Source organism: Manacus vitellinus, unplaced genomic scaffold, assembly GCF_001715985.3.
Source record: "Manacus vitellinus isolate BGI_N305 unplaced genomic scaffold, ASM171598v3 scaffold_34_pilon, whole genome shotgun sequence".
Lineage (NCBI taxonomy): Eukaryota > Metazoa > Chordata > Aves > Passeriformes > Pipridae > Manacus > Manacus vitellinus.
This window is the reverse complement of record NW_021940488.1, coordinates 2,839,699-3,044,865: the sequence shown is the minus strand read 5'-3', so window position 1 is coordinate 3,044,865 and position 205,167 is coordinate 2,839,699. Positions and strand designations below refer to the sequence as shown.

General features: G+C 40.5%; 1 protein-coding gene across 3 annotated transcripts; it reads right to left on the bottom strand.

The window, feature by feature from the left end:
* Positions 1-3,525: 3,525 nt before the first annotated feature.
* Positions 3,526-165,207, bottom strand: APP (amyloid beta precursor protein). Of its 3 annotated transcripts, none has more exons than XM_008924902.3 (16): positions 165,040-165,207; positions 140,167-140,296; positions 106,876-106,988; positions 105,211-105,404; positions 89,526-89,728; positions 79,290-79,457; positions 68,565-68,698; positions 61,703-61,777; positions 60,474-60,632; positions 49,862-49,990; positions 47,729-47,828; positions 30,715-30,936; positions 24,013-24,066; positions 14,555-14,655; positions 11,409-11,555; positions 3,526-4,790 (listed from the first exon to the last, which is right to left on the bottom strand). In XM_008924902.3, exons 1-16 carry the CDS (start codon positions 165,157-165,159, stop codon positions 4,689-4,691), a joined length of 2,151 nt encoding a protein of 716 aa, XP_008923150.1. In that variant the 5' UTR covers positions 165,160-165,207; the 3' UTR covers positions 3,526-4,688. The 3 variants fall into 3 exon arrangements, with proteins under 3 accessions (XP_008923150.1, XP_017932424.1, XP_017932425.1); XM_018076935.2 differs by having other exon boundaries at positions 60,474-60,623; XM_018076936.2 differs by lacking the exon at positions 79,290-79,457.
* Between the last annotated feature and the right edge of the window lie 39,960 nt (positions 165,208-205,167).

The window sequence follows — 205,167 nt, the reverse complement described above, 5'->3', positions numbered from 1 at the left end:
TATGATCCCCTCCCAGTCTTCTCTTCTCCAGACTCAACAGGCCCAGCTCCTACAGTCCCTCCTCATAGAAGAGATGGTCCAGACCCCACATGGAAGGCACTAGTTAGGGAGACTCACTCTCTAATTCAGTGTCCAAATTCAGCTTTAACTAAGAATCTCATTAAGCCCAGAATATTTCATTACCTCTATATAATGTCCAATACTTCTACTTGGAACCTTAAAAGATTTTCCTGTATAGTCAGCCAAATAAATTTCCCAGGACTGCAGAAAGTTGCAGGGAAGATTTAATGCTTGCTTTTTCTAGGAAGGAGGTGGAAGAGAGAATTACTGGGAAGCAATGAGAAAGAAGAGCCATCCTGGCCTGACCTAATCAAGCCCCTTATTTCCAAGTGGTGGAAAAATTGCAGAGAAACACAACCAGGACACTGCACACAGTGTTATTTGTAACCTGTTCTCATATGTCATTAGGATATTTTCAATCTCATTGCCTGGAGGCATTTTAACAGCAGCTTACCCACCACCCACAAAATCCATTAGGCTTAAACAATAAAAATGAGCCATTTGGCTGCACAGTGAAGGCCCCAAAATTGCTTTGGTAAGTGCAGATATAATGAGGATGGAGACTTTGGAGCTGTGCAAGGATCATGACAGACCTAATGGAAAATACAGCTGCTGTGAGCTGTTCTCTGCAAGGGCAACACCAGGCCTCGGTTTGCTTTTCCTAGACCAAGGGTGGCTGGAGAATCACAGCATCATCAAAGCTGGAAGACACCTTCAAGATCATCTAGTCCAACCATCACCCCAGCGCCACCATAATCATACCTAAAACCATATCCAGACATTTTGGTTCTTCATTTTGATTTGGAGAGCCAAATTTAACAGGAGGCAGGTGCTGAAAACAGAGCATGGCATGCACACACGTGTTTTTTACAGTGGCTTCACCAGTTTACGTCTGACAATGTTCTGAAGTTTCACCTTGCATCTGGTACCCACTAATCTGAGTGAGCCAGTGCAAACCAACCAAGAGCTGCACCACCAGCATCATCAAATCCCAGCAGGTGTGTGAGAGGCTAAAAAGGTTGGGGCTGGACCCCATCCCTGCCCAACACCGCCCCCACCAGCTCTGCTGATGGACCTGCAGTGTAAACACTCTCTAACCCCATTCTGTTTAAATGGCATAGCCTCGAAGACTTTTCCCATTAAATGTAACAACTCAACAGCCAGAGATATTTTTATTTATTCCCCCACCCCTCCAAGAGTAATTTCCTCATGGCTGGGGAGTGGAATTTTGTTTCCAGCCCATAGATGCGTGCAGTGGCTCTGCTCAGTTTATTGCTGAAGTGGGTGATGCCCAATCAATCCCACAGTTGGAAGTGAGGCACTGAGCTACTGTCCTCTGTCAGCTTTTCTACTTTATGAGCCCATCAAACCGTTTTTATTCATGCCTAATATAATCTTTCCACAATAAGGAGCTTGCATGGCTGGAGATGGGCAGGACCCTGTCGCTATTACCTGGGAACTGTGATGAATTGCTCGTCAGCTTTCAGGATTGCAGCAGCTGTGGGAGTGTTCCTCCTGAAGTTTCAGGAACTTTGTTCATGCCTTGTGCTTTCCAAGCACGTCACGGTGTGCATTTATTGCCTTTCTTTCAGGAGAGTATCTGTGTGGAGGGAATCATAAAACCTGATCACTTAATCAGTGCATAAAACTGAGTGATTTATTAACAGTTCATCCACAAGAGGCAAGACAGGGTTTCACTGGACACATAAACCCACACCGGGAGGCTTGACTGTCTGGGAATTACTGCTCAGAGCAATTGCATTTTTCTATAACTGGGATTGCATGGGATTATGGTATTATAAATGGATTTGCTCTAAAGGCCAGTGGCCCTCTGTATCTTATGGATTACTCCAGCTTCTCCTAAAAGGAATTTTGATAATGCTTCTTTAATGAGACAGAGCTAAATTGAATTACATCCTGCCTTCCCTCCGAAGTGGGATCTTATTCTATGATACTGAACATGCACACAGAAGAGAGTCTTATGTATTCCTTTCTAGGGGATATACATGACCTATATAACAACACCTACACAAACAGACACAAACCTAACCCTAAATATAAGTAAAAGAAAAATGTTTAATTAGTTTTTTTTAGCAATTTGGAGCCTGAAGGCCTCTGCTCACCATCACACTTCATTCTGGCCCAACAGTTCAGTTTTAAAACCGGAGATGCTAAGTCCTCTGTGGATATTTTGTAAGTTCTTCATAATGCACGGATACTCCAGGGCCTGCAAATAAAACCAACTGTTTCCAGGGCGCTGATCCTTTGAGATGAATTCCTTTGATGCAGCAGGGATGGAAGAGCAAAGGGAATAAACGTCTAGTTGGTAACAGGCAATAGGAAGCTCTGCAGTTTTTCCCACTACTGGTTCATAGTAACAGGTGCCTCATCATCCTGAATCTTTGCAGATAGCTTGTGAAACTCCCTGCCCTGGCTGTCTCCTCAGTGACTGAACACCCCTCCTGGCACAGGTGTGTCCCAGGCCAGCAGGTGAATTGGCTGAACAGGTAAGGTTTTGTGGAAGATCATGGATGGGGAAGGGCTAGTGAGTTCAACAGAGCTGGAAACTCTCTTGTTTTCTCCTAGCTGAGGTCTGGAGCAGCTCAGCCACTCAACTGAGCTGTGCAGCTTCACTGCAGCCACACCTCACCTCACTGCAGAGACAAAAGCTGCAGGTGATGCTGGAGAAGAGGCTGCCGTGGCCTGCAGAAAAACCAAATTAAGAGGCTTTCCCTGGAGAGATCATACTGTCTCTTCTACTCCTTGCTCTTCCTTCAAATGTAACCTATTCCCTCAAATATAACCTATTTGCTGTAGAGAAACAGTAATTTGCTTCCTTTTTCACACAACACGCACCTCAAGTTTTATTCCACAACTCAGCTTGTAGCTCCAACAACTGATCTCCAAGCTTAACCTGAGGAGTCCTTTCTGTGAGCTGGGTCCAGAGGCCACCCTGAGGATCAGACCCACTGGCCCCCTGTGGTCTCACCTCTCTGGGTAGATGAGCCCTGTGGAGTGGGTTATGTGTTCTCCCTGTGCTGCAGGTGTGCTCTCGGAGGGCCAGGAGCTGAAGGAAGCTCTCAGCTGGACAGTGGGCAGAAGGTGCTGGGCTGGGGTTTACGCACCACAGCTCCCCCATGGCTTTGCCCTCTCCCTGCAGTTTTTGGGAGAAAATTACCCCTGATGCTGTTTGACCCTTCCTGGGCACCTGCTGGGAGGCAGCAGCACCAGGCTGGATGGTCTCGCAGCCTGGGAGGCTCCCGCTGGCCATCACCAATGGAGCACTTTGCAGGGCATGGATCTTGCCAGAAAGCCATCGGAGCAGCAGTGGTGAGGGAGGGCTTGCTGACAAATGGCTCCTAGGGATGGATCAAGAGGTGGGAGGCTGGTTAGTCATCTGTGCCACGCTCCCCTGTGAGAGCGAGGGTGGCTGGTTGGCGCAGAAACACACCACTACAACAGGGCTCCTCCAGGAATGTATTTATTTACATTAAAACACTATTATACAAACTGAAAGAAAGGAAAAGGGAAAAAAATAAAAGAGACAACATCCTAGAGGAGAAGCTGTGCCAAAGTCAGCACCCCCCCTTCCCACCCTGTCTTGCTGCCGCCTGCCTTCTGCTCTGGTCTGACTGTGAGTGCCGCAATCCTTGTGGGAAAATCCCTTCCCAACCCCCTCTCAGTGTGAACATCCATGTATTCTGTTTAAATGGCTTTCAGAGATCTTTGTTTTCTTCCTCCAAAGAAAACTCTTGCCCACACGTTCTTTTCTTAATTTATTTATGTAACACAGTGTAGAAAGCTGTCAATTCATAAGCAATGGCTCTGTACAATCATCCTGCAGAGGACCCCTGTTAATTTTCGGCCAGCAGGCACTTCTCCCCCCAGAAGTGCTCACAATTAACAGGGACTCTTTTTAATTTTTTTTGTTTTTAAGATCAAAAAGATACATGGAAAAGAAAATAAAGTTTACCTTTCAATGCCTAAAGTGTGCACATAAAACAGGCACAAAGAAACGAATGTGTATTCCCATGATTTCTACATCACTAATACAGCAGGAGCAACAATCTGTACAATAAAATGCAGCTGCAGAGGAAAAGAATTTCAATAACTCATCTGGAATACTTTTTAAAAAATGTTGTTTTACTTTAAAATGCATAGTGATCAGAAAAAAATGCTCAGCAAAGAGAAGCAGCTAAACCCCACAGACACAGAAAGCATCCCCCATCAATTCTTAAAGCATATTTCAATTAGGACTTAATTTTTGTCACAAATCACAAGAATAATATACAACTGGCTAAGGAGCTACATGATAAATAATTGGGAAAGAGAATCTATCCATGCACTAGTTAAATACAGCTAACCTCTTTACAGTACACAAAAAACATTCATTAATAATGTAGTGTAAAGACTGAAATGTAAAGAGAAAGAGAGAGAAAATACATTACTGATTTTATTAATTCAAGTTCAGGCATCTACTTGTGTTACAGCACAGCTGTCAAAAGGCGAGAATGAGTAAATAATAAAACAGAGTGTTTTTCTTTCTTTCCACATTACTCTATAACTGAACACCGATGGGCAGTGAAGCAATCATTCTGCTGTCCAACTCATGAGGCTGCTGTGGTGTCCTAGTTCTGCATCTGTTCAAAGAACTTGTAGGTGGGATTTTCGTAGCCATTTTGCTGCATCTTGGAAAGGTGGCGTTCCTCTGGTGTCACTGCAGCATCCACCTGTCACAGGAGGGAACAACCAGGGTCAGATTCCTGCTTAATTCACAGCACAACCCATGTTTCCCCCCCCACCTTAGGGCCATCCAGTGTGCTTTGTACCCTTCCCTGCGTGTTCAGGCAGAAAGCATCCTCTGGTTCACTTTTTGAACAGAGTAATATGCAGAAGATAAAGCACCAAGAACAACTCTGCAACTGATCTTTTTGCTGCAGGACTTCAAAATCAGCTGACCAAACTCAGCAGTACCAGCTTTGGTTTTTGTTGTCTGGTTTGGGAAGCATGCAACTCCACAAACAAAAAAGGGGATGTAGTTTGCATCTCTCCACTAGTCCCTCGTTATCAGGATTCCCCCCCCCCCTTCAGAATACACATCAATATCAACTGCATCTCAAAAGAAAAGAAAAAGCTCACTAAAAAGCTGCACTGGTTTTATTTCTATCTAACAAAATTTGATTTTGTTTCTTGATTTCTTGGAAGACAGGTACAAAGACAGCTCAGTCAGGATTTCTCCACTGAATATCTACGACTTCACAAATTATTTTCTTGCTTCTCTGGACATTACAGTAATACAAAACTCCATAAAATCAGAGTGCCTGAAAACAGGCCCTACATCTTAATTAGGTATTTTACCTCTGCTGTCTGTATGAGCTCCATACATGTTTGTGTATTCAAAACCTACTGTATCCTGGCTATCTTGCTAAACCCGTATGAAAACAGAGTCCAGAAAGTCTGCTTGGTTTGACAGCTCTTAAAAGCAAAGGCAAAAGTGAATTTTACATTGTCAAAAATTTAAAATCAGAAGGTGCCTAAAACTCTACCCTTAAATATTAGGTATGAACATTTTCCTGTGTGGGTTCCTATGAATAGTGACCTCCAGGAAAAACAGCAATTCACTTTTAGCATCAAAAAAGATTTTAGGATAATGAAAAGTGTATTCTCTCAAGAAACCCTAACTTACTCTATCTAAGCTTTTAATAAAAAAGCAAAGGAGAAGTACTGATGTCTGATACTCATTCTAAACCTACTCTGCAATACTGGGAATATCTCATCTTAATGAGGACAGACTATGACCTTTGGTAAGTTGTTCCCTGATACTCTTGAGAAAGATTAAAGGTATGTTCTTCCTTGATTGGGACAAACATAGGCTGCTCAGCTTACTTTTGCAGCTGTTCTTCCATTGTGGCAGGTTGTAACAGTACCTTTCCCATAGAACCACCAGAAAACGGTTCCTTTCAGAGCTATCTCCTCTTTAGATCATCTTTTACTTGCTATTTAAGAGAAGAAATGGTTCTCTGTGCGGCACATGCATTGGATTGTTCAGATGAATTGCTAACCCCAAATCTGATCCACTTTCATATCTGTGCTCCTTCTAAATCTCCTTGTCCATGTCCCAACTCTCAAAACTGCATTTTCAATCAACACTGTATCTTCCATCAAGTATCTTTTTTAAACAACAATTACACATTTTTGTGCAATACCCAACTTCAAGGGTTATATATTACTTTTGCTCACGAGCTCCATAGCTGGGAGCCCTGAGCCTTCCAGCAAGCTGTTGACTCCTGAGGGCAGAGAACAGGATGCCAGGCAGAAAGATCACTGGGCTAGGCTGACACTGTGCTCCCTGTGTTTCCAATTCTGCAATATAACTTGGATTTTTAATACTGCCATTCACAGGCTTTCTCTATGCATTTTTGATGTTGCATCTTGCATGGTAATTCTGCATTATGCAACAACAACCACAAATCCATCTACTTCTTCAATTCCTGTGATATGCTTGGGCTTACACTGTGCTCCCTGTGTTTCCAATTCTGCAATATAACTTGGATTTTTAATACTGCCATTCACAGGCTTTCTCTATTTTTTGAGTTGCATTTGCATGCAGTAATTCTGTTATGCAACAACCCACAAATCCATCTACTTCTTCAATTCCTGTGATATGCTTTTAGCCAGCAAGTTTAGAGGTCACTCTTGCTTTATTTTTCTTGTTTGAGAAACCAGGGTGGAGAGGGAATAGTGTCTGTCTTTCCCTGTCTCCCTCCCTCTCCAAAAGTAACAAACTGTTCCATCTGAAGGATGCAGGTTTCCCATGGCCAGCCCACCTGAGCGCCGAGTGCTCAGCTCTGCTGTCAACAGTCACCTTTGATCCATCAAGGACAGGAGAACTGGGAATTTCACAGCCAGTCTCCTCTTCACCCACCCACTCCCAAATCCCCCAGATATCCCTGAACAGCCACGTGCTCACAGCCAGGGTACAGTTGTGCACTTGCACTGGTCTGTGCCTGCTGCTCCCGTGTACCCTTTGCCATTGGTGGGACTGAGTGAGGGATGGTGAGACCTACCACACCTCACAGCACCCACCTCTGCAACCACCTCAGGGGCTGAGCTGTTTCACCTGTCCTTCTTTCAGGGGTTACTAACTTCTCCCTGCACAAAAATACACCATCTAGATCCATATGCAGTGGACCAGTGTCTGGCAGTCCCTCGATGCCACTGATGTCCAGCAGAGCACTTGTCTTCTGTGTATGCCAGCAGTGAAACAGCAGCAGGGCCTAACAAACCCATTCCTTATAGATTTTGTACAAACTTGCAAAAGGCCTAACCCCCGCCTGGAGCACCATGCAAATCTAACAGCATTTACTATTTCTGTTGTGACAATGGTGCCGTGTGCCATCTGCTGCTCAAGTTGTCACTACCACGGCTGCAAAGGCAAGGACAAAGCAGGGAAAATGGCAAATGTCCCTGGAGCCTTTTCAGCACTTACAGAAAATAAGAATAAAAGCAGGTGCAGAGGAAAAGCCACCCTTCCTTTCATTCTTGAAGGGGTCGCTGCAGCACCAAGTCAGCCCTGGTTCCTGTGCACTGCATCACCACACTACTGGAGTATGTAGCGCTGCTCCAAATCAGAGAGTGAGAGTCTCACAACTCACAACTAAACCCACCAACAGATTCTTTTCTAGCATGAAATTAAAGTTCAATATGAAGCTTTGGGATTGATGGACCAGGAATCCCTGGGCATCAACAGGATGTCCGGGATCATCTTCCTTCCTCGGAGGCTCCCTCACTGGGCTGGGATGCAAAAGACAGGGATGCCAGGACCTGTGCTGGACTTCTTCATCTTTAAGCTCCAAACAAGACTGTATTTAACTCTGCCACCTGTTTTAGTTTGAGCCTCCCACTCAGTACTTCTTATTCAGGACTAGAAAATGTGAACAGTACACAGCATAACCTGCTTGTAGGAAATGGGGTGAGACAACAACATAAATTAAAAAGGAATTAAAGTAAGGGCAAGGTAAAAGAGACTGAAGAACTGATGAGAAACTTGGAAGAAAATCAAAGAGGAGAAAAAGATTAGGAAAAAAATATGAGAGCAGTAGGAAAAGACTGAATTTTTACCACCTTTGCACAATATTCCATATTAAAAAGTCTCACTTTGATAAAAAAAGTTTTTAGCGAAAATTCAATAACCTCTGAAATAGGGCATTTGGCATTTATAGATGAAAGGGATTTACTGAAGCTCTTACTTGCAGTCTTAGTCAATTTTTCTTTTAGATTTCCCCTTTAAAATGACCAGTGCTGGTACCTCCTCTCTTTCCTGCAGCTGTTTGCTGCAGGGCAATCCATCTCACTGCCAACCTACCTGTGCTGTCACTCACCCTGAATGTCTTCTCTTCTACTCCCTTTTACCCATTCTGAGGCTGCCAAACTCCTCTCATTCCTTACAACCTCTGTCCTAGGTATTGCTCTGCCAAACAACATGCTTTGAACCCAATTATCTCCTTGTCAGTAAATCCCTAAAGCCCCTTACCATTTTAAGAAGCTTTTTGCACCCATTATGGAGGTGGCAGAAGCTGAACACAGTATGTAAGAGGTGTGGGCACACTTCTCTTTTCTATGACGTGATGCCTCCTGAGGAAACCGCTCAGTCAGGGAGATAAACTCTTTTGAGGCTGTTTGCCCACCTATCCCCATCTGCAATTGTAGTGTCATCTCTGCTCCTGCTGTGAGCCCTCCTGTTGTCACCTCTCCCCACATTCTCCTGCTGGAAGTGCCACCTCCATCAGGATATTCTTTGAACAGAATATCCTCAAAGAGGACAAGCTGAGACAATCAGCTGTTGCCCAGTGCACAGGAGAGGTGAGAATCTCTCTTTTGCCACCTGCTTTCATGAGAAAATGACCTCCTGCAGATAGCTGGGGTGGGTGCACCAGCAAAAAACACAAAGCATTTGTTGGAGCCCCCTGTGTGCACTTTCAGTCTCTCAGTCATTTATTTACTTAACTTAAGGAGTACTCAAAGTTCTTAAGTTCTTTTCCTGAGGAGTCTGAACCACTTTGGAACATTTTTATTCTCAGACTAGGGAAAAAAATTGTTATGACACTTCTAAATAGGACAAGTATATCCCTCCTCAGAGTTTCAAAAAAGGCTAACAGGATTTTTAATAACTTATTTTGTTAAAAAAATCAGAGTGAAATGAGAAAAAGTATAACAGAGTTGACTTTTTGGAAGTAAAGAACACATGTGGAACAGGACCTGTTTTGTAATCTTGCATCCATTATCACAGTGTTAAATTCTCACTGCAACTTCTGACACGCAAAAAAGAGGTTGCAAGATTTGTTAAAATATACTCAGCCAACCTAGAGCTGATGTACGGTTATTTTTACACTGAGTGATTCTGCTCTTTCGTGCTTTTTATGCACAGCACATTAGAGGTGCACTGTGGCTAAATGAATTAATCCTCTTTAGAATGGAACAGCTTAATTTTGAAGACATTTTGATATTAAACATCAACTGCATACGGAACTTTGAGTGGGGGTTTTTTTGTCCCCAATGCAAGAGCTACAAAATTTTCACCAACTAAGGACAAAAACAGATGTTATGCCTTTCTTGCAGGCGAGAAGCTCAGAAAGTGAGGCCATGCAGTCTGCCAAGACCACAGAGCAAGTCTGGCAGAAGGAGGAATCCTGGCTGCCAATGCCAGACACAATGCAGCAAATCCACAAGGTGACACCATCTCCAGGGTGATACTACAGACCAACCAATATTCTCAGTACATCTGCATGCTGGAGCTTTATGGTTTTATCAGTAAAATTTTTTATTCCCCAAGTGATGCTGTCATTTTGACGTGAGTTACTTATTCAGCTCGTGCATGTTATTTCTAGCCCAACATTTCCAAGTTCACTGTCACTGAAGACAACTTGTGGAAATCCAGGATTACCTTTGTCATATCACTCTATCAGGCAAAGCCCATCTGGAATTCTAAGGTCATACTGCAACACTGGTATGTCCACATTCAGTGTCTGATTTGGGGCTTTGGCCCAGCAAGTCTCCTGGCCTTTCTGTTGTCACTTAACTCGGCCAAGAGAGAGTTTCTAGTGGCACAACCACTGGCAGCAGTTATCAGGACAGTGGTTTGAAACTAAAACCTGCTTCAATTCTCTACAAAACGGACTGAATGCTATCATATAGAAAGTTAAAGTTTAAGGGTCCCGCTTGCCGTTTTCTGTCTCTTGGCTGAAAATTCTGCACATCTTGGTATCTGTGCAAATCTCACCCCACATGGTTGGTGCTTTTCTGACCATGTCTCTTTGGAAGGTTTCAAACTACACAGACAACCACAGCATGGAGAGAGGGACACACAATGGGCTAAACACAAAGTCTTACCCAAATACTTTTAAGACCCTTCAGTGACCCAGACAGGGGAATAAATGCATCCTGAAGCATGTGTGTCTCCAGCAAGACTAAAGCAAGGTTCACTTGACTCCAGGTGAAACCAACATAAACTATGACTTGATCAAGATTTAAGTTTCAATCAAAAATGTAAAATACCAAATCTGGAGGGCAAAAATATACAAGTGTCTTGAGTGCTTGCTAATACAAGTACTATCTAAAAATCAGACACAGAGCAAACTAAGTAGGGGAAAAAAGTTACATTAACCTCGTTCCAGTTCTCATAATTAAGTTTTTCTACTTCTTTAAGAGATCTTGTCTTAAGGCCATGCAACAGATGAAGTATTTTAAATTACTGTAAATTGACCACAAATTTCCTTGGCAGGCTGAGAAGGATTTTCACCTTGAAAATTCTACCTAAGAGTCTTATATAGTATTTTTTTCTCAAATCTATGAGTTTCAGATTAGCCACAGATCAAAAAAGTTGGTAGCAACAGAAAATCTTGTTTAGGGAACAGAGAATAATAAAATATCTGTATAGGGAAAATCCTTGCAATGCACAGCACAAGCCATCGAAGACCAGCCTCAAGTGTTAAAACTAAATAAAGAAATCAGTGTGTGTGAATTCCCAAAACCAGATTTTTCATTTTGCCCAGTATTGCTCATTGGCTACTGTCCTATTTCCAATAAAATGAACTTTCACATTATGAGGTGATTGGCCTGGGATAAGTCCAGAAGAGATTTCTGTGGTTTTATACCCAATGTAACATGATTTGCATTGTGTCTGCATTTACTAAATAAAGCAATTTGACTCCACACTGCAGAATTCAACCATGACAATTCTGAATGTAGCCAAAACCACTGTTTCTTCCTTTGAAAATTAATATTTATAGAGCAGTGTGTTGACTGTGCTGTACAGGTGACACCAGTTGTGCTTGGAAGCCTTTTCTTACCTCCACAACCCCATGGTGAATAGATGTGTACTGCTTCTTCTTCAGCATCACCAAAGTAATGACAATCACTGTTGCTATGACAACACCTCCCACCATTAGTCCAATGATGGCACCTTTATTTGAACCCACATCTTCAGCAAAGAACACCTAGAAAAGAAGAACAAAGGAAGGTGGCTAATAAAAAAGCTCACTGTACATTTGACTAACCTGCCCGGCTGCCACAGCAATATGAAGCCTATTAAAGCATCAGTAATTAAACAGCACTGCAAGTCCTCCTAATTACTCAAACCTGGATTGCTGTGCCACAAAGTGCTCAAAGGTGGAGAAGAGCAATTTGGGAAACCTATATTGTCTGTGCTGTGGCTTAGTAGGGGACTCAGCTCCAGGCTCAGCTTCACACAGGTCTTGGACAGTAGCTGCCTTTTTTCCCTGAGGAAGCAAGTCCAGCTCATTACACAAAGACTGATGAGCTTTAGCAGAGGAACCAAGGAGCACACACATTTTCTTAGTTTTAGAATACTAATCATATAAATAAATTTACCTCTGTGTGGCTTGTTTGGACTACGACACATTTTTTCAATAAGGGAATAGTGAGAGACCTGTAGGACAACAGTGAAACCTGCACACAACGAGCTGGGAGAGAACTCTCACACCGAGGAGACAAGAGTCAACAAAAATTAACACACTGATTTAAGTGACCACCAAGGGGTGCTTCATGATTTTGCAGGGCAAAGGGAGAATGAGCTGTGCCTGGATGATGTCAATACCCATTCATGACCTAACAGGTACCAGTGGTGAGAAAACAAGAGAAAATCCACTTGAATTATATGCACTGATAAGGTGAAACAGAGGACAGCAAGATGCTTTATTCTGCATTTAATAAGACTGGCTTTTAGGAGCAGGTATGAAAAGTGGGTGATTGTTTTCCCTGTCCTGTTTTGTATTCAAGGAATACATTGGATTATTTTACATCTATGTATATCTTACAACCCTTTTGTCCGCTTGTCAACAGCAAGCTTTTATTATTATTTTTAGCCAAAATGGGCAAAAAGGATTAGAGAATAAATTACATTCACAGAATTGTAACACTACCTCAAGCTGAAAGACTAAATACTTTGACAAGTATTTAACAAAAATGCAGAGTGAAGCAGGAAACCAGCTGAGAATTATAATGAGCTGCATAACATTTGCACTCTTTAAGAAACACAATCTTCCTCAGAGAGGTATTAAAGCATGCAGTATAAATATTTATATTGTTCCTAGGCACAAGCAAGAAATATGTTTAAACAAAGTTAAGAATTCACTAGAAAGCACACACAATGGACAGTGTTGGCATGAGCTGATGTGAAGTAATAATTTCTCCTGTCAATTTTACCTACCCAGGACTGAAATTCTGTTACCATGCTATCTTTGAGCACTGTGGAATACCCCAGCTAATATGCAAGAGAGGAAGGCCTTAAGCACTCTGAGCCATGAAAATCAACTTAATGTACAGTTCAAACATGACCATCCATAAAGCAGAAAATAACTGCAATTTCAGCTCAATTCAGAGGTTTGAGTGTAAAATACAATGTGCAATTCAATTCAAAGCAATATCCTTAAGAGACTGTTTCAGTAAATCCTACCAGGACACAGAAGGAAAGCACAGATGAAAGTGTTTTCTGCTCCCTGCTTTCGAATTAAAGCTAATGGAGAAGGGCCTTGGACAGGACATGGAGTGTAGTAAGGAAGCAATGCCCTGTAAGCATCAGTCCAATATTTCTCAGCAAGACCAGACTCCTTGCTCAGTCTTAATTGAAAAGATAACCTGGAAGACAGCTCACTAATTTTTCAATAGTGGTTGTACCTACCAGTAAGAAGGATGGAAAAAAATGCTGTAAGAAGCTAGGAAGGTCCCATTTTAAGCAATGCACTCCCCATCAGTCACCACCGTAAGGGAAGTTCCCAGCACCAAACTGTGTGGGTTGGTACCAAACCACTTAGACACTGAATGGGGCTGCTGGGAAATGCCTATGACAAACCAGTATCTACTGTGTCCAGAACACATTCCTGCAAGTTCCTTCCCTTCAGTACAGGTTTGCTTCATCTGGATATTTAACTCATCTGAGCTAAGCATGTCAGACTTTCCCAAATTAGTGCTAATGCATTTTGGATTAGCTCGTCAAACTGGGAATTCTCAGTTCTCGGCATCAAAGAGATGGCAGAATATCTTTTCACGTAGTGATTGCCTAGTTCAAATGCAAATTTGAGCCCCATGTTAATTTTAATTTTCAGCACTACTTAGTTTTAAGAATATATTAAGAAAAAAAGCTTTCAAGCTTAATATCAGGATATTGAAAGCCATGGAACTGGAAGCAGAAAAGGTTTATAGTCAACACTGCTGTATGGGTTCTTCATTGCTTCTTAAGGGACTGAAAAAAGCTTTTAGAAGATGCTTGGTCTTACCTACATTGCTTTTGGTTGTACCTTTTATGTTCATAAGAAGTACAGTTCAAATGGGGAACAATATTTTGCTCCTACGTGCCCCTTCACCTGTTAACAATCATTTAATATTCCTTAAGGAACAAAACACACAGACAGAGTCAAAGTAAAATTAAGGCCAGTGGAGAATCTCCTCTTATCCCAAGCAGGCAATCTTGTGAAAGGTTATGCTCCACGGTGTTCAGCTTCCTTCATGCACCACCACCATCTGTTTTGACAGGAAACAAATCTATTCCTGAAACGGTGTCACTCTATTTCTTGCTGCACCATGCTGTGTGTCTTTTTTATTTTCTTTTTTTAAACTTAGCATTTTCCTTCCTCTGTATCCCTTCTCTTTAGTTATGAGACCATGACAGATGGACTGTGGGACAAGTACTGTCCATATGACCACATCCAGCGACACAGCAGTGCAAGGCCTGGAACTGTCAGAATTTCCTTTCATGTCAGACTTGATGACTTTCCACCCTCTCTGCTGACATTATTCCAGGTTTACTCTCATCAAAGAGAGAACCAGAAAAATCATAATCTGTTCATGTGATAACTTTTTGCTGGCACTTTCAGCATCCACATCACTGAGGGGAAACATGGCCATAAGTGACTCACTAGCTCGAGACTGAATCAGCAACTCAAGACGCAGGTGTGGAAGGCACAGTTTGTTCACTCACCAGCTTTTGATGATGAACTTCATACCCTGAGTCATGCCGGAACTCCGCATCCATCTTCACTTCAGAGATCTCCTCTGTTTTAACATTGGTCAGCCCAGAACCTGCAGTGCACAGACAAGGCATTAAATGAAGTCAGCGATTCAGATCCAGTAAGGTCCTGCTCAACCCCACCCTTACCACAGAAGGTGGCATCGGTATCATTCGCACAGAGGAGGGAAGCAACGTAAAAGGGAACGGGGAGAAAAGGGAGGTCTGATGTTTCAGTCCCACTGAGGTGACACAGAATGATCTGGTAAAATTCCTCGGTTAAACGATCCTTAATCCACTGCAGCCATATTGGTAGGAGCATCAAAGGCTTTCAGCATGAACTGAGCTGTGAAGGACCAACAGAGGCCTCCTGAATTGGCTCACAGACTGCAGATAGATCTGCTCTGACAGCCTCTTTAGCAATGTCAAGAAAATTTGTTGTTTAGGCCAAAATCATCCTCCTCCCTAAGCTCAGGCTGCTGTGAGGAAAAAACAATACCCGTGGTGTGAGGATGGGAACCCCGGATATTGTATTTTCTTGTTTCCTGCGAGTCTGTGCCTTTTGCACAAACATGCACAAGTAAGTTACTAAAATGTCCCTGAGGTTTATACAGTTCTTATTTGTTTTCAGATTTCATACCACTCAGAACTAATGATTCATGGCTTGTCTCCTCTCTGAGAGGTGATAACTGTCCCTCTTTATTAAAAACATCCAGTAAAGCAAGTGAGCACAGCTTGCAGCAACCCTGTTCTCCCCTTATGGGTGTGCAAGGGAGATGCTGGACTTGTCTAACTGGAAAGAAGGTGAGGATTTCCTCTTGGAAAACAGCTTTAGGAGAATGAGCCAGACTTGATTGCAGCAGAACAGTGTATCCTGTACGTGTATCTATGAATCCTGAAGAGCTGGCTCCTGCTTATAGAGAACATATGGATATTCATGGAGCTGGTTATTTTCCTTCTCAGTATCAATGCACTGACATTTGTATTTCTTGGAGGTACAAACACTGCAGAAGAATGAGATATTTATGAGATATTATTTCCTCTCCCTATTGAATATAATAAGAACAAACTGGTTCATATTCCTTGTCTGTATTTATTTTAGCATTTTCTCACCCCCAGCTCTTCTCTCCAAGGCTTCATTCTTATTATCTTGGGCTGACCTTAAGTTCTCATGCAGAGGAAGAACCTCTTTTAAAATTCTCAACACTACTGACTGCTCATCTGTTCCACTGTCTCTCTGGACTCTAAACAAATTCCTGAAGAATTCCATGTGCCAATAAGCTCCACAGTACTCAATGCAAGAATTACTGCCCTTTGATTGCCTTTGAATGTGCAATTTCTTTATTTCATCAAGTCCTGGTTTATTTTTGAATTATGAGTCAGCAAGAATAGACCTTCCCAAGAACTTCTCTGGACTGTACAGACAATCCAATTCTAAGGTTCTGATTTTTCTTTTCATAGGAAACCATGCAAAGGAGAGAACAAGAATTCATCTTCATGCCATAAAGTATTTATGGTTATTTTCTTGAACAGTCTGACTGCCCCATAAATTCTACCTTACTGTCTTTTTTTTTTTTTTGTAAGAAATAAAGCACTTAAACCTCTCAAATTTCTCTGGTTTTTGATGCTACATCACAGTACTGACACAGACATATTATGACATTTACATAGGAGAGACCATTTCTAAATCCAAGAACCATAAAGATCCCATGAGGATCTGTGCTGTGCTATTTGCAAAGTGATCTGGATAAGGGAGTGAATAGTGACATGAGAGTTTATTAACAAAAACTAAAAGTAAAAACGAGGATAGTCAAAGTAAAACCAGCTGCAAAGACCTGCAGAAGGATATTACAAATTCCGAGTGCAAAATAAAAGGGAAATGATAATGTTGATACAATGTAAAGTGGTGCTTGTGGGGATACACAGCCCTAACTATACATACATAATAAAGGTTCAAGTATAGCTCTGTTCCACCCAGAGACAGAGACCTTGCAGTCCCTGTGCAGTCAAAAAGGCAAAGAGAAATATGAGAAAACAGAGAAAAGAAAACATTGTTACACCACTGGTTAAATTCTGCATCTTCATTTTAAATCTAGCTATCCATTCTGGTCACCCCACCTCACACAGAGGCAGAAGAACCACAAAAGATACAATGCAGGGACACAGATGATCACGGGTATGGAACAGCTTCTGTACAGGCAGAACTAAGATCGGGAGTTTTCAGACTGGAAGCGGCAACCGAGGGGAAACAGGACAGAGGTCTATGTGTGAATGACAAGGTGAAAGTCTACAGGGAATGGTCATTCATCATTTCTCCTAAGAAATACAGGACAACAACAGGGCTATGACACAGTAGATTGAAAACTAACACAAGAAAGTGTGTATATATATATATATACACACAATTTGGTACAATGCACAATTGGACTGTGGAACTCACTGGCAAAAATCATGAGGATGTTCAAAATATAAATGAACAAATGTGAAGAAGAAATGTTTCTCCAGGGTTGAGAAACACAATGGAGAAAATACAATTTCCAGTCCTGGAACCTGTCAAATGCTGGCTGCCAAAAGCTCAGTGGATGTGCCAGGGGTATAAGGCAGAGGTGAAATCTGTACATACCCTGTTTGCACCACTGCTAAGAGGAGGAAAATGGACTTGGACACTTCTGCTCTTGGGCTCTGACCACTTTTACTGAAAGCAAGCTGTGACAGCCTCAGACTGTGGGTCTTTGTCAGCTTCAGTTTAACAGCCAAACGCTGCAGGCAGGAGTTACAGCAGCATTTCAGAGGGCGGGACAAGGTCACATCAATGAGCAAAAGGGGGTGACAAGTTCACTAGTAGCCTCAGTCGCTGGAAAAATGCAGGCTCGGGCTTCCTTAAAGCCACATTTCTCTGAGGCTTCTCTTCAGTCCTCCCATTCCCATTAAACAGTGGCATGGGAGCCATACTTCCATAGCATGGGATCCATACTTCCAGCATGCAGTAGGATAAACCATCTTTTTTGCCTTGAGATCAGACAGAATTTTTTTGTTTTGAGGCAGGTGACCAAGGTCTGGTGGTCTACCTGGCCGTACCAACCCACAAAAATGCCACGGGATCTGAACAAAAAGTAGAACCTGGTATTAGGAAGTGAATGATGTTAGACTTACTGAAACTTGTTTTTGGCAGCTGGCACAGGAAAAAGGTCAGAAACAGAAAAATCTTCTGTTGCATTAACAAACCTGAAAGAAATTTTTTCCCTTCCTACCTCCCTTAGAAGTGAGGAAAACGACTTCTAAAAGGAGAGCTAAGGTAAACTGGTGGTCTTCTGCAAATAACTGATTATATAGTATGGAGAAGCATGACATTGCACTGCAATCAATTAAATACCTGTTATCAGACAAATATATATATATATGTATATATATAGGATTATATATGCCTTTTCACAATGTTAAATTATAGAATTGAGACTTTTTATTTAACAGGTTCTCTTTATTTCCAGTTCATTCACTTTCCTGTCCTGGACACTACATATTTAGACTTACATGCTAAAATCAAAGATATATTTTTCAAAGGTAGCAACTGAAGAAGGAAAAACTTCAGGATCTTTTCAAAACTTTGATTAGATGTAAGATGCAAGGGTTTCCTAGTACCCCTCTACCCTTGCACTGAAGACAAGCATACAAAGAAAAGTTCTTCCTCTAATAAGAACTTTAATCCTGATAGAGTGATGTTTTTTCACTACCAATTCTAAAATCCACAATACAAACACAAAAACCAATGCACAAGATGAGAAGAGAGAGCAACAGCCTCTGACAGGTTTTTAATTATATTGATGTTAATAAGCAATATTAACTGCTTTTATACATACATGTGTACACATGCACGTGTGCACAGATACATAGCCAAATATCAAAAAAGCAGCTTATAAAAGCCTTATTGTTCCTTGCCCTAAAGGAAAAAAACAAACCATATGGAGTGAAAAACTACTCATATGAAAAAAAAACAAGTAGCTGCTTTGAGGAACACTGTACTCACATAGATAAGTTTCTGTGTTTCTGTAAATATATAGTTAGGCTCTCAGAAGAATAAAAAAAAAGAGGATACAGCAAATTCCACCAGGGATGCAATCAGGTGTACATTATCTACTACACTGCTGGTAATCGCTTCATCTACTGGTAACATAAACACATAGATAAGTTTTCTATTTTGTTTCGCACCAATCTGAAACAGTATTAGCTGTGCCTGTGGTCTAGAGTTAAAAATTAAACGTCCAAGTGAAGCACAGCTGAAATAGGTGGATGTGGGTGGTCTCTACACAGAGAAAACCAAAGCAGCAGTTGGAGCAAGGGCCGCACTGACTGCATTCAGGAAAACATTCAGCTCCATGTCCATGAGCTCTGTTTGAGTCACAGCAAGAACAAGAAAAGATCTGTTGAGTCAAGGCCTGTTAAAAGAGTAGTAAACAGCTTTATTTGGGTAAAGCTTCATCTAAAATAAAGAGGGTGGATGGCAAGGAATGCAGTCTTTGAACAACCACTCAGGCAGACAGCTGTGTGTTCCAGTTAGAAGTTCAGCTACTACTTCCATATGACCCTATGACTTTGTGCAGGTCACTTCATTTTGAAATGAAAGAAGAATGAAAATTGTACACTCATAAAGATGAAAATAAAGACTATATACTCAGTTTTGTAAGGACAACTCAAGTATCTTTGAGGACTATGCATTTTTAAGACTGCATGGAACTAAAACTTTCTGGTCTCTCCTTGGAAGTTAATGGTAATTCACTTTTACTTCATAGATGACTATAGAGCTCTCGAATTAGAGAAAGCAGAAAATAAGTGCAAAAAAGAATGTTATCTTTTTTTAAAAAGATACTCATTGGATTTCAATGTAAAATAATTCTTTCTCAGAATATATGTGTGTAAAAACAAATAATCAAACCAAGTAAAATCTGGTTCAGTAATATTTCTGGCATGTCAATACAGATATTGTGCATATGCACCTATAATTGCATTCACAGTTAGTAACTATCTGACTTATAAAACAAACCAAAAGGATCTAAAGGAAAAAAATCCATTAATGATTTTTTTTTTTTGGTAGCTGCAGACAGTTGGTTTAAGGCAGCTGTATTGAACTAGCATCACTAAGACAGGGGAAAAAAACACCCTGGCAATTTCTGGCAAGAAAATCATAAATAATTCACTAAGCTGTTCTATGCCCTCACCTCACACAGATGCAGCATATGTGCTAATGATTCTAGAGAACAGCCATTAGGCTTACTGACCCTCTGCAAGCATGAGTTAAAACCCTCAGCTTTTTATATAATGCAATAAAGACACCATGTCCTGACTTATTAGCAGAAGGGCCAGGGACAAAGCAGAAGCTTTATGTCCAATATTTCCTCAAAATAATTAAATATTTGCAAAAACAATCAACTGACAACGAGCTGGGATAACACATAAAAACCCCCAATAAATCTAAACCATACTTCATGGAAGAAAGTAATACAGTTAATATAATAAAATCCTTGCATTGTGAATTATAGGCATCCTGTGAGTGATGTAATTACATCTGTTAGTGGTATAATTATAGCTGCAACTCTGCAACAGATGAAAATATGATCTGCCCTGAAAAGAGCACTGGTTTTCTTTATCACCTTGAATTACAGAAAATCTGCCAATACTAAGCAACATTTCTTCTGATGGCCTGTTTTCCAATTTTCACTCCATTTCCACAGATCAGACCTGCTGAATTAACAGTAAAAATGACAATCTAAAGATATTTTTTATGTATTTTTATGTGTGTATTTGTCTCTCTATATACATGCACACACACACACACACACACACACACAAGAAGTTACTAATAAACAGATACTCAAAATTCAGCTGCAAGAAATTAAGTGTTCATCATGAAAAAGTGACCTCTGGGGCACAGGTGAGAAGGAAACACTACCAAAAAAGCTGTTACAGTGAGACTATCACAAAAGAGGTCCATCCTTGTTCTATCTGAAGCTCTCCCTATGGAATTTCTCAGGCTGGACTGGAGCCTTGTAATGTCTCCCTTTTTTTTCTAAATAAGAAGAAAAATGTTACAAATCTGTTATAGTTGTGCTGATGACTGCTTAGTACATCTAGATATTTTCCTTCCCTTTGACCTTTTACTGTCTTGTTTACTTTCTTTCCAGGAAAGAGATGATAAGAAAGGGTTTGAGGCATAATTCTTGTTTTTGCTCGCCCGTTTGTGAATTAAGAAGGGGAAGGACAGTAAACTGAAGCACTAGGCTCCTTTTCAAACACTCTTGTGAATTACATTGATGTTTTACCTATACTAGGAAATGGGGTTCCTCCTGACATTATTCTCCTCTTGGGATTGATGTAGATCATATTCCAATTCAAGCTTCCACTGCGGACAGCCCAAGTGGAGCGCAACAGAGGTGGAGGTTTAAACAACTGGCATAAGTTTCAGTAAATGCTTTAAACTTGGTCTTTATTCATTAGTTTTTCTGTTCTATGGACTGGACAACTCTTTACTTTTTCTGACTTCACTCATAGATTTTATTTTTTGAAAGAGAGAACGATGTGATGAATTAAAAAGATTCTAGGCATGAAAAATATTATTATCAACTAAATACTTGTTGGACCAGATGATCCTTGAAGTCCCCTTCCAACTTGGTATTCTATGATTTTCTGACTGTTTTCTGTACTGTGACCAAATTACCTCTCTTGTGGGAAAGTGACAAAGATGATTGACATGATTTTGATCTACCTTTAAGAAAAACATAGTGATCATTCAAAGAATGCTGTGTGGGCAGAAAGTGGTAAAAAGAAAATGGAAAAGAGAAAAAAGAGCATGTGTTTGTATGTTTTCTCAGTTCTTTCAAAGCTCATTTTCTTCAAGAATTTTGTGCAGCTACAAAACATTCTCTTGTTCTTATTTCCAGGCTTAGACTGTTGCAGGTTGACATGACACCTGTATTTTCACCCTGAAGTAGCAGGTTAGGGTTCCACCTCGTTCACCTGAGCCAAGCAAGCAGAGGTATCAGCTGGAAAGTCAGGACTGTGAAAAGGGCAAATCTTTCAGGAAACCAGTAAGAAGCTGGGCAATTAAAACAAAAAATTACAAGCAGCTGCATATATTAATCTGCCTCCAGTTCCCTTGTTTATATTTTTTCACTGCAGAATAATCTACTATTTTCTCAAATCTTTCTTTTTCAATAAAAAATAGCCCCAAACTGTAAAATCAGATTATCCCAAAAGGACAGTGACTGCACAAAAAGTATCTCTTTTCCTTTTTGAACCTTTAGGATAGTAATTTTATTTGTAACTAGCAAGTAAACCAGTTTTAAACCACACATTTTTAAACCAACAGAATCTCTTTTCTATTTCCCAATATGCATCCATTTGATTTCCTCTATTCCTAGTTTATGAAGATACTCAGACTGGTACACATTTTTGTTGAATTGAAATTTTGTCACAGATAAATCACTTTTGAAGGATGATGAAAAATCATGTGGACAGTTATTGACAGAATTTGTATCAGGAAGAAAAAGTTTGCCTAAGTCTGGGAATGGTGATGAAAGACATAAAGAACTTAGGGTCTACCATGAACAGCGAAGAGAACATGTTTATGATATGTATATGGTACATTTAGCACTACTTTAATGTGTCAGAACTCCTATTTCACATGTACACGTAAACACTTCATGCTGTGAAATTGGGAATGCAAGCACAGCAGTTAGAGATTTCAGTCTCTCCAGGGACACAAGCAGGGATGAGTGCAGTGCATCCTTGGCAGGCTGGAGGGGTTCACTCCCTGTGCCAAACACAGAGGATGGGCCTTTGCAGCACTTAAACTCCATGCTAAAAACAAGGAAAGTGGCCCAGGCCCCTGGACAGCACCATGTTTGCACCTGAGCAGAACACTGAGGAAATATCCCATGTGATTTTCACAGTGCAAAAGTTACTGCATCTACTGGAAATTTCAAGACATAATGGTCACATGCTGAAATGTTTTTTACCTGTCCTCAGTAGTCCATCACACACATTCACAAAGATCACTAATGACCTCTGTTACCTCTACTTGCATCACCCCAACCAACAAAGTGCTCTGATATAGTTGACTAAAACATATAATTTCCCTCTGAAACCAGAATGCAGCAGTGTGAGAAAATCTTTTCTCCAGAGGAGAGACACCAAGGATTTCTGTCACGTGTGTGCATGTGTGAGGGAACAGAAAGGAGGAAGGAACAATCCTTAGTAATAAATATGGGCCTCGTAACAGGAGATTTTTCAAGATGACTGAAATGAAAGTTGTTAACAATCACAAATTTTAATATTACAAGAAAATTTCTAGATTGAACTAATATTACAAAGTTCAGATTAAACATATTAATGTTTCATTTGTGATGATATTTCTACTGTTCTTGGGGAAGAAATGTAATACAGAAGGCAGATAATGCATTATTGGGGTGTTGTCTATAATGCTAGAAGATGTTTGGAGGACAAGATGAAGGGGGAAAGAATACAGATTGATCAGTTTAATCTGATCTGAAAAAAAACCCCACAATTATGATGTGACACTGAAATAATTCTGACCCTAAAATATACCAATCTCATCTCACTGTGTGTTGGAGAGTAACTTCTGAAATAAAAGGCAGTTTGTCTCAATGGAATCAGCCATTTCCAGATAAGCCTAATCAACAACCCAAAATGCAAAACAAGTTAACATGAAAAGCTAAAATCTCTTCCTTTTGAAAACCTGAATTGTCCCATTTAACTTTTCCAAACATCTGCAGCCTGACCCAAGCTAGTCATCTGCTATTACTCTGAAATAAAAAAAAAAAGACACAGGTACCTACAGAGGAGAAACAATCACCCTTCTCTGTCCTAGAATGGAAAGAACATCTGCATAAAGGTTTCCTCAGGGAATCCAGAGGGATAATACATACGAATTTTTAGATATCTGGAGTTAACTAAGTAGCACAGCAAAAAATATTAATGTCCCCTGAAATTCTGAAATTGTATGCAAATTCTGAAATTAATTATTAACCCAAATCTTCTTGACTCTGTACACTCTACATAGACGATTCAACATTTTTATCATAACATTCCCAAATTAAAAGCAGTGTCTGCACTAAGAGGTATCAACTCTACCCCCTCCTACACCTGCCAACACATTATGGCTGGAAGGGATGAGAACCTGATATGAATCAGTGCTGGGTCTATGGTCCCACTCCCTCTGTAAGCACACATCCCAAACACTCTGGACACGGAGGGCACTCACACAGAGGAATTTGTGTGGAAACACTCCCTTGGGTCACGGAGTAGCATCACATTTTATAAGAGGGGTACATGAAAACAAAGGTTAATCATTTCAGCTGAAGCAGACCACATGCATGCCAGGAAATACAGGTTAGGTAAAAGCCATGCAAGTCATGTACCTGGTCGTGTGGTGAGTCCTCTGTCTGCAGCCGGGCGGGCATCCACTGGCTCAACTGGGCATGTGCAGGAAAGAAACAAAAAAGCAAACAGAAATAAACAAAATCCCCCAAAATCATAAAGTCAAGTGCTCTTCCCTTGGGACAGTGCAGGAGACACATAGTGCATAAACAGAGTTACCAAAGCAACAGCTAGAAAAGATCTGCCTTCGGTCAATCCTGGAAGTAAAAGGAAGGGAAGGGCATGACTTCATAAGGAAAGCTTCACAGCTGATGCATCAATTTTACATCATATTCTGGTTACTGCTTCAAGTGAGAAACAATTAAGACCAAAGAATTTCTGTCAATAGAATGAACCTATACTTGTTATATGCAAACTTTTTCCCATTGTCTGATCAGAACTGGCAGCCAGAACAGACATCATGAGATTCTGCAGCCTCTCCTGATCAATACTGACTTATAAACCTACTGAATCCATCCTTTTTCCTTTCAACAGGGATTCTTTACAGCACTAACTATAAGGTTTGAAAAAAATAAAGTGCATTTTGAAAATACAATCAATACTTCATTCCTATATGTTCTGATTTGTAGACAGCATATTTGTCTTCCAGTTTTTGAAAGGGAACCACAGAAGAAATACCACTTTCTATCCAACTGTGTGCCCTGCAGTTTTACAAAACTCTTGTATTACCCTACGAAGGCTTTATCAGCTAAAATCTAAGGTTGACGGACCTCACAGAAAAACAGGATTTGTAAAACTCAGAGCTGTTTGAATCAGTGCCTACTGCTTCAGTTAAGTCCAAACATTCAGGTTTTTACCCCTCTTCTTCTCTCTTTTACTCCAATCCTGTTGCCTTCCTTATCTACCCAAGTGACAGTGTCAGAAAGAACTTCAATTCAGAAATAAAGTATTACATTGTTCCTTAAGAATTCAGAATTTTTAACATATGGTATTCTCATTCATTTGAATTTCTGGATTCAGGTATGAGCCTTCAGAAGCAGTAAGTGAGCAACAATAACATAGGAAACCTGACAAAACCTCAGTTTTCAATCACAAAGATCTGCTCATCTTATTTGGCACCAGAAAATCACACAAACCTGAGGAGACTGCTGACTTAAGCAACAGAAATGCCCATCTTCTCAGGGAGACTGTGCCACTGTTCCTGTGGGTTTGACAACCAACCCACCACACTTTTATGCGAGAACCTGTAAGTGGCTCCCGTGTCCTTTGCACACAGGAGATGACTGCAATAGCTCCTGCCTCTGGGAAAAAAGCAGTAAGTCAGCTTTAGAGTAGCTGCAGAATAAAAGAGCATTGGCACATCTGACTTGCTTGTGTTTCCAGAAGGGCAAACTTTTCACAGAGCTTGGTGTTCTGGTGCTGCTGAGACAAGCCACCGAGGCACTTCCTCTCACAGCAGTTCAGAGTGGCACTAGCAGACCATGTAATTGTTTCCTTACATAGCTCTGTACAAAACCCAATTTCCAACCTTAACTAAAAACTACAATTTTGAGTATTTTCCTATTAATGTCTTCTGCCCAGTTTTCAATATTGGTGGCACCAACCCTCAGGCAGGTCAGCAGTGATTTTCAGTGGCAGGGACTGAAGGGAAGGAACAACCAAGGACCAACATGACCTAAACTGCTCCTGCAGACTGTTCCTCTGTCATCCTGGTTCCTGCCTTCTCCCTAGAAGGCTGAGGTGGTTTTATTTCCCTCCCTCCCTACATGCCTACAGCTATGGAGAACTGAGGGAGTAGCTTGTGGGGAGCAACTGAAATAGGAGCAGGTGAAGGGACAAAAGGATGGAGGAGGAAGTTTTGGTTGTACAGTAGCATGGACCTGACCTCAGGGTAATGCAGTATTTGTGGTGAGGTGAAAGTATTAATAATGAATAATTCTTCTTGTCACCTATAATTTTGGAAGTACTTTACAGGGGAAAAGGCAACATCACTGGTACAGTTCATAACTGACACAGAAGTGAAAGACCTGCTCAAGGTCACAAACCAGTTGCAGGGCAAAAACTGGAGGCAAAAGCTAAGTGCCAATGGTCTTCCAAAGCAGATCATGATTCCAGGCAGCATGATACAAAGAAAGCCTAATTTCTGGAGAGCCCTGAGCTACCACCTTTTGAATTTCAGTTGCATTTTAAAGCCTGCTTGCTCTGCCCCAGTATTAATGTATGCACAAACCGAAGTTTACTCTGAAAATCTTGTCTGTGGGTTTTCTCATGGCCTGTTCCAGTGGATCACATCACCTCAGAACAGATAACGAAGAGGGGAGAAATTTAAACCTATTACAGCATTTATCAATAATCAAAACTCAAAGATATACTGTGTGTTACTATAAAAACCTTCATTCATTTTGATGCTCCAGAATCATATTTGTCTTGAACTTCTATGTGCACAGAAATACACTGAAGTAACACTGAAAACTCATTTTCCAAAAAGGCTCATCAAACTAAATTGGTAGGTATCTGCTTACACTGACTACTCAGGCTTCATCCAGGCTACACATCCCACCTTTATCTAACACCAGTACATTTCAGAAGAGCAAGACAGAATGTGTTTGCTTCTCTTTTTGAAAATGAAAGAAAGGTGCATCAAAGAGCAGGTACAAACCAGCAGATGAGGAGTGCTATGAGATGCTCACCTACCAGGAACAGTGTTGAAGGGAGTAACTGGACAAGTCATAAGGATAACACAGTACATTTACAGGAATCTCACTTTAGATAAATACTTTGTCACTAAGGTTACCTGTAACTGCAGGTTAAATTATAGAGAGTAAACCACCAAACCCAGTTAGTCACTGGCAAAATGCCCAGGGGGCTTGGCAGTGTCACAGCTTCACAACTCTTGGGGGTTTGCCTCCACCTCTGAAGGTGTGTTTTTCATTGTTAAAACACAATTTCCTGACAGTTTGGTGGTTGCCTACTGCAGGGTCCTCAGAGAGTGGTTCTGGCCAACCTAATTTGTGTTGCAATACGTTTGACATCCATTCAGCCATGCAAGTGGTGTAGTGAATTGCCTGCTGCTTTGGATTAACTTCCATGGACATTTATGGGGAAACTACCTCAGGGGCAAAAAAGGAAGGAAGTACTTGCAGAAAATACTGGGCTAGGTTAGACTTTCAAGGTCTATCTGTTTTCAGACTGTTTTCACTTATTCATCAGTAAAAGCAATTTTAGAAAAATAAACTATTTGCATAAAACCCACCCTTTCACCTAAACGTGCAGTTTAGATTGAGAAAATTTCAAATGGAGTCGTGAAACCTTAAGATTACATGACAACATAACAATCCAACACATTATTAATATCGCCTGGTGAGACCTGGGATTAGATCTAGGCCATGGAAGGAAACAGGCATGGGAATTAATGACAAATTTAAGGTATTCTTTTCTAATATAATTTCATCACTTCTACACAGAATACTGAATACTTTGAAACCAAGATTTAATGGCTGCATTTCCTTCCACTTCTGCCACAGTCATGTTTTGGTTCAAGTATTCCCGAAATGGTTCATTAAAAACAAGTCTCATTGCAATGTCTGTTGGAGGGGGTGAGATCCCAGGTCCTAACCCAGTCTGCTCCAGGATCTGTTCTGTTGCTTCTCAGACACTGACAGTCCCATCAGAAATTTGTTTTAATTTGCAATGATGTAAATGCAAATTGATTTAAAGGCAAATTTGCAATTATGTAAATGATTTATCTGGTGTGCCTGCTCAGGACTGAAGAAAACCACTGCTTACACAGTGCAACAGCTCTTTGCAGTGAGGAAGTTGGGACCCTCACTCTACCTAGAAACCCACCTGCACACACCGAGCTGGCAGCATGTTGGGTTTGTGTTCAGCAGAGTTTTAAACGAGTTGACTTCAGATTTCAAACTAGACCAAAACAGAATCAACAACTGACCTTGCAACTTGCCTGCCATTTGAAACTCCTCTGGTAGTCTCTGTTCAATCTGCTGGGTCACCTGCTCAGCACATTCCTCAGGCACCAGGCCATTCACAGGGAACATGCTGTGATTTTCTGGGTGATGCTGAGCACACTCAGCTCCCACCCAAGCAAACAGAAGCTGAGATGCTCAGCATCTCCCAGCAGCAGGAGATGCTGACCATCACTAACACTGCAATGCTCAGTCACTCCACAGTATCTGAGGTTTCTCTAACACATGACTTTTAAGCTGAAACCTTTTTTGATCAATGTTTATTCATTGTAAAGCAGTAATGACTTGCTCAGTTCTGCATTAAATACAAAAACCTCCCTCCATAAGGGAAGTTTATAGTGTGAAAAACAGGCTATGCAGAAATATCTTCAGTGGACAGGGAAAGGAAAAAAGGAGAAGGAGAAAATCATGTAAATTGTTATTTACTTCTTGCTACTTCCAAAGCATACTATAACAAGACAGAAAACATGTCTTTGGAAGCAATATAGACAAAGCCTCAAATAAGACCATGGTCACAGAAGAAAATGGGCATGGGAAGTGAAGACAAACGGCACAGTGAGTCCTGGGATTCTGGAACAAAGAGCTGGGAGACAAACACAATGGCAAAAAATGAAGCTGTGAAATTCCCCTTTGATGCTATAGGCAAAGGTATAGAACGAGTGTCTAAAGAAAGAAAGAAGGTATTACAGATATGATCACATTAACAACACTGTGGTTTGGGTAGATGACAGAGAAATATAATAGGAAGCAAGAAGGACTTGAAGAGGTTTAAGTCACCAAATAATTTCCACTTCTAACTGTTCAGACTTGAACAATAATAATGGTTGGCCTAACAGACTTGTTTGCTGCAATAACTTCATGACAAATACAATTCTGATGTAAAAAACCAAAACTAAACCCCAATAACTCGAAGGCATGAAAGTTTAAAGAGATTTCCATAGTAAACACTAAGCAGTGCTGCAATAAAGCACATGCTGCATTAAAACACACAGGATTCATAATTAAACACTATGTGATTCCAGGCAGGAGAGTTTTTGTTTCTTATTTGCTGCCATACATTTTAAAAGGAGAACCATGCTCAATATACTTGCCTGTGGGAATTCAGTGTCACATTGATGTACCCTTCATTATTAAATTCTGAGCTTAGACAGGTTTCTGAAGGAAAAATACGCTTGTATGATTAAACTGTGGGTATGTCTGGGTGCACCTGTCTACCTGATAACTTCTGAATCTGGTGACTGAAATCAGTACATTTTGAAAGCTGGGAGGACAGACATCAAAAGTAATTAATGCCCCCCAAGTTTCATAAAAGCAGGCAGTGGGTATAGAAACTGATGCCCTGGATGCCTCAGCTACAGGAAAAACTGCAGCGAGAGCTGAACTGGAAAATTCCTGCAGGACAGACACCAGCAGCCAGACTGTGACCTGCTCCTGGCAGACAGCCCTGACACGTGCACTGTAGCAGGCTGCAGCTCATTCCCCAGGAAAATGAGGTTCATCCTGCCAGCCTGGCCAGCCGTCTGCACCCTCGCCTGATGCATTCCAGCCAGCTGCTCTCGCTGTCACCCGCCTGCAAGTGCCCTTCACACACGTCTGGAGCCCTTGTCACCACCTCCTGCCTCCTGGTCCCTGTTGCTGGCCCGTCCATTGGGTGTGCTCTGGCTCTGCTCATTTACTGGGTCCCTCCCTGGCACTCTGATTTTAGCCCCACTCCTGAGCAGCTTCTCCTCTTCCCCTCAGATCTGTATACCTCTGCCTCACTGCTCTGTCCATGTCTCATGCTTAATCTCCCACAGCCAGTTGCCCACAGTCACTCACACATTGTGCTGGAATGAGACTAACTACATAAGGTTGGTCTCAGAACTCATTCTGAGGGCAAGCATGGCCTAAGCCAGTGGCTTCAAAAGACTGGGAGGATATTAATGTCTGTGCAGTTCAGCTACACATCACAAATTTGCCTGAAAATACTTCTGTAGGTCTAGGCTCTGTGCTCTATTGTGGTTTTGCAGTAACAAACTTTCACTGATGTGATTAACTTGGCATCAGTAACTCTGCAGTTGAACTTACAGAGGAAAATTAACACAATAGGAAGAACTTTATTAACATGAATGAAGTCCCTTCAGGTTCCTGATTAATTGGCTCCAGTGCCTAAGTGAACTACCAATTCCAGATTATACATAAATTATTGAAGTAGAATGCAGTAACTTCAACAGGTTAGTCCATAAGCAACATAAAATACTCCTCAGGAAAAAACTTTTCACTAGCCAGTTGCATTGTTGAGTATGTAGAACATTTCTGCAGTACATTCCAGACAAACAGTGTAGGGTGGGAAATAAAATCATCTGTCATGCTAAGATTGCTGTAATCATTTTCATGCCAGCAAATAAAAAGCTCTACCTTAACTAAAACACTCATTTCATTGTGGCACAAATCTAAGAACTTATCTATCTCCCTTGGCTCATTGTCATGTATCTTATAAAGACTGTCACTCATAATCTCCTAGAATTGATTATGGTTTGTTTCTAAAGGAAGGTAAGCTCAACACTGAAATGTACTGTGTGTCTAAATTCCAAATTTTAGTCAGGGCTTTCTGTTCCATCAAAAAGACACAACTGACATGGCAGATAAGCTCTACACTTATATTTCAGAACCTCTATCCTGCTTACATCAGAAAAATGTCAATTTTCAGGGAAGAATATGAAAAGAAACCATAAAGCTCAGCTCAGAATATTCCGTGGTTTCTCCCTCTATTGTACATACCTTCATTTTCAGTATTGGCTGGAACAGAATCAACTCCAAAGGGATGCCATGGCTGAAGATCATCTAGGCTGAAGTCTCCATCCACTGGAAGAAGTTCAACTGTAGTCTTGGTTTCCGTCAATGAAGGCATGAGAGCATCATTTCCATAGCTGATTCTGGGTTCGCTGATCATATTGGCCAAAACATCATCAGAGTAGTTCTGCTCTTTCTGAAGTAATTCATCTGCAAGGAAATTTCAATGCAGAAATTATCTGAAAGAGCCTGCATTTCACAGGACCTATTTTCAGTCCTGAAGTAATAATTCACTGTTGAGAGATTCTGTTTTCTTATGATAAAGAAAAACATAAAGGCTTGGAATAATCAAAACCCCGTGATAAGCACTGCAGCTAAGTAAGGCACTTTTTTGAAACATCAACCAGAATTGTCCAATACTGTTTCCTACCCGCATTTCCACCACACACCAGTTCACAGATCTGTGCTATACAAGTTCTTTGACTCTTCCTCACCACTTTTAAAGAAAGCACTAAACAACTCCCTTTAACTCAACATGTTGCCATAAGTCAACTGGTGAGAGGCTAACAGGAAGGAATGTCTTTGTAATTTCCCGTTCTTCTTAAATACTCACTGCCAAAGCTCATTACAGCTTTTAAATCCTAAATCACCACATCAATTACTGTATTAAATTGGGTTTACTGTAACACACCAAATCTGAAGAAACATTTGGTTTTTTAACATATATAACTTCACCAAAACACTGAAGTAGTTATTTGTTAAAAAGCAGTAATAGATATCTGCAGGCAAATGATTTTACAAGCAACCAGGACCTAAAGCTGTGCAGTATTGTCTGTGTTATGAGGGGTTTTATTTCCTTGAAGCAGGGTGAGAACAATCAAAACACTTTTCAGCTTCATCCGTTGTACAGGACAACTCAGTATTAAATATAAGCTTGGAGGTTGTGTGTGCTTCATTATTTCAATCCCTTCTCACATCAAAGTCCATCTACTCTCAGCACAGGAAAGACATGGACCTGTTAAAGCAAGTCCAGAGGAGGGCACAAAGTTGATCAGAGGGATGGAGCATCTTTCTTATGAAGACAGGCTGAGAGAGTTAGGGTTGTTCAGATGGAAGAAGAGAAAGCTCCAAGGAGAACTCACTGTGGCCTTTCAATACTTAAATATTAAATTTGTTAAATATAAGAAGGATGGGCCAAACCTTTTAGCAGGACTTTTGTGACAAGACAAAGGGTAGTGGTTTTAAACTGAAGGAGGGTCCATTTAGGCAAGATATAAGGAAGTTTTTTGCAACAAGGGTGGTAGTAAATACCCCATTCCTGGAAATATTCAAGGCCAGGCTGGATGGAGTCTGAGCAGCCTGACCTAGTTGAAGATGTATGTCCCTGCTCACTGCAGAGGGGGCTGGACTAGAGGACCTTCAAAAGTCTCCTCCAACCCAAACCATTCTATAGTTCTATTCTCCATCCCCTCCTTCACTGTCATTTGTTTTTGCAGGAGAAACACACTATTTTTAAGTACTTTGAGGGAAGTTGGTGCACAAGAACCCATTCAAGTGAACAACTGCAGCAAAGGAGGTAAGTAACTGCTAATAAGGTACCAATGTAATTAGTAAGCAGGTGTCACAGAGCTAAACAGTTCATAACAGGAGACCGTAAAGGTTGCATTACTAGAGAACAAGTGGTTATGCACATGAGCACACACATAGCAGCTGATGGATGATACAACAGCTTTTATTAAGACTGGTTTGCCTGCACTTCATTAAGGACCCCAGCTGTCACTGCTTCATGTCCACATCTCAACCAGGTAGAAATCCAGGGACAGGAATCATCACTTCTACTGCTGGGCCCTTAACATCACTTACAGGGGCTCACTTATTTCCCAGCAGCATCAGTGATGAAGAGAATGTAAATTTCTATACACATTCTAGCTTTAGACCCCTCAGTAAAATCTTTTGAATGTTATTTTCCTCCTAACTTTACACCAAGCCATAGCACCTTAGAAGCACAATGTAACCATGCAGCAGCCCTCAGTAAGGGCCCTCACCAAGGCATGAGCAATAGAGCTGGCACTGCTTCAGTGCCTTTATCAACAGTGATGTAACGGGGCTCTGCTCTGCAATGTCTCTTAAAGACCACCTTGAGAAAGCTGATGCAACTCTCTGACACACAATTTCTACAACACTAAGTTCAAAACATCAAAAATAAACAAAAAGTTGTAACCTCGGCCCTGGGGCAAATATGTTCTGAATACTGTAATATTATCTTTGAAAACAAAATTTCCTGTTTAAACAGCAATTACTTGAGCACAAGGTAAGCCTGATGTGTACACAAAATTTAATTCTGTGATTTAATTTGTCCATTCGAATGACTTACTAAGACAGTATAGAAAGCATACATCATACTGATTTGTTTTTATCTTCATGTTAATTTTATTGAAAACAGTGTTAATTTATAAGATACCTACTAAATCTTCAGCATGGAAGGTAAATCTGATTTTTGTCTCCCCACTGCACTTACAGTAATCTTTTTTCAAATTAAACCATCTCCTTGTATCAGAGGAGAGACATGTGAAGCACCTTGATATTCTGAGCAGACACGGTATCACATGACAGGTGTGAATTTTCATTAGATAGGGATAAAGAGACTTTACAAAAAGGAGCTGGATGTTAGTGGCCTGAGGGAGAAGTCTGGTGTCCACAAGCCTTGCAGGGAGCCACAGATGATCACAGCTGAGCACACTGTAATACCACATCATCATGGACCACGGGAGAGACTATCACAGTATTATATCTTACTGTCTGCAAGCCTTACAAAAAGCAGGAACTGAAGAGTTTTGGGGTGCAGCTCCCCTCATTCCCACCGTCCTCCCTGTTCCCAGAGGATGGTAAGAGGCACTGCAGAGAGCTGCAGCCCACCCAGCAGTGGCAGGGAGTGATGCTGGGGGAGCTGTGCCCCAATCACCCCTTTGCCCTGGGCAGTGCCAATCCTGCACAATTTCTGTCCATTCCCTGCTGCTGATGCATTCTGTGTCATCAGGGACAAATGGTACATGGAGGGGAAGGAAGAACCTGAGGTCTGGAGCGGAGGAGCAGCACCAGGGTTAGCACAGCACTCGAGGGAGGCCACAGTGCAGGCACAGCTGGGCCTGCCAGGCTGACAGAGAGGGGCACCCAACTCCCATGATTATATCCAAACCCCTGGGGGCTGGGAGGGATTGCACACAAAGTCTGTCTCAATGCTCTGAAGCAGGAGCACGTCCTTGCCCGGCGCTCGCAGGCTCCGTTGTTTCCCACTCAGCTGCGGCGCAGAGCACGGACAGGAACTGACCTGCACAATAGCTCAAGTGAGGCAGGCAGATACTACAACCAGCAGATTATGATCACATTCATTTTACAAGCAGGGAAACAATGGCCAAAATGAATCAAGCCCATCTGACAGGATGAATCAGACACTGAATGACAGTGAGAAATTGGAAGTGCCTGGCATAGACACTGCGTCGGAGTCCATCACACTGAGGCAGCTGTGTCTGCATTGAGTAAATGATTTGCAAACAATTGCTTCAATCTCTGAACTGCTAAAAAAGTTTGCCTTAGGATTTCCAGTTATTGACACTAGCTGGCAAAGCCCCAGATCAATTTTTCAGTGTTGATTTTGTTCTGAGTATTGATGGCTACTTGAATCATCGGCTGCTCTAAAGGAAAGCCATGGAACGCCACTGCTACCCATCAACACAGTTCTCCCTCCCTCCTTCACAGCTACCAACTCAATTCCCCCACCCTGCAAAAGACAATTCTCTAAATAAGCAGGGAGTACAGTCACAGCTGGAGGCTAGGATGTGCGTTCAAGACTGTTTCAGGGGTTTTATTTGTAGGGAGAATATTTTATTATTAGTTGCTGGAAATAGAGAGATTCTAGGCTGCTCCTCAAAATTTCATCTCCCATCAAACCAATGGGACAAAAATTCTATGACAATCTTCCTACGATAAATGTTTTCTTGCTCGCCTCATTATTTCCTTGTAGTGCTCTGCTAAGCCTTGCCACCGAGAAGAATAAAGAGGATGTCCAAATTTTTTGGACCCCGAGAGTACGTGCTCAAAAGCATCCATGACCTTGGAAAAAGCCATGCTCAGCTGGGACCTCAAACCTCCCACCAGCTTTGAATTTGGTGTGAGGATCCACGATTGCTGCTTCTCCTCCAGACACCTCAAATTCTCCTTCAGGCACCTAAACCTTTTCTTTCTCAGGATGAGAGACAGGCTTTATTTCTGGTACTTTAATAAAACGCTTCTTGGACTTCTCATGATCTGTAAGCAAGTTTCACTCATTCTTGGGCTCACTGCAGGCATTTCCCCATGGGTCAATACTACTCAACAACAGCATTTAGAAAAATTGAAGTGTAATATGTTTGGGGAACTGGATAAAACATAATACCACTACAACTGCCTTCAAGCCTTATCAAGACTATTGTGTAATCCCACAAAAGCAAAGAAGGAGCTGAAGAAAAGAAATAAAACTTATTACAAAGTCTTCTGGTGGATGCTGGATTGTTAGAAGTCATTTGTCCACAACAGCCCAAGACCACACTTCTATCTGTAAAGCTTTGCAAAGAGCACTGTGCTAGAAAAGATACCACGACAAATCCCAACAGAGGTGATGGAGTCTTGGAGTGGCAAAAACCATGTTATGCTCTGACCCTGCCTACTTTTTACTGGCACACAATGTTGTTTCCGATGTTGGACTCGGGGGTTACTTCCCATCCCTTCATTGGCACAGCTATAACGATAGATAGTTCATGTGGAACAGTGTCTCTTGCTTCCTTGGAACACTAGCAAATCATCAACTAACTTTCAAACCATAATTTTAATTTAGCTCATAGTTTATTATTTAAAATTTCCAAAAATAATTATAATATTTGTTTGTTGTGTTTTGAAGGAGCTCATCTACTAGATGAAAAGCTCTGCAATCACTATTATGTGCAAGGCTTTTGAATTTACTTGAAAAGTAGCTTTAAAATTAGCACTTATAATTTTGGAAGTTCTGTAAAGCCATTTAAGGTCTTAAACCAGATTAGAAATAAAGTGCACCCAAAACACCTCTAATTAAGACTAATTAGGACACCACCAAATTACATGCCATAGTTTTGACCCAACACAAAACCCTTTTTGTAAAATGCCATCTACATGGTAGAACATATACTGATGCAACAAAGATGGGCTTGGAAACCAGCTCAAATAAACTGGTACAAATGCAGAGTTTTATTGTCTCATATTTATCATCAGTGACCCTTCAGTCTGAGAGGACCATGTGTTTTCCCAAAGTTAGTTGGTTTTGAGCATGTCCTTTCAAAATGACAAAATAAAAAAGTATCAGCGACCTCCCTGTTCTTCCTAACAGCAGAAATTGGAAAGTCTGAGTCCTAGTGATGGCTTCATTTGCACGGGCCCACATATTGCCTGACACCAGCCTGAAGGCTCTGAAATCGTGCACGTGCTGTATGCCACAATTAGGATTCACTAAGAACACTGACACAAACGTTTATTACAGTGTGTGTGGTAAGAGGTAACATGTTTAGCTGCAGCTTTCAGTTGTGTGCCTACTTTACAGGCTAATTCAGTATGCCACATTGTCTTCTAAAGGAGTTGCACTGAGATAATGCTATCAGGTTTTTACTAACTTTGAGTGTCTGCATCTTGTCAGCTGTATGAATCAGAACTCCTTCAAAACTGGTAAAAAAGAAAACAAGACCTCTGTGCCTTATTGCAGAGTGAAGCTCTGCTGAATTTCAAGCATATCGTTATTCTAAGATGTCTTGCTACATCAAGCACTGTAAGATCTTAATGTTACATACTGCTAGGTGTCATAATTATCACATTACCAAGCCACAAAACACAATTATGTGGTATTCAGCGTTGAACTAATTCATTTGTATAGTACAAGTCAAATATAATTTAGAGAGCAACTCTGATGAGAACTTCATTGAAAGTGACCTTCCTACTGGAGGGTGTGAGAGTGGCTTTGTTGCCTGCACGCTTTGAAGATGATGATAGAGGAGCGATATGCTGCAACATTACTGTGAAATATTGGAAATGAGTCCAACCTGCAATGCTCAGATCCACACTGACCACCCTATCAGATTTAAGCTTTGCCTCCTGGCCAGTTTGTGAAATTATGCCATAGGTTTTCTTATCTGTAAACTTCTACAGCGCAATGTCTCTCTCTCAAGGTTAAAGGGAGACAGAAAGATCAAGAACCATGGAAAACAGCATTTCATGGCTTTTATTTTCCCTCCTTTAGTGACATCACCACTAGGGCAAGACCAAATAGCAGCAGCAGCCCTCCACATTTCAGAAATCCCTAACGTGTCTGAAAATCTTTCTCAGTAAGGTGAAAAGTCTTTGACTTTTTCAAGTTCTCAGAAAGGGAACATTTAAGATATCATGAAACAGTTGACCTGACATTTTTCCTAGAAATCAGTAAGGGAATAGCCATCCCATAGCTTTAGACAACACCTTGTTGGCTAAGAACCTAACTTTAGAAAACACACATCTCAACTTAAGAACAGATGCAATAATTAAAATCATACTAAAAAGAACATGCTTCTAATATATTTCAAAAAAATCACAACTTGAACCTTCCATTTCTCTCCCATTTCTTCCTGCTTCTCCTCTTTTGGCATATGTGGATTTCACTGTTTCCCGAATCACATCAATTAAAACAACCCAACTGAGTCTTGCCCTGTCAGCAGGTACACAGATTAATGTTTCAGTTCAATTTGCCTTGTACACTTTTTGTCTTAAATCACAGAAAGACCCTCAAAGATGTTTAACATATACTGAGCAATTATCCTTTTGCAGGTTGATCACAGGTTTTCTGGCAGTGAACAGTGTCCAAAGTTTGGATGATCTAATTCAGAAAAACACCTATTACCATGTAATGATTAATTTCAATACGACCTAGATGCCTTTTTCATTAGAGATGGACTTCAGCGCAAATTTAGTTTTGTACATGGCTATGCAATTATTGAGACCTCTGAGCAGAGGTTCATGAGAATTTCCACACCACTTCTTCAAGGAAGAACCAGAATCATCCTCCCCCCTTTTTACAGCCTGCTATGAAACTCAAGGTATGAAATTTTGTCTAATTTTCTAAGACAGCTGCTATGACACTCTTTACCTCCAGTGACAGAACACTGTAATTACTACAGACCCTTAGCTACCTAACAGCTACATGAATTAGTCATTAACTCAAATTAATATCAATATATGGCTATAGCTCTGTGCACACTTATAATTTTTTTAGTATTTCACAGACAGTCACCTGATTAATGATTGCATTTCCCCCTCAGTTCAAAGCAGAGGGTATTAAAGAAAGCTTGTGGGATAAAATAAGTCCAAAACCAGAAGCTTGTGTCATCTTTGAGAGTTATTAAACAGAAATTAAAGACCTTGCTCTTTCCTTTAAAAATTCATGCCTTTTTATCCATTTCTGTGGTCCTCTCATTCAATTCGGTTAAATTAATAATATTGTCTCAGAAAAATAATTCACATCCTTAAAAGCTCTTGATTTAAATGCAGAGAAATCCTACTTTCATGTTATAGCACTCTTCTGTGTAAAAATTCTGAATGAAACATTTTGTACACTGAGCCCAATGTTTTCAACACTGGGATCTCTCAGTTCTAGTATGTAAAAAGCTCCCCTCCAAGTAAGCCATGGCAACGACCCAGTATCAAGGCAGACAAGGAAAAATTAAAAAATACTTGGGGAAAAAATTGAATTGAAACTATACCATAATCAAGAATATATATTGTATGTCATCATCCTGATCCACGTAAGGCACTGTGACAAATTCTCCAAGTTAAATTTAACTCCACATTTAACTTCAAATTAACATATCATTAAGTGCTTCAAAATAGGCTGAAGATTCTAAATTAAAACAAATAAACAACCCTACCAATCGTCATTGATATTTCTGCCAGATGAATCAGCAATCATTATTCTTCCTCAGACTTGTGTGAAGTAGAAAAAGCCAACTACATTTCCATCTTAAGTAGCTTATAAGGCTTATAAGTGAAACTGCTCTGCAAAAAACCATTTATATGAAACACTGTTACAGAATTTTATTGTCTTATTTTCTGAAAATAATTATTTACGTAATTTACTTATAAATTATTAATGGTCTTACTGATAAAATAATCAGATTTATTTGCCAACCTTATAATACACAGTAATATTACTACTATATTTCTTTTGAGTATAAAACTCAAAACTGCAGTGGAACCTAAAACTCCACCACTTCCTAACACCTGAAAAAAGTCAGTTAGCCATCATTTTCCATAAACAAGGGTCAGAGTGTATGAATGCCACAGCAACTATTGATGTGTGCTGAACTCAGAGGCAGCTTAGGAATCACTAAATAAACCATAAAAATATAAAAATTTGAACCATTATTTGTTGCCCCGATACCCTTGGTCAAAAGACAACATTTTTTTATTTGACTAATTTATAACAGTTTGAATCAGAATTCACCAAAACCGAATTGCTCCAGATAACATGTATTTTGTTTATTTATTAACTCAGTTTTAGCATTTTATAGGCCAAAGGTATCCTGGGTTGTCCAAGTATTCTAAAGAGATATATTTAACAAATATATCTATGAAGTGGGATGTGACTTATCCTGATGGCTTTTATGCCAGTTTTCATATGCACGATCTAAAACAAAGAAGCAGAACAGAGCAAGAACTGGAATCCCACCTAGGCAGCATTATTCAGGAAAATGCATTTTTCAACTGAACTGGGTATATGAGAATCTCACGGCAGGAGAAAGCTGCACTGATGAAAGATTGCTTCATTTGTAACCCCATGTGCACGGGGACTGACAGGACATTACTGCACCATCTCCATCAATCCAGCCATTCTATAAAATCACATATCCTCAGTAATTCTTTTCCCTTTGTATCCCAATAGTAAGAGCTTGCCTAGCAGGAACACCACAGATACTCCTGACCATAATAAGCACCCGAGAATTTCCACTCTGCACATCTGAAAAGAAAGCTATGCTTGAATAAAGCAGAACTTTGTACATCGTTGGTATCAGGGGTATATTTAGCCATCCCCCTCAGTATACCTGCCCACAGAGATGCAGTTCAGACTTTAGTGTTTGAATTTCCCTGGGTAACAATTCCAGAGACTTCTCTGGGGATGATGACTGACATATTAGCTCTGTAATATATCATATATAAGGCTATAACACCTATGCTCTGCAGTCTGTAACTGGTTCTCACTGGACCACTTGCAATTTGCTGGCATGTAAGAATTGAAATTATTACTTTGCTTCTTTAACAATCTAACACTTCCTGCTAGGATCTGAGAGTGAATCACACAGAATGACACAACTGTGTTTCCAAAACAAGTTAACTGGGAAAAGAAAATTCATCACTCAACAGCACAAATGGGTTGCACAGAGGGGTATTAAAACAAGTTTTTAAATGGATACAGTCTCAGCCGGCTGCCACTGCGTCCCCAGAGTGGTCTCATGGTCATAAATTCCTTGTGTGACCTGGAGTGGGGATGACAACTTGCTATTTGAAGAGAAGTGTCTATGAAAAAATACTTCAGGCTGGAGTAATGGAAAGGACACAGAATAAGGACTTCAAGAAGGACAGAGTGCTCTGTCCATCAGCTCCCAAAGAAAATCAAGGCAACATCTTTAAACCTCCCCTGCTAAAGGATGAATGAAAGATTTAAATATTCACTGAAATAGTAGATGTTTGGAAAATTAAAAAATTACTTTATTTATAAACTACAAGTCCACGATTATTATCAGAAGTTCCTGGTTTTCAGTTTTAACACTTGGATCATGAGATCAGATTTCTCAGAGATGCAAGTGAAACAGAACAGTGTTATTCAAACCAGAGGAAAATATTCTCTTAATAAACTTTGTAAGACCTTTTTATTCCAATTAAATTTCTGAATTAGAAAACAAGATGACCCACATCTTTCCCTGATGAAAAAGCCACCCCAAACCAAAGCCATCTGAAGCCATTTATCCTTATCCCAGTATCTGTGAGCCCTGGAGGAAGTTGGCTCTTTTACTGGCTGAAGTCATATTCACAATATTTATGAGATGGAAAGAGGGCTTGTGCACACAAAAATCAGGATTCAAATCTTTTCTGAAGAACATTAGCACCCATGACAGGACACAATAGACCATTTAGCTACAAAAGATGGGGAGGATATAGTACATTGCTAATGAAAGCATTTCAGAACATCAGTGTCAGTGAAGTGCGTTTATATCTATTTTAATCATCTACAATTCTCTCCCTAATTTTCTATGACAGTTAAATATTCTGGATAGAAAATAAGAGATGCTTAAAAGAGGAAAACGTTGGCTTTATTTCCCAGATTTTTTTTTTCCTTTTCTCCTGAGCTGCAGCAAAGGACATATTTTAATAGCATACAGAGCTGAGTTTGCAACCCAGAGAAGTAACTGAGATTCTTCAGCATTTCCAAGCTCCTGAACAGTGCACAGAATTTACAAAGCAACACACACACACACACACACGTATATGAACGAGCCAAATGCTTTAAAAACCAACGTCCTTGGGTGGAAAAGGTCTTAATTGCTCATCAAGCAATCTACCTGAGCAATATGTCAGTATTCAAGCATATAAAAATCTATTTCACTTGCTTATATGGGAGAACTCTGCTATCTTTAACCACTGACTCAGCAATATATTTTTTGCTAGAGTCCTAAAAAACCATCTATTCAGCTGAATGCTATAGGCCTTCAAGGGAAAAGATTAAAGGTAAATATCCACTTCACAGAAAATTCGAATTTTTCTTTGAAAAGCTAAGGTTACTGGATACATACAAACATGTCAAACCAATTAGGGGAGAAAGCACAGGCATAGTTAGTGCTGAAGTCACTCCAGGGTACCTGTGCAAATACACATTCTCTGAAGGCTGCTTTTGACTGCTTATTCCAGTTGCATTATCCTTATGGGCCCAGAGGGCAGAGCAGAATTGTCAGGAATGGGAAGCCTGTTATGACAGCACAGACACACCAAACGGCCTCTTGAGAACTAGCAGGCAGGTTTTACAGAACCTTTGGCAAGACTTACACATAACTGTGCTATTTCTAGAAACTGTTTATTGAGAAATTTCTTTGTGGTGTAGACGTGCCCAACAAATCTCAATGGAAGACTTGCTGCCATGGAAAAATGTGCTGGTTTTAAAGAGATGAGGGTGGAAATTCAATACTTATAGTTTGGCAAAGATGACATCTCCTTGTGCCCAAAACTGAACACCCCTACTCAGTATTAGCTGAGTGCCTGGGGTAATTTAGAAATGACAATTCCATTAAACTCCAGAATGGCAGAAAGTATAAAACTTAAAAGGAATTGTCCAACCTGTCTCAGTTATGGATTTCTGTAACTCCTGCAGCTGCACACTGGATTTACCTTGGCTGGATTAAGCATATTTGTCAACTGGTGCAAAACTCAACTGTTCTGAGGAAGAACACCACTGATGACAATTCCTTATCTTTCTCTATGCCAGTTCACTGAACTTGGTTTGTCCCACTACACATAAATCCTAGAGTGCTAATTCATCTACCCATGCTTCAACAACACTGTTTTACTTCACTGGAAAAAAAAAAAAAAGGCATTATAACCACACTGATGCATGACATTATTGCATTGATTAACTGCTACCAGGACTTTGGCCTCTACTCTAAGAGGAACACTAGAACTGGGTCCCATGAAGTAGCCTAGAACTGCTAGAACTCCACAAGCAAAAAGAAATTTCAAAAATTTTCTAGTCTAATTGAATCATAAGGTAATTACTGTTCTTACTTGGTATGAACTATACCATTCTGTACAATCTCATTTGAATACCCCTTAGAAACCTTTCAACAGCCTTTTAACAAGCTATTGACACATTAAACGTATGTCAACTTCCCTTTATTATTCTCATATCTTGGTATGGCAACCCAACTTCAAATAAAGGTTCAGAAATCCTAAGCATTGCTTCAAGATCTTATATAGTTTTTAAAGTAGAATTCTTCCCTTCAGCTAAATCTCAAGACAGAAAGCACAAGGAATTGAGTTACAGAAAAACAAGGCACTGAGAACTCCCACTGCAGTCTGAAAGACATTACTAATTAAATATTCAAAATGTAGTTTTTAAGGAAGAGGATGAAGAAAACAAATCACAAAAAAAATGGCACCAAATAGGACAGACACAGAACTACTTTTTGCAAAGCCCCCAAGGGCCTGTTTCTGTTTTGCAATATCAATCCTCAAGCCACAGTGGTGGTTGTTTTGGACTGTTAGCCTGCAGCAAGCAACTAATGCCCTCAAACTTCTTAAGGAGGAGAATGAATGGAGGACAGCATCCTCATTCAGCTCATGGCAAGAAATGCAAAAAGGCTGTGGATGGACTATAGGTCAGAATCAGCAGCTAGAAAAAAGAAATCACCAATTAGTCCAATAAATGCTGAAAGACCAGAGCCAGCTGAGGCAGCGCTAACTTGGTCCTCCACTGACAGGTATTGGGGTCTGATGGTTAAAGAGGAAGGGTTAAAAGAAAGCAATTCTTTAGACATCTTTAGCCTGTAGCTTGTCCTTTTTCTAAAAATACTTACAAAAATCTTCATAGGAAGTTGTAAAGCAAATGTCAAGAGGAATGTATTGTTCAGATGTATTGTTCAAATTTTGTCATGCTAGGCTGGAGCACACAAATAATTGACCCATAGCACACTATGAATCTGAAAGCAAGCAGTGATCTGGGGTCTGCCTGGGTTTGTCCTCTCTTCTAGCTATGTAATGTTAGCGTGGCATCCAGAACATGCTGCAGAAGAACAAGACAGGCAGAGTGGAACAGAATAATAAAATAACAATAGCTTGATTTTATTTGCCAAGGGACTGAAGAAATCATATTCTTTTACTTATTGCTCATAACTGAGTATTTCTGATCTTAGGTAAAATACTGCTGTGGTATAATACAGTGCTGAATATTTTATCAGTGGTGGGCTAGAAAAGATGGAGCCGAGGACATCAGTTTGGAAATGAGCAGCAAAGACAGAATTAAAAATTCAGTTCACTGCCTGCCCATGTGGCTGATGCACAAAGCTCTGACGTAGCTTCTGATTCAGAAGCTGTGCCTGCTGTGCCACTCCCAGCAATAAATTGCCTTTTACATACATGGATAAGCAGTCTAATCAAATAAGGATTTAAAGCAGGATGTGTTCAAAGGACCTGCTGATTTCTCTTAAAGCCTGATATTGTTCTCTCTGGGCTTCTATACATATTAAACAGTATATGAGATTTACCAGATGGAAAAGGTGAGTACAAATACCTAGGTAGGCAAACACCTACAGCGTGCAAATAAATGTATCTTCTCAGATTTTCTGTGCCACTCTCCTATTCCTGAGGCATACTCCTGCTCGTGAGAAGCCCCACTTAACGCCAAGAACTACATCAGTCGCTGAGAGTGACCTGGTTTTTAGCACATTTGCATCACTGTCCCTTGAGAAATCACTTGCAGCCAGAATGCCAAATGGCCTCCTACCCAAGTGACCTGCTTATGCTTTCCAGGCTTTGTCAGAACAGTCATGGTAGACAGACTTCCTTCTGCAACTCTCATACTGGCCCTTTTTGACCTGCCCCAACATGAATAAAACACAGCCAGGAGTATCCTTCCTCACACATCTGGAATTTGCTGCTACAATACCAGCCTGTCACCCTAATGGGGCATTTGCACACTACATACTGGTCAAAGGCTTAGCAGGAAAATCCTCACTTTAAGTGCTTCTTTCTACCCTTTGGAGTGCTGTGGGTTTTTCCACGTATCCATGTACTCCTACCACAACACTCACTGTTAAAGCCAGTGGACATGAGCTGGTGATGAAAACCTGCAGATAAGGACTACAGCTCTTAAATTTTACCCTGACTTCCTGCCACCATCTCTGCTGGATTTATGAAATTACAAGAAAAGGCTGTTTTAAAAGGCATAAAAGCCTGCTTTTAGCACAGAAGCTGAATTTCATGTTTTGGATTCTACACCTTAAAACTATGGCTGTAAACCTGTCTTTTGAGGCAGGAATTTCAAACATAGCCTGTATTTCTAAAGGGAACTTCAAATGTCCAACTGCTAGACTGTGATTCATCTGATCACCAAGCATTAATCAAAAAAAATCTTCATATTGTTGAAGAAAACATTCTCTACACAGCTTCTATGCCCCAGGAATAACTCCAGAACCTACCTCATACAATTCAAATTCATTGCTCAGCAGAAAGACTTCAAATAGAGCAGACAGGAGTTAAAAGTGTGCACCTTCAAGCACATTTATCTTTCAGTGACAGAACACCACCTACTACTCATGGATGAACCTCTGGCAACAGACTACCAGTAAGACATAAGGGAAATTTTCATGTATTCCTAGTTTAGTTTCTAAAAAAAAAGAAAAAAATAAATTCCAAGACCTGAGATTCAAATTTGTCAATGACTCCTATGGAGAAACTGTGCAAAACAGGTCATACTATCTCTGGCAATGAGAAAAATCTAGTCAAAACCAGCACCTTATTAGATGTAGGAGGAATTAAACCCATGGTATAAATTCACAGCAAATTAGACCTCATTTATTTTCCTGCTCATAGAGCTACTTGTTCAATTTAGGATAAAACTACCCTTGTCAGAGCTCTGCCTTCTAAAGCAAAGATAGTTCATTCCTGAAGGTGAAAACTGTTCATGAAGAAGTCTGCAGTAAAGAGTGGCACTAGAAACTGAAACTATAATGCACACAAAAAAATGAACTAAAACTATTTTCAACCATGTCTCCTTACATGTAATTTATTATTCAGACACTCTGTGTGTGAGATGTTTTTACCTAAGGTATTTTTCAACTTTTCTGCTGACTCAGAATTTCTAAGTCAATGGTTCTAACAAAAGGTATTTAGTGAAACATTTGTCTTTTTGATCAGAGTTGTAATATTTCTTGGGAATGCTACAAAGTGCAATTGTATTAGAATTTTAATTCTCCACAGATTCTTCAGCTGTCCTTTTCCATGGGTTTAGAAAGAGTACAGAGACTCAGAAACTCAATAATTTCAGAAAAGAATTTCAGTCAGGCTAATCAGTGCTCAAAAGCAGAAGAATAGTATCTTCCTTTAACAGATGGGCATGACCTCCACAAACTTCCATTAAAATCAACATGTAAAACCAAGCATACAGACAATGTTACCTATGAGAAGAATGCTGATGCTAAAAATCATTGGGCTTTTTTCTCATAACTGAGAACTGTTTTATCTAGATCTGATATTTTACCCAGATCTGATAGTGTTTTAATTTGGGCTGCTTAGTAACTCCCAGTGTGAGAACTTCATTTTCATTGCTTTAACCTTTGCAATGCTTTGAAAGTTTTTAGCACAGTCTAAACCATAAAAAAAAATCAAGGTAGGGAAAAACTACTCAAGAGACTGTAACAGATGTTTTCTTTGAGACTTCTTAGCTGCTCTCATCTTATTAGGAAATAATATCCTACTAATTTTAGGCTCTTTTTTTCCCCAAAAAATTAGTATCATATTTGCGATTAGGAGTCAGATTTTTGTAAACCACTCAGCAGTTAATAGACTTTTGCTCTCATGTCACTTCAAAGACTCTGAAATTCCCATTCTATTTCCTTATTTAGAAAGGAGAAGAAAATTTAGAAGAATGCCCTCACCAACAAATATTAACACTACCAAGAATAGAATAAATTGAAATTTGAAGCAAAAACCTGAAGGGAATGATAGCAGTGCAAAAGGAAAACAAACTGAGCATCTCAAAGACCTAATAGTATTGACATCTTCTTTGCTACAGAAATAATATGCTTTCAAATGATCAATGAGATGTTGTTCCTCCCCAAATGACTCTACACCCGCAGACTAAGACTGCTGATTGTGCCTTATAATTGTGGAGCATGGAAACACATGGGGAAGAATAATTTCTAACCAGTTATCCTTTTGTTTCCTCCCAATCCCTTCCACAACTTCCTGATCTCATCCCCAGCCCTCTCAAGCTACCTCACAAGTAGAAGCACATCTCCTTCCTAACTTATGCTTTGGGCAAATGAATCCACTGCTACTCCCTGTCCATCCCCTCCCTGTGTCCTAAATGCATCCTAATACTTACTGCAGAGGCATACCTCCCTCTTTTGTGTTTTAAAGAAATCAATAATTTATTTAGTCAGCTGAGGCTGGCTATTTGTGAAACTAATCCATTAACTGCCATTCACATCTTGTGAAAAAAGCTGTTCCAAACACAATGGCTGTCCCACCTCCGGCCTTTACATTTAACCATCTGTCATTTTTCCTAAAGAGTCACATTAGCAATGTGGACCTGGATGGAAGGAAGGGCCACTCTCCCTCACAGCTATCTACTGTGACAGCACTCAGGGAAGATGCAAGCATGGGACTGTTGCTACTTGATTCATCCACAGCCCAGCTCACGTGCTGGACATGTGAGAGGAAATGAGATATCCATTTGCCCAACTAACCAAGAACTAAATGCATGACCATTAGGCTACTGCCAAGTTGATACGTTCACTTTTCTTGGGTGCTTGGGTCTGCAACTAATTTTTTAGATGTAGGATTTCCAAAACATCCACATCAAATGATGTAAACACTTATCATGTAAATTAAGTATCCAAATCCAGGAAGGATTTGCTAAATCTCATTGTCAAGAGCTATACCCCTATAGCATGGAGGTTCCAAATGGCATTGAACATATTTCAGGGAAGGCATTTACAACAATGTGATGACGCCACTGCATGTGTTATACAGGATTTGTATTCCAAATGTTCATTTTAATTTAATTTAAAATTTGAGAACACTGGCAAGTTTACTCTATTTTTCAGCTGGGACAGTGTATCAATAGGAAAAATGAGATGATGTATTTTAGCTTTTGGTGGTAATTTCTCATCACAGAAACATATTCCTGATTCTACATTAATAGTTTGCATACCGACTTCATCCTGGATCTCCTCAGCCACAGCAGGCACGTTGTAGAGGAAGGAGAGAGACTGGTTCATACGTTCATATATCACACGTAGATGTGTCATAACCTACGGAAACAACAATATTTTAAGGAGAGGAATACTACGGATAATTTGACATTATCGCAAATTTTATAGGTTATAGAAAGCAAGATTTTTTTCACTTGTTCTAGGTATATGATCTCAGTATGCTCTATGTACTGAAACTGTCAAATCCATTACAAAATTCACCTCTCTCCTACAGCTGCTACAAAAATGGCTTCTAGATGCTCTTTCACAGCAACTACCTAAAATCCCATGGGAATGCAGTTATTTAAAGCAGGGATTTACATTTGCTGTGGGGCAGAGCATGTACACAAGCAGCTATTGTGGCAGAAATCCACAGCCTCATTCATCTTTCAACACCGTTTACATTTGCCCATACCCTTAAGTTTTCACAGAACACGCAAACCAAGTGAGGTGCAATGACTGCTGCATCAAAGTGTTTCAGTTGTTTGGTTTTATTTACTTATTTATTAAATCCCAATACTGCAAAAAGAAACAGTTCTCTGAGAAGAAGAAGAAAAAAAAAGCTTTGTAAAAACATCTGCCAGCATTTTCAGCTGAAAACAAAAATATTTCTACCCAGAAGCATTACTGCATCACCTCATGTGATTACATCTCTATTGCCTCAGGTGCCCTCACATTGCTATGGGTTGAGTCATATAAATGCTCGCCCAGGGTACTCTTCTAAGTATCACCTGTCTTCAGTAGAAAGAGAACTTGAGGTGCATTTTAAAAGACTTATAAGACTGACAGGGTAATTAGGCCTAAAAAGGAAAATGTGTCGCAGAAAGCAATTTTAATGAAAGAACAGTATGATTTCTTCAAATCCAAATAGAGTATTTACGGTTTTGAACAAAATATTTTGGTTTTTATTTTCCACTGAAAAAAAAATTCACAAACAGATCCTCCAGGCTGTACTTCCCAACCTTCTGACCAACTCAAGAAACAAAGATTCTGTATCAATACTCATTCCTATAACAGCATACTAAGCTTCACTTCTTGTTTTTAAGTATCAGTTTCCATTCACCTGTGCTGCCACACAACCTGCATTGGTTTTTGTTATTAAACAATCCAGTAACTTAGAAACTAAGTCATGTTAAATGCTTAAAACAAGACAAAGGCAACGGTCACAGTAGACGATGGTTAGAAGGGTGCATTTCTGACTCCAGCCATTTCAAGACAGCACGATCTGAATGTACACATCTGGCTGAAACAGATATTTGAGAAATCTAATCTGCCATTCAGGGATGTACATGGTTTTGATTTGGCTTTTAGCAATACCAGTCAGTTCAAAAACTGTGGCTGGAACACTGCCTGCCATTGAATCCTGCAGAGGGAACAGCATCAAATTCCACAGATTACAGCATACTGTTTTAACAGCTTATCCATTGTGCCTTCAATTTTAATTGCGGTTTTGAAAGCCAGTTTCATCTTCAGTCTTGGGGTTTTTGTTTTCTTGCTTTCTTACCCTCCATGATTTATGAAGACGACATAAAAGCTGTTCCAAAACATACACATTGAGGACTGCAGTAACATTCAGCAGTTAAAATGTCATGAACTACAGTGTCTATTTTAAAAGAACACATTAAACTCAAGTGCATCACAGCAATCACATTTATAGACATTGCAAGGACCTCTGCAATGACTATAGAAAGGTTGGTTGCAGTCAGGTGGCTATAGGACTTCTTGTTCTGCCACTTCAGCTGAGGGAAGCACAACCATGTGTGGTTCTAAATCTACTACTGACGTTTTCCCAGAGATATTATTTACCAAAGCATTAATTAAGGCTCTCAGCATTAATGCTCTGAAAGGCTCCTCAGGAAATGCCCATGACTGACTCGCTGTCTGGATAGACAGAAAACCTGTTTTCCGGTTCTTCTCAGAAGAAAAATCATACCCACACTACTACATCTCTTTGCTCTAATCTGATGGAGAGAAGATTATTTTTGATTGCATATAGAGTTGTCCACAGAAAGGAGTCGGGTAGTTTATAAAAAGTAGGTGGACAGAAATTTCACAATGGTTATGAACAAACACTAACCCTCAGTGGGGGTTACCTGAGATCTGATTTGGGCAGCTTTCTTTGGGTCTACCATGCGGACGTGTTCAAAGTGTTTGAGGGTGTGCTGTCTGTCCTTCTGCTCAGCACGCACGTACTTCTTCAGCATGTTGAACACGTGGCGAGGCTACAGGAAAGAAACAGGGGGAAAACATCAGTTTAGAACAGCACATATTTTATTTCCTTGCACCGGAGATGTATCCCAAGCCATCCCAAGACCCTTGTGCCTGCAGCAGGTCTGACTGCTGTAAGGAACATCCACTCACTGAACCCATTAGTCAGGAGGCACTGTTATAACAGCAGTTGTAGGCAGTAGATAAGGTTCCTGGGGAGGGTGTTCAGGTTTCTTCCACAACCATTAGTGGAAGTTTAGCTATTGCATTTTCTTGTCTGACTGCTATACTACTGGCCCAACAAGACAGCAACTGCCATGGTAGTTAATGGACACCCAACATCCATTTCTTTCGCGTTTTGCTTCCATTCACTCCATAAGATCCTATTTCTCCTCTCCCCCACCTCAGGAAGCCCACATGATCCAAGCTTCCAGTTTTGCAACCTTCATCACTACCAGGCAAAGTCCTCTCAGAAGATCTGCTGAAACCTGGACTCTATTGGAAGCATTTCAAGGACTCTCCACATGTGGTCTATTATGCTGGATATTCAACCAATATCAACATCTGTCAACTGCAGTTAAACTTTAGCAACAAAAAAATTATAGCTGGTAACTTTTATAAACAGTAAACAGAACGTGCATTTTCAGATTCAAACCAGAAAGTAACCTGCCCAACAGCTGCATGGAAGACCATGTGAAAGCACTACTAAGCCAAGGAATTTTCTGCTCTACTCTGAAGTGGTGCAGCCTCACCTCAAGTCCTGTGTGCATCACATTATAAGAAAGACATTAAGCTATTAGAGAATATCCAAAGGAGGGCCATGAGGATGATGAAGGGTCATATGAGGAGCAGCTGAGGACACTTGGTGTGTTCAGCCTGGAGAAGAGGAGATTGAGGGCAGAGCTCATTGCAGGCTATGGCTTCCTTGTGAGGGGAAGAGGAGGGGCAGACAGTGATCTCCTCTCTGTGCTGACCAGTGACAGGATCCAAGGGAATGACTTGAAGCTGAGTTAGGGGAGGTTTATGTTGGATATCAGGAAAAGTTTCTTCTCACAGAGGATGGTTGGGCACTGGAACAGGTTTCCCAGAGAAGTGGTCACAGCACCAAGCCTGACAGAGTTCAAGAAGTGTTTGGACAATGCTCTCAGGTACATGGTGTGACTCTTGGAGATGGTCCTGTGCAGGGCCAGGAGTTGGACTGGATGCTCCTTGTGGGTCCCTTCCAACTCAGGATATTCTGTGATTCCATGAATAATCACAAGACTTGATTGCAAAACTTTTAAGGAGGAAAAAAAAAAATAATCAAGACGCTCCTGCTCTGTCACTATTGTTACTCCCCCCGGGGAGAAAACAAAGAGGAAAGGAACCACTGACCTGAGGTACAGAACATACACATCCAGAACACTCAACTGACTGAAAAGACTAAGAAAAGACCCTCTTGGTCTCCTGAAGTTTCTCAGCTTAGGTGCCAGAGTTTGTAAAAGTATTAAATCTATGTTTATATTGCAAGTGATTTTAATTAGTAAAAGCTATTAAATATATGCCTTAAGGCATACAACTGAATACAAAAACAAGGTGTGCAGCTGAAGGGAACTTGAAAATATACACAGACTGATGACAGAACAGTGAAGGTTAAGACGTGTATTCCTGTGTACTTTCCTGCTCTGCACAATAGTAGAGTGCCAACACAGGAAGCATTCTCCAGCATCCACCTAAGACATTCATTTTTAACTCAGAGTTTAAGATGGATTCTGGAAATCGGCTCCCTCTCCCCCCATTCCCACTTGTGGTGCTGTGCTTGTGCATCCTACCTGAAGGTGCCAAGCAGTGAGAAGACAGGGAAAGGTGACCTGACTGTGCAGCAGATTAAAGAATGAGCAGAAGTGGTGAACAGCTGGTCTGGGCACTGGCAGTGACACAGGGAAGAGGGTGTGGAAGTGACAAAATGAGTATCAGAGGCTCTGTGCACAGCTTTCCAAAGCAGGAATAACTGAGGGCAAAGTTAAAGTTTTAAGACTTAGACCATGGAAAAATATAGAGCCTAAACTAATTTAACATCTGCATGAGAGAAGAATACTAAGCTATGGAGCTCAAAGATTTAAAAATCTCTTCAAGTTTAAGAGAAACAATGGATTTAAATATGTCTGAGGAAAGTAAACCAAAGGTTATTTGGAGAAGATCTGTCAGACAGAAATAGAGATGTGAAGCCATTTCCTGTCAGAAAACTAAATTTAGTGGCTCCATGACAGAAAATTCACTCATGAGGAAAGTAACTCCAAGCCCCCAGAGCCAAGTACCCTTGGATGATGCTGCAAGAAACTGTGGACAAATGCTGGAAAGCGAGTAATCCTCACAGTGTTGTGGTAATGGCCAAACTACTAAAATGCCAACTATAAAGCTTTATAGAAATGAAGGCTAGAAGACCAGAAAGTTTAATAACAAGAAGAAAATTCTGAACACAGAGGTTTTTGTTACCTTTCCTGATAATTCAGCTTTCCCTGCCCCCAAGACACATCAAGGTAACAGGTTAGGGCAGACTAGAGAGAAAATTACTAATTTCTATTTTTTTAAGAGATATTCCAAATTAAGTATAGTGTTTAAAACCAGAAGAGAATAGCTTTTGTTTTCCTAGAGTGTGTTTGCATTCACTGCAATATCTACAGGAAACTTTACAAGTAGCTTGTTAGTAGGATAACAATCTTGAAAATACCTGTCAAATACCACTAACAGCAGTAGTCACTTGGGTACCAGCCCAAGTAGCCCACCTTAAGTGCCTTAATAACACTGAGAAGCGTCCCAAAATTATCATTATAAAGGAGAAATGAATGCATGCCTCTAGCATGTCTGGCCAAGAAATCTTCCTGTGATGGCAGCAGAAATCCATAATTCAAATTTAGGACAATGCAGAAAGAATATTAAATGCAAGGTGTTTACTTACAGGAGCAGAGACTGCTTTTTCTCAAGCAAAAAAAAAACCCCAAAACACTAGAAACTTGCTGTGTGTAGGAATATAAACATAGAGAGTTTGTGTTTTGTTTTTAAAACTGTCCAAATGCATGTTTTAAATGCTGATCTAGTGTTCTCACATGGCCTAAAAGTTTGTGACATTGCTCATTGCTTTGCATACCCCAGTGTGGAAGCTACTACAAACCACATTCTACAGCTGAATGTAACTTAGAAAGTAAAAAAATATTAAAAAAATTAATTGATCTTTTTTTTCTCAGTGCTGAGAACTGTAAGACCTACTGCTGCTCGCAAAGTTTTAACTAATTCCTGGGTCAGCAAAAGTACCTCACCTCAAGTCCTGCCTCTGGATTGTACTTCATACATATTTTCCTTTAAATGTCACTATTGAGTGAACTGGTTCTGCTTTAAAATCCCACCCACACAGACACTTTTCGCAGAGATACTTTCAGCAAGATCTGCCCCAAAATCTAATACACCAAGCAGAGATGTGAATTCCAGTGATGGTGGAACAGAGGGACCACAAGGAACAGTCAAGGTCAAGCACAGAGGTGGGGAAAGGCACCACAGGCTGAGGAATGCAGTCAGACCCCACGTCTGAAGCCATTATATTCACAGCCATCTATTACTTCGACCCTGGGCCAGAACCTTCAGACTAAATTATAAATGAAAGCTGTGCTATTCTCAGCTAAATTAAGTTCCCAAGGCCTCAGCTCTGACATTGTCTATGGCCGAAGAACAAATGGCTGACGCATCCCTGGGCCAGCCTGGCACCTCTTGCTCCTCATAAATAATGTACTGACCACCAAACTTCATTAAAAAATTCTGGGTCTAGCACGTGAAACCGTGCTGCATTTTTTGCCAGGGAAAACTGTGCGTGTTTAATAAAAAATCATCTCACAGATAAACTAACTTGGATCAGCCACCAGGGGCTACCTAAGCCTCATGAAGTAATTCCTCTATTTTCAGTGGTTTGTGCTTGTTTTTTTGGTTGTTTTCTTTTCTTTTTTTTTCCAGTCTTCCTCTGAAAGCAGTCAGGATACTACTGATGATGTTGATGACTGTGATTTAGGCAGTGACAGGAATGGCCAGCGACTTCCTAAGCAACAGGATCCAGCGCCACATCAGAATGCATTTTATTTCATTAGCAATGCTGTTCACTGAGGAATAATACTGGCTACTGAGTACTCCAAAACACTGCACTGGCTGGCAAGAAGCTTAAATCCAGTGTCATGGCACACACTCGCTGTTCAGGCAAATGCAGAACAAAGAGAGACAAACGTGTGCGCGCAGGTGTGTGGTGGCCGATCCAGGATGAAGCAGAGCGAATGCTACCATCATGTGCTTCCAACTATTTTAAGCACACAGTGTCATGCCATTTGCTCCCATGAAACTCATTTCAAAGCTCCCCTTTCTCAGCAGTTTCAAACACTTGCTTTTTATCTAAAACAGCACAGATCGATCATAGCCCTTTTACGAGCTATCGTGACAGTCCCGCAGATGTACTCGTGTCTGCAGGTATTTTAGCTGTCAGTTTAAAATCCTGTCTTATGCTAGAGAATGTTGTCAAAATATTATTTCATATAGTTTTCATGAGTATGTTGGGACTTGCATGCATTCAATACATTTGGTACAAAGTGGACAGGTTCACAGGCTATGTATTGAGCTACATAGACTAATTAGGCTGACAATGCGCCACTGAAAACTGATTTTCTACATAAAACTGTAGAGAATATGCCTTGTCTCTTTTTTGGAAGACAGTTCTTTCTGTGAATTTATATATATGTATATATGCACCAGGGCATAGGTACCTGTACTGCAACCCCCTGCTTTGAAAGCTAAACCAGGCAGTCCTGAAGCTGGTTATCAGGTTTCCAGCTGCACAGGGCACAAGCCAAATGAAACAGAAAACACTCATGGCTCCTGAGCTACCTGGTGGCAAGTTCCAGACCCACTGACTCTGTAATCCAATGTCTTTATCTCAAGTGGCATCAGCATTGAGATAAGGTCACCCTCATAAAGGAATCACACAGGAGATCTGAAATGTCCCAAACCTAGTTTCTAGCAAGTTACATATATACACACACTTATGAATATACAACCATGCAGATGCTTTCCCCCACAATGATCTCTACACTGCTCCTAGTCTGCTAGTTCAGGTTTTAAGGGAGTGATGAAACAGCACAGTTTCACTGAGCATGGAAAATGGAAACGTCAAATACAGTTTGCATTGCTAAAATCTAAATTAGACTCTCCTCATGGAAATCCAAAATACTACAGAGAAACCACACAAAAATTAAAGCACTTCTGTGTCTTGAAAATACAACTTGCTGGCTCTGTGCCATGGAACTTCCATGGGAAATTTGGAGCTGGCTTGTCATTTTTGATCAAAATTCGCTCTAAATCAGAGAGGAAAGTTTCACAATGCTGCACTGTGCTAATCTTGCCTTTAGAGAAAAATCAATCAGCAGTCCTTTCTGATTACTGCTCCTGCAATATGCAACAATTGCTTCTTTTCATTCACTATTAGGGATGCCTTGTGTACCATATTCAGTATATTTTACCTGCTACATTATTAACTAGCAGGTCATGTTTCACATAAGAGGAGTAACTCTAGAAACATTAAAGAAAGGCTGGACAGGATGAATGCAAGACTTTTACTCACGGGCAAAACAACTAAACCCCTATCCAGCTACCTGTCCCATGGAGTTATAGATGCCTTCTCATGATTTCTGCTAATTTATAACAAAACATGTCACCTCAAATATCACAAACACATGGCTACGGTGGTACCTAAAACTTCCATTTGCCTCCTCTCCCAAGGACTTTTCCTGTGGCCAAATAAAATGAAAACAGTATTTGATTCAATATATTATTTGTTTTTACAGTATTTGAACTTATTGAACTTTGACAAATAAGACAAATTTTGTTTCTGCTCACTCTTTTAACATACTTAATTCCAGATATAACGAACCTCGCAGGGTTTAAAACACAACACTCTGGATTTAGTCATATAGAAGCTTCAGAAGGTGCCAAAAAATGGAGTTAGGTGACCGTGTTTGTTGAAATCTGACTTGGTTTAAAACAAGCTGAAATCCATGCTATTTCACAAAAATCCTACAAAGATAAGAGTATGTGAGAAATTCCACAGCTGGAAGTTTATGGATTTGGAAGAGCAGAGCTAAAGGGTGGAGTATTGGAGCTGGACTGTTCTTTCCTGCTGCACAGGAGGATTTTTATCACTGGATCAGCAGCAGTGCTTTGGCCTCCTTCCAACTGCATATTTCCACAGCAACCTTGTTGGACTCAGGAAGGGGTTTGATCTTCCCAAACACTGAGGCACTGAGCATGGGCCCCTCTGCAGATTCCTCTTCCCTAACCAAATAGCCAAACTTGACTAGTTTCAACCCGTGCTGTGCTCTCTTGTGAACAGAAACTGCTCCCACAGCACAAAGGTACCAGAACAAATTCTGAAGGCAAAATTCTGAAGAAAAAAACCCAAAACCAAATACATGGAAAAAATTCTAATGTATTAATGTAAATGCTAGGGTTGATTTTAATGATCCTGCTCTGTTCAGCAAGAATTTACATTTCAGTAAAATACTGCTGAATTAGAAGAGAAGCATTTAAAGGTGATTTTAATGATTATACGCTCGCTTTAATCTACGCGCAAAGTAAGGAGGTTAATTAATTACCTTTCAAAGTTTTCCTGTATGTTTTCCTTCTCTGAAACCCTTTATTTCATCACTAGGAGCTGGATTTCTTTTTTGCCTCTCTTTGTCCCCCCCCACCAGCTTCCCACGGAGAATGTGCCTCTCTTACCAACAAAGATTAAAAAGGGAGACATAAATCCACCAAAATTTGACATGCACGCGAAAGAGGGAATACAAGCAAATTACAGAATCAATCTCCTCACAGAGAATGATGGATTTGAATTCCCCCATTTAACTTGCAAAATGAAGGGGAAAATTTCCAACTGTTTAAAAAACTAGAGGCATATTGCTTCCAGCTGCCACTAATCCTCCTTTTCTGTAGTAAGCCCATCAAGCAGGATGAAACAATACAGTATTTTGACACTGGATACTGAACAGCTGCACCCCATTTTCAAAGGCAACAAAGCACAGCTAAGCTGGATCAGGAATCAAGGATGAGGATCAAATTTTAAGTTTCTGGGCAGCCTGCATGACAGTGCTTCTGAGAACAGGAGTACAAATATTTGGTTTTGCTCAAATTTATTTTCTCGTAGACCTTGAAGCTATGCAATTTCCTCTCTGTGTGCTCCCTGCCTCCCTTGCTGCCCAGACTGGTACTCTGAGGCACACCTCTGACACTGGGCAATCATCCATGTAACACACGAAAAAACCCTGCAGTTACAGTTTTTGATCTGGTACAGAAGCTATTCATAAAGGATTCACAGCCTTATGTATTTTAGGCAGAACAGCACTGAAAAGAGCTGATTTTCTAGGCAAGAATGTACTGACTGTCCTATTGTCCGAGAACAAAGATCCCCCTAGTCCCATATCCTGCTATCCTACAAGGAAAGCCTCTTCCAAAGGAGCGAGTAAATGATGACACTTCTCCTCACACAATCTTCCAGGTTCCCTCTGTCCGTAGCTCAGGGACTTTCCCAGACAGAGAATTTTCTCTTCAGCTCCCCTGAAGAGCCTACTACCCCTTGAACACAAGCACCACGTGATCTGTGCACATACAGAAAACAAGAGGTCTCAGCAGGTCAAGGATTTCATCATTCAAGGAGAACCATGTATCACATTCATGATCAGTCTGATGACACCAGGAGTGCCAGACTCACTGTACACATGTGGAAACCGATCTGCAGGCAAGGAGTGGTCATGGTTTTCTAGACATCCAAGAATAAAATGAAATCCTGCTGCTTCAAGTGGTCTGCCAGAAGTCCAATAAATCTTGGGAAATGTTCAAATTCAGTAAAAGGCAATAGGTCCAAGTTATTAAACAGCACATGGGAAATACTTCTTTCTACACACACATGTACACATCTATGTATATATACTCATACACACCAGACTTAGGGTAACCCTCCTGGCTGTGTGCAACACTTCAATAAAAAAGCCTAACTTACTTTTTAATTTAAACCTAGACTCTGCCCTTACAAGTCTAGAGAAAGAGACTCTATCACTTTAAATATTCAGAATCTACTTTTGTAGTAAACATACTAATAGCAAACCATGTAACTTGAAGGCTGTGAAAGGGGGGTTGAACTGCCAGAGCAAAATACAGCTAGGCTATCAGAGCTGAATTTTCCATTAATCCCATTTTCTCTTTGGCAATGCAGCCGAAGTTTGGATTCAGAGTGTATTCAGATTTCTGGCTCCATATCTGCAAAGCAGTAAGTGGACTGGATTAACTCATTAGGCCGTTCAGCTATCATCAATCACTCCCCAGGTTTCATCCTCACACTACAGCCAGACAAATCGTCCTGCTGAATTCAAGGTCAGTGTTGTCATGGGCTTTGGCCCACACCTGACCAGCAGTTCAGGAGCACACATGTCAACTGTCAGCAGCTACAGAGCACACAACCAAAAAATGCCAAGCTAAGGACAGGACCATCAGCACGACTGACTAAGGACTTGTTTAAAGATACTATTTTCTAAACTGTTCACCCCTGTCAGTTTTGACATGAGTCCCCATTTGGTAGCACCTTCAGCTCATATTACCTCTGTGCTTGCTGCCTGCTCCTTTCAGAATTATTAGCTTTTGTAGGATATATATAGAGGATATATACTCAATATAGGATGCACCTCAGTCTTTCCAACAGTACCTTCAAAACTTCTACTGGAGTCATGTATCAAGCCATGTTCTTGGACACAAGCTGTCAGGCCTGATGCTCTCCCTCTGACACAGGAAATGTATCATTAATTTTCATGTCCTGGAAGCTGACTACAAGCAGCACAAGCACAAAATGCAAGTTCTTCTGGTCCCAAAGTCATTGTTAACATTTTTGTCCCTTAGACTTCTGCAGCTGAAGTTCACTTTGTGTAGTATGCATTCCACAAACATGAAAGGTTGAGTTCCCCAGTGCTAGGAATAAAGTAGCACATTTTGGCAGCCCTAGAGACCATTCTACTCTTATGTGTGGTCCCCATCATCCTCTTCCACAACCCCAGATACCTGCAGAACCAAGCTGTCAGCCTGATCCACACACAGTTTGAAACCAAATCATTTTACTGGGCTACTTTTCAGACAGAATTATATTTGCACAGTGCTCAACTTAACAGCAGGAAAGTTTAGCTCTAAAGCCAAACGTGAAACCCCACCTCCAGTGAATAGCCCAAAACCAACTGCAAGAAAGCAAACACGACCTGCAGCCAGTCCATGCTCTCACCTCACCCAGTTCTGAGCTGCAGACTCCAGTTTCCTAAAGGAACCTGCCTCCCAGCTTTAACTTGCTAATCTGTCCCCTAATCAGCCCAAGCCCTTCGCTACCCTCACTGTGGTCAGACATTACAATAAGCAAAACACACTCAGGCCAAATAACATCCTCTTCCAATTTCACACAGAATGGTTTCATCCTCTACAAATTACTGTACTGCAAAATAGACATTAATTCTTCACACAACTACCGTGAAGTCTCCCCATGACACTTTTACCTGAATAAAAGATTTTCCTTTGACTTGGCAGACATGGTAAAAACAAGAGAGTTTTGCACCATGGGGTGGAGAAAAAAGTTCAAGGATGATAATGATAAAGAACTAAGATGATGATCACTTTTCCATGCTCACCAAATATGCAGGTTTCTCTGCAGAAGGAAATTCACTTAAAATACACAATTTAAGCAGGTTAGTCACACTGATGTAATTCCCTGTGAGGCCAAACTCACTAAAATACTCAGCAGTGTAACAATGTGTTTTCCATCTAGGAAGTGTTCAAGGTGAGAGGTACATAAAACTTTTTACAGCTTTTCCACTGTGCAGATTCTCTTCTTCTGGAGTTCACTGACCAGTTATTGTGGTATCGAACACAATATGAGATATGAAGTCATTAAAAATTCCATTAAATCCTCATTCTGAACTTAAATGTTTACACCCACCAAAAGCCATCACATCCAAACCAGACAACTTTGAATTGCTAGTGTGTGTCTTCATGCCATCCAACAATTCTCAGAAGATCCTTCACCAAACACTTCAACAGTTCAATAAACAAAACAGAAAATCACAACCACCCTCATCTTTAAGCTCCATGTTGACATCTTACTGTGCATCACTTGGAGGGACACTTCATCATCCTCCTGCAGGATCTGTGAACAGCTGCAATTTCTGAGAGCCAAATCACTTCCACATCATCTGCTAAGTACCTTTACGTATGTATCTATCCATCTGTAGCTACTTATGGGAGGTGCTTGTGTCTGCATTTATGCAAACTGACTGCTGTAGTAGCTCTTGCACAGGGACACATACTCCCTGCTCCATAGCTGGACTGCACTGGGCACACCTCTTTTTCCCCCAGGACAACCACAGTGACTTTGAACAGCTGCAGAGGCTGTGGCATCACACTTACCCTGGGTGGCACAGTCTGCAGGGCTGTGATGTAGTTCTCCAGAGCAATGCGGCGACGGTCATTCAGCATCGCTTCCACCCGGGCCATGTGAGTCTCCACCAGCTGCTGTCTTTCATTTGCTGCTTCTTGTTCCAGAGATTCCACTTTCTCCTGGAAATGCTGAAAAAAACATCAGTCACAACAGAAACAGTGAAGACATCAGCGGAGACCAGCAGACGTGAGCACCTCTGTCTGCAAACCACCAAAACCTTTCCCCATGTCAATCTGGTCTGGCTCCCAGGAACTCTGCCTTGAATGCACCTTTTACTGATTTCAGTGGGAACTGCAGTGCCCTGTATTCAAGAACATCTGGTCATATTTTACTAATCTAATAATAAAATGAAATATTCCTGACATGTTCAGGAATCCTTTGTTTGCCTCAAGACAAAGGTTCAGCACTAGAGAACTGTGCCCAGAGCAGGAAGGAGTCTGACAAGTGTACACCCCTGCCATCATGACTACATGAGTAAACCTATATGGGGAGAGAAAAATGTCCAACCTGAACACAGTCACTATAATTTCCTAATAAACTGGTCACCAAGAAGAAAAACTGAGCCCAAACTTACTCCAACAGAGGAAAAGACTGACTGGGTAACACGTACAGAGAGCAAAGCTGTGGGATCTAATGTGCAAACCAATCTGGTTCTGAATGTTTCCTTTTTATAGTTGTGCCCTGAAATCATTCCAGCAGTACTGAATAATATCTGACAGTGGGATTCAAGGAGTGTCTGGTTTGTCAGAATTTTTGAATTATAGTATAATTTTGGATAAAATAATTTTTGGCTGAGGGTTTCTTTCAGATAAAACTGATGATGATCCTTTCCTTAAATCACATTTTCCATCTCTGCTTTGAGTTTAGGTCCTGCAGCTCGTATTAGTTTATCACAGCCTAAATTTTGATAGGAGCCCGTAGGAAACAAGTTTTCAGTTCTCACTGAAGGCATATCTAAACTCAGATGAAATTCTACCCCTCTGTGCAGTCACAAGTCCTGCACTGCTGTTCCAGGGACTGGCTGCAAAGTATAGAGACACTCAGCAGCCACCAACAGTTGGAAACAATAATAGCAACAAGAGCAGAGAATAACATTGAATCTCCATGAAAGTAGGTTTTAAAATTACATCACACCCAGCACCCCTTGCATTTTAACTGGGGCCCCAGCTGGCAAGGTTGTGGTTGAGTTTTCCTTTACCTGGATAACAGCTTTCTTGTCGGCCTTTGGCAAGTTCTTTGCTTGGCGTTCTGCCTCTTCCCACTCTCTCATGACCTAGTGAACAAAACAAGGAGCGTGACTTTCCTATTCTCCTCTCGTCTCAGGGCTTAGCAACAGCCAAGCACTGCAGCTCCAACAGTCATCTTTTTACATTCCTCTCCTCCTTTTATCTCTATAAAAAAAGTGGTTGCAACGTTTAACGAAGGTAAGATCCTGTTATTAAATTAAACAAAGATGGTACTTCTGTGCCTGAACACTGTGCCAAGCCCTCCTTCACAGCTCCACTGTGAAGCAACACAGACGTTAACCAGCCCTCGAGCAAGGGAAGTGAAGGTCTCCATGGCTGAAATACACACTGATCCTTTTTCATCTCACACAGAAAGAAAACTGCTTCCACTTATGTACATCCTTGGACAAAATGAGTGAATTTCAACTCATTCTAATTGTCACCACAAAATTTTTTAGTATTTGGGCTACATCGCTGGCTTTTGAGTAGGACAGATCAAAAATTACACATAACTTGTGCTAATCCACCTACTTGTCCAGAAATAGGGGGTTTAGCAACACTCCAAGAATTGAATATATATCTCAAGTACAACACGGACAGAAAAATAATGTAGGAGAACTTTCAGTACCATTTCTTTGAGCAATGTGAGAAGCTACCTTGCCCTGTAACAAAGAGCAGTATTTCAATACTCAGGGAATGGGTTACTTGCTGTCCATGACATCTGAAACTTTCCTGTGGTCTTACCTAGAGCCTTTAATCATTTCACACCTAGACAGCAATCTCCTCAGGTAACACATTTTATACAGGAACAACTGTTCTCACTGAATGCAGTGCACACAAATAGGTGACCTGTTTATGTGCAGGATTAGCACCATGTCTGAAGATGACAGAAGAAACCTAGAAGCAATTACTCACAACGTGCATTTCCTTTACTTCCTTTCTCAATAAAACACACACTTTCAAACCATTTAATAGAAATAGTCAAAGAGGATTTTAAAAAAAGCTCAAAATTCACATGCATGACTGAAATTTTACCAAGACCAATACCAAAGGCAGGAAAAGTAAGACCTGCTGTGCCTCATGTTAGCAAGTTGAGCCTCCACCACTTAGTTCCTGTCTTAGTCTTCCCAGTTTTCCGACACACTGGAAATTGCTAATCAAGCTCTTTGATGGACAGCAGTGGCGGTGCCCCAGGGTACCTGGTTGAGCCTGTGACCTTAAAAAGCCTTCCACAAACGTGGGCTCAAAGGAGACTTTTAGAAGCCCCAGATCTTGAAAAGTTCTGTACAGAGTTGTAGGCCTTACTGATTGCCCAGCACGCTGACACCTGCACTCTACACTGACTCCATATATGGGATTTTGTTGTCAAGTTTTCATCCTCCTTTTCACCCCAAGCCCTGGAGCGTATCTCAAGACAGCAACAAAGCAGTCATAGTAAAAACAGATCAACTCAGTATCACTGAAATTATTTATCAATAAGAGATTCTGGCCTCAATAACTTGGCCTCGGTGCACTTATAAACCTATTCTCCCTCGCTGACAGCACAGATCTATGAAAGAGACACAGATTTATGGCTCTTCAAGCATTTTGGTGGCTTTGAGGAGGGAAAATGACAACTTCTGATTGAGATTTAAGCAGTAAGCCATTTCAAAGTCAAACTTCTTCAGAACTCAGGAGGCAGACTCCTTTTGAAATAGGGCTGTAGGGGTCAGCAAGAGGGAAAGAAGCAGTATGGAAAATGCCATTCATTATCAAGAGTACAAAAATCTCATTACATTGAAAGCAGCAGAATTCACTCCCATTTTTTACACGGGAGCACAGAAGCATATCTGCAAGAGAAGAATTTATGGCAGACATTTGGGTGACAGCAATCAGATGAGCAGAGGTGATTGCCTGAAGGTTGGCTTACCGAGAAGGTAAAAGTCACACCAATAAGGCATCTACCTTTGTCAAGGGCTTTTGTTCCATGTTAAGTCTTGCCCCTTTTTCTGGTAATAACATCATTAAACCTCTCCAAAGAGCCCTGACTGTAAATGAGGGGGTAATCCTACTAGCCTGACAGTTTTAAGGAAGGAAACAGCCTTCCTACACACAGTAATAGAGATGGTGGAATTTAGGGAATACATGAACTGGTATTATTTAACATCTTCGTTGGGGACACGAACAGTAGGATTGAGTGCACTCTCAGCAAAGTGACATGAAGCTCAGTGATGTGGTTGATACTCTAGAGGAAGGGATGGCATCCAGAGGGACCTGGGCAGGCTTGAGAGGCAGGCCCGTGCAAACCTCAGGTTCAAGTTCAACAGGGCCAAGCGTGGGTGCTGCACTTGGATTGGGGCAATGCCAAGCATTGATACAGAATGGGTAATGAGTGCTCTGAGAGAAGCCCTGCAGAGAAGGACTTCAGAGTTCTGGTGGATGAAAAAACAAATAAGAGCCAGCCATGTGCACTCACAGCCCAGGAAGCCAAATGTATCCCTGGCTGCATCAAAAGGAGCATGGGCAGCAGGGAGAAGGGAGGGGATTCTGCCCCTTACTTCACCTGCAGTGCCACATTCAGCTCTGGGGCCCAACTTAAAAAGGACGTGGACCTGCTTGAGTGGGTCCAGAGGAGATCATGAAGATGATCAGAGGACTGGAGCACCTCCTCTGTGAGGCCAGGGTGAGAGAGCTGGGGTTGTTCAGCCTGGAGAAGAGAAGGCTCCAGGGAGACCTTACAGGAAGCTTTCAGTGTCTGAAAGGGGGCCTCCAAGAAGGCAGGAGAGGGACTTTTTTCATGTAGTGCAAAAAAGTAGTGATGCAGTGATAAGAAGGAATGGCTCTAAACTGACAGAGAGTATGCTTAGGTTAGATATTAGGAAGAAATTCCTCACTGTGAGGGTGGTGAGGCACTGGCACAAGTTGCCCAGAGTAGTTGAGGATGCCTCACCCCTGGAAGTGTTCAAGGCCAGGTTGGGGGTCTTGAGCAACCTGATCTAGTGGAAGGTGTGCCTGCCAATGGCAGGGGAGTTGTAACTAAATTATCTTTAAGGTCCCTTCCAATACAAACCATTCTATGATTCTATAGAGCCCCGGGACTAAAAATCAGCTGAAGACCTCTCCAGGATGTTGGAACAAGTGGCATGCAGTGAGCCAAAAAAAATCCTGAACATAACACCAGCTCTATTCAGGTTGGTTGAGGACTGCAGTATTTTCAGATATTTGCTTTGGAAATAAACTTTCAAGATGTAAGATTATTCTAGGACACAAGGTATCATTAAGTTCCTATCATAAGGACTCTACATGTTATGATTCCAAAAATACTGTAAACAGCCAGAGGAAGAGTAAATTTAAGATACAAGGACGTCACAAGATGTCTGAGGAGAGAAATGTATAAATATACTGCTCCCTTGAGTAAGGTTCAGTATCTGGTTCATCAGACTATTTAGTGGCAACTAATTAAGTAAGGGAGCAGCGCAGGAGGTAACAAACTAAAAAGAGAAAGAGGAAAAGGGGAATTGTACCAGAAGGTGAAACAAGAACCACGGTACTTTGCAATCAGCATGACCTCTCCCAGTTATACGTCAGGGAATAGCAAGCATTTAAAGGTTACATCTGGATCACTGAATGACTATCCTGTTTGCATGGGAATGGAGTTTTCCTGGTATGGGGGTTGCACTAATAATTCTTGGGAAAAGCTTAAAATTGTAGGTTAATGTAAGTCTCTTTAGAGTACTGCCTAGGAAGGTTTAGAAGCCTTATTGCTTCAGGTGTGGTGCAAAAAACTTCCATGATCCACAGTCTAAAGGGATGGGCACCTGAGAGCAGAAGGGATTAAGAGTCTGAACCAGAGATGCACCAGGAGCACAGAGACAGACTCCCCCAGTAAAGGAGTCTTTCACGAGCTGGGAACTATGAGGTGACACAATCACCGACTGAAGCTGGGTCTCTGCTTGTGAGAACATCTTCATATAAGAAAAAAAGAAATAAGAGTTGTCAGAATTTCATGGTAAACAAAGGGAAATCCCAGAAAGAGGACATGCAGAATATTTGCATTTGCCCTGATTATTTCAATATAATTTTTTAGTGATAAACCTTCCTACTCTTTAGATGATTATGTTTTATATGTGAAATAAAATGCATTTGATATTTTTATTACTTAACTGGCTGTTGCAAAGTGTGCATCAAATCAAATACTATTTTAAAACTCACTGCTTTATTAAATAAAAGAAATATCTGTATTTTGTGAGCAAACCAATCTATTTCAGATTATCACATTTATCAAGATTAAGGACTGATTTGATCATTTCCCTAAAAGTAGTGATCATTTCCTCTCTTTTCAATGGAAGAAAAATGGACATTTCTGCAGCTTTATAAGCCTCCATTTCTCAGCTTTGAAAAAAAATTGGACTTTGAGTTAAAAAAAAAAAGAATAATTTTGGTGCAGCTGGAAGATTTAGCTAGGTACTTGTTTCCTTTTCTTCTTAAAGAGAAAAACATTGTTAGCAAAGGCTTACTGAGTTAATGTATTCAGCATTGTTTATAACATAACAAATAAGAGTTTCAGATTACCTTTTAGTTAAATATATATTTAAACACCTAGTTAAATATATATTAGGAACATACCTGATTATAAAGAAAATGTAAAAAGCAATGTTAAAATAAATTGCCAGAAAAGAGAACCAGTGGTACTGGACACAGATGTTCACATATGAAAACATGGAATGGTAAGCTAGCTATAAAATCTGCTACTATTTAAACATTTGAAAAGTTAACAGGGAGAATTCAATGCTGTAACAAAATGTTGCTCATAGAAGGGAAAACTAACTTTTAGAAACCTAAATTAACTCTCATCTTCGAAACTGCAGGGGGTCTGTGTGCTTCAAGACATACCTCCTTCAGTGATTTCATAAGCAGCTTAAGCAAGTTAATGATTGATTTTTTTTGTATTTTTAATGTACCTATCGTGGTGCTCTTTCCAGGTCTGATTTCGCTTGCTGAACTGGCCAGAGCTGGTTATTTGAGCTGTTTTTGGAGGAGTGACACTGCAGCGACACAGGGAGCTGACCTGCCTCACCCGCCGCTCGTTAGCGCTGACAGGAAGGATGGCTGGGCCTGTGCTAACGAGGGCACCGGGGTGAGCTCCAGCCAAACCCTTGAACCACAGCCTTCAGATGTGAGGGTGCCCAAAAGCACACGTGAAATGTGCAGCGCATTTACCCTCGAGTCTCCTGGTGCTGCAGCTCAGTGCTTTGCGTGGTAATTCTGCTGGCCTCGAGCGCTGACGCCGCGTGGTCTCTGTGATGTTTTCTGGGTGCCTGTGCATTTGAGCAGCGTTTTTCCACACAGTTTTGTAGAAAACAGAAAATACACAGTTCACCCAGACACTGCCCTTCATTACTCAGCTTTATATATTGGGATTTTGGAGGCAAACCTGCAACCACGGTGGGGATCTGAAGGCTACGCCTTTTGCACTGACTGTCCTTTGCTTTCAGGACACCCACCCCTACAGTGCTTTTTAGAGAAATGATATTTCAAGGAGAAGGAATAATGGGGTGGTGACTGCATTACACACCAACCCTCCACATGCCCAGCCAGGGCAGGATTTCTCTCCTCTGCCAGGCAGGCTGTGTGCCTCTTTTATCCTCCAGATTCTCTGCTCATTAAATTGGCACTATTTTCTCGAGTTAAAGAGAAGATGGCTTATTCGTGCTACAGCACTTCCCAGGAAGATGAGGAGCACCTACCTTCCTATCTATTAAGTGTCATATTCTCAGTATGTGCCTTGCACAGATCAGGTAAGACTATCAGGTAAGATGTCCTGCCCTATTTACCAGAAAAGTGCCAGGCACAGCTACAGTGCCAGTAGGCAGGGACTTATACTAAGAGCTTAATTTCATTTTAATTAATACAAATTTTCATTTTTAGAATAACAGCACAGAGCTAAAGGTTAATGTATCAGTAACAGAGAGAAACACTGCAAATGCATCATGGGAACAAAGTTACAATGAAAAATTACAGTAAATTGGCTACAAGGATATATGCAGTGCATCTGAATCACACTACATTAAATTTTTCTGGTTGTTCCATCCTAAAAAAATATGCACCACAGGTCTTCCTTTAAATCTCTTATATTTTTTCTTTGTTGCTATTAGAGCAGAACTGTGACCACTTTTTATTGGCATTTATAAGCCCTATTTCTGAGAGAGTGGATAACTTATCTCTTACAGTGTCCAATAGGATTAAAAACAGTGTAGAGTTTCAGGTTACACAAATCTGTTTGGTTAAAAGGAAAGAAAAGGGTTGATTCAGTTTGGATTTTCAGTTCAAAAGCATCAATTTTTCCTGTTTTCTTTGGCTTCAGACACATTTCACGTTACCTTGAGGCTCAAGACCATTGGATGAACTATATGTGATTCTACACTACCCCAGGGCACAGCCCTGTTTCTACACACACAGAGAACAAAGCTCATCACAAGCCACATCCTTCAGCTGCCAAAAGAGAAGGACAACTAATATAGCGGCCAAATTCTTTACTTAAAAGCAAGAATAATCTCACAAAACAAACACTCTTCCACAAAGATAAGAACAATTTTTAACAGATTTTTTTTTTCCTTTTAACCAGCACAAGCAACTGTAGTGACTTATGATTGGTGGTGACCCAACCACAAACGTGTGTCAGGCAGCTGAATTCTTAGATAGAGTCAGAAAGGCAGAAAATGGTGTGTTTACAGCATTGCAAATGGGCAGAGCACCTGGATGAAGCCTTGTGAAAGACAAAGATGAAGGATCACAAGCATCTTATGACTTGACAGACAAACTCCCCCATTCAGGAATAAAGAGATCTCCCCTTACCTGAGACATCCTTTCACGATGCTTAGCTTCAAGTCTCTCCTTGGCTTTCTGGAAATGGGCATGTTCATTCTCATCTCCAGGTGTCTCCAAGTATTTGTCAACAGCATCAGGAGTGCTAGCAGCTGTGGTAGGGACTGGGGTGAGGAAGGAGAGGGGGAAGAAAAGCAGAATTTCTACTTAGGTACAGGGAAAATTTAGTTAGATCAAGCAAGAAGCATCTGCTCTAGTTTCCATTGGAATAAAGCCATTTATTTAGCGTCAGAGGAAGATACAAAAATGTGGTTTAGGTGAGCATGTTACAGCAAATATATATAAATATAACAGGATTTCCCCTCCTGCCCCATTTTATAAACCAGGAGAAACTCATCAAAGTGAACAAAGCAATGTTCTTCAAACAGGTTAGAAACTGCTGTCAAAGGAAAAATTCCAAGTACGGATAAAAGCCTAGCAATGACTAAAGTCCATAAGCCAGTAGAAAGCCCTTTGCAAAGTTACATGCTTTGTATATTAGTATATTTTTAAAAGGTAAATTGTAACTCCTAAGTATGAATGCAAATACATTTTAAAGCACTTGTGGACTCCACAGTAGCTAATGAAGTATCTCAAATCCTTTGTTAGCAACAGTTTGGCCTCACAGATATTTACTTAATTTCTAACAACTTTGATTAAGAAACCCCCTCACAGATGCTGGAAATAACCAGACAGCTTGCACTAATTGCTAACCATTCCTGTCAGGTAACTGGGTGATACCTGTGACAGTGGCAGTGGAAAGATTTGCATTTGGGACAATTCAAGCAAAGTGAGCAACAGTTCCCTCACTATACACTGACATCCAACAACCCCTGCACTAATTAGAGCAATTTCTGTGCTAGGCAATAACAGCAATTAAAAAACTTTCCAATGATGATCAACTACTTCAACTATATTGTGCCTAAATATTTTATTATATAATTAATTTCATCTCCCTGATCACATTTAGTTCAACTACTGCAAAGTTAGTTTAAAAATTTTGCCAAAGAAACACAGAACAAACACATACCTGTGCAGGATTTTTTTTTTTAAATGAGTTTGACTACATGTACTACAGTGAACTTCACTTACAGAGGTAATTCATTTTAGTAGATAGACTACTACAGGCAGTGAAAAATCAGGATACTCCCACATCCCAAATGTTTCTCAATGTCTTCAACAAAAGCAAACTTGAATCTGAAGATCAGAAGGAGTAATAGCAACCGATATTTATTTATGACCACTTCCCCCCAAACGAGTTCAAATATAAGCACATCTGTGTTAAATTATTAAAAAAAAAATTAAAATCATCAGTTAGGAGTACAATGTGAAATTAAATATATCCAATGAAATATATCCTCAAATTTAAAGAAAAACTTAACCCCAAACCCAAAGTTTTTCTCCTTAGATGTATAACCCCAAAAGCATTGAAAATGCATTTTGGCTGCATTTGAGGTATCTCTGTATGTTCTCTGCAATAGGCATGAATGGTTTTGGGTGTTGTTGGTATAAACTGCACAGTGGATTTTCCAAGTTACTCAGTGGATCAAAGGAAAGGTCTTGCTTGTCTCAAAACAAAAAAATAATAATCTACAAGCAAATAAAAAAAAAATCTAATTGAGAAATCTTAGGCAGTGCAAAGCATCACTCCTCCCACCATCATTATGTTTTTTCATAAATATTGAATTACAAGTTTACATTTTGTAAGATGGTAAACTTAGTTACTGAAGTGCTGTAACAATCAAACAGGAACAAATAAGCTTCCAGACACACAAAACAGGATGCCACTCAATATTTTCAGTGGTTACTATTACAACTTCAGACCACTTCAAGTCTACGATGCTGTTATAAAAGCATTAAAATTTTCTTTCTTTTTAAACTCTTAATGATGACAACCCATCTTCAAGGACAACCCGGTTTGTGCTGGGGTGCAGTGCTGCCTGCCAGAAAGGCTACAGCCAGTGTAAGCAAATTCCAAAAACAAATCACCCAAAGCTCACGCTGAGTGAGAACATTTCTGTAATGCTCCCGAGTTCGACATGTCTTTGCCTTTTAATCTCTCAAGCATCAAATCAATTTCATCTTCATCTTTCCTGAAGCTGCAGCTGAGTATTATGCATTTTAATTCCATTTAGAAAATGAAGAGAAAATGTTATTTCAAAGCAAGAAGGAATTTAAGAGTGTCAGACCACTGAGCAAAGGCCATCCCTTCCAGGGACTCATCCAACACCCTCTGGCAAGAGCAGGGAATACTCTTTTGCAATGTTTAACTAACATTGTTGGATTTTTCTTCCATGGCTCTAATTTTATTTTTTTCCCAAAAAAACTTGCATGAGATTTAACATTCACACTATGGTGTAGCAGTGAGTTCCACCTTTCAGTCAGGTTCTGAAGAGATTCCCCTCTTCCTCATCCTCCTCTCTCTGCCTCTGTGGCACACAGAGGGGTTCAGCATGGGAGGATGAAATGGGGGAGAGCTCTAGCACATTCATCATCCTTCTCCATGTTTTATGGATTTATTTTTTCTAACTGAATTCAAGTTGTACAAATGTGAGTGGAAAGAAGTGACAATCTAAATAACTGTCCAATAAATTATGCAGATTTAACCTTTAATTTATTAAACAGGAAAAAAGGTCACCAGCATTTGCACTAGAGCTCAGTTAAGCCACCTCTGCATTCAAGGTTTGATTTTCAAAAGCTCCTGTCTCACACAGGCAGCCCTGACAGGCTGGATTTTCGGACACTATCCTTACTTTCCACCAAAATGCTTGGTGCTGTGTTTCTGCACTGGTGAGAGCAGCAGGTGCTGAGAACTCGAAAATCTGACTTCAGTGCTGGATGCCAGGGATGTCAGAGCACCAAGACCCCTCCAAAAGCTGTGCAAAACCAAACAGCGACTGGGCATTAAACGCCACAGGCTTGGATTCCCAAGACAGCCAGGCTGTGTCCAGCAGCAGGGAAAAGATGAGGGCAGGACATCGACACCTGACTGTAATACACTCTCCCAAGCTGACGCTGATGAAGAGCAGCACTGCACAGGAGGGGATTGCTACTACCCCTGACCTTCAGCAAAAGGCTGGTGTAAGGCCATATGGAGCCTCTCCACTGCATGTTCCCAAAAAAAAAGGGGGCTGGGAAACAGGCATGAGAACTCATGGGAGCTTGGGAGACCTGTGTCCTGCTAAGAAGCTCAATCAGTTACAGTCACCCACCAGGGAGTGTACTACTAATCTGATTTAGAAAATCTCTCCTAAGAAAAGATTCCTAACAACAGCTTTATCGGAAAGAAACAACTGAGGCCTGATGGCTGGAAACTGATGCTAGGCAGAAATGGGGTTTCATCATAACAGTGCCCAGCTGCTGGCACCCCAGGAAAAAAAGACAGAGTTACAAAAACCCTGAGCTTCCCTTCTGCATAAAGCAGAAACATTGCAAAATTTCTTCAGGGCTGTTGGCACAAAACCGATCCTTTGCAATCCAATACATTTGGGAGCTTTGTTTATGGAGATGTACTGCATGTTTTCTAACAGTAAATTGGGAACATTTGGTCAGAAATCAGCTAAATGAAAAATCTGCAGCCTGATCTCATTTAATGACCCCACCTGCTCTTAGAAGGATGCATTGCCTTGTTTTATAAGGTAACTCATTCTACTTGCATGAAGACTGATCAAAAAGTGTGTGTTCACAGATGTGAAAGAAATGCAGCATCAGCTGACATTTTCTTCACATTTGCACCCATTTTATCTGTCAATTCGCAAACAGATTTTTAAAATATTTATTAGACTTTAAAATCCTAACCTTCCTGGAGACACAGCAGAGGTTCAATAATACAGCCAAACTGTGCACTACACATTTTGCTATTTAACAACAATTCTCACATTAACAGAAGATCGAGAAAAACAAAAGGCAAAAAACTGCAAGAATATGCCCCCCAGATCCTGTTTTACTCTTCTGCATAAAAATAAATAATCCATATCAGCATTGCCAGTGAAAGGAAAAGCAGCCATTCACCCATCTCATGTAAGTGAAAGGATCAGTAGATGCCCCTTTGCTGTATGACACTGGTTGTTGCATATAAGAATCATTTGAAATGAAAGCATTACCTAACTACAATATGGTATTCAGTGGATGCATTCACTGCCTCTGAATTCCACATACGTAACTGCATCATTAATGAAGGATTAAGATCAAAGCTTTCAGTTGTTGACTAAGATCACACCTAATTACAGCACTTATGACAATCACAAGTGCAAAGGAATATCTCCAGCAAGAAGGGTTTCTATTATTGCTGCTGCTGCCTCATGAAATGAGCTGTGATTACAAGGTGGGATGCTCCTGCTTCTGTGAACAAGCTACTCCACTTACAGTAGCGTGGCAAAGCCAGTGAATAGAATCTAAACAACAGGGAAGGAAAATAACAATCACCTTTTTATTACAAACCAGAGAAATTACTGGCTGAATGACACAAGGCTGGGAAAGGTTTATCTAAGACTGCAGCACTATTTTAAGTGTAGGGGAAAGGATGCATTTTTACATAAGAAGTTGTTACATTTAATATAATTTAATTGCTTGGAGAAAAGTGTGTGCTGAACTGTTATTCTTTCTATCCCTACTGGGCATGGAACACCGTGTCCTTACATAGCACATATAATCTACTGCATTATAGAGACAACCATTCTCACTCTTTGCACTGCAGCCTGGGGACCAGCAGGCAATAGGCCATTCTTTTTCACTTTTATTACCTTCCCTTCACACATGCTTTCACCAAGACCACTCTCTGAGCCCTGTCTAAAACTAGGGAGTAAAGGGGAGGACAGAGTCCTTGTGAGACCTCGTGAGATGAAAGCAGATATATCCCCAGTTTTAGTATTTTACCTGTAAGTAGCAGGTTGCTGCTGCTGTTTTTTTAAGGTTTTGGGGGACAAACAGACAGCACTGCTGTGCTCCAAGTGTTGGCACCACCCCTAGACTAGCAAGAGTTATGGGAGCCACATCTTCTTCTTGTAACTCAGCAGCACGCCCCTGCCTGGAAGCTGCCTGCAGAACAATGAACTGTGCTGATCACAATCAGAGCCTGGTACTCCTGTCCTTCAGGCCACTCAGCTTCAGCTGCCCACTTTTTAACTTTCAGTAAAGATGCTCAATGACACAGACTCCCATCAGGTTATTCACTGATATTAAGGCTCACCTCTTTCAACCACATATTTATCACTCAGCCTGATCACATTACCATTCAGCTGGGTTTTATTTATCTCACACATTTGCTTTGTCTTCATGTTTTGACAATTATCTTTAAGACATCCAAAAAGTCTTTGAAAGAAAAGTGTCCTTCATAAAAACTGAGGAATTCTGACTACAATGGTGGGGACTCTGAGAAGACAAAATACGGATTAACAGACTACATAAAACCAAATACATTCTTTCTGAAAAAATTCATGTGTGTTACTGCTGAGTTATGAAATAAACCCCCCTGTAGTAGGAGTAGTTCTATGTTCAGGGATCACATCTGAAGCAGTAAAAAGAGTCACCAGTTTTGGGACCTCGACTTCTCCACTTTCAATTTCAAGCCACTTCTTAGCTTCCAAAAGTTTGTTGTTAGATTAAATGAATGTTTCTGAAGTGAATTAGAAAGTACATAATTTAAAGCTGTCTACTAGTGTAATTGAAAGAGATTTCAGGCACAGGTAACATGAAGAGAGTTAACAAATGAAATGGGATGCACTGTTCCAGAGGGATGCCCTCTCCTTTAGTAACATTCAGGTTATCTCATTGTTTTAATTACCCACCAAGGCTAAACTACTTGTCATAAAAGACAGCATATGTTTTCTGCAATATTTCATAGCTTGCATTAGTATTCAAAGAATAATTACAGGTCCGTGTAGCAACCTGTGCCTGAAAATAATTAAAACAAAGTATTTTGAGATAGAGGAATCACATGTTTAAAAGTTACATTCTGCCTTGAACTTTACTTTGCAAAGACTGATTCTATTTTCCTTCACTATGTTATAATTCAAATAGTTGGTATGGTATCAAACAATAGGCAACTTGAAAAAAAAAAAAAACCACCCAGCAAAACATACCATACTCCTATTATTTCTTATCTATTCCCTTAGTTAAAGTTGATATCTCCCATCTAAACTAGATTTAAGTTCCATTTTCTCATATAAGAATCCTTCTGTGTAAGAACTTCAAGATACATTTCCTACTCATGCACAGCTAGAACTTGGCAATCATGCTTTCATTGCATCTCCATGAATGCAACCTCCTGTTCACCAACTCTGACAAACACAATTTTGCCTTGCTCATATCAACACACATCTCATCCATTAATGGCTCAGATAACCCTCCTACAAGTTCTTTGATTCCCTTCATGCTTGGGAGGAGGTCCTCAAAGCACATTTTCTTCAAGCATCTTTGCAGCACTCTGCTGCAAGGTCATTCTTTTTCAGCTTGCCATCATAAGTTTAAATATTTATGAGGGGAAAAAAACCCATTAAATTCTTCACCTGTCACATCAAATAAAAATACAGACAGAAGTATTCTCCTGACCATGCCTTCTGCCAAGGTTGTAAACAAGAGCTATCAAGTTCCACAGAGTAAAAAGAACCAAACCAAAAAATTCTGTGGTCAAACCCAACAAAAAAAGTTACAGCAAAGTGTCCACAAAAATACCTCATACTAATAAAATTCTTAGTGTTTGAAATTATCAGTAGTCTAACTCTTGTATATGAAACTTTTTGAATCCTAAACTTTACCCACTTGCTTTTTAAAAAGGCCCAGTCCAATACTGGCTCCATGTGTGGTTCAAAGGTGAAATAAAAGTGCAAATTTATATAGATAAAATGGGCAATCGCCCAGTAAAGAAGCAAAAAATAAAAAAAAAAGATGGACAACAAGAGTATCATCTTGTAAGCCACTGTTGTAAAAAAAGCAGAAAGAGTGGATCCCCCATATTAGTCAGTCTGGTGTACCATATTTAATCTACACTGTGTGCAATTCCATGTATACTATTAAATCATAGCTTTCAGTGTTTCTTCTCATATCTTCCACTCAAAATAATGCATCTGCCACTTAAAAATCACCAAGAGATTCAGCAATTTTGTAAGTTCACAGTATTTAGCCCAGAGAAGAAATGCTACTCTACCTAAATTCACCCAAAAACTTGGGATGGTGCTCTGAAACGATCAAAAATAAACTCATGTGTGACAACATTTAAACCTCCTACTTGGCTTCAGCATTTACTCAAGGAAGGAGGGAACTGATGACACCGAGCACTGTTGGTTCCCTCTGTTGCAAGTCACACAATTCAGTACAGTGATAAAAAAACCTCCACCTATCTATAAAAGGCCATTTTAATGTTATGTCAGTTTTCGAAAAGTGACTGTGCTACCAGAACACAGCTCATTCCCACTTCAGGTGAGGAACAAATGAAAATACAGTGCCGTGAAGGCTCACAGCAGCTCCTGCAGCTGAGGTGAACTGTCTCCTATGGAACTGCTGACAAATGAAGCACATTTCAGAGAATGGATTTTTTCAGCTCAAGTCCCCAGATTAAGACTTGAACATTAATGTAATTTCAAAGTAGTGCTCATTAACAAAAATTTCCTGTAGCTTTAATGATGTTTAAAATGCAACAATTAACAGATGAGTAAAGAAAGGTAGTACAATAGATTACTTTTCAGTATGATAATAAGACAGAAATCATTCCTTTGATAGCAGTAATATATCATTTTTGCTTATTCTTGTCAATACATACCCATTCTGAGGTCATTAAATCCGAATTAACTGCCTGACAGATCCTAATGACTTCAAAGGAGCCATTATGGACAGTCACACAGTAGAACTTTGAATTGTTGTATTGAACAGAAACCAGACAGTACTGAACATTCTTATTAAAAATCAATAGAGACCGAGCATGTGGTCTGGCAATCTGAAGGAACTGGTAACAAGATCCTTCAAGCCCTCTACTCCTAAGGCAATTATGTATCAATTTCCACGGAGCTGGGTGATGAACAAAAAAAATGTGACAGCAGTAGCTCCTACCCAACAGAGAAATTATTTTTGTCAGACCTCAGAGCTCCAGTCAAATCTGCGGATCGTGGAGGGAGCCTAAGGCTTTCCATGACAGGACAGACTCACCTTTTCATGTCAAAGAGACTTCAGCAAAGAAGCAGAATAAAACATGAATTTTATTTTTTTTTTAAGACAAAGTGTTAAGCATATTAGTATTCAGATTTCATAGTATATGAGTATTTGTGACAACAGAACATCCCACTACAGAAGAGAAACTCGATGCTATCCACTATTGCATGTTACTCTGCAAAATCTAACTACTTTATCCTGAAAAGCAAACTAGAGCTAGACAAAGGAAAGCTGTGCTTTAGCATCCATCCTGGCTCCGGCCTAAGAGAGGCTTGCTGGTTTTTTTTGTTTAATAGGACACAAGGGAGCAACAATAATGTGAACATTGGAGAGAAAAGGAATGAAGAAGCAATTAAATAAATAATCATGAAGTGGGGAGGAGGAGGCACAAAGATCAAATAGAAAGACTAACTTGGAGGTGAGAGAGGAAAGAAAAAAAAGGATAGGAGAGAAAAGGAGTGGCCTAGATGGAAACCTCTCCACTGTTTTTCTTTTCTTCTGTGGGATTGGAGTGAGGGTGGTGTCCGTGATACCTCTTTCAGCAACATTATATCAGTACTAAACACAAGATGTCACTTCAGTGCTGAAACATATTGTATTTAGCACTGCTAACTATTTTCATTACAATTTCTATTCAGTAAAATGATGAAGAATAAGGAGAAACAGCACAGTGAGACTGAAACAGTACATGAAATCAGAAGAAAAAGTTGCTTTAGGAACAAAAACAACAACGGTATAGATCAGGGTATAGAACACACTGACATAACATGAAAAACCAAGAATAAAAATATAACTAAAATAGCTTGGAAAGTGTACCCTTATAGACTAAAATGTGTGAGAAACTACTGAAGAAAAAAAGATAACAGGAAAAAAAACCTCTGGGAGATACAAAATCAGCTTGAGTTGTGCAAATGAAGTCAAGCAGCTCAAGTACTCAAGCCAGCTCCATTTTCCTTGAAGAGAAAATGACTTAGACCAAAAATTGGGAATCCCAAAATACATGAAGAGAACTATGGAAAGAACACAAATGGCAGTGGTTTTGGCACTGTTTTACTGAAATCAATCTGAGGAAGAAAACACCCAACCCAACAACTTCTATGAGACAGAGCAGAATCTCCAGGGCTTATCTGAATATCGTAATGAACTCGATACATAGCGAACTTAGAAATTGTTTCCTATTTCACTTTTGACTTCATATGCTGCAAGAAAACTGCCAGTCTTAGAAGAGAAGATCATTTATCCTTGCAAACAGAGAATGCAATCAGAGACAAATCATGCTTTGCATCTCTGGAAACATCTTAACTAACACAGGAACCTGATGGTTCAAAACGTCCTGTTAGTAAACACATTAGACTTCACTCCAACCTACTGCACAGATCTCTCTTTTCACTACATCTTATGTCTTGTTGCAGAAGCTGATCACAGTCCAGGAGGTATCCTCCTCACTCACATTGTGGTAGATTTCTCCATGTCCCTCCCTGGAGCTTTGCCATGAACAGCTCTAAAAGAGGCTGTGATGAAATGCAGCTGGAGCACTAGAGCACCAATCGTGCCTCTAGGACTGCTGTTGTTTCTGCTCCAGTAAAATATAGGTCAGCTCCTCTGCTCCATGACACACAAAGCACCCCTTGCTAGGGCTCTGCTTTTGTTTGTGTGCATTTTTAAGCCTTGTGCTTACTGCAAACACTCCTAGGCCCACTTAGGAAAATATTTCACTAAAAGAAGCCCTAATATGCTGCTTCTGTTCTGCTCCTCCATGCCTTGTGAACAGGTAGGGCAGTGAGATATGTACTCACTCTTCAATGTGCCAGATGTAAATGGCAGCCACCACTCTCCCAAGAGTATGTGCTTGCAAGGCAGACGGGAGGGGAGTGTTCCACAGGCTCTCAAAACCCAGCCAATAAATCTAGGGTCTAATTCATCAGCTTCAGTGCCCTATGCTGGAGAAAGCTGTACTTCTCAAACCAAAAATAACAGTGCAAACACTTTTCTTCAGGGAAAATGATCACCAAAACATATGGCTGAATTAAAGTAAGTGGGAGGTGATCCACATCCACGTGCACTGCAGGGAAACCTAAAAAATCAAATGTCATTTCCCCTCGTTTCATTGCAAACACACACCAAGTATTCAATCAAACCAAACCCAAACAAACAAAAAGAAAAAAAAACCCTGGAAATAAACATTCTGTTATTTTTTCAGCTTTGATTAGAAAAAGGTCAGAAACACATGAAAATACACTGTAAAAGCTACGAGCTATTTCTAAACTTACCTGAGGCTTCCCTAATGCCAGTGATTTTTCCTGTACATGCATTGTATGTGCACACACACAGAGAGACACACACAAAACATCAGGAGGCTTGGGCAGAAAATTAAGAGAAGGTGAGTGCGAAGGCCTGGTCTAAGGAAGTATTAAGCTCTAGGCTACCTACTGTAGACCCCACCTACAGCACCAAGAAGTCCCCCACTCCCACGCCAGGTTAGCAAGAGGCTGAGGAGGATCTAGCAGTGAGCGGAGGTGTGGACAGACCGCGGCCGAGGTTAGTGAGAGCCCAGGCCCCGTGGAGGGCACTTACTGACGCTGCCACAGACCGCCATGCAGTACTCCTCCGAGTCAAAGTTGTTCCGGTTCCCGCCGCAGCCGCCGTAAAAGAAGGGCGCGCACTTTCCTTCGGCCACGTCAAAGTACCAGCGGGAGATCATCGCGCGGCACGGACCCGTCTCGGCTTGCTCAGAGCACACCTCTAGTCACAGAGACCCAGAGGAACCACATTTAGCGTGTGCACAGGATCGCCGCGGTTTCTTCGTTAGGTGCCTCTCCGTGCCCACGCGTGGGAGCGAGGAAGGAGATGCACCAGGAGGTGTTTCAGGGAAGAGGAGACCCTTCCCCAGAGACAATGAAGGTAGATTGTTGGACTGACTCAGATTCCTGCCATTAAGCCTGCCCATACTCTTATGATTTTATGTTTTAGCAACTTCATCCACACACACCGAGGGGTGTTGCCCTCAAAAAGCTCCAGCATGGTAGCCATGGTACCAGTGTGACATTTCATCTGCTTCCAGGCCAGAGGGTATAACCACTGCTGACTGTGGGGTTTGCCGACAGCCTTGGGCAGATTCCTGCCCATGCAGCCCACTCCATACCCATTTGGAAGGGGAACATCTGAAATTAGGAGGAGTGACATTTTTTCCTTTTGTTTTTTAGCTATATATCCCCTCTCTGACCAAACTGAGGAGGTTTCCTAGCTTATACAAACAAAAAAAATCCCAAAACTCATTTACACATTATTGTGGAAGACAAATTCTCTTTAGACACCTATTTATATATAGTCACTGTTGAAGTAACTCCCTTTTGAAAACCTCCCAGCACAGGGTTTTTAATTCATAGTTCAAGGGCTCACATATATAACATTACTGTTAGAGCTTGAACCCATCCATAGGAGGAAATCTCATCTCCAGTGAATATACATACAGGAAAAAAATTAAAAAGGTTTGTGCTTGTGTTTCACTGTGAGCTGCAACAGTCTCTACCTACATTCTGCAACACCTGAAAACCTGAGGGAAGAACCAAACCACACAAATTAAAGGAAGACAAAGCAAATTCTGCCTGCAATTTGGAGTTCAGCCAATTACACATGTAAATGTATATAGCCCTTTACCAATAATGTTCCAAACAGACAAAAACAGTTTTATCTTTCAATGTGCTGCATAAGTCATTTCAAATCTACATAATGTTAAACACCAATACACCCCTCATTTGCTTTCATCCCACGCGCTTCATCGGCAGACAAACTGCCACATTCAACTAGAGGCTTCTCAAGTCTCTGCATACATTTGAATTTTGAGGAAAGCAGATCCCTGAAGGTTGAAAGGTAGGAAGAAATATCAGTGCATTAGCACTGGAACTCTCCTGCACACTCATCACCTCTCATATGTCGGCTACAAGGAATCCCATTTTTCAGAGTCTGTTCTGATCCATCAATTCACTAGCCTCGAGAGCACTGCTATTTATAAATAAATTTTTATGTCCTATCATCACTGACAGTATACCTACATTTCCTTAAATATACAATATAAGAACAATTCTACTTGTGTTTAACTTATTCACATATTCTAACTATAAATAAAGTCAAGAATCAATTTTAGGGAGCATATATTTGATCTGAAAGAAACAGATCCAAGTGTATGCACCCCATCAAGGATGTGCAACAAATGCTGCAATTCTGTATCAAGCAATTAGGGGGAAAGGAATACTAAGTTTCTTACTAGCAGAAAAAAAACCAAAATAAGTATAATTAATTGCACAGCCCATTAATTACAATTAATTGTATACTACCATATGATTAATTATAGACCATTTTTAGTATACAAATGTTTCTTCTGATTTATTTTAAAATCAAATCCAGCCATGCTGCCCAATTATACAGTCAAATCTTCACACAAAGCTAACTTTGCACAGCCTTGGAAGAGCTGCCACACGTCAATTAAAAATGAATAATGACTCTTGACATTAACCAGACAGGTATAATCAAAAGAATTTTTACTGACAGAAAATGTCATTTCAAAAAAACACAAAGGTCTCAACAATTCAGTCTTTCACAGTTAATGTTGACTACGGGCCAACCTCTACCCACACCAGCAGGTGCCTTCTAGGTTTCCCTCAAAATGCTAGTTCTGCTATGGAGTCTGATTTATTTTATTTTGCACTGTTAAATTTTATGAGGAAGGAAACAGTTCACAGATTTAATCTGAAATTTCCCTATAGGTACCTCTCTGACAGAAATAGCAGCAAAGATTTTCTTTGAACATGCAAAAGGGAAGGCGATTGTTTATCAAACAACCGACACCAGTGGTACCAAGGAATGGGCTGGCTCTTTGGTAACTTAAATAATTTATACACACAAAGATGCACTTGAATGAGTGTTCAGGAAACCACAGAGTAACATATTAAAAAGAGTAAGCCTGAAGCACTGCAGCTGAGGACAGGCCCCCTGCCTGACCTGTCACCTCCCACCAGGCTGCTGGTGACATCCTTCCCCCCAGCCCACATAGCCAACCCTACTGCTCTTGGGGAGACCTAAATGGTAATTACATCATCACAGAGAGAAATGTTCTACGGTGTTCTAAGGTTTATGACCTAAATGAAGAATAAACAAGAGAAGGGGAAATGCTCTTGTTCACTGTTTCATGCCTACTCTGTCTGAGGGAAGCTGGGGCTGGTCCAGCCTAGGAAACTCTCTCTCCTGTCATCCTTTTCCCAGTGTCATCAACTCTGTCCACCATTCTCTGTGGAGGGCTCAGAGTAGTGCTCCTTCACCCCTTCTTCGGGGCAAAGACACATTTTTAATCTAGCTTCACTGCCTGGGATATGGTCCCACCACTCCTGCTGGTGGGCCAGATGCTCCTTGTGTACCTCTCCATACCCCCATCACCTGTCCTTACAGGAAAAAGCCACTGCATTTGGTCCTCAGCTGCACCACCTCAGCTGAGAAGATGGGGAAATGAAGTGCTGAGATGGGAAATTCAGTGGGTTTCCTTGGGCTATTAATCCAAATGCCATTTCCCCTTCCTTTCACTGCTACCAAGTGCAGCAGTTAATGCCTACGATGCATAAGCTATATTACCAGATATTAGAAGCAGGCAGGTAGCACACACTGCTAAATGACTCATCAAAAAATTAAAAGCTGTCTTTGCTTCATATATCAATCTTGTTGCTGAAAACTGATGCAAAAGATGAGATTCCTTCTGCAACTGTGTAATTTTACTTGATACCACAAATAATTTGTATCCAGTGAGCTTTGCTTTGCTTAAGGGACTTGCTCACTCTTCCCTCTACAAAGACACATTTTTGCCTTTGGCTTCAGGAAACTGGGTAAAATTGAAGAGGACAAGCCTTTACCATAACCCAGATTCATAAATAGTCCAAATTTTGTTTTTAGCCGCTTAGAGTTTTCAAACCATCCTTCTCCAACAGTCAAAATTTCTCCCATCCTCTCTATGTCCTAAACTGAAGACCCCAGTAACCAATATCGCCATTCTCCAAAACCTTAGATATGGCAAACTACCTTTGAGGTAACTGGGAAAGTATAATTCGACTGTCCTCATTTCAGCTTCTTGAGGCAAAATCAGTTGTTTCTAACCAAGCAGGTGTTGATTTGCTTTTAAATTAAATAGCTGAAGTGATATACTGAAAACTAATCAGTTACACTAAACATTAGCAACATTTTTTCCTTGAAAAGCACAGATTTGAGCACCCTAGGAAATACACAGTCTTCAAGTATGTGGACATTGATTTATAGTGGCTTTACACAAAGTACTTTCATAAGCACTCATTTACCAAAATGCTGTAAGTAGAGCTCATTAGAATTTATGTACAAACATTTTAGATACTTTTGATGATCAGTTTTTACAGAGGGAAATATATAGTTCTGAATGGCAGCTTAAATTTTTCATTACCATATAATTTTTTTTCCTGTTCCTTGAAGAAAACTGATTTCAAATCAAAGTGAAATTATAATTACTTTCTTTAAAATCTCAAATCCATGCTTCCCCCCCCATGGGACTTACACTCTGAACACCAACATTTTCAACTGAGGAATCTGAAATAAAATGTAAACTTCTAACAGGGAAAAAAATTAAAGCCATATTTACATATTTCTGTCTCTGTAAATGTCAAGGTTACTCAATATTTTCTTCAGGATTTGAATTTATTTACATGATCATGAGAACTAAGCTCATTTAAATGCTGGCAGTCACCACCAAACCTTAAACCAGAAATTTAATTTTAAGAGATTCAAGAAAAAAAGGACAAACAGGAGGAGTTAGACTACTAACTCCACTCTCTCTTGGAAGTTGGGTCCTGTGTGTAGTTTACACCTCTGATAAACCTATCAACCTTCATGCTACAGTAGAAAGGTACCATCATGCTGGCTTGTAAGTACTGAAAGTTCTTTCAATTAGCCATTGAAATGGAAAATTTATTGTATTGATGACCCTTTCTGTACTTACCAGCCCTTCAAGTTTGAAGTTGATATCCTCAAGTACATACAAATCGTACTGGGAGTATGAACCAACTCACCAGCACTGGCAGGTGTCTCTCAAATAGATATCATGAGGTATATGCTCCCCTTCATCATGCACTAGAATATATAAAATTACAACTGGAGTAGTTTTGGCTTCTGCCTTCAGGAACTGAGAGCTATAGTTTGAGGATATTAATATGCATGTATCTATATTAGTCTTTATTTCTTAACTAGCTGAGTAAAATTAGGCAAGGGTAAATGCACTGTTGTCCTTTAGTTACACTCTTTGTGTTCTAAAAAGGCACAATATTGTTTTCCTCAATGAATTAATCAAAAGGGAATATTTAAAGATAATTTCATGGAAACAAAACTTCCTCATTCTGAATATATGGATAGAAGAGGCAGCCAAATTTTAGAGTGAGCATTCAGAGACAAAAGCTAATTTCAGAAGAGGTTTTTGGAATTAGGAGAAGACAGTTGTGAAGCTGGCACAAGCTCTAGGAATAAAGTTGGTGTACAAGCTAAAACACTTTTTCCAGAGAAAAGATAAATGATGACTCCTCAATGCAATACTGAGGACAGCTCTTCAAGAACTGTTAAATACCCTAAAATTGAAAGTTCCATCCTGTGCAATTAAGATTGAATTTCTTTCTATAATGTTTATTCCTAAGCTACTGCAAGGGCATATTTAGAATTTAAAAAAAAAAAAAAAGTAATTGTATACTTGGCTAGAACACAAAGCCTTACAATTCTGAAGCGGAACAGATATTTGAAAATACATTTTCTATTTTTTGTGCACAACAAAACTACATTTGGAACTAAGGTGCCATAAAGTTACCACTGATGGCAAGAACCCAAACAAAAAATCCATCTTGAGTTTAAATGTAGGTCAATATAGTTTCATGAATTTATGCATGTTTTAGAAAAGGTATTATTTCCACATAACTTCACAATTCTGCTAAACGTGGCAAGACAGTGACTATGAGGATTAGTACAAAAGTGCATTCCAGTCTTTTTACACAGCAAAACAAAATGTGCAATTAATTACTGCTTCAATGTAGTAAATGACATTTCCTCTAGGGAAACAGATTCTTGGTAGATCCTCGGCAGGAGATACTTCAAAGGAAACTACTCTCCACCCACCAGATTTACAAAAAACAACACTGTATTTAGTATTTCAGAACTTTTGCCCTTGACCCAAAAAAGTAATAGTATATTGCATTTCTGTCAACAAGACTACCAGATCATAAAAAAAAGCAAAATATAATGAAATATTATATTATGGTGGAATAGCTGTGCTTTAAATTATAATGTGTCATTAAAAGCTATCAGTTAAGTCTAATGTAAATCCATTAGGTTAATTTTATCAGCTCTTGTTCATATGTTAGAGTAGACAATCATTCTTAATGAATATTCCACAGTGAAAAAATCTGGTACAGTTATCCAAATGTGTATTATTCATATAGCAATCTATGTTTTCGTGATAGGGAATACAATCACACATTACCCCTTTCCAACTAGAGCATATTGCATAGTCTTGAAGCCTAGAAAGAACAAGGAATTTTTACTTCAATAGAACGATAATAACCTTTCAAAGAAGAAAGGGTGCCCAGAGAAGTTTTGGACTCCCCATTACTGGCAGTGTTCAGGGCCAGCTTGGATGGGCCTTGGAGCAACCTTGTCTAGTGGAAGGTGTCCCTGCCCATGGCAGGGGAGTTGGAATGAGATGATATTTAAGATCCCTTCCAACCCAAGCCATTCTATGATTCTACAATTCTACGTAAGTGGGGCAAAGTTATGGAGCATGGGAAAAAAAGCCCAATTAATCTAGCATATGCTACTAATATTATCCCAATATTCCCAACTGGCAGGTCTAGCCACCAGAGTTAACCTCTCTTGCCTTAGAATAGATTTAAAGTCTTTCACAAATAAAAATCTTCAGAAAAAAACCTCCATGCTAGATCAATAATGCTAAGAGGTACCACACCAATATCAGGCTAATTCTCTCTTGCCAGGAAACCAGCATATGGTCTCTCACTTGCAACTCCAGATTGTAAACATGGTTAAAACGTCATGTCAGGCAGCGCTGCTTAAATTCTTCCCTAACTGTTTAAAGAAATCCACCTGAATTAGAGAGAACAAACCCAACTGCTAAAGGGCAATATTCCACTGATAGAGGAATCCCCCACATCTGCTGAGAGATATAGACAGAAGCTGCCAAGTGTTTTGTGCCGGGCTGACCCCACTGCTCCCCTTCAGTGAGATCTGATTGACCGTGATGTTGACAGGAAGCACTAAGCCAGAATTGCTTATTCTTTGTTGTATGGCAAGAGGGACTGATTTTTCTTGTCAAATCCTGCGCTGAAGGAGAGCAGAAATGAAGCCACAAACATCTGCACGTGAGGGAGGAGCAGTGCTCCTGCTTGCCTGTCACATGCTGGTAGAATCACCCGGAGCCTGGATGCCTCAGAAGCAGCTCTGCGACACCTGTGACACTGTGACAGTGACAGTAGAGATCAAGCCACTCCCTTGCCTAAATCCTGGCCTGCAGAGTCACTTCCCTTGCTCCACACAGAGACAAAAATCAAGAGCCACAGTTTTCATGCAGGGCTTCGTAAACGAGCCATACTTTCTTCAGCACAAATTTAGTGCTAACATCTCCCTGTGACTGAAGGTGAAAAATGTAGATGTGCCAATAATTTCACTGTCTGAATTCCTGCAATGGAAGTCCCACAATCGTCTGGATTTAACATCTGAAGCCCAGCAAGAGCATATCTAAAAGTTTAAACTGGGTCTGTTGCAATACTCCACATGAACTGAGAGTAAAGATGGTCTCTCACAAAAGGTAGGAAAATAAATACTGGGCTATGGAAAGTTTGTTCATATTTTTTAATAAACACAAAAATATGGTTGCTGTAAAAACTGAATAAAAATACTATCCTCCTGCCAATGGATCTCCCTCATTCCCTAGGCAAGACTAATTTCCTTTTCTCTGAAAATAAGTTTTCAAGCGGCTCTACTATTGCTATTTTGGTCACGATTCATTAAAATATGCAGAGAAATAAAATTGCCTGAAAAATTGATTCTACAATAGCTCAAGTGTCTTTAAAGTATAACATTACATTTATGCTTTTCAATTATTTATGGCTGATGGCAACCATTCCACTGATTTGAGGGAGAAAGGGCTCAGAACCAGCCCACAATGAGACACTAATTCATAGCTTTAGAACAGTTGCTCTTTGTTGATTTCACATATGAAAAGCAACTCCCCTTGAATTGGACAAACCTACTGTGCTCTTTATTGCTAAAGACGTAATATTAGTTACAGCTTCATAAAACACACATAAAACTGCCTGTAAAGGGTCTGTGAAAAGCATCCTAGGATATGTTTTATGAAATGCTTGGGCAAAGCAGTCTGGAGCAGAGCTACATACACAAGAACAAAGCTCCGACACTTCATCTGGAGAGGCTTTCAAAGTGTCTCTGTAGTATGGACAAATTCTTAATGTGCATGCTGTCTACAAGGTCCCTCTGCCTCTTTCATTTACACTGACAATGACAAACTTTTCTGTTTGCAACAGCAAGACACCAGCAGATGCTCACCACAGAAGTTCCTATGCTGGATCTGCTGCCTGCATCGTGACTACAGGGACCCTGTGGGAAGCTTTCTCTCATGTGCAGCAAGGGAATAAAAGCAAATAAGCTGTAAGTCATTGGGACACTTTTATGTTTATAAATATGCACTTTGCGTAGTGCAGCTCTGTCAGATACCACTTACACACACTCAGGGACAGTCCCCACGCTATCCGTGCCCCAGGAGGGCTGGAGGTCAGGAAGCCCAAAGGTTTGTGGTAGAACTGCACTGAAAACTTGTACCAGTAACAGATTGGCCTCACCTCACTTGCACCCAGGCATGTTTCCCTCACAGTCACCCAAGGTAGGAAGTTTTAGACTTGGGAAAAACAGCACACTACCATCTCATGATCAGCTTTCTCATCATAAAATCAGAACCTTTCTAATCATACCTTTCTAAAAGACTTCTAAGAGGTGGCTTCAATAGTTCACCTCATCTCTTTTATATTTTACATTCATGTGATTATACACGACTTTCTTGAAGGCTAAGCATCTTAACCTCTTTGAAATGTCACCCTCAGAAAAAAAACATGTTCTACCTAATTTGTCCTCATTTCCACTCATCCAAAATCCCATTAAAGTCAAGTGTACTTATTTTCTTTTTTTTTTCCTCTCAATATTCGTGTACCAGCGAGAGTACAGCATTTTATCCCCAGGTGGTAAAAGCTCACATATGGAAATATATTTAATTGGTTTAAAGATTTAAACATAAACTCCTCCCACCCCCTTCCTCACTGAAATGGCTCTCCAACAACTGAGCAAAACACTCAACAGTTATATAAGACAGAAACGCACAAGACTGCGTTGCCAGCCTTAGAAAGAAACATTTGCAAGTGATTTAGCAAAGCTTTAAAGCTTTTGATTAGCGAGTTAATCTCCATGTAGAATGAACAGAAAAGCCTAAACTGAGTGTCTCTGCTTTTTCCCAAGCACCTTCTGTACCTGGCAGGTGTGATAAATCATAGCCAGCACACTGCTCCAAACCTGCTCTGACAAACGCTGGCACCACGGCTCAAAAGAAAAGGACACTGCCACATGCAAAAGGTAAGACTCTGATGGCACTGAAGTCCAAAGCATCCAAGCATGCAGAGAGGAAAGAAGCCAAGGCAGATGTTTTCTGCCTCATTTCACAACTGCCCCAATAGCTGCCATTTTCCCTCTGCCTCCTACATGTCACAATTCCTTTCTTTTAAAATGTAGTCTTTAATCTCATTTCCTGCCACCATCTCCAGCACTTATTGGTAAAGATATAAGCACAGCAGAAAAAGTGGCATCTATCTTAGTAAGATTTATACCACACTGGACTGTACTTATTAAAATAGAAATACAAGAATAATTAATTCAATTATGTATTGTAAGAGAAATGCAGCATTTAAAAATACTATGTTGCTATGTTGTCCATGAACTAGGGTAAAATTCAAAGTTTAAAATGCAGTCATGTTAATAACTACAAAATATCCTGAAAAACAAATTTTAAAAATGTAGAATTCTTTCTCACTCCATGTCTTCTTTTTTGGGCAATGCATTCCTATTTCCTCTTTCCCTCCCCAATACAACGCATTTGTTAGGATCACTTTTCTGCATAGTTATTTCTAAATTCTCCTATTTTTACTGAATTACTAATTAATGGAGAAACATTGCAAACAGGTATCTAATAGAAATCACACAAAATGACTCATCACTGCTGTTAATATGAGAGACCAAACCAGCTCGTGCTTCTTCCTGCTTGGAACTGACACTCCCTATCCTTCAGCAACACATGTGCATGATAACCCACACACAGTTTCCTGTGTTATTTGCTACATATGGCAGCTGAATTTTATTTAATGTTACTTTAAAATAAAAAACCCAACCCTTCTGTCTCCGTCCACACCATGCACAACAAACACACTTCATGGACAGAGAGGCTCTGCACCATCCATGCGCCAGGAGGGCTGGAGGTCAGAAAGCCCAAAGGGTTGTGGCAGAACTAACTCCAAACAATATTTGTCATGGGAAAGGGAAAGGCAAGGAGATTAAACGTGCAAATTACAAAAGTCAAAGCACAACAATACTTTGGATATTTTGCTGTTTGGAACATTGTTTTGTTGTAAAGGGCAAATGTGCAAAGCAGCAGGATCAGTTTTCCAGCCCCGAGCCCAATGCCCATGAATTTACCTCTGACAACCTCTTCCACAGACTCTGTAGTTGTGGTGGTTGTGGTTGCAATACTGGTAGTTCTTTCAGTTGCCTCCTCATACTCTTCCTCTGTCTCTTCTTCGATTTCATCACCATCATCATCATCGTCATCAGCATCTTCATCTTCCACAACTGTTAGCTCCTCATCTTCCTCTGCTTGTTCTTCTGCTGCCTTATCATCACTAAATGAAAAAAATGGTCATGATGTGTCAGCAACAAAATTATTTCAAGATAACATGAAGACCATTTTATTCAAAAACTCTGTAAGGACAAAAAGTTACCTGTTCTGCAATTTCCCTCCCTTCCCTTTAAATAGAAAAGAAAGAATCGGGGACTCTGGAAAGTCTCAAATAGTTAGAAATCTGAAATGCTTAACCAACCCCCTCCCCTCCAAAAAAAACCAAACCAAAAAACAACAACAAACCAAACCCAAACAAACAGCAAAGAAAGAAAAAAAACTAAAAACCCCCACAAACAACAACTGCAGTGGGGAAACTAGCAAGATGCCACACTGGAGCTCTGCCTTTTCCACAGGGATGGAAAAAGAATCCCCATCAGCAACACCATATTTTCGCAGCCGAATAACACTGCAAAAATGCTCACTCCATGCTGCCGTCAACTAGTCAATTTTTATTTTGAAAACAGGGTCAAATTTGCTCAAAATGTATTCACTTGATACAGAAGAGTCTGCAAGAGTCAACCTGTTTCCATTTACATAGGACAAAGACTGAAAAAGGGGCACAAAACCACTTGGCCACTTGGTTCTTCTCTTAATTTTTCTTGATTTCTAAAAATTGGCTTAGAAATTCCACCATCTCCACTGTACAGTTTTCCCTGGAAAAGTAATTTCACTATGTCGGAAATTTTCAGCTTCCTTTTTAGTAACTCTTTCCTGAACAATGCATTTCTTCTATTTTCCTTATCCAGTATTTCACCTTTTTACAAGCACAAAATAAACACTATACATAAACCATCACCTTTCAACTACAAGAGGTGGATTTGTCAAGGCCAGTATCTGCTGCTGATCTCCCAGCTAAGGGGCTTTAAGTCTTGGCTCACTACAGACATTTAAACTACCATGCTGAGGATAAGACATCCAGATTTTGATCAAGAGCATCAGACACCATATGCCTTTCAACATTAAAGAAAGCTGCTCTCTGTCTTTCTCTCACCTAAGCTACAAACACATCGTGATTTAAGAATAATTGCCATTATTTTTCCTCTTCCTTTCACATGAATGATCACTCTCAGATACCGGCAAGCTCATAAGGTTAAAAAAGGACAACAGAAACAACCTAATGAAACAAACAAAGTCAGTTAGTCACATGGAAAGCACTTCAAAAATAATTTGTATGCATGCATCCAATATCCATCTGTTTTTAGCTACACAAAAGCAATCAACTCAGCTACACCAGTCCACAGCATTTTTCTGCGAAATTCTCAGCATCAAGGCCAAGTTTTTTTTTTTGTCTTTTTTTTTTTAATTTTAATTTTTAGGGGGCATGATGGCAAAGGGGGCAGGACGACAGAGGACAGTTCTCTGTGTGCACTGGCTGGCTGTGCTGCCATTACAGTAGGCCCTGGTTCCCTCTCCAGTAACTTATCAGAAGCAAATGCTCAAAGAGTAGCCCCCACCTGCCTCCCCTCTAAGAACTGCTGCTAACTGGAAAATTAGACATCTGACAATGTAAAAAAAGCCAGAAGTGGTGGGAGACTGCAACAGTTCATGGAGTCAGGCTCCTGAAAATATTCTAAAAAGCTCGCACAAAAACATGCTATAATATTCTTTCTACTGGCTTGATCATTCCTAGAAAACTCCTATTTCTGCTAGCAACACATTCTGCAAGACTCAATCACAAGGGTCGTATTTCTTAGAATTATATTTTATTCCATGTTTCAAGAAAAAGGAACGATGGAAACAGAAGTGGGTTTACCTTAGATTTAGATAACAAAATGGAAGTGAAGGCCTTGCTTTATACTTGTAGAAATAAATGCCTGAAATTTGGCTTAAGAAAGTCATTTCCCTATTTAGCAGGTTTTAAAAACTCTCAGGACTGGCATTATTCTGATGGTTTAATCAGCTCAGCTATACCGGGCAGTACAACAGCCCGAAGAGCACTGATACACCACAGTCAGGGATGGCGCCCAGCAGGAACAACAGCAAGTTTCACACTCAGGATCAAGGCTGCCCACCAAGTCACTCACTCCTAAGAGTCAATCACAATAACCATGCCCAGCAGTGCTGACAGGAGATGACCACATCCCAGGGCCCTGGGGAACCAGGGTGTCTCCCAGTCTTTGACAGTAATCAGGGGACTTTGAGCCTAATGATGGAAGATGGGGGTTTAGTATTGACAATATTCCATCTTGATGTGCTCCTGTTGCAAACAAAGACAGCAGGTGGACTTTGCATATTTTTAGTGTTAGCAAAGGTAATATGTCTTGTAAGAAACATGACAAAATCCACTTGGATGCTTCCCCTTGGATTTAATCACTGTTATCATCCTGGCTCTTCTTCAAAGAGCATGCATGTGAGAGGGATCACAGAGAATTGCAGGGAAGGGAATGAACACCTACAACATGTGGAATATAGCATGAACTTTTCAGATGGGGGCAAATCCCTCCCTGTTGCACAGCCTGCAGAGCTGTTTCTCCTCACCATGTTAAATGCTCTGGTATCTTTTTTATTTCTCAATTAGCTGTTTCCCAGACAGCGCATCTCACTTCTCCACACCTTTCACCTCAGTAATCAGTTTAAATCCACTGTTTTCAAGTAAATGTTTACTAGCAAATTAATGTGGATACCAGTATTTTTCTCAGAAATCTTTGAGTTTTATTTAATGTACATAGCAGGTGTGCTTGCTTCCTGGCATTATTATTACGTTTTATCTTCTTCTGTAAACAAGTATTATCTTCTTCTGTAAACAAGTATGACTCAGTCTTGTTTCTTCTGGAACCACAATACCTTGACAGCTTTTTCTGTATATCCCCTTGATACCATCCCAGTCAGGGTTTTATTAGCACCACAGACTGCAGTGTCTCGTTTACAAGAAACTGTTGACATTTCGCCTTAGCTTAGCGGTGCCTGTGACAGGATTTTTCAAAGGCTTATCAAAAAAATTCCTTGATGCTCTGACAAGTTCACAGATTTGTAAAGCCATATTATCATCACCTGAATTTAACAGTTCAGCAGTGAGCAACACAGGCAAATTGTTAGGTTTAAATGTAGCCATGAATATACCTTCAACCCCCTCCCAGCACTAGTACAGCTCAGTCTCCTGTCTCTGGAGCCTTCCAGAAAGGAGGGCCAGCACTTTCCTTTCATAGTGGACACAGAGGTCATGCTGGCTTTGAAGCTTCTGCTTAAACCTCCTCACACACAGGATATCCAGATCCATTCCCCCCATTAGGGAAATGATGCTCCCCTTAAGCATTCAAGTAGCACACTGGGTCATTAATACAAATTATATGCACTCCTGAGGTGTGGTAAAACAGGGTATTTGAAATTTGGTGGCTTCAGTTCTATTTCTGATGCCACAGAAATACTGGGGCTCCAGGCAGCCTTAAGAGGTAATTAGTTCCTTCCTGACTCCAACAGAAACATACTGATCACTAAACAGGCATATTTCTGGTTTTAAAACATAAACCACTGTACAGCCCCTGCTAATATGTGTGTAAGCACATAGTTACAAGCAGTGTTTAAACCACGGACCTGTAAATGTATATCTACTAACCTCCTTTTCCCAATCCATCACTGTCAAGAGCTGGCACCAATGTATTATTTATTTCCTTCACTGAGAAGTGTGTATCATTCCATTACTTTGGGAAGGTAAAACTGAAGGAAAGGTAAACAAGAGTGAAGGAAAGTGAGCTATGATACTTCTTGCTGTTCAAGAAATAAGGAAACACTAGTAAATGGAAGTTTTCTTTCTTTCTTTCTGTATTCCAATAAGCTGCAGCAGAAGCAGAACACAGGTGGCAAGAACAATGAGTTCTCTTTCTAACAGTGTTTCATAATTCACAGGGCATAAAGGATAAAGTAAATTTTAAGAAGAGTTGCCTGTCTGCAAGTATTACCTACAGACAAAAATGTGGCAAAGCTTTCAATTTAGGATAACAAATAACTGTGGACTAATAATCAATACTGGAAAGTGGCTGATGTTTGTCTGCAATAAACATTCATCCACTGATGTGTTTACTACCATGATTTTGCCAAGTAACTTGAACAAAAACATTTACTCCATCAGTGGGCGACAGAAAGAATGCAAAGGTGTTCAAGACAGATGTTTCAATATCTGGAAAGATTAGCATCTTTGCATACTTTGCAACTGTATCTTATTGCAGATAAACCATCTGGACTAGGGTTTTTACCAGCCACCAAGCCTGAGCAAATAGCTGGGGGAAAGCTAATTCCAGGAGAGGAACCAACTCTTCATCAGCAACAAGCTGCTGCCTGGCCACAGAGAGCAAGGCCATCTCTGCTGGCCCCAGTCAGCTGTGGGAACCAACACAGGAGAAGCAATTGCTGCACAGAACATGTAACCTGTGCTCTTTCAGCCTAACAGGTCGAGCTGATGGCAATTTATGCATCCATAACCTTTACCACTGCAGGTGCCATCATCCCAGTTTCCAGCCTCTTGTGCTTCAGCTTCCCAAAAGCGCAAACCCCCACCAGTCTATAGCTCCTCCAAATGAACTTTCAGGAAAGATGGGATAGGACTGTCAAGTAATTCACCTAGGTTTAGCTTTGCTTCCAATTGATGAATAATGATGAGCACAGATACATATTTATCCTTGTGCATAGGAAAGCTCCACAGCACGGAGTTCTTCAGTTGTGGGAGAGGAAATGGATAGACCAAACAGTGAACATCTACATGCCTTAAGAGTTAGTGCCTTAAAACAAAACACAAAACAAAACCACAAAGCAAATTACAAGAGTAAGGTACACACTTGGAATCCAAACAAGAAGATGAGTGCACTGGAGGTGGCCTAATTACCAGGCTTTTGGTTAAAAGCAAACCAGAAAGCTGACAGGCAAGGAACCAAATTCTCCCTCAACAAAGCTACACATCTGGGGCCTGGGTATTTTCCACCTAACATTTTTCCAAACTTTGCATGCTAGAAAGAGTTCTTCTGAACTGAAATCTCAAAGGACAAGTTTTCTCAGAAATCAGGTTTAATCCCACCACGACACTCCTCTGGTGTCACTAATTAAACATTTGAGTCAACACAGGAACTACTTACAGCAAAAAACTAAGTGAACAGTGTGCTTTGGCACATGAGCACTGACCTTCCCATATTTTGTTATTTGACTCTGGGCACGCTGGCTGACTTGAAGGCTGAGTATCATAACTACATGATACTCAGGATCCAGGTACGAAATTTAAGCAAGACCTATCACAGTAGTTTTGCTTGGGGGAAAGAGAGGAAAGGAAGTCAAAGCAAAGTGTGAAATGGAGATTTCAGCATTCACCTTGAAAGTCCACCAGCAAGGGACTGTAACAAAAAAAAAATGTTTTTTTTGAAGCACAGGGAAGGTGGATGAGACAGCAGGGCAAGAATCAAACTGCACTGCAGTTGTGAGATTAGACACAGAGCAAGGAAAGGAAAGGGTTATGTCAGACCTCCAGTCTATGGAACTGATTTTTTAAATGGCTTATTGGCATCAAAGTCTGAAAAATTACAATGACTTACTGAATTGAAAGTCTGACACACAGCAATAATGTTTCTGGTCTGTCTGTTAAATAAATACAGAAGCAAAAACTGCTCAAAGAGTGCCTTGGTTATTTTAATTAGGGTTGGGTTTAATTGGTCATACTAGGTGAGTAAATTGGATGTCTCACAAAAAGAAGAAATAATGTCACATTCAGACACATAAACACCTATTAAGAGGTTGTGAAACTTTAAAGAAGTTCCACCTTCCATTGCACAGCAAGTTGGGAAAAGCAATTCATATTCATAGCATTTTTCAGACATTTGTTTTGTCACTTCCAGTAATTTTCCTTTTTGTTTTCCTTTACTGAAGAGATCACAATTATCTTTATTTTCACATTTCCTAATAGAAAAAAACCCAACCAAATAATCTATTTCAAAGGTTGCTTCTGAGTTCTTAAACCTTTTCAAACAACTGAATTATGTGATTTTTGTGCTTTAGACTGTCTCTCTCCTATTACTGTAGCTAATCTTTTACATAAAAACAATACAAAAAAGCACCTGTTTCCTTAAAATTTGCAGAAAACAAGAGAAGTTGCACTAAAAACCTTTCAATCCAATATTTAAATAGAACACTTATAAGAAACAAACAAGCATTCCTTGCCCTACTGCCTCTGACAGATACATTTACCTTTTCTTCCATAATGAAACATATTTTATACCATTAGAAATTTCCTTCCACAGCTGACCTGCTTAAAAAGCCACGTGTACAAGGTAGGATGTAATGTTTCATCTTACAAAAGGTACCTGTTGACTGACAGGCAAAAACACTTTTTCAAAACTGACCTAGTTTTTTCTCTAAAACGAAGCCTTTGCTGGTGTTGCTGTTCTGACAGTTTTCTTCAGAAGATGAAGGATTCTGCAGGAAGTACGTAATTTTTAGAGAAGAGAGTAATATATTTAACCCACACACTTTCCTTCTTAATTTTTGCTAAAGAGAAACTTAAAAACTAGAAAGTTAAACATACCTGCAAACACACAAAAATCGGGCTTTGTGAGCCTGATGACAGTGAATAAATACTATCTCCAAAATCCTGACAGCAAAAAGGCATGAAGAGTGTGATGGTAGAGGGAAGATCACTTGCACAGCCCTGTTTGAGCCAGCTTGAGAATCAGCAGAAAACTCTGGATCTGTTACAACATGTTTGTTTCCACAGAACTTCTGCTGTACTCAGAACGGAATATTTAGTGTTTCTTTGTTCAACCTGCTGTCCTACAGCTTGTCTGAGGCAGACAGTGTAAACTCTGTACCAAACTAAGTACTTGCCCTGTTTTTGGAATTTATCATCTTGGTACCCTCACACGATGACAACAGGGTAAAACTGGAAGAATAACTTTGTTTTACAATCGAGGGAAAAAAATAAAAATACCAGAAGCATGCAATAATTCTGGATGTTCAATTTAAGACACTGAGTAACATTTTTTAAAGAACGTGTCATCTTAAACTTCTTAAATACAGCTGCCACCAGCAGCAGCTGCAAGAGGTCAGAGCAGATTATCTCCACTTGCACAGCCAGAAGAAAAAGAGACAGCTTTCCTACTAAATTTTTTATGGTGGCCACAGTATGCCAAGCCTGGCAAAAGACTTTCATGGCAGAAACAAGCATAGATCCAGTTTTCCAGGTCAACATTTTACTGGTTTAGCCTTTTCTTCTTCACTCAGACCACAATTTTTTTCATCAGCAGTGATCAAAATAGAGATCCCACGTGAAGGAAGGTCTTGGTATCATATAATCAAAGCCGAAACATTTGCATGCAAGATTGGAAACCTCTTCTGCCAGAAAAAAAACAGGCTGTATGTCTTTGCTGTTTCGTCCTAGTATCCCAAGTGTGTAGCCTTTGTTAGAAGGTAAAGGGAAAAAAAAGTCCTCAGTATAGAAAATCCTTTACTACATTGTGCTATTAAAGCACAGCCTCAAAAGAGGTGGAATTCTGAATTCCTACAAACCACCCCAACGCCGAGCTCTTACTTCTAGCACAGACCACAGGTATCACTGAATGATAAAACAGAGCAGGAACTGCTGGATAACTTTATGAAGCATATTCAGCTATACATCCACCAGCACACAGTCATGCTGCTGTGACAGCATGTGCTGAAAAACCCAGGTGTAAAGTTCTCACCTCTCTTTTCTTTCATGCATTGTAAGCAGTAAAATGCTTTAAATGGGGCTGTATATAACACAATGTCACAGGAACTCCACAGAACCTCTCGTAGCTATATCAGAAGGGTGTCTCGAGCTGATTTTACAGCAACAATTCTCTTCCACATTTCAGTCATTATAATTGACAACTTGAAATTTTTGCTTATAAAATTGTTGCCTGTTACTTAAGGAAAACACAGAAGGTGATGGCTCTGTTTCGTGAGGTCAAAAAAATGTAACCCTTCTCTGTACAACAATCTTCTACCACAAATGCAAGTTTGATGCCATAAGTCTCCCGAAACAAGCTCAACATTCACTTAAATCATACAGGTAGCCTACCCAGCTACAGAAGTGCTTTCATCAGGGGTTAAGTAAGCCTGGGTATCTTCTACCCATCACTTCCTCAATTAGATTAATTTTCTCCACCCAGAGCCTCATCCATCACTTCAGTTAATGCTTTATACTCAAATGGTGATTGGATTTGCCAGCTCAGCATTGCTGTAATTACCCCTCAAAGCAATGTGCTGTTTCGTCAGTTCCATTCTAACTTGTTTTGTCCTAAGAAAAAAATCCAAATTTACCAGTCTTGTTAAGAGTCATTACTGTTCTGGTGTTCCTATGTTTTCTGAATTTTATTTTATCAATCTCCAAGATAAAAAGTAAAAAAATTGTTATTAAAAATATATTTAATGAGCTAGCTGAATATTAAGTAACAGTCAACATGAGTGACAAACCCAATTAATGTATGAATGGGAGACCTACACTGTGCTAATAGCATAGGAAATATGTGAATAGGACAAAATACTTCTAAAGTTCTTCAACATAAGCAGTAACATTATGCCTCCAATTTAGTGATGCCTTAGTTTAATTTATAAAGACAAGCAATTAGGTTTTGTCTTTAAAATATTTATAAAAACACAGAAGTTTTTAGATAAGCTCTAAAATAAGTTAATAATGCTTTAGGACAGGTATAAAGCATTTTTTCCTATTTTGCTTTCTAACAGTTCTACCACAAAACTCAAGATGATGTAAACTTCTGACCAATTAGTTGATATATTGCAAAACACCTTCTACACTATCTCCCTAAATTAATTCAGTTTCTCAGAAACAGCAATTTAGTGATGGATAACTCTTGTAGTGCAAAATTCACTTATTTCAATAATTGGTGTTAACCTCTAATGATGGCAAACTTCAGAGGAGGGGGAAAAACAAGACAAGAAAAACGAAGCAAGTTTGTAATTCCTGGTGTTCATTTTAGGGCACTGACCCCCAATTAGGAACAATTTGTATTAAGACAGCTGATGAAAACACTGCCTCTGGCTGTGCCCCTGTGTCACAGACAACCAAGTTCCCCACCAAGCAGACTCTGAACCACTACTGGCACAAGTTTTACTTAAAATTTTCAGGAGTATGAACAGTCTGCAGTTCAGCCTGCACAGTATGGAAAAAGGGAGATCTTTTTATCCATCCAAATCCAAGTAATTTCCTACTTCTAAGGCAGAACGTGCAGTACAGACCTTTCATATGGCTTCATGTCTGGTTCAGCTTTACCAGCTCAAGTCTAGGGGAGTAAGGGGTGGGGGTTTTTTTAATGTTATAGTTTCTAAAAGAATCATTTAGCAGATTCCCAGTGGAGCATTCCTCACTGAAATTTTAGAGATTGACTTTCCAATTTAATGAAAAAGCTTATATCAACAAGAACTCATTGTTTAACATGAATGACAAGATGGCTTGAAAGCAGAGGAACACTCAAGAGACAAAACATTAATTTTCTCTTTCCTCCAGTAAACGTGTTTCCAATGAAGAATTTAGCCTCAAAACCTCTTTTTCTTGATCAACAGCACTTTTAGATTTAGTACTGCAAAAGCTTCAAAAGAAAGGACAGCAAAGCTGGGGAAGAGTCTGGAGCACAAGTCTTAAGAGGAATGGCTGAGGGCACTGGGATTTTTTAGCCTGGAGAAAAGGAGACTCAAGGAGGGACCTCCTCACTCTCTACAACTCCCTTCAAGGAGGTTGTAGTGAGGTGGGGGTGGGTCTCTTCTGCCATGTGAAAGGGTGAGATGAAATGGTCTTAAGTTGCACCAGGAAAGGTTCAGATCAGATACTAGAAAAGAATTTTCACTGAAAGAGTGGTCAGGCATTGGAATAAGTTGCCCAGGGAGGTGGTGGAGTCACTGTCTCTGGAAGTGTTCAAGAGACATCTGGGTGTGGCAGTTGAGGATATGGTTTCGTGGTGATTAAGGTGGTGCTGGGTTAACAGTTGGACTGGATGATCTTGAAGGTCTCTGACAGCCTTGATGATTCTGTAATTCTACATTTTTCTTTTCTTTTGGGCTCAGAGCTGTACTTCCAATTAAGGCTCATTTCTTTGACTCAATTAAGAATAATGGAAGTGAAGGAGGAGGAGGGAAGGATGGTCAAGAAACACAATGTCACTGCACACTAGACACAAGCATGAGGAAACATGCAGAAATTGAAGGATTTTAGTAGTAAGAGTCTCTGAAAGACCTGGCCCTCCTCCATGATTTCTTCATCCACAACCCTCCGTGACACCATCACTTTAATCCTCCTAGTTTTGCCTTTTCTTCTCCATGTTCAAGCCACGTTTGCTTCTTCCAGTAAATGCTAAAGAGCATAAAGTATCCACCAAAGCAATAGGTAAAGTAGATTAGGGCATTTTGGTTACTTCTCTTAATCTCCCTGGTCAGCTACTGTGCAATGGTCAGAAATATACCTGGGTCAAACGATCCCAAAAGGCTTCTCCTTTTGTGCTGTATTTCCAAGTACCTTTTCTGCAGGTGGATGGAGAGATGAGCAGGGGAAAAAGAAGGGTGTGAGGAACACAGGGAGATGTAATGGGGAGAAACAGGGCAAGAGGGTTTTGAACAATCCTTTTCAATGAACACCATGAGCATAGAGAACACTATGTAGCATTTACTTGCTTTCACCTGCATTCACAATTGCAGCATTAACATCCTCCAGGCTCTGGCCTGCAAAGACCCAAACAAAGGGAATTAAGCAGGAGCTAGTAAAAATAACACCTGCAAAAAAAAGACAATTTCCCAAGTATATAAACGACTAAAGCCCATTAAATTTGACTTTTAAAATTTTTACACAAACTCTTGTATACTATTAAATTTACTTGCTTATGTATCACTCTTTAGACTTCTAGGCATTTTTCATAAACTTGTTCCACAGGCAGATATCCCAGTTGCCTGTCTGCCTACCTTCTGCCAAGGCAGCAGCGTGACATACCATGAGGAGTCGGTGAGTTGTGGCCAATTTAAACACACCATGTGACTGCCTGATTTAATGACAGCACTCCAGGGAATTCAGACTGTAACTAATTAGATGTTGAGGTCAACTTGCAGCCATTTCTGAAGGGAAGACACTGGGTAATATTTAAGTCATAGATAAATATGTAAAAAGAGCTAGAAAGCAAAAGAAATGAAATATACACTTCCTCCATGTCAAGCGAGGATTTTCTAACAATTTACTCAGCAAACCAATTCTGCTGGGCCCCTGTAACTCCTCTTTCCCATGGAAACACACCACTAAAAAAACTGAGCAGTTTCAAATGCCTTTCAGGATTTCTTGGATTAGAGGCAATTAAGAAAAAAGATACTACTGACAAAAAAAACCCCAAAAAGCTCTTCAGGGAGTCAAAAAGATACATCACTTTAACTACTTTTTTGCAGCATCTGGGAGATGAGCACTCATCCTTAAGCTCAGTCTGGTACAGGGTTGCAAAACCAGAGAACAAAGTGATTATTATGCTATATAGCACAATTTTTTTTTTAGTTTTGTTCACAGATGCCTAATTATCAACAGAAAGTGGACTGCATCCTTTTGGATTATTTATTGTAGTAAAAAAACAACTGAATTAACTGTGCTAATGGAAAGTACGAACAAACCATAAAACTTAGCTTGGCAGAAGTTTATGAGAAACTGTAAACCAAATAATTATAAAATACAGCACTCCCTACAAATGCAACATTTACAGCACTACCCCATCATTACATCAGCCTTTTACACTTCTTATACACTGAACAAACAAAATTAATTTGCCCTAAACTGCTGAGGAGAAAAGAATGAGAAATGAAATCTCCTACTTTAGACCTTGAAAATATATTTAAATGGTCTAGAAAAACGAGACTTGGCTGATGTTAAGGCACTACCTTCTGCTCCTGAGCTACAGGATGTAAAGAAAAGCTCTCCATACAACTCTCAACAGTGAGACTCATAGTGCCTCAGCTTGAAAGAAGTGCCTTGCTGTGAAAGAAGGAAAATGACAGCAGACTGTTTTCCCGGCAGGAAGGAAAGCCTGGGAGATCTCACATACACTGACAGAAAGATGAGCAGAGGCAAATATGAGGCAGACGTAGACAGAGAAAACCTGGAAGTTTCCAGGTTGCTGGAAACTTGGCCATTGCTCCTAAAGATGTTTAACCTTGAACATCAAGAACACCAAAGCTTCCAGCAAGTGCCCAGGTACAGGCAAGAGGGCCACCAGGCTGTGCTGAGGCTCAAGGGCAGCCAGAGCTTGCAGGTCACCTGACTGAGCTGTAGCTATGCAGGGAGAGCTCTGCAGCTATATTGAAAGCCAACACCTGCATCTGGCTGTCCCTCAGGCAGACTTCAAGGTAAATGTTAATTAAAGGTGTGGATAACTGCAAGGAACGCCACTGCTGACAAACGCTTTTACCTCTCAAGAGTTACAGACTATTTCAGGACGAGCATGACACCACACAAATTCAAAAGCATGTGTGGATTCTGCCTCTTGGTTTCATGAACAAAACAGGGGTATAGATATATATCACCTGTCACCAAAATACACCCTCCCACCTGCCTCCAAGTACTGCCTACAAGCCACAGCCTTTTACATTCAGACCCAGATGATGGTCAAATTCTGGGGAGGAAGAACATCCATCTATGACTGCACTGCTTTGCTTCTCCCTGCACAGAAGAAAACACCCTCGACAAAGCAAAAAAGAAAACACAGTGCCCCAGGGACAACTGCTGGGGGTGAAAACACAACACAGTCTGAAAAATGGCCTTTACAAAATGAATGGCTGCAATGTGCTTTCCTCTAAATATTCAGAATCATAAATGCAAATATTTTAAAATTTAGATCTGAATAGCTTGAGAAATAAAGTTACTTCAAAATATACCACCGACATTTGCTGGATTCTGCTTTGTCACAGAGTTTTGAGAAATGAGGATATAATAATCTGCTTTCCAGCTTGTCACCTCTAACTCAAACAGGTCACCTTCACTTTGACTTGGGTGTCTCACCACTGAGTATTCATGTGGTATTGGCAACTAATTTCAGCCATAAATGATGACTTATGGGAAGAAACGGGTAAAATAAGCCAACCCAGTAACTGCTGCAACACGAATGATGTGGAATTCCTGTCTCAAACCTGTGGCAGAGCAACAGCATGGAATCCTTCTCCTAAAGAACCAGCTTCTGCTTTTTGTGTCTCTGCATGAACATAAGCGTTTCCAGCACTTGTAGCAGTGACCACCAAAAAAACGACAGGCAGAGCAAACACACAAATCTCCCAGAATGAGCCACCCTTGGAAGGCACAGCACCTATCCCATGATTTGGAGCACACCCTGGGTGTGTTAGAGGCTGTCAACTGGAAGACACCAACAACCCGTGCTCAGTTGACCTGACCCAAGGAAAAGCTATCACAGTTCCTGAGAGAGGAAAATACTTCAATGGATACAAAATTTGAATTACCACCCACTGCTGCATAAGAAATTAAATTTTTTTTATATGACTAAATTTCAGGAGTATTTCTGGCTCCAATGCACACAATTTAAATGTAGTTGGGAAGCTGAAGAGGCAGCAAGAAATGGAGTGAGTCAGTCTAAAAGAACTACCAGTTGCTTGGCTCTTCATCTGCAGATGAAGTACAAGTGCCCCATAAAATGATCTTTCATTTTCCTCTTTGCAAGCATTTCTGTGGGAGGGGGAAAAATAAATCACTATTTGCTTGGAACTTCAGAAATGGATTTAAATGCAATTACAGCTTCCATTCCTAGAGGATACAAAATTTATGAAGTTATTCTTGAACTCATCTCTTCAGATATTAAACTACTTTACGAGGAACAAAATGGACTAGAATAGTAAATTAAATGTTCAGTGACAAACACAAAAAAAGACAGAAAGAAATGGGATATGTCTTGCAAACAGAAGTACTCTATATATACCCCTGTGAGCTCTCTTATTTAAAGTAATTTTTGAATCTTTGATCATACACATTAAAGAAAAGATTTCTATGTCCTTTATATAGAGGTGTATAGATAATAAATATAAGTTACCTACATAACACAGGAAATAGGTATTTAAGATAAATCTATGTATCTATATTCTATGTGTATATATATGATGAAAAAAGCAAATGTCCCAGTTAGAACAAGGTCTATACTCACTTCTTATTCTAAGAGAACATCTAAACATCCAATCAAGATTTAAATGAAATATACAAAAATGGAACAGCAACAGTCCAAAGGCTGCTCTACAAATACTGCAGAAAGGGTTATAAATAGTGATGCTGACAGAGGTCAGAGGTACAAATCAGGAGAAAGCCCAAGATGGAATATTCAAGATGGAATCCATCCTGGATCAAGATGGAATCTGCAAAGTTTGATGCTTCTTGTATCAAACAGTCCTGACCATTCACTACTGTTTATGACAGAAAACTGGAAATTACCATAGAGAAATATTTATTTTAAACCTGTTCTTTTATTCACAAAGGACTCTTCCTTGCAAGACTTACTAATGCTTTGTCACAAAAGACTTAGATGCCCACCATGACATGGTGTCTAATTATTCTAGGTCGTAATGCCATCTCATCACACCAAATTACAGCAATTCAACCTCTGTCCTTCATCTCTGCACTGTTCCCCAAATTGTTTCCATCTAGATTATTAAAAAGTCCAAACATAACACAATTCAGAACTCTCAACTTTCTGCATTATTCACATAATTTGGACCCCATTTATTTTCAGGGTTCTCCTTGAAACCATTTGAAACCAGCCCAAAGTTTTAGACTTTGTATATTATTTGTACCAAGATGCAATATCAGCTCTAAGAAGTAGAAACACTGCATTAGCACAGTCCTAAGTGATGAAAGCCTGGGGAGCACAAACAGAATTTGCACACAGTCCTTAGTTTTACAAAGAAAGCCATCTTGGAGAGTTATGTGCACAGGGGATGTGCAGGGTAAAGACAAGTTTGGCATCTTCCCACCTACAACTGCCTTGCAAAGGAAACCTCCATGCTCCACCTTAACAGCAGTGTGTTAATGACTCTGTCAAAGGCTAGATATTGAAACACATTTTCTTTTAGATCCTGTTTAGAAACTAATTGTCACCAGAAAAGTATTCTTACAGTACTAACACCTATTACGAATGAAAACATTTCAAAACTTTCACTGCTTATGTCAGCTGATTACCTGCTGCAGGACCCCAGACTGCACATGAAGAGTCTTAAGGGTACACTATTTATCTTAGTTGTCCAAAAGTACGTATTTAAGCATTTTTGTTATAGATATGGCAATACTCCTCACTGAAGAAATTACGAAGGTATCAAAAAGTGCAGTAACTATTTTAACAATAAGCTTTTCTGCAGAAAGAAAAAATAACTGAGTAGAACAGAACACTGATGCTTTCGATCACCGCAGGCGCAAGTTCACGTATACAGAGCAGTGACTCTTCCACACTGAGGTCTTTTAGACAGATTTTTGGCATCTTTAATATGATGTTCATAACGAGTTGAAGGGTGCAAAGTCACTCTTACCTTCCATCTGCATAGTCTGCATCTGCACCTCCCCACCAGACATCTGAATCATCATCTTCGGCATCAGCTGAATCAAGATTGTCGCTCTCCTCTGCTAAGGGGCAGCAGACAAACTCCACACCACGGAACTTGTCTATCCCACAGGGCAGCAGCATACCATAGTCGTGCAGATTCATGCTCTTCTCACTACAGGACTGTAGAAAAGAGAAAAAAGGAAGAGCAACAATATTGTCATGGAGGAAGAGAGAAAAAAACTGTCACAGACCTTGAGAAAACATGAAAGGGCTGCCTTAGGAAGTCAAAGCTGGTGAACTGCACAATCTCTGAATTTTGAAATGCAATTTCAAAGGTCATGTCTGCATTCCCTGCCTGACTGTAGGTAGGTCCCTGGCTCTGTCCACAAAACCACTGTAAGCAAAAAGCTCTCCTTTCAGTTTTTCCCAGTACAGAAAAACTTGTCTTCTCTCATATACGTGACAACTCCATATCCTCTTGTCTAAAACGCTCACAGGCTCTGCCTCATAAACAGCAAACTTCAAGACAGACCAGTAATTTGATGTATTAATCCCAATCCTGATTCACTAGTGCTATCGAAGAGTTCACTGCAGGATAGATTAATATTTGAAATACCTGTCACACTGGAAACACACTGTATCTGGTCTGATACCTCTGCTAGTAAATTTCCTCCTAGCCTTGTCTGGAAAACAGTCATGCAAAATTATACCTTAAAGATACAGTGATGTAGGACAGAAAGATAAAAGTGATGTATGACAGGTGAAAAAAGGAAAATAGTTCAGTGGTGCACAGTGTTCTTCTTCTGGGCTATTGCCATTCCAAGTTTGCGAGTAGTTAAAATGAACTAGAGTTTCCCTGTGTGAAGGTTGGTGCCTTAAAAGCTTCATTTAAGTATGATTCAAGCAAAAACTGAACATTTGAGAAGCTGCTGAGCACATTTCAAATTTCATCTCCAGAAGGTGGGATAACATACAAACTAAGAGGTTCCAAACAAAATAGCAGCCAGAAATCTTCTTGGAAGCTCATCTTGGCTTTTACTCCTAAAACCTCTCTGCATAAGGAAAAGATGTCCAAGACACATTAGCAATTGTAATATTAAGTTTATTTCTGTTTTCAGTAAAGCACTGGTAAACTGTAAAAACTCTGTGCCTGACTGCAAAATGTGTTTGGCTAGTTCTAGCTCTTATCAGCTCTCCTACCCTTCTCAGCTGAATTTCATACAGTGCACTCTCTGAGGCCTCTTTGATTTCTCTGGGCACCTGGCATACCAATATCCACAATAAATAATGGATAATGTCCATCCAGGATGATGATTAAAGGCAAAGTCTAGGCATTTAGTTCCAAAGCAGCACTAACAAAGGAAGCCAGGGGAGGCAGAAAACACAGTGGGTGTGGGAGTGGATGTGAGGGAAAAAGCAGTGCTATGAAACAGGGTCATTGTTCAAAGGTCAATGGTAAGTATCCAGTCACGGACTCTGATGTGCTCAGATTCCCATTTCCTCCCTTACAAAGCAGAACAAAATGCCATTCACCCAAACCTTTGAAATACTGCTCTTTGTTTTCCAGGCTGCAGCTATATTTAAAGTCATGCTCAGAAGAGTGACACAGCTTTAAAGAAGGAAGGCAGGAAATTTTAAGACATGAATATACCTCTTTAGCAACAGTATGCCAGTGCAGGTGAGTTTCACACACATCCATCCTTTCCTGGTGAAGGAACTTGCACTTGTCTGGCACCAGAAGGGCATCACTCACAAACTCGCCCACTGAAAGGGAAAAAAAAAAAAAAAAAAGGAAAAAAATACAAAACCATTAATCTTTCTTCCAGTACCTCATCCTGTTAAACCTCTATCTAGGCATAAAGCAGCTTTTGTGAATGAGAGGCAGGGTCTGTTTGCAGAGAAGTGGTGCTTCCATTATGACCTTCTTCCAACTTGCCATTGGAAAGTAGCTCCTGTCTTTGATGTCAGAGGTATTATGTTATGAAAACCTCAGTGTAATATTCTAACTTCCATATAGCCTGAGTGAAACTTGCAGGACCCATTGCAGACGTGTGATGCAACATGAAGTCAGGGGATGGTGGATCAAGCTCCAAGAAGGGGACTAAAGGGGACAGGGAAGGACAACTACATTTTTCATCTTACTAGCAGTAGGGAGAGGGTGTGAAGTGTTCTGAAATACTTAATTTTTTGCACACAAAACAAATCTGACACCAACAAATTGTTTCAAACAATTCAAGAGTATTTCTCGTGAACCACAACACTAAGAGCAACACATTCAGTTATTTTGTTGATGCAGCCTCTTCATTGCAACTTCATTTCATCAGCCAGATGAATTCAGGTTAGCCCAGAAGGCTGATAAGCAAGTAGAGCTCATCAGCCAGGGAACAATATGATTCATGATCACCAGAGTATCTGGTCAGACTGAAGTGGGGAAAAAGGGCTCTTCACCAAGGACATAACTGACCAGACATTGTTCTGTCTTCAAAAGTAGAACAAAAATGTAAATGCTCATGAAATGAAGGACGCTCACGAATAAGAAGAAACGCAGATGGTAAGTAACATGATTTATTAGACTAAAATCACTGTAATTCTGTACAATTCTGGTTTTATAATTAAATAACCTCCAAGCCCCCTAAGGATATTTTTTAAGGAAGAAATTACAGAGTTCTTTCAAGAAGTCTGTTACACTGAACAGGCACTGGCAAAAGCACATCACTCAGCTGGCACAAATGATCAGCTCCCTGAAGACCTGTAGTCTGTAACCTCCAAAAAACTACAGCCTGTGGTATTGGGGTGGTTCAATGGCTGTAAGAATGTAATAAAAGGTTAATTAATCAAAATGAGATGACTACAAGTTTACTGTTCAGCAGAGGGTCATCTCAGGGAGCCGATGAAGTGGCCTTTAAGGCTTACAATTAAAAAGTCAGTTTCAAAACTAACACCCAATGCATTGAGGGAGAAAGCAGAACTTAACAAATACATACCTTTGCTAATCACCAATATGTGTATTTCATATTAAATTCCTTGCTGTATTTCGGTGCTTTTGATCTGAAGCCTTTAAAGTCAGTCAGTTTTCAGGAACTAGTAACTAGTTTACTTAAGTCACTTAACTAGGAAAAAACAGATTTTCTTATTTTTACCTGCCATAACATACTCTGATGCCTGCAAATTATTAACAGAAATGCTTCCTAGAGGTGTATAAAATAAACTTGCAAAAAGAATGAGTTAGAACACTTTCTGGTAACCCAAAATACAAAATTTGCACCTTCAGTTAACAGTCTCTGCTCCCAGTGGCATCACACACTAATCTTGCAGTGAAATTTGAACGAATTTGCAGCTTTGTAGGGGACCAGCCTGTCACAAACTCAAAGTAACTCAGTCCATAAGTAACTGGCAATTGTTAATGCTTCAATTTAGTAAAGTACCTGAGCACTAGGCAAGCACAGGGCTGCTTTGCTGAAGACTCAAGAGCATGTTGACATTGCTCTCCTAAAACATGATAACTTAATGGAGAACTGCAGTTATACCTTTCCAGTTGTTCAAGCACGAAAAACATTCAAAGTAGTCTTTAGGGCAAACATTTCTATAAAACAACAACAAAAAAATCCTGGAGTGGGTTTTACTCCAGCAAACTCAATCTGATGCTTGTGTGTGAGCTTGTGCCATCTGTTCTCTGACACACACGGGTACAAATCCAAGTACAAACACACCTGATAACATCTGCACAAAACGGCTCCATTCCCCTTAACAGGGGGGATGTTAACAGGATTGCAATATGACTACAATATTGTGTGTATGAAGTTAGAAGGCAATTAATGGTATACCCCAGAGTGCTGTGCGGTCCTTCAGGAGGACCTTGACAGGTTGGAGTGGGTCACAGAAGAACAGTCTGAAGTAAAACAAAGTAACAGGTCCTGCACCTGGGGAAAAATAACCGCAGGCACCGAGACAGGCTGAGGGCTCACCTGCTGGAAAACAGCTCTGTGGAGAAAGACCTGGAGGTCCTGGTGGACAACAAGCTGTCCGTGAGCCAAGAGCATGTTCCTGTGGCCATGAAGGCCAATGGGATCCTGGGGTGCATTAGGAAGGGCATTGCCAATAGGTCAGCGAGGTGATCCTGCCCCTCTACTCAGCCCTGGTGAGGCATATCTGGAGTGCTGTGTCCAGCTCTGGGCTCCTCAGTACAAGAGAGACATGGAGCTCATGGAGAGGGGCCAGAGGAGGCCACAAAGTTGATGAGGGGACTGGAACATCTCTCTTACAAGGGAAGGCTGAGGGAGCTGGGCCTGCTCAGCCTCGGGAAGAGATGACTGAGAGGAGATCTCATCAATGTCTGTCGGTATCTGAAGGTCAGGGCATGGCCCAGGCTCTGCTCAGCGGTGCTGAGCAATGGGACAAGAGGTAATGGGCAGAAACTGATGCACAGAAAGTTCCACCTGAAAATGAGGAAGAACTTCTTTTCTGTGCAGTGATGGACACTGGAACAGATCACCCAGAGAGGGTGTGGAGCCTCCCTCTCTGTAGATATTCAAGAGCCATCTGGATGCAATCCTGTGCCAACCTTACCCATTCTGGGATTCTGTGAAAAGAAACAAATACAATGTACCCCTGAGTTACAGCCACCAAACAAAAGATGGAGAGCTGTATGTCCAAAGTTTTGGGCATTGCAGCCAGGGCAAACATTGCAGTGTCATCACAAGTATGCCTGAGTGTGCAATTAATAAGATAAAGCACACTAATATCCATGGGGAGAAGGACAGTTGTTCAGTGTAACACTCCCTCATTAAACAGAATTATAATAAATTAGAGTTGTGAAAATCTGGGCAATAGCAATCACTTGCAACTTTACATGTGATTTCTATTGCCTTCAGTTCTATTTTTTATTACAAACAAAATTGAACTCTGTCCATTATTTAGATGTACACAAAGCTCATGTTCCTTTCATGGTAATTACTACTGAATTTTAAGTGTAAAGCTCTGAACTTTTGTCCTATTTTTGTTGTTGCTCTTTTAAATAAATCAATGTTCAAGTAGCAGTTTGATGAAATAAACTGAATTCAGTTGACAACTGCAACATTTATTTTGTCTGGGCTAGTCTAATAGAAAGAAAAATTCATCAGAAAGAAGCACTTCTAACACTTTTGTCTTGCAGGCAAGCTTCCTCTTGTATCACTCCAGTACATGTTTAACTTTCAGTGCTGCTGAGTCATAAGACTTTGAGGATTCTTTGCTTTTTTTGAACAAGTAACCTGCAGAATACACAGGGGAGACAAGCACATGAGAAGGGAGAGCAATCCTGCACCTCCAAAGAGAAGGAGAAACGTGTATGGCTCTAAGAGTAAGGAAAAACTGTTAATACTGCTTCTCTTTGCCAGGACACACCATGACTGAGAGCTGTGCATTAGTACACTGTTCTGACTGATGGAGAATTCCAGCCCAGTGCTGGCTGTAATTGCTACTACCAGGTGCTGGGATTGCAAAATTCAACTCCAGCATTATTTTTATTTCCAGCACAGCAACATACTGATTTGTACCACACCAGGCTATCCTCAACCCCCTGCCTGCAACACTCAAGTTGCATGAGCATTTCCCCAGGCAGCAGCACTGCCATAAAACCCTCCCTGGACCCAAGCTGTCCCCTTGCTCTCACCAGCACCTTGCCCCTGCTCCCCATTCACCCACTCAGTGAGCCATAGCTAAGCCCTGACCACACCACTCAAAGTGGGGCTTGCAAAATTTGTACAAAATCCACACCACAGAGGGTTGGAATCATTACCACCACCAGCACTAGAATCTGTTCCTTTCATGGTAATTACTACTGAATTTTAAGTGTAAAGCTCTGAACTTTTGTCCTATTTTTGTTGTTGCTCTTTTAAATAAATCAATGTTCAAGTAGCAGTTTGATGAAATAAACTGAATTCAGTTGACAACTGCAACATTTATTTTGCCTGGGCTAGTCTAATAGAAACAAAAATTCATCAGAAAGAAGCACTTCTAACACTTTTGTCTTGCAGGCAAGCTTCCTCTTGTATCACTCCAGTACATGTTTAACTTTCAGTGCTGCTGAGTCATAAGACTTTGAGGATTCTTTGCTTTTTTTGAACAAGTAACCTGCAGAATACACAGGGGAGACAAGCACATGAGAAGGGAGAGCAATCCTGCACCTCCAAAGAGAAGGAGAAACGTGTATGGCTCTAAGAGTAAGGAAAAACTGTTAATACTGCTTCTCTTTGCCAGGACACACCATGACTGAGAGCTGTGCATTAGTACACTGTTCTGACTGATGGAGAATTCCAGCCCAGTGTTGGTTGTAATTGCTACTACCAGGTGCTGGGATTGCAAAATTCAACTCCAGCATTATTTTTATTTCCAGCACAGCAACATACTGATTTGTACCACACCAGGCTATCCTCAACACCCTGCCTGCAACACTCAAGTTGCATGAGCATTTCCCCAGGCAGCAGCACTGCCATAAAACCCTCCCTGGACCCAAGCTGTCCCCTTGCTCTCACCAGCACCTTGCCCCTGCTCCCCATTCACCCACTCAGTGAGCCATAGCTAAGCCCTGACCACACCACTCAAAGTGGGGCTTGCAAAATTTGTACAAAATCCACACCACAGAGGGTTGGAATCATTACCACCACCAGCACTACCTCTGCCTCATATTTATCCCTGTTTTCCAGTACTTCTCTGCCTTCTTCAGCACCTCTTGTATTTTGATTACAGCTGGAAATCTGTGCTCTGCAGAGGCACTCTAATAATAAACCATGATGGCACCATTTGTCTGCTGATCATAAATCACTAAACTCCCTCAAGTGATCCAACACACCAACAAAACAGCTACTTGGGTTCCAGTAGCTGCTTACCCACTCTTGCAGGGAAGGACTGGACAAAACCAGACCCCGCTGGCTTGTGAGTTTCTGGCCATCTGGAGAAAACAGCCCTAAAGGAGAATTCTGAGTAGAGGTCACATTACCACATTAAAAGCCACCACCCTGTGTCTACCCCTCATTTAGCTGAAGGCCAAGAACCTGCTGCAAAGCAAGTCGCTTCTTGCCAACTGAAACCCCCACAAGGTGAGTAATCCCCCTCTTAATACTGGTTCTTCACTAAGTTTGTTGCAGAATTCTTCAGACTGCCCCACCCTGGTGTATCACACATCATTCAACAACAATAAAATTAATAATTTTATTTCAGTCAAGGACATCCTATCCTCTGAAAAATACTCTTGGAACAACAACAGATTTTTTGCTGTAAGACCAGAAGTTCTGGCCCAGAAATTTCATTTTTCAATATAGCAAATACTAAGAAAAGCATTAAGAATCAACCTCTAATAAAAGAGTTAGGATTATAGTGAAGGCAATAATTCACACATTCTTTTAAAACTTCTCTAGGAAGAAAAAAAGCTCAGCAAGTAGGCATGTTCATAAAAGATGACTGCCCTAGCTGGCTAATGGAAGATATCAGGGCAAAGTAATTAAAAATAAAAATACTGCGTGAGACATGGTCCTGATCAGCAGATTTTCCAGCCACTGCATAAAGTAGATGGGACATGAGCATCCATCCAACATTGCACAGGAAGAAAGCAAAGACTAGGTGATAAAGGTAACAAAACAAAATCTGTGACAAAACCAAACATCTGCTAGCAGATGGCTCCAAACTGAAAAATAAGCATGTTCAAATTACGTTCAGAGGAGCACTTTCACACAAAGCATGAGGAGGCAGCACACATGCTGAGGCTCTGGGGCTCAAGGTTTCATTTCAGCGTCACGGATGAGAACAAGGGCCTCGCTTACACAAATTTACAAGCTCAAGTGCCTGCACAGTACATATTTGAGAACATTCAGAGAAATGTGTTATTTCCCTGAGAGTTTGCACTGATTATCCAGAGCCATCACACACTTCGTATGAGCACCAAAGAGCAGTCAACCCTGCATCTTTCCCTGTCCTACTGCCACGAGGCTTTGCACTGCCCTGCTCCCCTGGTGCAACACCTCTGCCAGCCCTTGTGCCTACCCAGCCACATTTCTTTACCACTTATTATGCTACACGTACACTATTGCATCTATTTAAGCAGCCACGTAACTTTAGGTACTTTCATTAATTGAGATGCTTACCAAAGTCTTTATGTGTGATGCTTTCTCACTTGGCAATTAACAGTTAGCTACAACCTGCATCAGACTGCAAGCCAAACACACTGGTCTCAACTGCAAAGTAGCAATGCTTTCTTGAACATGCTTTTTCTTTTCTTCAGAAGTCCAGAAAAGTAGAGAAGATGGGAAGCACCTAGATACTTTAAGAATGTGTTTAATTTTTCAGTAAAATGGTTCAGTAAGCACAATTACCCAGCGATAAAATGAACCACAGTGCATTCGCTATATTAGACTCTGTACCTTCAGATGAAGAGGGAGAGGCTGTGTCTGTCAAAACCTGGTTTGAAGGAGAGTTTGCTGCAGTGCCAGCCCCCAGGGATGGATGCCTTCCTCGGCCCATGGCGAGGCTTTCCTTTGAACTTGAGCACAACACATGTTAAGCCACACTATTAAACATCTTCAGTCTAGCTTGAAGGATTTTAACAGTCTATAGTAAACAAGGGATTTGCGGATTTCTTCAATATCAAATCTAATTTTAAAATGGAAGCTAAAGGCCTCTCCCTAATACCTAATCATGAGCCAACAGGAAGGCAAGGTGGGACTGGTAATATAAGATGCCTGTGTCCCAGCAGTCTGAACCATGTATATTTTTCTGTTGAGTAAACTCCTGTCCGTAAAACTTCCTCCAAAAACAGCTTTGTAGGAAAACTGTTCCCACTCCACCATTTTATCTGTAATCTATCACATGAATTTCGGTTAGAGACCCTCAGCATTGCAGACAGGCAGCAATGCAGACCCAAAATTCAAGGGTAGGAGCAGAAATGACAGCACGATCTGCACATCCACCTCTGGAGCATGAAGTGGGAACAGTTGCAGGTCTTCTGTCTTCCAGAGGCTCAGCCAAACCAACAGTGACCCTAGACACTTCTCTGTATCATCCTTAAGTTCCAAAAAGTTATTTCCCATAGAGGTTTTTATTATTTTTTGAGCAAAGCCATCCACTATGCTTTAAGCATCTGAAAGGCCAGTGGTTCTCCAACAAACATTTTCACAGCATCAAAGCAAGCATCTCTAGCTTTATTATTCTTTTCTGCTTCAAAAAAGTCCTTGAATGCTTCTGTATTCCTGCTTTCAACCAAACTTGAAAAGGTAAAGAGTACACCCACTAAAAAGTGGTTTATTTTTCTCTTATTTAGTAGGCATAGCAACAAATACACTCTGATGCAGTATCTCTCAAGTAAAACACCTTCACTATTCACAACATTTATCCATTTATTAGGCTACAAAAGGCAACAATTTGGGATGAGCAAAGCTCTACTATTAGATTAAAAACTGACTGGTAATTCTAGCTGTACTATACTTTAGTGTCCTGATGCTCCTGCGACAGTTGAGAAATCATGACAATTAAGATACTCTTCAATGACAGTGGGATGGCACAAGACATACACTTGGGACACAAGATCAAGGTAAAAGAAAACCCCACTGTAGTGGACTCACTGACACCTAAATATCCACACGTGCTTGATAACAAGGAGCTGCAGTCTTGATATATCACATGTTCTACTGTGATTTTTGGCAAGTCCAAATACCTCATACAAAATTCTGGAGTCAAAGGGCTAAAACCCTTTAGGTACAATCCATCAAAGTACACTTGTTCGGATAAAAATAATCAACTATATACAAATAAATATACATGTAACTAATTCACATTATTATGCCTTCATTTTCATAGGGTGCCATACATTAAAAAGAGTTATTTCTCAAACCTTCTTCCTCCTTCCTCTGCAGCTATTCCATCACAGACATAAGTGGAATTTCTGCTCACTTTGCTATTTTTTTGCCTGACTGAATATTCTGATGAAATTGTCTTCCTTCCCAGACAGAACACAAGGTCAGGTTTGATGCATTACACCAATAACAGATACATCTGTTTACATGCAAGAAGATTCAAATATACATCATCACACACTCTGGCATATTTACACACAAAGCATATAAACATTCTTTAAAAGTCCGCAGTACCTCAACAGTTCATTGCAGCATTAAGTTCATTTACTTCTCTCCTGCTTTTTACTTGTCTCCCCAGTCTTCACAGGAAATTTTTGCTGGGAGTTAACTAAGACACCTTTTCTGTCCCTCTCTTGCTCATTAATGCAACACAGAAGAGTTGTGCTAAAGCCCATTACCCCAGCATCACGGGTGATGCCACACGGTGGGATTCCTGCTCCTGTCCCACCTTCCTTAAAGGCCACAAAGTCAAAAAATACCCTCCCAGAAGCTGTTATCAGTGTGACCAGCAGCAAAGGTTACCCACAAAAAAGGCTATCTGACGTGTTTCCCTGTCCATTTTCTTCCTCTAGGCACCAATCACTCACTAGCAAACTTTCTTGGCCTGCATCACAAATCAAAATGTTGCCTCAGTCTACTAAGAAACAGGCCCAAAAGCAGCCTGCAAAATTCATTTGGGGAAGAAGAGAAATTTCAGGATTGAGTTGCTCTCCCTTCCCATTTCTCAGTGCACAGGTTACATCTGCAAAGCTTCTCCCACATATGAGAGAGTATTTGTTGCAGACACAGGCCCCTTCCCTCCTAATCATATGATCCTGCCTAATTTACTGCAATTCGTAAGTTAGAAAATGGCAGGAATAATGAAGTCTAGAGATGTCACTCTGGACAGCATGACTCCATCCTGCCTCAGTTACAAAGCTTCTATGTGATTCTGCCCAAGTAAAACCCTCTTCTCCTCCTCCCACACTGTGCTTAATTGCTTATTGCTCCTTCCCCGACTCCTCTGCAGCCCCAGCAGACTTTTCAGATCCACTTTTTACTTTTCACTCCATTATTGTAGCAGTCCTGTTTGACAAATCTGTTAAGAGGACATGCTCAGCTGCTCTAAAGGGCTGGTGAATGCATTGGGGATGGAAGCATAGCTGCTTACAAGTGGGAAAAAAGACTGCGAAGGATGCCACCTGTGGGTGCTTGCTGCAGGGTCATGGGTAGGGTTTTTTGGTGGTTTTTGGAGCAGAGGGTTGATTTTATTGAGATTCCAGGTCCTATCCTAAACTGACAGCATACAGAATAACAGAAGGAATTACTGGGCTCCTCAAATGGGAAGACAGAATAATCAAAAAAATTACTGGAAATTGTCTGTTCTACAGAAAAGTCAGTAAAAGTCACAGAAAGGAATAAACCTGAAAAAAAGCAGTACCAGAAAACTCTAAGGAACAGATTCTAAATGTGAAAGGCTTAATGAGACCATTTTGTGAAGATTTAATAAGATTTTGTCAAGATTCCCTCCAAGCAGAATTCTGGCCACAACCCAGTAGGAGAAAAAAAATCCAGGAGGAAAATAGGACAGTGCTATCTCCAAAGATAAAAGCATTTTCACTCTAAAGGAAGTATTTGCCCTCAGGGTTTGCCTACACAGTACTGCCTGAAAGATGCAGTTATATCCCTGCCATGACATGCCATTGCCATTCCTTTAGAAAAATATCCTGTCCCTGCATAGCTTTGTACAGCAAGGTGCAGTGAAAGAAACACAGAAATGTTGTTCCTCAAAGCACTGACCACCTCAGCCTGAAAAGGAAGTGCAAGGGACACAAGAGATAAGCATAACCTGACCATCCATGCCCCCCGTGTTTTTCACTATCATCAAAAACAAAAACTGAGATGCTTTCTTCATAAATATTTCTTCTTCTTCTGACAGTTGAATTCTTTTGCTTCCACGCTCAAGTGCACACATCCCTGCCAAGTACTTACATGCAGGGAGCAGGAGTGCAAGGAATGGGAAACAAAAGGGAAAGAAAATCAAAATATTTCTGAACCTCACCTCATATGCTAAGGACTTCCCATCACCAGAACGGCGCAGCAGAAAAAAATCCAGGTACTTAGGAATCCTCCTTTTAGCAAGGTAAGATTCTTCTGGTCCTAATTTTTTTTTTGTGTGTGTGACAGGGCTAAAATACAGAGCAATTCTCCATCAACCAGGGTTTAAATCCACCAAAGGCCTTTTGTTCTCCACATTTCATAGTGCTTAGATAACAAAAGCCATCACTGGGCAGGTCCCAAGGACCTCAGAGTCATTGGCTGCTGAGACAAGCGGGTAAAACAAAAGTATACCTATATGGACACCAAATGGTATTTGGGGAACTGGCTGGAACACAGGTTTTCTTCTAAGGAAGCACAATTTCCAAGAACCTCTGCACCACAGGTCAAAAACACCCTCTGGACTGACTAACCCAGGAAGGCTCAAGAGGAGGAAATATGAATGTCATACATATGGGTGCTACATGTTCTTGGTAAAGGACAGCCTGTTATCTCAAGGAAGGACCTATTTCATCCTCAGGACAAAGAACAGTCATCTGTACACCTCTAAAACAGTCTTTATACCAGAATCGCAAGTCTAGTGTTGAGATACTGCTATTAAAAAAAATCAGGGACACTCAGAAAAAGCCTCAGGCGGGGTGAATTCTTTTGCTGAAACACATTCTTTTCATAATTTTCAGGCTCTTCCTTTATATAAAGTACACTTCGATTTTTTTCACATGCATCTCAAAATATTAATTGCCTCCTGTCTTGTAGTCTTCTGACTTCTCTGAGATTCCCTTTATTCCCTGTACTCATAAGCTTAAGTTCTCTCCCATTTGCACATTTTTTCATGATTGATAACATCCTTCACCATTCTGCCAGGCAGGACACTAAACAGCAGAGAATGGCATGACTCAAGCACTAAACAAATACCAAAAAAGAATGCTGAGAGAACTTGTGTGTGGAAAGCCAGCACAGGTTAAGAGCTCCTGGTTCCCACAGGAGGTGACAGACACGAGCAGAGCTGCACTGGATATCACTGGATCATGTTTCCCACCAACTGGTCCTCCAATTACTGTCCCTGACACTGCCAGGGAAGCTGTCTCTCCCATGCTCCAAATTATGAGAAAAGCTAGAGACACGTGTGTCATGGTATGTATCTGGCGATCACAACATGGAAAAAATAACAGTAAGGAAAAGCTGAGGAGGTGCGATCTCCTCATTTGATGACACAAGATCAACACAGGCAAAGCACTTCTTAATTTACAGGAGCTCTTTAGTTTCAGGTGTGAGTACTGGACCTCTTCTTCAGGCCTCTCTCCTGCACCATAATGGAGTAACTCAGCACTAGGGAGACATCAGATAAAGAGAAATCCCCCTTGTTTGGTTTGAACTGTTTTCAATTGGTATGTTAAAAAGTTATGTAAAGTATGCAAGTCCTTAACCATTCCCAGACTTACTCAAGGCAACATTCACTCTTCTCTGTACTGTTTTTATGAAGTCGGTTTCCAAAAATGTCAAAAGAGAACAAAAGCCAGCCGTTTTTAAAAAATAAAAACATCTCTAAGAACGTTTTCAGAAATTAACAAAATTGCATACCATGACTGGATAAAGATGACTGATACTGCAGGACCCATTTTAATGTTCTTCCTTATATTTAGATATAAATACCAAGCATCACTTAGTGGTATTTCTAAAGAGCAGATACATTTCAAGCCTTAAGGAATCTGGTATTGTGAGTCTTTTTTTCCCCCCAGCTGCCTTCAGGTTTTCACAATATGTCTGAATTTCCAAACAGATTATGCTTCATAAATGCTACCAAATGCAGAAATTTGAACAGCTATTAACATCACGTTCTGTGTGCTGGCTGAGCTGCACAAGGAGCTGCACGCTGGCTGTCAGTGTTCCTGCCCCCTCTCTCACAACAGACATGTTTTGCAGCAAGATCTGCAAACGCAAATCTCCAAGCAGTTTAAAATTTCACGCCTCCCTGAAGTGGCTCTTAATGCACTTCACTACATAAGATGTACCTGGAAAATGGGCTCTAAAATGGCAACAACATCCAGTAAGAAATAATTGAATTAATTCGTTTACACCCTATGTATTTGTACCAGTAACTTACTAAAGACACTGATTAAATGGAAGGATGGCATAAAAGATAAGATGCTTGGAAATAATTCAGTACAACCTGGACCAGTAATCCCTGTGCTTTGCATTATTATATGATGAGATGGGCAATTCTTGGTAATTGGAGTAAAGCATCTGGTATTAGGAGTGAAGCTAGAGAAGGCCCCACTAGTCACTGATGTGTAGGGGGAGTAATGACCATAAGCCCATAGATCAGTACAAAGAATGAAACTGCTACAGACATTTAACATTTGGTCATCAAAAGCCATTTCAAACACCAGCATTCCAGTGGGGAATATACCACATTTTAAACAAGGAAATGTTAACTTCAGCAAGGTTTCAGTTTTATTACCCCAGTCACCCCTTCCTAAACACCTTCATAGGGCATGCTTCTTCATAAAAATTTGAATTCTTTTTACTTCAGTAGATATTTAATTCAGTTGTTGATCTCCCTCTCTCTCTTCTGGCAAAGAACAGAAATCCGTATGAAATCAAGTTCAAGCAGTAAATGTTTCTGCAATACCATCTTGTGCAAGGGCTCTGATGAGTGAATAAGTAACTCCATAAGCAGCTGTTGAAATAAATAACTCCATAAGCAGCAGTTGAAGATCAACTTTGCAGAAATACAGATTGTTGATTATTAACACCCTGAGCAATCACTTCCTGTAATGCCACTGAGAACTGAATGTTTTATTTGCCAAGATGAAACTTACTCTGAAATTGTTACTACTTGTGGGTGAAAGACTGCACTGTATTACCAGAGACGTGGGGAAACAAGGAACCACTGTGAGGCTTTGCAAAGTCTACAGGTAACCAGATTAAAAATTACCTGACAAAATGTGATTTTGCTCTATAGAGAGCAGAGCCTTTACCCATCTGGCAGGAAGGATGGCAGCGTGGTCTGGCAGCTCAGCCTTGAGGGCATCTGGGATGGGACAGCTTGAGAGAAACAGAAGAGCCGACTCACACATGGCAACTCAAGGAAGCTAAAGAAGCAGATGGATGGACTGAATGCAATGTCATGTTCTGCATTCAGCAAGCACCACTTTTTACAAGTAAAACACAACTGATAAATACTGGCATTTCTTCATGTGAGGATAATTCTGACGGGCCAGGTTTTTAAGTATTAAGGCAATAGAGAACTCCCTGAAACCTGTCTACAGCTACAACATACTGGTTTTCCAAAGAACACCTTCATGTTCAGAAGCTTGAAGTTGTCTGGTTTATAAACCAGATTCGAATACAAGGTTCAAAGCAAAACCTGACTGATTTACATATCTTAGAGATTACAGAACCTGAGGGAGTTTCCTGATATGTGGAGAAAGGCAGAAGCTGCAACCACATAGAAAGAAAAATGATTCGGGAATTACAGGCCAGTCTGCCTCACTTCAGTTTCTGGGAAAATCATGAACCAAGTCCCACTGAAAGCCATTTCTGGGCATGTGGAGATGATGATGATTAACAATAGCCAAAACAGATTTAAAAATGGTAAATCATGCTTGATTCACCTGACTTGCCTTCTAGGATGAAGCAGCAAGATTGTAAAAACAGGGCAACAGATACTATCTACCTTAATTTTAGCATCTCCCTCTCACAACATCTTTGTATCCAAGTTGGGATGTTAGGGTTTGCATAGATGCACTCCTAGCTGGGTGAAAAATCGACTGTGCTGTCGAGTTCAGTTGATGGTGACTCATGGGTGTACTGTACTCATGGCCTTTACCTGGAAGGAAGGAACAAGTATGGCACTTCAGGGTTTTGTTTTGGCACTTGCTTTGTTTAATGTATCTGTCAATGAGGAGAAGAGAAGCTGGCTAATGAGGAAGACAGCACATTAGATTAGACAAATCACCTGCCTCACTAGGTGTGCAAATTTTTTGGACACACTCCAGGTATAAGAAAATAGTTTTTTTAAAAAAACCCAATGGAAATACAATTTCTGGCTTCTATCATGAAACACACTGACAGAGGAAGGCATGCAGGGTCCTGTTCACCAAGACAACTCTCCATGAACCATTTCAAGATTAAGATGTGAAAGCAGTGACTGCTACTAATGGTGAGGCTGAATTGCTCTGAGTAACTAGCAGGCAAAAGCTCTGTATTGTCACTAACCCTCCCATGAGGGCACCCAATAACCCACTAGTCAGTGTAAAACACTTTCTGCATTTGGCGAAAATCAACAGTTTTTGTGAATGCCCAATGCCATGTAAATATTGAATGTAAATATTTCTACCTACAATAAAACCCCCATCTACTTTTTCACGAAACTGCTTCCCTCCAGTTCTCGTTGTAAGAATTAACTGGTAGATGTTCATATTTTATCAAGTGATTTAATTCCAACCTATTTTATTTTTTTCTCTTCATTGTACATCAAGTCATTATGGACAAAAATCAAGTCAAGATTAACAAGTAAGACCAAGTTTTACTGAGACCTAAATCCTGCCCTTAAGGATTAATATAAACAGTATGTTACTTGCAAATACTCAGGGGTATATAATAAAATAGTATTTGTTATTTGCACAGACTTTAAGCTTAGTAACACTGCCTAGTGTCTTAGTCTAATCTACAGTATTAGAATGAAGATTACTTTTTTTCATTCAAATACATTGTATCACATCAACAGACAACAAAATGAGAGTAAATGGATTTTAGAGTAAGGTGAGCAACAGTAAGAAGACATTAAACTCTACAAGAACAGTATCTATATCATATTGTAGGCCTACAGCACAGGTGACCAAATTAGACTGAATAAATCAAGACAAAGCACTGGAATGGAACAGTTTCTAATGTATCTAAAGGGTTTATAAAAGCTTATTTTTATAATGAAATCCTTTGTAGACTTCTGCCCCTGGTCAAAAGTGTGTAGCTGAACCATCACTGAAAAAAATTAATGGCAAAGCATCTGTTCCAAGTGTGTAAGACAACCCAAGAATGATACTAAAGGAATTCAAGTCAGGGCATTATGTATTTCTATATACATGTTTGACAGTGTGTATCTAAATAGATGAGCTGAAATGCATCTTATCAGTTCCCACATGGAGAGAACAGCAACCTACCCAAAGTGGCTCATTAGCATTGCTCAGGAAAACCCAAATTCCATTTGGATAGACACTGGGAAGGAGACAGGCTAATAAATGATCAGGAGCAAAAACTTTCAGAACAGAAGATGAAAACTGACATTACTCTGTGCAGCTCCTCTGATGTTGGCAGCAAGGCAGCATTGCAGATGCATCACTAGATGTGTTGGCAACTAGAAATGGAGAACAGACACAAAAAAGTGCTCCAGTGCAAGATCTGCTGGTGGTGCTGCCTCTTCCCCCAAGTACCTCTACCTTAACTGCCCTGGAAGCCAATTCCATCTCTCAATGCTCTTAAAAGTCCAGTAGAGGAGATACCTCATCAATAAACTCATAACATACTGACAGAACAGGACAGCAAGAGTTTTGCTTGCTTTTGAAGTCAAATTGCCAACAAGAAAGAAGTCACCTAAATAGGATTTAATTATTCAGGTAAGAATTTTGTACAGACTGTCACAGTTAAAAATATATCTTTTTCTTAGATATATTGCCTGGACTCTACAGTCTAACCAGGGCTTCAAACCACAGCTGCCTAAAGAGGTTCAAGGTGGGTCCCTCTCAGAGAGGTCCAGTGGAGCAGGAAAGGTGCTCAAGCACTTACTGCAGCACAGCCCTTCTTGCTCAGAAAGAAATCTGAACCTGTCACATCAGATACAAGAGTCAAATAAGCTGATGTTCCAATTCAGCAAAACAAACATTTTCCTTATAGCAGTATTTAAAAAAACCCAAAAACAAAAAGAGCTTTGCCAAATGGGAGGCCAAATGAGTTCTTCAGCAGGTTTTCCCCAAAGATGTTATTTTACCCCATTTCCTCCTCAGCTACACCTGTCATGTGCTAAACAGAAATCCAGAGAGAACAATGGGAAATTCTACGGCAGACAGACAGATCAAAAACAAGGACAGTTCTAGGCATCAGTGTCACAAGAAGGTATCATCTACTGATACTCAACTTCTAGGAGGTATGTTTGGGTGTGAATTATCCCACATTGGTGTGGCACACAGGCCAAAACACAGTGAAGACACTGCTCAGGCTCTCTCTTGTGATGTGCAGTTGACAACAAGAGCATTTCTGGCCAATGAACAATCTCAGAGACACATTCCTTACAAGCCATACAGCTGGAAGAAGGGAGGAGGACAAACAGGGAGAGGTGGCACCTCAAAGCACTCTGGAGCCTCTGAAAGGCATCCTCCCACTTCTCCAATGTCCTTAACTAAACTAGCTGGCCTCAGCACAGTGCATGCTATTTGAGATCACATTTAAGAGCTTTACACCTGATAATGCACAAAATCCTGTTGTAAATTGGTTCTGTTGTAACAGACGAGATAACAGTAATTGCACACAGGCAATTGCTCACACATTATGAAAAAGGTATTAGTTTAACTTGAAATTACACCTTCTATTCTTATTAGAATTTAAAAGTTGCTCTTGAAACACCTTGACACAGGAGACATTTTGTAAATTGAGGGCAGTTACATAATCAAAAATTGAAATAAAACCTAACAGCTGCCTATCATTTTACAGAGTTTCACAAAAAGGAAAGGTGCATGAGACTTCAGTATTACTTCTTTATATGTCAGATTAACTTTGGGTATCATTGTCAGTTAAAAAAGGAGAACAAATGAAGTACTAAAAAGGTTCTGGGTAGGCTACAGAAAAATGTTAGATTAGGATTCAATCAAATTTTAATCTAAAACCTTGTTTCCCACACTAACTGACAACAAAGTGACATATCACAGCAATTATTATTTACATAGTGGAGAAAGGGGGCCTGTGGAGGGGCAGTTCACACTGTAACTAGATGGAAGTTTGTCTTTAGGCCAAGATCTAAAACAGGAAAAGAATTGTGAAAGGTTTATCACTTCAGTGCTCTACAACAACAATACAACAATGATTGTGATTTACACCTTATGCTTGCTATTTTCCAAGTCAAGCCAGTATTTCAGAGTATAAAACCCAAGAGAGTTAGAAATGTTTCCCAGGTCACTGGTGAGCATGGGAGTTTGCATTTTCAATGAATCGTGAATACTGTAAATGTGGGTTTAGATCGGCTTAGGCCAACCCCAGCCAATGCTTCTCTCAGAAACAGGCTGTTCCATGACCTCCTCTTCCCAGCCTGTTCTCCTGCCAGCATGACCACACCTGTGACCATGCCATCAGCAAGATGAGACACCCCCTTCTGAAATGAAATTTGGGGATTATTTGTCAGCTCAGCTCACACTTCACCAAAACTGCTTCCCAACTGATCTTTGCTAAACCAAGACAAACTGAGCTGCAAGAGGAAGGCCGAAGGACGAGGCAGCAGAAGACAACCCCAAAATCCATCAACCTCTGAATGCATCCTCCACCTTTGCTCCAGCAAAGATGGCTACTGGCCTCCCTATGGTAGTGAAGGCACCATCAGAGAGGGAAACCCTGCCTAAAAGACTTCATTGTTTCACAGACTAAAGAAAAAGGACGTAATTCAATTTGAGATCAGCCAGAAGTAACAAAAATTGCCTGGTACACAGGGAGCAGAATTGGAGGGCAATTACAGACCTTCTAAGGGATTTCAGTGTAAGAATGAAATATTCTTGAATGTTGCTCTCCAAAAATATGACACACAGAAGAAGTCCACAGTATGCAAAGCAAAGGAGTTTGCCTATCACTTATTTTTTGCAGAGTGAATAAACAAATCCCAGAAAACAGGTAAAAGAAAACAATTCCAGCCATAGGCTCCTGTGCATGCTACTGATCATTTCTCATTTGTACTGTGAAATACAGGCTTTTCAGTCATAAGAAGCTGTGTCAGGGGAGGTTTAGGTTGTATATTAGGAAAAGGTTCTTCATCCAGAGGGTGGCTGGGCACTGGAACAGGCTGCCCAGAGAAGTGGTCACAGCACCAAGACTGACAGAGTTCCAGAAGCTTTTGGACGACACTCTCAGGCACAGGGTGTGACTCTTGGGGATGGTCCTATGCAAGGTCAGGAGTTGGACTTGATGATTCTTGTGGGTCCTTTCCAACTCAGGATATTCTGTGATTCTAGGGCAGAGTGCTCCTGTGTTAAGTCACATAAAAATGGTAAGACAGTCCTTTTCCCAAAGGGTCTGTAATCTCTGTTGGGTCGACTGGTTCCAGACAGCTGTAGTCACAGAAGTTGATCATGAATAGTCAATAATCATTCACAAGGAAAAGAATTACCTGACAAAATAACAGATATTCAGAAATTGCATCCTAGATAAAACTATATAAGACCATATATAAGACCAACTTAATTAAGAACAGCCAAGGGAAACACCAAAATACAAACCAGCCTCCTTCAAAGCATGGAGGATCAGACTTCCTAAGAAGCAGACATTGCTTATGTATTCACCCGAGTACCTCCTGGAAAAAGAAGCTGGTATTACTACAGAGCCAAAATTATTTTGTGTTACCAAAATTAACTTTGATATCAAGTGGTTAAGATTCAATTTTCTGTTGACCTAGTTGCAATGATCTAATAGAAAAAAAGGGAGTAATTTAAATATTTTACACATCAAGAACTCACTGACAAAGCCACTGGGAGTTAAAGATCAAATAGAGTAATGCAGAAAGTAAATAACTTCAATAATCATGATCCTCATTCATTATCCCTAGTACAGTTTTTTGCTGTCTTTCAGTATTTCAAACTGAACAATTAGGAAGCATTTTGAATGGCTGGGTTAAGTACATCAGCTTGAGTACAGAACTAAAACTTAACTACCAATTTGGCATTTTTTAGGTACATACAAAAAAATTCCTCAGCGGAAAACAACAACAGAAATTCAGGAGGTTAAGAAAGTTTATTAGTAAATTTTTTTTAAAGCACATTCATGTGTTCTACGAAAACTGAAGGGATTTGTATTAGCTTCAGGTTCACACATTTAACTGGAACAAATTCCCCTTTAAGTTTCCTTAGTGATCATTAAGAAAGTTTCCATGTGATTCTGAAAATACTAAAAAAAACCCCTACTATTATTTCTCAGCCTGGAGGTTAGTAAGAAACTTCAAAATGTTGGATTAAGTTTAAATCCACAGCAAAAGCAAAATGTATGAGCAGAACTGCTCATACATTCACTAATACAGATGAAATTGCTCATGAGGGAAGACTATACTGCAATCAGTAAATCAGCAGCAATTCTTCAACCTAATAAAGTATTTAAGCTATTAGTTTTATTTTGTTAACAAGGAGGCTGTGAGTATCATTAAGGTATCGCCAGGCTCTGACCCAGCAGCACTCCCATGAAATGAGAAGCTGAGATTCAAAGGCTGGTGTGATCTATGTATACAGAGATCAAGTCTAGGAAGTTTAAAACCAAACTGGCCATGCACAACTGGTCTGCAGAACCAGATTTTTCACTTCCATCACTCTGTGACTCCCCTACACAGGCATTTTCCTTCGCTTTTAGCCCAAAAAAAGGCAGAAGTGGAGTAGAGCAGAGTACAGTCCTTCTCAAATAAGCCAGTGCAAGTCTTCTCATAGAGAATAAATAAGTAAATGCAAGCACAGGATTAAACAGAAACACCCAGACATTCCCATGAAATGCTCAATTTGGTGAATGCCAGTGCATTCCCTGGGTACCATAGTTCCTTTACCTTCTTAAAACAACAGGGATGAGTAGCCTACAGACACTCGAGATACCTTCTGTGCTCAGAGGCCAAGACTGGCAGGTGGATGGTGGTGGTAGGAGGGAAGTAAGAGCGCTCTCTGGAGGTGACAGAATATCCATCCATCAGCAGCCCTCCAGCTTCCTGGGGCCAAGTTGGATCCCCAGACCATCCCTCCCCATCCCAAACACTTATGTCCCTGCCTGACCTTCACACAGATTTCCAAGCAAAAAAACCTCACACATAGTCATAATGATTCCTTAAAAAAAGTTCACTACAGCTCCGCTTCTTCTGGCACATGACTTGGATGGAGGGTTGATAGCTGTAGTCTCCTCAGCTCTCAGTTTTCAGCGCTGTTGACAAACCACGTGTCCAACTTAGAAGAGCTTCAAGAGAAGCAAATGTAAAAAAACCCAACCTATCAAAAAAATCCAAACAAAAACAACCTGAAGCAAGCCACCACCAAAAAAGTCATCAAAACTATGAAGTGCTAGAATTTGGAATGGTTCTGTTAAAAAAACCCCAAAACATCAAACCCAATCACATCAGAAAGTTCTTGGGTTCCTGTTGCCATTCATTCTATGACAAGCACACTAAAAATACCTCGCTTGTCCAATTTCAAAGAGAATCTAGTATCTATGTGGATTCATCAAAACCCGAATTCCTGGATGGTTAACGGATGCTTGGTTCTTACAAATCATGTATAACCATTCTCAACTTATATTTTCCATTGCAGAAGCTTTTTGCAAGAAAATAACCCCCCACATTTCAGCACAAAACGTCTCTGGCTACACAGACATTCTTACTGTTAGGCATGAGGAAAGGCTTCCATGTGAAAGAGAGAGAAACCCAAAGGGGATTTCAGATTGCACGACAAAGATGCCTGTGCTTGTGGGTAAGGGCTTGGAAGTGTTGAAGCATGTCTGACCTTCAAATGTCAGCATGTTCATCTTGCGAAGATTTCGGATGTTTACACGGGCCTGAAGTGCTGTAACACACTCAGGGACACGCTCTGAGTGCAGTGATCCATCCACCAGGAAGGCAGCTGGTGGTGTCCCAGCACAGCTGTGTGGGCACAGCCCTGCAGCCCTGGAATCCCATCTTGCCATTTCCTGGGAATGCTGCTGGGTCTGAGCCTGGCCAATGTGAGGCCATGACTTCATCCAAAGGTTGTCAGTGATGAGATCTGATGAATGAAAGCGTGTTAGACCTAAGTGACTTCCAGCACTTGGAGTACAGCCTTGCCTTTCCAGTTATGGACAATTTATCCTTCTAGGGCAGATAAATGGTGAGGTGCTGTGCTGTCACATCCTAAGTACCAGCTTTATCTTTGCCTGAAGGGCAATGTGCCCTAAATGAGAAATACTTGACTGAAAATTAACCAGGCTCTTTCCTACACTTACTGAAAGTCATTTTGCAAACACTTTTCCAAGGTTACAGATAAACTCTCTGATGCAATCCTTCCCCAAAAACCAGGCTATCCACTAAGGATGAGAATGTAAGAGCATACTTATAAACAAATGTCTAAAGTCTCTCAATGAACGACAAAATACCTTTCAAAGAAAGCCACTGAAATCATTAAACACAGGGGTTTGTCTGCCTAAATCAACCAGAAAAATGTGCAGATTATGTCCTGCCAGACCTGCAACAACAGAAAACCTACTACATATACTGCTGCTTACAGTATATATATATGTATATTTTTAAATTTTGTTGCTATGGTTAACAAATTAAGAACCATTTTACTGTGCTACTTAAAAACCAGAGATGTTTTTCCAGAAAAGTAATTTTGATGTTTTGGTGAAAGTATTGTGTCATTAAAAAAATATCAAATCTAGAAACCACTTACAAACTTAAATTCAGAGTGACAGAGCTTAAATGCAAGGCCACCTCTATAATTACACAGGTAATACTATTATCAAATACTGTTGAAAACAATGGAAAACCCAACACAGACATAACATACAACACAGTAGCAGTGTTTGTCCAGAGGCTGCAGCTAGCCTGGAAGCATTGCTAATTTGTGTTTCACACAATGAGAGGTGGTTCAGCTGTTCCCAGACCCAAGGGGACTCTGGAAGCACTAACAGAAATACACAACCATAAAAACAAGGAACCGTGCCCAGCATTCAGGAAGATTTCACCCATCTGCTTCTACAAAAAGTCATGGTCCAGTGGAATTGCTGCCTTGCTGGTTATTGCTCGTGTATGTGGGATATGGGACAGTGCAGTTTCATTCAAGGAACAAATATTTTAGAAGCAGGTCACAGGCCCAATCCACTGCTCCACAATACTTTGAAAATGCAGTTTCAACAGCACCACTCATAACCAAGTGGTTCCTTACCAAAGATCTGCCCACCACCACAACTTTTTCACTTCTGGATTTCAGAGCTTGAAACAGAATTATTCTGAGTTTCTCTGATTTATTCAGTTCCAATGTTGCACTTAATGCACAGGAAGCACAACAAAATCACCACTTAAAAATGAGACAACAGAGTTCTTCCATCCTGCGTCAACACTTAGGAAATCTTCCATCCAACCAATGTTATAAACCAAATATGGGACAGAAACAGTGGAGGGGAAAAATATCTTAAGGTAAGGTTTTTTGGTGGAGTTTGTTTTAAAACAAGAATTAAATGCAGCTACAAGAAAACATGGAATAACAGAACTGCATTTTTCATTGAAAAGGGAAAATTAAAGACCATTTAAAACATTCATCGGATGCCACCAAAGGGGAAACAAATGACCATTTCTGTTATACAACATAATATCATCTTAGTTAAGCTTTAAGTAGAGTATCTCACAGCAATCAGGTCATCTGATAAACAGAGCAATAGGATCTTCCTTCAACACAATTGAAGCAACATCACAACACTCAGTCTGCACTTGTAACAGTTATAATCTAGAATGGTTTAATAAAGCAAATTTTACTGCAGTTTTTTGAAAAATAAAATATAAAATAGAAACTAACTTGAGGTAATTACAGCTTTCTTTACATTTGACAAAGTACTGACATGAACAATCACCTTAACACTCAGAACCCTGAGCATTTTTTTGCCATGACAGAAGGGTATTTTTTTTTTCATCTTAAGTGCTTGTTGTGGTTTAAGCTGGCAGGCAGCTGAACTCCACACAACTGTTTACTTGCTCACTCCCACACCCTCCCCCTCCCCATGGGATGGGGGAGAGAATTGGTGGGGAAAATGTCAAAGTACAACAGAGATAAAGGCAGTTTAATAGGATAGAAATGGAAGTTAGAAATTAATGATAATATACAAAACAAGCATTGCAAAATGCAAAACAGCAGATACTGAGAGAAAGAAGAGGATGTGATGAGAGGAAGAGAGATTTCAAGGTAGGAAGAGGATTACTCAGAAGGAAAGGAGAGGTGAAGAAACATCAGTGTCTGGGGGCAAGGAGACTTGAGTGGAATGGTGATGAGCAAGACAGTACCATCTGGTGAGCCAAAGAAGAGAGCAAAGCTGGAAAATCTGGGTGAGGGAGAGACTCCATAAGAACTGGACGGGGTCAGCAGCCCTCATAGAGACAGAAAAGCAGGAGAGCAGCAGGTTAGAGGGGAAAGGAACAACTAAGCTGATGGCAAGCACTTTGATAGAGCAAAGAAACCCACATAAGCATGAGAACAGTCCACAAAAACAGTTTAGGTCACGTGGTCAACAGCAGGTACCTACAACACAAAATCAGAAAGAGTGTAAAGTGTACATATGAGCATCCAGAGCATTCCCCAAGACAGTGTTTCACAACTTCTACAGACACAAGACTAAGGCCCCTTACACCTGATGAGTTATCTTGTAGCAAACTGTTGGGTTTCAAAACTTTGTAGGCTCTCAGCACCCAAAAGACGTGACAGATGAAAGAGGAGATCATATACACACCGTGCAACAAAATATACAACTATGCAGTGTCTTGTGTTCACTTGAAGCCTAAAGGTCTCGTCATGAAATACAAGGTGAATGGCTATTCCTCATCCATCTTCTCCAAGCTACTCATGACTTTGCAAAGCATTGTCTGAACCTCCAGTCACCTTCCTCTCTAGGCTGGAAAGATCTCTTCTACAGTGTCATTTCTTCTATGGGAGCCACATCGTACTTCAAGCATCATACTTCAACATACTCACATCACTTTTAACTCAACTTTGTACTTCTTGTGAGGTGAGGAAGCAGAATTCAACACTGTTCACAAATGAAAGTGAGTCCCTAACTGCCACAGAGGTAGTGTTCTATATCTTGCTCCCCATTCCTTTCCTAATAACCCCTAAACCTCTTGGTTTTGACACCAATAAAGCTATGTTTTCACAGAGCTAGTAATACCTACCTTCTCAATCCTGAGAAGTTAGAGACTACTCACGGTGTCACCATATACACTACGGTAAGATTAATGCATTTTGTGCTTCTCCCATGACCACCGCTTTGACTACATCAATTTTTGACTGCCATTTTACATCCAGTCAATCAATATCAAACTCCCATCTGAAATTCCTTGTAGTTTGCCTTTATTAATTCTACCTTGAATAACTTAGTATCTTCATTAAATGGGTCACCTCACAATTTACCCTCTCACACATACTTTGAACATCACTGGCACAAGAACTGACTCCTTGAGATTTTACTGGTGACCTTTCTCTACCTTGAGGATGGACCATTAATTCCTGCCCTTTTTATCTTTTTCTTTATGTAGCCACATAAGAGTTTTCTCTTCTATTCCACGGTAGATTAAATTCTTTAACAGTTTCTGGTAATGGACCTTGTTAAATTTCTTTTGAAAAATCAAAGGAGACACACTATCCATTTGCCTACCCACTCCTTTAAAAAACGGAGTCTCTTGCTCAGTACCCTACTCCCTGACAAGTCCAACATTCCTGGATGTTTAGCACTTCAAAAAAGCATCCCCTATCCCAAAGAGGCTCACTGAAATGTATTTCTAGAATATTCCCTAGCACTTTTTAAAAATATCCAGTGATTCCCATCGCTGACTCTTCCTCTGCATCAAATCTGCTGGCAACATTCAGGCCTACTCCGAGACCCGAATGTATTTAGCATGAGATCTTAGAGCCACTTTCAGTTAGGTGATAGAATTTTTGGGAAGATGCTACATATGCAGACCAATGTAGTGGCCATGTGGGTAAAATGTACGCTTCCTTTCTGTCCCTCTCCCCATCTTTCCTTCCTAGGAGGCTAAAACAACAACATGCTTTAATTAGCAGGATTCTCCTACTCCAAAATTAAGTGCTCTGTGTTGAAGGGGAAAAAAAAAAAAAGGATCAATCAGCTCTGTGGTACTACAAAGATGCTCAGATGAAAAGTTCCTGGTCTGTCTGTTCCAAAAACTGGATGTACACAATGAATAAGCCTTGAAATTTATGCAGCAGCTTCACACATACACATAAAGGCTATTTCAAGTACTTTACAATTTGGAGCCCAACTATCAACAGACACTCTTGGTTTTGAAGCTTCTCTCCAGCTTTTCTCCAGCCTTCCAATTAGAAATTTGGGATGACACTCCTCTTCCTAATGATCTTTATGAAACGAAACCTACGATCTCCAAAGTGTTTGGGTAAAGGCAGAGAAAGTTCTCAGAGGAAAATCAGGTTTGTCTTCAGGCAGGATCTGTGTGGTGAGCAGTAACTCAGGTGTGGGAGAGGCCAGGCCAGGAGGTCAGCAGGAAACACGGAATAGCTCGTTCAAGTGCCCACAGAGGGGCAGGGCAGGCAGACAGGGCCACCCCACAACCAGCTTCCCTGGTACCCCCTGCACAGGAAGGGTCAAACTAGACCCTTGGGTGATTGGGGGCACCTTAGCTTTCCCCTTTTCTAATTTTTGAGTTCTTTTTAACCTTATTAATACTCTTTCAGCACTACTTTTTGTGGTTAACTCTTTTTATATAAAGTACTGCAGAAAAAGCAGGAACGTGCTGCTTTTAATCCCTGATACCTCAGCATGGCAGAGTTACAAGTGACAGAAAACTCAGTCCAACTAACATCGATCATTCAAGCAGGAAACTGATTTATCTTTTTTAAGCTCCTAAACATTCAAACAAATAAACAAGCAACTAACAACAGCAACAACAGTAATTGCTACCATGCTGTCTTTAGCAAATAGTTATGAAGACAACTTTCACATGCCAGTGACCATGTCCTGTGATCTTTTCCTGAAGTGTGGACACTAGCTGTTCTGGTTTCCTTTGTTCATTGTAAAGAGACAAATAAACACATCATTTTCAATGCTTACCTATAAGAATTTTTTTTACTGCTTTAGGAGTAGATCTGCAGAGCTGTGATGTTCAGGATCTCGTAAAGTTTTTGTGTTGTTTCTGTTCCACAAATTCTTTTCTTACTAAAACCTTACTCATCAAACAAGTAAAACATATGTACACCTTAAGAATGCACAGAAATACACAAGTTCAGATTTCTTTCTTCTTCTGGTCTTGTTATACAAAAATAAGACATTTTGTATTTACTCTTAGTCATCCATAAAGGTACATTCCGGTCATTGGGAGAATGCTAATTTTGCTTTATCTCTTCACGTCAGGCTTTCTTACGCCTCCAGCTAGGATTTGGCTAAACCAACAGCTGAACTGATGTTTGGCTCAAGTGAGGAGGTGGAAGCCTCCAGAAACAGAGCTGTGACTGCCTGAGCAAGCTTTTGTGCTACTGGTAGGCAATCTCATTCAGGATTTCTCTGCCCACTCCCTTTTCCTCCAGTTGATATTTTGTTCCCTGAAACATGCCAAAGGCCACTTTAGTCATTTATACAGTTCTGCTCTGAGAAGAAAAATACTTGAAAAGACACAGTTATAAACCATGAGGCGATAGAGCTACTTAGAATTATAATAAAAATATACACTTGTTATTGTTTGTATGAATGATCAGTAACCCAATGATGCTTAACAGTTCTTTCTCCTCTATTACTGAAGCTGAACATAAAATCCAGGCCAGAAGAGTTCAGGTATAACAGAAAACCATTTCTATTCACTGAAGCATGTCAGGGTATGCTCTTAATTACACCACTGCACAGAAGCACATTTAAAAACACATTGTAAGAACTGAGGCCCTAAAAGCTTGTGGCAACGAGTTTAGCTGTGAGGACACAGCAACAGAAGAGAACACTGCCAGCACAACACCAAGTTGCTGTCAACGTGCAGCCAAGCACAGTTCTAGACCTGGGCAGGGACCCAGTTTGGGAGCACATACCAAGGCCCTGCTGCAGTGGGAAGACGCCAGTGTGTTAGGTAGGACACCTCATTTTCCCTGCAACGCTTGCAGTTTCACCAAAAAAACGTGCCTAGTTTCCTCATCTCATCAGGCAGGGCCTTCTCACCCACCTGTCAGCACTCTACCAAAAATACCACTAGTAGGCAGGAATTCTATGAGGGAGCAAAGACAGAGATGAAGTATTTCCCTCAGTGAGCAGTTACACCTTCCACTGTGCCTAGGATTGCTCTAATACCTATGGACTCCCCACTAAGCAATTCAGACTGTCAGTATTTTTGGAGATCCTCTCCTTCCTGTCAGCTAGCACTGTCAGAAAAACTAGACATGATGTAGTTGTGTAGGCTGAAACTAAGAGAATTTTTTTATTTTAGGCAGAGTGTGGTGTGAGGCTTGTCTGCATCACTCACATGGTTGAGCAGAGACTGAGGCAAGCTGGAGGCGGATAGCTAAACTAATGGGGACAGGAAAACTCTAGGACAATTGTTTAATATCATCCTGTTGATTAGGCACTGCATGGAAAAACCAGTGGAAAGTACTTCCAAAGTATCCAGAAGAGAAGCTCTGCCACTGCAATTAGAAATAGGTGCACTACAGTGTGCTTAGGGGAGGAAAAATATCAAGTTCTGCCATGTAGCAGAAGTAAACAGGCACTTCACATGCTTGTGTGAAAAAATTCCACTGTTAAAATTGCAAGTAAGCTACTAGAAAGACCAGAAGAACTGTCAATGACATATATCTCTATTTAAACGATTCGTTCCAGGCATAACCTTGGTGTTTTCTTTACTTTAATTGGCTAGGCACGCATATCAAAACTTGAGCATGCCTCTTCTTCTGACATCAACAAGTGGATAACTTCACAAGCTGTTAAAATAATAAAGCATGACAAGTTAATAAGTATTTTCAAAGATGTTTTTGTTAAAACCAGAAACAGAAGCCAGCTTTTCACTTCATAACCAAACAGCAAAACATACTTGTCATATAACCTAATTCGCTTGTTTATGAACAAATGACTGCAAGTAATCACATTTGGATTGACAGAGGCTATATACATAATGAGATTCCAATACATCTGGATCCTTCAAACACTGTCTGAGTGCAGTGCTTAGCAGCATACATTAACAGGATAATGAGGCAGAGTCACACATGAGCAAGCACTTTACATAGCACAGTTAACCAGTGCCCTGGTAACTTCCCTTTTACCCCACCTCACCATGTTCTGCCTGCCATGGCCACGACTGATCCACCAACATTCACATAACTGAGCCTCTCCTCCCTCTCCAGGGCTGTGGTGCACAATAAGCAGCTCTGCTGGTGTGTATTTCACCAGCAGAAAAAGAAAGGTCACCTATTCAGAAAAGCATGGCCACAAATTTATCCAAGGTATTCAAAGAGACATGGCACAGAGACAAGGATGCCTGCTCCCACCACCAGCAAGGAACAGGGAGTGAATTACCTCATTTCACAGCCCACACTGCACGAATGCACCAGCTGCTTTTCCTCAGGCACGCAGTGAAGAGAGGAGAGAGCACAAACCAGAACTGCTTTTTGCCCACACTGCCCTGACAGAGGCAGAAATCCTGCCCTCCTGCTGTTGGCGGCAGAGCTCCTACCAACATTTCCATGCCAGGTGTGCTGCGATCCTATTTCCCCAGTAACAGTTTCCATAAGGCAAAGCAGAAACCCTGGGCTTCTTGGCACCGTCTGATGCAACCCTGCAGCTGTGCCACCCAGCGAGTCTGCCGTCACCATTTTGGAGGGTTTAGTTTTAGAAGCACATGCCATGTGCCTGCTGCAGGTGTCAGGATGGATGGCAGCACAAACACTGACACTGAGAAGGGAGTGCTCCAGATGCCCACCCTTTCACCAGCACATCCCATGGCTGCTCATCTTCACCTGATCACCCAGACACATCCATGGCTCTATGTCCAGTAGCACACCCCTCACTCAAGTAGCATAAATTAACTCTTTAAGATTTGTATTAGTAAAAAAATCCCAACTAATCCTCAAATCCCACTGTTTTTCCCCTGTAGGCAGCACTGACACCACATTCAAGAGATCTAAATAGCCACCAAGATTCTTATTTTTGTCACAAAGTGGCTAACAGAGCTTGAAAGCCATAATAAGGACACATTGGAAGATGTTTTCTAAAAGCAGGAAGACAGTTTTAAGGTAAATGTCTTCAGTGTGTTCCCAAAGGTAACTAAAATTTACTCAACAATTTTCTTTTCACAAGAAGTTTCCCCTCTTCAGCAAACCAAAACTGTACAGTAATCCCATGTCCTTGAGAGCATGCAATGAATACACTGGTAAATCAGATTTATTGCACAAGAATATTTTCTGAAAGCCTGCAGATTTAAGAACACTGCAAAGTCCTGCACACAGGCACAAAAATCATAGCTTAAATTTCATTAAAAGCTCTTCTTCTTTGGATTCAAATAGAAATATTTTTAGGGGTCATATTTCTGTGGTCACTACAAAGACATATGGCTGACCCAAATAAGGGACTTTCATTTTGCCTTATTTAAATTATGGTTTTTATTGTTTAGTTGCATTCTCTTAAGAAAATATGAAGCTGTGAAACCTAGTCAATCTCATGGATGTTACTAAAGTGTACTGCTACAAACAAATGCTGTCCTGCACGAGTCTCAAAGATGAAAAACCCCTGGAGCAGCCAAGGGCTGTAGTGATATGTTCTCCACATGTCTCAGAAAGCCTCGGCTGACGACTGCAATGCAAATGGACAGTGAAGATGCTCTGGCCTGAGAGCAGCCAGATTTCTGTCACTCACTGCTTCTCAACCCTGTGAAAAATAAATGTCAAGATGGAAGAAACTACTGAGTTGACTCAAGATACTTGAGGTGATCCTCACAGCAAAGTAAAATTAATGCTCAACCCTGAAATAAGCTGCCCACTGCCAAATGTACTTATGGCATCTTAATTCTTACCAGATGGATTTAACAGTGGTCTACAGCAAGGGTCTATCTATTTGGCACTAAAATTACCAAGGAATGGGCACTGCCAATGCCCAACTTCTGGAATTGCCCACAGCTACCATACCAAGGACAGCTGAGGCACATGCAGAGCTGCCAGGCGAGATGCAACTTTTATAAATTATCTTTTAACACTGAAGAAGTCCTAGGAGGATACAAAGAAATAAAAAAGCTCTCTGGACTCCTCAGCTCTGTAAAAAAATAAGATTTAGGAAAAAGTATTTCAAGACAGACATAGTACTGCTCACGGTGATAATTTATAAAATCAGTATCCTCATAACACTGAGCTGTTAGTTCAGGTTACAAGATTATCTATGAAAAAGAGCCCAACAAGCCAACATGATACTGGATAAAATTATAAGAAGTGATAGTCTGCCAAAGCTATGACACACTGACACACTGAATTCAATCAACTCCCTGCCTCCAGTCTACCCCTTGACATATAAGGCACCAAGAATATTCAAGGTATTTGACCACAACTTTTATACTACAGAAAAAAAAATCAAAGTAATTTAAAAGAGTAATGAATTGTCCAACAGAAAAACTAAATGAATACTCAGTTAAAAAAACCCAAATAACACTTTTGGGCGGGAATGACTTCTCTCAAACGGTTGTGCTCTCAGCCTCATGTGTGGGGAAATGACCCACTCCTCCATCCTCCTCCTCTAATGAACTTTTACCACATGTAAGAAAGTACAACATTGACCACACACAACAAGCAGAGTGCTGGTTGACAGAGAAATAACAGATAATGGCCACAGTCACCATTTCTCCTCCAGAGGAAGTAATTATGTGGCCACCTATCCCCAGTAAACCCTTGGAAACATCAGTATTTAAGATTTATTCTAAGCAGGGTCAAAAGATGCATGTCAGCATAGGAGAAGGATGACAAACACAAACACTGGCAGAAATGACTGCATAAACTTCAACTACAATGAAATCAGATAAAAAATAACATATGGAAGGACTGAAAAATAGAAAACAGGAGCTAAGTGCTAATGAGCATGAAGTGTTTAAAATTCCAAATTTTTTGCCTCCAAACCCTACCTTGCTATCTAACAGACATACAACCTGCAATAAATTTTCTTTCAAAACTGCAGCTCAAGAAAGACACCTTAAAAGTCCAAGTCCAGCTTCTCACTCCTGTAAGGAACTGCATATAGTCCTGTTCATAAATTTATGAACTTCCTTCTACATGATTAGACTTCTTACGGCTTTTACCAGAAGACTGTTGGAGCTCCTTATGCTTGCAGATACTTCCTTATAATTTGCAGATTAAATTTATTCATGGCCAATTTATATTCATTTGCTCTTGCAATGACATTGTCTTTTAGCTTAAATTAGGTTGTAAGTTCTCCAGGGCACTGACCAAATTTACATAAAGACAGAGTCCTAAGCATAACAGTTCCCTGATCTTAATTCAGAGTTTTGCTTATGATAACAAGACAATAAATAATAAAAATTAGCTTTTATAGTTCCACCAGTCTGATGTTCTTCCGCCACATCTCTCATTAGTGTAAGTGCACTTGCATAGAAGCTGATCAAATATATCATGATGACTCTAGGTGAGACTGCAGTTCTGCCTTACCTCTAACAATTGCTTATCTGGCTCTACACATCTATTGACACTACAAGCTCATGTTTCTATCCTAACTATGAAAAACCAAAGAACACTCAGCAAAAAATGGGTAGAAGAGCATGTCCCTTTTAACATTAAAACATGTGGTGGAACTGACCAACTCAACTCATGCAGAAGTCTGGAAAACACACAAAAACCAGCAGGTTCCTTCTCACAGTCAGAATTCATACTGATATAGGCAGGTCCTTCTCATCACAAAAAGTCTTGAATTTGGGCTCTCCTTGAAGACTTTTACTCAGAATAAACTAGTCCTGCAGAGCCTCAGTAGCATCAACAATGATATTCTGCAGCGTTAGAAACACCTATTTTGTATCCATACAAACATCCATCATATCTAGAAACTTTACTGACAATAAAACTTCCCTGGTACTTGGTACAGATTTTGTACACCTGCTGTTTTGGCATCTTCTACCAGACTGGTAACATTTTTGTTAGTTAGTCTGCAGGCCCAGCTTTGCTAAGATGACACAGTCGCTGCCTGGGCATCAGACGGAGCGTGCCATGTGTTTCGTTCACAAATGAACAAAAATTCTAGAAACATTGTGCATTTTCTGGATTTCTTTCATCATTTTTTTCAGGGAATAACTGGTCTGAGTTGCTTTCCATGCCTTCTAGCTGCTCTGGATTAGTAGAAAAGCAAGTTCCAACCCTGAATTCCAGCACTTATCACAAATCAAATCGCAGTGGTAAAGCAACATATTTAAATAGCTCACTGAATAGCCTCAAGAAAATGCTGCACCCAGAATGTTAATGAAAACATCAAATTAATATGATTCCATTTTCCAGATGCTGACAGAAGTAAGGTTTAACAAAAAACTGAAGGCCCAAACCTCCCTTTTAATTGATTCAAAGCACCAAGGACACAGGAGAGAGTACCAAGTAACTGCTACAAAAATAAAATTACAGAAAGAAATAGGGGGATTCATAATCTAGCTTTTGCTTTTTTTCAATAAAAACAGATTCTCATTGCCTTTCACATAAGAGACCAAGTACTAGATATCAAAAAAACAATGCGGGAAAAAAAGTAGTGCTTAGGGAAAAGATGGATAGCTTATAAGCAAACAAACCTGTAAACTGGGTGTACATATGCTTGTCTATACACAAAGAAAAGAAGGGAGAGGGCAGATAATGACAAAAATCGGAGTAAGCAGAAGACTGTTTTGTAGTCACTCATGAAAACAGCACTGGGAAGAGCAGGAGTATTTCCTCTCTAGTTAATTCAGTTTCAAAGGACTGAACAATTGGACAAAACCCACCTCAGAAAAGATGATAATATTGAAGTTTCTGAAGATATTTATGTAGATTCTCTATCTTTTTCATGAAGAGACTGAAAAAATGAGAGCAGGAAAACCAGACTGAAACCGAGTCACTCACCCAAACACCTGTAGGGAACCACAATATGTGGGTGGCCATTGCACTGCTTCCATCCCCTCTTGCACCAGTTCTGGATCGTAACTGGCTGGTTGGCTTCAACAACATTGGTGATTTGCAATTCAGGGTAGACCTGGAGTTAAAAGTATTAAAAAGGACAAATGTTATCACAAATATCCACTCTAGGTCATGCAATACTGTCACATGTGTTTGGAACGTGGATATCACCAACACAGTATTCATTTTTCCTCTCTTCTCTCTGTTCTGCTGTGTGATGTATTTACTTCACAGTATGACTATGTGCACTTACCTGGAAAGCTGGTGTGTCTGTTCATCAGTAAAAACACGTGGCTGCCAGCTCAGAATAATTATGGTGGTAACAGCTGGCTGTCAAAATTATAACTTGGCCAGTTATGCTTGACTAAGCTAAAGATCAGGTAAACAGGTGTTTCATGGTTAAATACCTTCTCCTCCATGTCTCAGCTATTGCAAAAATCCATATGTACAGGGCATAATCTTCATTCAACTAAAATTGATAGCATCCCTTTATGTTTATCTCAACCACTTTAACAAACGTCATAATTCTTTCCCCCTGCATAGTATCAACAGTCTGTTGAATGAGTTATTCCTATTTAGGCTTACATGACCAATTTCTAAATTGCTGAGATCAACATTCTATCTGCCTTAATACTGCAATACACTTCTACATCCATGACCATGCCATCACAACAAACTGGTTGACTAATTTATTGACAAACCACAACTTCGGTTTCCTATCCCCCTTAACCCCTTTATCCCATCCCCCTTTTCCAGTTTTACTGTCAATAATGGCTTATATGACCACCCTCACTGAGGATGGGTCTTAGTCACTGACTTCTGTGCAGACTCACCTCCCAGTCACCTCCTACACTCACATTTCATTCCACCAGGAGCATATTACCTCCCACTACACTGGGAAGGAATTTCAGAGCACACAAACCACATCCTTATGGATACCACTTAACAGGAACATGTGCTCCTGGAGCACACCAAATGAGTGGTTAGCCCACACCAGCAGGCCAGGGCCAGCCAAGGCAAAGCCTGCCAAGTGCACTCAGCATGGACACTCAGCCCCTGGTGCTTCACTCCATGCTCCCAACTCACTGCACCACAGCAGCTGCTGACATAGCCCATGGCTCTTGCTTTTCATTTTTCAAACTGGCTATCTACCAGCCCTAACATCAAACTCAGAAGAAGGTTATAGTTTTCCTTTGCTTTTTGTCTAGCAATCCTAACCAATTTCCAAGTGTGCCAAATCTGAGGATTTAGGTGCACTGAAAACTAGTGTCTACTCATACCTACCAGTGGAAAAGCAAAACAAGGAACAAGTCTGAAGCAATTTCAGATGCTCCAAAAACATCCTGTAGAGAAGGGACATAATCCAAAACAGAGAGAGCTGGGTTAAGATTGGTGAATTCTGAGAGTCCAAAACCAGTGCCTGAAAAACCCCTGTAAGAACCTCAACAGCCCTGCTGATTTTTCTGAATCATGGATCTCCACCAAGCTCACAGCAGGTGTGCAAAACCTGTATTAAGTACCAGGGAGGTTTTATTGTCATTAAAGTTTCTAGATATGATGGATGTTTGTAACAACATGAAATAGGTATTTCTAAACCTGCAGAATATCATTGTTGATACTACTGAGGCTCTACCGGACTAGTTTATTCTGAGCAAAAGTCTTCAAGGAGAGCCCAAATTCAAGACTTTCTGTGATGAGAAGGCACTCCCCTGAACAAAGGCTAAAATCTAACTCTGGCAAAAAATGAAGCAAGTAGGTTATTTCACTGCAGCTTGAGCAAAAGTCTCAAACTTTAAAAGACACTAACAAACAACACTACAGCCTTCTCACATATGAGATCAGTAGTCTTTGAATGATTATGCTCTGGTCCACATGCATGGGAACAACAGAAAGTAATCAATGCATGATTGGAAATAATTGGATATAATTCTTACTTTCATTAAGAGACAGGAAGGGGCTAGTACAATTGTAAAATCAAACTATATTAACAGCCTAATGCACAAAACAAGTGCAGGTACAGTAACAATGCCAAGGAAATGACTACAGAACGAAACACTGCTTAAACAATGCTACACAGTTTGAATGTTAACCCTGCCTTCTATTACAAAATAGAATTTTTTAATCAGATACTTCTTGCCTTGTGCAAGCACTTCAAAGAAGCCATCTGATAGATCTCTGCCAGTTTTGACAGCACTTTCAGCTCACTACAGCCGATGGCTGAAGCATTGGGGAGGCTGAAGGTGCAGCTTTGGATGTTAACCCAGCACACGAGATACAGCACAATTCAATAAAGACCACAGGGTAAAACTGAAGAGTTAAAGAGGGAAAGTTTCCTGCCCTCAGAAGATTGCAGCTTTGCTTTGTTCTTTTTGTGACTGAGGCTGATGGTCATCCTCCACGTTACAAATAGAGCACCATTTTCACACTGCTTGCTGAAAATGGCTCCAAAGGAACTTGCAGCTCCCCCTTGCTCCATCAGGGCTTCAAATCCTGAACTCTGAACTTAAACAGCAAGGTTCAAGGAAAGTTCCCCTTTCTTCCTCAAGTTCTATATCTTTTCCCTTGGGTCCCCTCAGTTCCACCAAACATATCTGCACACGCTCATGCTCTTGACTCCTGTCACAGCACTGCCAAAATGGATTAGGAGGTCACACAGCAGGAAACTTCACACCTTGACTGCTGTGTAAATATTACACCACAAGGCACCAGAGCTGCCTCAAGAGCTAACAAACACACTGCAAGAGAAAGATTTGATTTTCTCTGGACACTGCCTTTAGCACTGCCATGCTTGCACTCTTCCAGGTTCGTACCTCTGCAAACATCACATTCCAGTAATTACAGCCCATAGTTACGTAACACTGGGTGCTGTCACAAGCCATGTGCTTGATATACCACAGTGACACCAACACCTTCTCATCGGGGACATCGTAACATTCCTCACGGTGAAGTGTCACTTGTCACTGACAGAGGAAGTAGATGCCTTAAATGAAGACAACTAAAAACATTTCACAGTGGTTGAACTGGAATGTTTCAGAAAAAAATTAAGACAAAAAAATCAAACCAATTTATTCATCCACATGAAGATGCACATAGCTTTAAAGTGACAGAAAGTAGGATTTTGATCCATGAGAACAAAGACACACTCAGTTGCTTTCCTGAGGTGAATTTCTAATGAGTAAGAGTGCACTATTAGTGTAGGGCCTCACTGAAACAATAAGATTAGAGAGGGAAATAATTTATTACCTTTATTTTTACTATTTCCCCAAACCACCTTTTTAACTGGTGGTTAGTACAGTGAACCAAATTCTAAGCAGTTAACAGTATTTGTCAAAAGTACGCAGGGACAAAGAAACACAAAGAGGCCTCTTCTTTTGCTTCTACATCAGTTACTAAACTCCTAATTTCCTCTGACAGGTCACACAAAGCTCCGTTCACCCTTCACGAGAGAAAACAGGCTTTGAATTTCATTATCAATAGGTTAATGCCAGTGTATGTGCTGAGGAAAGTTCCCCTCACTAGACTTACATAAGGTATTTGCTCTGAATTGAAGTGGGACCTACTTAGTGGCACAGAAAAATGAGCCTCATATTTATTTATAGCGTCCCCAATGAGCCAGTGTTCCTTCTAGAGAGTCCACATGAGCAGTGCTAGAAAGCTGCAGGAGATCCAAACTTTCAAAATTATCACAACTTGCTGTAGAGCAATTCCCTTAATACATCTTAAAAGAAACCACAGAAGAAACAGAGATCAACTTAATCTAGAAAATTTAACTGGCAATCAAGAGTTACAGTTCATTTACTTCCACTGACATTACCAGCTCTCCTTATATACCGACTGCAGAAACAATAATCTAAAAAGCCAGTCAGGATTCTGAGAATTTCATATAATCTTACTTATACTTGTGTTTACCACTACTAGCTCTGATTACAGATGGATTTAGGACTAAAATGTGTATCAGCTGTGTGATGCTTCCAGTTAACTTCTGGCAAGTTGAACAACCCCCCCCCATCCCCCAGGAATATTCATACAGATAAAATAAATTAAGAAGCTACAGCTATAAATAGTCAGAACAAAAATGAGGGTGGTTTTAGCAGTTGCATCTTTAGCAACTTGGATCATTTGAACACTTTGACAGGGGAAGATAACTCAAACTAGGATAGAGTTTGATTACATCCAGACTTTCCCCTGTGCTGTCCTCCCACAGCCTTCCCCAAAAAAGAAAAACAACAAACAACCACACAAGTTAGTCTGTGGACAAGTTTACTTCCAGCTGAACCATGTGATTTTGTGCTTTAAATATACTATACTTACAGTATCAACGTTACTTTAAATACTGAGAACTGTTCACAGCAATTATCAGACAATTTGCTTTTTAAAATTGTAAACAAAAATCACAGATGTGACAGAGGTAACCATTTACCTCTGTTTGAAATGAGCAAAGAAGTGGTTTTTTATCACTTCAGTGAAGTAATCTGCAAACAGTTACTACAAGCACAAAAGAACATACACATTTAATAACCAATGTTTAGGAAGACTGTGGTCTTAAAATTGCTTGTGGAAAACATCCTTTGGTAGCAATCACATCTGAAGGACAGCTAAACAATGCTTCAACTATGAAAACAAGCCCTCAGTTCCAGATCAACAAATTATAGTTGGATCAAAACCTATTTCTATTCCTTTCTAAAGTATATACATGCTTCCCAGTATTTTGCACTGATGTGTTACTGAAGAGCAGGAACAAGCAGACCTGCTGCACTCATTTCCACATGTTTGGCATGTCCATGCAGAGGAAGGATATGACAATGATTTCTGTGTCTCTGCAACCTTTCCACTCTGTGCCTTCGGAAGCAGCGACACTGCAGAGTCCCAGATGTCCAAGATCAGCTGCAGGAGTGGTGTCACATGAACAGCAGTGACACAAGCACCATCAACCCTGAATGAAATGCCCTGTTCTCAGCCCTGCAGTCTGTGTCTGGAGAACAGACAGCTATATGCAAAAAAAAAGTATTGTAAGTCTCAATGTAAAAATAGTTTATTACTGGTTTTTACAACAACTTTTCTATATTACTACAGTGGGTCTTGGTATAAGGTAACATTGAATCTTCACTGACTAAGTTAAACTCAGAACTGGGACTCAAGAAGCAGGAAATTTTCATCTGGTTGTTTGTTGGGTTTTTCTGTGGGTTTCTTTTTGTCTTGGTTTGGTTTTGTTGTTTGAGGTTTTTTAACTTGCTGCTGCAAAGTCGTGTAACTTAAAGGCTAAAAATTATGTCAAACTAAAAAACCTCCACAGATAAAGAACATGAGCATCACAAACTCTTGTGTAAAGACCCTTCCTTGAATGCTCTTATTTACAAGTAAAGAAAAAAACTCAAATGTTAAATTGCACACACTTACCATATGGAACTATGGATGCTTATTGCATTTTATGTTGCCACATGCTTCAACCAGCTTATGTAATTATTTTGCCTGTTTCTCCAGTAGCTGCTGGCTCAAGTTATGATTTTTAACCCTTGCCTTCCATGCACCTGCTCTTGCCATAACTCTTGATCAGACCTGCAGGCTAACCATGTGAAGCAACACTCACCATAACCATAAATAAAGCCCAGTAAACCTGTGGTATGTGAGCTCTGCAGTCCCCTGCATGGACTCAAGAGCTGTTAGAGGCACGGGCATAACCCCTGCACTGAATCATCAGGCAAGAGGGAGAACAGAAGACATGCAAAGTTTAGAGAGATTTTAACACACCAACAGAAAAACACCACATGTGGTCAACTTTACTAGTCCAGAGAGCCCCAGAGGTCCAAGACAGCTGTTGTGCTTGACAAGAGATGAACTCCATATTGCCACGCTGGCTATCTCCCAGACACCACATCCTAGCCTCCTCCAGTTTTCCTCTGGCATTTACACAGTCAGCATTGCCTAACACAGCTCGATGGCTCTCCCTATGGCAGCCCCCTGCCCAGGAACCATCATCCCTCTGTCCAGCATGCTCCCACGGTCAGCAGGAACACCTTTCCTTCTCTGCCACACCTCTGCTGCTTCAGCTGTGCCCTGTGATGCTCAGTTACTCGCTCCTGGGCTCCCTTCTACACACAGAAGTGAAGCTACAGGGCTAGCTGGCATCCCAGCTTTTCCTGTCATTCTCTGTGACCCAAGCAATGCCTTCACTTGCTCAGGGGGAATTACAAAAGGAGAGTCAAACTCGGCACTAGCTGCATTGGAGCAGCTTTCAAATTCTCTGTCGTGGGCCAACAAGAGAAACAGCAAGGCAACCAAGAAGGAACAGCTCTGCCCCGGTACCACAAGTCCCAGATGTCTGCTGTTGCAAGTTAATCAGCATGACATCTCAGGTATTTGAACTAATTTCCAGCTGCCATTTGGGAAGAGTGTATGTATATACCCTTTTAACCCTGCAGTTTAAAACAAAATGGAAGTAATCAATTCCTAAAATCAAAACCCCACGCAATTACCTAGCATAAATAAGTAATCCCAGGCTGAATGTCTTCCAAACTAGACAGAGAATTTTTTCTTTTAATTCCAAATTCTCAGGACAAGTTTCCAGAGACATACTACTTCTTACCTTCAGTCATATCCCCTAGCATCCATCCATAACATCCCTCAATTTTTAATAGCTGCAGTCTCACTACCTGAGTCGACCTTCAGCCCCATCTAGGAGTTTCACATACTGCTCTTACAACTATTTCTTTGGGCCCACCTGGCGAATGGGCCCAAACATCCTTTCCAACATCTCAGTTGCTTCACTGTCACACACAGAGTCGCTGTTCAAGAGCTTCATGCCACAAAACTCACCCACTATTTCCACTCCTTTCACCCCAACTCTTGCCTCTCCAATCCGTTCCATGTTGGCATCCTGCTGGCTCCTGTTTCAAACCTCTCTGCCCACCCAGTGACTCTTAAGTTCCATGTTAAGAGGCAAATGCTCTGTCCTCTTCTCTTAAGCATCTTTTAAATTTGTTCATTTTCATCTCCAAGCACGCAAAGCCAGCAATCTTTTCAACACTCAAACTAGTTTCCTTCTTTACTGATCCTATCCTATACAAAGGAAAGTGAAACATAACAAAACATACAGGGGGTGTAGGGGTGTGTGAGAGAGAGAGGGGGGATATGATGAACCTTCTAGGCATTATCCACAGATGGGGGGGGAATGATGGGGGCAGACATCAAGATGTTGCTGCTGTTTTACCCATGGTCACAAGAACATTCACTCACTGCTTTTCTCTGTGAGCAGGGCACATGCAAAATCTTGGTATAGTATCCCAAGTACTTTGGGTATGGAGAGAGGTAGAAACATGAGCTGGTTTTAGTGCAGTGACCAGCTGGGTTGGTTTGCCCACCTGAAGGTTAATATATACACGATCTCTCCTGTCAAAAGTCCCTAACATGCTTTTATCTGGAATTTCCCACTAGACTGCCACTTACCCTGTAATTAAAGCATTCAGAAAAGCTGCCAGATGTGAAGCAGCCTGCTCAACCCTGAACACTCACACACTGGCTTTCTCTGAGCACTTTCCTCTGCACTCAGGGAAGGCAGAAGCTTATAAAAGCGGAAATAAGGCTACATGGTCAAACACATTCTCCTCATTGCCTTTCGAGTCCTTGATTTTATAGCATAAATATGCTTGTGTGCAGCAAGAAAACCAACCCAAAAACTTGGCCCTGCCAGGAATACTCTGTTTACCACATCAGGTCTCTAAAGCCTCTCTTATGTAATTACAGAGGATATCCAGCTTCTCATACTGTAAAACCTCAGAGTAAACAGGGTTGGACTTACAGTCTCTTTTAAGCTGCTTCCCTGTCCACTCTAAGCACTTACAGGTGCAACAAAACACTTCTACTGCTCCGTAGGCAGAATTTCATATTCACAGAGAGTCTACTTTGTCATGTCACCACAAACCTGTTCATCGATTCACTCTGCTTCAAGATGAAACTACATCTGCCTGTTACTCTACGGCATCACCAGAAGCATTTAAAAAGTTTTGGCTTTCAGGGGGTAGGGTTTTTTGGTTGTTTTTTTTTTTTTTTTATGTTTTTGCACTCTTTAATTAAATTTCTCCACAAATAAGGTTAAGTACTGGAGCCATGAGAAAGAATAATACCCAGTCAAGCTAACAGTATTTTTATCTCAAAATAACATATGTACAAAGGACAAGTGCTGCTGTCCTCCCAAGAGGGAAAAAACATGTAGCCAGAAGTAGTTTAAAAACAATAACAAAAATCTCTTCCTTTAGGCATGATACCAGATTTCATCCACCCACTTCCCTCTTTCAGGGTTGCCTGAGGCACTGTATCACCAGATCAAGGAAGGTGGGACAGTGTAAGCAGCTAGAGAGCCTGGGTCTGGTTTTACAGGTTCTCCTGCAGGCTGTGGGAGAGAAGTGAGGCAAAGGGCTGTCCTGGCAGCAGCTCCTCCATCACATCAATATACCAAGTGCCAGTGATCTGCATCAGACAACTAACACACAAGGAGGGTGCTTAAATATAATTGTGTTGGCTACAGCACAGGCATCCAAGGGACGGCAGTAAAGGCTCAGCTGATGTGGATCTTCAGTCCTTACTATTCTTCTAAAAAAGCAAACATGAGAAGAAAAAAACAAAACAAAACAAAACAAAAACAAAAAAAACCAAACAAACAAAAAAAAAAAACCCAAAAAAACCACCAAAAACAAAACCAAAAAAAACCAAACCACAAAACCAAACAACAAAGTCTGACCTTTCTTTTTGTGGTATTTTCATAAGGAAGATGAAACTCTGCATTTCATCTCAAGCATGATCTGTTTCAGAAAGGGCCAGCAAGGGAAAGAAGCAGATCTTGTGCCAGCAATTTCTGCCCAAAGAGGAAATACTGTTCTGAAGGCATGAAATAACAAAACAGCTTTGCAAAAACCACTACACGTGGAAATTTACTATTTCCTTCTCAAAGAAATCATCAGTATAAATGGGCTATAATATGCATTTTACATCACCAAATTACTGAACTGAACTAGTTTCACAATCTTCACCCAAAGAAACCTCTCGCCTTTCTATCAAACGGGAACATATGTGACTGAGTTATGTTTGTTGAGATCACAGTACAAAACATACCTAGGCTGTAGCATAAGACCTATGAAAATATACTTGAAAAACAAATTGTTCTCTATTCAAGTGTTTTTAAGTTCTGCTGCTGACGAAAGGACCTATGTCAAAGTTGTCTTCGAGGCCATGTAAGAACTGCCACAAAGGAACAGGCCTGAGAACTCATTTTCCATAATCTAATTAATTTATGCATTCTTGAGTTTACTGCGGAAGTAGCCAAAGGGTACTTTGTTACTCTGAGAGCCCAGATTCAGTTGCATGCATGCCCCGAGAGACAAACGTGGTGGTGATTTCCCTTTCCATGAAATCAGCTTCAGGCTCCAGTACCAAGAATGTGAATTGGTAATACAAGGTCATATTCTGAAACAGTGGTTGTACTCCACCATCCAGCACACAGGAAAGCCATGCAAGGTTTAGTCTTGCAGTGAAAGCAATTCAGAAAAAGTCAGGGAAATCTTCGAGTTAGAAATGGACCATGTGATATTCTAAAATAAAAGTTAACCTCAAAACAAAAAAGAAGAAAATTAGAAGTTGAGCATGAGGAATGAAGCTATAGGGAGCACATTTACAGAAAAAAACATTCAGATCAGTAACATTTCTTGTTTGTGAACACAGGAGACGTGTATTAGTGTTTTATATTTCCCTGCCTTGGTCCTTTAAACAGGATACCTAACGTAATTACCTGAGCAGCTCCAAGATGACACTGCATTTTTTTTTCTTTATAAATCAAACAGCAATTTTTTAAATCATTCTTGTTCTTGTGGATGAGATACACATTATACAGACCATAGTTTTAAAATACAAACAGAGAATATTTAGTGTCAGCAAAAAGAGGATAAAGGTTTTCTTTCCAAAGAAATAAAATCAATCGTTTCTTGAAAAAAATGTATAAATTTGTGTTTTTCTCCTAGTTCTTTCTTATAACATCTTTATCAAGAGTAATCAGAAGTGCCTTACCACTGCCTTGCACAGATACAGCAATTCTGCCTGCAAACTGTTCTCTTAGGACAGTAACCTGCAAATACATGGCTGAAGATAAATCAGGCACTTCCTACGTCCAGTACCAATATTAACTATAACTCAGATTAAATGAAATTCAACATGAAAGCTCATCAATAGAAAGTGTCACTAAGCATTTTCTGAAACCCTGTCTAGTCATGTGAACTTCAATTTGGAGCCACTACCAAGACAGAACTTCATTAGTCTTTCAGGTTGCACATGTGTCTGTGTTTCAAATAACAATGCTCCAAAACACAGGCAATAAATTCCAGTACAAAAGTTGAATAAGCTGAAAAAATGTACTTCAGTCTGACCAGACCCACATGTACTTACTCAGGATTTCATTTTAAACTTACATTATACTGAAGACTGAAGTAATTTTCAAATGTGAAAGACCCCTTATGATAGAGTATGCAGTTAATACATACATGGTACAAATTCTGCTTTATAGGAAACAGTATCTACTGCTCATGTCTTTGATAATACTCACAAAGCATCACTGAAAGCTAATGCCCAACAGGATATTAAGAAATCTTCATTAACCATTAAAAGCATCAAAGGTCAATTCATTTAGAATTCACTTTTACTCAAACTGTCCTTACTGTTTCTCCAATTTTGCTTCATGACAGAAAAAGAGAAGGAGGATCTCTAAGACTGTCACCTGCACAACAAAGCTTGGAAATTTGTCCAAGAAAGACGTAAATATTCTGGCTTATTTTAGTAAACTAGTCGGTGCCTTCATATCCAGTTGCTAAACTGGACTGAAAACCCAACTAATCCAACTTTTCTCCTAAATGCTGTGGCTGCTAAAGTAGTAAGCCATCATGTTGAGACCCTGAATTATTGTCCATACGGGTATTTAACAGGACGACCTCCCAGTCATCCCCCCTTTTGAGAACAAGGGATTTTAGCCAACAATCCTTGAGATGAAGCTGTGCCCTGGAGTCCTGGAGTAAATGTCAGATTGAAAGCAAAGCAAGAAATTAAATTGGCATCATCAAATGTGCTACACCCAGCAAAGTCCTACCATCCCTTTTCTACACCAGACTACCAAGTCTGCCGGACTGCACACACACACACACAGGCACAAGGTCAGTACTGGTAGACTGAGTCAGCCCTAGGTCTGAGACTACAAGTACACATGCAGCATCTCCCAGGGCACTTCAACAGCCTAACACCGGCTTTGCACTCTTTTTTAGTAAAATTATAACATCTTATTACTGCTCTTTTCAGAATGAAAACCCACGTAGCAGAATATCCCTCTCTGTTGCTGCATTACCACAGCAGACCCATGCTTTGTCTTTGCATTTCCTCAGCAAGCCCCACTGCTCACATTCTCCACGCTGTGCACACAGCACAGGTTAGGGGCTAAAGCTTTTGGGGCATTTTTCCCACTTACAGGTAATGAACAATGCTGCAGAGCTGGCTATTGAACCTGGCAGACATGAGGGAGGAGAGAAGTTCTGACAGAAGCTGCTCGTCAATAGGTATCTAAGCACCAAAGCTCCACATGTATGAAGTTCTCAGTCACTGGGCTGCCTAAACACATCTGTACTTTTACCAGGAGCAGCTCTGAAGTGTGCAAACCAAAGAACATACTGTCTTAGTGCTCCATCCCCCACCAAAAAAGAAGCTGAACGTTTTCTTGCCAGCTTTCTTCCTCCTGCAGTCTGTTCCCACACAGATGGCAAAATGTTTTCTGAGGCTTTGGACTGCATGCTCCACTGAAGCCAGTGGGAACCCTGACACCAACTTCTCTAACAGAAATACTGAATCCGCCAACTCCAAGAAAGTCAGAAAAATGAAAAGCTTCCCCCCCTCCCTTCTACAAAATAACAATCTCAAGAGGATTAGGATGGTTGCCAAATGGAGAAATCACTTCAAATTGCTCCCAGTGACTCAACTGACCACAGTGCTGTCAACGCCCAGAGAACAGCACTGTTGTGGTATAACAAAGTCCAATCATATCCAATAAAACTTCCACACCAATATACTGAGATATTATTCTCAAGCAGAAACAGGGTGTGCATTTCCAAGCACTCAAAGGCACAAGCAAAGGGAACATCTGAATAAACTTAAGTTCAAGTCAATTATGAATCCTCTGAGATGCGTCGATTCTGAATTTCAAAGGACAAAGTAAGGACTGTAGCTCTGCACCTGCTTTCCAATCCAAACCACTGTGCAGTTGGAACATGCACATGTCCCTCTGCATCATGCATCTTGCCAGCAGATATCCCAACCCACTTACAGAATCACAGAATCATCAAGGTTGCCAGTTCCTCAAAATCCACTTAATTAAATACGGCAATTTATTGTATGTCTCTTCTTTTACTTTTGCTTCACAGTAAGACTGGTAAACAGTACACTTAAATTAAAATGATCTTTGGCACCCCCTTAGTCCAACAGGAACCAAGGTCACTGAATTAGACTAAAGTAAACATAAATATATCAAATTTGACCATTTCAATCAAGGACTTCTTGATTGAAAGGATTTTCAAACTGCTGAAAAACAAACAAGAAATCCGTAACAGTCCATACTGCCTTGGCTCATCCTGGGAGAGAGACTGCTTCTTGACTCTCAGAACTGCACCTACACTTCTGTTGAAACTTTCAGAAACTAAAAAAAGCAGATCAAAGCTTTAAACAGTCTTATCTTCAGGATTATATTACAATGCAATCTACTTTATTGCTGCGCTCTGTGGCTTAGCAGTTTGTGTTGTTTAGCAGGGTAACTGTTTCAGAGATAAGCTTTAATTTCTTTAGTACTCAAGAAAGTGAAACATTAAACCAGACTGAAGTTCCTTCTCCAAAGACTAAGCTAAGCAGCAAAATCAAGGTAAGGATTTGCAGATTTCAAATGACCCTGTATCTAGCCCCTAGTGCACTGCAAGCTCTATTGCTGCAGCTCTGTGACAACCACCAGACCAACCCTCTAACACTCCATAAAACAAAAATTCTATGACATGGCTACACAATGTGATAAATCAATCTACAAACATCAAACCCACTTGTGCATTATGAAAAAGACAAGATTTTCGTTTGCTAAACAACAGCGAAAAAGAATCTTTATCTTAGAAACCAGCATGTGAGGCTGGCCACTCCTGAGCATGGCCACTCCTGAACCTCCAGCTGTAAAACCATGGCAGAAACACAGGGAACAGCAAAACCAGAAGCAGCTGGGACTCTGCATTTGAGATGTTGGGTCCATACCCTTTTTCCGTGGAACAGAAGTTTAGCAAATGACCCAGGAAAACTAAATTTCAGGTCAGATAACCACTACAAGGATACTGCATTACATCAAATTTCTCAGTCTTTCATTCACCTGTCAATTCTCCTCTGTCCTTCTTCCTGTCACCACTCTGCCCAAAAACACCAACCTCATTCACATTTCTCTATTTTCATCTGCCTTTTCTCTATTTTCACCCGCCTTTTCTCTCATTTTCTGCACAGGTTCTGGTATTTCCAATATATTTGCTCTCCACTTACATTTCTACCACTGTCGAAAATTAAATCATGGAGCCACATTTGCATCTCTGATTAACATATGTCCTGTTCTTCATTATAGGCTTGATTTGACATCTGTCTTCTACAACTAATAACATCAAATTTTTTTGCCCTTTAAATTGCTCATGTTGTCTTTGCCTATTGCCAGAGAAAGTTTGCTGGGGAAATTCAGGGATTAAGAGGATGTGTTCTTCTGAAAGCACACAGGAAAAAGTGACAGAAAGAGGTAGTGCCTTCAGAAACACCTAGAAAGCTTCTCTTCACAGGCTGTTCAAAGATCATAGCAGATGCATCCTCTGGTCACTGTCCTAAGAAGTAGTCCTGCCCTCCCCTTACACATTTCCCACATCAGCACTTCAGCTCATCTGGTCCCTGCTGAGCATGCCAGAGAGGGAAACTCACCCTTTTCCTGTTTGTTTGAGGGGGTTGGCTTTGTGCCATTTCAGCTCCCTAAACCTCCTTTCTGCAAGATCAGACATATGCTAAAACTTGGCAGAGAAGAAATAAGGAGGAAGAGAAGAAAACTGATTTTTTTTTTCTGCAGCAGCACATACCACTTAAGCTCAATACTTGTGCTAAACTGTTCTTCGATTTGGTAAGAACTTCTAAAATTAGGTCATATCTGACCATCTCAGATCCTGCTACAGATCTTAAGCTACAACAGCTCAAGATGTTTAAGCTGAAAGTCTGCAAAAACAGGAACATTCAGGAACTTCAAACATGGCTGAATAAGGGAGACTCCTCAGTCCTCTGTGTTGCTCCAAACCAGAGTGGTGCTCTTGTATGGAACACTTCGATTAGAGGAATGAAATCGTGATAGGAACACATCACACCACTACTCAACAGAGTGGCTCTGATCCATACTGGCTCCAAAATATTAAAACACACCTTCCAGACATCAGCAAGTAATTGCTTATTGCCATATCCACTGATGTGCTCTCAGCAATAGCTTAAAATTAGTTTCTGTGACAATCTCCTCTAAAATATTAAAAAATATACATATATTAACTTACATGGTATTACAAGTTTAATAAGATCAGTCTAATTAAATCCTCTTAAATTCCTTGTTTAGAAGCATAAATGTAATTCCTGCCTCTTGAATGATTCCTTCTAATTTTTTTTTGCTCTTTGATGGAGTGTACAGACTTGCCAAGCTGTGTGGGAACTTGGACAAGCAACGTTAGCTGCAACACTTCACAGATGTTTGAAGCAACACTCATCAAAATCAATTTTTTTTAATGTCTGTAATTGGCTCAAACAAGGAAGAGCAAAAAAATACTGAAGGATCTTGATACTGCCTCACAAAAATACCTCAGAAGCTGAATTTACAAGAAAGCCATTTATTGACCACAACTCTCTTCCCAGGTCAACTGGAAGTGAGTAATGAATGGACAAATCAGGTGTTTAACCTAATTACCACTGTTTCTCAAGAAAACCTGTGACTCAAGATAAAACTCAAATAAAACAAATTGTGTTGGCTTATATTCCAATGGAAACATTGTGTGGTTTCTTCACACAGCTGGACATCTTGAATATCAGTGGACATCTTGAATACCATTACATTCCCATGGGATCAGTGCTCTTCTGACCTACAATGGTATTTATAGAAAGAAACTATGCTGGCAAAATATATTGTATCAGACAATATTTCCTCATATTCACGTTTCAATATTCAGACCTGAGCAGAAGAAAAAAAATTAAACGTGGTATTGTCATTAGTGTACAAGGAATTTTTTGTTTTTTCTGTTAATAAATGCAACAGCTACTGGCACACACAAAGTACAAAGTTGATTTTTTAAGAGATATTTTGATGCATCTTCTAAACACCACCGCTTCTAGTAGAAGTTCCTGTCTTAGCTCAAGAGGAGGACACTTTTCCCTTTCCCTAACAAGGACTCATTCTAAGGCCTCATAACAATTTGGAACAGTCTTAGGGACCTTAAATCCAATGCTGGTTTTAGTCTCAACATTAAGCCAGATGCCTCAAGAGCTCTGAAAAAATAAAATCTAAAAATCTAAAATCCTCATCTTTCAAACTTTTTTGTTAGCAATTTACAATAACACCCCTTCAGTAAAAATCTCACCCTACTCAAGTAAAAAAAAATAATTAACATCTAAAATTCTGTTTAAACTATTAAAAAGATGCTCTCTCTCTCTCTCTCTATATATATATATATATATGTGGAAAAAAAGGTGGATAAAACCATCAGTAATTGGACAGATATTCAGAAACCTCTCCAAAATTATAATTAATCCACAACCATCTAGAACAATTTTCTGTAAGGAGTACACATCTATAAAAAAAGATTATCAGTGGGATTTTTTTATTAGCCAGAGGCATACAGTATTTGGAAGATTAAAGCAGGCACTCAATACAGTGCTACATAATAATTTTAATTGGATAAAAGCTAACTGGATGATAATGCTGCCGTATGAATTAGAAATCAGAAAGCAGTGGTATCTGCTTTGGAAAAAATGAAATGCCCCAGAAATCAGGAAATATTTCCCCCATCCAACCTTGGGGCATTGCCCTGCTACGAATTCAAGGAATCATCACCTTCCTGACAGCTTCAAAGCTACGTAACGAGAGAAACTGTCTTCCCCTTTTCTACTTTTGCTTGCAGAACTGACAACTGAAACTCTGCATAATGCCTTTTTCCTTGCCAAGGGACCTCTGAACATGAGCCTGTTCTATGCAACCCATCACTGCCTGTGACTACAAGCTTTGTATGCACTGTTACAGGGAAATAATCACAGCTATAGCCAGCATTTTAATTTCAATATCTTCCAAAGTAGATGGACAAGGGTGAAATGGGAAAGAAAAAAAAAGAAACCTGTCTCCATCAATAAAAGAAAAAAACAAACCAGAAGACAGTAACATTAAGACCACAAGAAAAAGCAAGATAGAATATAATAACAAGATAAGGTAATAACAAGATATAGCACACAAAAGTTATAATGCTATCCATAAGGGATGGGGATGATCCAAAAAATACAGAATGCTACACAAAGCATACTACCTGTTCATATATATACAATCATGTGCAGAAAGGGATGAAACAAACACTCAGAACTACTCAACACCTAAATCCTGCAGGCAGCCTTCCAGCTCTCAGGAGCACCATTCCCACCAAGGCATCACACTTGCACCCATCCATCTGCAGAGGTACACCAGCAAATGCTGGGGCTGTGGTTTTGGCCTTGAATTGGACTCAAGTCTCATGTCTGACATTGCCAGGGTGTAATTCCTTCATTATTACACCTCTTGTCCATTTGCTGCTAACATCTCTCCAAGAGCCAGTGCTAGCACAGCAGTTGGATCAAGGAACTGGTCTACCTCTGAAAATTCCCTCTAAGAATAAAAACTGCATCACAGTGGAAAGTGTCAGGAGTTCAAGAGGATCCAGAATGATCTTTAACAGAAGTGGGATAATTCTGTGCCAGAGAGAAGTGTCCATGAAACTATGCTCCGAAAAGGTAGATGAAAATAACCATAGAATGGTCTGGGTTGGAAGGGACCTTAAAGATCATCTCATTCCAACACCCCTGCCATTGGCTGGGACACCTTTCACTAGACTAGGTTGCTCAGAGCTCCATCAAATCTGCCCTATCCTTCTAGGGACAGGGTAGCCACAACTTCTCTGGACAACCTGTTCAGTGCCTCACTACTCTCACAGCAAAGAATTTCTTCCTAATATCTAATTTAAACCTACTCTCTGTCAGTTTAAAGCCATTCCCCCTTGTCCTGTCACTACATGCCCTCGTAAATAGTCTCTCTTTCTTCCTCAAACGGGCTGAAACATAACAGCTCTATATTTATAACACATTTTTCTTTATTTAAGGTAACCTTCACACTTAATGCCTAGTATGTCTTAGGCTTATAATATTATTTATTAAGGGAACAGCTACTACCAGTCCATCTCAGTCACACAGTGCAAGACAGGAGATGTGCCTGTAAAGAAAATAGCAGACAATACACAGGAACTCTGTATGTAAGACAGAAAATGGACTGGTGACAGCAGCAGTAGAGGTCTGTTGTGTTGCCCCCACCAGGATACCTGTGCAGGAAAGGTAACACCTCCACAGACCACAGCCAACACTACACAGCACTCCCAGAAGGGCTTCAGCAAGGCCAAGAGCTGGATCAGTTGAGTTGTGCTCCCTTCTCTGGGGCATGCTGAGAATCAAGAGCAGGGCTGCCTGGCCCTTCTGCAACCTCAGGGAGAGAACCACAGGCACAGAGCAGAGCATGCTGATGAAAATGTAAAACATTTCCCCAATCATGTGCTAAATGGTTGTCTGTTAGTTCAACTATGAACCAGAAAAGGCAACAGGACTGCCCTGCATACAGGCATTGCATTCATATATTTTAGAGGACAGAATAAACTACCATACTCCTGGCATAAATGCCATGCTGGTGGAACCTGTCGATTAAGACGAGTCATTCATCTTGTCCATTACATCTGTGAAATTCAAAATTAATCTAGGGGAAAATGCAGCCTTGCAGCTTCATTAAACACTGTAGTACAGATCTACCTAAACATGTATTTATGTAGACAATCCTTGTTAATTTTCAACCTTTTTCCTCCCTCAGCCTCATTGCAGAAGCACTCTTCTTCCACAAGAAAAGCATGTTATTTCAAAAGGAGTTGGAAAATTGATCATAAAAGCAACAACATACTGAGATTCTGATGTTTTTCATTTCTTTTTGAGACATGCAAAAAAATTCTTTAGAGGGAAAAAATGAGAGGGGACCTTTTTATTATCACCAAAAAAAAGGCAGGCATCATCTTGCAACATATGCTCCAAGTTTTATTAGTCACTTGATTTGAAATAAATTTAAAGGGTAGACTACAGTTTGGGCTAAAAATCCCAGCCTTTTTTCTCAAGAAGGTGAGCATATTAAGGTTTAACTGCAGGATAAACATACCATCAGTAGTAGACTGATGAGACTGAAGCAGTGTCAGACAGAGGAAACTAATTCAACTTTTGCTGGGACCAAAAGGTAAGTAAAACCAAAGTCCTCAATAATCAGTGCAGAGTGCTAAGATACTGTTCACCCAAACTTTTCAGCATGACTGTACACATCTCAGAATATACCAATACTGATTTCTGTTAAAAATCTCATTTGTTCTTAAGGACAGTCTGTGCTGCCAAAAACCTGCATGTTTTCCATGATGTTTCACTAAACGGATCGTTTTCCTCAGAGCAAAATATATAGCTTTTTAGGCTGCTGAATTTAGAGTAGTTCAGGTTTAAAATTCATTTTCACCTTCAATACCATGGCTATTTCCTTTGAGAAACTAGAAACAGCACATTATGCAGCCTGGATAAAAACAATTCCTATTAGGAAGAAAATGACAAGGTAACATGGAGAGAAACCATTATCACAGCAGCAAGACCATTGTCATTGTCTCTCAAATTCTCAGAAAAAAAAAAGGCCGAACTCTTTTTCTCTTTTTAAAATTCTCATCATCCCTGGCAGTTGAACAAACCCTCTAAAAAATCTTCAGAAGCTCTCAACACGGACAAAGAGTAGAGAGGGAGGGAACTGCTGCCTGGAGTGGGTCCCAGGGCAAGAGGCACAGAAGGATTATCAGAGATGGTGGCAGGAGGGAGCCAAGTAAGTAAATAAAAAGAGATGGGCCAGTCATTTGGTAGCCCTTTTGCCCCATCTACCAAAGAGGAAACTTGAGTACTGCTTGCAGCTGGGGGTTATGGGGTGAAACAATGCCAAAACTTTAGTATGGTCACACCTCAGCTTGTACTGGCTAAGAAGAAGCTTTTGGGTTTCACCAGCAACTTACCTAAACACATGGCATAAACACAAGAGGTTTGAGAAAATGACAAGATAATAATTTTTGAAAGTATTATGATTAGAGGTTAGAAATATCAACACTGTTCTGTCAACAGTTATAATGAATTACCTGTTACCTGAATTTACCCTATTTTTTCTCCACGTAACACACAGGTATAGGTCAGAACATAGTAACATGCATTTACAATTTTGTTATTCCTGTGGAAGACTTTTGTAACTAACACACACTGAGCACAAGACGCTCACATACATATCTCAATGGTCTTTAAAAAGACAGTGGACGCATGTCAAGACTTTACAAAAGAAATCAAGCAGTCATGATGTGGTTTCAGAGATGCCGGGTGTAACACCTGCCAAAGCCAACATACACTTTGCATCTGCAAGTTATTCTAAGCATCTAAGCTGAAGTTTGCACAGTGAGCCAGGGGCTGATTACAAAGTGCAGTAGATCTCCAGGCTCCCAGGTTTACTCCATCCTCACAATATCCACACCTAGACTAGTTTTACTATAGTTCTGGTTTGGTCTTGGGAGAAAAGAAAAGCCAACAAACAGTTACATGCATACTTAAAACGGAAACTAAGAGGGGGAAAAAACATGCATTAGACAAAATTAACTTTTTGCCAGCTGTGAGTGTTGTTTCTACAATCCATTTTGGACAGTGAGTTCAGCACAGATGGCAAAATAATTTCAGTCCTTCAAGGAACTCATATAATGTATTCTAATTACTAGACATAAAACTCCGCATATCGTAGCTGCTCAAAATTGCTAATATAATAAAACATACACCAGTATCTTCCATCTGAACAGTCGTTCCCTTTAAACAGGGAATGGAGCACACCTAAATTAACTTCCTACTCTGCATATTGGTGTAGCTCTGAAAACACACTTAGCCAAAAGGTAGGCTGCAGGTCGGTTTTATAAATGCATTTTAGGACAACAAGAGCTAACTGGCCTCCAAAAATCACCTTCCTTCGACAGTTACATGCTGTCCCAGGGCTTCCCCATGTTGGGGGGGGGCACCCAGCTCCTTCCAGAAAACAACACAAGGTGAAGTCCAGGAGCAGCAGTCCCCACCTGCTCTGGGACATCAGCTAATCACCCATCAGGGGCTGCTGGAAGCAGCTTTCCCCAGGGGCTAGTTATCCAATAATTGTGTATGGCAGGGTGTCCCCAACATTCCTGCAGAACAGCTGGCACTGCAGTGTCAGCAGCAGGACTCATCTGACTGATGGCTTGATGTGAAGTGTCAGCTACAACACCCACAACACTTTAAGGATTCCAGCACGTACACAGGTGTAAAACCACCCTTTTTACATCAATGTCACGTTGTTCTAGCACCTGCAGCACTTGTACCTGACAGCTGTTTGCAGCTCAGGCCCGTGTGGCTTTACTTTGGAGTAACAGGCACAATTAAACCAGTGGCACGCTAGCTAGCTTGACATTAAAAGAAACCACTAGTAAGCTGTAGTTCTCTAATGAGCACCTCATTCCACCCAAGAAAGCTTGATTTTGTGGTATTTAAAAAACAAGAAAGGCCACCAGCTTACATTGAACACGGGGGGAACGTGCAGATTTGAAGGCAGAGGGGATGGATGTACTGTGGTTCCAGAACTGCTTCCTGCCAGTTCAGGATCAGGGTGTAACTGAAGTCAAGGAAGCTGGAAGGCAGCATTTGAGTATCTTCCATTTCTTTTCAAATAAGCAATCTACAGTCTGAGCTTTTTTTAATCTTTTAACTATGTGATGTGTTGCCCAAATACAAATTCAGATAAGTTCCTGTGCTGCACTCAGCTCCCACTCAAAGGAAGCGAAGCAAAAACAAGCAACATAAATCTTTAAAACATGTAGGTGGTTCTGCTTATTGCCCGTTCCTCCCTTTCTGCCCTGCAATGCTCCTCTACTGCTACTTCCTGCATCGAGACTCCAAAATCCACCTACACTGACAGTGGACGGGGAAGAGGCAGCGATGGCAATCTCAGGGGAAACACAAAAGGCTCGCAGTAAATCCTCTCTGCAAGAGAAATACAAGTCCTCTGTACTCCATGCACCGTCCAGCCCTGTGCTCTGACCACCACTCGGGCATCTGGCCTTGCACTGTCAAGAAAATCTCTTCTGAAACAGCTAACAAAGAGGCAGAAGAATGCATCTATTTGTAAGTTCTCATGAAAGGGGAGGTGATAAGAGTTTTATTTTTAAAATACTTTCAAGGAAAAAAACAAAGCCAGAGAATACATGAAATATCAGTTTTGACTGACAGTGAGTGAAATTTCACAATAAAAATATGCTATTTTTTTATTATTTTAGAGCCAAGGAGCCACAGAGCAAAATTACTGTAGTTGCACATGGCACTTCCACCCATTTGTCTCTTTTTGGCATGTCCCTTCTGGTCTTTCCCTGCTGCAGGAAGAACTGAGTGCATGAGCTAATGGATTTAACGCAAGAGAGCATCTCCTCTTGCAACAGAGTCCTTATTACAATGCCTGGTACAGAACCACACAAGAGATCTGCAACAAAAACCAGGATGGACAGATTTCTCATTAGAGCTATAGGGGGAAAGAAACCAAACCTTCCCTTGCCTACTATCATTTCAGGGCTCTGTTTGGAGCTGGGTAAAAAAACCCAAACAACCAGCATCTCCACAGAACAGTACTAACAGCTGCTGCTACAGCAAGACAGGAGAACCAAAGGAGTTGCCACAGTGCCAGGGAATGTGAAGAGAGATTCAGTAAGAGTATCTGTCTGAATCATTAGCAGAGCATTTACACTCAGCCTGTACCAAGAAAAAAGCCCACTACAAGCAGCCATCCTTCTATTGGTGAAAAAACAGCATGAACAGGAGAGAAAAGAAAGGAAGGAAAAGATCATATTTGGCAAAAGCAACCAAAAAGGAGATTTTTACCTGCAAACTATTTCAACGCAAGAGGTATCACATCTCAGCCTTGCTGCCTAGTGCTTCCTGCTAATGGGAAAATGAAAATTTGTCCCATTCCCTGATAGCAAGCACTGTCTTGCAGCCAAGGTAAACAAGCAGAAGGGAAGGGAAAAACTCACTGTTAGCCCCAGGATACTAAGCCCCAGGATATCTGGAATATCAAGCACAACAACAAGGGGTTCCCCAAAACCGAGAAGCCAGTTTGAGTTGCATCTACTAGCAATTCTCTACAAATTCATTTCTTTGGTAAAAGTGGGTAATCTCATCCATCTCTTCCAATTCTCTTGTTGGGTCATGGACAAGTTTATCAACAGCAAAGCAGCAGAGCCCTTTCCTGGCCAGCGCCACAGTAGAATTGCTCAATTCAAGTTAATGAAAGCACACTGCTTAAACATGCACAAATAATTAACACAGTTTAATTACTATCTGGAAGATGCCCACCCCATTTTTAGGGAGTAGACCTGCCAGTGCTTTGCCTCATGACAGGGCAGAACCCCCTGCTAGAGAACCCCTTTTAACTGGAGCTAGAGACACTCTAAAATCATGACATGATCGTCTAATGCTAAGCTAATAAACTGTCAAGCACACAAATTAGGGCTTATCACCACAGTGGAGTTTAAATATTTAAAAACCCAAGTAACAGACCATCTCTCCTCTGTTTCAGCCAGGAGACAATTTCGTATTTGCAAAAAAAACCCCTCAGGTTAAAAGAAACCCAACACAGTCACTCAGAGCTTTCTCTGCTCCAACCAGGGCTCATATCTAAGCCAGACCAAGTTGCTGAGGCCCTTGCCCAGTTCAGCTCTCCCAGTCTCCAAGGACAGGGACTCCATAGCCTGACTAAGTACCTGTGCCATTGCATGGCCACTCTCCTTGGCAAAGAACTTTTTCCTTATGGAGTCAACATTTTTCCTATCATTTCCCTTTGTCATTTAAAAATCTATGGCTACTACATTCTGACTGCTTTTACTTTCCCCTTCACTTTACTTCTGAGAATTTTTTTTTTTAAAATGCCACTGAAAATTTCAAAATCACCCAATATTCAACAGACAGTTACAGCTCCAAGATCTTGTTCTGGAATCCTTCCCTGTCTGCAGCATTTGTGGCTGAATCCCCAACTTACTGAGCTATTCATTGCCTTAAAACCTCCCAAACCTTCTAATCTTACTCCTGTAAATTCACATATTTATTTCTGTGCCTTTAGACAAACATACTATTTCATGGATTTTCATTCACTGATGCTCTACTTCCATTTTCTTATCCCTTTCCTCACCCTCAATAACTTTAATATGCAAAAATCAACCTGATTAGATAAATCATAGGAGTCAACAGAAAACCAGAAGAAATCTTTGAAACTGTAATAGTAGGTTAGGTTTGGTAATTCTGTTAGTGGTAAACAAAAACATGAATTTTACAAAGCTTAATAAAGAGTCAAGGCTACTGGTGAAGAATCAGTTTCAATTGCCATTATAATATCCTTAAAATTAATATAAACCATAAAAATCATAAAGAATATAGACCAAATGCAATAAAAACTGAACAAAACACTGCAAGAAACAGAAGGAACAATCAGCAGGTGAAAGGACAGGACTGAAGATACAAAGAGAGCCAAGATCTGAAAAGTGAATTCTCTTGCTTTCTAAAGAAGCATTTTCAGAGGAACCGGTTTGACATTTAAGAAGCAAGACACCTACTACTATGGCAATATACAATAGCCCCTGCTTTAAAAACAACAAAAGACAGAGATGGTACAGGAAGATGTGAAGACTAAGGCAATTCAAACCGTGCCCTTTTGTTTCATGGCATGAAATAATGCATTTTCTTTTCAAATTGTCACACACTGGTACGAGGTTACCACGCTATCACAGCACAGAGACAAAACAAGATTAGATCCACAAGCTGTTCTTAGAACATAAGCAAGTGGGTAATAAGTTTCTGCTCTCAAATATGAAATCAGTCATTGTGACTTCATCTGTAGGGCAAGCTTTTTCTATTAAGAAACTCTGAATGGTTCAGTGTGCAGCAGAGGCCAATAACTCTGGACTGCCCCAGTGCATTTCAGTATCATGGTAGGATGACAGAAGACATGTTACAGCTGACTCTTTCAAGATCAGGCTAGAAAGAACAAGGGCATTTTCAATAATAAACTGTCACCTCAGCTTTACTCAAAATACTTTATAAGAAAGAAGCCCACTGCGCACAGACTATACAAAAATTATCCCCCAAGGGCAGAAGAAAGAGAGACAAAATTGTCCAACAACAGTCCCAGTGACTCCCACAGCAACCAATTTCTGAAGTTGTTTAAACAGGCGCTGGAGAGAACCTCTTTAGAAAGGGCAAAAAGGCAATGGAGCAGAAGAGGCGAAAAAAGAAAGGGAAGCTCCCTACAGACTGAGCTCTCCAGCACATGCCTGCGCTTAGGTTTTCAGAAGAAAAACCACTGCAGTGTTTCCCAAGGATGGCACTTACTTCCTGACAGTACTGGAGAATCCCTTCTTTCGTCCCAATGCAGGTCTTGGTGCCAGAGGGGTCCGATTCCCACTTGCCGTTCTGCACATTCATGTGCATGTTGAGTTTGCCACAGAACATGGCAATTTGAGGCTCTGCCAGCAACCCGGCATTTCCATCAGCAGGCACCTGGAAGGAGAAGGAAAAAAAGTTTTAACTTCACATCTGTCATTTCAGTCCATCCAAAGCAGGAAGAGCTCAAGCAAGACTGAAGCAAACTCTAGACTCAACCACCCATGGCAGGAAAGGCTGAAATTTTTGACTCAGGCAGATTTGAGAAATATAAGGTGGTGTCTTCATAGAAATCCAGATTACAATAGTGTAACACAGATTTTAAATCTGTAATCAAGCTATTTTGTGGCTCAAAACTGTCTTCTTACCCATGTGGGCTAAACACAGAATAATGAACACAGCTGGAGAACAATTATGGAAGTTTAATTTTTTAAACATACGTGGCGTACTGGGTGGGGAAGGGTCCATTAACAACTAAACTAAAAAAGTAACAAGTTTTCCCCAGGAGTTTCATAAAAACTCCACAGTGTGTCTTTTTTCAAGCCCCTCTGTAGTTCATCTATGTGTTAAGCAAACAGGTAAGAGACAAGTCAACAGCTCTCCACTGCCCCTCATGCTCCAAAGACGGGTCCATTGCATTCAAGGTATAGCAGAAGATGCATTTAGGCTTAAAGATCTATTTTTAACTTTTAATCCTTCAGCTAGAAGGCTTTTCAAGAGGAAAATTAAAAACATTTTAAAACCTCATGATCAACTGAAGAAACAGAATGACAGTATTACAGGAAGTATGCAAACCCCCTGTATTAGTTCCCCTAATCTTTGTTTAGAGAAATGCAAAAAAGACTTCATGAATTTTATACGCCTACAGTAATAATTGGGAAAAAAAAGTCACACTAAGAAACACTGCAGGAGTGAACATCTAACTACCCACTGGATTAGCATTGGAAGTGTAAATGCCACAGTCAAAACAAGTATTTCATTAATTTTGGAGGGTTTTTTTAGAGAAAGGAGAGAATATTTATTTTCCTTCCTCCTTTAAGATGCTAATATGTTAGCACAACTTGGCTTTAAAAACCAAAAAAGCAAGAACACCTCAAACGGCAGAGACTTCCCTTTACTATCTCAATTTCTCTTCTCCTGTGAAACTAGTAAGCTCTGTACAATTTAAGTCAACCATCACTGTCCTTCCACTGGGTAACTGGAGAATTTTCCAATAACTATGATGACACCTTGTCTGGTTTGCCTTGATCAGCAAAACTATCACATGCTTACTCATTCTAATGTCTTCAGAAACTCTGGAGAACAACACAAACATGACAAATCTATAACAATCTACAAAAAAAAAAATCCTCCAAAAAAAGATTTTATTTTTCTTTATAGATGCAACATAACCTTAACAAAATTTCAGTAAAACCAGAAATGAGTCATTCCACAGGTGATGTGTGAATGTGAATTCTATTCCAGTTGGCTCCTCCAACTGAGATGTCTATTAAATTAATAAAGCACACAGCAGTCACACTGCAGCAGATTCTAAAATTTTTTTCACTCCAAATCATAAGTTGTAAATTTACTGAGAACTTCCCTTGTGCTTTTATAGCAGGGAGCTTTTTGATATTTTTTTTTTCTAGCTAGAAAGGCAGATGGGGGGGGAATGCTATCAATTTAACTCTAACAAACACAACCACCTGTGACTGTCTACTCAAAATCTCATTCCCTTCAGAAAAGCCATGACATCTCCCAGCTTAATGAAATTACCAGAGCAAGTCACAATCACATTTAGCCTTCTATATTTTGAGTTGACAGGGCCATACTAATGACCTGCTCAGCACAGCACTTCATCTTATTGATTAGGACAGCTAAATGTTTCTAATCATAAAGAAATACAGGAGCAACTAACCGACACTGTAGACCAAACTCAAGCATTCAGACTATAGAATCAAAGAATCATTTAGGTTGAGTAAGACTTTTAAGATTATTGAGTCCAACTGTAAACCCAACACTGTCAAGCTAAACCAAAATAAAACCCAAAAATAAAAGATAAAATTTAGCTGAGATAACAACTAATTTCAAGAGAGGTCTCTACGCTGCACACGTTCCTCAGAATGTAAAACCTAATGAATTATTACTGATTTTAAGAGACATCCAACAGCAGTTTGGTCACAAAGGAGACTGAACAACAGTATTTGGGGGGAGAGGTGGGGAAATGTAGCACTTCTTTTAAAACACATACACTTACAAACATGAAAAACAACTCAAAAAGAGGCAGTAGACTGAAATGTTACTAAAACCAGATGCTGTGATAAGCAATTTATCCCATCCATATTGTCATAATATTTTAAACAAATTGAATGAATGAATCAATCCCCGGTTACATCACAGGTATATCCATCTAAAATACATGAGCTGGTGACAAATTTTATATATCACTCAAGTTTTCTTCATAGCCAATGGTTTAATTAATTTATGTTCACCCTCTGACAAGAAAAAGTATCTGCGTTACAATGCAATTAAATATAATCTAGAGCACCAATCTACACAGATAACCAGCTTCTATATAGCAATGCTGAACAACATAGAGCCACAGTCCAGTTTGTTACAATAATGCCTATAGTGGCAAATCCCTCCTTGACTAATCCTAAAGCTCTCAGGCAGATTAGTCTCCCGAAGAATAACTCATGCGACACAAATTCCATTCACAGCAACTATTTGTTTTATTAGTATTCTCCAAAAGTAAAAACTCCAAGCATATTAACGGAACTGTGATCACATATTATTTCATCTACTTTGCATATGACCTCAAAGAAGTAGCATGTGTTTTTTTTCCTGCCCCTTGGCAAATCATTAAGTAACAGACCAATTAGCACAGCATCTCAAGGTAACTCCAAAGGATACGCTCAGGTTTTCTCAGGATATCCAGTTTTCAAAGATCAGGTAAGAACACTACTCATCACTTCCACAAGACATCCAGATCAGAAATCTATTTCTAGAATGGGAATTACCTAAATTTGAAAAATGGCAACTATGGGATTCTGAAAAAAAATTACCTCAGTTGGTTACACACTACTCACAACTCTGTGTAAATTCATTATTCTAACATGTCACAAGACATCCAAGGACCAGCCTAACATCTTTTCATACAGGAAAAAAAAAATCATTAACTTTCCGAAGTGTAGCAAGGGTACAAGTTCCAAAAGAAAGGCTCCATGGCTGTGGTAAAGCTCAATGCTGATATCGGGGTTTCCCTTAAAGGATTCCAGAATTTCAGAGGCCTATCTTCCACCCTCAAGACTCATTTCACATCCAGTTGTGAAGTTTCCTTCTTCTGAAGAGCTAAAAGCTGAAATGTTTAAAATATTATTTTAAAGAAATTTAAAATACCTTTCAAGGATAGGTTTTCAGTATTTTGCATACTCTCAAAGAAAAAGCATGTGGGGATACTAAAAGAAAAAATCCAGTCAACACTAGACTGGAATCAGAAGAGAACTCCATAAGACGAAGCCTATTAGGTATATAACTGCTTTGGATATTGAAAGAAGAGGGACATAATCCAGCTGTTTTCCCCTCAGATTGGTCCATTTAGGACAAAACAAGGCCAGTTCTGGCAAAGCTACCTAAATTATACTGTTTAATTACTGGAGCCTATCTTTGAAAATAGGTGGTTTTGTTTTGAGAGGGAAAACAGTCATTAAACGAACGTTGACTTACATACAATACAGGAAAAAAAAAAAGAAAACATGCCAGCATTAAAAGACTAAGATGAAGGAAATCTGTTTCCTTCCCCTGTTAAGATGCAGCAGTACAGAGATGCTTCTGCCTTCCTGTCTTCTAGGCCTGGCAATTTAGCACACCTGCTTGAGGAAAGATTCAAAGGGTCTTTATGTATCACTGCACTCCACGTCCACACGACAGGATGGATGCTACTTATACCATTTCTGAGACATTCATAAAGAATTTTAGTAGAGTACAGAAGACTGAAAGAAGTTTATCTCATAACAAAACTAAAATAAGGAACACCTTACATTAACAAAAAAGTGTGTGGAGTTTTTTAGCTCACTACCATTCCATCTTAAGATCAAAAGGACTTTTCCTATGAAACACCATCATAAGACAAAGTAGAGCTGTCTCCCCATCCACTCTCTCTGACATTGCTTTGTGCAGTTACAAAAGCAATTAGTGTATTTGCTAATAGCTCTCCATAATCCCTATTTTGCCAGCAAGTGTTGCCTTTTTTTCACAACTCAGGTTATATTCAGAAAACAAAGGCTGCAAGGTTTTACCCTCAAGAGGTTTTCCATCAAGGAACCAAAGTAACTCAGCTTCACTCCAGATAGCTCTGCTATTAACTTATAATTAAGGACTACAACATATTATGGAAATAAGCATCAGACCTTGCATGTGCTGTTATTAAATGCTGAAACATCAAAAACCATTCCCCAGAAGTCCTTACAACAGCTCTTATGATTTAGGTTGCTTTATTCTGCAAACACTAACCTGAAGCCCTTTTCATAAGCCTTCAAAGTGTATTTAATTTGTATTAATTGCTTCATCTGCAATTACTTCTGAGGAGAAGACAGTCAATAACAACCTCCATATCTACAACTTGCTCAAAACAAATGCTCTCTTTGTTTTAGATTATTAAAATAATCCCTCCCTGCTTTCCATTTTTAATGCTAACACCAAATCCAGACCTTCAACCAGAAAGTCAGAGACTACAATTTAAAGGTTTAACAACATCTGTTGGCAGTAAAAGTGAAAAGGGAGTTCAAATAATGTGAAGAATTAAGCATATCCGAGTAACACATCACCCTTCCAATCCACGGCTGTGCTTCCTCCAAACTTTTATACCATATTTGGGTTGAAATTTGAGGTTTCTAATTAACTAAAGCAGCACCAAATTGCATGCAGAGCAGTTTGCTTCCTCTATGACTATCAACAGAATAAAAGAAATTCTGTCTTTGAAGTAGGGCCACTCATAACTGTTTTTTCCTATAAAGAACACAGTAAAAATTAAATGAGTATAAACGGACTCTCTGCTTGCCTTACACATTCAGGAACAAAACATGATACAGATCTTTTCCCCAGTGGAAAGATTAAGTTTATTCCACTGGACTCCACTCTGCTGCTCCCTACAAATGAAGGTCACTTCTCAATTCCAAAAGCCTGTGGTTCAAACTAGGCAAATGCCTTGAAAATACAGGCTTGTGTCACCAGACACAAATCTGTGGCTTCCTGCCCATTGGTTAACCACCAACTTTGGCAGACTGTATTCTGTTATACTCTGATGTAGACTTCATGTTTAAGCCATAAAACAGTCTTCTCCTCCTAGCTTTATTAGGAATCTACACAGAACACAAATGCTTTAAAGACTATTTATATTTTAAAACCTGCTCATGTAGATACACCATGAAAAAGAAATCTCTTCCTTTTTTTATAAATACAATCAGGACCCCCCCCCCAAAAAAAAAGGGAGGAAATATCCACTTATTGTCTCCCCACAACTTTAAGATGGCTGTTGGTCAAAACCAAGGAAAATTTTCCATCTCCTTACGTCTCCCTAGAGATGAACACTGTCACAAGAGTAAGAGGTTGTCAAAATCAACATGAATAATTTAAAAACAGTGTTTTATTGTATAATGTTCATATAGAAACAGCAGAGGCAATTACTGTTGTCAACAGCCTAGAAAAATAGGTCAGAAAAACATTGTACTGATTGCTCAATAAAATTGCTCCCTCTGGAAGACAAATGTTTCTGGTAACCAGTAAAAAACTACAGGAAACCCTGGGCAGACCCATATCTCCTTTACACAAAGCCATCATCCAAAATTTTTTTGAGAAACAGGTTCCATTGAAAAGCTTCTGGAAAACTGGAGATGTTTACTTGCCCTGACTATAACCTATTTAACCCAAATAAATACCTGTGTCCTGTCCTCCTGTCCTACTTCATATGATGCCAAAAGGCACCACAATAGCGTAGTGGTCACATCTCCACAGTAGCTCAAGGATCACTTGCTCCACAAACAGATTAAAAGCAAGTCTATCTTCCAGCCTGTAGAGGAAGCAACACTATTCTCAAAACTGTCTCCTGGCAGTCAACCATCCTCCTCCTCACCCACACCCTTCACAAGGTCCTGAGGCACATGTTGCATTTATTCCATAAGTCTCAGTTTTAGTGCCTCCCTCAGGTCATGTTCCAAAAACTAGCAGAATGCCACCCAAACCCAGCACCAGGCATTTGTCTACTCTGAAATCATAATAAGTATCAGAACCAAACCAAAAATATGCCAGGACTAAGCACTGAGTTCACAAGGCTCTCTCATGGAGCAACTGGGAGGCAAATGCTCCCCTTCCCAAAACCTGAGCGAACCAGCAACCAAAGGCTTACAAGAGGTATTTGCAAGACTTGAGCAGAAATGCTGCTGTAGTGACTGTAACAAAGAGCAGACCTGCGTATGCACATGTGAACACACACCTGAGAGAGGAGGGATTTCCCTGCCTAGGGCTCCTGGAAACGCCAGCAAGCAATGAAGAGGACCACAAGAACAGCAGAAGTGCAACTCGTGTACAGAAATGACTAATAATCACAGAATATTCTGAGTTGGAAGGGACCCACAGGGATCAGAGTCCAACTCCTAAGTGAATGGCCCATATGGGGATCAAACCCATCACCTTAGTGTTATTAGCAGCATGCTCTAACCAACTGAGCTAATCTCAGGGTCCTGTCCAGCTTCATCATGCAAACATTTCCCTGCTTCCTGGGAAAGTAACTAAAAACTAAAACTTACCTACAAAAATCAACATCCCTATCTATATATATGGCTATAAATGCAAGCAAGTATCGTGGGGGAGTGTCCTAGCAAGTCAGAGAAGGCAGATCTTTGCATCAGCTACATGAACATAACAAAAATACATTTGTCTATAACTAAGTGCAGTGTCGAGAATTTTCTACCTACCGCCAACACTACGGAGCCTCCTACCAGCAACATGTCTGCTTCCAAAAAAACCACCTAAAAGCCACACTCCCTCAACCTCCAAGAAGAGTGTCCTAATTTAAGAAGATGTGAAGGTGTTTGAATGTGTTCAGAGGAAGACAAAGGTGGTGAAAGGGCTGGAAGGAAGGTTATCCCATGAGGAGCAGCTGAGGACACTGGGCTTATCTAGTTTGGAGAAAAGGAGGCTGAGGAAGCTTTCAACAGCTTCCTAAGGAGGGAAGTGGAGAGGGAGGTGCTGAGCTCTTCTCCCTGGGATCCAGCAATGGGATGCATGGGAACGGTTCAATGCTCTGCCAGGAGAGGTTCAGACTGGAGACTAGGAAGCATTTCTTTGCCAAGAGGGTGCTCGACCACTGGAACAGGCTTCCTGGAGAGGTGGTCAATGCCCCAAACCTGTCAGAGGCAAGTGGGCAACGTCCTTAGCAACAGACTGTAACTTGGTGAGCCCTGAACTGGTCAGGCAGTTGGACTAGGGGACCACTGTAGCTCCCTTCCAGCTGAAATACTCTGTTCTATTCTAAGATCTAAAGTCACTGGTCACACAGCAGCACAAGCAGTTTGGTGTGTGTGATGATGTGCATCAGTAAAGCTGAGGGGCACAACTCACACCCAATCAAAGGTCGCTTTCAGAGTCAAATTTACAGATCTCGCAGTGAGCTATCGATATAAAGAGTAACTGAAAACCTTCACACCAACCAGGTCTCCCCAGCCTGTACGTACCTCCACATGGTTTAGTCCCAATTTATTATAAAATTTATTATAAAACCTGCCATTTTGGCAGAGAGAAAAATTACAACAAGTAGGTTGACCAAAATTATCCAAAACTGGAATGACTTTTAATCTAGTGCAGCACTAACTAGCCATTAACATGGGGGGCAGAGGGGGCAAAAGAAAATCAAGATTCTACATGCTGAATAAAAGCGCATTAAGAAGATGGAAATTAAAAAAAGAAAAAAAAAAGCTCATCTTGCTTCAAAGCTATTCATTTAGATTTTGAAATAGGCTTTGGTCATTTACATGTGTTGACTAATAGCAGTAGGATAAACAAGAAACAGACAAATAAAAAAACAATCCTGTCAGAATTAATGATCTTCTATTCATTTGAAATAAAAAAGGAAACAAAAGATGAAATCCAATAAGCATGCAAGTTTGACAAAATAAGTGTTTAACGATACCAAGAAATATGACAAGTGTTATGATTTCTTCTGGTACATATGCAGAAATGTTATGATTCTACATTTAAATCTTATCACCTGCAAAGCTATCACTACTCCAAAACAAACATAAGACTGTTTTACAGAACAAATTAAGGTTTTGCCCCCAAATAAATCATAGTAAACCACCTAATTCCAGCACTGTATTTTCTATTCCAACACTCAGAGCCCCTATCACTTATTTTATCTTAAATACATTAAGTAGAAGAAAAGAAGAGCATATTTCACAGCAATGCAATGGACTACAGAACTATTCCAAGCTCCATAATAACTTCTGGAGTCCTATCATACCCATGAAACTCACTGCTGCAAAACTGAAACTACAAGGGGAGAGCAAGTATTAAAAAAAGCCCTAAATAAGGTCTAGTTTGCATTTATATTAAAACACCTTTTTTTTGTTGCACAAGGGTAACCAATTTTGATGTAAGTTATATTTTAAACTTATTTCAATGCATATGTACCTGGGAAGGATGTGAAAAGGAAAATTACTACATGCAGAGACAGATTCAATACCATGAATCAAATTTAAATTATATCTATTCAGTCAAATATTGAAGAACAGTCCTAGTTCAATGAATTTGATAGACAGGTTAACACTTGAGCAATGTCAGCTTCCCAAATGAACTTTATCCCTCAAATGTCAGTGCTTGGCAATTCATTGACTTATTTTTAAACAGAATAGCAGTCTCCAGTTTTCAGGAACTAATTTGAAGCAGCTGATGACTTTAAGATAGCTTCACATCTCATTCATCACATTTCCAGCACCATGCTTAAACACCTCACGAAAGAAGACTTCTTCTGTATAGTATCCTCACTCCTTTTTTATGCTATTTATTTTTCAACTTTTCCTGATAAAATTGGACTGTAAAAGGATAGTTTGTAAGATTTGAAGGATGCTTACATCTTACCTCCACTCCAAAAATTTTATTAGTATTCAATCTCTCACAGAATTTTACCTTTATCATTCAATCACAGATTGGCCTGGCTTGGAAGAGACCTTAAAGATCATCCAGTTCCAATCACCAGGGACACCTTCCACTAGACCAGGCTACTCAGAGCTCCATCCAACCTAGCCTTGAACACTGCCAGGATGGGGCAGCCACAGCTTCTCTGGGCAACCTGTGCCAGGGCCTCACCACCCTCATAGGGCAGAATCCCCTCCCTCCCCTGCTGCCCACACTGCTTTGGATGCAGCCCAGGACACAGGGGGGTTCTGGGCTCCCAGTGCACATGGCTGGGTCATTTCCAGCCTCTCACCCACCAGCACCCCCAAGGCCTTCTCAGCAGGGCTGCTCTGGATCTGTTCATCCCCAGCCTGGATTGGTACCGGGGGTTGCCCTGACCCAAGTGCAGCACCAGCACTTGGTCTTATTAAACCTCATGAGATTTCCATAGGCCTATTTCTCAAAATTCCCTGGTCCCTCTGGATGGCATCCCATCCTTCATGTGTGTCACTGCACCACTCAGCTTGGTGTCACCAGCAAATCTGCTGAGGGTGCACTTGATCCCTATGTCATTAGTGAAGATAATAAATAACACTGGTGCCAGTACAGACTCCTGAGGGACATCACTTGTCATTGATGTGCATCGGGACTCGGAGCTGTTGACCGACACCCCCTGGATGTGAACATCCAACCACCTTATCCATCTAACAGTTCACCCATCGAATTTACATCAAATTTCTCTCCAGTTTAGAGAGAAGAATGTTGTGGGGGACATGTGAAAGGCCTTACAGAAATCCAGATAAATGACATCTGTAGCCCTTCCCTTGTCCACCGATTTTGTCACTCCATCACAGAAGGCCACTGGGCATGTCAGGCAGGACTTGCCCTTGGTGAAGCTGGGCTGTCTGTCTCAAAGCACCTCCCTGTCCTCCATGTGCCTCAGCACGGCTTCTAGAAGGATCTCTAGAAGCATTCTGAAGGAGGAAGAAAGGAAAAAAGGAAATAACTTACCTATATTACCTCTTCAGCGCTCTTTTCATTCTTTTTAGATCCATATGGACAAATCAGCAGACTTTGTTTACAGTACAGTCCCAGAACAGACAACAATATGATTTCAAACACCTGTGTTTAGGTGTTTGGACTTGTAACTTTCTAAATGAATTAATAAATACTAATAATAACTTTAAAAAAACAGTACAAAAACCACAATGCCAAAGCTGCACTTCCAAACATGACTCTTGTATGACTAATTTATTACAAAGTGCTAACATCCTGTATTTTTGACAATATACTAATTAGACAAAGTGAGTTAAAGTATAGAAGGTACATGAGTTTTCCTGAAACAAACTTCCTTGCAAAAGATATACTGGATTTTCCAGAGTCATAAAATCCTGTAGGCTTGCCTCATTTTCCTGTTGTTAGAAAGACAACACTAATTACTCAAAATTACTAATTACTCAAAACCTACAGAATTATTACTGCAGTGGAGAAATGATACAACGCATTTTGTAAGCTCCACCAAGAAGGAACTTGTTCAGTAGATTTTTCCTGTGTCTCAGTCTGAACGAACACTTCTCTACCAGAGCAAAATTCACCACAGCCAGAACTGAAATTTAGCTTGTGAAACAAGACTTCCACCCTGCACCAACTGGAATTTAAAGGAAGCTCAGAGGTGGGTATTTTATTCTTCTTATTATTTATTTTGCATAGAGTTCACTATCCACCCTCAGGACAGAGGCACCGTCTGCCCTGGTAAAGCAACTCTTCCACAGACCACATTGCTTATGTTCTCCTTCAAATGATGTAGAATGGAATCGTCCTCTGCTGCCACTGGGCTGAGCCACAAACATCTGAAAAGAGCCATGTGAGAAGTCTGATGTAATTCACTAGTTTTAACATGAAGTGTCTCGGCTATTTTGCACCATGACAGCACTCCACATGGGTGCCAAAGGTCCCTCTCATCTTCATTCAGTACAGAACCATTCTCTGCTCAGGCAGAGAGTCTGTGACTCAACCTTCTCTGCAAGCTGCCCGACTAGTTGGCTTGTTAAAATTATTATTATTATTATACTAATAAAAATAACAACTTCCCAATTTCATTCCACAAACAATGTGAAGATGAATTAACAAGATATTTCTGGCATGCGCTGACTTTAACCATTAAGTGTTTGGCAAGATGAGAACTTGCTGACTGCTACGAGGAAGAGCATGTCCAGGAGATCCTTCCTGAAATATTTATACTACCCAAAATGCCAACATGTCTCTAATTAGACAGTCCTTTTTTTAGCACACAAAAACACCAATATGAGCAAGCCAGAAGGAACTAATCTGTCAACACCAGGAATAAACAGTGTAACACGTTACATGGATTCCTTTCAAGGCATGCACAGAAGCCTGATACTAGTTGCCACATGATACAGTCAAAGAGATGGTTGACAGATTTTGATTCATCCTGAGTTGAATTGAAGGTCCAGTTCTCCAATTCTTCCTCTGTAAAAATGTACAAAATTTTACATCTTCACAAGAGAAAAAATGTGATAGGGAACTTAATACAGCATTACTAGACATCTCATGCTGAAACACATCCTGCTCTGGATCTGGTTTTAGGGTACTTGAGTCACCTGTTACTAAAAATAAAACACCACACCCAAACCTTACTGTTCCATTAGACTTAAGCTATTTTCATATCACTGTGCACCCAGCTGCTCTTTTTTGAGCAGCTACTCCATGTCCACAAGCTCTTTTCATAACAGTCATGTCCTTTCAAAAGAAAGTCTGGCCATCAACCTCTGATGCTATGTCCAACTCTCCTGGTCTCCAAGATGAAACCATTTCTCCATCTCTCTGCTTTCTGGCTCTAGCACACAGAGACAGCTTGTTTAATTTCATCCACCAGAGCAAAAACAAGTCCATCATTATTGCATACATAAAATATTAGTAATAAAACCCTAAGTAATAAAGAAACAGACCTTCAGAAGGGCTTAACAGGAAAAAGAGGATTCTTCAGTTTGGGGAAGAATTAAAACATTCCATCACTCTCTCAACTGGGTACATTTCAAGTTTCACCTCTACAGTTTGCATTCTGCATGTTCTGCATTCTGTACATTCTGCATTCTGTACATTCTGCAAGTACAGATCAAGTGCTACTGCACTACGTACACCATACACATGACCTTCATGACACGGTGCTAAGGCTCAAAACCAAGAACTTCTTCCTTTCCAGGACTTACAAACAAGAAACAAGAATAAGGAAAAATAACCAGCAAATGAAGACAGAGTGAAGCCCTCACAGAAACAAGCCAGCACCTTTGTTTTCAGCAGGCTGGGCAACCGTAACATGTGATGAGCCCCAGCACCAATTCTCCCTTCGGCAGGGATCACTCAACAGGTTTATACACACCCTCTGCACAATCACGACAGACATACAAGAGTAAACCAAAGGAGTTACTGGCTTGACCACACAAGCCAGTTATTCTATAGAACACAACTCTCCAGCTTGAAAAACCAAGCAAACCACCCAAACCTGGACTTAGAGGAATTAATTCAGCCTCAAATAAATCTCCAATGACACAATAATCGGAAAGATAATCGTGATAAGCCTATGACTTTCCAAAATCCATCATGCAATTCAAGAAAAAACAACAGGAAGTAAAGCAACTAATAATGCAGGAAGCGTTATGGGACAAGAGGAAAAAACTGCAAGCCACACTGCCCTATACATGAAGGCCAACGTTATGGAAGTACACTAAGTTTTCTGATTAAGTTCAATTTTCAAACCCTACCTGAGGTACCTTACATTACTTCTCCCCCAAGAAAGTCTTCATCTGAATTCTTCCACAGACAGCCTTTAGCAAAAGCTTTACTGATTTCAATGTTTGGCATGTTAACTGAAGAGACAGCAGAGTACCCTGTTTACATTCTCACTCCTTCCTGTTCACAATCTCCATTACCACCATGGGTTCTGGATTTCTCATCTTACTGAGCACTATGGAGTACCTCAATCGTTGCTTAGGTCTGGGGGGTAGAGACTAGATCCTGCAAATCCAAGAACTTTCTTCTTGTTACTGTTCTTATAATAATTTTCTAATAATACAGAAGTAGGTACCTCATGCAAGTTTAGTTATGAAAAACATTGAAACATGAGAAAAATTGTGCCAGACAACTCTTGCTCTTCCATGGGAAGACATGATGTTACTGTAGTTAGCAGAATCTTGCACAAACATCCCATGTTCAGAAAAGGATAGAGAAAGTAACTCACTGAAGAGGTAAACTAGAAACCAAAAATTCAGAATACAAGTTTCTGGTTTTTTTAACTATATTAAAGGTTCTGAGAGTCCTCTGCTATGTCCATTCACTAACAGCAGCTGCTCTCCATCTTGACAAACAGTGAGAGCAGAAGAGAGATACTCACACAAAATACAATTGATTTGAAGGCTCATGAGAAGTAATGCATTCAAAAGCAGCATCCTTAAAGACTGTATTTCAAATTCATACTAATTGAATTTAACATACTTCCATGAAAGAGGTTCAGATGAAATTGGAGGCACTTTCAGATCCTCAAATGATGCAGACAAATGAGATTATTCATTTTTAACTATTGTTGTCAGATACAAGAGAACTGACCCAAATAAGATGACATAATTAAGATGAAGTGCTGTTTCCTTACCAATAAGTAGACTAAAATCACCACAGATCATTAAGTATTTAAAAGCCCCAAAGCATTAGCCCTCTCCTAAGTGGGGAAAAAAATCCTCCAGTTCCTTTAATCATGTTGGAACTCATACTTGAAAAACAAGCATTTTTTGTTTTAAATACCTCCATTGTATTATTGCTGTTTAGAACACATAAATGCTTCAAACATTTGGGGGATTTTTTATTTGTCTTTTAAATGAATAATATGGAAGATTAATAGGTCATCTTGCTTTTCAAAACTCATCAGCTGTAGCATCCTGATAAACCATCACAAAAGAGGAAACAATACTATGCTTTCCCACTTCCTGCTTGTTGTTTTATCGAGATGCAATAAAAATGAATTGTACCATGAAAGAAGCCACACACGCTCCAACAGTGGAGGGGAAGAAAAGTCTTTATTTGGTTACTGAGCCTGGTGCTCTACTACAGAACACTAATGATGTGCAGGGAGTACAAGGAAGCCTTATTTCCACACACTAATAGAGAAACAACAATGATGGTTGCCAGTTTTTATTTAAGACTAGTTGGGTCACAGTGTGCAGTGACAGCAGAAATAACATATATTTTACTTCCCTTGATGCAACATCCAAGGAGTCTAAGCAGGGATGCTGACCCCTCATCGTGAATTCGACCAGAGTATTACAAGTGGAGCACAAGCTCCACAGAAGCTGTCCATGATCCAAACACTACAGAGCAGCAACACAGAACAGTTTATTTCTCCTCCAATTCTCCTCACAGATTTATTTACAGATATTAAAAACTGCTTATGACCTACACTGACAAAAGTTGCCCCAAGCTGCAACAAAGCCTCTTCTTTGGATGTTTCTTCCTCTTCTGACAGAATATGCTCTCTGCAAGCTGTACACATTCATTTTCACACTCAATCTCAGAACAAGTAACCTTTAATACCAAGATGTCTTATACAACTAGGTTTCATTTCACTAGTTATCCTGAGAGGCTGAAAGAAACTGTACCACTGAAAACATAGCACAAAATACAGCTGATATCAGGTATTACCTTAATACCCTGCTCTTATTCCATGTACAGGCTAAGGTAATCTAGGGCAACCTACAGCTGCCTTCCTATTCCCACCTTCAAAAGACTCCCTTCACGTTTTCCTGTCATTTCCAGCCCTGTTGTGCTGCTGAAAGTAGCAAAAGCCATGCCATGGTAACTGGCAGAATTCCCTGAACATGTCACAGCAAAGGGGAAGAAAAGAGTAAAAAGATGACCTGAAAGCACATCACAGAGTTGAAAGGTCCAAGTAGGGATGTCTCCATCTTCATGTGAGCCTTAAGACCATCTCAAGCACTACCTTCATACAGAAAGGCATCAAGAATTACTTAATGCTTTCAACCCATGACAGCAAAAAGGTCAGAGATTTGCACTGGAGATTAGGGTCCTTTTCCTTGCAGCTGGCAACCACCAGCTTCCAGCAAGAGAGAGGCCAGACAGTGATATAAGCAAACAGCCTTCCCCCAACTCTCCCCTTCCTGTCCATGAGTTCAGGAACATGGGCACAGTTCCTATCATTTGCCAAGATGTCAGGAGTGTTCAGTTTAAAACACTGCAGGAGCCACAGTAGAACAGTGTTCAGCTCCAGAAGCCCTGGAAACCTTCTGGAGAGGACATAGTAGATCCCTTACTTGTGTCTGGCCAGAGCTTAGCCTAGGTAAGCATTCCACATCACACTCAGCCTGCAGGGATGAGGCACTCACACAGTGCAGGCCCCCAAACTGAAGGTTTACGGAAAAGAAAGCAATTCCTAGTATTGCACTCCCAGCATGTACATGAATACCAGTGGGACTTTACTGATGGTATAGCTCTGTATCAGCACATCACCCTCAATCACACTACTCTGAAAACTGAGTGATTTATAAGAGTCCCTCAACTCATTCCAACCAACAGCACAGTTTTCCTGTTTGCTGGCATGGCCACACAATCTTCCCTACTCACTCTCCAGGGTCAGCCTACATTGTGTGGTTCTTCCCTCTCCTAATACAATAGAGAATATCATCCATTCACACCAGCACTGCTTTTACTTGCATGGTTAGAACCATAAGTAGAGTTGAAGTTGTTTCAAGAGTATCGTCAGAAGAACATATACTTAGTTTAAGATGCATTTTTATTTTCTTTTGCTACATAAAGGCAGAAAATAAGCATCAAATCTATACTAACAACGAGCTCATCCCAGGCTCCAAAGACTACTGGTAAATTGTCACATAGGGATTTTTCTTCCTCTAACCATCTCTTGACCTTGGCAAACATCTGTTCACCTTACTGATTTGCAAATGCAAACTGTTGTGAGAATTTTAGTTCTTTTACAACGTCTCAGTTTCTAACAGGAAAACCACAGTTACTGCTTTCCCTACACATTCACAGCGAATTGTATTCCATACCCATGCTTCTCAACATCTTGGTAAATCTTCAGAATATGTTTGCTTGACAAGTTTAGAGTCTACAACATATATTCCTTTCCACATTGAATAGAAGAATAAATGCATGCTTGTTTTAAATGTCAAGCCATCAGTTCTTAGCCTTTTCAAACAAGTAGGGGGGTTTATAGCATTTTTCTGATGTTTGTAAGGTTTTGGAGCGGTCATGTTATCAGACCTTTTTGGCCTGTTCTCACAGGACTTGCAAACCTCTCTTCCTCACACAGACACTATATTCTGTCTCCAGCTCAGGCAACTTTCCTATTTTTGAGATACGAACTGTCAAAACATGCATCTACCCACTCTTGATTCAAAACTTTTTATTAAAATCTGTCAAAAGCAATTAGCCTGAATAAACAGACACTACAAATCCATTTCAGTGATCACACAACAGATGTGTATGATTATACACACAGCAACATCTGAAGCTCTAAAAAACTGTTTTATCTCCTGCAGTAGGGCTTGCATGAAATAACAAGGTACAGCACAGTAACACAAAGATGTTTTCAGACACAGCTACAAGGGAAGGTCAAAACCACCACGAAGTTTCTTTTCTAAGTTCAGGACCATTTAGGTCACCGGTCAAGTCCTTCTGCATTGAAACATAAAAAGCTTTATTAAGGAAAGTCCAAACAACCTTCTGAACCACTGAAAAGCCATCACTGCCATTGAAGAGGAGACTGAATTAAAGACCTGCAAGAGTGCAAATCATACCTTCTGTGTTTGTGCATTACCAAAGTATGCTGAAAATCTAGGTCAGAGCTGTAAGGTGGACAGACCTAGAAATGTTCCTACATTCAGATTCCCCAGAGGGATGACTTTCCTGCTCCCCCAAAACAACATTATATTTTACTAGAAAAATTAGGTAGCCATTTTTAAAAGTCCAGATAGCACAAAGTACAGGCCCATTGCAGAGGGTGGTGCCATGGTGGGCAGGACACAATGACTGTTTTAAATAATCAGTGTTTTAGCACAATGTTGGCACCACTTTACTCCAAGCACATTACTGAGGATGGCAGAAACTTTAAACACAGGGACTGAAAAATCTGAGGAAAATACTTCTGTACTTGGGGAAATTGAAGTGTTACTGTATATTTAACTGCTTCCAAAGTCTGTCAGAAAAAAAAATAATCAGAGCTGTGATGCAATTTACTATTGCTAAAATTCGATGTGAAACACACTTGAGAGTTAACAGCAAATTCTTAGGAAAGCAAATACCTCAAATCAATTCTGTTTACCAAATAGCTTTTTCAGACCACCATTTGAGCACTCCTTGCCTCATTCTTTATTCTACTGAAAACAGCACATGGCTACAAAACCTGCCTTTGTGCCAGTTGCCATTCAGTCTTTCACAAATCACAGGTCTCCAACACAATAAACTCAGGCATTTACTCTTGGAAGGGATCAGTGTTACATGCCTGATGTTTTCATTCTGAACATGCACTGGCAAATTGTTTACATTATCATGTAAAAAAATGTACATGTGCAAAGGTAAGGTAAGTTGTTCTTCCTCTCTCTTTGCCCAGGCCAGTTCACAAGGGATGGAAAGTGGATCCTTCTATCACAACAGGACGTTTCTTTTCTTGACATTAGTAAAATGGGATAAGCTGTAATAAAAATATACCCTACAACAACAGGTCCCTTCAGAAAAAACACAATTCTGGCCCTTCTCAGAGAACAAATGCAGTAAGGGAGTGACATGACTGAGGGGATGCCAAAGGATGGGAAGGAGAAGGGAAAGTACTCCCTCTTTTTTCCCCTTTTAGCCCACTCCACCTGCAATGCAGGCCTTACCCAGACAGTTCTGCTGACTCTCAAAAGGTGAAAATTAAAAAAGCATTTGCTATTCATCCATCCCAAACACTGCATTCAATTTTGGAAGCCATTCACAAAGACAGTATCAAATGTCTACCAAGCTTCAAGGAATAAAAAAATAAGACGTCAAGAACCAGTTTCAGAAACTCTAACTGGACTTCATGGCACAAAAGGTTCATTTACAGTCCATACAATTTTATTTTTTTCAAATCAACCTTCACAATTGAGAGATCAGAAAGGAACATGACATTTTCATCAATACTGACATGCTTCTGCATTAATTCAACTATCAAAGCTGTCCTTAATACAATCAACCAAAATAACTTCCTTCCCAAAACTGAGCATCTCATTTTCACAAACTCACCAAGGCCAGGAGATGAAATCCAGCTTGACACTGCCAGCAATTAAATCCTGTGCTTCAAAGTTTTAAGAGAAAGCACAGCACGTACGGGAGCTCTACCAAAGGCCCAAACAAAAGATTTTACTAAAAATGTTCAGTTATTTTCTTGGATCTCTACATCCTTCTTAGCTCATTTAAGAAAATTAGTTACTTTAGTAACAAAACCAAAGAATCGAAAGCAGTATTACTCCTTATAAAAACCAGAATACTGGGCAGGGAAGAGGGGAGGAGAAGAGTTAGACAAAAAGAAAAAAAAAAAAGGATACAATCTTTTGGTTTTCCTGCACAAACAAGACTGCTATAATGTATACAACTCCATCCCATACATCAGCTAAATCCACTGGGGAATACATACCTCTGGCCAGTTTGCCAAGGACACAAGTTAAAGAGTAAAAGGTGTAATTATTTTCTCACAAACAAAACAGTAGTCAGGGTAGTGTTCCAAATAAACCCAGAGGTGAAGTGTGAAATGCTCCTCTCCCAACCAGATCAACACACCCGTGAGGAGCATCCCTTGTTTTCCAGAGCAGAGCAATGCTTCCCCATAAACCTGTTACCACTGAAGATACAGAAACTACTTATAAACCAAAACACTCATCTCAAGACAGCCCAACGAAAAGATTGTTTTGCTGACCTCTTGTTTTGAAGAACAATGCAGACTATTAGACAGTCCCAGGGACTGCCAGTTTCTTGAAGTCAGGACAGTGATGACCTGGGCCACCACTCCAGCCTGAGAGCCTGTCCTTCTTCCACCAGCAAGGTGAAGGGTCAAGACAACCGATCACGAACTATCATACAAACACAACTGAAGTACACGTGCACATGGATCACATGGATTTTTATTTTTTTTTAACAGAAATGTTATCCCATTTTCTAATTCTCCATTCAGTTGATCACAAACAAATCACAAAAAGCAGGAAATAAACTTGTCTGTGGTCAGGCAGACATCAAAACACTTGGTGTAAGCTACAGGATGTGAATGTAACACGATCACAGAGAGCAACATTTGATCCAGTCGCACCGAGGCCAAATCGATTAAGAGGCATCGCAAGTGCCTGAGTTGGAAGTACAAGAGACTGAGCAGCCCCAGCACAGCAACACAGTGCAAGAGCCTGTGCAAACCCGTCTGTCAGCAACAATGACACAGAATCATGGCCTAATTAACACCAACTGGCAGGGACCACAATACGCAGAAGAATAAACCAAGTATGCATTGATTAATATGCAGACTCTAGGCTTATTTTGCTATGGAAGGGAGAACGCGTGGAAAATTGATTAAATCCACCAAATTAATCTAAGGACAGGCTTCCAGACAGTAACAGAACTAACTGGCTGTGGCACCAGCCCTTAACACACTAGTATAGACTGTAAGTACTTAAAGAATCTTAGAATCATTTAGGTTGGAAGAAACCTTCAAAATCATCAAGCTCAGCTGTTCCCCCAACACTGCAGAGTCCACTACTAACCCACACCCCCAAGTGCTACATCTACAGGTCTTTTAAATCCCTCCAGGGATGGTGCCTCCACCACTGCCCTGGACAGTCTGTTCTAGTACTTGACAACTCCACTGAAGAAATTCTTCCTATATCCAACATAAAACTTCCCTGCTGCAGCAACTTGAGGCCATTTCCTCTTATCCTATCGCTTGTTACATGGGAGAAGAGGCCAACCCCCCCTGGCTACAACCTTCTTTCAAGTAGTTTCAGGCTGTTACAGTTTCCCCTGAGACTCCTCTGGATCCCCTGCAGCACCAGAGCTGTGTGTGTCTAAGGGGTGTAGCAGATCACTGATCATTTTCCCTTGGATTTTGGGGGCTTGATTCTGCTCCCCATTCCTGTCTTCCAACTCAGGAGGCTGGGTACCCAGGGAACAACTGGTCTTACTGTTGAAAACTGAGGTAAAGGCAGCATAAAATATCTCAGTCTCTTCTTATTCTTTGTCCCTCTGTTTCCCCTTGTAACCAATAAAGGATGGAGATTTTCCTTAGCCCTCCTTTTCTTGCCAGTGTACTTACAAAAACATTTTTTTTTGTTTTTATGGCCGTAACCAAATTAAGCTCTAGTTGGACTGTATTCCTACTAATTTTCTCCCTGCATATCCTCTCAGCATCCTTGCTGTCCTCCTGAGTTGCCTGCCCCTTCTTTCAAAGGTAATAAACTCCCTTTTTCCTCCCTGGATTCCAGCCTCTCTGTTCAGGCAGGCTGATCTTCTTCCCCATCTGCTCCTCTTCCAACACAGGGGAATAACCTGCTCCTGCACTACAACAACTGACCCATCTGCTTTTCCTTTATGGATGCAGTTTTTATGCAGGGCACAGGCTGACTCCACCTTGGCAACACCTCCATGCTGGATGAACCATTGTCCTGATTATTCAGGTCCCCTCATTATTCAGGTAAGTACCTACCACTGGGGCATTTCTGTGGGAACTATTAGCAGGCACACATGGAAATTTACAGTAAACAGGAAATCTCTCTGCCTTCTTGTCCAGATGCAACACTGACTACTGCTCTAAAAATAACTGAAAACAACAACATTGTGGGTTTTTAATAGCTACAAGATTGAAAGTGAAGTCAGTGACAGAAAAAAGCCTCATTTTGGCCGCTCTTTTCATTACTACTCTTGACTATAAACACGACTCCAATGTTTTATTTTTATCCCAACTCAACAAAAATTGTAAGGTTACAGTAGTAATAATAGATGTTCTTTCCGAGAAGGATGATCCTTAAAGGCCAAGCAACCATATAAAACACCATCCACCTTCTAAAACAGAATCATTTTCAGTGCTTGGTGGGCAGAAAAGTTCAAATAGTTCCTAGTATTTCTTATTTATGCTCAGTTTAACTTCAGCTAAAGCAGAAGAATAAAATTATAAGTAGTGCCCACTGTACGAGTGTTGGCTAGTTAAAACCTCAAGATCTAAACCACTTTGAATTCTTCTTCTTCTTGCACAGTTACTGCATCCCACAGGACCTCAAAACTCCCAAGCTTAAGCAAACCATATAACCTCAAACACAACAATGCTGTATTTGTTTTCAGGGCAGTTTTCTCCTGTTTCAGGATGAACCAAGCACAGTAGAAGTGCAGAAAAGAAGAATGACTCCTAGCCTGGGAGGACCCTCCTTTGACTGAAAAGCTGATGTGCTTATTTATTTATCCCACACCTCAAAAGTAGCTGCCCGTGGTCTGTACGATCCCAGATGACTCACAGGGCATATGATGGTCTTCATTCCTCAAGCAGCAGGGAGCTCTGAAGCTGTATGTACACACCAGACAGACCAGGACCACCTCAGGCACCCTGCCCTGCCTCCAGGCCTGTATCCATCAGAGCACATGACTGATGCCTTTTGTCTCACTTGACATTGCCACAAAACATGGAACAATATCCTCAATAAATCACAAGTGCTGAAGTTGCAAGTACACAGTCTCACGTGATGCAATAAAGCCTAAAATGAAATATAAATAGCAAGTGTTTTCACATCAGAGTAATCAGATTCCAGTATATTTAGATTTAGGAGTCCAGCTATCTGGTCAAACATTTCCTGCACATGATCAAATTTCAGATCTGGTTTTTCTGTATTCTGAATCACAAGCAACCTCAGTCTAGGTTTCACCAAGCTATTCAAATCTAATTGGGGCAGTGGCATAAACTTACAAATAAACCCATCATGGCTACTGCATAAAGCCCTTGCCTCAGTCTCTTCATCCCTGCAATAACGCACCAGTGTCTATTGAACTTCACACTACTCATAAAACAGCAACTAAATGAACTTGGGTTTACACATTTTCTGCCCCCATGAACTTGTACAGCCCAAATATCACCCCCGAGAGAACCAATTTAATGCCAGTAGGCTGGCTTTCAGCATCAAAGAGTTAAGACATCTCCCTCCAAGATGGGCAGAACATTTGACTGTCTGTCTCATCCTCATTCAAGAGCAACAACTCAACATTTGTTTTTTGATGGCCACCTCCATGTATCTCCCCTCTGCTGCCAATCTAACACCAGAACAGCAACTCCAGCAAACATCTGAAAACCACAAGTTAAAGTAACACTTTGGTCAGAGTATTACTGCATCCAGTGTGGTTTATTATACTTCTGAAAACACTGCTTGCTCTCCTCAAAAGACAAGCCTGCACTCAGATGCGAGCTGCCATATCCAGCTGTTCCTCTTCATCCTCTTACAGCTCCAATCTTTTCTCGCTTCTACGTCCCTGACACACAGCAGAGCCCAGCCCAGCAGCACCTCTGTCAGCCTGATTTATCTGCAATTACAGGTAAGACAGAACATCTCTTCCAGCAATAACAGTGACTGAGGAGGACACACTGGCAATCAGTGTTGCAGTGAGTAGAGAAGTGTGTGTGCTGTACACAGTCATCGCTTCTCAAAGTACATTCAGCTTCAAGATATGCAAAATGATAGTCAACACAAGATTTGCTTCAATTATATTAGGCCATTTATTCCATCTGCAAGACTAGATTTGCAACTGACATTCATTTAACTTCACTGTTTTAAATATCTACCATCGGTTGACTCGACAGACAATTATCAGAAAAATGCACTGAGAGAAGAGATCCCACATAATGCACATTTATTCCTTATTCCTAGCAGACTAATAATTAAAGCTCTCCAGGTGCTTAAGAAAAAATGAGCATATATATCAGTGAAACATCAAACTGGGACTATCATCTAGATAACAATAACGACCATGGTTTATTCTACCTTGATCATTTTTGCACTTCCAAGCATCATATTGGGAAACACCTACAGCAGTTGCTGAAGGAAGACACTGCAGTTCTGTCCAAACCTCTCCTTTCAGGATGTTAGACTGTAAAAATTTTGCAATGCTACAAAACACTTCCATAAAGGGGCATGAGCAAGCTGATAATTAAAAGCTTTTGAAATTACAGAAACTATGATAGTTTCTTCCTATATTCCTTCTTAGTTCTTATTTTAATTAAGTAGATCTAAAAGAGAAAAAAATAATTAATTGACAGCTGGAAACTCTTAACAGATTGTTACTTTAAGAAAAATATAAGAATAGGTAAGTAGCAATTTAATTAGTCTGGTAAAAATTCTGAAAAATACATGATGCTAGCTAGAGTATTAGCATCAGCTGTTCTGCAAGTCACCTGAGTATCTGACTAGAAAATAATTATAAATGGACACCTCTCATAAAAATTATTAAAAACTACCTCAAGCATAACATCTGAACTCTGCTGCTAAACCTGTGTTGTTCCTATGAAGAAGTAAAAGATGAAAGCTGAAAAATAAATCAGGTGCTCAGAGAAGATGTAATAGCATAGTATTGAATAGTAAAGTAATTTACCAGCATCACAACTTTCAGCAAAAGAGCACGAAAATACAGATACACTCTTGGAAACCTTTACTGACCTATAGAAAAAAGTCAGGGTGCGTTTTATTTATTTTTCCAATTGTGTAACATTTTCATTTTCTAGAGATGCTTTTGCTGGGTTCCCAGAGAGAGCTGGGTGTTCACTGCTGTGATTTTGCCTGGTGACAGGGAGCTAACATTACATTTCCTTGTGCAGACACAAACTATCAGAGCGAATAAAGTCTGATCTCAGTATTACCTGAGCTGCTACACTCCACCTTTCATATTATTACTCTAGAGATAAACCTTAGGATAATACAAGCAGGATGCATCTAACATACTATTTATTAAAGGGGAGGGGGATGTAAGATAACCCCAAGCTTACATTTTCTACTCCAGCAAGCAAATACAAAGTCAGAAGAACTAATGAACCCTGTCCATCTGACTCTCTCCTCAGACAGGCACTCTACAACTAGCCATAATTACCATTAGTTATCTTTAATATGTATACCTGTCAACAAACAAGCACGCACTGTCAGCTACCCCAACAGCCTCCAGTGCCATTTCAGACTGTTGGATTTCACCTAAAACAGGCTTTATATTCACACTCTGTGCCATAATTCTTTTAGCAAGGATTATTTTATTTTGACATCTACGAAGATGTTCAGTTTCTTCACCAAAACCAAACCACACCAGAAAACTTGAGCTACCCTCTGTATTTTGAGTGATAATTTCTCTGAATTTCATTAGATTCCAAGTAGTCAGCACTTAAGAAAAAAACCACACAAAACTACATACACAGGTACAAGTTAGGCATGGAGCTTTGCCTGCTTCAGCCTACATCCAACCATATCATACAAACCACATCAAAATGTTCTTAGAACACCCACTTTGCAGCCAGAAGAAAAATGCAGCAGCTACCCCAAAGGAGGAAACTGTCCCTTGCTCTTGCACTGCTTCTTAAAGTGACAAACACAACATCAAAGCCCTTGAGGCTCTGAAGGGATGCGTGGGCAGCCTGGGTCCCAGCCACATGCCCACTCAGCACATTTTCACAGAGGATGTGACCCTGCCCTCAGAGGAATGTGCTCACAGATTACATGAAGGAGTCACCAAGTGCCTTGTAAGAGATACTGATTGCTTTAATCAGTCTTCCACCAATGGCTGCATGACGGGTTTTTTCCCCTATAAAAAGGAGAGAGGTGTAAAAAAACCATTTTCTTCAAGCAGAACTTTTCTCTTTGCAAAGATTATTCAAGACCCTATATCCCCTATCCCCTTTATTTGGAGCCTTAACAGAAGGATAGTGGTGTGCGACCACAGCTTCTGGCCATGGACACGGCAGCCCCAATGCCTTTATTAGACAGGTGATGCTGAGACACAGGAGAGGCAGCAGTTCCTTGCATGACACCAACCAGTCACAAGGAAATTTCCAAAGGAGTTTGATATTCTTTCTTTTTAGCATCCACTGTTACATTTCTGACTACAGGTTTGGCAGCTACACTACCTTAGAGAATCAGAGCATTCTACAAGCTGGCACAGCTATAAAACATTGTACTGACCACCACCTCTGCAACTACAACTGCACAAGACACAGAGAGGACCTGCAAAGCAGAATGGCTGCTTCCACTGGTCTTCAATGAGCTTCACCTCCAGTCACAACTAGTCCAGTTATGTGCCATAGGTGCCTGTGAGGGGCCAGCATTTTTCAGGTGCATTCCTGGAGAACGTGATCTGGTTGGGTTTTGCCATGGAAGAGGCTCCAAGGCCATCCTGCAGCACAGCATCGAGCCCAGTGCATCATCACCTTCTCCTCACACATGCTTGTGATTTGAACAGAAATGCCAATATAGGCATAGCATAAAGTCTATAAACCAACTTCAATTAAAAAGGAACACCAAAATCACAGAATCGTAGAGCAATATGAGCTGGAAGGGACCCAAAAGGATCATTCAAGTCCAACTCCTGGCCCTGCACAGGACCATCCCCAAGAGTCACACCCTGTGCCTGAGAGCATTGTCCAAGCGCTTCTTGAACTCTGTCAGGCTTGGTGCTGTGACCACTTCCCTGGGGAGCCTGTTCCAGTGCCCAACCACCCTCTGGGTGAAGAACTTCTTCCTAATATCTAACCTAAACCTCCCCTGACAACTTCAGGCCACTCCCTCAGGTGCTGTTGCTGGTCACCAGAGAGAAAAGACTAGTGCCTGCCCCTGAGCTTCCCCTCCTTAGGATGTTGAATACAGCAACGAGGTCTCTTCTCCAGGCTGAACAAGCCAAGTGACCTCTGTCACTCCTCATATGGCTTCCCCTCTAGACCCTTCACCATCTTTGCAGCCCTTCTTTGGGCACTTTCTAGTATCCTTTTTACGTTGTGCTCAAAGCTGCACACAGAACTTGAGGTGAGGTCACACCAGTTTCTTGGAACCAAAGTGCTCCATGAACCCATCCTGTACCATCACAACAATCTGTTCCATCCTCCATGTTCACAGTGTTATTTCCATCTTCAAGGCTTATCAGGCCTTTTCACCAGGATTTATCAACTGATTGCAGCACATGCCACATAGCCAGACAAAGCTCAGCACAACTGTTTCCACCTCCTAAGAGACTCTAAAAATAGGTGTACAAAATGCACATCCCAGCCCAAAAAGGCTAGGGTTATGGAAGCTGGTCTTTTTTCTTCACTTATTTCCACAAACTTATTAGAAATAGTCCACAGAACTATCAGACCTGATGGCAGAATGACCACCAATGCCCTGAAGTAAGAACTCACTCAGAATTGGTACCTGTTATGGGGAGAGGGGGAAATCCCCCTCAAAGCCATAGTAACTGTTCAAAGCTCTCGGGAGTGCCTCACTTCCTAAAGGTATGGGCAAAGCTGACAAAAAGATGTGGCTGATAGGGGAACTGCAGTGTCTTGCCAGAGCCTACTCTTTGGCACGGCATGACTTCCCCAGAAGGGCATCAGCAAACACTTGCTCACTCCCACTCCAGAAGAACATCTTAAGGAGCAAAGCTTTATTGAGAGAAAACCGTTTCCTTCTGACACCTCAGAAAAATTATCTGTGTGGGAACTGTATGTGCTCGCACACGGAGAAGAGAAAACAACAACCCGAGTCAAGTACACCCACACGCCATCGCAAACCAAACATTAAAGCAGGATGGCAAACACCATCCCTGCAGAGGGCTCAGGAGAGCTGCTTCTGGAAGACACCCATGGCATGCAGCTGAAACCCATGGCTGGCACTGCAGCTTCCAGAATGAGGACTAAGGGAGGACAGCAGAGACCGAGAAGCAGAGGGGGCAGCACAGCAGTGATGGTGTGGGGGACACAACAAGCACAAGACCCAGCACAAGGCTGTAAGACTTCCCAGCATCAGAGCCAACACAGGCACATACTGGGATAATTATTGCAAGCAAAGCATGTAATTTTAATGCACCTTTCTCATCTCCTCCCATCATTAAGAACTAGGAAGAGAAAGAAATCCACCCTGAGACATAGGCGTGTCTGCTAACCCAGCACTAATAAAATATTTGCTGTATGTGTACCTTCAAGTACAACTGGGCTACGTATTTCAAACAGTTTCAGGCAACCAAATCCATTCTCTACCTCAGAATTTGTTCTGCAGATAACTCCAGCTATTAAATGTGTCAGTGCAGGGAAGGTTTTAAGGATTTATGCACATGGATCTAAAAACCCACCTGGGGAAAAACAAAGAAACCAAAAAACCCAGTAACTACCACGGTTACATAAAAGGATATACTTTTATTAAAAAGAAATAAACCTGTGTGCATAACAAATGTTTCTTCACACAAGTCATAATATGCCTTGCATTAGCAAGGAAACAACTACAGAACTAAAAATTTACTGAAGATTGAGGGGACACTGAGATGAAGCACTCTTATTCCTTCATTAACACTTAGCATTTTTAGCTATGTCTAAACAAAATCTCATTTCTTCCAACACTCCTATGGTATGCTCTAAGCAAGCACTTTCCCAAAAAGTCCCAGCTGCCTGTTGTGAGTGCCAGCAATCCAGCAATTATGACAAGCACTTCTGAACACCTAATCAAAACAACACAAGCTGTAGAACTGCATTATTGACTTTGTTCTGCAAACACAAATTCATAACCAGTGTGCTGCTTTTGAAAACAAAGCCATTATATCCTTTCCATTTCTTGACTCTTTTGGGGTTTTTTTAAAGCTATATGGAACTCACGCAATTAACTTGTCAACTGTTGCTTTACAAGCCACTTGCCCATTACTGTTATTTAAAAGGGAATCCAGCTCACATGCTTAAACCAAATCCAGGCACTGCACATAAGTAACACCACATATTTCACATAAACCTGACTAAGAGCAAAAAAACTAACCACAAACACTATTCCGGGTAACAAAAACACTTTTTAATACAATACACGTGATGTGACAAAAATGGGAGAACTAGTATAGGAAATTGCAAGAATACTTTTGAAGTATGCCAAAGAGGGAGCTACCAAGGGTTCTGTAAAAATAAAAAAAGAGCAGAACACAAACACACACAAAGAAAAAAGAAAACATACTAAAAAAAAAAAAAAAAAAAAAAAAAAACCAAAAACAAAACCAACCAAAATGAACCCCACCCAAAAATTCACCGCTAGGTTGTTTCTTTTAATTAGGAAACTAAGTATCATTTGAGGTCTCAGACAAAAAAATAGAGAGGAGAAATAGAAATAGAAAGCTTCTAGGCAGACTAAAACCATTAGTACAGAGTTGTACAATTGTATTTAAAAAGATATACAAAATTTTAGCTCAACTCTCTTTAGTTTAACTCCTACTTCACTTCTGTGTTCTTTTAATCTTCTGGTCTTGATAGTCATACACACCAGCTAGAGATAAACCCTCTGTGACAGAGGTAAGGGTGTAGTCAGGATACCCAGCATGCAATTACTGACATCCTGCTGGGATGCCCCCACCTAGAATGTAAATAAAGTCTCCAAAGTAACATACAAACAGAACAAACATTACTTTAAAGGAAGTTCTCCAAAAAGATGTGACCTCCCCAGCTTCCTAAAGGAAAAGGTAAAATTCATACATAGCAAAGCAACTCCCATGGGATAAAGGAGCCACATCCCAACAGGGCAGGAAGTACTGCCAGACATGCACTGCCTGCATGCCCTTCCTGTCCCAGATGCATTTTCTCCTGTCAAAGCACAGGTAGAACGACATGGGGGACATGGCACACAAAACTGAAAGCCTTCAACATTCATGACAAAGTACCAGTTTAGATGACATCAGTGATTTCGCTGTATAGGACCCGAAACATTGAGACACTTCTCAAAGGAATATTTACGTGCTCTTTATGTCATGAAATTGAAGTCATGAGAACGGTTGGCTAAACATACTGTCTCTTTCTTTTCTTAACTCAAAAAAGACCATATCATTTCTGGATTTCTGTACGATCTGGTTTAGGAGGAAAACTTGGTATCCTATGACATACTGTACATTGAAACAAACCAGGAGAAGGATGAATCTGCAAGATACACGTTACCAAGACAAACAGGTTTTTTAATTAGGAAAGACTAAACCACCTAAAGATTAATTCATAAATTTTAAGGCTTTCTCTCTACTCTTCCCCTTGATTCTTACAAGAGAATCACTAGTTTTCCAAAAACACTCAGTAAATTGTTTATTGCCTCTTCCCGTCAACTCGGGAGAACCATTCAGTCTGGTTCCTATAAGACATGCCACAGAGCAGCAAATAAGGTCCTCCCATTTTCCTTCCCTTGCAGATTGCCTTTAGATAGACCAGCAATTGGGCTGCTGTCACGATTAAAAGCAGTCTTTGAACTAGGAAGCCAGTGACATCATACATTTCTCAAAGTAAGATGGTTGGAATGAGAGCTGGGGGTGGGAGTGGTGTTTCTTTGAGGATTTGTTGATAGGTTTTGTTCATTTTTTCCCCCTAAATGAACCTCACATTGCATTGTTTCTCCTGAAACAAGAATTAAAACTGTTAGAGTAAGACAAAAGCTGAACACCAAAAAAGACCTGACAGACAGCAGTGATCTGGAGACAAACCTCACAAGAATTACAAGATGGTTTATTGACTGCACAGTAAATAAGAACAGGATTTTTCAGTGGTGTAGAAGACACGCACAAGCCCCTCAGGATCTGGAGGGATGGCTCCTGGCAACCCATCACCCAGACAGGCAGGAGAACAGCACCAGAACAGTAGAGTTTGGCAAGAGGAGGGAGAACCCCCCCAGAGTTCTGTAAAGGGCAAAGGAAAGATTTGTTTGAATTCTTGTCTTAAGACTCTGGACAAGCATAATATGAACAAAACAAATTATATGTTGATGGAGTGGTGCAAACACCCACAATTACTTCAGTTTTCTTTCATTCCCCTGAACAGGTTCATACCTTACCAGGAGCCTAATTCCAGGGAAAGCTGCTGGCAGCCAAGGCAAGTGTACCGTACTGAAGTTTAATGTGCAGATTTCTCATGTGCCCACTCCTTCAAATTTTAAATATTTGCCTTACCCACATTATTCTCTGTAAGCAGTAAGTAATGGACATAAACAAAGTCTGAACTCCAGCTTAAACACTGTATTCCCCAAAGACTCACGTGGCTTTTTACACCAGCCTCAGCTGTTACAGAAACACGGGAGCTATTGCTCCTACCATACATTATTTAGTGATCATCACAAGGGTTTTTTTTGTCTACAGACTCAGCCATTTAAGAAATGAGAAGATCTGAAAATGCATTAAGTACTCTTTATCGTTAAGGCCATATTCAACCTGAGCCAATTTCTTAAAAACTGTTTCTTTCTTTAAAATTTCCGTTTTGGAGAGCCACAGAGCAGGGCTGAATGCACAGAGCAAATACAACCACAAGCAGATACAACACAAACTTGCTCAGCACTATCCAGCAGCATCCCGGGCCTTTAGTTTATCAGTCCTGCTGAAATAAACCTTTCAAAAGGTTCAGAAAAGTTATCACTCACTTTTTATTGCAATTTAACACCAAGAATAGACACTTTCCAACTTGAAAAGTTGTTCAAACAGTATTGCATTTTTATCTGTGAAACCCCAAACCATAATAAGCAGTTTGTCACAGAAAATGCTTGCTAACAACAGGTTTAAAAAACTAAATACATCAAGTTTAAGGCTTAATTATGATTTGTTAACACCAAAACTCATATCCTAAAATCAACAAGCAAATAACTTTTGCTGTATTTGTCTACAAAACACGATATGACTAGACACCATTGTATTTCCCTCCAGGGTATGTGGTTCAGGCACTTAGGAGTTCCCTGTGGGAACAGAATTTAAATCCCATGATTTGAACAGAGACATCTGATCTAACCTCTTACACACCACAGGTTGTTACTACATTTCTCCTGTTTACAGTGATTAAGCCCAACATCTTGTATTTGCCTCTTTGAAAAATTAGTTCTGCAGTCTTCTTATCTAGAGGCAAAATATCTATTTCCATTCTCTACTTGCCCCAAGCCCATATTGCCAAAACATGTCCCCAGTTCCCTATCTGCATGCCTTCCCTTCCCCGGTATCTCCTCTTTGCAGAGGCAAATAAGGAATTTTCAGCCTGAAAACTGATAAATTAGGTTGTTTTTCTCATCTAGTTTTACTTCCAGAGCTGGAATTAAAAAACTTGAAAAAAAAACCCCAACCTCTATCCAACAGAGCCACTAATTCCTGTCCCAGCTCTCTCTTCCCTTTGCCCTTCTCAGAGAGAGTAGGTTCAGCTCCTCAAAACCACACCTAGCACACAAGGTAACTCCAAATCCATGCTCTGATGTGAAGTCCCACTGCTCAGTCTCAGGGCGGTGAGGGGGGACAGAGGGAAGCCCTGCTGAGCACAAGGTGGGTGTCCCAGCTTTGCCCAACACTTAATCCCTCCCATGGTCCCTCCTCAATATGGGCTCCAGGCCCCAACATCACTCCTAAAAACATGAGGCAGCCACTTGATTACCAGCCTCAATGATAAACATTGGTCTTACAGCAACAACAGCAAACTCAAGGCTTCCACCCACTCCTGTTGAGCCTCACAAGTCAACAGCACTGTACAAGTCACATTTTCTCTCTCAGCTCATAAAAGGAGTACATAACAGCCTTTTGTTACTTCGAAGTTTTCTTTCAAGTGACAGATTAATTAAAGCTTTCTTTCTCTTATCAGTTAAGAGACACAATTTCCTTAAACACATTACAAACATTTATGCATGCATCGATATTCAAGAACGTGCAGCCCAGCTCAAAGGAAAGGTGATGCTTCAGATGAGCCAAGCAACCTGTGTCAGCCTCCCTTTCCAGAGCATGAGTATTGACCTTCAGTATTTTTGCCATTGCCCACAGCAGCTCTGTTAAACAGGAACTTAGTAGTTTAGCATGTGTACTATAGCTATGAATTAATCTAAAGGTGTTTGACAAAGCCTAAGTCTTATTTAAATATGTTTTCAGAAATATAGTTTAGACTGATTTCAAAGTAAAATACTTTGATGTAATTTTACCCTGCAGTTTATCAGCAATTACACCTTCTCTCCAAGGCTCAGCTGTCCACTGGATCTCCTTGCAAACACCTTCAGAAAGGCACCAGCTCCTCTGCCCAAAGGAACACCCCTCAAACCAGAGCAGGGATGTAATGAAGCCAGTCAGCCAGGGCGAGCCAGTGGATCAGTGTGAGGGGACAAGGCAAATCCTTCCTCCCTGATGGCACAGCAGGACCGGGACTCACCCCTCTCCCACCCACCCACCTCATCTTGGCCATTCACCAAATAAAACAGTTGGTGACCCAAGCAGGCAAGTGCTGATTTTTGTCAGAGATATCACTTCAGCCTGGATTCCAACAGGAGGCTCGCAGGGAAAGGTGAGGCACTTCACTTCCACAGTTCAGAGATGCCATCACAATTACGAAGAACACATGGAAAAGAAGAAACTGGCTCTTAAGGTGCTAAGGCTGGCAGGAAAAAGGGAAAAAAATCCCAACAATTTATATTACCACTATGAGAATGAAAGAAGGCTATGCCAAAGTAGAAATCAATCTAAGTAAAAGCGAAAGAAACTGCCAGTGTTCAGGTCCCCTCAGGAGCCTTCCCAACTCCCTCACTCACATGATGTTTGTGTTTCTCAGCCTCTTACTTGGTCTTTGAGTTTTTAGGCCTTCCAACTCCCCTTCTTATCCTCCTACACAAAATTTAAACAATAAATTGTAATTTTTTGAGGGGGTGGTAGTGGTTTGTCTTTTTTTTTAAATGAAGTAAAATTGATATCCTCATCATAAATCATATTCTCCTGGATGCTGGGATTACAGACAAATTCTCATCTGCAAATTCCTCACAATGAAGTTCTAGGAGCTAAGGAACACTGAAAGAAAGACAATTTGGAGTTCCAAAATTCTCAGTTTAAAAAGCTTGTTCTTAAGCAATTTCAAATTAATATTATTCTTTTAAGACTTAATAGAACTGAGGACAGAACTGGCAAAAGGAAAGAACAATGAAATTACGATGCTGAAAGATGCATCATTAAAAACAGTTTTATTCCACTTCATAGTTAAGAGAACTGGGCACGGGACAGTCGAGGCACACATACCAGAGCTGCAAAGAATCAAACAAGCTTCAAACCAACCCAACAGTTTAAGCACATGTGACAGGTCTGGATGCTTACTAATGCTATGGATGCACAAACCCCTCCCTTTTCCATACTGGAAGTACTCAACAATTAGACTACAATCAATCAACATTTGGTACATTTAGATTTACAACACCTATGAAGAAATATAAAATAACGAATACTCTTTTAAAGCCACTGCCTTTTTGTTGCACTGCGTTTTCTTCCCTTTCTTGGTTTACCTTCCACTAGATAATATTGTATTTTTCACTGTTTACGTGAACAAATATGTACATGTTATATGGGATGTATACCAAAGAGAGTTTTTTTCAAGGAAAAAAAAAGAAACAACTGGAAGACATGACTTAGTTTATGAGAAACTCTGAAAAATAACTACAATAGAATCAAACCTTTAACAATAATACTTCAAAAAATCTATCTCCCTTTGTTTTGAGGTAAGACATAGGGAATAAATGTAGTTGTAGTTACTATTTGAATGATGAGAAAGCAGAATGCAATAAAACTATTGTACCAGTTCAGTACTACATATTTCAGATCCAAAACTGAATCTACAAATTAATTTACATAACTAAACACAGAAAGAAGAACAGGTTTGTCGTTAGTTGTTTGTCCCAAAACTCTGTCATGGTGAATGACAAAGCAGGTGGGGGACAAAAAACAGCCTTTCCAGAGGCCATAACTTGGAGAAAAATCCATTCTACAGGGTCAAATCTTCAGAACGAGCAATCTCTCCTTTCAAATTGTGCTGATAAGGTAAGAGGAGGTGTGCTGCAGGCACAAAGACAGTGCGATATCACAACAAGGAGATTGGAAACAACTCCAGAATCCTTCCTCATCTCTATTTCTTTAATGTTTGTGTTCATTGGACACTACTTCTAACTTTTGGAGGTGGATGAGGTGGCAATTTTCACCTTCACCACATGAAAACAAGCTAATGGTATAATTCCACTTTATTAGCATCAAGTAACTGTATTACCTAAATGTGAGCTGTCTATGTGTAAACTCTTGTTTCGTAGTTTCAAAAACCCCAAGTCCAGTATTAACACAGTTCCCCAAAAATACAGGGATTTGCCCACCCTGCCCCCATCTTGAACTCCTATTAGACATGTGCTTTCTTCTACTAATTGCAAGTCCGAGCACATTTCATAAATCGCACAAACTGTCATACTGGATCACTTCCGTAGCCTGCTCTGAAAAGGAGCCATTTTTAAATGCTTTTACTAACAGGTACAACCAGTTTTGCTCCATTCCTGTCATATGTTATCTTCTGTGCTTGAATAGATAAGCTCTGCTCTGGGGGAATACAGGCCAGAAAAGGAGGAAAAGGGAATTCCTATCTGGATTAGCTCAAAATGGGTCAGTGGGAACTGAATGGAGTCATCCATCCCTGAACACAGTTCCTTGGAGATTTCTGCCTTTGCAGTGACTTGATGTGAACTTTTAACAATCAGGCACTCAAGAGGGGTGAGATGTGAAAGACTGTTCCTGCCCTGCTGTAAGTCACCAGAGGAAGGCAAAGAGCCTAACCTTAATTAAATGCTATTACACAAACCTCAGCAAATGTGGTTTCAGAAGTTGGCCCTCTTCCCCAAAGAAGCTGCCTGCTCTTTTAGCTGGGCCAGCTCGACTGCTTGTGGCTATTTTCCAACTCTGGTTTCTGAAGCATTTGCCGGAACACGACATCTATGCAAAAATGCACATCTCCTTTCTTTCGACACAGCTCAGGACTGTAAAATCAGCCTAGAGAGGGTCAAAGAGCACTCAGAGAGCAGTGGCCACTGGAAGTAGCAGGAGGAGATCTGTTGCCAGCCCTGCAGCAGCAAAAAGAACAGCTGGACTGCAAAACCAAAAGCACTCTGGCTCACATACTGCTTTGTCTAAAGCCTACAGTCCAGGAAACATCATCAGTCGACCAGAAGGTTTGCTTCTTTTGGAAAGCCTGTAAATCACTGCAATCTATACTTATCCTCTAGTATTCAGTCCTCAAGAGAGATTCAAGTTGTTCTGAACTTGCTGGGAGGACGACGAAGAAAACACACCAACGCAGAAGTCCTGCTTCCCAGCTGAAGAAGGCACAGCACTCAGAAACTTCCTACACTGGAAGCTACAGTAAAGAAACCAGCAACACCCAATGCCTACAGCTCTCTCCCGTTTTTGTTCATTGAGGTAGGGCCAGAAACCCACAGTACACAACTGTGGAACAGTGTTGTCCTTACTGTCAGCTGGTGTGAGCTTTTCCACCCTTCTAAAAAGCATCACTTACTTTAATATCTTTACTTTCATACCCAAAGATTTGCTTGCCATCTGGAAAGCACATTTTGCGAGCCACTGCAAGATTCTGACACTGATTACACCCTTTGTAGTACACCTTACCCTGATTTCCATCACATGACATTTCTGATCTGTAATTACTCGGATCATTGTTCTGCTAAAAAATGCAGAAATGTATCAAAACAATCCTGTATCCTCCACAGAGCAAGGAGCTTCAGGTGTGGCATTCATACATACACATACATACTAACTGGTTGTCATTCAAATTGATCTCCTTGAGCAGAGACCACTATCCCCATTTATTTTGTTTCTCATTTATTATATGACTAAATTCTCACAAGGAAAGATAGATATTTTTGGTGACTGGAGGCATCTCCAGAGCTTTTGGAATCTACGGCAGAGCACAACAAGATTTAATAATGAGGTAGTTCTCTAAATGTTTTTTACTTCAAATGAATAAAAAACGAAGATAAATATCCAGGTTTCAGAACCAATGCCACATTACAATCAAGGGCAGAAAAGTTACTTATTTAGGGCTTAAGACTCAAAACTATGCACACCCATTACTGGTTGATAATCTCAGTTGGTAACCAAACAGGGCAGAAAACATGTTTTCAAAACCTCATCTGTAGGCTGAAGTAGAGTCAGGTAAGGAGGGCAGATTCCAGATCAGGTTGTGAGAATGAGGGCTCATCAGACTGAGTGCATTCGGTTTTAACCAAAAAACAGGTCAGAGTGAAAGTGCAACTTCTCTTAAGAGGAGTCCTTTGTGTCCAAATTACTCCAGGCTCAAGTTTGCTGTCAACACTGCTCCTGGCAAGCCTCAGCCTAGCAGCAACTGCTGTAAACTCTCATCACCAGAACACTCTCTAAGTTAGCCAAGCTTACAGAAAGTCTTCATTCAGTATTTTTTCAATTTGCTTTACTTTTAATCTTCTTACACCACAGGATTTTTTTCAAAATCCTCAGAATTTAAATCCAATAACACACAGCTCTAGACTTATGTGTTAAAACCACCCCAGACAGCTCACCTAACAACTTCTATGAACCTATTACCATACATAAACCCAATTATATTTTTATCAGTGGCAGTCTAGAACTTCATCTCTTCATTGCCTGGATGTAAGGAGGTATGTAATGACTGCTGGTTTAATAGAGTCTATGTACTAATATAGCATACAGATGTATTCATATAGTGATTTTAATGTTGTACCTTAAATATGCAAATATATTAGGGGTTTAGGTATATTTATATATATTATATGATACCTCAGATGGGTTTAATGCATTATGTATATGCATACATGTACATATGGACATCTGAAAAATATGATTTTCATTTATTAAACCCAAATACAAACTTTTCAACTTCTGGTTATTGCATACATTGACACATGTCAAAAACGACAGAGTATTCAGGATTAAGGATGTCAATTAAGCCTAGAGACACTGCCTTAAAAATAGACAAATAACAACTTGGAGATGTTTCAACACGGCGATGAACTGACCAATCCATGGATGGAGGAGGCTGCCCAGCGAGGTGGTGCAAGCTCTGTCCTTAGAGCTCCATTTTCAAGACTCAACTGCTGAAAACCCTGAGCAGCCTGGTCTGATCCCAGAGCTGAAAACTCGAAGCCTGCTTTGGGCACAGGGTCAGACCAGACCTCCTTGACAGATCCTGTGACCCTATCTACTAATTTCTTGACCAAGCCTCCACACCCAACAGCTTGTGTTAATTATTTTACTGAGTCACTAAAAATAATTATTCTGCTCAGACAAACAGCTGTCAGTTTTTCAAGCAATTAGATGAAGTTACTATGTTCTTCAGCTATTTTGCTAAGCTTTGTATTGGAAAAGGACTACCAATTAAAAGAAATTGTCATACCTTTTCTTCATACAACTTATAAACCAAACTGTTTATTATTCTTCATAGTTTATTAAACACATGCAAAGAGCAAGTCATGAAAAGCCAAAGGAGAGCTATGCTTCTTGTGGGGTTGCCATATAATTCAGCACTGATCAATTAAAACTGGGTAGGGGAGATGGCTTGTGTCTGTCACACAAACAGCTCATGGGGAAAAAAATTAAATTTAACAACATGAAGATCTTGTAAGCCTCCTCAGGTTTTCATGCATGTTTCGTGAAGAAGAACAGCAGCTGATCATGTTTTTTTTTCACAGAAAAGGCATGTGAAGATCGAGTCTCAAAACTGCCTGTTGATCATCAATCAAACAAAAGACAAATGAGGGAGCAAGGGAGAAGCTTTTTTCTTTACTCTCTCATTTGTCCATTTGATTGCCAAGGATCCTGGTGGAGCAGCAGAGCCCACAACCCCACACAACCACCTACCCCAACATGTCAGCATCTTAAAAAGAAGTGCAAAAGGGACCCTGCAACAAATGCAAGCCTCCATCAGGGGAATCTGGGAACAAAATCAACAGAAAGAGGAACTGTAAGTCTATAATGGAAACAAAGGAAAGGCTCCTCTTCCCACACAAGTCATTTCTCGAAAGATCTACTACGACACTAAGCAATGAAGAAACAAATATTTGGAGCCTTCCACTAGAAACAAACAAACAAACAAACGAAACCCAAACAAAAATAAGAACCTACAAAGCAGTACATTACCCAGTTAAAAAAGAAATAAATCTGTCAAGCAACATCCTTTTTGTCAACTAACCTTCTGATGGTCTGCTTGTATAATACCAGTGTCTTAACAACTTCATTTCAGTCAGCTGGTAAAGGAATCTTGCTTAGAAACATAAAACTGGAGCAGAACAGGCATGGTAGAAATCCTGATAACCTCAGTGTGCTAATGACAAGAAATCTTGATTTATAAACCAGGATCATTCACACAAATTCACAAGGATAGTTACTGTCTGTTGCATTTATCTACTGAAATCAGAAAATTATTAAAAAGAGATTTAGTGCAAAAATAGCTACTGCAGAATAAAATGACAGCTCTTGACCAATGGATTTTCTAATCCCAGTGAGAATGATTCACATAAGTGTCAGAAGCAACATGCTAAGCAACCACGGCATCACAACACCACTAAGAAATATTTCCTTTAGGGCTGCATAAATTAATATTAATCTACTCGTAATTTTAGAAAGGAATTCTTCATATGTAATATAGAAAGAATTTGTTTTGTTCCTGCTTTTCCTCTTCCTTATACCATTCCCCGTGGAAAGCAAAGCGCAGGTTCTTTGCTGCTTTCCAGAAAGCATTTGTTAAAATGGCAGGAAAAGCGTTTCATTTCAGAAAGGAGATCTACAGAAAATCTAATTTAAACATCAGAATTTCACCCTTTAGCATACAAAGACAGTCCAAGTGCAGAACGTGCACACATGCAATTTCGATTACGAAATATTTTAGTGTCATAAAAACAACTGGCTTGTTCAAAATATCAACCTTGGAGCATCAAGACTGACAAATGCCCGATCACAAGACCACCAGATGCTAAAACCTACTCCGCCATCAAACATAAAGAAAAGGGATAAATACCAAGCCTCAACCATTCATATGGAATGACAGAACAAGACTGAAAGCTTCTGCAGAAACATCAATGCCCATTTCAGTAAACGTTTCCAGGCAAAGTATGTCACTGAAAATTCTGACTATCACTAAGGCAGACACCATTGCAGAGGTCTCTGAACACGGACTCTGCCCTGAACTGTTTTGGTGCAAAATCCAAACCTCTTTCCTCCAAGCACCTTTACAGTAGAAATACCTGCACACGTCTCTGTAAGGCTAGGGACGGGGACCCAGCAAAAACGCCCATCCCTCTGTGGTCTATACCAAAGCACGGTCTTAATTATAAACCCCCATTTTTTACTTCAGCTGCGCATCCAAGGCAGAGATTTCTTTCTATTCCATTCAGACAACAAATGGTTGCAAGAAGCTGCTAAAACCCAAGTGAGCCTTATAACTGGAAGCTTTAAATGTCTGTACAACTGCTCGGCTTGATACACCCTGTTCTATGTTGGCAAGATCACGCCTCAAAGCAAGAGCCTTGGCGGCGGGGATGGAGAGCTGGTATGAAGCCGTCCCCTCTCATCCACCGCGTACAAGGGTCTCTCCCGGGAAGGGCACCTGAGCCGCGGGCCGGCATCCCGTGCCCGGGGGGAGCCCGAGCTTCAGCCTCTGCTTTCAGCGCAAATGCTGTCATCCACCTCACTCCCACCCAGCCCCCGAGCCCCCCTCGGCAGAAGGGGGAATTAGCACTAGAGGAGGACAGAAGCCGATGTCTCAAGGCAGAAGGATGGCAAGCAAGGAGCGAAGGAGACCAGGAGGTGACTCACCCCTCCCACACCTTTTTTTGGGGGGTGGAAGTGGGGGGGGAGAGAACGGACACCCCGCCG

Coding starts and splice junctions, on each gene's coding strand:
- APP (XM_008924902.3), bottom strand. CDS start 165,159: ATGTTCTGTGGCAAACTCAACATGCACATGAATGTGCAGAACGGCAAG. Junction 105,405..106,875: donor GGCATACTGTTGCTAAAGAG/GTATATTCATGT, acceptor TCTTTTCTACAG/TCCTGTAGTGAGAAGAGCAT. Junction 24,067..30,714: donor AGCCAATACTGAAAATGAAG/GTATGTACAATA, acceptor GCACATGCCCAG/TTGAGCCAGTGGATGCCCGC.